Raw genomic sequence first — 288,358 nt, 5'->3', positions numbered from 1 at the left:
AAAGCAAAGGCTGAAGAACAATGCAGTCTATAAATAAATGCAGCCAGTTTACTAATTTGATAGAGAATTAATCAGTCAATTCAGCAGACAAAATAGAAGAAAAAATTAATTTTACAGTCTAACAGGAAGCAGCTTGCACAAAGTTAGGAATGCAACTTTATAATTTATGTAAATTAATTGCTCTTGGAAGAACTTACCTTGGGTGATAATTATATTATTGAAACATCTTGTAGTCCACTTAGGATGCTTTTCAGGTGTATATACTGTAGTTTAAGCAGAGTTATAAAATGTGGAGCAGTAATAAAAGGCAGTGTCATGGCCTCTGAGTATGTGGGCTATTGGGCTACAAAATTATAGAGGCTACTCTGATTTAGGAGGAAAAACTGAACTATTGTAACTATTGTAGTTTCTTTAGTTGAGCTACAAATGGGACTGCATATTGCATGAAGTGGGAGAAAAGTGCCTTCTTAAAGGTGAAACAAATCTGTGTGATCCAGTGCTCTGCTTAATTAATTAACAAGCACCAAAGCATTGTCTGAATGAGGGAGGAGAGGAAGTATATTTTTGAACTGACAGATCCCTACTTTTAAATCCCTTAAATCAAAAATTTGTCTATAATTAGCAAAAGGCATCCATATGGTGACTTTTCCAGTCCCAGATGGGTAGCTGTCATTTTGCACATGATCTTTGCTTCTCTTTTGAAGTAGAAATGAGTAATCTTGGAAATATTAATCTGACTTCAACTATATTTATCCTTCTATCAACAATGATGACACATTTTGATTTCTTTCTGGGTGTGCACAGTATGTGCTGCGGTGCAGAGGATTCCAGTTGCCGTAATTTTCAGTGGAAAGAATAATGATCACAGGGAACTGTAAGTAGGTTATTATGGACTATTTATGTATTTAAATAGAAAAGCCAAAATTTTCAAGAGTAATGATGCAAAGATGTGCCAGACTTGAAACTCAGCTGCAGACCTGATAGAAGATGTTCTGCAAGGGCTGGAAATTGGCTCCCTTTTTCATTGATGTGTTACCTGGCACAGTAGCAGCTGTACACCTGCTCCTGCCTGCAGGTGACTGCTAGGAATAGCTATGCCAGAACAAATAAAAAAAGTAAAAATAATTTACCAGAAAAGAAATTTAGGATCGGATTTATCTTCTTCTCTGAACTATTACAGCATTAATCCAAAGCATGTGTCTTTCTGCCCTTTGAATACAGTTTCTGTGGTGCCATAACTTGTGTGTTTAGACTTCCATTTTGTTTATTAAGTGGATTGGAAAGTAATTGTGTGTGTAAGGGGAAGGTGTTTTGTAGCAGGTGCTGTCTGTGCATGTCTTCCCTATCTCACCTTACAAAAAATAATCTTGGTTGCTTGAGCTCAAATAACCATGTAGAGAGGCCAGCAATCTCTGTAAGTGGTGCAAAACCTTGACATTTCTCTTAGTAAGCATTCTCCTTAAAATGCAATCTCATTTTGGAGGGGAAAAAATGTTACAGTACAGATTTTCCTTACCACAGGCAGCGTCAGAAGCAAGAGGCCAGATCCAATCAAATGAAGTAAATGGAATTACTCTGAATTTACTCCTGTATAAGTGAGAGCTTGTTTCAAGCCCCAAGCTACGTGAAAATGATTGCTGTGCTCTTTGCCCATATGAAAGCTGACATAAATACAACCTAGAGTGAACTTATTTAGCAAGTGATAGGATACATTTTTTCATCATGATTGAAAGGCTTTAAGAATTCAGGTCTCAGATGCATGAGAGTATAAGGTGCCTGAGCTTTAAGATTAATAGGAATTAATTAATAGGACTCAGGCCTAGGTATCTGAAAATATTCAACCATTTTTTAGCAGCTCAATGATCATAGTTCTTTCTTTTCAGTGCTGTCCTTGTGATAAAATTTGATTTCATATTTTAAAAAAAACTATGAAGCTCAGGTGATGAGAATGAATGTCAGAAGCTTATTTTTTAGATTAATGAATTTTACAAACATTTATTTTTTAAATATTACAGATTCTCTCACCCATCTTCTCTTCTGTTAGAGCCTAACAAGTACCAGTGAGGAAAAAGGGTATTTTTCCATTTTCAGTTGCTACAGGAGATTTGCTACTACATTAAATTGGCACAAATTTTACAGAAAAATACCTAAGGTAACAAAGAACACTTAATCATACACAGCACCCTATAAACTAATACTTGTTGAACAACAGTAGATACCATGTCCAAGTCTTTCTGCCAGTCCAAATGGCTCAAGATGAGGAAATTCTGCTGCTATATTTCAGAGCTTCTCCTTATAAGTGATTAATGCCTAAAGACCTAAATTTGCATCCCTATGGGTTGGGTTTTTTCCTCAGTTTTCCTAGGTGCAGTTAAGAATCAAAATTCCAATAAAAAGTTAGAAGTCTCTAAAATTTACTTCTTGCCATCTAATTGTTTTAGTTGACTTCTCTTGGAATTAATTAGAGCTAAGGGAGTGAAAAGCTGAATTCATACATGATAGTCAATTTATAAAGAGTTTTTGGGTGACCAAAATATGACATAGCTCTAGCTGGTAAAAAACCTTCATCCGTCGTGTCATCTTTAATGTTTGATGCACTTCTATCAGATGCAGAATAAATTATGGCTCTGTCATATATGCCTTCAAAAAACCTGCTGTAGGAGTTGGCCTGGCTGGGACTGACAGTCAACTGGACTTCACTTGTAATAAACCAGGCATTAACTTCAAGCCCTGGAAACATTTGTTGAAATCAGGGTGAGCCTGAGATTTCCTCCCAGAAGTCTTTGAGGTTGTTATGCTAAGTAGCCCCAGTTCTCTCCTCTGGTTGGTTGTCATTTGTTGCATTGTTTTACATATTCCTAATCCCAATTTGTGATTGAGCCTTTACCCTCAGCCCCTCCCCAGACCTGCTTTATACATTGTTATTCTCACCCCATTTCCTGGTCTTTGGAGCTCGTCCCTACACTGCACTTGGTTTCTGGGCACTGTCCCTGTTTTGTTTTCAATTAAAGAGTTTCTTTTCTGGACAACTCCAAAGTTCCTGCTTCTTTATTTTTGCCACCCTCACCTGAAGTCAGGGAACCTTAGAGGTTTGTCACAGCCACCCTGACTGCAGCAACCCACACAAGGCCCCAGTCAATCAGGCCAGTGGAAATGGGAATCTGTTTTTTGAAAGGGAAAGTTTGTGTATAAAGAACTTAAAGGTGCTCAGTGGGTAAAGCCCTATTCAGGTGTGGCTTTTACTCTCTAGGACAGAGTTATAAACAGTTTGCAGTATAATCACCAAAGTAAAGGCAATAGTCCTGTCAACATGTGTGCAGATATGGCACCCTCCAGAGAGGTTTAGAAATCTGATTTCTGTTCTGTTCTCATTCTGATCTTTAATTGCATGCTGTTTGTCAGAATCTGGGACAAACTTAGAGCTGAAGGATCAAGAGGAGACTTGTATTTTTTGTTATTGTTAATAGGAGTGTGCAGGAATATTTTTATGTACAGCAAAATCTAGAATGTCTTCTCAAAGCTTTAAAATTTGAGTCTTTCCTGATGTCACCTTTAAACTGCTATATACACTTGTAGATTTCCAAAGCCCTTAGCAAGTCTAAATGTTCTGTTTCTAATAGAGATGTATAGAAAACAGGGATAATCTGTGCAAAGAGGAATCATTTAGAATGTAACAGCAGGGAACTACAGGAAGTATTGCCCTGTGTCACTGCACATGCTGCTTCCTCACAAGGCCTCAGGCAACTTAGAAACTGTGTGATCAAGAATAGCTTCATGGAAATCCAAAAGGATAGGTACAATCAATGTCAGCAACAAATCAATTAGACAAAGAATAATATTCAATTACTTCATTGTGTCTAATTTGTTTCCCACACATTTGTCATCCATTTCCATTCTTAAGCTTCATTACTGTTGGATTTAATACAGGCCTAAGGTCCCTCCAGGTATTTCCCTGTACTTCAGGATCACTTAAACAAAATTAATAAAATACATGCAGACAGTTTTTAATATCACTGAGTTGACATTTCATTCTGGGCTTTGGCCATACTCTTATTAGTCAGATCTACATTCCCTCATGGTTTTTGAGGGGCTTGTTAGGCAAGGGGAATGGATGGGAACCCAGCTGATGTAAAACCAGTTTGAGACTTGCCTGGTTTTTAGCAAGGAAGCAAATTCAGTTTTACCATCTTATACATAAAATGGTAAAGTTAATTTGTATTTACATGTATATTTTATACACCAAAAGATGTATAACTTGTATATATAGATGTATATTTCATACACCAAAAGGTGGATAAAATCCCTTCTGGAAATCATCTATTGGAGTTTCTGTGCATCCATAAATGGCTGTAGGAGGCATCCTTTCTTACAACCTGCTTCTGATTGCTCTTTGATATTACATCCCCTCTTCCCTGGCACAGGTGGGATGATCAGAAATTCCCAGTGCACATTCCAACAGTACAAGTGATGCTGCTTCTGGGCACCAGGAGGAGTCAGATAATAAGGACATCATACTCTTCAGGAATCTGTCCATAGGGGAATTGTTCTATCCAAACTGCACTGATATTCCATTTCCAGTGTCCATTTCTCAATTAGTTGCAAACTGTTTGCTTTCCTAGGGGATGCATCATGTTTCAGTACTTCAAAATTATGCGTGGAATTTACTGCTCAATGAAAACAATGAGCTATTTGTTCCTCACAAAACCAGGAGTTCTGGGACTGAGGTGATTAGAGAGTTGCACAGCTGCTTTATCACCCATGTTATAGCCTGACTTACTGCCTTCAGCTGTTCTTTATCTGCTGTTTACAAATACTTGTTTGCTTCCATGTTTTCTGCTGCTTTTTAATCTTCTTTTTCTCACTGTGTCACTAAAATCTGGTTATGCCACTCTCCCCTAGTTACACATTTTCTTCATTTCTTGATTGGATAGTTGCAATAATACTATTCCTGTGTTAATGGAAAGCAACTTTTTCTGTTCATTTTTCCTTTCTCTGTCTCCAAAAAGCAATTCTGTTGGGTTTTTATTTATCTCTTGCTGCTACTATTTGCATTTTACTGGGAGTAGTTTCTAGATTTTCCTTCCTTTTATTTTTATTCTTCCTATTCTTTTTTTTGATCCATGTAATCATCATCAGTCAACTCCTGTGAATAGGAAGCTCTTTTGTTCCATTGCTTTTTATTGAAACACTTTTTCAGTTTGTTTTAGAAGGTATTGTTCCTTGCCTTTGGATTTAGAAACAAAGGACACTAACATCTGTTATCAAATAATGCTTCACTGAAGATTTGAAACAGTTGTTGAAACATTAGAAAGCCTTTGAAATCTGTAAATCTCTACTTGATCTATACTTAATTGAAAATCTTACCTAACCATTTTTCACAAACATTAAAAGCCATGTTGCCAGGTTTAATCCTTGGCTTAGACTGACAGGAGTTTGTGACTGTCTTTCTGCTCAGTTAATTAGTTAATTCTCTTATAGGAATTATTGGGAAGGTGCCTCGTGGGCATAGTGTGATGAAACTGTATTGAAAGGTACAGGGGTACTCATCACATGTAGATGTTGACCTGACACTGGTTCTCCATATGTTCATTATGTTCCTTTTTGTGAAAAGTTCAAAGATAATCATCCAAATTATCCAATTTCCCAATCTTGATTAATCTCTAAGTCTTTAATTTGTTGTTTTCTCTGTTCCTAACGTAGGTTTCCTGTGTCAGCTTTTTTTCCTTTTAGCACAGAATCATTCTGTGTTTAGAAAGCAGGAGAGTTTTTGCACTTTGATTTAATTTGATATGACATTTCCAGTACCTTCTAGGATACATTTTTATTGGTCTTTGTAAATACATTATCAGAATATAGCATTAATTCATTACCTTAAATAATAAAATGCTTAAGCTACTTACTTTTTTATCATGAGGATGTTGTACTTCCTAGAATTCAAAGTTTCATTCATAAAAGCAGCCCACAAGAGGCAGTGGCATTAGAAGTAAGGCAGAATGACACAGAATGAACTCCCATGTTAACAAAAATGTCTCCAACTAGGATGAAACTCGCTGGATGAACTATTATTTTAAGTATGCACCTAGAAGAATCTGCTTGTTTAACTTATTTTGCAGGACACTTTGTTACTCCTAAAAATTTGAAAACAGCTGGTTAATTTTCATGCAGTGTCTTTATACAGCCATCCAAAGATATCTTGTGATGATTCAAGTGTTAATAATATCTGTAAGGTGCATCCAGCATGGCTGGGTGCATTGAATGTCTTGCTGCAGAAAATGGCCAAAGCTCATATTAAAATAGCAATTGTGTCAGCTGGCTGAGATCTTTACTTGGAAAGCTAGAGGAAGATCTGTCACACATGAGGAGACTGGATGTATTAAGTATTTCTTTAGAATGTGTAGTTATATCCAAATGTGGTAAATTTCTTAGCCTTCTTAAATTATCCTTTGCTTATGAACCTGGCATGCTCATATGGCAGAGAGTGGAAATGTAAGGAAATATATGTTGAGATGTGTTTAACATATCAAACTTCACAACTCCTACTGTGAAACTTCAGTGGGGTTACAAAATGTCTAACAAGTAGTGCTGAAGTATGACATTAAAAAAAAAAAATAAAAAATCCATGGCTTATGCCCTGGTGGTATTGAATACCATTTTAATGAAATTGCATCTATTGGAGTCCCCTCCAATAGTCCTTGTCCCAGGTTACCTTCACCCACACCTGAAGCCACCTTACTAATAAATATTTCCTTGCCTCTTACTCCAAACGTTAAAGTCTGTTGAAGTTCAGCCCTTCACACAATTTCAAAAATGCTTGAGCTCCTCTGAAAATCGAATTTGCAATATAAATGTAAAATAAGTCTAGAAATTACATTGAAAAACATATTGGGAAGAATTCATCTGTGTTTAAAGCTTGGTACTGTTGTAGCCCGGCTTAAGCTCTGCGATAGGAGTATCTGATACTTCTGGCAGGAAGAGGCAAACAGCCTCTGGCAGATGTTCTGCCTGTCCTGTTGCTTCTCTAATGCATACCAATGTTTTATTGTCACAGATGTGACAGAAAGGCTTTTTCCCCTTCAGTAAATACTTTTTGGGGCAGGTGAAATCACTTGTGACTGAGAAATTTTAGCCTGAAGTAAAATAAAGATGAGGCTACAAATTCTGTTTTTCTTTCTCCACTGTGTTACATCAGAAATATGGTAACATTCATTTGAATAACTAGAAGGAAGGTGGGAATAGGAAGCAATCTGAAATAGGATGGACCCTATTTTAATCTGAGATTTTCCTGAGAAGAAATTGATTTAAAGTGTTAATTTGAAACAACAGACTGAAAAGGTGTTTTAGGGAAACCTTTGGATTAAGACACCTGTTTCAAACACATTTTCAGTGAGAATTTGGTACTTCACTATCCCATTTTATGTTTGAAGCCTTTCTGGTTTAATTCTGTGTTAGATCTCTCCAGATTTATTACAGGGGTTGGTGTTTTCAAATTTCCTTCATAGTTCTTGGTATCCATTTTTGCTGGTCAATCTCAGAGCAGGTATTCTGCTGTTACCCTTAATAACTTTATTTTCTCAGTTGTCTTCTAGTCTTTGAATTAACTACAGACTCTCAGATCTTGCTGAGTTCTTTTTGTTGTCTGTCTCTTTCTCTGCCTGCCTGTATACTAGACTGAAGCTTCCCTACCTGAAATTGAGGTAGCTTGCAGAGGAAGAACATTTTTCTTCTTCCCTTCCAAAGGTTCCACCTGATCCGTGGTCTGAAGGAATGTGATTTTGTGCCATAAAACAGCAGTTTTATGTATTGTACCCCTTCAGGTGCATAATCTGAAGTGTCTGTAGTGTCTCATGGATTTAATCTGGGGGTATGCCAAGACTCCCCATACTTTTGTTTGCGCATTTGATATGTTTACTCTTAAACTGTTAGTTTTGGATCTCAGTGTCCCTCTTTTCTGCTATCAGCTCCAGTAATGTGGTTGTTTTGTTTGGCTGGAATCCTCTGTGGGGTACTGCCTTGTGTCTGTCCTCCATGCAGGTGTAAATCTCAGGCATTAGAGACCAGTCTATGGAAGAAAAATGTATTTTTTAGAAATGTTCCCTGATTTGACACAGGAAAAGCTAAAATCTAGTCAAATAAAAAAGTTCAAGTTTGATTCAATCAACACATTTCAAAGCTTTAAAAATAATTAGCTGTGATCATTTGATATGTCTATCTCAGCCACAATTTCAGAAGCTTCTCTTTCTTAAATAAAAAATTATAAGTACCATAACTAAAAGGGTGCCTTTTTATCACCTTCAAGCCTTGTTTTCAAGGAGAGACATTGAATTATTTTTTTCTGAGCAGAGAATTTGGTTTCGATTATTTGGAGTCTTAAAAAGTTAAAATACTTCAGCCAATATTTCAGACATTTTAAGCAACTGTAATTACTTTCTAATTTCTAACACATTTTAGGGGCTGATGCACTAAAAATGCAGTTGTTTTTATATATATATATTTTTTTTTTAAATTTTATTTTCCTTAAGGGATTTAGTGGAGCTGAATTATTCTGAATATGTTTATGTCCCTTAATGATAGTGACTAGGCATAACTGCAGTGTTAAAAAAGTGGATAAGAATTTCAAGAGCTTCTTTCAGGAAATATATGAGAAGCATGAAATTATATTTGGATTACATGCAAGTTCTTTAAAACTTCATTTAATTCTAGTCTTTGTCATTTCAAGTTTGAACAATGGCAGAAGCAGTACAAGTCTTGGTTGTAAATATAATCTGTATAGTTAGGATTTTCCTCTGGCTTTTTAACTGAAGTATTTGTTCTGAAGTTCTTTGAAGTGGCCTGGAAACCATGACCAAACACAGCTGTGTGAGTGTCCGTCCTGTGCTGTTTTATAACAGCTCAGGTCACTACATGGACCCAAGAATATTGCACTATTCCAGTCTCCTTGTTTGTCACAGGCAGTGATGCTTCATTGCTGTGCTTCTGAACAAGCCTCTGATTTGTCACTATAAAATCTGTATCAACTATAAAAGAAAAGAATTAATTACTTTGTATTTACTAAACCTGCATATATTGAGATACAGTTCAGTGCTGCCTAGAACATGTCACTGACTGTTTTATCTCCTGCTAGTGGGCAAAACAAACACCTGCAGAGGTGGGCTTAATTTAGCAGATACAGAGCATCAATATTTTTTTGCAGTAAAGGCAGAGATTTTCCAGTCTGTCAGTCTTGATTGTTTTTGTCATGCAACACATGGAAAGAATACAGTTCTCCAGTGAAAAGCTTTCAAAACAATTTTTATTCTGTCCCTTCAGAGCGCCTTCAAACTCTTTCAGATTAGTGACATCTACAGCTTTATAAATGCATCATGACTTGAAATCTCCACATTGTTAAGATTAGATTAACTGTCTGTTGAGGTCAGACTTGTGCAAAAGTTTCTGGGATATGACCTCATGCCCTGAGAGCAAAATATTCTTAATGGTTCTGAATGCTTCATAGCTTGGCACCTCAGCCCTGCATGTCCCTGATCTTGGACCCCAGTACATAAAGCATAAGGCCAGTGTCTCATGGGTGAGTTATGTGGCACTTCTGTTCATGTCTTACTGCGTAACTACTGCCTGAAGAGCTCTCTTTAGATTTGTCTTTGACTGTGCCTTTGGTGCCATGTGCAGCACTTCTGTTAGTACATGTGCAGCCTTGCTTGTACTTCATCTCTGAGCAGGATTGTCAGGCAGTGTATGACAACTGACAAACCAGTTAAAGGTGACATCTGTGAGTCACTCAGTCTAAATAATTATGCCCAGCTCCCAGCACGTGTCTGTATTCTTTGAGATAACCCTTTTGAAATGGCATCTCAACATCAGTAGGAAAAATAGACAAGCTAAGCCTTTTGTTCTTTGTTGCCTTGATCTTCCACTTACCTTCAGCAGTTTTTGATACTAGTGGTGTCTAGAAAGACTCACACAAAGCTTTATTTTTGTAATGTTTCCCTGCACCTCTTCCAAAATGAGCTGTTGGGAAACAACCATGGAGATACAGCTGAAGGTGAGCCTGCTGCACAATTAGGCCATGGGCTTGGCAGGGGCTCTGAGCAGATCCCATCCTGTTGGCACCCTGGCAGTCGGGCTATTCTCACCTGTCTCTGTGGATGGATTGCAACATTCTCTGTGCCAAATGTCCAAGGATAATTTTGGCCCTCAGGAAGCCAAAGTTCCTTCCAAATACAGAAGGACATTTAATATCTCCTGCCTTCCAATGACAACAAGCCCTTTAAGAATAAACTCATGGACTGTAGGTAACCTGGGCAAAAATATTGTAGGGACACAGGTGAAACCTAAAGCCTGGGCACAGCCATAGCACAGCAGCTCTTTATAGAATAGTCCACAATGATTTGGATTTTAAAAAGTTGTAGACTAGTTCTTTGTTGCTAATTCTAGAATGTTCTTCAAGCTTGGTTTCTTTGGTTTTTTTTCCTTGCCTTTTTTGTTTTTGCTGTTCCTTTCTTACTGCATGTTTCCTTTGAACCATTTCTTCTTTGTGTTCTATTCAAACTCAGAGATGCTCCAGATGCTTCATATAGCCTCTCCACGACTCTCTTGGCACACTAACCCCACCCCAGCAGGTTTGCCTGTGCATTCCACACAGGGAGAACTTGGCATACTGATACTTCATGAAGCCAATGCCAACAGGTCCAAGGCACCCCTTGAGTTAGAGCTATTTATGTCACCTCCTTTACTGGGGGCAATATTGCCTCTTGTAGTCAGTAAATTTCAGCAGTCTGAGTGCTGGAATCTAATTATCCTGTTCTATTCAACCAGCTGCTACGAAGAGCTGAGAAGGAGAATTCTTTTGGTATGCAGGTTTTGCAGAAGGAACAAAGAATCTCAAACACACAACCTTGCTGTGAATTAACATAAAGTTTTGTATGAGCTATGATACAGTTGTGTGGATAAGCCAGCACTTGCTTTTCTTGGACTAAAAGGATCAATGTTAATGGATTTTGGCCTGAAACCCTCCAAATGCTGCCCTGAAAACTTAAAAACTTAGCTTCTTACTGCTAGTGTGTGCTCAGGGTGTGACAAGGTGTGTACCTCTCTGTCTCCTGCCCATTGTGAGTCCATGTTAACAACGTGAGGCACTATCAGCTCAAATGCTGTGTTGTGTGACTTTATCAGCCACTATGACTGATTTCCAGGGAGGCTGTAGGTTGGTCACATGACACTGTTAAATATCTTGGTTAGCGAAGAAAACAAATTCCAGTTCTGTGCAGAGATACTGAAAGCAGTTTTCTCTGATGATGTAAGTGCCCCAGTATATGGAAATACTGAATTTTCTGGAAAAAACAAGTAAGACAGGAGATTTGGGATGGTATTACACAGCTGTTGAAGGGAGTCTGCTCTGTGTATGAACAGCCCTCATTAGATAGAACTGCCAGGTATAAAAATAACTTTGAGAATCAGGAATGTGTCTGTTCTTTTTGTATTCATGTATCATCTTTTTTTTACTTTGGCAAAAAGAAACACACAAAAAGCCACAGCTGGTCACTGGCAGAGCTCTTTCTACTGAGCAGTGAAATAATTAATTTTCTTACAGGGAAGACTGCTTAAAAGGTGCTTTGCACAGTCCCAGGTGGGAAATGAGGAATCAGAAAGTGGATGGAAATCAGTTCTTTGACGCAGCAGTGCTTACTCAGAGTTTTAGATATAGGGGGCTCAGTGCAATTCATTTATATCTATTTGTGCTGCAGAAGGTGATCTGAAACCTGTCTTTGGAAATCTGCTTTGAGTCAGAATTCCCAGCATCAACTTTTCCCCAAAATTTAAATTAATAGATAATAAATCAATTTACTTGGGAATAAAAATGTCAAATGTTGGCATTTTTAATTAATGAGCTGTGTCAGTTTTTAAAAATTTATTTGTCCCATGTCTCTACCAAATAGTCTATTAAAACTGTAATACTGTTCACTTGACACCCCACAAATAATAATTTTCACATGAAGACTTCTATATGGAAGACATTTTAGATTATTTGAGTGTATTAATGTATAAGAATTTAGGCATCTCAGAGAAACAGGTGAAATTAATACAGAGTACTAAAAGTCATCAACAAGAACTATGTAACTTTGGTTGTAACTCAAAGTTGATGTTGTTAGGCAATAACCTCCCTTCTGTTAATGTCTTATGTAATTGGGTCAGCAAAAAAAAAGACTATTCTGTTTTATAGGAGCTCCCTATGTGAAAGCAATTTCCTGATTCCCTTTAGGGTAGAGAGAAGAAAGTAAGGCTCAATAGCAACAGAGTGACTTTCTGGCAGTTTGTGCATGCGTGCAAATTTAAAAAATAAACACAGACAACCCCAAAAAACTCCATCAGGTGTGTTAAAAAATCCTGTTTCCAAGAGGTGATAAGGCATCATATTTTGCCAGAAGTTACATGCTAGGAAAGTTCAGTGCATTTCTGAAGTTGAAAATATAAATTCACATTCAGCCTGATGAACTTGGAGCAATTAAAAAACCCCAAACTAGACCAAACAAACCACCAGAACCCAAACCCACTTGTTTTCCTTTGTAAATGTTTTCTCTAAGTTCAGTAAACAGGACTCTGCCATAAGGAGGGCTCCTGTCCAATCACTGCTGCAAGCCCCCAGGAGAACAGAGTGTTGCAGTCTGTATGAAAATCAGATCTCACCTGTTTGGATGACTGGAGTTTAGCCCTGGTTAGAGTGAGAGAAAAGAATTCCTCTGCTCAGGAAGGGTTCTTGGCTGTGCCCTGACAGACCTGAGTCTCCAGCAGTTTAGTGAAGGGCATCTTTGCTTGGGGGAAAAAGGATGTGAAGTTGGGATTGTGCATCTATTGTTAAGGTGTTCTGCATTCCCAAGCAGTGGTACAGTCACTGATGTATTTCCTGGATTTTTTTTTCATCACTGAGAGAGGAATGACCTCACAGATAACGTATTTGATGTGGGCTTGGCAGGAGGGAAGGGGTGGGGCAGTGGTGCTTGGGGTAGTTGGGTGGTGGTTGTTTTGTTTTTATACCCTGATATCCTACCACTGTATTTGCTCCATTTTAAGAAGGTTGGTTAAACTCAGCCTCAAATTCCTGAGCCAGGGATGCTCTGTGTTTGCTTGGGATGTTTCACTTGCTCAGACTTTACCTTGTAAGATTCAAGTATATTGCCCTTTTTCTTCTATAACTACCTCCCTCATTTACATGCTTATCTAGTTCCTAGGTTTTGGTTTATTTTAAATTAGGTTTAGCAGTAGCTAACCTTGATTTATTCCAGGGAGTTGTCTGCTAGTTTAAGGCTGCATATTGCAATGGACACACCAGCTAATTTTTTGCACATTTTCCTTATTCTCAGGACCAAAGCTTGAGGTACCAGGCATTCTTCTGTTTACTTGGCATATGTGATGTGGGTACATTTTTATTGCCCACATTCCACCTCTTCATTAGTCTCATTCTCTGTTTTCAACTAATCTAAAATGTCAGGATCTGCCACTTCTCTGCCAATTTCATGATGGCCTACACTGGCAAACACCCTGAATTGCACTACAGTCATTTCTGCAGGTGGAGAGGGCAGTGTCTCCTGAGGTTTCTTTTGGATGATCTCAGTATTGGTGTTTGAATGCTGTGTATTGAAACTTCATTTTCTAGCTTTCTTAATCTCCAAATCATTATTTGGGATGGAAAGAGAAAACTGACTGAAAGGAACATATTTTTATGATTGAGTTCACTCAGTAAATGACACTTTTGTTAATTATATTTTATAGAACATGCAGTTCTGTACTGTTTTGTCTGTTCCTGTTTCCTGTAGTGGAGTACAAAATAAGGAAGCTCAGTTTGGGGTGCTTTGAGTGACAAACCAAGCTGGTTTTTTGCATGGACCTATACACTTCTACAAAACTTCTAGCGACCTGTCTTACTCAGAAGGAGAAATCAGTGCATTTAAATTAGAAATTTTTTCAGCTTGGCATGTGATGTTTGCCATTTCTGCTTTCCAACTAGGCTATTTTTTTTATGTACCATGATTGGAAAGTATTTTTATTGAATTGACTCAAAGTACTTTAAACTTAAGTGATAAGCTCTTTCAAACATGGCAACCTAGCAAATAAAAAGCTTCTGTACTTACTCAGAGGAGTGGGTCCATTTGTGTGCCTTAGTGATCTTAATTTCCATGTGATTAAATTTTGATCTGTTAATGATTTTGCTCCGATGGATGAGAGAAATGAGGAAAAACTGGCACCCCATTGCTTGCAAATGAGCACATTTGAAAAGAACATGAAATAGATTTCAAAATTCAGCTGAATTGTCTTTCTCTTCCAGTTAAATTATGTTGTATTGTCCTTGATATTATTTTTTTAATAAAGATATCTGGATTTCTGATTAGAAAACACTCTTAAATGCAACTTGACTGAGGTATATAGCAAAAAAAAAAAACCTGAAGAAACCCTAGAAAACTTGAGCAACCTAATGTTTCCTCTGATGCTTATTGCACGTTATAAGTATCTAGAGAGCACTATTAGTACTTCATAAAGAATCTGTATTGGCAGAGATGTCAAAATCTCAAATTCCTGATCATCCTTTTATCCTTAGGTGTAATCTCCCAGAAAATAAAAGTTCTAATGAAAAGGCAACCACTTACTTGAAAAATAATGAGCTTTGGACATGTATGTGACAATGCCTGCAAAAAAAACCCACCCCCCAGAAGAAACAAACCAACCCCCAAGGAACTTCACAAAAATATTGAAAACCTCCCAAAGATGTAATGAGCCTTCATCATGTGTCTATATCTAAACTCAGACTAGACAATCTTACTGTTTTTGGGTTTTTTTTGTTACAGCCTGAATGTAGCTCTTGTGTATCCATCTTCACACACTTGCTGAGAGATAAATCCACCTGAGGAAGGGGATTGGTTAAAAATTCCTTTTCCATGAGCACAGTGTTAAAGTGAGGTGTCAGATTTAATAACCACTTTGTTGTAAAGGCTATAAATAAAGGAATATAGCTACATATCATGATGATTTTGATACAGAACATACTAAGGATTCTTTTTATTGTCATGCTGTTCTTTGTACGCTGTTTGACTCTTTGATGTTAGGCATGCACAAGGAGAAACATAAACAGCAACACTGGATGATTGTCTCTTTGTGCTTGTAAATGCTTGTATTTCTGCAGTCTGACACTGTCTGTGAAAAGCCCCCTTTGCATGGTGGGACAAAGAGCTCCTGCTTCACTGGACCATCCCCAGTGTCACAGTGAGTGTGACAGAGTCCATCAGGGGAAAATGGCACAAGTAGCTACAGGTGGAGATTCAGTGGTGGCATTTTACCTGAAGTTTTGAACTAACATTAAAAGAATTATCAGGAGCTCAGAGCAGTTGCTCTTTGAGAGATGTGATTTGATTTCTAATTACATACTGCCATCAGTTATGGCAATTTGTAAAATTGTATAGCAGTATAGGCTGGGAAGGGCCTCTGGCCTTAAAGCTGGACCTCTCACATTCAGCTTATAAACATCTTATGTGCCTCTGCATGGCACAGGCAGAGTTTGGCTCTTATTTAAACCTAAAGAAAGCACTAGGCCTTGGTGCAAATTTGTAGCTTCCCATAAAATATTTTTGTGCCTGGTCTGGTCTAGAACTGTGTGGGATAAACATTCAGGCATTCATGTATATATTTCTAGAATTACTCTGAATACTACTACTTTTCCCTCCAAGTTTGTATAAAAGCATCTTTTCAATTTAGGTGTGAATGCAACTCCAGCAAAATATAAAACATATAAATCCCTGAAGTTCATCCAACATGAACCAGAATTATCAGGATAATCTCACTGCTCCTAATCAGATTTCAAATACAAAAACACGATGAGGCAGAATATAAAATTTTCCTGCATAGTAGAATATATTGTGAGATGAAACTGAAGAGGCTACTATGAATGTAGATTAGTTCCTGTACTTATTGCAAGAGAAATCAAAGCTTAGTATTTTGTATTTCCCATCTGCTTTTGATCTGACTCTTTTAGCTCTAGTCAGGAGCCCATAATCTGGCAAGCGTGTTGTCTTTTTTATATATTTTTTTCCTCCTTGTGAAGCTGTGAGCTAAAATCAGAGATAACTTCAGTGAAACATGTGTGTACTTTAGCAGGCACCCCAATTCAAAGAAAAATTAATTTAAACAGACCTTTGGAGCATCTTTGGCAGTTGCAGGTTATAATATCATGACTACTTTGTATGTAAAAGGATTCTCAACTGTGTGGATTTGAAAGCACACAAGAATTGTAATACTAACAGCAGCCATGGGTGATTTTGTTCAGACAATCCAATATGTTTCAGGTGCATCATGCCCTGATGATTTCCCAGTGATCACATGCACTAAAAGTGGCTCAAATCATCAGCACAGCAGCTTGTGGTTGTAGCTGTGGTTAAACACAGGTGAGCCCAACAGGGTAGCATTTCCTCTGTTTCCCAATACGTCTCAGGGGTGTGCTGAGTGAAATGAGAAAGCTGTCAGCAGGGAGGGGGATAACAAAACCCAGAAAAAGCCAGCCAGAAGAGAGAAGGAAATGCAGGGAATGGTCAGCCGAGCTTGTCTGGCTGTGCTGTGTGACTGCCAGCTCTGAGATTGTTTTGCATCTTGCTCTTGGCAGCAACTTTGCTCCAGAAAGTTATTTTCACTTTGAATCACTTCAACTGTGTGACAAACTGCAGCATGGGGGACAAGTACAGTGACTGGGGCAAAAGATGTCAGAGGGACGTGGACATTTCTTAGTGTTTTTGCCACTGGGGAGCATCTTCTGTGTCAGCACATCCTGCAAGAATGGCAATGCAAGCACTGAGTTCTTTGCAGCAGTTTAAGCAATGCTTAATCTCTGTATGGACAACCTTACTCATTATTAAAGTGGTCTCAATTTGGTTTGATCTAAATTACAGTCAAGGTGAATCAAGACACATTAAATGAGTTATTTAAATTCTGAATTAAACCAACTATGTCATTTTATGCAATTTAATCAATGTCCTTCATATTCAGACACTTAAAGTAGTTAGCTTTTCTAAGATCTTCAAGTGATCTGCTGGAAATTTGAGTCTGAAAACTCTTGTGGGGTGCAGTATTTGGGGATTACAAAGGCAATATCTATCTAAAATCAAATTGGCTAAATTTAAATAGTTCATATATTATCTTTACAGACAAATGTCATATTGAACAAGACATGAATGAATGTGTGGTGAGCTGACAGAAAGTGGCTTTATGCACCCAGGGAAAATGATCAGTGGAAGCTTTTGTGTCCACACCAACTGCAAAACTTCCTGATCAATTTTATCATAGTTTAGAGTGAATAGAATTCTGTTACCAAGGCTGAATATTTTTGGCAATGCTTCAGGGCAAGGCTAAGAGATCAAGATAATGAAGTATAAAAATTAAAAATGTTTTGATTCCTTCATTGGAACTGAACTGAATTATACACTTCAGTTTTTGATTTAAAAGAAAGATCTGTCATTTAATTATATCCTCAAGAAATGCAGAGTACTCTTGGTTTTCAGAAGCAGGAGGGTTGCTATAATAAAAAATTGTTTTAAATGTATAGTATTATATAGCTTCCCTTTGATATAGGGCTTTGATTTAACCAGATAGGTATTCTGATTTTTTTTTTTAATAATTACTTCCAATATTGTCTGCTTGACCCTTACCTCCTTCCCTTGCCTATTATATGTGGAAATCAGAAACTAATTGTCATAATTTCTTCTTTCTTTCCTTTTCTCCCTCTGAATGTATTGTAGCACTTGTAGGGCATGTACTTAACAAGGTGAAGGGGGAAGAAATGGAATTAAATCTATGATGCAAGGTTCCACAGGGGCTCTGCAGGAATTTGCCAATGCACTAAATTGATTTCTCTCCTCATGTTCCTCTTGCTTGAGGGAACCTTGCTAAGGTCTCAACAATGTCACTACAATGTCTGTCTTTATTAGAAAACACCAAGGGAAGATAATTTACATGAGAACACAATAAATTATCATTAAAACAACTTAAATGCTTTGGCAAGTGTTATTTTAAAGGAGTCAAACCCAAGTTATTGCATAATTCTTTTACTGTAGCACCTTGTTTCCTGCTGGAGCGTTGGAGTAGGGCACGTGTGGGTAGTCAGTAACAACTGAAATCACTCCCAGTGTACAGAAATCTCACTTAGATTGAACTACAAACTGGAAATGTGTTTTTGAGTATCAGTCCCAAAGTGTCCTCACAATGTCCCTATGAGTAATGAAATGTGTGGAGACATTGGGTTTTTTAAGCAAGGATTTGCTCAAACCAGTGACTAATAACTGAATCTTTGTAGACTCTGTTATCTCACAGCAGTTCTACTTCACTTTATTTTGTGAAAATGTTTGCCCTTTTCCCAAGTGAGAAATTCCTTTTGAAAAAGTATTTTCCAAAGCCCTTTGTTTTGAGAGGTTATCTGAACTGTAAGCTTCAAATAGAAACCTTTCAGAAGCTTTTACACCTGCAGACTGTTTACATCACTATATGGCAGGCTAGAGTTCATACTAGTTTTTCCACACTAGATTTCAGTCATTACAAGACCAAGAAGAGAACTGACTTATTCAGTGCTTACATGTTTTTTCTTAGAAGGAATTACTTCATGAATTAAACAACAAACCCACTGTGTTCTGTGTAATCTTTTTCCCTTTTTGGCTTGTTTCACCCATCTGATGTTGGAAATAAATTCAAAACAATCTTGAGCTCTCCATACTTTAGCTCACTAAACATCATTATACGGTCTTAATGGGCCCACAGTGTGCAGCTGCCTGGCTGGTTTATAAAAGCCACCAGATCTCTTGTAAGGGCATCTCCTACCAGAAGGTGTTACCTGCTAACTGGTCAGACAGGGGCTTCTTGGTTCTGGTTTCCTTACTTAGCAAACACTCTACAGTGAAGGTGTTCAGCCACTGGTCTGTGTTGTTTTTCCAGTTGCATCAGCAAGTGGAAATAAACAAAAGAAAAATTAAACCACAAAGAACAGAGATATGAGGGTGTTTTTTTTTTTCCTAGACAAGAGAAAGCATTGAAAAGAGTGATTCATTTCTCAAGTCTTTGCAGAGTTCTGATTCCCATAGTTGAGTTAAGATTTCCCACTGTGCGTGTTACCTCCAAGTAATGCTGTTCATATGCTGCCTATGGTGTTCCTACCAGTGATATTTTCTTTTGACATCTGCAGTGTTCCCAAATACCCAGTGACTAAGATAGCCAAGCACGACTTTTAGGGACAAAAACACCTAACTCAAAGGAGGATGCTGCAATTACAATCCTTTTACACCAGATAAATCTCCCTTCCTCTAATCTGGCAGTGGTTGATTAAGAGGTAGGTGTTAGATTTCAGTCCTTTCTTTTACACTTCCAGTAAATAATCTCTGTCTCTAATACTGAGTGGGTTTTTGTCTATATCAGCAAGTTTGTTTTTCAATCAAATATGGACAACTGACTTGAACAGCCTCAAAACATTGTAAAGTGTTTGAATTTTTGATCATTATACCAAAATGCTTGAATGTGCTGATCGTTTTTCTGTTGGGAACCATTTTCTTCCTACAGTAATGAAGCCTAGGAAGTTTTTCTCATTTCTCTTTATACCATCCTAACAGCTGAGAGAAAAGGAAGCTGTCACTAGGTGATAGACTTCTGCCAGACTTGACTGCCAGTTGAGGCTGTGATGTGCTTCTATGCATATTTTCTTCTGTATGTTTTTACCTAACATTTCACAAGCGTTGTGTTGGAGTAAACTTTAGTGTCTGTGTTGAATCTGCAGTTACAATGCCAGATACACCTGTGAGCTGAGGCAGTACAAATGAAACAAATACAGTCCTCCCTGCAGTCCAGTGTATTGCATTATTTGCAAGTGTCCTCAGAATTGTTCAAGAATCATTCATTCCAGTGACAACCTGAGTTCCACCCCTCCATCCCCTCCAGGTTTTATGAAATAATTCAGTAGATACGAACATGGATGTTCCCCACAGGGCTTTAATATTTTTTCATTCTTTCAAATTATATTCGAAGTGAGTCTAAAAATTATTTTAACACAGCAGCCCTGGCATAAACCAGAGAATTTCTGTTTCTGCCATATGGCAATTAAAACTTGTTTGGCCAACCAGCTGCAGATCACCCAAGCCTATCGGATATTGATGGAGACATTGACAGAAAATATGGGTTAGGCATGTTATGCTGAGAATTTTAAGTGAAAATGCAGCAAAGGATTGGAAAAGGTGTCCCCATTAAACATTCAGGACCCATGAAATTATATGCTGAATATCAGAGAATTTTTCTGAATCACAGCTTAAAATGTCTTTTTGAATGTTTTTATAATAATAATGAGAGTCTGTGCTGACATCTATAGTTAGATAATTGTTTTGAAGCCATAGTCTATCACTCCTACAATTTTCTCATTGATAGTCTGCTTTTCAGGTTGAGGGAGGAGAATTAGTGGATAATTTCTAAAACTATAACATATGACTATAAAAGTACTATTTATTATCTCATTTTCACTATATGCAGTAATCTTTTAATTAATTCAGTTCTAGTATTTTCAAATTACATCTTATAGATGATTCACAGCACTACAATTTCATTTTAACATGTAAATAAATATGTTAAATGATATCACGTAAACTTTTGAGCAACTTTCTGGTAGCTTTCTCAAGTGTTGATGCAGTGTTTGCATGTAGGATGTGTGAGACATGTTGTGTTTCTCCTTTGAAATAGTTTGTGAACCAAGTCTTGTCTGTATGTGATCTGCAGGGCTGAAAAAAATTTTAGAAATGAGTTTCCAGTTTGTTTTGCAGAAATAGAGGGAAGGTGACAGCTGGACAGCCATTCCACCTGCATTTTCAAAGACTCATCAAACTATTCTGATATTTGTGAAACTTAGCCTTGTCCCTTTAACTCCTGTTTGCTGACCTTGGTAGTGAATATGTGAAAGAATTCAGAAACCATCCTCTAATATATGTATTGACATTAAAAAAAATTAAAGTTGGTGATGGTTCCTGAGAATCATATGGGAAGTTCCAATGAACACAAACAAAACTCAGAAGAAATGAGCAAACCTTCCAAACCCAAATATTTAAAATGAAAGATTTGTTCATATCTGAAAATACTCAGAAAATGAAGAAAAACTTTTACAATAGGGATGTACTTATACAGAAGGTACAGCTCACAGGGTACTCCTGTCAAATTAGCAGGACAGGGGAAGGAATGTGGTGCTCTGTTACATCCCATTGCACTGTCAGAAATCTTGAAGTTAAAAGGAAGAAAAAGTGGAGGATTTAAGTACTAAAAGCATCATGTAGGGGAAGTATGAGGAAAAAGAAGGGTAATGCATTTATAACCACTGTAATATGTAATAATAATTAAAAACATAAAATAATGTATATACTAAGTCAAATTGAAGTAATGTTTTATCTGGACTATCACTGTTATTTTCTGGTGTCAAAATAGGGCTTGGAAAATAAAAAAATAGTTAAACCTTAATAAGAACATATTTTCATAGTAAAATAATTTCCATGTGCAGCTTAGATGTAGAGGAAAGTATGTATTCTAGTACTGTCAGCATATTTGAAATAATTTGACTAATCTTTCCTCAGGTATATTTTGTCAGAAAAATTTTTATTTGGTGTTCTGAAAACACCACTGATTACAAAATTCCCTGAAGAAGCTGAACTGAAGTACAGTAATGACTGGGAGCTTGTAGGCATTTCCAATATTAACTTGAAAAGACTGTCAGTAAAGCTGTGGAGGGTCAAGTTCCCAAGAAGTGAGAATAGTGATGAGTGGAAATCACCTCTTCCAGGTAATATTCAGAGCTGGTACAAGAAACTTTCTAAACAGCAATTTTTAGTGCCTGTGATCTCCTCATCCTCCTGCCACCAAACAGCTTTCAATAACCTTGGAATATGCTACAGGCACAGCAATTTTAATACTCTACATCTTAGCATACTTGCATATTTTAATACTGTATTTTCATATAGAAGTACTTCAATAATAAGTAAATGTGGTATTATGATTGATTATCACACTTTGCCATGACCTAAAATCTTCCATTTTCTGCTGGGCAAATAAAGCAAATTCTCCAACTTCCATCAGAACATGTGCATGAGTGCTGGCATATCTAATGTTTGACACATTTGTTATAAACAAAGTAGCAGATGTTACCTTACCCACGTATATTAGTTCATTAGAGAGCATATTTATTTCGTTTTGATTTTTAATGTTAACTCTTATGTGGACTTTTATTGCTAGCTGAAATGCCAACATGGCTTTAAAGTTAATGCTTTATTCTCCTTGTTATTTTGCCTCAGAGATTTGGTTGTTTTATTCTTTTACATAAGACAGCAGATTTTGCTTTTTCCCTAACTCAGAGCAAAATAGTGTCCTTGAATGTAATCTCCTTTTTGACTTGGTTTTTGCTTAAACATATGGTTATGAAATGTGTTTGTATGTTACATATATATATTTATATAAGGTGTGGAAAGAGGAGCAAAGGAAGTCTGGAACAGGAAACTGGACTAGATCCTCTCCAGCTCCCATCCTGAATTATCCTGCAGTGTATATGAGGTGGTTTACAAATCCTAGTGCCACAGGGAGACTGAGTTAATGAGTCACTTCTGCATCAAAGTTTGGCTCCAGTCATCCATGAAATGGGTTCATGGGTCTTGGCCCAAGGCACAGCTTTGATGCTGCAGCTCCTGTGCCGAGTCTCGGCCCGGCAATGCCGCTCCCGGCGCGGGCGCTGCGCGCTGCCCAGCCCGGAGCTGCGCTCGCACCCTGGGGCTGTCCCGGAGGGTCGCACCGCCACTGGGCTGCGTGTCACCACACCTCACCCAAAGCTGTCCTACACCTAGCAACAATTACTTGAGTTTTAGGCTCACAAACTGTGGTTTCCACAGTCTGCTGGAAGAAGTTGTACCTAGGAAATTGCTGCTTAAATAATGTGCCTTGGAGAACAGTGAACATTCAGTGATAAAAACTTCAATTCTAGTTGATGGGATCTAGTTATGACTTCTAAATTATGAGGTATCTCCTGTATTTCATCTTTGAAATCTGTTTGTGAATCATCCATGTAAACTGTTATTGCTAGAAAAATCTATTAGGAACAAAGTAGTAAACAATAAAAAAATACCAGAAATTATTCCTTCAGTGGGTTAAAAAAATAAACCAAACACTGTATTTTTAGTTTGTACAGTAAAGCAGTCATTTTTTCTTCATAAAGTAAATAGTTATCCAAACATAATGGCCTCTGCTTCCTGAGCATTGCAGGTGAATATGGTTTGGCTGCAGTGGTTGAAATCATCCTTGTTTCCTACCTCCCATTGTGTGGCTGTGGGTTTGGTTTGTAAGCACACGTGCATTTCTGATGGGTTTGTATTTTCGGATGATTCCCAAAAGTGATTCCAAAACTGAGATTGTAAACATAGCTGTGAATATACCTGTCTATATATGAGCAAGGTGATCTTTTAGCTGGAGTTAAATGGAGTTAACTAGATAATGATCAAAACCTGTTTTCTTTGCTCAGCAGCAAGAAAACCGACCTGACACACAGAAGGAATTTTATTGTATTGCAGAGAGTTCAATTACTGTGGGAATCACTTGAATACATGTCTGTGTTTAGTTAAAAAAGAAATCTTGATTAAAAGCAATCAGCAGAGAAACAAAACTGAAGTAAGAAGGGAATTGCAAAGTCGAGAGGATATAAATCTTCCCATAGGTCTTGGACCTGTAAATACACAAAATACAACTCTTGCAACTCATGTACAGTGACTTCAGAGGCAGATTATCATTACATGTTGGGTACAACAGAGAAATTCTGGGGCTAGAGCTTTGTGGAATGGCAAATAAAGTTACCATGGAAATGAGTTTATACATCAGTTTAAGACAAAAAGATTTCATTATTTTAGAACTGTAGCTGATGATTCTGCTCCAGGAAGTGCCCTTCTACCTCAGCATCAGGAACAGAAAAGCCTTTGATATTTTTTAATTCACTATTGATTGATTTGGACAGCTCTTAACCAAACTATTCTATAACATGACAATATTTTATCATACTCTAAACTGAAATTGAAATTCAGCCAAAAAGTAATACATGAAGAAACAGAGAAATATCTGTACCTCTAACTTGAAACTGAAAACTGTTTTCTTTTATAGTTAGAGATGGAAATTCTCTGAGAGGCTTTGAGTAAAATGGGTAATATAAAGCTGTGGTTTTAATCTGTAGCCAGGGAACTACAAAAACCATAATTTTCAATCTATTCAACAGAATTTGTAACAAAAAATTTACTCCCTTTCATTCTTTTTGTAAAACACAGAATGAAAAACCACCTTCTGCATATCTGTGAATAATAAAGACATCTAGCAAGTTTTAGAACCTATCAACAGTTCTTGTATGATAACTCTTAACTGCTTATTACCAATCTTTTCCCAGGAACAGACTGGGGTTTTTTTCCTCACTTCCTAATTTTGAAAACAGGCCTACAATTTTACATACCATTTTGCACTAGAGTGTATAATTCATCCTATTAATGTTCTCTCTTCATTCTTTTAATTACAGTTTTAAATTTTTATCTATATTCTAATTTCCATGGAATTAGACATGCTAATCCATCCTTTAATAATATGTTTACATTTTACTTCTTTCAGGATGGGAGTAAATGTAGGTGCACTTTAATTTGTCTTTCAGTTCTGCATTTTCTGAAATCTGCATTGCAGATTGATATCTTTTTGAATATATGCATAGATATGTACCTATATAGATATGTATCATAACATGCATACTGAGGATCAGTGAAACCTCAGTGTAGTTTTACAGCTCCTCAGGCATTATTTCTTTCAGAATTAATTATTGCTGCTGTCACTGCAGGGTAATAAAAAATACTAAATGGATGTCTTAAAATCTATTGGTATTGTAGCTACTCCTGGAAATACCAGAATGTATTCTCTTGCAGCAGGGAATTGAGTCTGGGATGGTTTCCTGTGCCAGTGTCCTGCAGGAATGTCTTTGGCCAGCTCCTGAGCCCTGTTTTCCTGAGCATTAATGCCCTGGGAGTGTTGCACCATGTTAACAAAGGGTGATGACTAATAGCTGCACCTAGACAAACCTTCTGTCTTTCAGCAGTCTGAGCTCCTTCAGCATTAATCACTTTACTAGGGATTATGAAGCCATTATTAAACATGTCCCTTAAAGAAACAGAACACAGGATCTGCTGTAGAGGGTCAGACCTGATGTTCATGTGTGCCATGGCCACAGCTTGTCATCAAATACCAGACATCTCTTGAGACCCATTGGGTGTTCTGCTCTCAGGATAATACTGCTTTCAGTCCTGAGAATGATTATTTTGTATCTGGAAGTGTCAGGGTTTGTATCCCTTTATTCTCTGTTTAGTTGGCATGTCTCGTTAGAAACACAGACCGTATGTCAACTCCATGATTGTTGCAGTTAATGCTGGCTCCCAGGGGAGCTGTGCTGGTATGTTCTAGCTTTTTTTCATTATTTGTTGCAGAAACACCAATATGGAAAGTTTAAAACCCCAATTCGGCAAAGTACTTAAGCAAGTATCTTCTTTTCTATATATGTGCAGTCACTCTCATTTCAGCCATGTTGCTCATAGGTATAATAACTTGCTGTACTGAAGCTAAAATGCTTGAAATCCCCTTTTGTGACAAGGCTGCTGTTCAGAATGCAGAGATGCTCTGAGCAATGTAGCTGCAGCAGTTTCTGGCAGGGTGCCCCATCTGCTGTGCCGTGGGTTAATGTGCCTGTGCCAGCGCTGGCAGGGCAGGGGTGTGTCACATCTCGCCTCTCTGGTGACAGCCTGGCATCTCCTGTTAAGCTGTGCTTGTGAATGACCTCTGTGGAAGGTCGAGGTTGACAGCTTGGGGCAGTAATGTCTTAGGCTGCAAAATTCCTCCAAGGATATGTCAGTACTTAGAGAATGAGCAGAGAAAGAGATGACTGATCAAAGAGCTGCAGTCAGAGGGCTGTTGTGTAAGGAAGGCCTTTCCATATTATTCAGACCCTGCTTTTTGGCACCCAGCACAGCAACAAGCATTTGCAGTTAGAATGTGCCTTCTACCTTTTGCTTGAGCTCAAGGAATTGTATTCTGCTAAATCTGGGCTCCAGGATCTAGCCCAATAAAGTGTGCCAGGACATCAGGTAGCTAGTTAAAATGACTAAAGTGTGGGATTCAATTACTCCCTGAGAACTGAATTTTTTATTTTCCTTTTTAAGTTGCATTGGTGATCTGCAGTCCCACTTTTAATTTGGACCTCTGGTTCCTCATATTAATTTTCTACACTTTGCATGCTTGTGCAGTGAGGAGCTTTTCCATGTTTTTCTTTATTTTGTTTGTAAAGAAAAAAATGGGGTAAGCATGGATAGAAGCCATCATTCTCTTCCTCAAAGGAGTAGGCAGCAAGATAAATCTTCATATTAAAGCATAAGATGTAGTATTGCAGTTTATGGCAGATAATGAGTCATTATAAAATGCTGCAGGAGTTGAAGACTGCCCCTTTTCCTTGAAGCCTCACTAATTGTAGTGGATCAGACCCATGAGGCTGAAGCAAACAGATTGCCCTCATGATGGACAGACTCCCTGTTGGACCCTGACACAAAGATCTGCTGAGCCACTGGTTTGGCAGAGTTTATTAATAAGGAGGTAAAATCTGAAGCATCTTCCAAAAAACTGAGTAAATCATAGAGAAATGCCACAACTCCTGGTTCATAGAATGGTTTAGGTAGGAAGGGAACTTAAAAATTATCTTGTTCCAAGCCCTTCCAACTTTTCCTTCTGACACCTTCCCCTGAGGGTGCACTGTCTGTGTCACCAACAGAGATGTCACACAGCCCTGGGGCTGATCCCTGAGAAATGCTGCCTGTCCCTGCCCTGCCCTTGGACATTGAGCTGCTGCCCTCAACTCAGAGTGAGACTATCCAGCCACTTCCTTATCTAAGTGACCCCCCACACCAAATCCATGTCTGTCCACTCCAGAGACAAAGCTGTCACTGGGGACAGTGACAAATGCTTGGCACAAGTCCAGGTAGATGACATCAGGTGCTGTAGCCACATAGAAAACATGAGCATATCCAACTATCCCCATTTGTGTGGTAAGCACACAGGTGTGCTCTGTGTTTTTCCAACAGTTTTAGGAGTTGTGAGAGGCACAATATTTTGATTACAACATTATGGTCATACACACATCACCTCACACTCTGCTGCACCTGCCTTCCTGCCAGAAGCATGCTTTGTTTTCCAGGGGGAGTGAGTAATACCTCAGACTATCTCATTTTGCTTTTAAAATTATTACCTAAATCTAGTTTCCTGTTCCTTCCTTATATTGTTCTATCTTTGATCGCATCTATATCTGGGGGGAAAATGGAATAGGAAAGATAGGGATTTAATTAGTGATGATGGCCAGAGGGTATATCTGTCATCCCCAGAATGAATGGCTGCTTCCCACTGATAGCAGCAGAACTAGCAAAATAGCATCACACAATTTATCTACCTGTTGTTATTATTATTGCACTGGGAATTCCCATGTGTGTTGATCACGTACTTACAGGGTGATTGATTAGTTTGCTGCAGGAGTACTGAGCTTTTTCACAAATCTTTTCAGTTTTTTCCTTTGCAGCCCTTCCATTTTGTCACATCTTGTTTCCTCTGACTAGGGCTCTAGAGAGATCTGTCCAAGCTTATGCAGATTAGTTATGTCACTAATGCACAAGTCCACTGTAAGTGATCTGTCCTTCCATTCTGACTAAACTGCTTCATTGTTTTCACTGAACTAAAAAGGACCCCTGCTGCTATTTTCTCTTCAGTAGAAGGTGTACCTTTCTAATTTCCTGTTAGAGAAGTTGTTTATTAAAAAATCTGTCTGTTCATTATTTGTGCTTATGAAGGTGGAGCACCTTCATATGCAGAACATAATTAGCACTTGGAATTGTTTTGATCTAGTTTTCTCTAGGTAAACTCTTCACTAATAGAAGGTTTCTACTGGTGAGAAAGCTCTTTTAAGACTCCTGGAATCAAAGCCTAACTAAGAGAACGTCATTATTCTGCTGGGTTTTCAGTGCAGTGCAGATAATTTGAAATACCTTTCCAAACACCACTTTTTATGTAAATTCTGCTTGTGTTAATCGGGGGGGGGGGGGGGGGGGGGGGAGGGGAGGGAAGTTATGAAATGGAAAATATTTTATAAAGAAATTAAATAACTGTGCTGCTTTTGCACATATGACATTTAGGAAGGAAGCACTGAATTTCTCCCTCAGTTTGAGGGCTTTATAGAAAAGTGACACACTGAAAGGAATCCTCTTTTGGCTACACATTAAGATAAGGAGAAGCAAATGGAAAATATCTGTCATTTAACAGCTGCAAACATCTTAGAAAATGTTCCTTGTGGAAATCTGTCATCTGTTTCTGGTATCTTGAGGTGGTTGCAGTAGCCACTCAGCTCTTTCCTTTGCTGCTCTGCCCATTACACCCTGTTCCAGCTCTTCAAAAGAAACAGGGAACAGGACCCCATTATCAATTATAGATCTGGACTGGCTTCATTACACTAAGAATGCAGATTAGGACATGGTCACCTCCTGACAACATCAGACACAATGTTTTGAAAACTGGCTGCGTATTTTATCTATTACTGGTAATCAAAGAAATATAATATAACGACCCTTTGAAAACCAGACTGCATTTTCAGCTGCTGTTTTATAATCTTTTTCTCTAATGTTTTTGTTTGGTGGATTTTAAATATTATTTCCACAGGTAAAACAAGTTGTTTCCACACAAAGTGCATAAATGTTATTTCTATATATATCTATATATACACATTTATGTGTTTATACACTTTGTGTACTCCTAAGACTTCAAATTTCTTTTTACTAAAATTTTAATAAAATGTACAACTATCAAATTTCTTTTGAGTCTAGGCTATTATTCCCTCATTGCGTATTGCATCTTCCTCAAAGAGGAACAGGCATCTCTAGGGTTAAATGTGTACCTCTGCCAGTGGAACGTTCAAGCCCCTGAACTTGGAATTAAGAACAGCACCACCTGATATGGTTTCAATAAACAATTTGCTGAATTGTCTCCCTTTTCCCCATAACACAGAAAGTCTCCAGTAACATGCAAATTAGCAAATGCAATTGAAACAATAAAATGGTCTTTGAAAGAGAGTAAGAATTATAATCCTTAACTGATCCATTATCACTCTCCCCCTTCTGTTTAAGCTTCTTTGCTGCAATAATCAAATCTACAGTTAGTTACTGATAAACACACATCATAGATTAATCCCATTATTTTCCTGCAGGCCTTAGAAGTACCTTTTCACCACTGTAGACCTTGGCCAGAGATTGACAAGGGTTCTGATAGCTCGTTTCACAGCTTTTGTGCATCTCAAGGGCTGAATTGCTGGAGGCAAAAGCTATGCAGATAGAAAATCAAGTCTTATCAGTGCTTTCCAAATTCTTGTTTAGGTTTTTCCTCTTGAGCTTCTGCCTGCCTTTACTGATTTAGTTAATGCCTCTCTGTCCCCAGGTTACATACCTGCTGACTTTAAATCTGTTGCCATTTATCCTTTATTAAAGACACGTTCTATGCCTGACGATTTGGCTAACAGCTATAGAACTACTGCCAAGCTCCCATTCCCATCAGAGATCCTTGGAAACAATGACATTAGATTTTTATTTTTAATGAAAAATGATAAAATTTATCTTAATGGTTTAAATATCCTGAAGCTCTTTAAAAGGTGATTATCTTAAGATTGACTCGGATATTCTTATTTCTTCTTTCATTCATGTTAGTGTTGCTTTGCAAAAGAAGCTCTTCTAAAAGAACCACGTGACTCTGCTTGTAATGGTGAAGTTAAGGAAGTTATCCAGTGGAACTGGCAATACCCTTTGCCTTAAACTTGTTTCTCTTGCTCTGCATACCTTGCTTTGAAGCTTAAATTCACATTGGTTTTCAAATACTGTCCAGGGGCTGACCATCTGTTAGAGCAGAAGGGGACCTGCAGCAAAATGAAGAGGAAATCATTACCAGCTCTGTGAGTTTCCTGACATTGGGGAAGATCCATTGTGCAGCCTGATTTGTTTGACTCCTTTTAAAAAAAAAAACATATTTTAGCTATTCTGATTATTTTAAAACAATGGTGAACAATATTTTTCATTAGTGCCCAGTAGCTCAACAGATCATTGTCTATTTCCTCTACACAGTTGTCTGCTCTGCTTTGACTGCAATATGGTTTTTAGTCTTTTTCAAGTTGTAGGTTAGATTTTGTAAGAGAAAAGGACCTCTTGCATAATAGATTTAAAACTCTTGATGAGACTTGCTGCTCTTAATTAACTCTTTCTGAGGCTGTAGAAGCACCCTACGATATCTGCAAGCCATGACAGGAAAAGTGCTGGTCTAGGATCCTACAGGAGCAGTTTAGGAGCCAGCATGGCCCTGTCTGTCTCCATTTCTCTATGGCTTTCTTCAGCAGTTCTCTACTAGTGTTTACTCCTCTTTCTGTAACCTGAAGCTTTAATTAAATTACCCTACAAAATCCACAAATTTTCACTTACTGACTGTTAAATGTTAGGATAACACATGAATAAATGTATGTAAAACTGAAGTATAGTTAATCTTGGGTTCACTGCTTCATTTTAGCCTGATCCAACTGATCTTCTAAAAATAATCAGAGGGCATCAAATGGAATTAACAGGAGCTAGATGCAAAGGAGCTTGTTCTTCATACAATATAAAATGGTAGAGAATGTTTATCTGAGGGTATTGAGGGTTCTAAAACTTTACATGTTTAAAAAGTGACTGGGAAATATAATGAAGGAAAAATAATCCAGTGGGGATCTTTTAATAGGAAGAAGCCATACCTGGCTCAGAAGAGCCTGAACTGCAAACTGCTGGAAGCCAGGGGAGTACAAGTTCATTTTACCTGTTCTGTTTCTGTTCTCAGATTGGCTCCTACTTCTGAGATTTTTACCCATTATGACAGACAGGATTCAGGGTGATCCTGTATTATGCTTATTTTTCTATTCAAGTGCTTTTTCTCTTTGACCCTGGCTTTCTGTTGGACTGCTTCTGGATTATCTCCTTGGTTAAACATTTGCCATCTATAATGCTTTAATAGGTTTTACTCTGGATGCATTCATTCAAACGTTAGTACTCTAGATGGCACAGGTGTTTCTGTTGAAATTTTTATGCCTGATTTGATTTAATCTTTTTAACAATGTTTGTCCAAGATTTAGCATTTGAGTGAATAAAATTAAAATTAACTTCAGCATTTGAAAACTAAGTTTGGGAATCCCATCTGCCATAAATTTTTTTTTCAAGCACAGCAAGTTTTGAAAGCATTGAAATGCCAAAATTGTGACTTTGCTCCGTAAGATTGGTGTCAATTCCTTTCTTTTCTTTTACTGATCTCAGATGTTTTTAAGCTCCAATTGTAGCTGTATTTATATTTTTGGAAGATGACATTATGCAACTAATCTGGTGTGATCAAAATGGTAAGATAGAGTCTGAAATACACTGAATAATTCCTGCAAATATTGATGTAAAAAGTCTTTGGCTTCCTTTTCCCCCATTATATTTGAGCATCTTGTGAAACAGGTTCTCAGAATCTTCTAAATAAGTATCTTTGTCATTGCAGAGGGAGTTTTAAATAATAAAAAATGTCACCTCAGTTGACATCTAACAGTGTGAAGCAGATTGCCATACAAATAAACAGGGAAATAACTACAGCTGGAGTTAGAACATTGGCAAAACAAAATTTTAAGTTGAGCCCTTTATGTATTGTACTGTAAATGAAAACTTTTAAAATTCTTTGATTCTTCTGAAAAGTTTTTTTGTATTTCAGAAGGGTTGAAAGAGGGCTGGATGGGTATGAGCTGCTTTACTCTTTATGAAATGAGTACCCTGCTCAGGTACTAAGTGTGCCTGTGGAGACAGGTTCAGATATTAATATTGTTGTGTCAGGAGCTAGAGTTAATTGTACATTTATCAAGAAAAAGCTATAGCCAAATGTTGCCAGGATATCAAAACAGAACATTCATGGGGAAATGCTGTTTAAGAATAATTGTTCAACTTAAGGTTTTTTTTTTTAAATTTCAGATTCATCAGTCTCAATTGAGCAGAGAAAGGAACAACTAATTTTATCATACGATAAATTTTCATTTTTAAATTTAGAAAATTAAAATACTTCTAAAAGTTTAAATGCCTGTATCAGAAATATTTCAAAATTATTTTAGAAGTTTTCCAACATATTGAATCATAAGCAATTATATTTCATAGGCAAATGTTGAAGTCTGCCTTTTCTTAAAATCTGGATTCTGCTCTTTGTCTGGTGGAGGTGGGAGAGTAGAGGGAAAACTGTATCCAGCTCAGCTAATGTCTAGAAATGTGACTGTGATGTAGACTGATAAGGTTGCCAATATATCCATCAACTATTTGGGCCTGCACTGCAGATTCTGGTATAGTTTTCCAGGGATGAAGTAAAATCCTTCTGGCTCCTGCACCTTAGACTTAGCTGCTGTCTTTTGTTATTAACATTGTCCTAATGGCCGTGCTGGAGGCAGGCAGCCTGGGCTGGCCCAGGAATCCAAACTCTGCCTGCTGCATACAGAGATGCCTATTTGGAAGGAGACAGCCTCCTCTGTGGTCTGTTTTTGTTGGTGCTGTTTGCTCCCCTCTGCTCTGGCTGCTGGGGCACAGGTTCCCCCTCACCCCAAGCTGCCCAGGCCGTGTTCCCTGCGCTCAGCTCTGTCCTGTTCCTGCCATGCCAGTGTGCTGGATCAGTCCCAGTCTGACACAGGGCTGCAGTTCAGGTTGATTACACCACCTATTGGTATTTGGCATTTTCAGCAGCTGATATCTCACAGGGTTTAGGCCTGATCCTCTGGCTCTGGCACCAGGGAATTGCACATTGAATGTTGTTGCTCACTTGGGTTTGCTCCAAGTCACGGCAACACACTGACAATGGCAGATTAAATTGCCTTCTGTTCCTTGTTATAATTTTCAGTTGATAATCAACATGCTGAAGATGTGGCAGGCCTGGTTGATGCCTCTTAGCACCAGTGACCTCGCTATTAGATTTCCCTTGGCACAAAGGGATATGGATTTGTGAGGGTTCTGCAATCATTTATCGTCCTAAAAATCACCAGTTTTTCTGATACGGTTTGATGCAATTTCAAGCCTCTGTTTAAAAGACGCTTAGGGTTCCACTGGCAGTAACTCTGGGTGTCAAGGCTGGCAGAATGGAACTGGGAAACTCTTTCCTCCCTGCATTGTGCTCCACTCTGGCTACTGTTATAAATATGCTGGTTTAATAATCACTCGTATTCATACACACAATAAAAGGAAGTGCATCTGACTTCATCATTTTAATTTTAGGGTTTTTTGTTTCTAGCTTCAGATGCTTCCTTTATCTTCACTTAGTCTCTTCATTTGTATTCAGAGAAATCTCATTCAAATCCAGCAAGCAATTACACTGTGGTGTAACCATGAATAATATTGCTGTTTACACACACTTAAGATCACCCATTCCTTGACAGGGAATGATATTATGTAGATTGATACTGCCTATTTTTTAAAAAATTCTATCTGACTTGCTATCCATCTTTTTAGACATTTATGAAATATCTGTCTTCATTGCAAATTTCCATTAACTGGAGATCATGTTTTTTCCACTTGTATTCTGGCACTGCTTGCAAAGCTGGAGGTGCATGCAAGGTGCACAAAGTCACTTAGAGAAAACTAAAGTATGGAGAGAAAATCATGAAGAGCTCATCTATGGATAAAGCATGGAAGTGAAAACAGGTTTTTAAAGGCAATCTTTCATCGTTTTAAAACATAGAACCAATGCTGAAATCAAGAGGAATCTCTTATCCAAAAGCTCACAAGACACAGATGGCTCTAAGTCATTCTTAGGGGATTGTTAAAACAAGCTGTTTATCTTCATCATTAGTTAGAGAGGAAAAGCAAACAATTTTTTTAATGACCTGAGTGAACATGATTTCGTGACTTTCAGTTGAGGGAGCTTCCTCCAGCAGTAGGCTACAGGTTTTCTTTCAGTTCAGTTGCCAAAAAACAATTTAAAAAAAATCTCATGCTGAAATGAAACTCCCTTCCTTACATATTTTTTAGCAATAAACCCCTTACTATGCAGCAGTTTAACAGAGAATGAAGAGAATAATGAATATTATAGTGACAATTTTCTCCATTAAAGAAGTAAAGTTTGCACTTCCAATCTGAAAATGAATTTGTTTAGATTGAATTTCTACTACCAAAATAAAAAATTCATACAAATTGAAAATTATATAGAAACAGGAACAAAATGTTAACAAATTATGAACATCTATCAAGATCTACTAAGGGATCCCAAGTCACCTTAAGTTGCTCAGGCCTTTCAGTTGCTTGCTACCACTTGCTACCAGTGACTGTTTTGTTCCAAAAACTGGCATGAGCTATTGCTAGAGCTTGGAAAAAATTCTTCACTTTGCTGTCTACTTTTTCAGTCAGACACTTGCTTTCCCTTTGGGGTTTTTTGTTGTTTTGTTTTACCTTTTCAGAATGTTTAAGGAATTGCATTTTATAAAAAATAAAAGGGAAAATATTTTAAAAATATTTTATAATGAGTCTGCAACTATCCTACAACTTGGTAACTTCATTTGCTTGGGAGATAAGAGTGCATTGGAAAAGGGAAATGGCACATTAAAAATTAAGAACTTAATCTGCATGCTAGGATTTTCTACTATATGCCACTTTAGAACATAAATATATATATTTATGTAAATAATGAATAAAACTAAAACAGCAACAGATAGTATGTTGTTGTTAGGCTACAGAATAAACGATTTTAGGTAATTCCTCTTTCTGTTGAGGTGAGAACTGTTACTGCTAGAGAAGAAACTTGCTACAGAGTCAGTATTGGGCAGAGCAACTGGGGCAGAAAGAGCTCAGCAGGTTGTGGTGTTGGGCTGGGTAGTGCAGCAGGTTCAGGTGTTATCCTTTGGATTTGGATATCCCCACGGGTTCCATGAGCCATAAGGTGCTCAGAGCAAGCTCAGCTGCCAGCCCAGAGACCCCCAGGTGTCAGGGAGGGCAGGCATGGACAGAGCATCTCCAGTCAGGGAGGCAGCACCTGGCAGGATTACATTTGGCCTTAATGCTGCCTCCCTTGGAATTTAATCCCTCTGAAGGGATCCTGCTGCTACCTGTGCTGAAGATTTGACTGGTTCCTTCTAGAGTTTACAATGATTTTTAGACTATTGATCCAATTTATACCTTTAGCAGTTCGTTTCTCTTCAGTATTCAAGCTTGTGGATACAAAATTCTCAGATTATGATTGTAAGCAATATTCAACAAAAATCACCAATTTCCCTGTGAAATAGCTGAATAATTGTTTTACATTTACATTTATAAATACTAAATGACCTATTCTATAGTTTAATGAGATCAGCAAGCTATCTCTACATTGCAGACTGAATTGTAAGGGTGTTATTTATATTTTATATATAATTTTATTCAACCAGGTCTAGAATGTTTACAGAGTATGGTTGCCTGTGGATGGTGATACTAGCACAAAATAAAAAGATATTTGGCATTTCTTTGGCACTGTCTGTCAAGGAAGAGGGATCTTCGCCAAGAAAAGTTAAAACAAAAATCCTTTTTAATGTCCTTCTTTCAACACACCTCACACTTTACTAATAAAGACCATGATATGGGTTTACAAAATGGAAGACAATGATTCCTATACAAACAGAACTAGCAGGGCAAAACAGTAGCAAAGCAAGTATTGAGAACAGGTAGAAAATTAGTGGCCCAAACTTATACAAAGTTCTATACTAGATAATTACTTTTTTTTTAGATGCATGTTTGCAGTCACATCTGTAGTTTTCTGTTATTTAGGCCAAAGTGCTTTACATTCTAATGATAAAATACCTTGGAGGAAACAATTCAGCCTCAGTAGATAACATTAAAATAATCACTGCTTCTGCTACTTTGAGTTTCCTAGCATGGTCTTCATTTGCTAATGGTAAACTCACTGAGAAAAGAATTAACATGCTTGGGGTTTTTCTGTTGCAAATGTGAGATCCTTGCAATTAAATTTTTTGAACAGTTTTTCTATTTGATCAATAAAAGTGTGTACAGGCTTTGTAAGTATGGCTTCAGGCTATGCACATCTGTATTGTTGACATAAATTCAACTTGCATTTGTTTTATAGTGCTTTTTCTCTTCAGTGGGTTAATACCAATAACCTGGATCGTTGAGTTTCCTGACAGGGGAGAGAAGACTCTTTTTTGAGTGTCACTGGCTTTTAGAAATGCCTCTGTGCAGCTGAGAGTCTGATATTGACAGCAGCCCACAGCTCCAAACCAGGTCAAAAAAGTGAATTCTTGCAGAATTAATCCCCAGGGGATTCCCCACTGAGCACATGGACAGCTAACAAATGCCATAGCAGGAGTTTCAAACATATTATTGACATGCACTCTTGTACCAGTGCTTACACAGGTAATTTTAAAGAATTTATTCATATGCCTTATAATCTTGTAGAAGGAAAATAGAAAGACTTTTTCTTTCTGTCCTTTTTAGGGTGATGGCAACATTTCCTCAACTACAGTTTAGAGTTGTTTTCAAGCTACAGGCATAGCAGTGCATAACATTTCCTATTTTTTTCCTCATACTTTTTCCTTATCCCTGTAGTCTTTCTCAGAGGAGTTTTGTAGATGAGTCTATCCTCTGTGCTGACTAAAAAATGTGTGATTATATTTTAAGTTATTCAGTTATGCTTAGAATCTATCTTTTGTTAGTGGGACTTGGGTTTGTGTAATTTCTGCATGCCAGAACTATAGATTTTCATGTTTTTGACATTGTTGCAGTCTGACTAATTTATTCTCAAATCCTCCTCTTTCCAAATTTTTTTCTTTCCCTAGGAAAGCCCACTGATTTAACTAATGAATCCAGCACTGATTTCTGAACAGCTGCTAATAATAAGAAAATTGTCTTGATGGTTATTCTCAACTATGGAGAATGAGCATGCAAGCAAGTTGTTGGGGGTTTTTTGTTGGGTTTTTTTCCACTTTCCAGGATGTTTGGCTTGTTTGGAGAGCTCTCATGTCAAATCCCTTTTATGTGTAATTACAAAGCATTATGATTTCATCTTGGTGCCAAGGGACAGAAAATGCCTGAAGGGAATAGTGAAAGCCCATTTATTTATCTTAAGGCTAGCTTCTGGTCATGGTGATATCATTGCCTAAATTCTCAGTGAATTTATCTGTTTGGAGCTTTAACCCTGTGTGTGCATCATAGAACTGCACATACAGTCCTATGAACTCTGCTGGGAGCAGTTGGGGATGTATTCCTTTCTTACCTTTTCCCCATAAATAGTATGGGCTAGATTATTTGTCCCAGGAAACTGAGAGCCTGATGACAGGTTGTTTTATACAAATAACTGGTCTTTTAAACAGCACTAATTTCCTTTTTAACTGAACTGATAGCACAGAAAATGAACTATTTCATCCTGAATGAAAAGGAGGAAGGCCATTTCAGGCCAGGAAATGGAACCTGTGGTTTTTGGAAGACTTGGCTTGCTTCTTGGAAGCCTGTCCTAGCTCCCTTTTCTATTCTTCTGCCCTTTCAAATGCTTTCATGGAATTCAGAGTTAGGATTTATTCAGATTGTAGCTCTAAGCTGACTTGCAGAGGCAGGTTCTTTCCTTACCTCTGAGATCACGTCATCTGTGTGGGATGTTATATTGAAGATCAGGATTTTGACCTTTTAAAAACTGTGGCTGGCTGCCAGGAAGGACATGCAATGAAAGAGCTACTGTTAAAGGTAAAAATGAAGTTGATATTGGTAATGTATAATAAGACAGTTGGAGTAGTTTGTGCTTCAGGATTCTTTGTTCCCAGACAGTCTGTAGCGTGTCTGAATATATGTGCTTTTAGCTGCTGTGTAAATCTGTCTAGGCAACATTATGCACTGATTTGCAATTGCAGTGTAACAACACTGAATTTGGGGGAAACAGCAGATACCTTTATGCTTCTAATTACAGCTTTCATCTGCTGCTAACAGATAAAAGGATGTGAGAAAAACTCATTCCTAGGGAAGAAGACTCTGCCCCATCTTTGCTTTGGGCCTTGAAGAGAAAATAATAGGAGAGCTGTAGTGGCCTTTGACTGGTCCATCTTTGTTCAAGAAGGGTTCAAAAACAGCTAATCATTCTTGACAGAATCAGTTCACTGTTTCTTTAAAATTGTTTAGCAATGGAAACTCCACAGCCTCTGTATATAATGCATTTCATTGTTTGTCATTCCACACCATTCAAAAGGGTTTTCTTCTAATACTTGATTAAATTGTGCTACACCAACGAGAGATTTTTTCCTGTCTCTAGTGGTGTATGTTATTTTCTTCTTTTCGGCAGCTCTTTGCATAGATATAATAATGTCATCTAAAAAATGATTTATTGTTGTTTTCTGACTATAATTTTTCTTCTTAAAAAATAATCCTCTGTGTTTTTTAAATACCAAGGGATCAGTGTCAGCCTCAATGCTTATATATGTCACTCCTTACCTGCACTGCCAGTGGTATAAGTGGAGAAGCTGAAAACTCTCAGAATAACCCAGGCCAGAAGGGATCTTGAGTGGACATCTAGTCCAACCTTTAATGAGAAAGGGAGCCTAGATGATATGATCAGCACCCTGTTCATCAAGGTCTTGAAAATCCAGTGATGGGAACTCTGCCACATCCCTGGCAAGGTTGCCGCAGTGTTTGTTCTCACTGTAAAAAAAATAAAGAAAAAAAAAAGTTTCTTTTAATGAGATGAATTCTCTCCCAATGCAACTTGCACCCAGCTGCATCTTGTCTTCTCCATGTGGCTCCTTGTGAGAAGAGAGCATTCATCCCTTTTTAGTCACCCTTTAAAGTACTGGAATAATATGATGAAGTTCTTCATGAGCCTTTCCTTCTCAGGGAAGGTTAGGATGAGACCTCTTTCCATATTCTAGACATGAATGGTTTTATCTTCTTTTCAGTGGCTCGATTACAAAATATGTAATCTGTACATAATACCACTCTTCAGTTATCTGTTCTGCAGCATAAACAACTGCAGGTTTTTTCCATTGTTTTCCTCACAGTTTTGTCTACACCTTTGCTTATTCAGACTGATTGTTTAAGTAATAACTGATCATAATAAGCTTACTGATTTTTTTTCCTCCCTGGTACTTTCCAGCTGACCCTTGTATCTCTGGAATAATTACGGCCGGGCTTGGCACAATATTCTTGCTGAGGATTTATTACATATGAGCAGGGTGGGAAGATTATGTGATTTTGCTATTTGACCTGTCTGCATTTCTTGACTCATAGGCAGCTTTCACAATGTTAGAGTTCCAAGCCATGTGTTTTGCAGTTCTGCTGCCTGAACTGTTATTCTGAAACTTGTTTGTCTATGCTCTCATTCCTACCCACCATATAGAATACAGGTGTGTCTGTGACACTGTGCAGTATCCTCATTGCTCCAGCCTGTTTAGTTCATGCCCCCATGCTATGTGGTGAACACTTTTTGATTCCTGTGCTGTTTTCCTTTTTTTTTTTTTAAGCTAGCAGGAGTTGCATATAAATTCAATACTTTTCCTCACTGGCTTAGACAATGAAACATAAATGTATTTTGATAGTCTAAAGCAAATTTTTAGAGAATGTTGCCTGAATCCTCTGTGTGGTTTATTAGAAGGTTACTGATCATTAAGTTCTTCCATTAGGGTCATATTTTACATAGGCTAATTTAACTCACACTTCCCTAATTTACTATGAGAATGACACAAGCCAGAATAAGAAATCTTGATATGATATCTACTGCTACTTGCCATCTTTTGGATTGGAGACCTTACCATTAGAAATGAGCCATCCACATTTAAGATGTCACTGGGTGAACTCGGCAGAAATCTGCACCTCTATCAGGATGCTCAGGAGAAATTTTCTCTGCTTACCAGCAAAGCCCCAGAAATTCCTTCCCTGCTAACATTCCCATTCATCAGAAGTTTTGGATGAGAGCCTTATGAAACAGCTTTCTGACAATTCTCCTGTTGCTGAAAGAAGACAAAAAGAAGTGAGAGCATAGAGATCCTCTGTATTACAACTTCAAGCCTTACATACAGGGATATGCACAGAGGAATTGGGATTCTGGGTGTATATGAGATAGTCTCCCAAGGGAAACAGACATGTCATGCAGCTTGAGAGATTGTACAGCTTGAAAATAGTAGAAAACATGATATGGAATCATATGCTAGGAGATAAGATGCTTTTTATTCCCATCTGTGCTTCAGGGGTTGAATTGGCAGCAAATTCGAAAACCTTTACTATGCAACAGAAAAGATCAAGAAATATAGTGTATGCATAGCAGGGCTTTTGCCTGAACCAAGGGTATGTCCTAACTGGATAATAGAAGTATGGGCTTAATGTAAAGCAGGAACTTGCCAGATGTCTTGGGTTTTGAGGGTTTTCTTAAGATTTCATGCTATGTCTGTTTTTGCAGAGTCTTTATGGACAGCAATTTTTTGACCTCTAGTTAAAATGCCTTTCTCCAAGAAAAGCCCCAACCACTATTATTTTTCTGGCATCTATTCTTGTGTAACATATGGATATGTCCCTCTGCGGAGGTTGTGTTGTCTGTCTCAGCTGCTATTCCACATTGATAAAAATACTGGTTCTCTTCCCACTTGTATATATTAACAGCTTGGGTGTAAGTGAACATATATGCCACAGGTTCTGGAGACTTATGATCTCCAAGGGAGAAAAAATACCTCTGTTTATTATGGTGTCTCTCATGTGTGCAGCTGACAAAGGGGAAATTAGCAGATGGTGTAAAACTTCTCTAGTTATTAGCAGGCAGCACTATCAAGCCTATATGTTTTTCCTTACTGCAGCCAAGTCACTTCTGAAGTTTTGTAACCTTTCTCTCGATCTAGTGGACTTTTTTTTTTTGTTTTTGCTAATCTGTTTTTCCCTCTACTTCATTTGATGATAAGAATATGCCCATTCTGACAATGACAAACACAAAATTTACCAGCCAAACAGAATCAACCAGCTAATTCCCAGAGGCAGTGCAGGGGAGAAAGGGAAAAAACAGTACATCTTTATGAAGTAATGTCCTCTGGCTGCTTAACCATATCACTGCAAGCTTACTTCTGCTGGTGTTGGTAAGTTGCTCCCTGGGGAGTGTTCTATGGTGCTGACAGTGTTAACAGGAGGAGTTGCACACTGGGATGTCTTTCTCATGTTTTTCCCTTTTTTTTTTTGCTTGTTCTTTCCTCGTATGTGTATATATAATATATATGGGATGCAATACATATTTCTCCCGTTGTCAGATTAAACAATAGAAAAGAGGTGTAACAGCTGTTAATTACTGTAATATTTTACACAATAGCTATGCAGTTTTGTAGCTATCTTTTTTCTTTTTTTTTTTTTTCCAGAAGGTTGACCCATCCTCAAAGGTCACAGTTGAAGAATGAACAAAAATAATAGAACATACTGGAAATCATTATTAGAAAGTCAACTTTATCTTTCCCTGAAGTTGTTTAAATGCATTGGCTACACTTCAACCTCTGTAGTATTCCTGTATGAGAAAGTATTATTACACAGTGGTGTGGCTGGAATATTATAGATATGGGGAATGGGATTTGAGCTGGTGAAACACTCAATATTTTCTCTTTACTGAACTGTAGCATCTCCTGTCTTCTGTTTACTCACAGTCTATAAAGACACAATCTCTTTTCAAAATATATGTGTATTGCCTTCCTATTTTGAAAGGAAACATGTTTAAAATGGGAGAATAGATTTTATAATGTATGTCTGATCTTTTAAAAAAGTAAATTTTTATATTACTCACCTGTCAACAAAGTATAGCCCCAAAGAATAACTGAACAGTGATCATCAGTAGATCTGGGGGTGATAGGGAAATTTCCTGCTAATTCTCTTCCAATACTGCTGTCTTTGGAGAATATTTCACCTAATAAAATTATCATTTAATAATAAAATACATTTTACACAGTGAAGTAACATCCTGTAGAATACCAGTATTTATTGTGATGCTCATTTTGTGTAGAAACATGAAAAACATCTCAGTAGGTAAGCAGCTAAATATTAACTAAAAGTCAAAGAAGCTGAAGAGTGCTATGGTGTGAAGAAGCTAGGCAGAAATTTATAAGGGAATTGTATCTGGGACTCAAAATTCAATGTATTTTGCTGCTGTTTGTAGAAAGTGATAAGATTTATACCTGGATTTATGCAGACTTCAGTATCCTAGTGGCTGGAGTAGCTGTCTTTCACAAGGACTTTGAATGTGCACATTGAAGCCAAGTAACAGTCTGAGAGTGAAGTCTTCCCCACTCATTATGAGCTGTGTCAAAGGTAGGAGACATCCAGGGAGATGAGATGAGATGCTGGCAGGATAACTGGTTTGCTACAAACAATGCTGCAGCCATTATTTTGTTGAACTGCAGTCTCAGCTGTAACTCAGTCTGGAAGATCTGTGCAATCCTGTGGTGTATCTGCAACACTTCCTTTTCTATACCATTTAGTTGATGTCAGCTTTAGAAAAATCACTTGTAGTGGAATCTAAAAGTTCTGCATATCAAAGAGTGAATGTGTGTTGTCTGTGGGTTTTGGTTCTCATACACTGACAATCCTGCCACTAACTCAGCAGTGCTGGCTCGGGGCCTTTGCTGTCACAGTCGTGCTGCACAATGTTGTGCCACTTGCTGTGTTCAACAGGGCACCTTTGTCATGAGCACTCTCAGCGTTGTGCTTTTTAGATTCATCTTTTAGAATGGAAAAAAAAAAAAAAAAAGACAACCACAAAAACAAACTCATAAATCACTGTTAATAAAAACCAGAACAGTTTGCTGTGCATAGGGAGACTTGTGCAGAGTCCTGTGCATCACAGCATACACATGCTGTCTCTGCCTTAATGAATACTGTCAAGTTGCTCTCTATCATCCTTAGTATTATTCCCCAAGCAGTAATGGCAAAATACATTACAGCTCTAAAGGGCACTTTTCAGCCCTAAACTTTAGACTGTCTCTTTTTTGGAATGTCACGTTCTTTAGCATTTAATTTTCAAAAGCAGTAAAGTAAATGAGGGATGTAGACCCCATCTTCAGAACTGAAATAAAGCCTCTAAAATGTAGTGAGGCAGTTAGGTGGATTTTCCAAATCACTATTACCTTTTGATGGCATTGCAAACAAAAATGATTTAGGGAGTCAAGCTCCAAAGCTCAAGTGATGTAAAATGTGTCTGTGCACGCAGGTGTGCACAAAGCAGGGTTGTTCCCTAAGTCTGCTCCTTTGGCAAGGAAGGTGAGAGCCCAGGTGAGGTGCTGTGTGTGAGGGGGTGCTCAGGAAGGCTGCAGGAGTTCCCTGGAGAGCACCAGTTGTGAAAATACCACACAGTTCTCCTGACCTTCAAAGGGGTGGTGGAAAGTAGCTGCCAACTTGCAAAGCCAGTACTGACGCCACAGCAGTCCAGTCTTCCTTTATGTTTTTCAACTGCATGATTTTTTTACTCCCAGTGTATGAGGGAGTCAAAAGGCTGCCTCTGTGCTCAGTAGCCAGTGCAGTCTCCTGCAGTATGTGTATGAAAAACTCCTGCTGATTTGTAACTCTGCCTCGAAAAGAGGAAGAAAAGCAGCCATCCTTGAGCTCTCTTACCCCTGCAAGGACAAAGCAAAGCCTAGCTTCTCTTCACCTGTGGCAGAGAAAAAAAAAGCAGAATTAATAACAGAAAAACCATAAAAAGGTTTGGATTGGAAGGCACCTTAAGGATCATCTAGTTCCAACTCCCTATCCAAGTTTCTGCAATGTTTCTGTTGCTTAAAGAAATAAGTAGCAGGTGAAGCACTCTTTCTTCTAGGGATCAATTACTTCCAGGAATATACTCACAGAAGTTGGCCAAAGTCTCTCTAATAACAACTACTGTGATCAAAATGTCAGTGTAAGCCCAAATCCCAGCGGGTGATCTTGAGGCCAACAGCTGCATGCAGTAAAAATGAAGTGCTTCTGCTCAGGGAGTGTCAGTGGTTTCACTGGCACACCTACTGCTGGGGAGAACTTGTTTCCTTATCAAACAATGCCAATGACCACTGAAAGGCTTGTGATTATTACTGGTTTTCAGTTCTTGTTTGTAGCTCAACCTCAGATTAAACAGCAGCAACACTACCTGATGTTCTCTCTTGATAACATATTGTTCTCCCAGCCTTATTAATTGTGAGGGATGCACACAAGGCTTGGTATGCAGGTTCAGAGGATGAACTCTGCCAGCATATCAACCCCTATTAATAAGCAACAATGCCTCTTACCATGTAAATGCAGGAAAATTTGCCAAGTGAAGGCAGTGAGAGTTGACTTAAATAGACAAGATGCAACTGTATGTAGCAGTGTATTACAGAGAACCTGAATTCTAACTCTGAATTCTAGCTCTGCTAATGAAAAATAAAACTTTTCATGGAATGATTGCTTGGGGATGAAAAATTAGCTTCAAGTTCCCTGCAGAGAAAGAGATGTACATAGGCTCTTCATGCATCCATGAAGGACCTGACTTAGTACAGCAGTGCTTCATTAAATTAGGTACAAATTGTATCTTATTCTTTTGTTATGTGAAATGGGAGCAGCAGTAACAGATTGGGGTTATGATCTTATCCTCAGGTTAGTTTGAATCCAAAGCTTCCCCTTCCCTGAATGGGTCCCTTAGCCCTGAAGGTGAAAAATGAAATTTAAAGGAGAACAGCTTGCTGTTGAACAACACCATTGTCTTGTTAGGAGAGTGGCTGTGGGATGGGAATGGCTTTTCAGGGAGCATGGCCTGTTCAGGATTGTTTATTTGGCAGATTCTGACATAGGAAGAAATGCCCAGAACTGGGGTCAGGCTGTCACAAAGGGCTATCACTGGGGACAACTACATCTCTCTCTTGCTTTGTTAACATGATAGAGCCTGCACAGCTGAATGAGGTGTGTCAAACTCTTCATGGTGCATCTTCTGCAGGAATGTTTCCTTCATCCATAGTTGCATTTGTGCAACAGTTTTTGTGCAGATGTGGGGTATAACCAGGACCCTAATTTGGTCCTGGCTTTCATTATTGCACGTGGGTGGGGAGGAAAGGTCTAGTTTCATGCTAATGTTACTGATTAAGTTGGCAGGTATGAGGACTCACCTGGCTTGCAGGCTGAGCAAAATTTGAGTCTAAAAGTGTCTAAAGCATGAAGCATGAATTCCAAGATTGTTTTTACAGACACTTTTCAAAATAGAGCTGTATGACTTTCCCACTGATAAAAATAACAATGTTCACTTTTTGCTAATGTTGTACTCATCCTATGATCACATTTTCAGCAGCAGATGATATATGAGATTATATAGTTTAATACAATAATATTGCCTGTCATAACTGTTTTTAGCAAAATAAAATTATCTATGCCAAATAGAAAGATGATATAATTACAGTGAAGACTATATTTATCACTGCAAGTCCTTCATGTATTCAAGTATAGAGACCAGGATTAAATAAAGTGCTCGGGATTGTGTGCAAAAGGGATTTGTGGACTAGAGTTATTTATTTAGTACCCAAAATTCAATAACCATTCTATAAGAACAGAGCAAAACATGAATCTTTTCCCAGATCTATTAAAATCTAAAGTTGTGAGTCGTGGAGACACCTTGTAGTGTGAAATCTCATGAGACCTGATCCTCTATTTATATAAGCCATCACATCTTCAGTTTGTGTAAGCTAAGGATCATGCTCTAAAGATTTAGTCATGAGAACATATGTTTCCAGGGTAAAGGGCTCTAAGCCTCTGGGTTTTCATACTCCTTAGCTCTGTACAGGGTCATCATCCTTTCTTGACAGAGCACTTTTCTGTTTGTAGTCAGTGCATCTGTGCTAAGATCAATAACCTTTATGGAAGAAATGCTGATGGGAGCCCAGTGCAGTTCTTGCTACTGGTGTCAAAGGGGTCAGGCTGTCATAAGAGAAAAAAACCAAAAACATATGGCAAAACAAAAACATGTTCCAGTGGGGGTTTTCATGTACCTGACAGAACACAAGCTATACTGACACACTTGAGTAGCAAAGCAGTTGGCCCTTTTGCCTTCTGTGATTCCAGTCAGGAATTTGCTGCTGGAAACATGTGCATAGATGGGCTGGTGGTGGAGCTGTAACAGGAAGTTCTGTCTACTGCAAGTTAGGCCAGTGTTCCACTGGCTCCCCAGGCTTCCCTGTGGATTGCAAGGCTGCCCAGAATTTTCCTGGTACTGACTGAACTCTCTGTCTCTCCTAAGCCCTATGGCAGAAAGGGGTTGTTTCTGCAGTTGTACCTGAGGAAGGGAAATGCTCCTGTAACAGAAAATGGGGCTTTTATGAGCTATTTCCTGGCACCCATAAAGGTTTATATTGAAAATTAGTTTTTTCTACTGTATAAAAAGGCTAACTCTGAGTACTTTTGAATTGATGTTTTCCCTCTGATAATATGTCATGGCTTCCAAAGGCTCATAAACTGTCTAAAGAATTTGCACCAGGTCATGCAGTAAGTGGATTCTGAAGCTGGGTTTCCTGACTCCCTGTTTCTTCTTCTGAAATTTATTCATTATCATTTTAGCTAAGAAAGAAGCCACCCAAATCCTCTACCAAGGCTCTGTCAGCTTTACGAGCCATTAGCACTACCAAGGACTGTAAGGACTTTCTTTTCCAGCAAACTTGGTACACAGGTGTTGTGTACAGGATCTTCTCTAATGAATAAAGAAAATTTTTGAAGCAGTATACATCAGTGTTTCATTTGCTCTCACTGGATAGCTGCAATCCCTGGATGTGTCTGAGGCTCATTGCAAAACTCCCAAGCATTCATGAGGATCAGCCTCTGCCCTTGGGCATGCTTATCTTTTTGTTGTTGTTCCTCAAAACATTAATTAACTGATCAAGTGGCAGAAGGTGTGTGTGGTGCCTGGAGGCTTACAGGGCATATGAAGCTTTGCAAGGCTGGCAATCCCTCTGTATCTTGTGTTGTATTGCATGTAACAGGCAGTCATAAAATCACAGAATGGTTAGGCCTGGAAGGACCCTCAAAATTCACCCAGCTTCTCTGTAATGCAGTTGATTTCCAAAGAACCCCTTGTTCTCACTGGCAGAGGGAAACCATCCTTTGTGCTGATATGAACCCCACTGGCTGTTCCAAAAGCTCGCTTCAGAAGTTGGCACAGTTATACAAGTTTAGGAATGAGCCAGCAAATTGGATTCACTTAGAATCAGTTTTATTGCCAGGTAAGAAATTCATAGTAATATAGTGAATACATATGTTTACAAATAAACATTCTTTAAAAACAAACAAACATTTTATTGTAGGAATTATTATTGGTATCATAAACTCTGTAGTTAACAAGTATTAACACGGGTTTACTTTACAGAACATACAGTTACTAAAATATTTCCACATAAAATATGCTCAAGTTACACGAAACCTGTGTGAATTAGAGTGCAGCTGTAATGTGTATCTAAAGCATATGGATTAACAGCAACATTCCATAAAGGGTCAAATTAAGTCAGCCAGTTGTGAAGGCAATAAAGATTAAGGGAATAAAAGTAAGATAGTGGAGAGTCTGGGTTGTGTGCAAAGTATTTGTCTTGTGGGCTTTGTCCACTTCTGATAGTCTTAAAACATATGATCATAAAATTTAGCAGCAGGCTTATGGAGAGATACCGGTGCTCTCAGGATGCAAATCAATCTTGATATAGCTAAAAAAATGGTATCTCTATTTAACCAGAGTTCAAAATCTTAGCCCTTGCATCCTTGGATAAGCAGAAGCACTGACAGTCAGCTGAGTACAGTAAGAATGCCACTTCCAATTCTTCTTACAACATAACAGTTCTCACTCCTCCCTGAATACTCTTCCAAAACTAATCTCCTGAAGAATTGACAGCTGGTGAGAATGCAACTGTAGTAGGACAGCTAGTTGGGATTTAGCCAAGTGACTTATGCTGGGGGAAGGGCAGGAATTTACTGAAAGACTGAATGCATTGCCTGCCACCCCATCCCAACTCTGTCTCTTTGTGGACGTGTCAAAGCCTTTACAGGTCCAGGACTGTGAGTTTGCTACCAGTCCCCAGTTCAGGAGTGATTTTACTCACATAAACAAGGCATCCTGCTCATCAGAACCACAGTCAAGACCATGAGTCCAATTGTTTGTTTAGTTTAACCCCAGATCTCTGATGCTTGATGCTGGACCAGCCTCTTCCACCACACAGCCCACCAAGAGGGAACGCCACTAGAGAAAGCCAAACGATAGAGACAATATACCAGATAACATTTACTTGAACTACAGAGAACTACCATGGCTAAAAGCAAATACAAAATGAGAGACTACAGGGGAAAAGTTGAAATTGGGTAAATGAAGGGACTAACTAAAATAGTCTTGACTGTGCAACCATTGCATGGAGATGTAGTCCAGTTTCCTTTTGGAACAAACAGAGGAGGCTGAGCAGGGCAGAACCCTTGTCATCCTTAGCAAAACATGAGGAACTAGCTTAAAGGAACAGAGGGGTCACTTTGAAGAACAAGACTGTCATTGAACAATAGTAATACAGTAAAGGCACCACCCACGCTTAATTTCAGTCTGAAGCAGTTGAAGATAGGCAAAACATTTAGGTGAAGAAAAAAATCCTGACAGTCTGCAAAGTGAGAATTGTTACCATCTGCCTGAAAACAGGAGGACTGAGAGGGAATATTCTGATGCCCTTTTCCCCCAGCAGCTTTCTGTGTCATATGAAGTCTCTCTTCTTATTTTGGAGATTCCCAAAAATTTCAACTCAAACGAAGTAAACTGAAATGAATTCTTCTGCTGTTATCATCCTGCAGAATTCTCTACCAGCCAGAAAGGTCTCATATGCACTAAATCATAACAGTCTTCATAAATTCCATGTGAAAGTGTCTTTGCCCCTTATTGTATATATATTTTTTTGCGTTCTCTATAGGATGATGTGAAAGTACAATAATAGATGTTAGGGATCGTACCAAGATGTTTGCTCTCGGTTTTTCACAGGTCTAGTGATTATTAATAAGTTTTATACAAAATTCCTCTCCGAAATAATATATTACAGTATATTGTTCTCTCTCTCTTCCTCTGTCTCAAGGCAGGAACATAGTGTATGTTTAAGCAGACATAAAGTTTCTCTAGATTGTGCTACTTCTCATCATGGATTTTAGTTTCAAGTAAAAAAATTTAGTCACAAGGGTTTGTGTTCCATTGTGAAATACAAATGGAGTTTATAATTCAACCTTCAGTGTGTATTGCTGAATGGTATTAACCCACTCTTCAGCCTACAGCTGGCTAGATACCAAGAGTGTCCAGGTGGAAGTTCCTTCCTTCTGTTTCCACTTTTTTTTTTTTTGGTTTTTTATTTTTTTTGTTTTGTTTTTTTGGGGTTGATTTTTTTTTTTTTGCCTTTCAGTTGAGTGTTTGTGTTGTGAATAGATTCGCATGTGTTTTTTTTTTTTAAAGGATTTCTTTAGAAAAGAAAAAAAAATAGAGAAAGAAAACAAACTCAAACAGTTACTTCAGTCTTGCTGTTGGTTATGAAGTATGGCTGTGGGCCCAAGTAGTGCTGGCTGCGGGTGGTCAGCGGGTCACTTAGCGTCGGGTCTCCCATGCCGTGCTTGCCCTTGCTGGGGAACGCTTGCCGCCTCAGGGACGGGTCGTTGGGATCCCAGGTCTTGTAGTGGGAGTTGTAGCCCAGGGGGTGTGTGTGTACCTTGCCCATCCTGGATTTCCCGTTCTGCCTGGTGAGCCCGCTGTCGATGGTGTAGGCTCTCTCCTCGTCCAGGCGCACGGGGTGCAGGGGCAGGCTCCCCTTGGCCGCCAGCTCGGCCAGGTGGCGGCGCTTGGTGTAGAAGTCATCGTTGACTTTGTCAGCTGTTGGGGTCAGAACGGGGAGGGGACAAAAAGAATCAGTTGGACACAAGAAAAATGGTGAAGGGTTTACAGTCGGTCTTACACAGTTCCATCTGCAGACCAGGACATTTACAGGTACATCAGTAAGAGAAATTCACACCACCCCCCGGCCCTTATTTTCGCTCTGGAGCAGAGTTTTGGATGTCATTGTGCCAGAATTTCATACATGCAGACAAAATCCTGTTGCCCTTGAAGAGGAGACTGTCCCTGCCCCAAATCACTCAGGTTGTGCTGATATTTGCATTATGGGGAGAAGTCCTATGAATCTCATCACTGTTCGTGTCGCATAGCACAGGAAATTCAGGAAGTCTACAGAAGTAGACAGCTTTTCCTGGGAATACTGCAGCATCTTGGGTTGCATTGCAGTGTGAGAGCGCATCCCTTTGAATGCAAAGTGACTCGTGGGTGTTTAGCCCAGCCAGCTGTGAGGTCTGGTGGTGTGTGATGAGATGGACCCATTTTTGCTCAATAATGCCTCAGAGCAATACTAAGGATGAGATCTGTTCTCCTAAATGGTTGGAAGTTCACTAATGCTTTATGGGGCTGAAAATACTTTGGGTTGCTGAAGGCTGAGTATTCACCCTGTGATTTTACAGACCATGAAAATCCTAAATTGCAGGTTCTGACATAATTTTCTGGGGTCAGTAGCACTAATAAATACAGCAACAGCCCTGCCAACAAATACTGCAGTGCAGTTCTCAGATTGGGATTTTGCCCTCTGTGATTTCCTAGGCAAGTGTCTTCCAGTGCATGCTCAAGTTTGTTTTTATTGCTGGCATGTATTTGGCCTTGCTTGAAAGTATGAACCATGCTTAGGAAGCTAAAGGCATTCTGCAGCCATCCAGCAACTCATTTCAGTTTTGGGACTGAGGTTTGAGGGAAGCTTAACTGAGTTACATTTTTTAAGATCTTTCCTTTTATGTAAAGAGTGTTTATTTTCCCCCTTCAAAAATTTAGATGTTCATTTAAGATAGTGCCAGATACACAGATCAACTAGTCCTATGTTAATCAGCAGTGGTGTGCTCAGAATATATATTGTGTCAGCCTAGATTTGACTTCTGCTGTGCCCTGGCTGGATCCATCCCTTTTCCTTGAAGCCATGCCATGTAAGGCTTCTCTGCAGAAGTCTGGTACATGCAGCTGTCTGTGCAGCTCAGCTCCTCTTGCCTTCATGATGTTTTTAATTCCCTGCACTGTTTTTTGTGTAGCTTCCCTGTTTTGCTCTCACCCGAGTATTCCTGGGAGGTTTTTGTTGCACTTTGAATTTTCTCCTTGTCTCTAGTTCTGCACTGGATCTTTATGCAAGACAGGGAGATTCCCAGGAGCATCATATTAATCTTCAAGATCAGCTTCAGTTGTGCATCCTCCTTGTCCCAGCCCCTCAACAGGGAGGAATATTACCAAAGGCAGTTGCTATTTATTATCTCATGACATTTTTTGTATAAATGACTGTGCAGCTGGACTCTGCTCTTAAATCCTTAATTTTGTCATTAAAGAGGTGTTTTCTCTCCAATGGACTGAAATTGCTCCTTTTTGTGCGGTCAGATTGGGCTTTGTGTGTTTTACCCAACTCCATCTGTTTCCTTTTTCAGTCATTGAGTGAATGTTTTTCTATAGCATACAGGTGTCTTCTGCTTGAAAGAAATCACAGAATGTAGATAATGGCCTGCTCTCATTACAGCCCAGGGTGAAGTTGCTATTGCTGATAGACCTGTCATGTGTTACAAAGAGAGTCTGTGAAGTTCTGCTTTGATTTTGGAGTGAGTTGTTTCATTTAGAGAGCTGTAATCTGAATAATCAAGAAGTTGTATCTCTTTCTCCCTGAAAGAGCTATTTCCAGTTCTACATGTGGCTTGTCCTTTTAATTTGTTAATATTCTCTGAATGTCACAGAAGCATTATGAATAAAAATGGGGTGGAAATGCATTTGCATTACTATTATCTCATTAATCTGTTATCAATAATTGAAAAAAATTATTGCAGAAAATGCCCTGTGAATATTCACACAAGCCTTCACTTTTATAAATTTTTACATCAAAGGCACTGCAGGCCAGCTGTTGGGGAGTGAGTTTCCATGTTGTATGACTTAGACCTTGGCTATTTATGAAGAGTCACACTAGCTTATATAATTTAAATTCACCACAGTTAATTATGTCCAGCTTTTAATAGAGATACATTTATATGCCTGTTTCACATTTAAGTTAGTTTAATTTGCATACAAAAATTAACATTTTAGCTAATCTAACATAAGACTAGAGTAAATGTGTCATTTTTTAGTTTTAATTTTATCTTAGTTATGCTCAGCAATTTGCCTTCTGTAGCCAAGATCTTTAATCAGCTGCAAGGTAAATAATGACTTCTCTTTCTAGAAATAGCAGTGGTGATGCAGCTATGTAAATAATGACCAAGAATAGCAGATATTTTTATTGCCTTGCTTCTCCTGCCATTTTTCTCTTTGAGGCCAAACAAGCTCAGGCTAGGTCTTCAGTTTCTAATTTTTTCTCACTCACACTTTTTCCCATTACAATGGTCCTGGGTCTCTGACTTTTATTAGACATGCTACTCAGATCTCCAATCACACTGAGGATAATGTCTAAAGAAGAGTAAATTGTATTTCTGTTACATATAATGAAGACCTTCACTGTTGAAACAGGGAGAAAGAAATCAGCCTCACAAGGACTCTGCCTCTGGCATGCCTGAAGTTGGTTTTGCTCTTGTTTATGACATGTTATAATGTCAGATTTTCAACTCTTTGTTTCTTATGGAAAACCACACAGAAAGTGAAACTATTAATTCTGTAAATTTAGTTCCATTAAAGTTGCTTTAACTAATAGAGTCCATGGAACCTTTCTAAGGACTTCTCAACTGTTCTCTGGAAACTGGGCTTGAAGAGAACAAACCAGAACTGTAATTTCTCATCAGCAAAGGCAGGCAGGAATCTGGCAAGCAGCTGCCAAGTGGCTGATTGAGTGTTTTGTGTGGCAGTGGCAGGGTGGGAGAGCTGCTCTTTGTTTGTCCTGATCAAGTAATGCTTTGCAGGCTTTGCCTGAGGACTTTTCCCTGTGCTGGCAATGAAAAACAGCCCTGCATTGAATATTTGAACCACCCTTAATCCTGTTTCCTTTCTGCTTGCACGTGCAGGTGTGCACATAGGCACAGGTACCAAAAGCAGGGGATACCCTTGTAGCAAATATGGGCAAAATCAGCAGTAATAAAACTGAATTATTCAGTTGTTCAAGAGGACTTTTGGCAATTCTCAGTGCTGTCCTTGTTCTTTCATGCTGGTTTCATAACAGCAGTGGGCTGTGCCCTGTGTGAGCAGCCTGATGCTACTACAGTGTAGAAACAGGTTTTTTTACTTTTCCTTTTCAAAGCAGAAAAGATTCAGAACAGTAATATTGAGCACAGTTTTGTAACAAATGTTTTACCAAGAAAAGTATATTAATAGTATCCTGAAGCCAATTACTTTAAAAATCAACTGTGAATCTGAGGGAGTTTGTTTTTCTTCTTAAAGCAGACCCTATAAATATTTTGGGGACTTTAAACATGCAAAGAGATATTTTGGATTTGTTAAATGACCTTAGGTACATGACTCAACTTCCCTCTGCCTTGGTTTCACCTGCTGGAAAATGAGCTGTTAGCACATTGGAGGAGGTACTTGTCTTAGGAAGGAGAATTGCTATTTGTAGAGTATTCTGAGATTTTGGATTAAAGGTGCTATAGTGCCTTTTGCATTGGCTTCTCTATCATGATAAAAAAAAAAAATTTAAAGGTATCATTATTGTGTTTGAAAAAGGAGTAAAGAAATTGCAACATTGCCAAATAATAACAGAAGAGGGGCTTTAATTTTGAGTGTTATTGTGTTCCTTCTTCTTGGTAGCTAATTATAAAAATGTTCTCAGTTTCAATATTCATGTAAGGCTTTTATTCTTTAAGGTACTGCACCCATCAATTTAATTACTGTTTTACTGTTCATCTGGGAAAAAAAGTTGAAATATGGATTTTTTTCCTAACCTTAAATGTGAGCCTGGCATGACATGGAAGTTTCATATATTTTTTCATAATCCATAGTTGTGTAACAAAAGTATGGAAACCAGTGAGTCTCTTACCAAGTAAATACCATGGATGAAAATGTGTTTTCTTGAATATCAGTGGCAAAAATCCTTGTGGCTGCCAGAGGGCCAGAATTTCTAAGTGAGATTATTTGAATATAAACCATATTTGAGAGGTGGCTATGAAGCTATGCAATGTTCTGTTCCACAGTGTAAGTAATCTTCAAGTTCACTGTGTAAGCACTTGTGGCATAGAGTCATGTGGCCATGCCTTTTCATTGTGAATGCTTTCTTTTTATTTTAAAATATTACAGGGGGTTTTAACTCTTTTTCTCTATTTAACGCTATTTATTTATGAATTATTAATTTAAATTTAAATTTATATTTATTTATTATTTAATTATTTAATATTTAAATTAAATCTATTTTTATTTATTTATCTATTTAACTCTATTACAGGGAGTTTTAATGCCCTTATCTCTATGGATCCATACATGGCTCTGAATGCTCACATCACTTCTTACAGCTGTGGGAGAATGTAGAATCCTGAAAGACAATTCCGTCCTACAATTTTTTTGAAAATAGGCACCTAGGAGTGAGAAGAAGTCTCTGAAGTGAGAGAAGAGAATCCACATAGAAGTGAGCCCCTATAAAAGCTCTAAAGACACTAAAAACACAAAACAAAAACCCCAAATCAAAACTTCTGTGTGAGCTTACAGGCACAGTCAGAAGCTATAAAAATATGTAGGGACAGTTTCTCACTAGATATTTACAGAATTGTTTGTTATCTGAACATATTTTAAGAACTACTTCGTGAAATGCAGAGCTTTATTCTAGCCAAAAAGACTATTTCAAATGAAGGGATAGAGATGCAGAAAGCAAGCCAGTGGAAGCATGGAATTGCTGGAGTGACACACCAGATTAGAGCTGAAATGAATGAGTTTGTGTTTGTGGGGAGTTTCTCTGGGAGCCTGTCCCTGTGTAATGTACAGCAGTTTGTTACAAGGCTCTGCTCCCACAGCCATGAGTTTGCTGAGACCATGGTGCTGTTACCTGAAGCTGTGGGAAACACTTATTTCTCTAAGTAATGGAAATGAAAACTCAAGGAGAGACAGAAGGGTAATGAATCCTGGCTCAGAGACAACATGAGGATTGTGCTCAGGGAAATGCTGGGCTGCTGCCTCTGGTGGTGCTGTTGATGCTTTCTGAATGTGTGATTGCTTATTCATTTACCTTTCCAAGCTAGCATCTAATACAATATGTTCACAGGCTTCTGGGACATAAACCAGCTCTGTGTGAGAGTTCTTGCAGGATTTCATCTGAAAATCAAGAGGTATCATTTGTACCCCAGCACAAGTTTATTCCTGGGTAAGGGGGAAAAGCTCAGAGGTTGTATTAGCTGGCCCTAGGTATGAATTGGATCCGATAAATTCACAGAAAAATGTGTTCCATACAGTAAAACATACAACTAATCATCTGTTTTGAATTATAGGGCTCACAAACTATCTTGGACCATAGAAGAATTTGCTCTGCATCATTGGAAGTTGGTTGGAAAACAGACTGCATGGGGAGGTTTCAGCTGGACAGCTAGACAGGGGAAGGGGCAGGATGATGTGAGAGATCTGTCTGTGGCCAAGAGGAGGGACTGTGGTTATTTCATGGCTGATCACTGTTCTCATCTCATAGGCACTGGAGTGGCTCTATAGAGTTGGGACAATTTTAAACCATACTAAATTTTAAGAAAGAGCAAATGCCATTTAAAATCAGTTTTGCAGCCCTCCTTCTCATTCTTGTATTCTTCTGTCCCATGGTTTTTATTTCCTAATAATGACAGAAGTAAAGAAAAACATATAATGCACAGAATCCCACATAAGTTTTGTAGAACCTACTTCTTGTGGCTCAGTGTTATTCCTCTCCTTTACCACTTCATCTTTACTGATTTCTTAAAGTGATCTGGAGAGAGACCAAGCACGAAAAGACAAACCGTATCAACCTTTTCTTCAGACATTGTTTGAAAAGAGCTTGTCCACCTCCAGACACAAGACTACATTTTGTTTTCCCAGTGAAATAAAATTATTTCAAGATATGAGACATGAAAAGAGATAAATATGAAGGCCAAAATATTTCTTCTCTTCTTTTGATTATTTTCGTGACAGTTTGTGAAAGGCTGAGGAGTTAGTTTTAAACAGGTTTTGAGACACATTAGGAATGGTTTAGGATAGGAATGTAATTAGATTGGGTAAGTGAAGGCTCCAGTCTCAGCAATGCTCTTTAACCCCCACAGTAAGGTCTGCTGCCTGGCTGGGAACACTGAGACAGATTTTGATGAACTCCTCAGGCATCAGACAGGATGTGTGGTTGACCAGGAGCAGGGCTGCCATTCCCTGGAACACAAGAGTAGCCACGTCTGGGAGCAGAGGTGCCCTTCTTCTGACAAGGTGCCAAAAAGCACAGTGTGAAAAATGCAGGCACAGAGCACACCCAGGCTCAGAGACAGAGATGGGTACAAGGTTTGACCTAAGGCCTCGGAGAATTAAAGTGAAATAGACATAAAACAAGAATATAAATTTATCATTTAAGTAGAAATGTGTTTTGAGCAATCAGAAATATGTATTATATAAGCAAAGCAGTATGTTAAGTAAGACAGAAAAAGATTTTAAGGTTTAGCAATAGAACCTGTTATAAAGTTAGGAGTTTAAGATGTATCAATGTGGGTTTGTGAAATGTTTTGTGATTAGTTGAAAAATGATGCATGGGAAACAAAGCAATGAAGGATTAGTGAGAAAAGACACTAGCAAACTTCACAAAAGTATTTGGCTAAAAAACTAACTTAAGGCATTGTAATGAGGAATTAAGCAGCTTCTGATGTAATGGCATTGGAGCCAACACCTTTAATGTCTCACCCCTCTGTGAGACTGATAATAACAAAGCAACAAATCATCTTTGCAATGTCTCTCATGATATCAGTATCCCAATAGCACAGCACTGCAAAGTCTGGTTTTTCATTCTCTTTTTCCAAATGTTTATTTATTGTGTGAGTTTAGGCAGGTTTCCCCTTGGACATGTAGAACAGATTTTCCAGCTGGGCTTTGTATACTTGCCTGCATTGATTTACATAGTATTACATTGCAATATTTATAATATAATTTTGCCAAGTGCTGCAGTGATATTGTGATTTGGTTTTGATCAAAATACCCCAGACACACACACACACACACACACACACACACACACACATTCTGCCTAACCTGGGGACCAGTGGTATGCAGATACTTGCATCTAACCAGTATGATAAAAATAAGGCTTTTTCTGACTAACCAGAATATAGGCTCTGTTAACCTAAAAACAAATGGTGGCTGATTCCTGTTAAATTAACATTAGAATTGTAAATGTTTTTAGGAAACCTGAAATCTGTTGCATGCAGATTGACAAAGCTCACACTGCTTGGTTGTATCCTCAAGTGATTTAACATTTTAAATTCAAGCACCAACATGCTAAACTGCTGGTTAAGTACTGTACAATGAATGATATATTTTAGAAGGAAGTAACAGCACAAATTCTATTCTTGATCCAAGGGATGAGATTTTGAAAGAAGTCTAAGAGAATTGTGTATTAAAATCTCTGACTTTTCTTTGAAAATGCAGCCAGTGGCTGTCCTGCAACTATAAATCTGTTTTTTCATTATTTTTTTTCCTAAATGCCTCTAAGCTTGTGGCTTTCATGGCGTCTACAATGGCAAATAAATATGAAAACTTTTACGGTGAAATATTTATTTCATTTTATCTCATTTAAGCATATTTATCCATTTTTTACTGGAAACCTTATATATGGTATGAAAACTTGCCTTGTGAAATAGAAACTACCTAAGGAGTCATGCTGTCATGCTTAACTTCTGAATAAAGCATGACTGCAGCATAAACTGATTTAGGAAAGAGGGTTTGGCTTGCTTTCTAAAAATGCTGTCCAAAGCCAAAGAGGTTACACTTAGGAGATTTGCTTAAAAGGCTTCTTCCACTTCTTCCTCCAGTAATCTTGCTTGCTTTTTCACTGGGTGGTTTTTTAATGCTTCTCAAGATAAATCTGATTGTGACAGGAGTTTTGCAACGCTTCCATACACCAACAATAATATGAAATTGTTTGTAACCATTCTGGCTGGTGAGGACCTTCCTTTTGTTGAAGGGCCCAGGACTGCAGGGGTTGCTCTGTGTGTTTTTGCAGGATCAGGGTGCAGAGAGCACCCCAGCCCTGCCCCTGCAGCCAGGGCAGAACAGAGTTCCCCCTGCTCTGCAGGGGGTTTAGCATCTCAAAAAAAAACTATTTGGCTTTCCTTCAGGTGTCAATTTACCCTATCTAACATTGACTGAAAAAGCTCTGCTGTTCCTGACCACATTTATTTGTAATAACTGTTCTTAGCATGAACATAATTGAATTTTCTTTTCACACGTCGCTGTTGGCATTTTTCCGTGTGCTCAATTTTGTTTTCAATTTTAATACTTTTGATTGATATTTTTGTTTCTTTTAGTGTACTGCTGGTTATAACTCTCACACATATGTCTGAATCAGCTACAGATGAGCTGCAAATACCAGATGTGATGGCATAGAGAACCCAATTCAGAGGCTGAACATATAATTAAGATGTCGTTTTAGTGCTGAAATAAACTTGCATTTTATGCCTTTCAACTGCCATCATACTAGATTTACACTATGATTTCTCAACATGAGAAAGGCCTGCAGACTTTTTGAATTACACTGGCTAAACAAAATTTTAAAAAAGGTCCCAGTGATGTAATAGCTGGTTTTTTGCCTATATTATTTTTATTTGATCTATTTTTTAACTGCTTTAATTTGAAAGGATTTTTAGTAATTGTTTTGGATTGAAATGGATTTTTTTCCCAAAATAGCTCTGACATGAGTTGTTTTTATTAGAAAGCTATCTTTTTCTACTCTTTTCTCAGGAGAAAAAAAAAAAAAAAAGAAAAAAGAAAGAATGAAGTAATTTCATAGCTATACTTATACATATTGAGTTCTGGTTTTTCTTCTCCTTTTCTTCTTTTCCTGTCTCCCTCCCTTTTAGACTCTATGGCATTAGTATCACTGAACTCGTGAGCATGACTGCCAGAGGTTTCCAAACCAGAGATGTGGGTCAAACTGAAAGGAATTTATGTTCCCTGGCAATTCCCAAACTTGCCCTGTCAGAAGAAAATGAGTTTCTCCAGGTTTTCCTGCAGCTTGGGCCAAGTGCAAGGCAGAGCATCAGTGACTGACAGCCAGCCCAGGAGGAGCTGGGCACGCAGCCCCTGCCATGAATAGTTGATAGTGACACACCAGACTGCAGCCACAGAGGAGTGCACAGCTCCTCTCTCCCTTTTCCCCAGGATTTGCAATCATATCAATTGCTGGGGAAAATGAGCAGCAGCAGTGCTGAGCTGCAGCTCTCCCTCCACCCCTGTGGCAGGCCCTGGCTGCTCTCCACAGCAGCACCTTCCATAGCCTGGAAAACTTTTCAAACCTTCCCACTAAAATAACTGCCTGTTGTACTTCATATTTTCCTTAGAATGGAACCAAATTATATCCTTGTGGTGACTTTTTTTTTTTTTTTTTTTTTTTTGATGCTGTAGTGTTGTAACTACCACTATCAGATTATTTTTTTCAGCTTCTCTTTTCTCCTTATCTTCTTCAAATAAGCTGTTAGGGAAGGGCTTTTGGAGAAATTAACTGTGCATTGCACATCATGCTACTCCCTCCATGCCTCAAGCCCTTTGTTATTATAGTATGAATGTGTAGGAATAAGGTAATTGTCTCTGTGACTTTTATGTCTGCAATTTCTTAAAAACACATTTACTCTCTTTAGAGCCCCCTGTGCAGAACCAAAATAGCATGCAGATAATAACTGCTATTTATATGATATTGTTAATAAGGGATTCATTCCTATCAGTTGTCTGTCTTTTGTGTTCATGGGTAATCCTGAAGAACATTGCAGTCTGCTTTTGACATACATCCATGTACAAAGCTGAAAAGTCATAGAATTTGTTATCATATGTTGAACACAGATATGAAACTCTTCCTGCAAAAATACTGCCATGCATTATCTACAAAGGTAATAGTCCAGAGGGGAAAATGGGTGGAGTATGTTAACAGCAAGCAGTGCAATGTGTAGGATCCATGGTGGGAACTCTTAAAAGCTACACTTCAGATTAAATCTACATTTGAGTTGGGATCCCACAGTGTTGCTATTTATCTGCAAATATTCAGAGTTGTTTTCATATCTTTAGGAACAATCTCTGCACTTAAATAATTGATAAATAAATTGCATTGTGGAATGAAAAGTATATTTACATTGCAAAATAAAACAGTTGCAGAGAGGGATGTTTAGGAAGGGCTGCAAGTGAAAATGCTCAGCATTGTTAGACTTTGTCATCGCGTGAGCTCAGCCTTGTTTTTATTGGTTCACTTTTATTGCCTGAGCATAAAGATCCACTCATGTCTTCACATCACTTAATGTGTAAAAAATTCTCATGCATAATTCATCAGCATTTCATAGAAATAGGTTGGAATAACCCATGCTTGATTTAGATTTACTTGTTTTCTTCCTGGGGCTGCCACTGATCTCAATGGATAGAACTAAACCTGGTTACTATAAGCTTGTTTTTTCTGAAGGCTCTGTCTTCCAGGCCAAGAGACAAGAAAAAGAGAGCAAACCCCCCCATTCCCTAGCAGTCAGCTGGGTTTCTGGTACTCTTATTTTAGATCTCTCCATTATGTCTCATAAAAATGAGAAAATAACTTGTTTGTTTCATTCTGATTCATTATCACATAATAAGGATTTTTAAAATCAATTCATTTCCAGAGAACCTACCAATTTTCAGTGAAAGGGTGTGAGTTCTCTGTGGTGCCTAACTAATGGAATGTGGAGTGGTGCTTGTAAGTTGAACTTCTATGAATGATTGATGAAGATATAGTTTTCACTATTTTAATGTGCTGATAAAAAAGAGAAGTTGTTTCTCTATGGCAGGAAGCATAGGTGTAAAGAATTGTTTATGTCAAGAACAAGAATTAGGATGCATAAATCTAAATTTGCTCTTTTGGCATGAAAAATAAGATTTAATAAATTCTTATGAATATTCTTCAGCCATTACAAAACCAGGCAGTGGACCAAGTTCAGAAAAACTAAATTCAGTAAGTGTGAGTCCAGCCCACAGAAATAAAAGTTTAAACCTAAACTAAATACACCTCAAGGTCAGATTTCCTTTCTTTCCCAAGTTCAGTGTATTGCTGAAGTCTAAGAAATGAGCCAACATAGATGGCAGTGTTTAAGAAAATCCTATTTTGGTGCTAAAACTGTTTCTTGTACAAGAAGGGTTATTTGAAGTTTCCTTCCACCTGCTATGATGTCACTTCTGCCGAGACCAACATATTCCCAAAGCTCACAAATCCATCTGTTTGCTAAGGGATAGAATGGACAGTGGCTGTTTGGAAGTCTGGTTGCTTAGAGCACAATTCCCCATCCTCAGGAAGAATATCCTCCTGTGGATTTTACAGTAAAATATTTTTAAAAAGCAGAAAAAGAATGTCAGCAAAGCAGATGATTTAGCTCAAGATACTGAGGCTCTGTACAAACACCATATTTATAATTAAAATATGTGTACTTCACTGGAAGAAGAAATGAGTGTTCTGGATGATGAAACAGGAAAATATTTTGATCAAGACTCTCCAAGCATTTTATATTTACCTATGACTGTGGGTATCGGAAGCCAACTGGGTAAATAACAGAGAAAATAATTAAAATATTTAGTGGAAGCAAGAAAAGGTCTTATAATTTCATCTGCATGCACTGGGCAGGCTCTAAAATTTGCTGGGTCTCATCAGAAGATGTGAGTGGAACAAGTGATGCTCCACTTCCTCAGGCTGGGGAGTGGGAAGGCTGGGGGAGGGTGCTGGCAGGGGGATGGTAAAGTAAGGCTTGCTCCTGAGTGCTGCTCAGCTTTTCTCTTGTGCCTGAACTAGAAGTGAGGATGAAAATCTGAAAGACTTCCCTAACAAATAAACACTCAAAAGCTCCAAATTCTCCAGCCACACTGGGCTGAGTAAATGATAATAGTAAAAGATACCCAGCTTTTATGTCACATTTCCTTGAGCCAGATCTGTAGTTCTAGTGTTGAGTTGGGCAGATAGCCTAGTCCAGCCTTATTTATGACACAGCACATACCTCTGGATATATGAAATCATCTGAGTCACCCTCAGGATATTACAAGTGATGCTTTAAACTGTGCTTCCCTATCAGTTTTTTGAGATATTAAATCCAGTGTGATACTCCTATGTCCCAGATTTCTTTTGATCCATCTTTGTGTAACTGCTTATGGAAGTGGTAACTGAAAATTGCTTTTGTCTTTGAAAAGAAAGCACAATTCCTTTTTAAGCCTTCCAAAGAAACATTAATATTTACAACTCAGTGTAACAATGTGCTTGGTATAGGAAAGTAAATTAATACAAAAATATTGTGTCCAATAAAGTTCTAGTTCTACTTTTTCTAAAAGTGGACTGTATCAACCCTGTGAATGCATGGGCAGGCATGTTGTGTGTTTCCATTTTTCCAATTACAGCATTTCTTTCCAGGCCAGAGCACAATGAACTACAGGGAATGGTGCAGAGTCTCATGGTGAGAGACAGATCTTGTACTGGCACAGAGTCACAGTCATTTCTATGGAAATTGAAGGTCTGAAACTCTGGAGAAGGGAGCAACAAATTTCCCATCAGACAAGAAGACAGTTCAAAGATAACAGCCCAGAGCAAACCTTGGGGTGATCTTCCCTTTGGATCCCTCTCCCTGTGCAGAGGACACAGCACCAGGTCAGTTTGCTCATATGCTTCACCTTTCTGGGGGAGTTGTTGCCTGGTGCCTTGGCACACTTGTGGCTGCACTACATTCTGCAAGGGCCTATCCAGGAGATATTTATTCTGTGAGTGTCATATTTACAGAATCTCACTTTGCAGTTTTGCAAGTGCAAGCAGAGCTGGATCGCTGTCTAACGTTTCCCCTGGGATCAAAGAACTGTGCAGCTTCAAGAAATGCTGGGAGCTGTAGACTCAGAGATGTGATGGTGGGTCTGCTGCCAATTATATCCTCCCAGCTTCCCTATATCAAATCAATTAGATCTGATTTAATCCCACAGGAGACTAACAACCCCCAGCGTCAGGGAAGGCTTTCTGGGGCTTTGTTTCAGGAAGGAATTCTGTCCTATTTTTGTTTCTTTTTTTCTTGACAATGTCCAGTCAGTTCCTCAAATGTTTGTGTGTCTGTGTGAGTGAGAAAGGGAAGAAGAAAATGTATAAAAGAAATAGAAAATCATGTTTAATTATAGAAATATTTGCATTCTCAGTTTTTACTTGCATGTCTGTGCACCTATCCAGCAGCTGAGTGACCATCTTCCCAGTCCCATGAGGGGAGTTGGATTTGGGGTATTTTTTCATTCCTGCAAGAAGGTTTAAAGATATTTAGAGACTTTGCTCTCCCTGAAACTCAGGAAAGAAAATTAACTGTTTCTGAGCCAGGCTTGCAGAACAGTGTGACTGAATAAATAACTAACAACTCAGAATAATGAGGCCAGTTTGAGCTCTTGGAAACTCTTTCAAGAGTTGTTTCAAGCAACAGGATGGACTACAACTCTTACAGCTTAGCAGAGTGTAATTTGAGGTTGGATTGTTCATGCTTTCCAAATTAATGTCCAAATGATGTGCATAAAAATTTGTGATGAGCTACCTTTGCATGTCCTGGGACTTTAATTTCATAAAGGTGTTCAGCTACAAGATCTCCATCCACTTGTAGCTTTGGGCATGTCAGTATTGCTTAAGTGAGCAATAACCATTTAAGCATGGAGTAAAAACATGGCTGATGAACTGGAAATAAGAATAATTTATGCAGAAAAAGCTCTTTCTGCACTTTTCACATAAATAATCAAATACTTTTAAATCACTGAAGGAAACCAGGATCATGTAGTCTCAGGTGATAAAAAAATTGGAATTTCTAAATACTGGATGTTTATTGGGACATGACATTCAATGGCCACTTGTGCTGGGACTGGCCTTGGAGCTCGAGTCTTTTCCCTCAGACAGTCTCTCACATTCTGAGGTGGGAAAAAATTTAGCACTGTTGAAAAGAGATTCTGTGGCTTGAAAATGGAAAAATAATGGATGAACAGAGTGTACCTAACAATAAGTCAGATCAGTCAGCCAGGTAGGCTAGAGATGCTACAAGGCAAACATCTATTTGTTCAGGAAATGTGTGCTCTCCATCTCATTTCCAAGTGGTCCTCTGCCTTCTGCTGATTATTCTCTGGTGGTGTGTGTGCCAAGGTAGAAGGAAAGCAAAATTGTAGTGCTGTGAGGAAAACAGTGAGCACATCTCAACTCACTGCTGTACTCCAGGCATTCATCTGAGAATATAAAATAAAATATTCTGGAGGCTGCAATAAATATAGGAATTCCTAACAAGAAATGAGGAAAACATCCTCTTTCATTGATTGGAAAAGGGTTTAGTTGTGCACTTTGAGCTTCTTCAAGCAAAAATATTTAGCTTTTTAAATAAAATACATCCACAGCAACCTTTTCAACTCTGTTCTCCCCTGTGGTGCTGAATCAGACACTGCAGTGCCCCCATTGCACTGCACACATGCATAAACAGTCCAGTGTCCAACCACACTCTGCTCAGCTCTGTCACTTGGAGTATGAGGTATAGCTTTAAAATTGCTTCCTGGGGATCAGGTTGTTCTCACTACCAAGGTTTGGGTCATTCTTACTCAGTAGCACAATGCAAATTAATAGCAAGGGCACTGTTGTCTCTTGTTTTCACAAGTGCTTGAATCTTTACTGAAGTTAAGGGAGAACCTGAACATGATCAAAACAGAGATTAATGTGACTTACTACTTTTCCATAAACTGAATTTTCACAGCAGACAGCCACTGAGGAATGAGTAGCTCACTTCTAAAATTAGCCAGTTTTTTAGGACATCTGTAGTTCAGAAGAAAGCAGCTGTGTAGAAATTAATTTTATACTGCCTCTGGTAAAGGTTCACTTTTTCAGTTATCTAAACTTCTTACCACTTATGGCCACATTCTGATGAGGGATATTAATGTACTCTAGTTACAGTTGCTACAAATGCTTTAGAAATGCTTCTTCCTCCAATCCCTTATTAAATAAAAGGGTTAAGCACAGTAGATTACATCCAAACAATGGGACAATGCAGAGTAAGGTTTTAAATGAATAGGGTTTGCTTCAAATGCATAGAAAAATACAGAACACATCCCTTGTTAAGTTTTTCTTGTGGTAAATGAATGCTACAATCAATGAATGCAAAAGAGAATGGACTACACAACCCTTGTTAACCTGCTGAGGGGATCCATAAATAGAAATCTGAATGTTGGCAGGCAAAAAATGCCTTTGCCCTGTGACATGAGGTCAGGGTGAACTCAGTCTGTGTCTGGTTGTTCAAAGGATGTTGTCAGGTTAAATTTGTATTGGTGGGCTTGATGTTGGCCAGCTCCTCTTTCCTGCCAGAGCTCTCCAAAAACCAACATGAACCCTGCAGTCTGGAGAGCTGGATGTCAGCTGGATGTCAGTGTGGTCACGGACCTAGGTCTGGCTGGCATCATGGAAAAACCTCTGTGTGACCTTGGGATGTACTCAGGAGATACTCTTGGGAAGAATCAGGGCCTTGAGAGTCTGAAAATGGTTGAAAACTCAGTGTATTTAGTTCTCATTCCATAACTCCAGACAGAAGGTGTGAATGTGTAACAGTTTCAAAACCTCTTGTTTTCTGCTGGGAAGTTTGGATCACAATGCAGCACTGTGAAAATTCACCTGCATCTAAAATTTGGCTAATGTGGTCTTGGACTAGTAAATCTGTGAGGGCAAAAACCAGAGAAGGGATAGGAAGAACAGGAGGAAAGCATGGGAAGATAGTGCAATCCTCCTGGAAGATAATGTCCCTGAAAGTTATGTTTAATTTAGTTTAAGATTCTGAGAGGCATTATACAACTTCTGGAGCTGAAGTGCACAATATTTCAAGGTTGATTTAATGGTATGGTTATAATCTAGCTGCTTTAAAAACTTGTACTCAGACACACAAGAAATATCTAGGTTCTAATTTCATATTTTTTTGAAAGGTATGTTCAGTGGCTCTTGGGCAGATGAGAGAAGTTTCTTGGAGTGTTTCATCCTTCATTTTGTTATGCTTAAATACCTTTCAGCTTTGATGACTGGCTTGACCTAAATTGACATCTGAAAAAGAAGCTCAATATCAGTGCATAAATCTGTGATAATCACTACATCATTACACAGTAGCACCTTTTGAAGAAGGAATTGTGAAGCTGCTTGGTATTCAAAACCCAGCAGAAAGCTATTAACCCTTGTTTTTAGAAACAGATTTAAAATGCCACTTGTAAAATACAAAACCAACCAGCTGAAGTAAAAATTTGAGATGTACATTTTGTTAGAGTTCTGGTGTCCTGAAGTGCAGATAAAGGAATGTCCATTTGTGATGAAAATTTTTTCTGGAATGATGAATACTTGATTCTCAAGTCAGAAAGCTCTGAGCTGTTCTGTTCTTTTTCTAGATACGTATCTCAGAAAATAGGGAGAGTGGTGTTACTCTGAATTTATGGGGAAACGATGTTAACATCCATTTGTGAAGGCTAAGGAAGGGTTAGTGGGAAAAGATCCCCCTGTTCTTAATCTATTATTGGCTAGAAGGGGCTTTCTGTGATCACAGGGTGTCCAGCAGGTATTTACAACCTCTGAAAGCTATTATAAGCTTAGACATTCAATATGAAAATTATTTTGATTTTTTTTACTCACTATTGTCTTTTCCTTCCCCACAACTGTTTCTTTGAGGATGTTCTCTCATTTACTTGAAATAATATTAATCAGGCACAGAAACAAGACACCACTGGGATCTTTATCAGGAGTTTTATCATGCACTAATTGTTTGAAATCACAAGATCTCAGAACATTCTTCCAGTGACCTACTAATGTACATCTTGCAGGAAATGTGAAAACTCTTACTTCAGAACTGTGTGACTGGCTTCTCTTTTTGGAACTATTTAGCAGGTGTCTAAATCATAAGCTGATGTTTTTCTCTCTCATTTGTGTAGAAAGCTGTAGGAAATACACATCACAATCCATATGTAGGCATATTATAGGATATCACAGGTTGGAAGGGACCCACAGGGACCATCAAGTCCAACTCCCTGATCCTCACAGGTTTGGGGCATAAAGAACTGGGGCTGAACCCTGTGTGTACAACACAGGTGAAACCTGCTGAAAAATATCTTGCAGGGGCATGGGATGGTTTTGTGTGCATGTATGAGCTCACATCATATCATCACCAGTTCTTGCATGTAGTTTCCTTATCCCTTAATTGCAGTCCTCATCTTAATTTTTGCTGCATTTCCAAACCAACGTGATATTCCATATCAAATTCTACCAGGGGCTATTCAATATGAAATAGTCCAGATGAGGAAGACCTTGTTTTCAGCTTTGAGGCAGAATGTCAGCTGCCAGCAGCAAGTGCAGCATGCTGAGCTAGAGGAGGTCGTGCGTGGCGTCGCTCACTTACCGACTGCCTTGAGAGACGCGTACTTGTTCAGCTCCTTGCCTGGGGGCTGCTGCTCATATGGGTTTGTGATCTGTCCCAGGCTGGGGTATGAATGTTGATGTGCCATCTGAGGAAGGAGGGGAGATGTTGGCATGACATTATTCATCTGTGGTGGATCTGTATCAAAGAAAATCGACAAGCATTAAATGAAAAAGAAATTAGTCTTAAGGTTTTCATGTTGTTACTGAGTAAAGATTAGAATATGCCCTGAGATTTAATGCAATAAAACAGTGTTTATTACAAAGTGGGAGTTTGAATACAGGAGACCTGTACTTTGAACAATTAATGATATGATTAAAAGCTGGCAAATAATTATGGCAAACACAATAATTTTTGTATAAAAAGATCTTTGAACTAAAAAATAGGTTTTCAAAACAATTGAACACCAACAATACTGAATTTGGTTCAGCATTAAGACACAAAGCAAACATAGACTTTGTTCCAAGTTAGACTGAATACAGGGCAGTAGAGTGGTTCTCTGCAGTAAAAGAGCCAGACTCATTGAAATTGGCTCAGGCTGCTGCACATTCACAGTTACACTGCTTTTAAAACCAGGAGCAGCTTCATTATTTGCACAGCATTATATTGTGTTCTGTAGACAAGCATCACAGTGTAAAATGTGGTTTTTTGCCTCATGACTATCATTAGGTTGTTTTTTTCAAAGCACACACTTCATCCTTGTGTTTTCTCCTCTCCCCTGATGCTGGGTATTGTAATATCATTCCAAGATCATGATTTCTGTAGCAGACATACATAAAAACAGGAACTAATCACTGCTTATGTACTGCTTTATGCCACCACTCACCTTATATACCTTCTGAAATGGATTTGTTCCTTTATAGTAGAGAATAGAGCCTGTATACTTTTCTTTCTAACATAAAATTTATTAGTTGTTTCTAGAGTTCAATTCTAGTCCCTAAAACATTTGATCATAATTGTATGCTGCACTCAGTTTGCAAACCTAAATTTCAATGGATTTCAACATGGTCAGGGTATCTTTTTTGCTGAGTCTTTCTCTAGGCCATGTATTTTGAGATATTTGGAGCTGATTGGCAATTCCAGAACCTTCTCATGGCTTCTGCAATCACAGACAAGCACATTTTTCCCCTGCAATGAGACCATGGTGCTGTCTCAGTGACAATACAGTAACACCCACAGCATCAAGCACAGAGTAGAGACCATGTAGACAGAAAGCTGTTCAGTTATGGGAAAGGCAGTTTATTGTGATGGATGGATGGATTGGACCATCCTCCAAGTGCCCACAGGATCTGGCATGAGCCAAATGTCCCTGCAGTTTGCCAGGATTTTAAGGGCATTGAGCCACCTGGCTTTCCACAGCTCATTAATAAGCAGGAGCTCTGAAGTCAGTTAACAGATTTACTGCTGGGAGAGAAAAGAAACCAAAGGTGGCTTTTAACTTCTCCCCTGTTTGTGGTGCCTGGTGCAGCCTCTATTGTTCTCACTGGGGCTGCCCCTGCCCATGCAGAGCTCTGTCCATCCCATACACCTGTGCCTAAGTTAGGAGGGGACCCTGAGGTAACAGAACAAAAACAGTACCAGTGCTATCATCTAATAAAAGGATGAGTCTTCTTGCTGTTACTGGTTCGTAATAAAAAAGAACTGAAAATGAGAAACTTTTCTGTTTTAGAATTCCCAAAAACTATTGGAACATCTTTTGAATTTTTTTTTAATAGTTTACCTTGAAAGGATAAGTTTGTTAAGTCAGAAATTTCACAGAAACCATTGTTATTTTAAGGAATGGTTATAATGTAGTAAGTAAAAATTCTCTGTATGTTTCTGTTCAGTTCTAGTTACTGGCATGTCTGAGGCAACTGAGTGACTCTTAGAGCAGGAGTTTCTGCAATCCCATTCCCATTCCACCTCAAGAATACAGCTGAGGAAAGCCTCTTAATAGAATGGTTTGAACCAATGAACAGCTGACCACTCTTTCCAAACCATCCACACCTTCCAAATATCTCTCTGCTGTGGCTGCATCTGTGAGTGCACTTTGAGCAGGAAAGGCAGCACAGATGTGTTTCAGTAAAGGGCAGCACTGAAGGTACCAGCATGGGTGGCACCTTCACTGTACAGAAAGTGTCTACCTTTTAACCCTACACTCATTAATTTTTCTTCTGAGTAGAGCTAAATCAGTACTTGGATGCTAGTATTATGAAGTTCCATTGTGGCAATAATTTTTAAATATGTCAAAATGTCATGATTTCACTGCATTAAAAATGTGAGCATCACACTCACTGCTGAAATGACTTTTAGCCATGGAGACTTGTAAAAACAATGTAAATAAGGTGTGGCTAACTGGAACTGGATTCTGTATGTGTTTCTCACTTAGAAGTATCAGTTTTATTCAGTCATCTCTCTAAACACAGTGGAGAAAGTTGCCCCAGGAATGAAGTGGGGAAGATGAATGAGGTGAACTTGGGCTTTGTCTGGTGTTTAGTGACAGACTCTGTTGCTTCTCGGTTGCTGGGTTACTGATGGTGCTGGGGTTTTCTCCCCTGAGTGTTTATAAAGATGTAAAGAATTATGTTTTCAATTTCTTGATCTTCTTTGACTTCTCTCCTGTCTTGTTAAAAGCCCAGAACTCTTCTAATGTATGAATTTCAAGTGAATCAAAGACAGCCATTCTTACACTGCCACACTAACTAACACAGTGCCCCTCACTCACAGGCAGATGCTGGCACTCAGTCATCACATACAGGACACAGGTCAAATTTCTCATTCACTAGGTCATTTGCACCAAGTGAATTAAGCAGAAGGCCACCTCTGGCAAAGTGCATTAAGACATATTGAAGTATGATTCCTATTCATAAAGAGTCTCCCATTGGAATGAATTCCTAGGGCCTGCAAGAGAAATCTCAGCTTGATATACACATCTGTCTAAACCCGAATCAAACTAAATTTTAGTCTATCTGGCCACTGTTGGTGAATGTTGCACATGTTCACAAGCTCACTAAAGTGTGTGATCTGACTCCTTACCTTTGGTTTTCTGGAAATAAGTGAGCAAACATGACACTTGTGTCATTTTCTCCCCATGTAGTTACCATGGCCATGTGGGTAAGTAAGTTCACCTGCATTTGGGTGCTACTTAGGAAATGTTCATAACTGAAGCAGCAGTGGTGCAGTGTAAATCCTGCAGCAGTCTGGACAATGGGCAGTGTCAGTCCAAGCCCTGCAGGAGCCCAGTAATTTACAACTAAAAAAGGGTTTGGCCTCAGTAGTGCCATCACACTTAACACTCCTTCAGTCTCAGCAATACTGAATAGGGATTCTCCCAGGAAATTGTAGACATTTGTCTACAACTACTTCACAAGATATTAGTGCAAAATCTGAGATTTTTATTTTTTTTTCCCTGAAGTTGGAAAAATAGTGTTACATTTCAGGGATGAAATAATTTGAATACTTCAAAATACTTTGTGAAACAAAGGATTGGTTTCAACTGGAAGAAATTTTAACCAGAAAAGTTCCTACAAGCTTTACCAGTGACCCCTTATACCAAGTGAAGTCCTTTATACTTACAAACCAACTATTCTGTGATTGGTGTTTGCGAATAGCTGCTTCACAGAGTGGGGTCACTGAAAGCTGTGGCTGTGCTCATGGTTTATTTCTGGCAATGTGACACTGGTATTGTCCACCCCAGTATTCCACACTATCAGCTGCACTGTGCCCCTGCCAAGTTATGGATTTATTTTTAAAAAGCAGAGAGTATGAACATCACAAAGACTCAAAAAACTGTTTGAGCCACAGCTTCTAGCATGAATAATTAGACCTGATTAGCAATGGTGACATTGTAAAAAACCTGCAATATTCCCAACCTATCTTATTTTCTGCTGAAATGAGGAAATGCAATGCCAGCCTGCTCTAACCTTCTGAGACTTTGAGGGGTTATTGTGGATGAAGTGTTTGTGGTTTGCTCTCTGTCTTCCTGCTACCAGGACAAAAGGAAGAGTTTGGAATATGCTGGAGCTCACCACACACAAGCTAGATGTCTGATGGGCAGAAAATGAGACAGAGAGAGAATGAAAAATGAAAATGTTCTTTTTATGCTGGAATGTTTTTGATTGTAATTCCCTTAAGGCCTCTAGGTATAGAAAAGCTGCTGGGAGACGTGGGGAAAAAAATAACTGGAAGGAAGCTGCACCAAACCAGTTTATAGTTAGAGGATGTGGGGTTTATATCCCAGTCACCAACAGTGAGCCTTTGGAAATGGCATTGGGTCGTGGTCACATTCCCAGTAGCTGACAAATATTGATCATTACCTTATTTCTTTGCTACCTTGACCTATATCTCAGCAACTGAAGTTACTGCAATTAACTGTTTACTGCATTTTTCAAGTGAAAGTGCTTTTTGGCACCCCCCTCTGATTGTGAATTTTGGAGTTAATCTAGTGTGAATCATGTGGCAATAGTATTATTGGTCACTGTAATTATTCTGCACTCTGTCCACCTAAGATGGTGTAATATCTGTTGTATGCACTTCATTCAGGAACCAAGCAATGGGCATGTCAGCAAGTATTAAATACAAACAAGAACTCAATGTAGAATCAATCATAGTCCCAGGTACAAACAGGGTAAGACAAGGCAAAAGCCTCAAAGCTGAGTGGTTTGATTTCTGCATTTTCTATAGCATGCATTGTGTGTTCACCTAGTTTGATTAATCTTGACAAGGAGCTGCCAGACCTATGGGAGACTCAGGGTTAGAGGAAGGGCTGTGAGGAGGCTGCAGCAATAATGAGCTTGTTCACTGCTCCAGAGCCAAGAGCCTGCCATGGGCATCCCTTGAGCTCAGCCACTTCCCTCCTCCTTTTCAGCAAGGGGAGAGTGAAACCTGCTCTGCAGAGTGGCCTGGGTATTCATTCCTTTCTGTACAATGAAGTCAATGATTCAGTGCTTGGGGACAGGGAAAATGAACAAACTCCATAGGCACAGAATGGAATCTATTAGGAAATGAGTGGTTACAGGCATCAGGAAAAGCACAAATGAGAAAGGCAATGCAGTAACAGAACAGGAGAGGGTGGGGGGAGGCCAGAAAAGCAGAATGAGATTTTGCTATAAAAGCCACCTGCAGCCACACATACAAAAGAAATGAGAACAAGACAGACAAAAGAAGTCTGGGATGTCAAAGGTGAAAAAAGAGAAAATTCAGAGCAAAATATAATAATAGCTGAGCATTTTCAGATACTCAGGAGAAAAAGATGCTCTGAACTAACTATAATTGAAAATAACAGCTATGAAAACAGGAGGGAGCTGGATGATTAGAGAATATCAGTATAAAATTGCTCCCCCTCCCATCCATAACTACACTGTCACAAGAAGCATATTTGCCTTTTTGTTCTTGAATGTAATGTACTGAATTATAAGACCAGCTCATCCAGCATTGCAAATCCATTCTTGTGTTCCTACAAGCTTCACCAAGAGAAGCTGCAGGTGCTGTTTCTGAAAAGTCCCACATTTGATTACGACTTGGATTTCAACAACTTGACTGTGGCTGTAAAGTAATTCCTTTCAGATTCATCCTGGATACTGAGACTTGTCCATTTAGGACTCACTGTTGGAGTGACACTCCTACTTTTGCCCTATGTATTTTCTCTTTCCTCTCTGTGGGTTGTCCCACTGCAGTTGAACTGACCCTCCCAGTGGCTTTGTGTTTGTGCATTTTGTTACACCTTTATAACTTTAGTATTTTGTGTCTTTGTAGGTATTGCAATACCATTGTCCTTATTTACATTCTTTACCCCTTCCTTCAGATTGGCATTAAATGCTGTATTTTAAAGGATATTTTTATTCATGCCCAGCCCATACAAGGGATTGTTCTGCAGAAGGTGATGCATCAACACCAGAGTGCCCTGCCCATGGGACAGTGCCCTGTTTATGCACTTACAGACACTCCTGACGTGTGTGGTCCCTGCAGCTGAACAGCCACTCTCTGCCCACACTGAATGTGTGACAGGAGGCTGCAGGAGCCTGTGCTGATATGCAAAACAGTCTCTGAGAGGTGTGTGCTTATCCCTTACTCCAGGGATTATTCCCAGAAACAGCAAAACAAGTTAAAAATTTATGAACTTGAACCCTTTTGTTTGTATTTGCTGTTACAAATATCCCTTATCTTCCACACAGTTGAAAAATGGTATTTCAGCTCTTAACAAATTAATGGCATTCTGCTGCAACATTTTACACAGTGTAGTACAAGTCCTAAACTGAAAAGTATTCCTCTCATCCAATCTTAATTTCTTTGCCTTGCAATTTAAGTGATTTTGTATTTTTGCAAGAACAGATTCTTGCAATCCAACTTCTTTATCATTCATTATTTTAAATGCTTTTTTACCACTTTTCAAATATTTGTCTCTTGCCTGAAATAATAATTTCACTGCTTTCAATCTTTGATCATTGCTGCTGCCTTTTCTCAGGGCTTGCAATGCAACTTCTGGGATTAGACTGTACCCTCAGTAACCCACAGAGCTGTGTTGTTCTGTATATAATGCTGTTGTCAGTCATCCCTGTATATCTTTGTCCCTTAAGATCTGCAGACTTACTGCTGATGCCTTTTATTTTAAATTCACCTCCTGCACACTTATCCTCTTGCTGTGCTGATGTCTCCCATGGTAAAGGCTGTGTGGTCCTTCACACACAGATAACCTGTGCAGGAGATGCAGGAGCACCTCCAGTTCCACTGTCAGGGTGGAGCCACTGAACTCCCTCTGGTGCTGGGGCTGTGCTGGCAGCACAGAGCTGTGTGGTGACAATGCTGCTGTTGCTCAAACAATGCCCTATGTCTGTTTCTAATTGTCAAAATTGCCAAGTTTCCTCCCAGTGCTGTGGAATTTCTGCCAGATGAAGGCAATGGTATCTACACACTCAAAACCAGATGACCTCTTCATTCAGTCTACTTTTATCTGAAGTGAAAATGAGGACACCACTAATTTTACAATACAAATCCTCCCCCTCCACCACCTTTTAAATTTGCTATCTACATGCTTCAGGCATTTACCTATGTGAAAGTCAGAGATTGTATTTGTTTTAATAATGATATAAGGGGTGGGTGAATTGGTGCTAGTGGAGTTGAAGCATAAAAGAAGGAAAATCAATTAGCAGTGTGGCCAAAGAGGTGTGTCTGTGTCCAGCCAAGGAGGAACACTCAGTGTTCCTTTTTCTTACTAAATGTGCTTCTATCACTTTATGGTTAAATCTATGGGAATTATATATATATATATATATATATATATATATATATATATATATGAATCTTATGCCTGTGAGCTCTTCTGAACTCTTTGTGACAAGTTGCAAATGGGGCAAGAGACAACTGCATCTTTGTGTATCAGTTAAAATCAGGACCTGTAGACAGAAGCTTCCCACTGTCTTCTAGATGAAGTCTGTGATGCTGTGGGGTGCTGAATTCTCTGTGGTCACAGGCATTTAGGAAATGGGGCCTTCATCATGTTTCAGGTTTGGATTCCTTGTTTCTGGCTCAGCTCCAAGTGTGTAGGAGCAGAGTTCTGTGAAATCAGTTGGCTGTTTTACTGCCATCCGAGGAAGGTGGGAGTGGAATATCACTGGCCTTGTGACTAAACTGGCTGGAAGCCTCTCTCTTCTGCTTTTCATTTCCCCTGGGCTCATGCTGTGCCACTCACATCCTTGTAATATTTTCTGGGCTCTTGCTTTGCAAAAGAGCTGCAGTCTGAGGTTGGTTTTCCATATAGACTTTTATTATGTGGCATGGGATCTCCTTTTATGAAGGTTATTTTTATGTCCTCTGGAGGTTTGCTTTTCCATCATAATTACTCACAGCCTGACAGACTTATAATCCTCTGATAGGATTTGTGACATTGTAATCTTCTCTACAGCTACCCATTGTGGCTTCACAAACAGAGGATTATAACCTCTAAGGAGGCAATAAGCAGATGAACTCTGGAGATACCAGGACCCTGCTTTCATATCAATTTCCAGTGCTTGAGTTGTGGGAGGGCAGGGCACAGGCAGTGCTGTGCTCTCACTCCTGCCCACATTTCTGGTTTTCTTCATCTTCTTTTGCCTCACGTAGCAGAGTTGAGAAATTAATTAAACCCACCAGTTATACACACTCTGAGCGCTGCAAATAACCTTAGCTACGCAAATTAAGAAAAGATAAATTCAGCAAATTTGACTTACACAACAGAATTTCTTTTCCCATAAGGTGGAAGTTGTTTTACAAATCAAACACTCCTGTAAATTTCCCCAGAAATAAAGAGACTGCTAAGATGTACCAGCCAGCTCAGGTTTGTTGTTTTGATGCTTTGTCTTGCAATGAACTTACTTTCTTTATGGCAATTAGTATACTTTGACACAATGGGAATGTGCCTGTCATTATAATGTTATTCTAAATATTTGTATGCCTTGTTTATTGTTTTAACTGTAATGGTTTGAATACATAAAAAATTTCCTTGCTTCAGGCATCCCACTAATTTGTCTATTACCTATCCATATACCATGTAGTAACAGTTTAGTAGGAAAAAGACAGTATAAAATTATAGAAGTCAACTTCAGCCTTTGTTATTTACTGATTTTTCTAAGCAGTAAGTTAGCAGTCCATTGCCTGTAGCTTTAGGGTAACAAATTCTCTGCAGGAGTCTCACACCATTCAAGGGCAAAAGCAAATAATAGTAAAATGTAAGGAAGATGTAAAATAGGGAGGAAGCTGCTCACTGTTGTTTTCATTCAGCCAGCAAAAGTGGAGGAAAATTTCTCTAGTGAATCATATGAAGTTAATATGAGGCTTAAGAAATATTTTGCTTCAATATTTATCTCCTGAAGCACATCCCAGTGGCATCTTCTGTCCTGACATACCTGGCCCAGCAATGGAGATGAGTGTGCTTTTTACTTTCTGGCATAATCTAATTTATTCTTTTAGAGTCTCTCTAAACAGGAAATTCTGTCAGGGACTACAGTGAAGCTATAACATCCAAGTATGGATCTCTCCTTTCCCAACCCACATGTGCAGTCTTGTTAATGTCAGGTTGTTAGTCTGTAATAAGCAATCAAAAGCTCATAGAAAAAAAAGACAGAAAGTCAGGGAAGAATTAGAGATCTGTTTTCAGATAAATAGTCATAATTTGTTATCTTTTAAAACAGCAGAGAACAAAATTTATTGCTTATGAAGTAGGTTACATGTTCTCCTGTTGCACAGACTCACAGGAAATACAAATGACTGGATTTTCAAAGGATGATGACTTTTCCTTGTGCTGCAGCATTTTATGTATTTTGAAGTCTCGGCACCACAGAATGTGTTTTAATTCTTGTCACATAGAATGATTAGAGGTTTCAGAAATCTAGCATTTCTGAACACATCTTTCTTGAGGTTTGGCATTTCATGTCTTCTCATATGTCTCCTATCTTGCAGGATGTCTACTTAATTATGTCCCCTAATATACAATTTCTTCCTGGCATCAGCAGAGGTTTGTTGATCCATTTTTTGCCTTTCAATCCCCTAAAGCCCAGAAATCCTTTTATGTCAGACTGCTCTTCACAATGATTATTTTTAAACACACTTAATAGGAACACACCCTGTTTTTTACCGCATGTTTCAGCTTTTTACAATCTTTTGAATTCCAATTCTGTCCTTCAAAATCTTTGAAACACCTTCCAGCTTGATGCTGTTCACATGCCCCATTGTCCTTCTCATTACTGAAAATATTGGAGGCAGAATAAATCACTACAGAACTCCTTTCACTGCATCCTCCCATTAAAAACAGGAATCATTTGGGATTCATTTCTGGAAGCGGTTTTCAGACAATTTTGCACCAACTTCTTAGAAACAGCTTCTGAAAGCCTATTAAAAATCAGGATTTTTTTATATCTAGAGCATTTTAAAGGGCTTGTTACAATTGACATGAAGAGGAATTGCTCAGGTTAAGCTCCATTTATTCCTGAGAAATCTGCATTAGTGCTTATTCATGACCACATCAATTCCTATTCCTTTCTCCCTTCCTTTCCCTTGTCCTTTAATTCATGAATTAAATGAATACTAAATTATTTTGTTTTCTTTTCTAAGGCTTGACATCACACCTTGTTTTTGAGTGTTTTACAGAATTTCATCCATAGGGTAAATTCTCAAAGATAATGATACATGGTGGGCCCAAGTCCTTTTTCCCAGTGTGCAGATGAATCCTTCTGGGCCATCAAACAGAAATAGGATAAGATTTTTCCTGTCTTCCAAGAGGGACAATTTAAATCATTGAATCTTTAGATGATAACTTATAATAACTAAAAATAAATAAAATTTTTAGAAGTAGTATTTTGGAGCCCTGTGCATGGTTGTCTTTTAATCAACACCAAACCCTATCTAAGCAGGTATTTATATGAGCCCCAGTAATTTGGATTGGCCCTTTATGTAGAATAATATCCTAACATTTAGCTGCTTAGTTATGATGTGTTCCACATTGTTATTGCAATAATTTCTAGAGTTGAATTACTTTCTATTTACATAATGTTGTTTAATTCAAATATATGCACAAGAGTTTCAGGGGAAAATAATTAGTCAAGACAGCATCAGACAAATAAAATAACTCCTTTTGAGAAAAAAAAGGAAGTCTTTGGTGGGGAGAATGGTGTATTCCTGATGTCTCTCTGAAACTTTACCTATCTCATTTGCTTTTGGCCACTGGGGTGAATCTTCAAATCTCACACTGCAAGCAAAGCAGGTGGGTATGTCCTGTGTGAGAAAATACAGAGCTGAGCAGTGTCCAGCTGCTGTTTGTAAAAGTAAATTCTGCTCCCTCCAGCCCAGCTGCTGCTGGGGGTGCCAGTGCTCAGCCAGAGCTCCTGCTGGGAGCCCAGCACACAGCAGCTCTCTGCTCTGTCACTCATTTATTCTCAAAAGTTTCCTGGTGCAGCCACTGATGACATTTCAGCAAGAGGTAAAATAACTCTGTTTCATGCTTAAAGCTTGAGACAAGAAGTTCTAGAAAATGAAGAAACTGATTGTAAGATATACTTTTCTTTTTGCACCTCAAAATTGTGGATTTCACAACCTGTCCTCAGGAACAGGGGACAAATACTTGTCCATTTTCCCCCCTTGAAATTGCCACCCAGGAATTAACTAGGAGAGCAGACTTATTTATTTTTTTATTTGAGTTTATATTGCAATTTTTAAAGGAAATCAGTATAATATTTCAAGGTACCATTTAGTTTTTAATATTAAAAATAATCTTAAGGATCATTCAAAAGTGTAAGTGACTTCAGCCCTCAGATTATTTGATTTTTCTCTACTGATGATGTACATATCCTTTTGAAGGAAGTGCCAGGTAGATAGACTGGAGGAAAAGGAGGACAGAAAATCTTTCCATAATAAAGACACAGGCAATTCTATCAATGGGAACTTTATATTCCTATTTTACATTTCAATAATGATCCCATTTTATTTTGAACCTCCAGACTTAAAAGACAACTGTGAGACCTGCTGCCTCTCCCCTCATGTTATTTTAGGAACCTCTTATGTGTAATTTCTGTGATCAATAACGTCCCTGCACAAACCCTGACGTGCAGCATAAAGATGGCCTAGTTCTATTTCTGCATTTTAATGGCCTTTTGCACAGTGACACCTCTACTCTTAAAGAGCAATGATGAATACATGTCTCAATAAATGAGAAAACCCTACTGCTTTGGAGAAGCAAATTTCAGAGAGTTTTAAAAGACTTCCCTCACCTGAACACACATTGAAACTGTCCACCCAATTGCAATCTTTTTGCCAAAACACAAATATTTTCTTCTAAGCAGTCTTTACTGAAAACAGTAAAAAAAAAAAAAAAAAAAAAGCATAAGTCTCTCTGCTAGTAGGTTAATTCTTTTATGCCCTTTATTTTCTTACTATTATCTTCATTCTTTTCTCTACTTCTTTACAAACTTGAGTATTGAATAATTGGTAAGCTGAAGCAAAAGTATAAAAATGTAGCTCTGATATTTTGAAAACCATATTATTTAGAGTCAAGTTTTGATCAGTTCTCAAGCTTTACTTTGCTCTTGGTGGAACTGACACATTTTGAGAATGGCAGAATCAGTGAAATGTAGAACATTTCTGAAGCTCTTGTCTGAAAGCGTTTTATGAACACCTACTTTAATGGAGTTAGGCCAATATTTATAAACTGAATTTCAGTAGTTCAGCACATCTTCAGCAGTGGTACCTCAGCGCTGCTCAATTAACAAATGTGCTGCTACTGAATTAAATTCACAGAACCTTTTCCCTCTTCAGCACAGTGCACTGCCTGTGTTTATTTGCATTTTTCATGACCAGTGTGCCCCACTGCACACAGAAACCCAGTACCCCAGTGAGCACATCTCATCCCATCCATCTCCTTGACCTTCCTGACAAGACTCACTGTTTCTCTTTCAGAGCTGAGTTTTATAACATCACTGAGATCAACAACTCTTTTCACAAAAGCCACTGAATAAAGATGAGTTGTTAAATTAACCCTTAGTCCCTTGCAAATGAACATGGGTTGCTTTTGCCCTGAAACCTTGAAGGTGGGGTGGTTGTTATCCTGTGACATTTCCCTCAGCTGTCTTTTATTAAGTCACAGGAACTTATTTCCAGTCTGGAATAGAACCACTCACTGGTGTTTGTATTAATGCAGTATTATTGTTCCTAAATGAGACAATGGACTAAGGACTGACTTCACTGTCTTGGGGGTTTTTCTTCTTTTATTTAGCTACAATCCAAATAGGCAGCTGATATCTTACAGTCCTTTACCTCTCAGCAGGGTAAGTTGGATGGGTTTACAGAATGTGAGGAACCTTTCAAAATTGCACCTTTTCCCTCCTGATGAATTTATACTCAAACAGAAATACTGGGTTTTGGGTTTCAATAATTTGTTACAGTGCCACTACATCAAATTTAGGTTCCTCTAAGAACCATGATTAGCTGATAGAAAATGATGAATGGGGACTGCTAATGATGCTAATTAACAGTGCTTTTGAACCCAAGTGCTTCTTGGCAGGAGAACACCCAGGACAGATTTTGGGTGTCTGCCCAACAGTACCTGCCTGAAGTAAAATGTGTCTGAAGTCAGGCTGAATAGGGGAAAGTTCATAGCCTTTTATCTCCTTATTAGCTGGACTGTTGTCACTCACTGGTCTTTCACAGTACAGTTCTTCATCTCAAAAACTTAGTACAGGCCCAGAAGGAAAAGTAAAATTGATGCTTCTATTCTCAGGCATTTCTAGTTATAACCCATTACTTTGCATACATTATTTTTCATGGATTGCAGAATGCTTTAGCTTTCTCAGAATGCCTTCCAAGAACAAGGCTTTGTGGACTCCTGCCAGGCACACACACGTATGATTTGTATGCTGTCCTTTTCTTTTATTGTTGGGAGCAAAACTGTCTTGGCAGCAGCTTTGCTAATCTTGTCTTGCTCTAGAATTCATAGAAGCCAAAGTTTCAACCTTCTCTGCCTTAGTGTCAAATCCAGGCAGGTGCTCAGGGCCCTGTTTTCTGGGAACTTGCACTTATGACAGGTTAAATTACGAGTCCCTGAAAACTGAAATGTGGGGCACAACCTTATCAACAGGGGCTTAGCATGGGGTCAGGTTTTCATCCCTGCCTGAAGGGCTTTTGCTCTTGGGCAAGAACCTTCCTGCTCAGCTGACTGAAGCAATGAACTCTTTCAATGTTACAGAGATTATTAGGAATGCTTTTCCATGCAGTCTTGTTTTTATTTATTTATTCCTGATGTGCTAAGAATTTGCCAGGCAGAAAAAGGCACAGTCCTTGCCCTAAGGGAAGCCTGCTGGAAGCTCTGATATTTGCATGCCTGTGAACTTCCTCTGTGACCAAAGGCAATGTCCTTGTATTAATGTATTAATTCTGTCAGAACTATTGCTTCTCACAGCATGGTACTGTAAATAATTTCTGTTTACAATAATGGATCATTACTCAAACTTCCCACAGAAATTCAATATGCTGTAAGTGGCTTTCCCTTTGTATTTATTATAATTTACGTCCAATGTTAATCAATGCTACCTCAGAAAAATTCTTTTTGTATTATGTACTTACAGCCAGAAATACTGTGTTTAATAGTTCCTTTCCAGTAAAATAAAAGATAAATCATATAACAATCATTTAGTCTTCTGTATCTATGGATTTTTAGACCATGTTTTAATCTTTTACATGGAATGTCTATGCCCCATTAAACAAAAGCCATGTTTCACTCAGGGTGGTTCTTGTGATGTGATCCCTTTGATTGATTGGTAGAGTAACCTGCCTGTCTTCCTCCATCTTTCCTAGGAGGAAACAAATAGATGTTTATTTAAACAGTAGTCATGGACTCAGAGTCTAGTCCATCAATTCCCAGCTCCACCACAGTGACTTTGTGTGCTCATGGTGGAATCACCAGAAGACTTGCAGTGTTAACACCAAGACTGGTCTTTGGAAACCCTTCACATACTTCTGCCTGTGGGGATTTTCTTGCATTTTCAGTTAGAAAATTGTTATAACAGAAAAAAAGAGGTTATTTTCATTTAAACTGGTCTGTACAGACTGAGAGTTTTTGTTTGCTCACTGCATTGGCCTGGCAGAAAAGTTTCCTCTATGGCTGGAAAACTAAGTATAAGTATGAGGCAGCTTAGTAGGAATGGTTTCATTTTCAACAGGAAAAATTGTTGAAATGTGTGTGGTGATATCCTACAGCCTTGTTTTACCAAATAGGTGGAAACAAAAATGAAGTTAGACAAAACATAACAATCAAGGCAATAGCAATAATGTCTCCAAGAGAGATGCATCTGCCATTCTATGCCAGCACATCCAGTATGGGGTTTTGCCACATCCAGTACAATCCACACAAAATGTAATATGGAAGCCAGAAATTGTATTAGAACTTGTGATCTTAATGCACAGAAAGCTCGTGGACAAGTAACCTCTGTAGCAAGATCTTTTTGATTAAATTCTATATCTGGCAGAATCACTTATATCCATGAAGAACCACTAATGTTTTGTTATTTCCTCTAGTGCTTACAGGAATTCACATCAAAAAGCCCCAAATAAATGGAAAAGAACTTTGAAACAGATTTTGTCTTTAGTTAAACACCAGTTGTCCTTGCAGTTCAGAGTGAGGAACTGACTATAAAAGGTAGAGAGCATTACACACATAGACACAGGATCAGGTGTCAGAACAGCTTCTCTTCTGAACCTTCTTCTGAACTTCCTTTTGAGTTAACAAATATTCAGCTGTCCTAATTTCTTTCAGAAAATTATAGAAGAAAAAGGATTATTTACTTATATGCTGTACATATTTCATTGTTTGCTCTGGGTATTAACGATGCAATATTTTCTCATTCTATGCAGAACGTGGAAACTGGAATTGTGTCCAGCTTCTCCCCATGTTTTTATTAGGTTTTGTTTACATGTTTGCAGCTCAGGTGTGTTTCCAAGCTGTACCAAAATTCTGTGGTTTGCATGCTATCACCATAAGCTAGAGAAAGCTGTACCACTCTGAGACTTGTCCCACAGATGAATACTGCCAGAATTCCTCCTTGTGTGTCAACAGTTGTTGCATTGATTGAAATAGATTGTCAGATCTTTCTCCCTTCAGATTGAAGACAGACCCAGAAGGCAGATAAATATGTGCTTAACTGCCAATTATGAATCTGTTTGGCCTTGGAAGGACTAAAAAATATAATAGGACTTTTCTGTCTCTCTGAAATACAATAAGAAAAGAAGAAAGATTTTTCTATTGTGGTTTTTTTTTTTTTTTTCCTTATGAGTGGATGAACACCCTTTGCTTAGCTATTTCTTTTCACAAAATAATAGAGGCTCAAAGGGCATTTTTGTAATTTATTATGTATGCATCAGTCCACTTGACTACAGATTGGTGAAAGAACCTGACCTTTATCATGATAAAGGGAATATAAGTGAGGAACAATTTTGATGTTGTATGCACTCTGTCTTTTAGGTGTACATGAGCATGTATTTGTTTTAGAATGATAACTGTTGTCATTCCTGGCAAGGTTTCCTTATAGAATAATCCTTGTTCACATTGCATACTTGGACTTCCTACTGTGCATTTAAAACAAAGGCTTGAGAGATTTGCTTAGCTAAAGACAGTTCTGCTTAAACATGCCCAGGGGAGGGGAACAAAGCTGCCAAAGGGCTGGGGAGAGCCCTGTGACAAGCAGATAAGGGCTGGTGTGCTTTGGAGGAGAGAGGGATGAGGGAGGGTCCTGAGGAGGGGACATGGAGAGAGAGATGCTGATCCCTTCTCCCTGGTATCCAGGACAGGACCTGTGGGAATGGTTCAGCGCTGCACCAGGGGAGGTTTAGGCAGGTCAATGGAAGTATTTCTTTACCAGCAGGGTGGCTGGAGGCTGGAACAAGCTCCTTAGGGGGGCAGGCAATGCCCCAGGGCTGAAGTGTTTGAGGGCATGTGGACAATGCCTTTAACCTGCTTTAACTTGGTCAGGCAGTGCAGTGAGCACTGCACTTCCAACTGGAACAGCCTATATTCTGTTCTGTTATTTTATGCCAAAAGTTGAGAAAGAGACAATGAATTAAACAATTTAATTCGGTTTTTTTCAGAAGTATTTTTCTTCTGTGAGTAAACCACGTGCTCTATGCTTCAGGGTATTAAAATAAGAGGCTTTTCTGGGGAGCAAAGATGCAAACAGGTGCTGTGGTTTGGAATGAGTGAACTATTCTGCCAGCAGCGGGTTCCTGACTTTTGTTTCATTTCATACCAGTTTGCTTGGGGAGCCACATTTCTCAGCCTCTGATGTCATATTGTGTGTGAAACAATAACACAAACAATGTAAAAGGAAGAAGAAAAGCACTGCTTTGCATTTTAAATCTGAACCTGTACAATCCCAGCTCAGTGCAGGAGCACACTGAGTGAGCAGCGTCTCTGCTCTCCCTCTGCACAGCTGTGTCTGGGACAGCCCAGCTCTGTGCTTGCAAAGCCAAACCAGCCTGTTCCCACCTGGACCAGGTACTGCATATAATCACCTTGTGCCTTTGGACACACTCATGAGGACTCTTAGACCAGTTGAGGGTAAGAAGGCACAAGAGCAGGTTTTAACCTGTATTATTTTATTTTCCATATGGGACCCATATGATAAAAGGGCTTGAGCACAACATATTGAATATCTAAAGCCATCCCACACAATGTTACTCTGCAGGTACCTTAGTCTTTTTCTGGCTGAGGACCACATATCCTCAGTGTAGTCCCTGATGGTGGATCATTTTCATTGTGTGGGGGGTTTGGAGAAAACCCCAGGTTCCAGCAATATCATTCACAGGAACTGCTGTTTTCAGGATTCAGCCCTTTGCAGTTCAACCTTCAACCACGCAAGCTGATTATGCAGGGAAATAGCCAAGATTTGCATGAGGCACTGGAAAACATGTTATAAAATTTTAATATATCCTCCTCCAAATAGCTTTCATTTGTACCTATTTTTAGGGGGAATTCAACTAAGCATTATCAGAGCCATATCAGCAGCACAGAATGATGTAGCTGCACACAGCCATAAGAAACAGTACCTGTTAATAACTTAAATACTTCTATCACTCTTGTAATTGTTTTCAAGATCAGAATGGACAGAGATGTGCTAAAGCTTGAAAGTTTGGGCAATAATGAAATGTCAGCAGCAGTTCCATGTGAGCCAGGACAGCCTAGCACTTGGAGCTGTGTAAGACTAAAGGGCATAAGTGGGTTATACTGTAGCCAGTGATTGCATTGAGGTGTATATTTTTTGTTTTTTGAAAGCACCAAGGCTAGAATAAAATTTAAAATGCAAAATAGAATGTGTTAATAAAATGTAATAATTCAGAGAAAATATAATTTATGTTTTGTTAAATTATGAATTCACTTTCATTCCCCAAAACATTTGAAGCTAAAGGAGTCTGTGCAGAGACCTGAAGCCCTGTGGTAAAAGTTAAGGCCCGTGCCTTAATTCTAATGAGTCTTGAATGAATAGTTCTGATTTCAAAACTAAGTACAACAAGAACAGCCTCTTGAAATAGTCAAATAACTACAAGTATCATAATCCTCATATAAGAAAAATTATTGAGCCTTAATTCTAGCTGTGTAAAATTATATCAAATTCAGTTGTGAGTTCATGTTTTTCTGTGGTGGTATCAGTAAGAGGAAAAATAAGCAGAAATAAACAATTGTGGGCAATTAAATTATAATTGCTGCTGGCATTAATGACATTTATTATTCATGTGTTTTTTCCACACTCCTAAATAGCATAGAACTATGAGAATTTTTTTGTTCTTTAAGAAGAGTAAAATGAGGTCTACAAATTTAAATATTGTAAATTTGTGTAAATACAACATTTTTCTCTTGCCCCAAGTCTTCAGAAACAGACTACTTCACAAGTCTCACGGAATGTTGTTTATCTCTTGGTTGTTCTTAGTGTGAAATCCCTTGGGCTCTGATCCCAAACACATGACAGCCTGTGGCATCAGGCCTGCATCCCAACAATGGGCTGCTCTCAGAAGAGTGGATTTGCAGAGGAGCTTGATGGAGACAGGTATCCAGCTTTTGTGGGATCTGTGATTTGGAGCCTCAGCTAAGCTGGTCAGAGCTTTGGAGGGAGAGTGCTGATTTGCACAGATCAAAGTGTGGTTTTAACCAAAGGCTAATGAAGAATGGCCATGGCTGGGAGGTTCTGTCTGGCTCTGTTCCTGCCCAGTGCTCAGAGCTGCTCTCAGCCCCCTCAGCCTCTGCACACATCTGAGGAGCTGCTGGGGAGATATTTCCAGCTCCTGGCTGCTGGGCAGGGCACCCATGTGGCACTGGGATTTTGGCTTTCCAGCCTGCAGCTCCTCAGGACTTGGCTGTGCAGCCCCACAGCTGTGTCCATGAGATACAGGACAGCCAGTGCTGGACTGGCCTTTTGCAGGGACTGCTGAAACACTTCATTTTCATTCAAACCAGAAACAAACCAAATTCCAAAATTGCAAAACCCTTTAAAGCACAAAGCATAATCTGCTCCCCTTGCTTCATTGCTCCAGGTTGTGCCTATAGTAGTGTTTTCCTGTGGTAGTTAACAAAAAAATAAAAGGAAGTATATTTGGCTGTTAATGAGCAGTAATACATATCTGGGATTTCTCTGTCCTGAAACTACTGTCTCCAAAACAAACCAAAGTGCAGAACATATTCTGGAAAATGCACAAGCAGAAAAAAAAATCCTATCAGCAAAGTTGCAAAATCTCTTTAAAATCTAGTTACACTAGAAAAGCATCCTTCAGCAACTGACGTTTTAATAGGAAATAAGTCAGTATTCTGCTGACCTTTACAAGTTTAGCCTTTATATAGGAATGAACTGTTTGAAAAATGTCTCTAATTCAGTTGTCACAAACAGGCACCAGAATGTGCTTGATCTTTCTCATGAGCTGAGGCTTCATTTTGATTTTTCACAAGCACCAAGTTTGGTCTTATGCTGTCTCCCATAGTTCTCAGCTGCCTGATCACATCTATATATTTCCTTACAAACTAAAGGCTGCTTGAAAAAACTATGTATTGTGACTGAGATAATGAAGATGATAATGGAAGGTAATCTTGGCAATTCTTGTGCTTACACACCAAAAAGCAGACCCTGTCTCATTTCCAGGAATCCCACAGTGCCAAGCTGGTGGGTGAAGAAGGATCCAGAACGGTGCTCACATGCACATTCCATAGATCCAGGAGGCAGAGGGATGCTTTTGATCCATGTGCTGATAGGGAGCAGCAGAGCAGAGTGCTGCTGCACAGCCATGGTATGAGACATTTATGACCCAGAGAGCTCAGTAGCAACAGCAACCCAGACTGCAGTTGTAGCTGGTCATTATGTAATGCCACTTGCTCACCCATTTGGACTCCTTTCGAATCAAATTGAGCTCCTGCTTCATAACATCTAGCAGGACAAAATACATTAAGTTGTGACAGAGGAAGGAAACATGAGGAGTGACAGACTGTCTGATACCATAAGCCCTCAGACCAGCCAGGCCTCCTCCAAGCAGAGAATGACACAGATAAATATGAAAGAAACTAAATATTTCAAATCAAATTTTACTGAAAACGTGTGAAAGGGCATGTAAGGACCCTGTTGTTATTATAAACAAATAATGACAATAATCAGCAGAAAAAGTGTCATGGAGAGTATTCTAAACTAGTAACTGACTTTCTGAACAGAACTGAATTTCTAGAACTAATTCTCTAGTTCTATTTATTACCAGTTCTTTTCAAAAGAATGTTTATGTAGGTGAGAAAGTATAAAACCCCTGTTTCTGTATTTCCTTAAAGGTAAAGGCATAATTGGACCAATAAACTTAATTACTTTTCTGGAGCTAATGTAGTGCTCTTCTTGTGGTGGCCACCCTGCATTGTTTGTTTACAGCTGGACTTACACATCCTGCAGGCAGCTACTTGAAATGTGCTGTTGTTAAGGCTGCTCCTCTGAAACCTGCTATTCTGAAATGTGCTGTGACACCAGAGGTGGGGCAAGCTGAGGCACAGGACTGGTACTGACTCCCAAATGCTGCACTTGTAGGCAGAGCAGTCAAAGCTTCTCTCTCTCCTCCCGCACCAGGGGTGAGATTTTCGCTTCTGAATGGATCAAACAGGTAGCATCTATGGCAATTAGGCTTTATGTATACATTGTTTAAAAGTTCTCAGTATATTTTGCTGGCATGCCCTAAGCCGGAGCAGCTTTTCCTCCCAGGCCAGGAGCCCTGTTCAGACACGGGCTCACATGCACTTTGCAGTGTGGCTGTTTGGGTGGACGCTGCATGAGAGCTCAGTCCTCACGCCCAGGGCAGCCCGTGGGGTTTGTGCTGTGTTTTGGCAGAATTCTGCACCCCAGAGCTCAGGGAGCAGAGGAGGGGATTCCAGGCTCCCTGAGCCCTGGCTGCATGGCTCCAGAGCCACCTGGCCCTGTGTGGCAGCTCGAGGCCAGCAGTGGCAGCAGCCCCAGCCAGGGCTGTGGCTGGCACAGAGCCTTGGAAGGGTGGCTCATTCTGCTGGGGAGTGTTCCCTGCTGCAGGGGCTGGGTGGGAAGGGAGCCAGCTGGGCTCTTTCTTCAACTGGCATGCACCAGAACACGAGTGTGAGTGAGTTCCATGAGGTCACAGGCACAGGAACAAGTATAATGCCTGTTGCAGTGAGCTGGAGCTATGTTCTGCCCAATTGCCTCCCTCCAATTCTCTGGAAGGAATAATAGGAGTGGAAGGACAGAAAGCCCTGAAGCACCACTGCCACACTTGGCACTGGTGTGGAGGGACCTCAGCAGGACTTCTGCATGACAGCAGAGGTGCCCAGCCCCTCTGGGGCTGCTGGCCCCTTCTCCTGCTCCTTCTCCTGGCCCATTCTCCTGGTCCCCTCTCCTGGTCCCCTCTCCTGGCCCTTCCCCTGCCCATGGCCCTGCCTGCCCAGCCCCAGTGGCTGCTGTGGTGAGGAGGCAAATGCAGCTTTTCCAGGCCTGCTGGGGCACTGGAATGCCTGTAAAGAGCAAAAGGGTCCTAAGTTTGTCAGAGATCATATTTTTTTGCACTTACAAATAGCTGATAGGAGGCAGGGAAGAACAGTATTTATTTGTCCCACATGCTGTATATTTAAAGAAGCATTGTATAAAGGTGCTGGAAAATACCTTTTTATTTCTTCATTTTAAAAAAATTTAGTTTCTTTCTCCACTTAGCTGCAGGTTTTTATACCCAGAATTGAAAACATTCAGTTCTTAACAAAATGACCTTTATAAAAAACTATAAAAGGGTCTAGGAGAATAAATCAAAGCCTCTCTAATTAATACCTCAGAGACATGTTTTTATTTAATGTTTTCTTAATGCTAGAGTACTAATATTATAGTGAAATACATTAAGTTCCCTGCAATTTTGACTTGACTGATGTCAAAAAAGAAACATATTCTGTCACCTACAGTAATCATCCCACCATAATGTGCAGGTAGACTGCATGTTCCCTAATTGTACTGATGTTTATCACCAGTTGTTTGACAAGTTTATCATAGCCAAGCTTTCATCTCAGGGATTCATCTCTCTGTCCAGGCCCTCCAAAAATGTAGTGGTAAATTTAGGTATTACTACACCAAAGAAATGGTGGTATTTCTATTAAGTATGTATCAGATTTCCAGGAAGTTGTAGACTTTCATAAATAGCTCTTTCCTTTCAAACAAAATGAGACAGCAGTTCTGTCTCCTTCTTGCATGTCCCTTTTTGATGCAGGTTGAAATAGTGTCCCAGGCCTCTCCTCAGTTCAGAGGCAGGAGTTTGATTGATTTGTTAGTAACTGTACATAGAAAGCAAGGAGATGAATTTCCCTTGGAAAAACAACTCAAGCTGCCAGTTCCAAGATGTAGAGGAGTCGCCAGAGCAGAAGAGAATAGTCTTCCAAATGTTTTAGTAAAGGGAGCAGGAGAAAAAGATCAGTAGCTGATTAATCATGTTGCTGGTGTTTTCAGGGACATAGGCCAATAGCAAACCAAATGTTAGGAAAATATATTTCAAGGAAGGCCAACAAAAAAAGGAGAGGAATGCACCCACTGACAATGTTGTGTAGAGACTGAGAAGGGTGTAGGAAGGAAAGAAAAGCAAATGAGAGGACAACTCATGAAGGAGCAAATGAAAACCATACGAATAATATTTTTTAAAGGTCATAACAACAAAAGAAGAATGAAATGAACAGGAAAATTTTAAAATTGCCTCCCTGAAATTGTGTTTTCTTGTGAACAGCTATGGTAGGTCTTGGGAGCTGCTTGTAAATGACAAAATGGCAAAGTCATCTGTGTCCTCAAATCATCATGTGTAAATTGAATCAATACTGAAAATCTGCTCTGAAAATGGACTTTGGACATAAGGTTCTATCTTTGACATTGGAATTTCCTAAGCCCTTACTTGTCAGCTAACTTTTAGGGCATTTCCTTCAGACCAGTCCTACCTGTTGCAGAAATATGAACTTTTGAAGGCAGCAAAATATCACCAAATGAAGGCAGAAGTGACAGCCAGAGAGAGGGAAAGACCTTTCCACACACTGTATAGGAAAAATTCCCCACTGCCACTGTCCAGCATCCCTTTGCAATTGAGACCCTTCTGTGCCAGGGCAACAGCTGAAAAACTACTGCTGTCTCTGCCAGAACAGTCTCAGTCTTCTTGGGAAGGTTTAATGAACTTCATGGTCTTAGTGAAGAACAGAAGGGATTTCTTTGTTGTCAGGATCATTTATTAATAATCGTAGCTGCTCCATTTTTTTAAGTGTTCAGTAATTTCTCCAGTACACCTTTTAAATTAACCTTAATAAAGAAGTGGTAGGAATCAGCATACCCTAGTAATTGGTATTTAATAGCATACAATAGCTATAATTTACAAAGCTAACTTCTCAGCATAGTTTAACTCCTAATTAGCCCTTGGGAAGGACTAACCCTCCGACAGTTCTTTGTTTTTAAAAGGTGTGCTGTGAGAAAACACGTCTGACTTTGGTTTTGCAAATTTCCATCAGGGTAAGTTACATGTATGAGAACAGTCAGCAAATGGCAAATAGAAGGTGAAAAACATATTTTCACTTCAATCTACTGCATTTATCATTTCCAAATTCACAAGTATAACTTTGATTTGTGTTTTTTTTCCTTTTATGTAATTTAAAAACATATCATTACTTAATTTTACTGTGTGGGCAGACTTGGACTAATGTGAATTAGAGGAGAAAACTGTCTCAGCAATACTGTTTCTCTAAAATTGTTACAATGCTCAAGACCAATTCTGTGAGGGGAACTCACTAAAGACTGATGATGATAATGATGATGATGATACCAGACTCTGAAAGGAAGCTGTGATTTCAGAGACAGATTCCTTCAGGCCTCATCCCCAAAATAGCTTCAAATCTGCTGATACTTGATTCCATTTTCCAAAATCTCTTGATTGTTCTGGAATCTCTCTGGATGGTTATCCAGGGCAACCTCCAAAGCCAGCTGCAGGTCTCTAGGAGAGGCCATGCTCACAGGATTGAATCATTGGGGTGATGCAGGAACTGAGGAAGTTGCTCAAGCCATGTATAATTTCCCATAATACTCATACTCAGAAGTTTCTTTCTAGGCATTCTTAATTCAACTTATTTAACTCATTTAAACAGCTATTGTAAAGCCTTTGTTCCTCCTGACATTTTAGTTCTTACTAAAGAAACAGACATCATGTAATTACATCAGTGCTATTAATTATTATCACTTCTCCTGTGACTGCTGCCATTTTTGGGCAAGCTGTTTTAGCAACAGTGGCACATCAGAAGAGAAGACACTTTGAATGAAGTGCATAGTGCACATGTCAAATTCAGCTTCCAGGTGTTACTGTCTTTTCCTTGTACTACCAAGCCAAAATGTTTCAATTTGTTTATGCATAAAATTATATTTATTATGCAAATCCACTAATGAATAAGCAAAGTAATAACTACTGTCAGATTATTAATAATATTCCTTTATTTTTGTTTGCTTCTATTTCCAGCTCCTTTAGTTATCTTTTATGAGGTCGTGCATCTTCCAGATTAGTTCCCCTGTATTTCCATTATGCTGATTTTACTTGTAATCTTCCTCTCTTTCTCTGTCCCTCACTTTCCCCTCCCTTTCTTGTTTTCTTTGATTAATTTTCTGCACACACTTTGCCAGCTGTGCACAACTGTTCAATCTCTGAACTGTCTGTTCCATTTAAAAATATATAAATGGCAACCTATCCACTTTTGCCTTTTCTCAGCCTCATGTCAGCTTTTTTTTTTTTTTTTTTCAATTACTCAGGAATCTGAAATAAAGTTCTCAGCCTCACACTATTATAATCATTCCCTGCCTACACCAGTTGTTACTTTGATACAGTTCTGTGTGATTTAGGTTTTCCCCAGAAAGCATGAAGTCCTGATTTCTTCTACCAGCTCATTTCAAGGTTCAGGGGAACTCTCTCACAGAACACAGGGATACTTTTAAACATGAGATACATTTGCAAAATGGTACTTAGGAATTACACATCTCATTAGCAAATAAATGAGATTCATCTGCACAACTCACTTCCTCCTTGGAAAATATTCCCCCATAACACCTGTAATTTGCTGAAGTTAAAAGAGGGCAAACAATGATAGCAAACATATGGATGTGCCTGGAAGTTTTAACTGGCTTTAATCCTTTGATAAATGGTCTGACTGCCCCATCATTGCTGCCACTGGACATGGAGTTGGCATGGATTCCTTGTCTTAGAACAGAAAGGCATTTTGGGGAAAAACATAATCTTCTGCCCTATACACACCTGTACCTAAAGCAACACAAAAAAGTTTGCCCTTTTTATTTTTGCACCGCCTGGCCCACAGCAGAAGATTAGGAAAAGTTTGGGACTCGAAGGAAATAGGAAGCTTGCTGCAGCATAAACCAAAAAACAAAATTATTCCTGAGAAATTATTCCCGGAAAGAAATGTTCTTCAGTATTAAAAAGGCTCTCTGAATAGTGCTCCCTCACAGAGGATCCAGAGTGCAAGGTTTGGTTTGCTGCATTTGTGCTGGGTCCCTTTTCCAAGCCCTGCAGCGGGAGCTCTCCCGACACAACCTGTCCAGTGCTCACACTCAGTGAGCTCAGCCCACGGGCAGAGGCCCAGGGGATTTCAGATTCTTTTCCCACATTCATTCTGGACCGTGCTGCCCTTCTTTTGGCACAGCTAGGTACCACTTCCCCAGCCACAGCTTGAACAGGCTCTTTGTCACTGCAGGGATCTGCTGTATCAGCCGGGAGGAGTCGCTTATGCACATTGCTGCCAGTGTTAACTTGAGCACAGGAGTTGCTGAGCTGCTGGCGTCCTAAAGTTAAATATAGAAGCTTGAGTCTTGATACTATGTACAGAAATATTGCAGAATGACGAAAAAGATGTGCTCAACAAGGAGGAGTGGGTATGTGGGAGAGGTGTTCCATGACTTTTTCCATTGGGAAAGGCTCTTAGGCTCACATCATTATACTTGTATGTATCTTTTGGTCTTAGCCAAACTGAAAAGATATATTCTCTGCAGTTCTGTGAGTGTGTTCTAGCACAGTGTCCCTTCAGCTAAGATCAGTGGTTACAAATGTTGGTATGTTGATGTGAGACCAGCCTTTCCCATCCCCATTAATACATATTGTGTAAAGCCCACATTTCGTCTAAAATTTGAGTTTATTGATAATTATTCTAATGATAACAGAATATAATCTCTGAGTAGTCAATCTAAGGAGGAGTTTCACATAGAATACTAAATCCTTGTAACTGGAAAGATAAGAGAATTCTTCATCTATGTGCAGCATCATAACCTGATAAAAAAATGTAGTTCTTGGTAAGATAACCCTGTTTTCTACTGTTGTTTGCAGCTTTGAAATGCTGAAAAAAAAAAACATTTTGAAAAAGGTGGTTAATACCTATAAATGTGTATATATACACATATTAAATCCTTTATCTGTATTCTCTATTATTTCTGTATACACTTTCCTCAGTGGCACATGCAGCCCTTACACTTCTTTGATAGGAGTTGATAGGTAAAGGTACGTGTGAGGTAGCAAGCCAAGAAAAATATCCAAAAGGGGAATTACAGCATCTATAAAGGGACACAGTGAACTGAGGTTAACTTCACATCTTTGTATGAATTGACACACAGCAGAAGAGCATTATATGGGACTTGGCATGTCTCTAAGAGAGTGGGACAGCTGTCTCAGAAGATAAATAAATACCAAACCATTGCATGTGAAAGACACAGTCCAGAAACACTGAAACGTGCCCTATAACTACTCTTTTGTATCAGCACTTGCCATTTTTTGGCCACAGTAAATATTGAAATTTATGTAATATCCTTATTAGCGATTCCTTAGAATTTCTTGAAGTGAACACCTTCACAGAGACAGGCAGCTACACTGTCTGGATAACTGTCTCCCTTGGAATAACTCCCTCTCTTTTGTTTATCCTACTATCTGATCCATTATCTTTTAGGCACAGGATGGACTATGAGTGGACAGAGAATTTATATGAGAGTCCTGAAAAGGAAAATATCTTTTCAGCTTCAAACTTTGTTCTGCTTTTTTCTAACAAAGTATTTAATAACATTCAACATTAGACAATATTTTACCTTTTCTTAAATAAAAAATTCCTTCTTGGCTGTCAGAAAAGGGGAGAGTGAGAACTGCAGGTTATGTGTGTGCTTGTTCACAGACTACAGAGGGGCAGGATGATGGCAACATGCTTAAACCAAAACAGACTTCAAAAGAGTGCAGTTGTTTGATTCTTTTTGGAACAGGCAGTTTATAAACTTGCTAGGGCATTTTTAAAATTCTTTTTTCTTCCATTGATTTTTCTTAAATTTGTTCTCTGTAATCTATTTACCTGATTTCTCTTTACTAAAAAGGGAGGTTCTGTGTCAGAACTACCTGGATTGTGACAGGCTGTGGGCATGGTCCTAAGGCAGGTCCACATGAGCTCCTTCAGAAATGCTCTTTCCTTCTGAGACACATAACTACTTCTGAAATGAAGCTTAATTGCTTTAGTCTGGCTGCTGTTTTATGTACTCAGATGGAAGGATGTGAAAACACTTGCTGCTTAAAAGCAGGCAGTGCCCCCGTGACTGTCCTTTGCTCCTGGTGAATCTTTTCTGTTCCTACCAGGAGAGGAGAAAAGCGTGTTAGTTTTGCAAACTTCCCAGCCATTACTGCTGATCTCTAGAGGGTGAGGGAAGCTGTGAAGATGAAAGCCCAGGGGACACAAAGTGCTGCAGTCCCCAGTGGGCTGTGCTCAGCTCCTCCCAGCTGGTGCTGTCTCCCGCTTGGCAGCCGCTGTGAACGTTGTGATCTCCTCCAGCAGCGCAGCCACTTCAGCTCTGCTCCAATTCCTGCTTCTAAGTGGCACACTACACTCAGGTATCTGCTATTCTAAAAAAGTAAAGATGTTTTAATTTTTAAACCACTGCTAAATTATTCCTAAGTACTTAAGAAGTACTTGACCAGACCAGGAAATGGTGAGCCATCCCCACCTATTCTGACTAGTAATTGCCATAGTGGTACAGGTTGAGAGAAAGCCTTTGCTATTCTCACAAAATCTGTTCTTGAGAAATGTATATTATATATTGGAGAGGTGTATCTTAGTATCAAAGCACCCACAGTTGGGCATTGAGGATTTGTTCCCTGAGTTAGGGAAAGGGTTTTGTGGATTTTGCATTATTTTTAGAAGAATTACCTTGTGTCACATGTGGGGAGAAATGTTATCAGTTTCCCTAAGCTGAATAGAAAAAGGAACTAGGAACAATCAATAAATGGTGTGCCAGTGTTCAGATGCTGATTCCCAGTTTTGATCAGGCAGTGATTCTGTGGCAGAGGAATTTTTCTGCAGTGTGTTTGCCCTCCTGAGCTGTCCTTCAACTCCAGCATGGCTCTGTCACCTCTCCCTCCAAGTGTCCTGGAATCAATCCCTCAGGTTCTGAGCTCCTATGAGTCAAGATCCCACCCTGAACCACACAGTAATATTTTGGTAGCTAAGTAAATACTGGCACTTGCAATTTCTCAGAACTTATATTGTGAGGTATGTTCACGTTATCCTTTGGTATATAACTTAACTCTACAAATGCCCTCAAGTACCTGGACTTTAACAAAGAAACAATGATTGATGTAACAGCCTACAATATGGTAGTTGTTTCTCAAGTTATAAAGCACTTTCCCTTCTTTACTGGACAAATGGATGGACAGGAGGCACAGTACTGTAAGAGCTAAAGCTTTTTTCTCAGAATTTTTATGCTTAAGTGCTTGCAGAGTTTTATGCTCATGTGCTTGAATTAATGGCTTCATGGTATTTTATGGCTGCCTCTATTTTTATGAGTTGAGTTAGGAAAACCACAAAAACATCACATATAGGACTTTATGGGTGTCCCTTGTATGTTGATGTCATTTTTGCCATATATCTGTAGATGTAATGTTTTTCTAGCTAAAAGAATCAACACTTTCTACAGAGCCTGAGTGTGAAAAGTCTCGTTACCTTGTTAAGCATGTGTCTTCCCTAAGGGTGTGTCAAGCTTTGGAATTGTGCTAATGTTAATGTATAGTACACACTTCAGATAAGACATTAATATTTTCTTTTTTATCTCATTTTTAAAGAAAAGTAAAGAACAGCAAGGTATTATGACTTGTTAAAGATACCTCAATTTTTTTAGTGTGCTTAGAAACTACCACAGATTAATAAAAGCTTACATATAATGCTTTAGTAAAAAAATAAAAAGAAAACCTGAATTTATAATTAAGGGAATACTGTGACAGGTCTTAAGTGCTTTTAACAATTATTTTTTCTTTTTTGAAAGACAAAATTTATTTCAAGGAAGAATTGCATTTAATTCTCACAGTTCTGGAGAAGTTTTACTGCCTGCCTATGTCCAAAGACATGAAGCAGGCCAGAGTTCAAGGGCCTAATGCTGAAAGCAAATTTATAATCCAAATTCTTGTTGCTTAGGGTACTTCCCATGCACATCACTTTACCACAATTAGGGCTTCTTCTAGGAAACCTGTAGCAAAGAGAATAATTATAGTGCTACTCCTTCCTGTGCTGCTCCAACCCAAGCAAGGCAAAGGAACAAACTCTCTTCAGTATTGCCAAGGAGCAGAAATTGCCTTCTTGGCCAAATCTGGTTTTTTCCATCCCAAAAGGGGCATGTAAAGAGCAGCTGGCCTGGTGTTCCACCCTAAAAGAACAAATGTCTGCTAGAGATCTCTAGGAGTTGGAATTGGGAGGCAGAAGCCTCAGCTCTGCAAGAAAGGAATCAACAACTGCTCCAGTAAACCTGTATTTACTATAGTGAGAAATATTAATCAGAATTAAATAAATACACCAAAAGCTACCATCCAATTAAAAATAACCCTCCCCTGTCACCAGTCTAGTGGATAATTATACAGTAAGAAATGTTGGAAATGTCACTACCAGAATTAAATTAGGGAAATTTCACTTAATAGAATAAGAGTGTCCCTGGTGATGGGAGGCTGGGAGTGTCTGGAAGGGCAGGGAAGTGCCCTGTCCATGCCTCTGTGTCCCTCAAAACTTTGCTGGGAGAATCCCAAGGGCATTCCCAGGGTTACATCCCCAGACACTCTATATGGCTTTACTCCAGGGCATAAATTGTATTTGCTAGCACGGATGTCTTGTGAGAAGTAGTGCACTGGCAGTCTACTAATCTGAGTCAAGCATTCTCTATATTTAGTAGGATAAATATAGCAATAAAGTCAACCAGGAAATCTTAAGCCCTGCTGTGGAGGGCAGAGCCATTAAGAAGCAACAGAGCTGTGCATATAAAATGGCAATACACTTACCTACAGGACCTTCATCTCATTTGCTCAACTACCCAAATTTACAGTAGAGCCACAGTGTTTCTTCTCTTTGTTCATATTATCTTGTTATTGAAAATGTTCCTTGACAAATCTGTTGAGCAGATTTGTTCATCCATAGGATGCTGGAGCACCTGGCCTGTGTCCCTGTGAGCATCTCCTGCTCATGTGCCTCCATCACAGAAATGAGACTGAGAAGGGCTCTGGATGAACACTCAGGATATTATTGATTTCCTTGATGGCAGAGGCAATCAGGATATTTGTGCAATGTATGTCTTTGACAAATAAGGGCCACAGGGGTGTTGAAGTTGCAGCAGCAGAGAGAGTCCATCTGCTTTACAAATTTCATAACATTGCTACAGAATGTGCACAGACTGCTCCCCAAATGCTGTTAGTTGCCAAGCACAGCTATCATAAGTGGTGGTAGAAAACTTATAATCAACATAAATTACCAAGATCATGTATTTGTTCAGCAACAGAAATAAATGGCATATCTTCTCAGATTTGTTTTTCATGCCCATTTGAGAAAGACATTCACCTACTGGGCTATAACCTCTTCAGTCTGAAACTTCTTCACTAGGGAAACTATATTAATTTCCAAAGAGCTGTGGTTTTCTGGAAGATACATCAGATAATCAATGTGCTCCCTGAGAGAGGTCAGTTCATCTCAGCAAAGAGAAATTCAGCATGTGTAACAGTTCTAGTAGTGGTCCTCAGTATCAGTTAGAAAAGTTAGTTTAGCTTCCACAGAACTTATGAAACAAAATGTTCCAGTTTCTCAATATCTTTTGAGAAAGCAAGTTTTATCCTATATCTGTTCTGAACAAATAATGAACTGATATATTTTCAGTTTCTTAAGCATTTCTTCCTATAGCAATGTTTCTATCTGGGTTCTCTGCACTTGTTTATTCCCCCCTGAGCTGGGTGTTGGGATCTACCATGCTGTCACAGCCCATGCACAAGGACCATAATTACCTGTTTTCCATGGTTCAGATTTCAAATACTTGCATTTTGGCATAGTTGGAAGTTCTCACCTACTCATTCTTTCACTTCTATTATAATTAATTTCAGTAGAAAGGAGAAAAAAAAAGCAAAATTATGTAGTATTTACTATGTTTTCTTGCAATTGTTATTGCCACCAAAGCCTATTTCAAATGCTTCTACTCTTTGTCAGTCCCTTATTTGTCCTGGCATGGTGCAGCTCATCAGCCACCCAATTGCAAAGATGCAACTGTTTATGGGTGCACTCAGTAAAATGAGTCAAGACATTCTAGGTTTGTTTGGATTTTTTGGGTTTGATTTTGTTTTGATTTGCTATGTTTTTTGAAGAGTAATAGTAGAGAGAGGAGGAAGTGATGAGGATGAGGGCAGGTCGGATATGCTTCTGAGGGCAAAATTATTTATGAAGTTCCATTCTTATGAGTTATAACCATCCTCTTGTGCTCCACAGTACAGACAGTGCCATAAAGGCTGATACAGTGTCATACAATGATGGCACAACAAAATCCTGTGTATTGATGGCAGAGTCACTCCTTCCTGAGAGCCCCCAAACAAGCACTTGCTATTTGGTGCATGTTTGCACTCCACAGATCCAGGGCTTAGGGGAGCATCAGCAGGTTTCATCCCTGTGCTAAGCAAGAACCTCTTAGTGGCAGAAACTGAGCTCCCACTTTATCAGGGAAGAGCCACTGCAGTTGTAGAGCCCAGGGGAAAACAAGACTGGGGCTGATGACTAACTTTGGGCCTGGCATTGGCCTCATGGGGAGCTCCAAGCAGAAGGTGACCACAAGAACTGCACCTTCCAGCTCTGCTTCCTGTCTTTCATTTCTGTTATTTTGTTATTTTCTTTCTCACTTTCCAGTATATGTAAATACTGCATGTTCCCAGGGGTGCTTTATGTGCTGCATACCATCACAAGTTCTCACAAAATACCTGCAGGACAGAATCTATCATGCTGTGTGTCATTGATTCATTCAGCTTTGAGTCATTTCCCTTTTTAAAAATAGAATATTGCTTTAATTTTTTTTTCTTTCACAGAGAGCTTTCTAATGAGGTTTTATTTTTTTTTTTGTGGTGAGAATCCTCCTATGATAAGGAAGACAGCAGCAAATCAGCCCAACCCCAGTGAGTTCTGTTCATCCTTGTAATTGTGAACTTCTGATTTTCTTTAGCTTCTCTACTTTGCAGTGCTCTCTCTGGCAATCCCATCAAGCTTTGATTTAACTGCCAATGATTTTTTATTTGTTTCCTGGAAGAGTTTTGGGAGCTCTGGGTGCAGGTTATTGAGGACACTGAGCTTTATTGCTCAGAAAATACTGACACTGTCCTTTTATAACTTTCTTTTCTCTTCTGTCTAGTGAATCATATGACGCAAGTGCTCTTGGCAGACAAAATGCTGTCACAGGTGGACTTGCACTTAAATGCTGATAAAATGTCTGGGTTAGTGACTACATTAGATTTTAAACTGTTACACTCAAAAACGGGGATTCTAAAAGGGGGCTCATCAATACCCCTATTGCGTCCAGACTTTTAACAGTGCCAAGTTTACTGCTGTGCATTTACTGTTCCATTCCTCAATCAGCAAGAATGGAGAATCTGTCCCTCCCATTAGGCAGTCAAATGAAATGGCTGCATGGAAGGGATATTTATATTTCCTTGTGTTTTGAGCATCTAGAGTGCATTGCATCAAAGTGAATAAGGAGTGTGAGTAGAATGGTGTTAGGGAGATAATGAAGAGTCTTTAAGTCACTAAATGTGTTGGATTCATGACACCAACAAAAAGAAATGTTCCTATCTAACCTTATTGTTTTTATCTTTCTCTTTAGATCAATAAACTCACTCTAGTTGCTTCAGTCTGCTTTGGACTGTACAATTGAATTATGTCCTGTGCTTCCCTCTGTCTCCCAATGCATAATGCAGAAGACTCTCTGGGCTGTTACAGGAAATCCAACTTCATTTAATTCACAGGTGATTTGCATTGCCAGCACCCAGTCTCAGTGCCTTGCAATTCCATTCTTTTTATTCCTCTTTTTCAGATGTCAGGGGGCTCATTTTTTACCTGAGTTGTGTGTAGTGACCTACATCTTCCCTTACACAGAGAAGAGACTGCAGCTCTCTGCTATTTAGTCTTCATCCTGCTTTGATTTTTTACTTTCTCTTGATCCTTTTTCAGGCCCTGTAAGTTTTTTAAGGTAACAACAGCAATAGCACTCTGAGATACTGATCTGTTGTGAATGTCTATGTCTGTTGTTCTGAATTCTTTACTGAATTACTAAAGGTACTTCATAGCTGGTTGTATTTGGAAAGGTGCTGCTACAACATCCAATATTTTTGCCTCAGTTTTTATATCAAATATGTTGTATCCAACTTGCAGTATGAATCAGAAGTTGTTGGGGTTTTTTATCCACTAGACCTCTATGAACTGTAAACAAGCTAGTTTTATCTGCCTCAATGGTTGCAGTAGTTTGTTGTGGCAGACTGGAGTCCACGTCACTGTAACTTCTGCAGTGCTAACTCCTGCAGGCAGGTTTGGGGGCTCGTTGCACTCCAACAGGCATCTGAAGCCTACTTATTCTGTTAGAAGGAATTTAGTTTCATGTTCACTGACAATTGCATTGGGCTTCAGTCTAAGGTCCAATTTAAGTTGAAGCAGCTTCGCCTCACCCCATGTCACAAACTGGAGAATGAGGGATGAAAGGAAAGTAAAAAAGGAGAGCTTTCCTTCTGTTTCCTCCATCTCTAGAAGGGAGGTAGTTCCCAGCTATTGTTTCACATCTCATTAGGAAAAGCAGCCAAAAGGATCAGCTGACACAGCTCTAACTCTGGACACACTGTCCCAGCACAGGGCAGGCACAGCCAGGCCAGGACTGTGCACAGCAGGGCAGGAGCTGCCCTGCAGCAGTGAGCCAGGGTGTTCCTGCTCTGGGGAGGCCTTTCCCTGCCCTGGCTGCCCCAGCACTGCCTCCTGCCCCAGCCCCAGCAGGGCTGTGCTGGCCCGTGGCTGGGGGTTCTGACTGCAGCAGGTCAGTCAGCCCAGGCTGCAGTGCTGCCTGCTGTGGGGTGTCTGCTGCCAGGGGCTGCTGGGCACATCTTCTGTCCTTGCACTACATCCTGTGAAGTCTGCCAGGACAGAACACATCTCACATACTGATCTGGCAGTGGTTTGCACCCAGGGCTTGTTGTTTTACTGCTTGGTGGGACAATTTATCAGCTTATGTCTAAAGTACCTTCTTCCCTGGAGACAGATGTTTTAATTCAACTGCAGAGAATATTAACTTCTTTCACTAATACAAATGATCAAAACGTGTAACTGCTTGAGATATTTTATTTTGAGAAATGGTTAATGTGTGCGTAGTGTTACTAATTACCTTTGAAATTTCAGATGTGTGTTTAATGGACACAAAGAGGCTTGTTTATCTTAGTGTAATTTAGATTCTGCACTAAAATACTGTGTTTCCACTCTGTTTAGTTCTTTCAGTACTGCACTAAGATTCCTATTTCCCACTTGCAGCCAGTCAGATTCTAGCCCACAGAATAACATAAATGCTGATGACATGATTACCATCCCACGTGAAATGAAACTTCTGTGTAACTTATTGGGAATTAGTAGTTGAGAAAAAAAAATATATATTTTTTTATTTCCATTGCTTTTACTTGATGCTTATGAAGCATTTTCTTGGCTCACTCAATAGTGGCCTTGGGAAAACTGTCTATGTAGAAATGATATTAAAAATATCAAAGCTGCTAGTACAATATAAAATTGTTAAGTGAAAATGTTAAAATGTCCCAAATAAAAAATTTTGAGCACATCAGCTTTGTGTTCCTACACCTATTTTTCTTTACCAGGAGAGTTTCATGTGCTTGGCCAGAAAACAGTGCCATACATTTCTATTTATATTTTTCTGTCTCCTTCTCCCTTTTGTTCTAAGTAATATATTCCATACAAAATGAATTGAGCAACATACTCCTCAACGCTGAAATTTTTCTTCTTATGGTTAAAAAATAAGTATAGACTGGTATTCCACAAAAGTACACACTGAATCATTCTCATTAATTAAGGATTGCTTTTACATCCACTTCAAATTACTTTAATAATAGTCTTGAGATTATCTGTTTTGTTAAGCTGAAATATATGAGCAGCTGTGTTACTCCTACAGCTTTTGGCAAGTTGCAGGAATGCAGCACCTATGTGCAGCATCAGGGTCCTGTGAGAGCAGACTCAATTGCTCTTCCATGCACTTCTTTCGCCTGCCTGGAGCCTGACTGCACAATTAATATTAACATTAGTATATATTTTTTTAATTGTTTTTATTGCTAGTAAATGCTTTGTACAGGTTGTAGGACTAGCAGAGCTGGGTCCTTTGGGGCATTTTTGTCATTGAAGAGCCTGAAGTTGGTGGTATTAATCACCTGCTTAGTCAAGCATGTTGCTAAACTGAAGCTGTGGCATGGATACCACTGTAAAATCCTCCTGGCTACAGATAAGAGTCTGAATACCAGCACAGCCTGCCTGACCTTTGGACAGCTTCTGTATTAGCAACATCGAGGGGCTGATAACTGAGATAGGATCTGAGTCTATTGAACACAGCACTTTTTCACACTGAGAGCCATGGGGACACCAGTAACAGCAGAAATGCTGCTTGGGTGGCTGCTTTCCCCCATGTCCAAAAGAAAACACCTTTTTTTAGGATTGTCAACATGCTGATGACAGTCACAGCACTACTCACTTCCACAAAGCCCTTTGTGCTATTGCTACAGTGTTTTCAAGAGCTGGTAGGGGCCTGATGTCTCTTAAGATATTTTCCACATGCATCCCACTTTGAGTTCTGATCCAGCTCCTGGCTCCCAGCCACGTCTCCTTTCTGATATTCATCTTGTCAGTGACCAGCAGGTTAAGCAGCAGATCTCACTTTACCACCTCAGCCAGGCCTGAGCCAGAGATGGCAGGACACAGACAATTGGGCTCACTGGGGACTTGCACATGCTGGTTGCCTTTGAGGCCCACTTACAACCCTTTCATAAAGCTCCCTTTCTATATCTGAAGTTTATATAACACTCCCAACATAATTACTGAAACGTGCTCAGTTTCTATGGTGACGGGTGCTGGTGAGAACTCTGAGGAAGATGAATTGAAGAACAAAAAGGCACAGGAAGCTGAGAGCCCCAAGTTCACTCTGCAGAGCTAATTTGTCTCTGCAATGTTTAAATAATAGGATGAGAAACCTACAGGAAAAAGTAAAACAGATGTAACTAACAACAGGTCTCTTCTGGGACTAGCAAACTTAACCAATGTTCCTCCATGATGTTCTGTTTCTTGAATGTTAAAAATAGTTGCACAGGCTTAAGGAGGCAACAGGAAAGTTGGCAGCAGAACTGGAACTAACTGTCACAGAAAAGTGGTCTGAGTTTGAGATCAGGATTGACAAGTGGGAATATCTGTGGGATCACTGGAAATACTGGGAAGAAGCAAAGTGATCCAAGAGAGGTGTGGGGTGGCATTAAGCAAAATGACATAGCCATAAGGCAGGAGAGGTCAAGCACCCTTGTACCAAGTCTATTTAACATTTAATCTTCTGCTTTTCTCTTACTCTTCTTTCTGCCAGTATTTAACTGAATGAGTATCAAAAAAGGCTGCTCAAGTAGCAGTGAAGTCCAAACCACTCAGTGTTTGCTATGAAAACTGAGGGTTTTTAAGCAGATAAAAAAAATTCTGTGCACATTTTTCATGCAGTTGGTGCCAGCAGTCATTCCAACTTGCCATGGTTTGAGCAAACTTTCCTTGCCTGGAATCGCTTTGTGTTTCCTGCAGCACTGCTGCTGGGATAGTCACTGTACTGTTTGGGAGTGTGCTTGAATAACCTCCCACTTTTCAGGTTCAACAACATGCATTTCTCAAGCTCCACACAGCAAGTTTCACAGTTCCTGTAACAAAGCAAGGGAAGGATGGGCTGGAGTTCATTGACCACAGCCCTGCAGCTATAATTTCTGCAACAGCTCCTGACAGAACTCTAGGAAGCAAATTGCAGCTTCACTGTGTCACTAAGCACAAGCAGTGTAGTAAACTGGTGGCTTAGCAAAATCCATTTCCTTGTCAAAGGTCAGCAGAGTTTCAAAGTGCATGTGTTTAGAGAATAGCAGCCTGATCAGTCTGTTTGATATTTATAACTCATTCACAGCTAAAAGTTGATTATGTCTATCTTATGTGGGGAAAGAAAAATGTTAGGGTTTGGAATAAGACATGGGGCTAGGAAAAGAAAAGCTTGTGCACTTTGCTTTGTGTTGTGAGCTTTCACACAGTGTTCATTTGAAAACATAAGGCTGCATGTTGTCTGAACCTCAGATATGGATTGGAAGAAAAGGAAAAAAGAAAAAGCATTCTTGCCCAGTAGTTCAAGAGACATATAAGCAGACAAAGATTTACTGGATTTATTGCTGATGTTAGTTCTCCTGTGACAGACAGGAAGAGGGAGAAAGGATTCTTTGCACTTTTTGTGTCCATGTGCTTCTCTATATGCATCACTTGAATATGTTAGAGGCATTTTGTTGATGAAGGGAACAAACAGTTGAGACATGAAGAAGGAAAGCCAGGAGAAATGATAACAGCTTGGTCCCAGACCCAAGTCTGAGCTTAAGAACTCCTTTTTCTCTTTGGCTGGTGTTCATGTGTCCTGGAAAGCAGCTCTACCAGTGCATCCCACTGAATTTCCTGAAGGGTTGAAGTGGATGGGATGGTCAATACATTAAATGTAATTTCTCTAACTGCTTTTTCACTATTGTGTTCCAGCATCTTACAAAATGTGCAGGACAAGATTTAGCAACTGCACCTTGTTTCAGAGTTCCTTATTTTGTAGGAGGCTGCCAGCCCTTAAACATCTGTAATATGGCAGAGATGGGACCAGGAGATTAATAAAGTTTCAAAATCCCTCCCTGAGAATTTTGTACACTCTAATATGAAGTGACTCAGTAATTACTAGAAACCTCAGAGAGACAAATGTTCAGATGGGAGAGTTTTTAATAAACCTATTCACTTTTTAAGTGAAGTGGAGTGAGCAAAACTCTCAGGAGTTTCATTGATCCTTGTCTTTTTTAAATGATGTCATTGCCTTCATGTTTGATTCATTTAATGTTTTGTTTTAAAAAGATGCTGATTGTAAATATGATCCTGACAGGGAAACCAAAGTGTCTGAAGATACACCTAAAGAGAGTTACACTTAGCAAGTGTTCCTAGCTAATGGAAAAATCACTATTTCTAACTAATCCCTTCTGGAGAGAGTCATTGACTAGTGAAAGATTGTCACTGCAGGAATGCTGGAGTAAGAAGAAAACATCAGGCCTATCAGAATTCCAATATTTGTACAGAACCATCTAGAATTCAGTGCCTTTAGAATTCAGCTGTGTCCCTTCAGGAGGGACAGGGCACTGGAGTCATTCAATGTCATTACAGGCTGCCTTGTTGATTCTGGAAATTGCTTATGATCACATTCCTGTCTTCTCTGTCATACACCTTTCTGCTCATGTTTACTCACCTCAAAACATATTCTGGATGTGACTTATGTTGATTAAAAATCATTTTCAAAGGGACTAAAACTCTGAAATTTAAATGCTTATAAATAATTGTTTTTTGTGTAATTGAAAACACAACAGGGTTGGTGTAGGTTTTGTACAATTTTAAAATGAATTAAGACTTTAAAAGTGCAAATGCTTTCCTTGAGGTGCACCCAGGAAAATTTATTCATGTGGCAATCGGATAAGTCTGTGAAATACTGTTTGTTTTCTCAGGTTTGTGACTTCTGTATTCCATCCCCAGTTACAGAGCAGTTTCTCAGGTATAACCACCTGGTTGGAGGTAGAGGAATAGAGGTGGGCTTTTATTTTTTGTCTCTGAGTTTATACTCATTGCTTACCTTTTCAATTGGTGGGACTTTACTCAGGAATGTGTAGACTGAGATATATTGTCTGAACTACTTAGTATGAGTAACCATTTCTAAACTGTTTCTTGAACTGAGCATAAACAATAAGTTACACAGAATAAATAATAATATTCTTAGATTGCTGTAAGCCTTTTGAAAGTCTTCATTCTACTGAGGTAACATTCTCTTGTAAATGGATATATTCAGAGCACAGTTCTGATACTACTGTCATTTAAAGCAGCATAAAAAGCAGCAACTCAAACAGTCAGAGTACTCACATTGCTGTGAAAAGCAAATGTCAAAGGTGCTTATGAGCTGCTGTCTTCAGGATGTGATTCTGGAGCAGTGGTTGAACATGCAGGACACACAGGTTTGGCTTGGTGGGTAAAGTCAGCTCAGATAAGTGAATTCCCAAGCTGACAGTATCCCTGTTACACCAGCCCCTCCAAGCCATTCCCCTCCTTTTTCCCTGTTCTGTTGAGTAGCTGTGATATTTATTGTGACCAGGGTATTTTGGGGTTGTGCATCTGATGCTGTTTGTTCAGCTGTGGTGTTTCTCACATATCAGAACCTGGAGGTACTGCCTGCCATGTGCTGCTGTTCCCCACCAGCTCCAAGACTGTGGCTGTGCCAAAGGCAGCCGTGGCTGGGAGCAGCTGTGCAGCTGGTACAAGGAGAGGTCTGACTCAGGGCTGTGTGGCCACTGCCTCCACAGCTGCTCACTGCAGGCACCATCTCTGATGCTATGGGCTTCCTGCCTTGCCTCCAGCTCCCTCCCTAAAAACACCAAGGTCTTTGTAAGCCTTTGTCTACCTGCCAGGCTCATGAAGGTGTGGCAGCCACTGTAAGATACCTAAAGTTAGAGATGCATATGTTCAGGAAAATGAATTCCACTCAGATGTCATAGCTGGGGAGTAGTTGTAGCTCTGACCTTCCAGTTTTCCTGTAAAGGAATCCATTTCAGAAGTCACACCTTGAGCCTTTTTTCTCCTGTTGCAGAGTTTCATCCTTCTGTTGCTCTCTGACAAAATGCAAAATCTGCTGCACCCACTCTGCTGTTCAGGAAGCACCACAGGCCTGGCTTAAAAATCTGCAAATTCCTGCAAATCTGTGAAAGATGCAGAGACTGAAATGGGTTTTAAAAGCAGTTATTTCTCCTCTTTTTCACACTTTGTAAAGTATAACTGGACCACCATGTAGAGTTTGAGGCTCCCCAGTACAGGAGTTGCCAGTGAATGCAGTGGAGGCCAGCAGGGTGAGCACAGGGCTCTGGGGAGACCTGCAGACATGCACTGGGATTGTTCAGATTAAGGAGTCTAAGAGGAGGAGTTCAGCTCCCTGATGGGGGGAGAAGGTGAAGGCTCTTCAGTGGAGAAACAGAGCAGGAGGCAATGAGCACAAGTAGCGATGTGAGATATTCTGGTTATGAAAAAAAAATGACTGTGAGGGATGTAGTGTAGGAGGATTTCCAGAGAAACTGTGGAATCTCCATCATTGGAGGTAGCTCAGAATTTGACTGGACAAGGTCTTGAGCAGTGGGATTCAAGTTCACCCTGCTTTGGGCACAGGGTATGAGCTCTCAACGTCATTCTAACCTGAATTCTAATCACTGACCTGAATAAGAATAGGCCTGTGAGCACACTTCCTTTTTTTTTAATCAAATCTGAGCCCCAAGCACAATTCAATATACCTTCAGGATCTATCAGAACTGTTGCAGGACTGTTTTGACTATAAATTGCAATCATTCTTTGACTGAATTTCCCAGGTAAACCACTGAGAACTGGAGCTTTTAAAGCTCCAAGTTGTCAGTGTATTCAAATAAGAATCCTCTGCTCGAGCTCACTTGGGAAATTAAGTAACTGTGACATGTGTATTGGTCCAATAAATCTATTGTGATTCCTTCAGAGACTCTCAGAGGGGCATTATGTCATGTAGTCCCTTCATGTGTGATCTCAGGACTCAAAATTTTGGGGTGAATCAGTAATACAAACATCAGGACTTGCATTTAGTGGACTTCACAGTTTTAGTGCAGCTGATGTCTTTCCATGGGTGTTTTCTATGCTTTTTGCAATGTTTCCATGAGGTTTTAATGAATATTTGTGTTTCATGCAGTTCAATCCTGTCTTGTTCATGATGCAGTTCAATAGAAACACTTCTGTTTCAGTTAAAATCCTAAAGAAGTAAGAACAAAAATGCTTTGTGTCATTGTTGAAGTGCAGCATTTCCCCATTACAGTGATCTTGAACTGTTCCTATCCCAAGTGTTATAAACTGTAGTTTCAAGTCAAACTCAATTCAAATTTTATAAGGGTGGGAATTTTTTGTTCATTTCCTTGGTGGATGTTGTCAAGGAACACTCCTACTTGTTTTCTTATACCATTGCTTTAACCCTGTCTAGGCAAAATCTTAATTTTGCCCCATTGTTCTTATTCAGAAATGTTTTCATCAAGTACCTTTGATAGCACTTAATTTTAAGGAAAATTTACATAATCTCTAAAAATCTCTAATCTTGAATTCACAATTGTGAGGGTAATTTTAGAAGTCACATAAATAGTATGAGGCCATAATTCAACAGTGCATGGGATGAGTTGGCTACATTTTTTATATGAAGTAATGTCCAGTTGGTGGTTTTCTCCACTGTACCAAATTTGACATAAACCCAGAAAATCTGATCATTTTTCTATAATATTAGATTTAAAAATGAAACACCACTTGAGAAATGCAAAAGAAAATCTATACAAATACCACTATTATTCAAATATATGAGTCCTGACAACACCTCTCTTTTTTCTTCAAAAGAAACAGCAGTAAGTAACTGAGATCTGTCAAATGCTTTTGCATGGTTCATTAGCTATATTGCCTCCACATTTTTACATTTTTAAAACATTTTAAGTGTAGTCACTCAGATTTTGAAAAATAGAGCTTTGCTTCTCATTTTAAAATGTGTCATTCACAAAGGAAAAATTGAATCCTGAGATTTCTGATCAGACTGAGTTTTTCACAGAGATTTTGGAAATAATTTATTTGTCCTTTGCTTGGACAAATCCATGAATAATCACTCTCTGGGAAAAATGCCATCATTTCAACCGTTCATCATTTCATGGCAACATTTTGATCTGGTCCCAGAAAAAGCTTCTTTTTTTTGAGTAGAAGACATTCAAGACAGCAATACCAGCTAGTCTTCAAAGGACATAAATATCCATGTCCTGTGATGGCCAGCTTAATTTCAAAGTCCCCAGGACCAGCTCAGAGAGTTCTGGTTTAACTTCAGCTGTCATCACACCACATAAAACAAACTCTGCTGATACTTTTCCATTATGAGTTTCACTGGCCTGGCCAATTCAGCTCATGTTGCAGAAATTATTGAGGCACTTTAAGTGGTACAAGAGTATTTTGAAATAAATCTTGTACCACCACTTGCTGTAGCTGAACAAGCAATAATATTAAGTCCTGTAGACATCCAATAGGATAAATACAGTAAATGATGAAAAAAAATCTTATAATGTAATAGCAACAGAAATCTACCACATCACTAACTTTCCAGAGCAGATTGTGCCCACATTGGTATTTCAAGCATCTTCCTTTTAAAATTAATTGGTAATTTCAACTCACACTTTATGTACCTTATTTTGTACCTCAAAAATGACCAGATGACCCACTGTCATCCCTTCCATTCTGTGATTCTGGGAATTTGGGGTATGGGTTTTGGCTGAACCAGTCTTGGAGTTATGTGCAGTTCATCAGCTCAGAGGCACTTCTGTCCAAGCTTTATGGAGGAGGAGGTTGTTTATTTGAATGGGAGGCAGAGGACAAAGAAGGAGTTTTGATCACATGCTGGTCATTAAGCTCAAGAAGGTGATATGGTCACTGAAGGACAACGAACTTCTCCAAAGTATTTTTCTCCTATGCCAATTTCTAGAATAAATCAGCTCCTCTTTCCCACCCTCTGACTCTCAAATAAGATGCTCCAGTGTAGAATATGGAAGTAACATACTTGCTCTTTCTTGGATCCCTTCCAGCTCTAAGGAAAGAAAGGGAGCTGATTAGCTCCTCTGACTTGGGGAATGCTGGCTTCAATATTTTAATTTTTTATTTCTCGCACAGGAATCACTGTGCTACAGTTATTGTAACGTTTTGGTTTCTTGCTTCTAAACTCCTTCAGTACATCAGCATCTTCTCAAAGCTCTGCTTTATCCTGGAGAGTTTCTGACACAGAGCAGTGCAGAGTCTTTGAGAAGTCTTCTGGAAAACAAAGCTGAAATCTTGACGAATTCTGAATTGGCAGGAACTGACAATTCCCAGCTGCTTTCCTCTTATTACCAATGCACTCTTACAGAACAACAGAATGTATTATTAAAGGTAAAGGCTTCATCTGTTTAGTTTATGTGATGGTTTGATAGGTGATCCAGAGATGTCCCATCAAAGTAAAGAAATGATGGGGAAGAATATTTTTCAATGTGCAGTTGTGGATCATGGTTATTTTCTGTAGCTGTGAGTTTAGGAATGAAATTACATCTTCTGTGTGCACGTGAGCTAAACCTCCCCATTCTCAGTGTAATGTTCAGTTAGAAAATAAATTAGTATAATTTGAATATTACCCTACTTTTCCAAACATGGGTGGGCTTGCTGTTCTTGGCAGAACTGCTGCCTCTTTCAACCCTTGTTTCTCCTTTAATCTCTCATGCTGTACCATAATCACAGCTCACAAAATTAAGAAATTATGAAAAATTTCATTCATGTTTTTGCTCACCTTTACTGCTTTCCTTTTTATTTTTTATTTTTCTTTGGCTGTTGGGAAAAAAGAAATCAGGGCCTAGTCTTCATCCTAGAGTCTTAGGAGCTGCTCAGTGCAGCTCATCTGCTATACCAAAATGTGTTTTTGAATCCAACTGAATCCAAGAAACAATATGAGTTGAAAAAAAGCAACGGTAGGGAAGTTTTTAATGTCATTATAAATGTTTTTTTTCACAAAGATCTGATCCTCTTCTATTCTTGGTTCCTAAGTTTTCCTAATGCAGACTAAAGGTTCTTTTGAGGAGAAGCACCTTGTCTTGTTTTGCAACCTGCCTACTTTTTCCTCAATAAGTCCTTGTTATCTGGTTAGTTTATTTGAAAGTCTAGATAAAAGCTGAGCTGTTTGGAAAGCCTGGATCCTGATTTGAAGAAAAGCATCTCAAGAGATTTTGGTTTTTCCAGCCAGAGGAAGTTAATGTCAAGCTTTATCCAGATAAACAATCTTCCAGTATTAATGTTTCCCTGACTGTGACGTCTTTGGACAGCTGTAATATTTGTAGCAGTTCTTTTAAATCATCACTTCTGTCAATTTGAAAATGCCATGGTATAAAGTTTACAACCTTTTTTTTTTTTTACAGTGCCACCCATTGTAAATGCTGCTGCACTAAGGAGTCAGTTAATATGGCATTATATTGTATGGTATTTCTTGTGACAGTGGAAGTAGAATAATATCATAGCTGGAGTATCTCATGACAGCTTGAAATTTCTGTGCAGCTTGTCATTGTGATGCAATTTGCATCCAACTTTTAACAAAAATGTTAAAGCAGTCACTTTTTGATGTACTGCTTGATTCAACACAGAATTCTCAGGAATGCTTTGTGCATTCTAGATAAGCTAAAATCAAAGCAATAACGAATTATGTTGTTTGAGATGGTTACCAGGGGAGGAGAGTTTTGCCTTCCTGGGTTTTGGAACATATTCCAGTAACACCGAAGAACTTTGCAAAATGAACTGTGATATTTCAGAGGAGCTTGGTGCCTTCACAATTGTTTCAGTCTATCTCACAGACTATCTGTGCCTCTTTCTGTCACCTGAAAGACTCCGTGTGTTTGATGAAATGGGTTTCATGTGTAACATTATATAATTGCCAGCCTCTGTGACTGTACAAAACACCTTGGCACAGTGGCTTTCTAAATGATTGGTAGTAAATGGAAAGCTGTAATTGAATTTAATGGAAAGTTTGCTGCTTTTCAGTAGGATTTTGCTTAATAGTAATACACACTATACAGCTTATTGTTTGCATTTTAAACTTGCTGCCTAAAAGAGTTCTCAGTATGGGTTATACAGGCCCTGAAAACAGTCCAAATGCTTTTAAACTGCATGGAAACAGAAGATATGAAGTGCTTGTTCCATTTTCTCTCTTCGTCTCAACTCACCCAAATGCACAAGCCCTGTTCCACAGACCCTTGTCATTCATGTGAAACTAAAAAGCTCTGTCAACATGGAAATTCTCCAGACTGTCAATTCCCTTAACTAATCCAATTTCTACAGACAAAGCATCTGCTGTGCTTTTAGCAAGTGCTGCATTTGCTGATAGGAAGGGAGAAAGATATTGGTGGGATCAGGTTTGTGATCTTCTCTGGGAATCAGAACTCCACTTGCAAATAACTACAAAAGTAAATATCAAGTAACAGGTGGTTGTGGTAAAGAAAAGCCTTTGGAGATACTCAATGAGAACCTGTGTTACAGTTACAAGGAGTGCATATATCAATATATATATCAAGGAAACTATGATAAGAATTTGGCCTGAAAACCTAATGGTGGTACTGATGGATACCATGGGATAATCTTCTTTCAATGGAGAGATTCTTCAACCCTTCCATGAGCACCCATCACTCTAAATGGTGCTTTCAATCTTTTACTCATTCCTATTGAAATGAATAGAGCTTCTGCACCATTGATTCCAAAACCTTTTATAAAACAGGAAGAATATATATTAATAGTAGGAAGACACTGTAGTAAGGAAAATAGGTTGTTTGTAGGTTACATATGACTCAGCAGAGCCCATATTTTGTAACTGTTCAAAGCTGCTTGGCAATTAATCCTTCTCCCAGTAAAGTCTTGGCCTCAGGCACCTTGCCATATGTTTGAGGTGGGGATGGTGCAATGGGAAACCTACAGCTTTCTACAAGGATGAAATAAGCAGGAGTTGCAGTGCTATGATACAGATTAAAATCAATAATTGACTTTATTGTCATTTAAAATTAATTTTGTGTTATGTAGCTTAATCCCAGGAATTTAACTTTGATTAATTGATGTCAAGAAAGAATAAGTGATCCACTCAGGGATAAAGTGCATGTACTAAAATGTTTTCTGTTGTCTATTGTGTGGAGCAGAGAGAGGCAGCAAGCTGAGCAGGAGAGGTACCTGCCCATCTGTCTTGTCTTCAACTAAAATATCCAAATTTCTTCTTTCCATTTGAGTGATGTCCCTTCCAGCCTGTCCTGATCCTGCACGGTCAGTTGGTCCCTCCCAGCACGGTGCCAGAGGTGCTGTCCTGCCCCTGCTGCCCTTTAGCACGAGTTCCCAGCCCTGGCTGTGCCAGCAGAGCCTCACAGTGAGCTCCAACATGGATGATTTCCAACACGGAATCCAGAAGACAGATGACTGCCCTAGCATTTCAGCCTTCTGCTGAATGCAGATACCACCTGCTGCTGCTCACTCTTTTGCATCAGGAGTTATTTGCTCTGGTCTGATGTGCCCTTGTCTTTTCACTGTAGCTGCAGCATCCCTGATAAGAGCAACAGGCAGCAGGGACAGGTTTTTAAAGTATCAAAGTGCTCAGAGAAGCAGAAAATCACACTGCATGTTGGGCTTTGTACTGAGGTGCTAATTATCTTCAAAAATCTCAACTCCAAAGCTTCAGTTTCTGAAATTGCACTTATATTAGAATTCAAATTCTTGTCCAGAAGAAATTCCTCTAAAGAGGAGTGAGGAAGAGGAGGGATCAGTTGCACAGATGTTTTGGTCTTACTTACACAAAGGGACTGCAAGTGTTACAGAAAGTATATCCTAAAGATTAAAAATATAAATAGGAAAAATCCCTTAAAATGTATGTTTTTAAAAAAATCTTATTTGAAATTGATCTAGTACCATTCTTTGGATTTTTTGAGGTTTAACTAATTTTTGAAACCTTGGCTTTGCTCTTAAATAAATACCAGGGCTCAGTAATTACCCTCCTGCTGAGGTATACACAGACAGGGGAAGATTTTAGCACAAAGTAGCAGCTTCATGTCTGAGTATCTCCATTTTTGGCAGCTTGTATCTCATTCTATTATTCAAGCATAGGGGCAGGATTTAAATGTAGAATGTTGGGGGTTTATTTTAGTTTGTTTAATTATTAGCTTAGAACCAAAAATAGTGCAAGTCCTCATTTGCTTTAACACTAAGGGTCCTATTCATAGAATCCAAGCCACAACCATGAGAGAATTGCATAACTTAGGAACATAATAACTATAATTACTGGAACAGCAAAGGTCACTGGGTCCATCACCATTATTTCTCAATTTCCCTTTTACTTTTATCCTTTTGTGCATATAGTCCTACTTTATCCATTCCTTTTCTGAACATCTCTTGTTATAAGCATGAGTGGACTTGCTGTCCCTGAATTAAGCAGGACACCAACTTTTCCTGAATGTCTTCTTTTTATCCCAAATCTTGTAATTTTTCAATGCTTCCTTTTGCTTCAAATTTTTGTTTGAATTTTTAATCAGTAGGGATCCAGTGAGAGTGGTGGCATTCCTGTCACCAGCTGTCCTCAAAGCAATGTCCATGGAATCCTTCCACTGTAGAAATACATTTACTCACCTTGCTCTTCAGAACATTAATCTGGCTAACAAAAAATTGCTGTATTTGCACTCAACCCTTACTTGTACATGTCTATATACCATAGCTATATATAGAAGGGTTATATGTTACCCCTCTACCTTAAATCTGGTTTATTTAGGGGCTGTGGGTATTTCACCACATCCTGGAGCTTGACAGCTGCTTCCACACAAGAAAAAAGCCTCTTCTCTAATATAAGGTCCTGTTCTGACAAAGAGTCAGGTATTTCTGTCTGCAATATTTCCAGTACACTAAGGCAGGTTATCCATGGCACAGGTTTGATTTGGTCCCACAAAAGATATTACCAAGACAGTTCAGAATTATCTTCTGTACAACATTAGATTTTGAAATATTTTTATATTTAGGTCAAAAGCAGTGCTACCAAAGCAGGGCAAGACTGATTAGGAGACTGTTTGGTTTGCAGCCTCATTTATCTGAGTGCTGCACTCTGCTCAGTGCAGTTTCTAAACTTGTTTCTAAACTTGCCTGAGTGAGGGTTCCCTTCCATCAGATTAGGCACTGAGGCTGAGGGCATTAAATAACTTCTACTGAACCATAGCAGGGACCTGCATCTGCCACAAATCAAACATAAATCTAAATCCAGCAAAGCCAGGATAAGTCATCCCTCTCAGAAAAAGTCAAGTTTCTTGCTATTCAGGATTCCTCCGAATTTGAAGGGGACTAGTTTTGGGAGATGTCTATTTCTATTTTAAAAATTCATGTCTTCCCAACACATTTTATCACAGCATGCCGTAGAAACAATATGACTGACTGGCAAAGTGACATTAATCGAGGATGAAGTGTCAAAACAGGGCTTTCTCTCAAACCAGGAACCTCTTAGTGGTAAGCAAACTTACAAGAGCAAGGCTAGGAGGAAAGCAGGTCAGATTAGTTTTACTTATGCTCCAACTTAGATTAGAACTTTGGTAATAATGCCATGTCATCTTTCTCAACACTTTGTTTTATCTGGCAAACTCCCCTCACAAATGCCTTTTCTTTCACCCATTTTTGGAATGTAAATTTTTCATCTGACCTGAAGGGGGTTTTTGGAATATTTTCATACTTGTCTTTTCAAGGAGCTTTCTGACTGATTAAATTTTTCATTCCTCCTGTGGGGTTTTGGAGGGAGGGAGGATTTTCAGCCCTGCCTGGTACATTATTTTATCAGGAGCCCAGCTGCAGTGGCATAGCCTGGGTGTGGTCATGATGGACCTGCCAGGTTTTGCTACCAGCTGGAAAAGTGCTGGGAAGCTGTGCCATGAAGATTTCACTTCAGCTGGTCAGCACTGGCAGAGACTGGTGAGAAAGCTCAGACACTGTTCAGTAAATATTGGGGTGAAGTCCCCAATGTCCTGCTCAGCAAAGATCAGGGGACCTAGAGTGAGTTTAAAGAAGCAGCTACACAGAAATGGTGAAAGTAAAGTCAGTCTTTTCCCGAGTTTATAGCATAGCAGCAGTCAGGGATCCTAAAAACTCTCTCTCTAATTGAGTTTAAAAGTGCTTGCTTTGACCTGTAAACCCCCTCAGGCTCAGTAAATTAGAACTAACATTTTTCTCTTACTGTCATGCCTTACCTGAGAAGAGATGTTCTGAGTACAACCTCTTTGTGAATAAAAGTCCATAAAAGTTTTATATCTAAATGAATAATAAAAATAAGAATAATATTTGAGGACATGAGAGATTAGTCAAAAGTAATTTAAAATACATATGTGCATTTTAAGGTAAATTAGTATGAGCTATTATGAGTAGTCTGGGTAGACTATTACGTCACTGTCTAGATAAACTACTTTCCTCCAGGTCTCCACAGTGAAATCAGAAGTGTGGAATGGATTAGAAGTCCATGGAAGGCAAAGCCCCTTCTCTCTGGTCAGTGAGTCTCTGGGGGCAGTTCAAGGAGAAGGGAATGCAGGGGAACATGGACTTAGGACTCTGTTCTCAGTGGAAGCCAAACTTGGTGTTTTGAGGGAAAGGAAAAAGGTTTTTTAATTGTACAAGTTACAGATCAAGCCTCTTAATAATTACATTCTCAGCAGTTGGTGCCTGCACATTCTGTGACTCCCTTTACATGAAATACTTCACATTCCAAGTAATAATGTACTCAGGATTGAATACTTATAATAAAATAATTGAGTTTTTAATTGAACCCATTAATCTTTATTGCAAATTCCAGAAATAAGAGGGTTTTCAAAGTACATTAAGTCACAATGTTTTCTTCAAAATATAGGCTAAAATCTGTATACCTATACAGCCATATTTTCAAAACTGTGAGACTTTTACATGGAGATGTGTAACACCTCTGCAAACAGGAGCTTGGCTTGATGCAGTGTTATAAATTGTCAAGTCTCTCTGCAAAGGACTTTCCTGCCCCACTGGGGTGTGCTGACTACAGAAAGTTGTAGCTCAGTACTTGCAAAAGCCAAGAAGAGAAAAATATGAAGAAGTAAAAAAAGCCAACCCTGTTCCAAAGGAGCTTGATTTCTGTTGGAAGGAATTAATTCCCTTTGAAAGGTGCTCCCTTCATTGCTAATTAATTCACATGCACCTAATGTGTGATTTCAATTTAAAGAGCTAATCCCCTTGTGTGAGTTCAAAGAGGGGTTTTAAAAAATGGAACATTTCAAATGCCTATGAAAATGCAAAGGAAATTTAAAGGGGTTAAGACTTAAAGAAATCTGTTTTTTCTCCAGAAGTACTTCTAGAAAGGATTTGTATGAATGGGTGTATATGCATGTTTATGCATGTTTATGCAATGCATATTATACATACATGTATATGACAAGAACTGAATGAGCTGATTTATAATAATCAAGATGTTAACGATGACTGCTTCATATTTAGCCTTACAAAGACTTTGAATAGATCTTTAAAAAAAAAAAATCGGAAAACATAGCCATAATGTGAACTTTAAAACATTTATACATGGAATTCCTGTGGTGCTCCAGTGTAGTCAGGGAATTTCCTATAGAGAGATTTGGATTGAATTTCTGCAGAGCTCTGCCACTGAGAAATGAAGTGCAGGAGCCACAGACAGATCTGCACTTAGCTGGGAGAACTAAATGCAGCAAAACAGTTTTATCTGTATACAAAGCACTTTCATTTCAAATGTTGATCTTTGGAGAATAAATGTCTTTTGTTCACTTTATTTTTTTTAATTTTGAAGTTTTGAAAACTTCAACAGAATGAGCTAGAAAAGTCAATTTCAATAAACAAATATTTTAAAAAGGAAATTTTAGGGTTTTTTGTATCAAGTGACACAAAACTTGTATTTCTTAATTTGGAAATGTTTAGAAAAATCAGATGACAGTAGCCACCCTGCTATTTTTGGAAAGCTGCATATCTTTTAAGAAAATGCTGTAAATCCTTGCTAACCTATTGCATACCGCAGTGCTTAAATATATTTATTTTCTGCTCTATTATTTATTACTTTTGTCCTTCCTTACACTCTCATGCCAGCTTCATTTATCTTTATTCATGATAACTGGAGATGGTGGCAAGGAGTATTTGTTTGAGGACAAACACTTTTGGAAAATAACAAAACTAACTTCTGACCTTCAGCTGGGAAGAGGCATTGTGGGAATAATACTGTGAGGAAAAAATCCCAAAGAATTAACAACAAGATTCCCTGACAAGAGCCTAGAGCAAGCCTTGGGATGAGAATCCAAGTAATGGGTTTATTTGCCAACTTCCAGCCAGAATTTCTGGCTGCCTCTGTTCTGTCCCCCAATCAGACAAGCTCTCGATGTATAGATCTTGAAGTCTTGATGTTTGTTGAACAATTTTTATCCTTGTATGAATACTCCTTATGTAACTAAAAACACAACCCAAAAACCCAAAAAAAACCCACCAAAAAAACTTCATCCCTCCCTGCAGGCAGCAATGTGATTTTTGCTGGTTAGCAAGCAGCTGCACCTGAGCTCCATGTATGCAGGGAGCCTCCAAACATCCCCTTCTTACACTGCTGTCCTCACAAAGTGTTGAAAGAGGATACAATAATAGGTCAGGACAGAGAGAATATCAGAAAATCCCAAACAGATTTTTCATGTAGTTTATTGGAATCAAATATATCCTGGGGCAGTGAGAAAGAAAGGAGTTTTCAGTCCAAAATAGAACTTCTAAGATTTTTTTCATCCTTTTCATAAAGTCTGTTCGAAAGTCTGAGGAAAAGTAGGGGAAAGGAGGATGAAGTAGGAAAATACCTTGAGGGATTAATGTTCGTGTCTCAAATAACACTTTCATATTTTGCAGCTTTCAAGCTTTCTGGTTTGTTTTCTTTTGTTTGGTTTTTTTTTTTCTTTTTTTGTTCTGGGCATAGCAGATTTGTTTGCCATAGTGCAGAGTGTTTGGTACATTGGGAGGATGCTGCTCTCATTGGGGGCTGCCAAGTGCTGAGCCAAGGGCAAAGTCACAGCTCTGCACCACTGTCCATAGGGCTGGGCACTGGGGCCAGTCTGCTGCTCCCCCTGTGCCTCCTGTCCCAGCACCCCCAGATGTTCCCAGCACCCCCAGATGTTCCCAGCACCCCCAGATGGTCCCAGCACCCCCAGATGGTCCCAGCACAGCTCCAGCAGCCTTGGCTGCAGTGCAGGGCTTCCCCTGAGTCCTTGCTGGGTCTCTGCTCCATCCCAACCCTTGCCCTGCCTCGGGCAGCCTCACTTCACATTATCACTCTGAAAGGGTTTCCCTGGACTACACAGAACAAATGTCTGCTGGGGCCTTGTTAATATTATTTGGGTTTCTGTGTAGCAGCAAAGGGTTCAGCTGACATTTTAAACAGGCTTTGTTTCAGTTGATGAGGTGTTCTGGGTTTTTTGTGATTGTGTGGCGAGGTGTCACATGGATTCCTTGTGTCCTAATCCTCTCTCCTTTCTAAAAGAGATGAATATTTTTTCATGGATATCTTGGTGTTTATTTCTGTGCTCTTTATCACATCTTACGTTCAACTTCAGTAATTTATAGTCATAATGGGAGCTAAAAATCACAGTCTGTACCCCAAGTGTTCACGTGACATTTTCTATTTTCTACATACAAACCTTCACTAGCACGTGCAAATCAAGACTCTAGACACAAGTGCCTATTACCATAAAGAAAATTGATGCATGTTTCATTCCACTAGTGACTAAATACAGGGCAAAGATTGAAGATGCATAATTTTGGACCATTAAGTTCAAAAAATATCACGTGTTTTATTTTTAACCACTTCTGATTTTTTTATTTTCAACTAATTGCTCCTGCTCTGATTCATATCCCTGCAGAGCTGTGTGTGTTTGTAGCTCAGCTCTAGCTTCACAAAGTGAGCAGTCAGCAGTCAGCAATTAGTCAAAGTCTGAGAAGCTTGCTCAGGATTTCTGCTACAACCATCACTCGGGGCTGCACACAAGGCTGTGACTAAATGTCTTTCTTGGAAATATTTCTTAGAAGCATGAGGCTGAAAAGATTCTACTGGTTCATAATAATTGGTTGTCTATTGGTGAAAGGCAAGAACAATTTAGGAATAGCATAAATATCAAGCTGGTTTAGGCATAATAGGGATGCAGTGACTGTGACCAGCAAGTATAGGACACACTCCTGTAAGCTTACCTTATAAATGTTTATAATACCATCCTCACTTTGAAAATTATCACTCAATAGGACATTTTCTGCTTCAGAAAAGACTACAGGCAAAGATGTTGAAAGATTATTAAGGGTGAAAAACCAAGCATGAAGAAAATGAAGAAGAACCCTTTATCTAGTTAGCTCATTGAAGGTATTATAAGATAATATTTAATCACACAAACACATTGTGTTTTCTGTGTTTTTTAGTGCTAACAATTCAGTCAGCTTTTCAAGTGAGGGTGTGTAATACATCTGCTAATTCAATAGCAGAGACTCTGAGGGTACAGGAAGGAAACTTTTAACTCATTCAGTGCTGTGTTGTCCCCATAAACCTGAGTTTAACCTACCTTAATGCTGGGAGGGAAGCAAATTCTTTTTTCCTCTTGCTGTCTCTTTCTTAGAAATGGATTAATATATTTCTTCAGTGGGATTTTTAAATTCTACAGGAGTTGTTATGACTCTAATGTGAATTAGAGAACTGGCTTGATTTATATCAGATTTGTGTATCAGCCTGAATCAACAAAATTCAAAAAAGTAACAAGATATTAAAATTAAAGTTGAACAGGAAGGAATTAAAGACATAGGAATCACCCAATGCATAGTAAATATTTTCTGTTTCCCTTTTTTCTCCAAAGGCTGTTTTTTCAGTTCAAAAGGAAATGCCAGATTTTAGGTATGACAATTGTGTAAAATAATCTCATTAATTTTTTGGGTTTGTAGAGAAGTCACACTCCCTTCCCTCACTACATTCAGCAGTCACCTTTAGGATAAGGATAAAGTTTAACAAGCATAGATCTATAAGAGCTGGAAGAAGTGTGCCCCAGGATACCAAGTCACACTCTCAGTTCCTCATAAAGCACATTTGATCTCAAATGTTCCTGGCTAAGATGTGAAAAGATAAATGGAGGAATAATGCCTACAAATGTATCAATTATTTGGTTTTAGTTTATACAAATCAGTAAATCTTTTTGTGACTGATTATTGTCTAAAGCAGTATTACTGAGAACATATAACCATTGCTTGTATATGATAGATTTAAAAATCAATGTCTATGATAAATGTTTATGATAAATGATATTATTTTTCTTTTATCACATCTGACAATATAATACAGTAATGCCAGCATGACTCAGGCATTGCAATGATTCAGCAGGCATAGAAAGTCAAAAAGTAGACATAGCTGACTGGAAAATTGGAGACACTGAGCAGAGATAATAATTTGACTGCATAAAACATAAAGCAATTTCAGTGAAACTGTTATGCATTGTGTACATTTACAAAAAAGTGCATACAGGTTGACCAAAATAATATTCCAGGGTCTGATATTGCCATTATTAAAATCACTGACATATCTGCTATAGCTTAAATGCAAGAAGGACTTGACTCTAACTTCTTATAACATTCTGAATGTTGAATACTATGAACAGCTACAACTGATACATCTACAAGCACGAGCTTATAAAAATCCACAGGATGAAAATGGAGGTTTTTATGTGCAGAAAATCCTTTTTGGTTGCCACTGTGTGACATGAGGAGTGTCTGCTTTTCAGACAGTCAGCTGATGATCAGTCCAACTGTGCCTCTTAACCTTCTTCAGAAAAAATCCTGCCCAAAGACCTGCATATTTCAGCTTTGGAAGATGCAGTCAGATTTGCAGAGCAAATGCTCCCAAACACAGGGGACCACTTAGGGAGTAATAAAATAACAAGGCATGGCCTTATTAAAGGGGACCAGCCAAGGAGAGAATTATAAAGGTCCCTGAGGCTGAGGGTGGGATTGACAGGAGGAGGAGGAAGTAATAAAAAAAGAACTAAATGGAGAGAGACAGACTGAAATTAGATGGCAATTACTGAAAACATATCATCCATGTCCTTCAAATGATGTTCTCTGTGATCCAAGTGCCTGGAAAGATCTAAATACCCATTTGCTGCCACTGGACAAATTTAAATGCTGGGCATTTACACTTCTGACTCCTCCAAATAGTTTGGAACAGTGCAGGGGAGATCTTCAGCAAGTGGAACTCATTTTTGGTCCATTGGCAAAGCAGCATAGGATGTATGAAGTCACCAAAGCTGAAACTGTTTACATTAAATGAAATTCTGGCCCTATAAGTCAAAATTTATATGCCATAGCCTTTTTTGTTGGTGGTAGTGGTAATGGTTGGTTGTGGGGCTTTTTTTGGTTTTTTTGGGTTTTTGTTTTGTTTTGATTTTACTTTCCAATATCTTCTTTATCTGATCTTTATTTAGCTTTATAAGACCATGTTTAACTGTAGGTGGTGTTAAAGCTTAAGTGGTAGCAATGGCCTAAAAGCCTCTGCTGGCTGTTGCACAACTTTGTAGCTTGATGATTTCATGAGTTTTGGGTTTCATCTCTAACTAGCAGATGTGCCTATGATGAGAGGACCCTCTGCCATCTCCAGCTTCAGATTTTTAGACCTCTGTATCTGACCTTTCCAAGTTCTGGTTCTGTCATGGACTCAAATCTGCAGGAACTAATCTGAGCTATCAGTTTGAAATTGTTGGCATGATTTTTTATTGTGAGCATTTAGTGCCTTTTGCTCTTGTCTGAACTAAAATACCATTAAAATACACCATTTGTTTTATTGTTTCCTTTCAGGCTGCCAATTCTATTCTTAGCTGTAGCCTAAAGTGTTATGACAGACAAAACAAGTGTTCCATAGATGTTGGCTGCCCTCTAAAAGATATCCTTATCTGGGCAAGAAATTAATTTGAAGTATCTGTATTCATTTTATCAGGGCCATTTTCTCTGTTTCAGTGCTAGAACAAGGTATTATCCCTGTCTACATTGTCATTTACCCCCTTTTAGAACTCATGTTTCACACCTTTTTCTTTATTTATCAAGGGATCCCATCTGGGAAACCCTTAAAATGTTCCAACATGTATCACATAATTTTTATGCTGTATCCTTGTCTCACCTGTCAGCACTGATGCTCTTAATACATCATCTCCCAACCTCTCCTGTTCCAGTGACATCAGCCTGATAACTACTCTGCTATGTTTTCAAACAGATCTTAATGCTTAACATGAGCTTCCTATCAGCATTCACAGACCTAACTGTTGCCTGCCTTCATATCCCATTTTCCCATATGATGACATAAAATTTTGAGTGACTATGCAGCTGGTATGCTTTGACCTCTCCTTTTCTTTTCACTAAATGTTGTCTCACTGTGGTATTTGACACCCAGTTTATTTCCTGAATCCATCTGTTTCCTCTTTCTTCTTCCTGGGTGATATTCCCCATGCCAGTTCCTGACCATGACTGCATAGGTGCTACAGGAATACAATGCAGACATCAACAATAACAACATTCTTATCTCTCTTTTTTGATAGAAGCAGTTTCATCAAAAAAAGTGCCTTTTTAGTTACTTTGTCTTAGGAGGGAAAGGATTAGAAGCTGTAAAACAAGCAGACCAAAGCATTCCAAACACAAAACCAGTGCTTTGGCCAAGCAGACAGAAACACCAGGTTTGGAAAGTTCCCCAGTTCAACATAACATATTCACCAGCTACTTGTGTATTCATAGCTACTAATGAGGTATGGACAGAAACTGTTGATGTAAATTGGGTTCTGCTTTAAAAGTTTCCTGAAGGAAGGTTGTTCTGCCTCTTTCCCCAAAATTATTAGGACTGAAGAAGTGGGATGAGCAAGGACTGTCAGGTGCCCTCTGCAAGAGGATTTACTGGGGCTTGAGCTTTCACTACACCTCTGTCAGGCAGAGCAATGTCCCTCAGGTCCTGAGAGCTGACAGTGACTTTGCAGACCAGGATTAGCAGATGGAACATGTTTGTGCACAGACTTACCCCAGTAGCTTGGGATAAGTCTGTGCACAAATCCCTAGGATTGCTCCTTGAGACATCCACTCCTGCTTTCTCTGTATCTGTGCATGGCAGGGGCAGTTTCCATCTCAGATGTGACCAGCACCCCTTCTCCAATGCACGTGGAACCTAAAGGATAAGGGGCTTTTCAGCCTATTGGTGATTATTTACAAATGATAGAAAAGATGTATATAATGAAATGCAAAACATAATGCACCTCCAGGAACATTTCCTGCCTAAAGAGGGAGTTAACAAAAGTGAAATCAGCTCAGACTTCCACATTTATCAGAGCATGACCACAGATACAGTTCATGGCTCAAAGTGTTTGTGCCAGATGCTGCAGATGCTCCCCTGATCTAAGCAAATGCAGAAAGGGAAGCACAGGGCTCTGCAAAGCCGTGTCTCTGTCCCTTGGGCAGGAGCACATCCCATTCCCAAGAACACGAATCGTTGTCCTGATCTGAGAGGCAAAGGGAGGAGCTGTGGCCAGCCCGTGAATGCCCCACGGGCTACCTGGTAGTTTGTAGCATTAGGTAACTTCAGAGCCTCTGTCAGGACACAGCCAAAGCCTTTGTTAACAGGATGCCCTAATTTTCTTCTTTTGCTATGCAAAATCTGCTGTATTTTCTAATTGACAAAAGCACTTAATGAAGTTCGGTACTTTGTGCTATACACTAATTTCTTTTTTGCATATGCAGCCACTTCAAAGGTCTTTTCTGAACTTCAAAGACTACCTTTTGAAGTCTCTTATATTGTGAGCTGGCTAAAAGGATTTACATCCTCCATTCAAGGAGTGTTTAAGTAAATTCCAGTGGAATACATTTTTCATATTTCACCGGTGTCCCTCCACCAAGAATGAAAGATCCCTCACTGCAGAGCACTTGCAACTTGGAGGGTCCCAGCCCAAACATTCCATGATTCTGTGATAAGATATTTGCTGTACAAAAGATTCCTGTACTCCACTTTAACAGAGAGGTATGTTTTAGTAAGCTAGCTATTAACATATGGATAGTAAATATTTACAAAATACTCTATAAAACAAGGATCCGAATGGAAGAGGGACTCAGCCCCCTTCTGATATTGAGAATATGATTCTCTTAATTCCACTGAAATTTAGGATCATGCAAACAGAAGTTTGCTACTGCCAGTGAAACCCTTCAGTGTATTGGCAACCCGAGAGTAATTATAACTTGAAGTTTCTGTCATCATCCTTTGAGAGGCAGTCTGTAATCCATAGGCCACAGGGACAGTGTGGATATGCCTTTTCTTCTTCCGCTATATTCCTTCACAGCCACAGGAAGAAATAAGCAATAATTTCTCAGCAGAAAAAATCTTTCTTCCTTTGGTTACATGGATTTTCTATCTAGGATTGGCAGAATAGGACAAAAGATCAATAAGACAATAAGGACTCCTATATCTGGGAATCTAGTTCAAGTTAATCAATCTCAAAGCAATAATTAGAGCTCAGGAAGAGACCCAGGACAATGTTCTCAAGCATTTCCAACTTGTTTGTTTTCACTAGTTTATCTCCAGTTTTTGCTACTGTGTAAACCATGAAAGGTAGTCTGGGCATATAATAGTTAAAATTTTCTGAAACTGTACAGCTCACTAAATCTCAGTATTTGGTGAATTTCATCTCTCTTCCTGGAATCCTGGTTATGAACTTAGTTGGAATTTTTTTCTTTAAGAGAGTTTTGCATCAAAACCCAAAGATCTCCAAAATAGAGTTAGCTTTGGCAAGAAAACAAAATAGGAAAGGAAAGAAGTGCAGCAAATTTTAAAGAATATACTTTGAAAAGTGAGAATTCATTATTTAATTTCATAATTTTAGGTTTTATATGAATTGTTCAATGCTCCATCTTCTCTATTTAAAGACATGTTAATAGCAGTGGTGTGGAGTATTCATGTGCCCAGCTATATGCAGTCATATGATAGTTATATGGCAGTTAAATATCAATTTATGTTTTTTAAACCAATACCAGTAGATACTTAGTACTGACTGATGAAACTCAGGGTTTCCACCTAACCTGTCTTCAGCACTGTTTCTTCCCCATCTAAAGTTATGAGATGCCCACTCCCCACTCTCTCTGCCTCATTAAGAATTCCTGGGTTCTGCCTTGCAGTTCTGTCTTGCCATTCCCTTTTACTCTGGCTGAACTCTGCCAGAACATATTTACCCCTTCTGATTATGACTTAAGTTAATAAATACCTGAGACTTCATCTCTCTAAGCTTTCTACTCTGCTGGGTCTATATTTAGCAATAAAAGCAGAAGGTATCTTTGATTTCCAAATCACACCTTTGCAGTCACAAGAGGACAGAAATAGTGTCTTTCTGAAGTCCTGTCCCAGCTCCATCACTATTGGTTAGCCTGACCCCACTCCCTCCAGATGCCAATCCTGAAGCTCTCGTCATAGTGTAGAAATATTTTAGGAACCCTAAATAAAAATGATATAACTTTCAAAGAGGCTGAGTGCAGCTCCTGTTTTATTTCCCTGGGATCCATGAATTGCAATTAGGCCACTCACACAGTAGGATCCTTGATGTGAACACATTGTATTTTTCTAGGTTAGACTATTTTGGCCAATTGTTTATTTCATAACCAAGGCTGATCTACTTTTTACATGAACTAAAGGAAGTAGGTTTCTTCCAGTCCCCTTAAACTTGTTTTTGAAATATTGTTCAGTGTTCAGTGAATATTGTTCAGTGAAACAGTGTTCAGTCTCAGCTGTAAATAATGACTCTCATCTTTAGGTAGACCATAGCTAACTGGTAAAATTGCTTAATTGTCTTACTTACACACTGTGTTCTCTGCTGAGTTATTTAGAGCACTTTCTATACAAAATGCATTATTCAAAACACAATCTGTACTCTTGACTTGCAAACTTCACATACATTACAGAGGCTAGTCTGGATTTTTTTCTTTCTCTGTTCCAGCACCTATATCTTCTCTTAATACTTATATTCCCTGAAAAAATGTTTGGTTAAGAATTTCTTCACCCTTACAAGCAGCTGGGGTAAAACAGCTATCATCACAAGGACAGGAGTACAAGTACACTTTAAGATGACAAAACTCCCTCTGCTGTCCTTTCCAAGTCATTGAACTACATCAGCAACAAACTTTTGCCTCTGCTGGTCTTCAGCACCCAAAACCAACCTCTATCAGTATAAGAACAGAAGCAAATGCTCATGTGCTATGTGGAACCTAGCTTTACCTGGCACTGCTGTGCTGCAATCAGTTCCCATTTCCCACTGAAAGAAGGAGATGGCAGGTGGGAACATCCCTTCCAAGAGTGGTCGTGGATGGCACCAAGATATTGGTGTGATTGCTGTGTGCTCCTCAGGAGGATGAGCACTGCTGGTTTCAGCTGCAAATGCCAAGAATGAAGATTCCTGGACTTTCTACCTGTTCTCACTCAAAAGCATAAATGAGATACTATTATAAGGTAATAATAATTACATGGGAAGTTAATTAATTATTTAAGACCTTAATTAATCAGGAAGCAACATGAAGTTCTATCAGCAAATGCCAGGAAACAAGTGAAATCCTTAGGACTGTAAATTCCCAGATTACTGCTTTGCTCAGCAGTGTCTGCATTGCACCACTCTTCTCTTCTCCTGTTGCATAACAGCCCACAGCTGTCCCACTGTGATCTGCTCCAGCTCTTCCCAATCTCAATCCAGGAGATTCCTCTTTGTCACCTCCCCTCACTGGCAGCCCTAGTGCTCAATTCCCCGAGGTACAGATTGCCAGGCTTGGGAACTGCTGGTGCTTGGGTTATTCTTAGATACCTGCTACCTTTGACATTGTGCTCTGTTTGTGTGCATTCCAGCTTAGAGTTGCTCCTGTTTCAGTCTTCAATTGATAAGAAATGGTAACAAATCTGTCTTTACTCCTTGAGTTGTATAGAAGCTAGCCCCAGAAATAATCTCAGGTCTGAATTTCAGCACTCCTCAAGTGCTGGCTTGCTCCAATGACCATGGATATAGCATTCTTTTGAAATATTTCATCTGAATATATCTGTCTTAAAGTCCTGGTTAGAAACTTAGAAGGGAAGATTTCCATGTTATAACAGATGGAGAATAGGAAGAACAGTCATTGAATTAATGCTAAAGAAAAGTTTTGCTTTAGTCTGAGCTTCAGGAGAGACTTAAAATACTGACATGTTCCCAGCTGGTTTGACAACCCCAACTATGTTTCCTTCCATCAGAACCTTAAAGCTGTCATTTATATTTTAACAGGTGCTTAAGATGTTATGTGATTAAACCGTGAACAATAATTCACCTTCAGCTGCATTCAGTTTCTCTCCCATAACAAGACTTTCATAAATCACTTCTAATGAAGTAAATACATCTCTCAGTTCCCACTATGCACCATTATTACATTTCAATCCTTCCTTAAAAATGAAGATCAATGCTTTTAGTAACTACAAACAACTAGGACTGCCATCCTTTAAAATATTATCTTCTGCTATAGAATTTGAAGTAGAAAAATACATTTACTTTTAGGAATACAAAAATTAATCAAATGGCAGAAGTGGCACATGTACACATGTACTGTACACATGGAAGCTGGCAGTGGAGTGGAGCTCTGTTTGACACTTGCAGGGACCATCTACAATAGTCTACAAAAAAATGGAGAGAAATGCAATGCAGCTTCATACTGGATTATGGAAGTGCTCATGATATACAGCCCAGTGCTGAAAGCCCTTCTGTGCCCTTGGGAATCTTTTGCATTAGTTTGTCTGTTAATTTTTGTACAGTAAACGTTTGCATAAGTTCACTTTCTTGTGCTTAATGCCCACAGAATCCTCAAGCCCCCTCAGTTAACTTTGCATGGAATCAATTCCTTTTGGTGTCTTCTTTGTATGACAGATGAGACTTCTTCATTTTTGTTTATGTGGAATGAAACAGTCATCCTAAGAAGATACTGTTGATTTTATTTTTTTAAATGTTTATAATACTATAGGTCTGAGTTTTTCTGAGAGTAGAAGGTTTAGGATATTTAGTTTTTTCCCCTTTATCTGTCTTGCAAGCAGCCACCACAACACCCACTAGAACCAGCACTCAGGACCCTTTCACCAGCAGCACCTGAAATACCAAAATTTCACTGTGCAGGGCTGTATGATGGGCAGTGAAAGCCTTGCCTTCATCCTTATCCAGGCACATTCATATCTGAGCTACAACTGCAGGAGAAAATTCTTGTTCATCACTTGACTTACACTTCTTCAAGGAGTACTGTAGCCAAGCTAAACTTAAGAGCCTGTGCACTGACTGGCAAACATATTTATTTTTCTGTTACCAAAGGAAATAATTTGGGGATTCCATTGCAATTTGTTTAATGTTTAAAATATAACAAAGAGAGTTAAAGAGAGCCTTGCTGCAACAAGAATCAATGGTGCCTAAGAGGTACGTTACAGGTAATGATCCACACTATAAATCTAGTTCAGATGTCCACAGATATTACAGTTATACTTCTGTGAAGTTGATAATGCAATCATCTTCTTTGTCACAGCCTAACTGAATAGAAAGAGATTTCCACCAAAAATTTTCAGCATACAATTCCTGTTAAAAAAATGCTTTTGTTTGTATGGTGCACCTGCATGTGGCACACTGTTATCATCTACTATACAGATAACTCTATGGAAAGACCTGGAAATGTGACCAAAAAAATCTTTTCTTGTAGTTGGTTAAGCTTGCCAAAAATTGCCATGTTGTGAGTTTGCATTTCTTTCGTGATGAAAAGAAAATGCATGTCATTGCAGTTGTGGTGAGAGAAATAGCCTAAGGTAAATAAATAGAGCAGTTTTTACTCCAAATCTTCCACAAAATAGTAATAGCATGGCTCCCTTGTAGTTAACACAAAACCTCTCTGACAACTCCACTGCTCAATAATTTAACACCCTCTGTAGCAGGTGATGTAGTACTGTGCCATTTCTTCATCACAGATTTTGCAGGTTTAATCATTTTCACTCAATAACCAAAAGAAACCACATGTGAAATTACTGTCCACCCCTTCCTGGTGACATTAGTGAAGCAATTTTTTTGCCTGTTTACCATGTCAAATGCTTGAGAACAGTGCACATTCCCTACATCCACTTAAGCACTTAACAAAGTGTTCAGGTATTGATTTTCAACTGTCTTTTAAACCACTCAGAATAATTTATATGAGCACTGGAGCATCTGTGAGTTATCCAATTGGACATTGATCACACATAATGACCTTGCTTCCAAAAGGATCATTCTCTCTATTCCTTTCCTTCCCTTTTTCTCTTTGGTTGTCTAGCCAACATACAGTATATTACATTAAGATTCAGTCCCCTAGCACCACATGTCTTAAACATTTTTTTTCTTAATAAAAGAAAAGAAATTCTATGCCACACACTTGTCCAGAGTTCTGAATTGACTTCATGATATATTTATTTCTCATTCAAATCGATGTAAATGAGAACACAAGAGTTTTTCTTTATAAAGGATCATTCCCTATGAATATATAAAATGCCCAGTGAGCCTCACTAAGCATGAGATCAGACTGCTGGCAAGAGAAAAGCTTTAATACTCAGCCCATCCGAAAAAATTTAAGAATGCTTCATCTTTTAAGGCTAACATCATTGCTTCTTGGAGTATTCTGCACCTGCTCTGCATTGTGAAATAGTTTCTTCAAAACTCAGAAATGGTTCCAAAAAGTTACTCTGTATTGTGTCAGCTTCCAAAAGGTGTGTCTGGCTGAGGTTGGTCCTAAATGTGTGGCATCACCGATCTGGCAGCAGCCTTTGCCTCCAGGGGTTCCTGGCTGTGCCGGGGGCTCTGCCCCTGCGAGTCCTGCTCCTCCTCCCTTCTCACCCTTCACCCTTCCTTATACCACCACAAATAAATACTTACGGGCAAGAAAGAAGATTTGCCTTACAAAAAGGGTCACAAAGCCATTAAATGGCCAAGCCCATACAATTTAAGCAGCAGCCCAGTGTTAAATCTTTACCACAACCTTATCTCATGATGTGCAGTCGTGCTGCTGGCTGGAGAGTTCTGTCCATTCTCACAAAAGAGCACCTTGTTAACAGAAGTGCTGCAGTTATTCTGATTCACAGAGGGGACTCACAAGCTGCCTTTTTTTGTGACTCAGGTGTTACTTTCTGGGCAGCTGGGGTTGGTTTTTTTTGGTTAATTAAATCCACACTTAGTTGAAAAATCGAAATGTTGATTTACTTTAATACAATTGGCAACAGAATTTCAGCTCCAAAATTACAGTCCTCTGTTAAAAATCTGACCTCCTCAGTGGTCATTGAACATGACTGTACTTCTATCTTTTCCTGTTTTTATATTCAAAGATAAAGAAATAAACAGAAATATTTTAAAATATGTTCTACAAGTTTACTGCAGGGGTGTAAGTTAAAACCATGTCTAGACAGGGACACATAAGCAAAACTAAGTCAAATTATTTTACTGCATTATTCATACATTAATTTTAAGTATACCTTTCTAGGATATTCTCAAAAGAAACTAATTATCTTTAAGTAAATTTCATTTCACTTTACTTAAACTAAAGTTTTATTTCTGAATTACAGTATCCACATGAACTGCAGGCTATATGGAAGATACTTTAAAAATTACACTCTTTAATTAATTCTGGTGTGCTTTCCTGCTTATCTTTCCCCATGTAGACATGGCATCAGTGCTGCCAGAACAGCACCCGGGGGGCTGACCTTGGCAGTGTGATGTAAAACCTCTGCACAGTCTCTGGCCTGGCACTCCCTGTTCCCTTCACCTCTGCTGAATCACAGGGATGTGCTTTTAACAGGAGCTGATAGGGATCATTTATAACTGGGACTGGTTTTATACACATTACACTGTAAGATAGGTACATTTATTAAAATACAGAAAAATAAAAGATGGGGGATTTTTTTGTTGGTTTTGGGGGTTTTGTTTGTTTTGTTGTTTTGTGGCTTTTTTCATTTACTATTCAGTCTTCTATGGAACTGTAATTTTTAGATGGGTGGATTTCTAGATAGATAGCCATCCTGGCCTGAGTGATCCAGAATTGTCTGTCTTCCTATATTACTGTGATACAGTTTGTTTCTTAAAATTAAATCATCTTTTAATTTTAAGAATGTTTGGAAAATATCTTAAGGTTGCTACATTTGTGAGAAAGGAGGTCATAAAAATATTTATTAATTCAAATTGTGAAAACTGCAACAAAGAAACTGAGGGACGGGGAAGCAAACCACACTTGGATATCAAAGGGAGACTTTCTACTCCCACCAGAGGTGAAGGAGGGCAGTTCCTCTCCAGATTCCAGTGAAAAGAGAACACATCTCTTCTCCTCTGAGTGCAGCAGGAGTGCCAAGGCAGGTGCCAGCCCAGGGCACTGGACTCTTTCTCTTGCAGACTGTGCACGAGTTTGTGAGAACAGGCAGAGCAAAAGCCTTGAGCAATGCTGAAGGGTGAACTTCACACGCAGTGCTTGCAGGCTTGGCCACTCCTCTGCTCTCTGCCCTCTGAGGTGACAGTGTCCAGCTGCCACCTGGACATGGTTGTTCATCCATGTAAGTGAACAGGGGAATGGAGAAGGCAACAGGATATGAGAATCAGCAAGGAAGTAATGGCTGGTTTGGTATCCTTGGCTTTGCTTTATTTTGGTTTCTGAAACATTATGTTTCACACCACATGTTTTGTACTTTGCTCTTCTGTGCTATCTTTCATCCAAGGGATCTCAGAGCACTTTACTCACATTATTAATTAGGCCCCAAAACAACCCTGGAGGTAATTAAGTATTTATTATTGTACAGATGCAGGAGCTGAAATAGTGAAATACATTAAAGGCCCCTTGGACTGCTCTGTTAACAGAAAATGTCTTTTAAATAGTTGTAAATTGGATTATTAAGACTGTTAATGCTTCCTTATTCTTGCTATTCTTGATGCTGGCTTGTTCAGTGAATGTTTCCAACCTTACACTGTGAACAGGCAGTGCAGAACCTGTTCTGGTTTAACTTCACACATGGACATCTGCACTGAGCCTTTTGGATAGGAAATCCAGCACCATTTACATCAACAGCTCCCTACTGCAAAGTGTGGAACTTACACATTTAATCACTGTTATGATTTCCCTCTGAATCTGCACTTCCTATTTACAGTGCACAGTTCCAAGAGGAGGGAGAACAAGTGTCCCTCTCCTGATCTGTGTACTCTGAACTGCTGAAGGTGACTTAGGTACAATTGATTAATTCAGCATTGCAATGAAGTAGAAACCAAGTGTCTGTTAATTTGTCTCAGAATACGGGTGATAAAAATATTTCCATTTGAAAAATGCTCATTTCTTCTGTTTATATTTTCTGCTCTTTCCTTTAGCTTTAATTGCTGAAAGAGTGCCAAAGTTCGAGTCTAGATACCTCTGTTCTTCTTTTAGTTTGTCCCTAAATTTATTTGTCAAGGATGGTTAAAACTTTGGGGGGTTGGTTGGTTTTTTTTGCATTCTCTTTTTCTCACTGTTTCCTCAGCAAGTTTGAAGCAAGAGAGGAAGTAATATTGCTGTTTTAAACACAACATAAAAAATACTATGCTAGAAATTTTATTTGCAGTCTGCCCCTGTCCTGACCTAGGAGTTCTTGCTGTAGGGACAGCAGGAATTTCTTCCTGCTTCTCACTAACAGCTTAACTGAATCCATACTTTCCAAAGCTCCCAAAGCAGGTATAGGAAATTGCTTTTTCAGCATAAGGAAGGTAAAATAGAAGTCTGATGGTAACAACTTTCCTAAGAAACATTTGCAGTACAAAAAAGGGACTGGTTTGCCTGGCGAGTCACCAATGCTATTTCCACTTTCTCTATTGTGGATTGAGCAATATTTCAAAAAAATATTTTTTCCTAATCAGACAACTAGATCCATGAATGGAATTTGTACTACACATTTCAAACGAAGAACAGAAAGTGAATCCAAGTGCAGAACTTCTTTTTTTTTAACTTAGTAGTCACATTTCCCTCACCAACTGAGGCTCCAGTCCCCCATCTTCAGAGGCACCTCTGAGTACCAGCTCACCCTAACCCTGTGTGACTCTATTAGTGTGGCACTGTGCAAAGATGTATAATTCTGTCTGCTTTTGTGCAGAATTGGCTCACAAAGTCAGTTGGCCACAACTCCTGCTAGTCCCAGGGCTTATACTGATTCAAGACCTTTGTGCCACAGGCATCTCTTGGGGTTTCTTCCCATGCAGAGAATTGGTGTCAGATGCTGTTTAGAAGTGCATGTAATTGCTCTTTGCTTTCCTGTTTACACTGATGCTGTCAGGGCTGTTTTTATAGTTAATCAAGGTACCTTCTGCAGCAACTGCAGTAGTAGAATAAAAAATACAAGCAGTGTTTATTGCCAACTGGTGTTCTCCCTCACCAAGCAGGCTATGAACTTAAAATACATAGAGCTTAAATGTGCAGGACATTCTGTACAAACTTTAAGGTTGATTTGAATTTTGGGCATAAACCACCTGACAGTTTCTGTTTCATGTTGGGCTATTTTAGCTTTTAGTAAGTATAAAGTCAGTAAGAAACATGTACACAGCTGATACACAAACTAGAAGATCTTTGCCACTGTTTGATTTGTCTTCACAAGTTACTGATGTTCAGTTCAGTTTAGGGTAAAATATCCTTGTATCAACCCAAATATCCTTGTATCTATAAGTGAGCTCCAGCTTTTAACTGGATGTTTCCTGTGTTTCCTGTGACCAAATCCTTAGACATTTATATATCTCAAATACTCTATGGCATTGAAATGAAACCATCTTTCTCATCACTGCATTACCATGGCAGGAAAATGAAAGTAAGATTGGACAGGACTTTCTGGATTATGAAATCCTTTTGCTTACTTTCTAGGGCAACTGTGGGATAAATGGCTCACATTTGCTTCGAAGCCAATTGCTTTCCTTACTCTAATATATAGATTATTTTGGCAACTCCTTTACTGATTAGAAAACTATTATTTGCAACTTCTGTATATGGGAAACCAGTCTGTACCATTTGTACTTGCACCAGTTTTGTTCATTAGCCCTAACAGCACTTCTGCTTGAGGTTTCCTTTCAATACTGTCATGGCAAAAGCAGCTTTGTCTCTTGTTCAGCTGTCCTCTTGCTTGGGTTGCCACACCAGCTCCTCTAAAATCTTATTCTGTAAAGGAGATTTTTATTTTCCTTGAGCTCTCTCATAGTCCTCCTCCTCATTGCTGCACTTTATATTGTTGTATCTTTCTTGCTCATGACCAGAGCTATGTCAGAAATAACCAGCAAACCTTTTAGTGCCTTGGGCCACAGCATGAATACATCATGTGTCATCAATAGCTCCTAGACTTCAGCAGAATTTTATGTAAGTCCTCAGGTAGTGGCATTCTATTTAATACTGGCAGAATCTGTCTGATTTTTGTAATTTCAAACCTGAAGATCACACTTCTTGCATGATACTGCTCTCTCCCATATGGCATCTATTTCTCACCTTTTGTCATCTGCAGATTCAATTAGCACCCATAGACTTTTTATGTTTTTGTAATGAGAAGATCAAGTAAAGTCATCCTTCACATGGATTCTTGAGGAATTGCCAATATAAAGTCCCTGCAGCCCAATAGCTTCCAGGATGACCAGCAGTTTTTATCCATGCTACACTTCTACAGGTCCTGACTTGTCCATCTCAAATAGTATTTGCACATACAGGAACTTTGGTTTGCCCTGCTGAAGTCCAGTTTCCTTTTTCTAAAAAATTAATTATCCTGTCTTAGAAATGTTAGCTGAATTTAACAGGCAAATTTGGAAACATTTTTCATAGTTTTATTTTTTGCCTTGCCAAACTGAAAAAGAGACAAATCATGTTTATAACTTGCAAAAGAAACAGCTGTCCTGTGCTCCTCCATAACATCAATGACGACTTTGCTTTAAAATGCGTCATGCCACTAATTAGTTTTTAGTGCACACCACTCTTGGAAGAGTGAGTAACTGCTTTCATGGGCACAGTAGAAGCTCATGGCTTATGTGCCCTAAATTAGTGTAAATCGTGGTTCTAGGAGATGTGTCACATCTCTGATCCTTTACAAGCTGTTTCTGGATTTTCCTTTGGGATTGCTGCTGCTGAATTATACCCCGTGCTCAGCACCAGGAATCACAGGGTTAAACCAACACTGTCTGCCCTGGACAGCCCTTGGAAGCAGTCAGGCATTAGCCCATGCTGGCTCCATTTCCAGCCATCATGCTGCTCCGTGCTTCAGAGGCCATCCCATCCCAGATAGTTTCCTCTGACTCCTCTGATCCCTTAGCAGTGCCAGGAGCTGCTGAGTGCTGCCAGCTCTGGCTCCAGGGATCAGTCCTCAGACCTCATTTATTCAGCACAAGCAGATCAAGTGCTTGCTGTGCAAGTTCCCTTAAGACCTGGGAACATAATTACTGTTTAATATGTCTTTTGCATTCAAAGTGCCTAAACAGCTCTTAAGATTTGCTCTTATTCTATGATGGCAGGTGTGTATAATGGGCTCACTCTGCTGTGAGGGCACACAAGGGCTCAAGGGCTGTTCCTAAGAATTTGTCCGTGGAGAACTGAGCAGAACAGGGCAGGATCAGTATCCACAGTGCCTGTTTGGTGGAGGATAGAGAAAAATACTATAGCAGCTGTGCTGGGGCGTCCTTTCAGAGAAAACCAGTTGGTGACTTCAGAAAGGAATGGGAGTGAATTACCATGAGGGTGGTGTGGGTGCCCAGGGACCTGGTCCTGGCTCAAGGAAGGAGCAGGGCAGGCTGGCAGTGCAGAGGGGACAGTGCCTGCACCATTTCCCACATACATGTCCCACTCAGATGATGTCTGGAATACCTGAACGCTCTGTAATCTCTAATTCTATGAAACCAAACCAGCTTGGTGTTTTGGAAGCTGATCTGATTCCATCACAGCTTTTAGATCTTGAAAAAATCTAAAATATAATCTCCCTTGGGAGCTACTTAGTCTTTTGTCCACTGCCAGCTACCTACATTTTCTGCATTGGGTATTTCCCCTAAGGAATACAAGAAGACATTTTTTTTCTAAAAAGCAAATATGACTGTGATAATTTATTTTAAATTGCAGACAAAAGCATTTGTTTCTTTGTAAACAAGTATTTTAAATCTATGCACACCAAAACTGTTACTGTTGCTTTCAATAATAAGGTTGAAGAAGCAACCTCAATGAAACTATACAGCTAAGAAAAGAAATTATTTTCAACCAAGAATGAAAAGTCTAAATGCTGCATGAAATGCTTTTAAGTGTACACTGAGAATCCTCAATACACATTATAATTTTCATTTAACATCTGAGTTCCTCTGAGTGCAATTCCAGTTGCTTATGAAAAGCTGAGGTTTAAAAGTGCCTGGTGGCTGTAGTTTTAAGGTAGAGGGTCAAAGTCTGTTACTGAGAGAATAATTAAGGGTCTGGTCCTCAGCTTGGCCAGTTTGATGCAATTTCTCTGACTTTAATAAAGTTTGACTAATTTACATGAGCTGGTAAGTTACCTTCAGGTCCATGTTTTTAGTGAGAAAAATAATTCCCTTGCCCTTTAAAAGTACAACTGCAATTATTTGCTAAGAACTGTCTCATAGCCATTTAGGAAATATTTCACAATGCAGGGAAAATGTACAAAGAAACTTAGGGATATAAACCACCAGGACACCAAGTAAGAGGGAATGAGAGAGATAAAGATGAAAATCTGCTCAATTTTTAGGGAATCTGTAGGATGCACATTCTGTGCACTTGCTTATGATGAGCTGAGTAACAGGGTGCAAAATGCACAGGACTCCTGGTAATTCTGTATGTGTTCCTTATCTGAGTGGATTGAGTGTCACTGTGCTACTGAAATGTGTTCATATCAACTAAATGCAGATAGTGTCTGTGGACCACTTGTCCACAATGGAATATATCAATATCAATGGAATAAACAATGTCACATTGAAAGACCAACAGCTCCTAAGACATGGCTGTTTCAACTCACTGCACTGTGCTATTTCAAATACCACAGTACTTACTATTTCCTTTGCTGAAAAATTCTGGATTTGTTAATAATGTATGGGATTATCACAAATCCACCAACAGGTAGTATCTGTGAGAGCTGCTGAATGAAATGAAAAGTAGGATAATTCAGATATAAGTATGTATTAGGAAAGGATTTAAAGGAACAAACTGTCTCAGTGTTTTCCACTGCTCTTTAATTGGGGGTTAGGCTTGAGGTCAGGAAGAAGCATTTGAAGTTCAGGAGTTACTCTTTCCTAATAGCCAAATTTAGATGAGTAAGTGATGGTATACTATGAGAACAGATGGATGGTTTTGTGGTTTTGTGATCAAAACATCAGACCACTTTCTTTGCTGTCTTTGCTGTACACTTAATGGGAACAGACTATTCACTTAATGTTCCTATATCCAGATTTCCCAGCACTAATTTGCAAATAACATTTGCTTGAAAGCACTTGTTTCTTTAGAAAGTGGAAACGATTACAGGCTTGTTTAACATAGTGAATATGTATATATTGATATATTCAGCATTCTCAAATGTAACCCAAGTATGTGCTGTAGGTGGGCAGGACAAACACCAGTCTGGCTGTGAGGGGCTGAGTTGGTGCCCAAGCTGGAGAGCACCTGAGCTATTTACAGTGCAGCACAAAGCAGCCAGAACTGCTCCTTCAATTCAGACAAGGGAATATTAATCCTTAGCAGGAGCATTTATCTACCACAGAGGTCCTTTTCCTCTCCTGCACACTGCAAACACATCACTCAGAAGAAAGCTTTGTCATGGTCCTTGTTTCACTGGTGGTTCTGACCAGACCTGAGCTGAGACCCATTCCAGGGTACTCTGGAGAAACCAGGAACCCTGATGTCTCAACATACACAAGTTCACCCAAATTCAAATTTTCTGCAGATCAGTTTTTATCTAAACTCCAGGAATTTAGAGCACAGTCAAAGATAGCTGAATAACCAAGCAAAGCTGTGAACTTTTTAAACAGATCTGTTTCCACATGTTATTTGTTTCAGTCCTAGCAGAATAACATGTATCTGTAAGAAAGAACTGAGTGCTATTTTGGCTAATGCATTTTCAGTAGAAACAGTATGTTATGTTTAAAACAACTTTTTTCTTCTAAAGTCTGGATCAAGTTAAAAAACCTAACAGACACATCATAGCCTGAATTTAAAGCACAGAAAGATAGAAACCCAGCTTGTAACTGAAATTAGGAGACCACAGAAACAATTCACACAGAGTTCCTCAATATTGTTTTTCAGGAAACACTGATAATTGAGATTTAGTTGGATGGAGTAATTCTTTGGCTTATACATGGGGTGCAAATAATGCTTTTCTCAAACTGCAAACATGTAATTTATAACACTGCAATATTTTCATGCAGAGTCTCAAAGTGAAGAAAAAGCACACATGTGGTATTGTTTTGGGAAATTATAGACTAGGAATAGGATAATCTGATCCAGTTGAAATACAGGAGCATTTCTATAATCATTATTCCAAGTGAGATTGTTGAGGACTGAGAACTTCTGAGGTTGCCAAAGGATGTGTTTAATCATTTCCTTCACACATTTCTCTTCAAAGTAGTATCTTTTATTTATTAGGTAGAGCAAGATAAAGGCTGGACTGTGGCCTGTGGGCTCCAGTCAGCGGGGTCAGGCCTGCCCTCAAGCAGATGACAGAGCATCTCTGAGCAAACCATGGTGATCAATATCCCTGCACTTCCAAACGTCTTGGAAGATGCTCCAAGTTTTTGTTAGGCTTCACAAAACCTGATGGAACTGAGATCTACCCCCTGGGCTTCCAACTAGCAATATATGAAATTCACAGGTCTGGAGGATTTTATTTGAGGAATAAAATACCAAATTCTCATCCACCATACAAGGACAAAATAAGCTCAGAGACCCAATACACAAACTGAGGAATCACTAAGAAATACAGCCAGTATTATGTGTATTGCAGATTCTGAAATTAGAGATAATGTCTTTTAATATGTAAAGCATTTCAATTCTGTCTCCATAAGAAGATCAAACAAGCCAACATAATCCTTGAATAACAGGTGGATATTATTGCTTTCAGAAGCCTTGTAGCCCATCATTGAAAATAATCATGGCATTTTAGCTAGCTAGGTCCACTCTATAGGAAATCACTGATTAAATGTGAGAATCCTGTGTTTCTGGTGATGGAAAGGAGAATGAAAATACCTGAGTAATGGTTGAAAAAATGCTTTTAAAATATAATGCTCCAATTTTCTGTCATGACAGTTTAATAGCCTCTGGCTGATGCAATAAAAATCATTTTCACAGACTTACACCAAAACATCACATGTAAACAGACACCACACTGCCTATGGCAGAAAGCAGTGTCTTCCTAGGAAAGAAAAGGACTAAAAAGTTATAAAATAGCAACAATAAATACCAATGCTCTTGTCATTCTTTTCATTATTTCTTAATTCCTTGAATGTGAGTCTTAGCTTGGCACAATGTTCTTCACAGCACCAGGTAATATGTTGATATATGACTGATTGCAGACCAGTAGCAACTCTTCCTCCTCCCAAATGCAAAGAAGACTTACAGTTTCTCAGGACAAATTTCAGTTTTAAAAATAATGGTCTCCTTTCCTCAGTGTGACTGGTGGGAATTCTGCTGGAACAAACTGTTTGTTCCCATAAATTATGGGGTGTTTATATAACATATCCAAGAAATATAGTTTTGTAGACAATTTTGATCACTCAGGCTTGTGATAATGAGTCCTCCTGCTTTAGAGTCCTCATGGAGTTTTTTTCTCAGACTTAACATTTTTTTATATGAATGACCTTTTACATCAAGTTTCAGAACTTCATTTCCTTTATTTCCCAAAGCTCCAACTTCCCTTCTTCTGTACAGATACTTATCAATGCCAGATGTTTAAAATACCAGAATACTGCTTAATTTGCAGAGGCAAATTTTTCAGCAGCAGCAGGGGCAGCTCTCACTGAGGCTGCTGTCAGGTCAGTGCAGGTACTTTCTGTTACCATGTTAACTGAACCCAGCTCTCATCCTCATCTACACCATGAGTCAGCCTGGCCAGGCCTGCTGCTTCCAGCTGGGTCACTTTAGATGGTCATCCTGTCAAATGCTTCACTGGAAAGGCTCTAGTGTGCTTAAACCCTATCTTTGGCTACATATTCCTTTAAAATACCATCAGCTTTTAGAGTTTTTATCAACGAAACTCTGTATGCACTGTCTTAATTACAGACCTCTTCTCTTCCTTTTTTTGGTTCATTTGAATGCAAATCCTGTTCTGCTGCTGAACAATGGAAATGTCCACAGCCCTCACTTTCTCACATCAGGGTTCAGATTTCAGGAATCAAAAGAAAAGAGCTGTGCCAAGCCTGAAGAAAATGATACTGCTTAAAATGCTTTTGAATTGTAATACTGTGCATGCTAATATGATGATAATAGTACTGTGCAGCAATTAGGAAACCTATTATGTGTATATGTTGTGCCCTACTACATACAAAAAGGTGTCAGCTATTAACTGAATACTGTTTTCATTTATAGAAACAATCTTCTGGGTGCTGAAATAATCTCCAAATACATTGAAAGAAAACAACTGTATTCGTAACTACTCTTATTAAGCTCTCCAAAGGAGCACTTCTGATAAAGACAGTGCTGGCAACAGATCTGCTTCAGGTGGAACTAGGTCAGAAAGAAATGATAAGTCGATAGTTGAAATAATTGAATACTTCAAATCAGAAGACAATAATTGAAAGGTTCAGCCTTCTGAATCTATGCACTCTAAGAGTGTCTACGTGACTGTGAAATGACAAAGGCTATTACAATGGAGATCCTCCTTTCTGAAGGATATGACAACAGAAATTATACCCTTTGAGAGAGAGGTTTGGAAGGTATTTTCTGGATGGGTGTCAGTACAAACAGATGATTAAGCTCCCTGTCCTTAGGCATACCTCACACCCCAAGAGATTTGTATTGGTATTTAGTGGAGAAGTTGTCTATGTTAGTTTTGATTAAGCCTGTTTTCTACCCAATTGAGAGGGGCTTGGCATCCTTTGGGTTCCTGGGCAAGTTGTTAATTCATGTATCAGGAAGGAAGTTGAAAAGAATGCTGATGGTGTTTGATTTTTCTTAGTTTGATCCTTGTGATTTGTGGATGTGCATGGGGTCCAACTCTTGTTATTGCCCTTGTGCTCTGCCATGTGTGGTTTGTTTCAGATTAACTGGGCTCCAGAAGGAAAATCACTAGTGAGCCAAAATGGAAAATAGTCCTTGTGCTTTATAACCAACATTTAACTTGGTGCTGTAATCCTCTAAGGATTAGATAATTGTATTTCTTTCAGAAATGTCAGTGAGAGTCCTTGTACAGAGTGAGGTGCATAGAGTGAGTTCCACATGAGACCCTAAAATGGAAGAAAACCTCACCCAAAGGCTGAGTCACATTCCTATGAAGAAGAAGCCTCCTCTCCTGCATGTTTGTTTAATTAAAAGTGTAGAAACTGATTATTTTCTCAGAAGCCTGTTGGCAATTAGGAATATGGACAAGACAGAAATGGTGAAGTGGGAACTTCCTGATTTCTGTCATTAACAACTCACAATCATGCTCTGTGTTTCCTCTATGCTTCAGTGGCATCCTTGCCTTTGTGCCAGATTGGTTCTGGACAGCCAGGATCAAAATGTTTAAATAGTTTGTATGGGGGGCTGCCAGAGCTTTGTGAACACACCAGACCAAATCCTTCTGTATTTTGATCACTAACAATCAACAAATGACTACAACAGATGAACTCATGCAGTAAATGCCTTGGACATTGATATCTGTTAAGACAGATAAGAGTGTTCAAAACTCAAATCTTTTAAACTAAAATAAAATATGTTACCAGATTTACATTCAATGTTTGTTTCCCATAATAAATGAGACTAAAGTCCTTTCCCATAAAAAGCATTACTTCCTCAAACTTAAAAATATCCAGTTATAATAGTGGGAAAATAACATGTGCTGCTAGCATATTGTGATTATATTCAATTAAAGCTTTTTTTTCCACTTTCCAGACCATAGTAAAAAGAAAAATTGTTCTATTTTTGTCAGCACTGCACAGAGAACAGTCAAAGTGAATTAGTTTTCACTGATTTTCACAGTAATCTGTAAACAAGATTTATTAAAGTAATTAAATGAAGATTTCATAATAAGTAAGGCATTTAACTCAGAATTTGGAATTGTTAAAAGCATTAATATACTTAGAATTGATTCATCTTTAGATTATGTAAGACTTGCAGATATTGCTGTTTCCTAATGGAATTGTAATCAATTATGAACTATGAGATTCATGCTCATTTTTGTAAAGTGTACATTTGAGAGAAGACGTGTGACATTGCCACTGGGAGAAAAGGGGTTGTATAAAGTCAAGCCCTGCAGGAATGCCACACACACAGAGCTCACTGGAGGCCTGACCCACCACCCACCACAGGAAAATCATCCAGGGATGTTCCACCAAGACTTAATCTGAGGAATTCTTGTCCTTCCCTTCCACCACACAGATTTTCCCTTCACAATAACTTGTCTATAATATGCTAATTGCCTCAAAGATTCAGCTCCCAGTCTTCCCACCTTCCCATTCCCTCGTTTGCTGGTGCTCCCTGTGGATCTCAGTGCAGAGCAGTGTCCCAAAGGCTGGAGGCTGCTGCTGTCCAGGCTCCACCAAGCCCTGCCAGCTGCTGCAGCCTCCCCAGGTGCTGGGGCTGGATGGGCTCTCACAACTGCCCTGGCTGCTGCTCAGTTTCAGCCACTGCTGCTGTGGATGCATCTCAAGAGATACAACTCAGGAAGTCACCTTCTGTCTTTTTGTCAGCCCCGTGTCTGGTTATTGTTCACTGGAACTCCAGCCAGCTCCTTTTAGCAGTCTCTTCTAACCTGGTGTGTCAGCACCAGATGTGTGGCTAAGTCTAAGAGATTTTTGATGCTTTCATGGGAAAAAGATGAGTGTTTCTCTGGTAAAAATGTGCATTTTTCTTCCTTTTCCATGCCTAAGTGGGTTCTTTGTTTGTAAAATACAATATGGTTCTTTACAAGGGAGGTATTGTACTCATGGCATGGGGAAGCTCTGAGAACTGCTTAGATGTTGCTCTGTTACTTAATCTATCACTTCTATGAGTTTATTACTATTGTTTCAATATATTCAATTTCAATATATTCAATATATCGTTTCAGTTCTGCATGAACTGAAAAACAGATCATTATTTCACCAGAAGAAGAGTATTCACTTCAAGTCTTCTCATTTGAACACTGGAAAATTTCCATTCCATCTATTGCTCAGCTGCTGTGGCAGAATTCCCTGCAGGGGTTACATCCCAAGAGGAGTCATTCCTCACCAACAGGCAAATGAGGGACCCCAACACTCACCCCCTGTTCAGTCCAGGAGCTGCTGAGTGCCATGCAGGAGCAGCCTGTCCCACTGCAGCCAGGCTGTGCTGCAGGATGTCCCTGGGTTCACAAACCAGTGCTCACTTAGTCCCAGCCCAGGGCAGCCCTGTGCTCCAGCTGCCAGCCTGGGGCAGTTTGAACCCACACCTCTGCTGTGCTCAGGCAGGATTTGGCTGCATCCCCTCCTGACAGCCTGGTGCAAGACACTTTGTATTGCCACAACTGTTCTTTGATCAGTGGGAGGTTGATTTAGTCTGGTTATCTCGGGGTATTTATCCTTTCCTTTGATCTAACATGTCATTCATGTTAAGTAGATCCGTCGAATATCAGCTGGAATAAATATTGACTGGAGTCTGAGTCCTCTGAAAAAACCTTATTGCTCACAAAGTGATGTAATGGGCATAAAAATTAAGGGGATTGTTGCCAATTCTCTGTACATCATTCAAATGTGGAAGCAGCTTGCTTAGTAATTTTGTGTGATCTCCTTTTTCCTTTGAGCAGTATTTGCATAAAGTTATCTACCTTTCTCTGACCATCTTACCCATCTATATCCTTCTTTACTTACTCATTTCCTGCTGTTTCAATTTCAAGATGGTCAGTAATTAAAATATCTGCTACATTTATACAGATTTTAGGCAAATTGAAAAAAAATTTTTAGAAGGAAAAAATCAGAAGTCCTTAATATTTATATGATGGATATGCAAGTAGAGAATAACATCAGCAAATTTCTATTAATTAAGTAATAGCTGAGGCTATTATATATTAGCAATTATTTTATTCAGCAATTATTTTATTCATCATTCAGTCTCCATTGGCAAAGGACAGGGAAAGCTGCAGAGTTTTTTTAAAAATAAGTTTTAAATATATGGAGCAGAAGTGCTGAAAGGGACTCAGAGCCACATGGAGCAATTGCTTCCAGCAGAAGAAAATACTGGCTACTTTATTGCTCATTCTTTTACAGATTGCCTTTTAACTTCAATTGAAAGAATGGGACCTGTAACACTATATATATTATAATGTTGTCATTGTTTCAAGTGGTTTTAATTTTGCTATCTATGCAGCCTCTTTGGAAATGCAACATTTGCATGAGCTCCTGCCTCTGATCTTTGCCTGGGTGGGATAGGCCAGACCAACACAGTAACCTAGCTTAGCATCCAGACATCCTGTAGCATCCAGACTTCATAGCCATGCAAAATATGGTGTGTACACATAGCAGAATTGCTAAATGCATTTCATTTCTGTGTTTTCCATTACTGTTCACAGAAATGTAAAATGTAGCACAGTGTTTTCCACTACTGTGTCAACACAAGGGTTTTTAACTCCATTCCTTTGACCAATGGGTTGGGAGTTATTCTGTGTCTTAGTTTAAATAATGGTGGAATTGATCATATTTCCACAAAAAGAAGATATGAAGCAGTCAAATATTTGTACAAATAAGTGTGTTTGATGTATTTGAATGCCAGTATGACTGACATGTAAATTTAGTGCAATGAATATGTTCTGTTATCCCTTTCAGTTTCCTCTGATCTGCCAGCTGGTAACATTCCCCCTAGTGCAGGTCCTGATAGGAACCTGGCCCACAGGGCTTCAGAGTGCTGCCTAAAATCTTACCTCATTCATTACTGACTGGCAATGTTTATTTATTTTGCTTGTTTTTACTATTTCTTTTTCAAGAGAAATGGAAAATATTTTGTGAACTCCTAGGAGGTTTATAGTACATAACTGAAAGAAAAGTAGGTAACTTATGATGGCAAGGAAATTAGGAAGGTGAAGAAAGGAGGTAAATTCTGTCTATTGTAATTCTCTTTTTCCTCCTGAGACCCACAGCAAAACCCACTGGTACCAGCACAAGTAACCCCAGCTGCTTCCCTGGGCCCTGGTCTTGTGCCAAGTCTAGAAAAGAGCAGCCTGGGAGGGATGAATTGAGGCTATGGACAGATACAGCTACAGGCAGCTCTTCCTGGAGCTGTGGGAAGAAGGCAGGACCTGTTTCAGCCCCAGTGTGCAGAAGTAGCACATAAGCACTTTATCAGTGCAGTAGCAATAGAATATTGTGGGTTCCATGCAAAGATTGCATTCCTGATTACCCAGGAAGCCAGTTTCTCCCAAAATTCAGACCATTTTAAGGCAATACATTGTGGTGTCTATAGAAAAGCTTCTTCTCCTCTAGTATTGACATTTGCATGTTTATTAGCCCTGACCTCAAAATCTGAATTTTCTTTCCATAGTTTATACTGGTACGCATTATTAACTAAAAAATTTCCTGCTCACTCTCACAAATCCTACTAGAAAATAGTAACTGTGGTCTCTGAAGTGGTTTTGTTGCTACTATTGTAACATACCAGCAGGAATGAATGCAAAGGGTTACAAAATACCAACACATGCATCACTGGTAAAAATCAGGATTGGTTTCAAAGCAATCACTTCAGACATCCAGCATGCATGTTCCACAAAAGGCTCCAATTTCCAATCAGAGTTTTAAGGATTCCATCCCTCTCTGTTGTATAGGGAAAGAGCCCATACTTTCAGTCAAACTGGGGATTAGAATCTGTGCAGTGGTTTTAAATTGTAAACCACAAGGATTAACTTTTCTTCAAGTGACTTAGAATGCCTGCTTCTCTAGAAATGTTATAACACATAAAATTCTTAATTTGTTAGCCCTGCAATAAAAAAATATTTTTTGAGTGCAGACAAGATCTGTGAAGCCAAGTCATTTTTCTCTGTAATGACACTCACATAACTGTTTTTAGAGCATACTAAAATTATAAGAACACAAGCCTCTGCTCATTTTCCATTCATGTTTCCATTATCATCAAAATATGAACTTATCTGAACTTAGGGGAGTATGGTATATAAAGTGCCAATAATTTTTATTGCAATGCATGGTATTTGCTTCATTTTCCTGTAGTTGCTATTCTCGGATAGGCTTCTGAGCATATACTGCTAAGAAATACTAATATGAGAATCTAAAAAATGTCCAGAGATATACCCAGTTTTGTGCAGTGTTATGTAAAATTTAGAGGATCTGAGTTGCAGCCCACCAGTCCTGAGAAATGTGTATTTGGTGGTATTTTAGGTCCCTTCCCTGATCCTAAAGCGGAAAAATGATTTGTGGGGGTGGGAGGAAAAATAAAAAATTTGGATCAACTACCAGAATTTGAAGAGTGGAACAGAGTGTTGGCTTAAGCCCACTTCAAGTGTGGGGCTACCATGCTGGTCAATTACTTTATCTAGCAGGATTCATTCTTCCAGAATTAGAAGTGGCATTCTGGTACCAGAAATTACACTGCTCCTTCAGAAACAGAGCATGTGTGGGTTCGGCTCCTGTCAATGACAATTTTTAGCATTCCCATAGTGTGGTGCCCTAGAAATACTGCTGAGAGACAGACAGACAGAGTGAGTGAGGTTAGCACGAGGCACTGGCACAACTCTGAGTCACGAGTGCATTTATTTCCCTGTTGAGTGCCAAAGGCAGTGCAAGGGTTGGAGGCTGCACGATGGACACCTGCAATATTGCTCTAAGGGCTGGGCTGCCTTGTCAAACCAAATATGAGGTATGAAAAGAACAAGCCTCCAACTTTAGAACACAGATACAATGGTAGTGCTGGACTTTATTGATGAGGAATTCATTTGACTCTTGTTTCATACTGGATTATAATAAAATCGTTACATTACATTAACTGCTCAGTGTTGATTCCTCTAAAATTGATTAATGCTCTGTCTTGCAGGTGCCACAAATAGGGACAGTCTTTTTGTATGTTTTGGAAACAACTTAGGGAGCAGTTTGAATTCAAAGTGGAAATTATAAGATTATTGAGAAGATCCCAGAAATTTCACTGGGGAGGTGCTTGCAAGAATTAAAAAGTAGTTAAATATTATGATACTTCTCCAACAGCATGCAGCTGTGCCAGGACTCAGGGTGGGCTTAGGGGAGTTGGCTGGAAGGCTGGCAAAATCCTGTTTCATAATGACTTACAATGATCTCATGGAAATTTTTTTTAAGTCTTAGTAAGAGTTAAATTTAGATCGCCTAAATTTATCTAAATCTAGATAAATTGGATAGTTAAAGACTACCCAATTTACTCTGGAACACCTGTAGAAAACACTGTTTACTGTTGTTAGCCAATGCAAATTCTTATTTGAATCAATCCATTTGGGTAAGAAGGTAAAATTGTATAATAATTTTTTTCAATTTCAGGAAGCGGCAGCTGAGATATTCCCTCTAAGGGCAGCCCTCATTATCCTTTGCAGAAGTTATCTTTCCTTGCTCTGCTCAAAAGCATTTCTAATTTGTTGCTTTTACTTATCCTGACACCAAGAGAAGTATTGTCAGAGCAATTAGGAGTGCCAAGCCATTTTGAAGGCTCATTGCATTTGATTTTGTAATGTTTCCCATCCAGTGACACATTACTATCCACTAAAACTTAGTGGAAGCAATGGAACTGCTCACAGAGAAACCTCAGGGCAAAGAAAGGATCACATGACCCTGTTTTGATAAGATGATATTTCTTGAAGATCCCAAATATTTAGTGCATTGTACAACAAAGTACAAAAGCACAGCTGAACTGCCTGGTGCACTTCTGGAGGTGATCTCAGGGGGAGCGTTGCTGCCTTGCAGATTAATCCCGATGAGTTCTGCACAAGTGGCAGAGCATCAGCCACAGCCTTTTTGTTTCCCAGGGCTGCTGCAGTGCAACCTACGCTCTAGTATTGCTTTTTGATATGCTTTTCAACACGCTTCTGCTCACTTGCCCAATTCTGGAAGCAGCATCCCATTGTAATCCTTTCAAGCACTACTACAGAAACGGGCAAGGCTTTCAAGACAGAAACCTGCACCGAGTCTGAATCATCACAACACTTCTGAGCAATTCATCTCCCCATACCTCCTGATCCCTGCGGTCAGGACTCTTCTGCTCCTGCAAAATAAATCCACTAGCAAGTAACTCACTTCAAAAGAAGCACCCACTTAATTTTCAATTAAACTTCTCACCCATTGCAAGTGCCAGACCCCCCCGCTCCGCCCCCCAGCGGGATCGAACCCCCAGCGCCGCGTCCCCACGGCAACGGCGCGGAGCGCATCCATGGAAACCCGGGGGCCGGGAAGCAGCGCCGCTCCTCCGCTGGGGAAAACACTTCAAACTGCTGAAACGCGGGGAGCGGGCACGCAAAACAGGCAATATTGAAAGCCACTGCCATTTGTGCCAAACAGCGCTGGAGATGGATGGCGCAGAGATAATGGTCCTGTCTCCACTGTTTGGTTTGTCAGGGAAACGGCTCCGTGTTTATTTTTTTCCTTTGCTTGTACGACAGGATAAAAATAGGACACGTATCTAATACATGTGTTGAAATTACGAGCACAAAAGTGTGAGTGTACGTCACACTGAGACTAGAGAGTGCACCCACAAATACTGGTGTATAACATGCCTGGTCTCATGCTTTCGATTTAGCCTGAGCAATTGGCAGAAGCGAATGAATAAGATAGTGGTTTCTTTCTTTACATATATTGTGTTTCTCGCTTCTGCCTGTTTCTGCATCTGTTTGAATGCATGTCTGTATGTGCTTATTTCACTGGTCTGCTTGAAAGAGGTTATTGATTTAAAACAACAGGATAGTAACCTTAAAATATGATTTGCATTTTGCAGCGGAGGACATATTTATATTCCATTTTGCTATTATTACTATCATCATTGTTGTTGTTATTATTATTATTATTAGTTCCACAAGGTTATTCCTTGTATTCATGTCCTTGTATAGGAGCTGTTTTTCCCCAACAGAGGAAAAAGGGCATTTAAAGAGTCCATTGCTCAGGGCAGAAAGCTAGGCTTTCATAGACAGTGGATTAGTAAGGAAGAATTCCCTGATTCTATGATTCTAGGACCGTGAATGAACTAATCACATTCATGGCTCTGCCAGAAGGACTAAGGGCATTGATGAAAAATAGGGTCTGTTGAGCAAAACAGAGGGAGATGTCCTTTCATCTGCTGTCAGATGTGCCAAGATGTCTCTTCCCAAGGAGCTGGACACACGGCCAGTTTGACAAAGATACATTGCCAAGTATGTGTTGGAGGGATTATGTGGGAAGTTGGAAATGGAAGACAAAAACTACAGACTATTTAAATCCCAACCTGTAACTGAATTCCACCTCTGAGCACAAAGGCAGAATTTGCAGGTGGTTTGTAAAGGAGAGCCAGTTTTACACTGCCCCACCATGCAGATCTGCAGCTGCAGGAGGACATAACCCTCCTCCAGCCTGCTGGGACTGCTGAACTCTGCTGCTGGTGGAAGGTTCCCTTTCAAAAGTGACTCATTTTAAAAGTTTGGGGAAATAAAAAATCAATGCAGTCATTCCTGAGAATCATGGCCATAAATAAAATACGTCAACTCACATTTTTGAAGATCTGTTCAGTTTTTGTTCTCCTGTAGAGAATAGAAGTGTCCTTGGTTTAATACTTCAAATACAGCTGCATGTAGCTGGGAAGGAGCTGTTACAGCTTATACATATTTCATAAAGAAATACAAAGTTCTGAACTCTTGAAAACTTCCTACCCTCCTAAGCATAGTTTTCTTCTACACAACCATTGCTGTCCCAATCTTTCCTATTTTTTTTAAATTTATTAATCTGTGGGGCTTTTTTCTTCTTGTTAGCTGGCATTTATATGTTCAAATAGAATTTTAAAATTATTTTCCTTCTTCTTTCAAAACACATGATCCAATTTTCTATTGTTTTTACTATAACATTGTAGAAATTGACTTATTTAAACCAAACATAGATTGTACATAATCAGAAAGAGCTGCAGATAATCACATAACAGGGTGTTTGGATCTGAAAATATTACTCAACAATGCACAACTATAAGCCAGATTTCCTCAACTTTTTTATTTTTTTATCAGAATTGGAGTAGATTTGGGTGAAGTAGGACAATTGTGGTCCTATTGTGGTCTCTTTTCATGTTATCAGATACTATTCTTGACTTTGGTTTGACAGGAAACTCATTTATTCCTGAAAATTTTTATACTCTATACTAAATGTTCAAAGCAGTTCATTTGGATATGTACAAGATTTTAACAAACAATTGCTATAAACATCTGCTATAGGTAATGTCTTTCACTCACTATGCAGAAATTGCCACTCCATTATCATCAGTAAACAGACAGAAGATAATAGTTTGTCTCAAATTGGGCAGGTCCTGGCAATATTTTGAAACACATTTGGTGTGTTAATGTGTTCTGAAAGCTAAAAGGAGTTGTAATTGTCATTTTTCTAGGCACGTTTGGCACTCTCATTTTTGTCAGAAGAATTCTGTTATTAAATGTAATGTTTCATATTTGTCTGCTAGTAGAATCTGAACTGATCTTTTACAACCTCATCTTATGCCCTCATCTCTCCGAACTGTTCCACCCTGATTCCAGTAGGAGGAAGGTGAAAGGCCATGGTGTGTCATTATAGAAATATTTTGTAATTTCCCAGATTCCAAACGCTACATAGCAAGTCAAATCCAAAGTTCTGCCCAAGCAAAGAAGCAACTGCTCATATGCAGGAGAGCCAGTGAAGTGCAGCAGCAGGGCTGCATTCCCTGTGGCTGGAGCTGCAGCAGTGGCTGTCTTTGGATGGATGCACCAGTGTGATGACTTTATTGCATCTGCACAGAGTCAGCACTGCAAGTAAAACAATCCCTACCTCTAAAATGATTGTTTTCTTCTTTCCTGCTATTACCTTTTGGGCACATTTTTGTCTCGTGTCACTGGGCTGCAGTAACAGTACAATCCCTGTTGCTCTCAGAGTGGAACCAGATCTGAGCACAGACATCCAGGAGTGTTACACCTGCTTGTAAGCCTTTGGTGGATATTTAACCTTACTGTGCAACACCACTTATTAACAGCAATTGGTGTTTAAGTTTATCTTCACAGTAGGTATATCACATACAGTCATTAAATGAGTGCCTGCTTTTGAACTAAATGATTCATAAGTATTGAAAGTGAATGTAACCAGTGATTTGATTTATTTTTTCTTTAATTCAACTATTATAGACCAGGCAACCTTAGAAATGTTATCAGCAAAGTGCTATAGTTTTAGGTTGGTATTCTAAGTCTGTTTAGCACCTCTTTCCCTTTTCCAAAGCAGTGCTTACATTTGAAATGCTGGCTTCAAAAATCAATGAAACCTTTTGAAAACTGAATAAATTCCAGAAATATATATGTAATGTGATAGACCATAAAGTAGATAACAATGTATTACAGGTGTGTATATATTATTTTAGTTTGATACAGGAGGCCATCATGCTTCATCCACAAATACTGTACAAATGTCCAGAATTCTGCTGGAGCTTTTGAAACCCCTGAGTCTGACAGTGAATGGCTGTGGGTTCTGCAGGACTTTTCCTTCAGTACTTGGACATTTTGAGCTGGCTGACTCTTGTTGACAATGTGGAGCCAAGAGTTAGTGCTAGTGAAAGGATGGGAATCATTGTAATCCTTTTGATCTGGCCTATGTAAAATCCCAGGTGAAGGTACCCTGTGCAAGAACTGCTGCCTTCTGCTGCTGCCCCACTCACATGGACGCACAGCTGAGTCCATAACCTTAGAAGAGGCACTTCTTTGGAAATTCTGGGAATTAATTCTTTCCAATAGCACTGCTTGGCACACACTAGCACACACATAACAAGCAAGCAGTTGCACGGCCTTCTTCAGACCACAGCTGTATCCAGCTCTGCAGAAACTGTTTTGAGCTTTGTTTCCCCTTCCCCAGCTGAATTCAGACTGGTGTTACCACCAGTAACCATTCAATTTTAGCTAGTGATATGCTCAGGATTTCTTTCTGGAGTTAGTGAGAAAGCATTCCTGTGTCTGCTTAAAGTGCTTGTTTAAAATAGATGTTAATTAAAGTTTATCTTCTCTGGTGGGAGCCATTCAGCTCTATCCCAGACAAAGCAGCAGTATGGACATGCTGCAGGTATGCCAGAGGTTTAGTGCTCTAAAATTCTTGGAGAAATTCCAGAGCACAAGCCCATGTTATCTGTTTAAGATGAGCCCCAGAGTGTTCTCAGACTTGAAAGCTAAGCAGACAGTGAACCTTCAAGTTCAGACTCAAGGGAAATCTTGAGCATGCCAGGAGAACAAGGGAGCCACCAGCAGTGCCTGGGCAAAGTGCCCACAGGTTTGCTTCCAGATGTCAGTAAGAAAGTCAAATGGGCAGGAGGCAGAGCCTCCAGAGCCTGCTATTTTCAGAGCAGCACAGACCTAGCTGAAGTGCAGCCCAGGCCCCCAGGCTCCTACTTTGCTGGGAGAAGGATCTATGATGCTATACCTCAGTAATTTGTCAGAGCTCTGCCTTTTGCAGCAGCAAAATAGTGCTCAAAGCATCTCACATGGCTCTGTGCAAACATTCCTCCAGCACATAGTTTAGGAATGGGCAACTTAGATTGCAAAAAACTCTGTGTTAATTTTAATTTGAAATTTCTCATTTAGCTTACTACAAAGATGGACTACAGATAATGATGACAATTTAAGTGTAAGGTGTATTCATTTGGTTCAACCATTTTCCCCATTTCTCTCTGTAAAGGAATAGGTTTCTAAATAATATAGTGGCTGCTAAAATGTTTGGGACATCTGTGCTTTAAGTATGTATTGCAAACATCTGAGATAGTAGACTCTACTTCTTTGGGGTAGTTTTTCCTGTGTCTTTACAATTCACACATAAGTGAAGGTGGCTTTGTGGCACATAACTGCAACAAGTGCTTTTAAGTACGTTATAAAATCTCACCATGGCAACATCTTCCTGCTCATCATATTTATAGTAAGAAAAAGAAAACAAGCAAAAATAATATTAACCCTGAAACCTTTCTGAAATTTAAAGATTGAAAGAGTAACCTAAGTTGGGGGAAGGGGATTGTAGCTTTCTGTAAAAATCCTTGAACATGTTACCAGGGAAATAAGAATTGAAGGTAGGCTTTTAACCTCAGCTTTATATGAAATGATCAAATACCTAGTTTTTGTTTGGGTCAGTGTGACCCAATATAATTGGATTTTAGTAGAAGAAAACTAGAAAAAACATGACATATTTGCTTTCCTCTAAAACTTCACCACAGTGGGCATGATGCAGAAACCCAGGCATGGTCATAGAAAGAGGTTCCAGTTTGGAAATGATTCCTCAAACATCTTCCTGTCACCCTGTGCTCTTGCATTATCTAAACCTGGCTCAGCAGGGATAGACACTCTTCTCACAGGGGCTTTACATGTCTCTAAAGAGTTGCAATGTGTTCTCCATTCCCTTAATACCTCATTTCTGCAGTTTTGCTGAAGGCTTGGAATTGTCTGAGTAATTTGGGAGGAATAATTGTTAGAGTGTGTCAGAGTGCCTGCACTGGAGGATGGCACTTTAAGTGCTCCTCTTGGTATCATCTAGTGGGCTACAGTTGAAGAGCTCTTCCAAATAACATGATTCAATAACATCAATTATCTCTGTTCTAGAATTTCTCCACCCTTTCCTATAGTCTCCACAGCCCTGTGTTATAAGAACATTTTATTTGAGCAGTGTGGAAGAGAGGGTGTGTAGGCTTGGTGAAAGGCTCAGATAAAACTAAATGCAACTGCACTGTCTTAGGCCATCATTCCTCAGGTAGAAAGTGAAAATAGACAGATTGTCAGGGAATTTGTCACCTACAAATTCCTTGTAACTGTGGATAAATCTGTGGATGGTCTGAACATCTGAACAAACCACACCACTTCAACACAGATATAGGGTCTAGAGTTTAACCACCTACTTCAGGAATTATTGGATTTATATCTTATCTCACTCTAGTTCATTCCCATTCATCTAACTTTTTTAGAACAAGTTCTTTGTTTATATTCAATAAAAATAGGGAAGGAAACTAAGGGAAATATAAAGAGATTCTGAATTAAACCCAAAAAAATCCAACTATTTTTAATCCTTCATGAATTTTTCATTACTACTTCCCACAAAACACCTCCTGCCTTCTCCAAATGTTCTAAAGAGTGCTGCCATTCTTGGTAGATAAAAGCAGTATAAAATTATTAAGCAAAATTCCTTCTTTATTTCTTTTTCAAACAACTGCTATGTAGTGACTTTCCATCCAGTGTCTGCTACAGTGGGAATAGGTTCTTTAACCATGAGGAGAGTAAAAGCAGTGTTCTTACAAATCTGTACAGGAACTTGAGCACAGACAAACTCTAAGGGGCCCTTTGCTTGTTTCCATGAGAATTACAGCATAGAAAGTTCACTCTCAATCACTTCTTTCTGTTTATAGAGGAAAAGTGGCCCTAGTACCAAGGCAAGCAGGAGATGCTACTCATTCTTTACATTTTTTCTAGCCATGGCACCCTGAGTAAATTGGAGCAGGGAAGTGCGTGGAGAAGAGGCTGCCATGGTACTATTGCTGAGAGAATAGAACAGGCTGAGAGAAAAAAGCCAACCTAAAATCTAGCAGAGACTGAATTTATTAAATTCATGTTGTTTAGAAATGATTGAAAAACTTGTCAAAGTTTGACTTGCTTTTCTTCCAAATATGTTTTCCCATGTAAAATCAGGTGCTCTCATAGACCTTATTTTGTTTTGGTTTTACAGTGATAAATTTTCACCAGTTCCCCAGAAGGCTTTCCAGAACAGAACAAACAGTAAACTCTTGAGACCATCTTTGAATTCTGTATTGTTAGTATTGTTATATTGAACCTAGAAAAAACTGTGGACTATTTCAATCTAGTAAATTTGGATAATATGGCATATACCTTAGAGCAAATTTTTATTTTTGTACAGACATCCAGATCCTATTCTCGAAGGCTGCCTGAGGCAGGCAGGGGATGGGACAGGCTTGTGCTCATGGGTTGAGTCCTGTGCTGGAGGTGTCCAGTGTGAGAGCTGGCATGGCAGGCAGGTGTCCCCCCACACTGGGCACCTGATTGCACTGACCCTTTTTGACATATTCTCTGGCTGCTGTGCTGCATCTACACCTGTCTCCTGCTTCAGGTTTAAAGGCACAAGATGCAGGCAGTGGTGACCCACTCATCTGTGCCCATCACACAGGCCCTGGCAAAAGAAACAGGCAGCCTTCATTGCCTCAAGCGTGAGGCAGAGACCTCAGGGTTTATTTTGGAAATAATGAGTAACACTGATCAAATCAGTTGCTGTGGGGGTGTAACAACCTTGATCAGAGATCAAAACAGACTGTATTAGGCATTGAGCAGACATGGCCTTCCTCAAGGAACACCAAGTGTAAAATGACACCCATCCTTAATACTTGCTATAATTGCTTTGCTCTTAGTTCAGGGCTCTGCTACACCTGAAATTAAGTCCTTGCTAAGTACAGGTTGCCCTTGACTACTAAACCCAGGAACCTCCAGCTGTCTAATGCCATGACTTGGAAAACACTGACTATAAAAAATGTTTTTGTTTTGGGTATCTTTTAGGACCATAGAAAAAGTGCACACTTTGCCACTGGGGTGCTCAGAGTGTTCAGCTAAGCTTAATTGTTTGCTTAAGCAGCCTTCATAGCCATGGGAGCCAGCAGAGCCATAAATTGGCAGGGCTGGCCAATGCAACTGAACAGCAAAAAGACTTTCAAAGAGACAGTTTTGCTCCCAAGTGCTTATTGTCAGCTCTTTGAGTTAAACAGATTTTAACAACCCAAACAAAAACTCCACAGGGGAGCTTTTTGCAAACAGAAAACAAAGGATCCCTGCTCCAGCTACATCAAAGCCTGCTGGCCGCTCTAACCTCTGGTGGCAGATTGTTTCATCCAAGGCCCCTAACTCAGTGCTGATGTCAGTTTTCCCACCCACCAATGAGCCACTTCTTGGTGTTTCCTGATCTAGCTTTCAGCTGACTTCAGACAAGAAACAGGATTGCTGCAGGCAAAGCTGCAACCATCCCCTTACCCTGCCGTGGTTACCCCATGCAAGGTGTCTCAGAACACTGTGCTGCCATGAAGTTTGAAAGCCTTATGTGCCTCTGGATTTGTTTATGTACATAACAGGCCTCCTATTCAGGAAATTTCCCTTCCTGTATACCAGCGACATTCTCTTGTGCAGGCTGAGAGAACTGACAGGCAGATTTGGGCTGGTAAATCTGAAGATAAGGTGATAAAAATTATTTTATTCTTCTTTTTCAATTCCATTTTTATCACCCAGCCCAATGTAAATAAAGGATAGTAATAAGAGATCTTAACTGATACAAAGTTCATGGTGAAATTCCAAGAACATTTAAGAGACAGCATCATTACTTTGCATTTTGAGTGGGGGTTTTAATGCAGTTTTGTTCAAAATATAACAAAATTTAACACTGCAGTTAAAAAGGGGATGTTCTCGTAGCTCTGGGTAGTTAATGACAGAGTAGGATGCAGCTGCCTCTGAATAAGAAGCAGAACCCTCCCATGGCTACTCATCTGTGACATGACACAAGGAAGTGTGTGCTGCAGTGGTAAATCCACACCTAATGGAAAAAAATGCACTGGTTCCTAAAAACCCAAGAAAATAATATTTGTGCATGGTGAAGGAATGAAATATGTGGTTGTGCATGAAATGTTGAGATTTAATTTGTATGGAACCAACTCAAAGTTATGAATCATCAAAACCCACAACATTACAGGCCATCCAAAAGTTACTATTTTTTTCTTTCAAGCTGTGCACTTTTATCCAAAGAAATTAATGAAAACTGAATTATTAATTTCTCAAATCTTTGTTGCACTGTATAAATTGGAGAGGGAGCACTGAAAAGGAGAAAATTGCAAGATGGATCCCAACACAATATAACAATCTAAGATTCACTGAAGTCATCCTGATGCCTATATTATCACTTCAGCTTCCCTGCTCACTTTAATTACCCAAGTAGTCCCATCAGGATGACATCTACTTCCAAGCACATTGTGCTGCCTCCTCCTACTCTGCAGATCCTCTCCTGCTGCTGGAGTGCTGTGTTCAGCTTAGCACAGCACAGGCTTGCAGCTCTGGTTGGATCCAGCTTCAACAGTAAATACAAAGCCACAAAAAGCTGGAGCATGGAGTGCAGTGATGTCCCAGTCCTGCACTGTGCTGGGAGTACATGACAATAGTCTTAATACTTCACTGTTATCAACAAAATCTTTAAAGCCCAAGTTGCTTTGGATATATCCATTTTTGGATTTCTAACTCAAAAGTCCTCCGAAGAGACATGAAATTTAGAAATTTGTAGGGTGGAAAAAGGAGGATTCAAAATGCTTTCAGGTGATTGACACCTGAATTTTAATCTTAAATCAATGTTATGTGTTCCTCTAACCTCAGAGTCTGTAATTTTATCCTCAAGAACAGAGAGCAGGGGCACTAGGAAGAGATAGGGCTATGCCACTGTTCTAGAGATCAGCACTTGCATTTGCTTCCCCCTGACTCCTCTCTTTGCTGGATCTTTGTGGTTAATTCCACTTCTTTCAGGCCAGCAGGTGTCTTTAGATTATAAAAGACTGATAGAGGAGGTAAAGAGAAAGAAATATTCATCCTGTAACATCCCTCATCATTGGAACAAGTGGATCAGCTGAGCAGGAGGAAAGATAAATAAGGAAGAAGTTTGTAGGTAAATAATGCAATGGGATTTGAAAATGAAGAGGATCATTCTGGATTGAGTGAAGGATTGAAAAAAAGGGATATGGAAAACCTATTTTGGGGTATCAACATTACATCAAATAACTGGGTCACTGACTAAGCTCTGGCCTGATGTTAGGTGAGGGAACAAGATGTGGAAAATTACTGGACATTACATGAGAAAATGCTGAACATGATTGATAAGAAAGTGAGAAAATGACTAAAGTTACAGATAGCACTACGCAGGAGGGCTGGGTTTCACAGGTGTGAAGGGGGAGTTTTATGAGAAATGGAACAGAAGGCCCAGCTTCACAGATAATCAGGGAAGTGTTCTGCAGACCTTTGGGGGAGTGACATCTTACAAGGCACCAAGGTAACTGCATCACTAAGACCACAAAAGACAAACATAGGTAATGGTACCAGAAATGACAAATTTGGGATGGATGTAGCAAAACGGGGAGCAGTGGGGTAAGAAGGGATTGGGTGAGTGTTGTAGAGGAGACCAGGGCAGAGGAAGTAGGTGGTAAAAAGACTGGGAAATGAAAAAGGGTTATTAAGGTACAAACCACAGGATCAGCACCATCTGGGATAACCCTGCACTTTAGCACTGGACCAAGACAACAAACCAAACCTTCCCTCTGATCATCTCACACAACCAAATCCTGCTTCTGCACCCCTGGGAGCCAGGCAAGGTGTGTGTTTTCCTGGGCTGCCATGAGGCCACCCCCACACCATGCAGCAGTGCCCAGTCCATGTTCTCCAGCATCCACAGCTGCCCATCACTCCTGGAAAGATGGCACTGACTAAATTAAAAAGTACTTCTACAAAATCATCACTGACTTCAACAAAGTTCACTAAAACCTGTTTTAAAAATGTTTTTGCAAAGGAGGATTGAGTTTTTTCTATAGAAGAAACATGTGAACATTTGTAATTCTTTCCTGCAGACAAGACTGTGCCCTTGCTGCCTATAAGACACACAGGTTTTGCCATGAATAAAAATAATGGTAACCGTTCATTAAAAATTCTTAAAAACCCCCACAAAAGAAAATTGTTTCACACAACTGTTAAAAGTGACCTATGGGGCCTGTAAAAACCAATCAAATTTTTCACTAAATTCACTGTCCTCTGGTTCTCTTACTTACATGGCCTTTTCAGACAATATTTTGGTACTTCTAATAAACCAGACAGCTGTGAAGACCTCGTCCCTTTCTTTGGTGCTCTCATCTCTGCACCTCAGTAATTCGTAAGTCAAATGAATGATTGTGTAATCCTGAACAGTGGTACAGACTTAAAAATATCATCTAGGATCATCCTGCTTTTCATTGTGTCTGTGTAGGCTGCAGAGTTCTGCCTTTGACATTGTATGTAAAAGATTTATTTCTGTCATCAACTGAAGCACACCATACATACAGATTCCTCTTGAAACCTCCTGTGGTTGGTTAGATTTTTAACACTATTTCAGACTATGACTATAAAGTGCCCGACATATCAACCAGATACTTATTGTCTTTAATGAAAAATTATTTTTCATGCTGTCATGCAAAACTTGAAGGTTCAGATTCCAGCTGTCTCCGAGTACCACTTTTTCTCTCATAAAGAATCTGGTGAAATTAAATATTCGCTTCTCAGGAGGGGGCAGAGATGAGCGAACACAAGTGCAAACATTCATTTTTTCTGCTACATCAAGCCCTCTTTAATTATGTGGGAATTGACAGTTGTCATAATTCCGAGTAAGAGTTTTCAGTGTGTAAATGACAGAAAGTGTAAACCTGCCATGGTGGCGATTGCAGGGTCGCAGGGAAGGGTGCAGGCACAAGGAGCTCACAGAGCCCCCACCCCAGCCAGGGCTGCTGCCAGCAGGGCAGGGGCAGTGCTGGAGGCACTGGCAGCTGGACCACGGCCAGGCTGCCTGGGGAGCTGTGCTAAGTGTGTTTCTGATGTCCCAAAATTGAACAGAAGCAATGGAATGTAAACCCTGCTCCCATGCCCAGCATTCCCCATCCCTGCAATGCATTTGGCAGTGATTGGCTTTCTGTAGGCTCATTTCTAAAATTTTGCCCTTACCATTACCAGGCACTAAGCATAAATTTTCAGAGGGATTTTAAATATCAAAACATATTCCTGTAGGTTATCTGATTATGTCTTCTTTCACCCTCTTTTTGCAGTAAAGAATGAGTTGGTTTGACTTTGGTGAGAAGAATTTAAGTCTGGTACAGAGTTTCACTGCATACAGTTTGTGTTCCTGAAAGCTTTGATTTAAGGTACTGTCCCAGTGTTCTCTTATCTGCTGGAGTTGCAAATGAGCAAAAAGATGTCTCAAATTTAAGATACCTGTAAACCTTCACATGCCACTGTTGTTGAAAACACACCTTTTACTATTTAGTAGAGTGTTTGCAAGTACAGATGAAGTGTTCTGCAGCTGGAAAAGGGGAAATATCAGTGTTGCTATGAGAAGTATTTGAAAGACTTTCACCACACTATTGTTGTGGAAATCCATGTCAAAATCTTGAATTCAAAACAGGGGACATGCAGAGAGGGCACTCCCAAAAGATCAGGAACACTGTTCAAGTTCTTGACTGTTCTTGAACAGTCAAGACTCTAAGAGTTTAACAGTTTCAGCTCCACAAAAGAAAGCTGAGAGTTGGTACAATTATTCTTAGAAAATATATCTCAAAGAAAATAGCACAGAGGAAGAAGAGACAGCACTAAAGCAGTTATGGACACAGATAGATTAGAGGCAGCAGAGCAGGTTGGTTGTGGAACAAGCTCACAGCAGTGTCACACACATTTCAATGGACGTGAGAAGTGCCAAAGGTCCAGCACCATGTGAGCACTGTCTCATCCCACTTGTTTCAGCCTCAGATTTCTGTAAAAACATGCTGACTCCATGGTTTCATATAATTTTAACCCCAGCAAAATTTCAAATGTCTTGTATTCTCAGTTGTGAAGTTCATTAATTTTAAATCTCCTTGAAGTGAAGTGAAAATTCTTTGCTGTCTGAATGGCAACTACTGGATCAGAAGGGCATGTTCCATCTTTTAAAAAGAAGAAAACTTTGTGGAGGTTGGAACTTCAAAAGTTGGCACTAGAAAATCTGATTTTTGGAAAGGTAACAGGAGAGAGTGTTCACATTTTAACAGTTTAGGCTTATAGCCAAGCTCAAAACTTGTGAAAATAAAGGAACATAACAAAATATGTGACAAAGGTGCAGTGGTTTGACAACCATAATTTTATAGAAAGCCTGTTCAATTATGCTAATGAAAATAGGAATTTTCATTAGGAAAAAGGAATAGATGTTTTCCATCATGTTTTTTGTCAGTAATTGAGATATGCAGTGAGTGAAATGTGTGATTACAGACCATTTAAGATATGTATTTCACTTCAGAGAAAAACACAGATAATTAACTATATAGTGAGCTGAGTATTGTGTCTAAGAAATGTGCTATTCCTAATGAGACCATTTCTTATTCCAACAGAGACACTCTTGTAGTTTCATTAGTGAAAAACCTTCTGAGTGTTAATTATGAGAGCATACTAATGAAATAAGAGTCACAAATAAAAGAAAAACTGAAGGGCTGTGACATACAATAAACCCTTCTGATGTCACCAACTGTTCTGCTGAGGTACTGAATACACTGCCAAAACTATGTGTAGAAATGCTTCAAAGTTTGAAAAAACATCATTTAAAAATTTGGAAATGCTGAAATTTAAGATTATCTGCATAGCTGTATTTGTATTCCTTCACAGAGAGCTCCTCAGCACCTTCTGACACACTTCCTATGCTGTGTGTAGCACCAGTCTTGTTTGTTTCTCACTGTTCCAACCATCTCAGAAGAGCAATAGTTCCTGCACAGACTTTTCTGTCTCATATATCACTGCTGTCTCTGAGGGCTTCACAATGTCTAATTAATTTAACTTCACAAAGTCTCATGAGATAAGGAACGGCATTTAAGGTACACAGAGATGAAGGTCAAAAGTCCTTTAATGTGGAGGTGCTGCTGAGATACTCTGAACAGGGTGCTTTAAACAAGAAATCTTTTAATGTTCAAATTACCAAATATTCAGTTTGGTTGCAATAAGTAGTGCTCAGCATTTCTGTCAATCAGAACTTAAACTCAGGACAGACACCTAGAAAATAAATGAATGGCAATGAAAAAATTGGTTAAAGAGCCTCACTTAATGAGAGGAGCTCCCCAGCCACTGAGAGCTTTCTCTCTTCAAGCAGGATGATCCAGGGCATTACAGGCAAGTCAGGCTCACTGCAATCCATGGAAAGGTATTGCAGCAAGTCCTTCTAAAAACCACTTCCAAGGCTTGCCCTATCCCTCCAAAAACTTGCTTCCATGAGTTCTGCTTCCTTATTCAGTTCTATTCTATTTCTGTCAGCTCACTTTCCAGGACTCCAATTTAAAGTCCTTCACTTTAACACAGACTTCACTGGTCAGTATAACACCTTCCTCCATATTCCTCTGGGCTGCCTTTCCCTTCCCAGCTATGTCTCCCAAATCCATTTCGTTCCCTTAAGTTCCTATTTTCCCCATCCCCACTCCCTGTGCCTTTCTCCCACCTTTTTTGCTGAGCTAGACTCTGTCTAAAGCCTTCTCTAGCTAAAAATAAGGCTCCTGAAGTAGAGTAGGGAAAACAACTCACGTGGTTGAAGTTTCTCAGTTTTGCAGTTGAGAGCACATTCACAAAGCAGAATTAAACAACCCTAACAAGAAATAAACCCACTAACACACCATGAGCATCTTTTCAAAAATGTTCAGGAGTCCTAAATGTTGTCCCAAGCAGATGATGCCCACCACAGCACAAGACAGCACATGTACTGGCCATCTATAAAAGCATCTGATTTAAGAAGTGGGAATTGTTCCAGACAATACATGAAGATAGTTAAAGAATATTTTAAGTATTCAAAGGCTCTAATTATAATAAGCATCATTAAGTTTCTCTAATTCTAATGTCCAAGATATCAACAACCAAAATGTACAAATATTGCTCCAAAATTAACAATATAATTTGCCTGCAGAAACACACAAATCCCACTGATGTCAGTGCATTGTTCCTAGAGTCCATTATTTGGGGCTCATGTCTGCAACCATAAAGTTGCATTAACAGTCTATTTGTGTGAAGAAAATTAACTCCCAACCTAAAGAGTATAAATTGCTCTATTAAAATTTTTATAAAGTGTTTGTGAGAGCAATAAATGAATTCAAGAATAGTCAGAAAGCTACAACAAATTTTTTAAAGAAGACAGTAATTTTATAGTAGAAATTATTTCCATTGTACTGTGTACACATATACACATATATTATGTCAATAATAGATGTTGTGTTAGGGGCAAAATAAGATTTTTAGGATGTTGTTCAATGGTTGGCAAGGGTGAAGTCAACTGAAGTGTATTTTGGACCAGAGGATATATTTTGTTTGAAGGCTTTCTAAAGCAACCTTATAAATTTAGACCAAAAGCCTGGATTTATTTTATGAACTCTGGACTTCACTTTGGCTTCTGATCACAAGGAAACTGGTGTAAATCCATAATATCTCCTTTGAAACCAACTAAGGTTTTCAGAGCCCATGCTCCTAAATCCAAGAGAAGAATTTAACCCAAGGGCCCAAAGCCAGCTTTATTGAGCAAGAGACATTTGGTCTGGCTGCAGGGGGGACAGGCTGTGGCAGCTGGCCAGTTTTTCTCCCCAAGAAGTGATGTCAGACTAGTCAGTGGATCCCTTTGGGCATCAGACATCATGGGAAGAGTCTGGCTGTCTTCTGAATGGGAGCTGCTAGAGCAAGCCAGCTGGCATCTCCTTTGGAAGGCTCAGGGGGCATGGCCACCACCTAGAAGTGCCTTCCTGGTTAGTGGCCTCTTGTTTCAGGGCTGCTGTGACTCACTGTCAATCCTCATTCTTTTTGCAACATAATGTAATTTAATTTATGACCACAGAAAATGAAACAAGAAAGGGAAAAGATGAAAAATATTATGCTAAATACAAGCAGTCGTATACTTGAAAATGTAAACATCAAACAATTCCCTGGGTATGTAATTACAGGCAGCTTCAAAGAGGGAAAGGCACATTTTTTTGCAAATACATCGTATTTTGTATATGCTGCTTTTGCCTGAAGGATAGTCTGGATTTCTGGAGGAACACAGCAAACTGCTTTTAAAGGGATCATCAACCAGAGTTTGTGGCTAATCACTTGGTGTTCCCAGGAGACAAAGAGAGGCATAACATGGAAAAGAAAATCGAAATACAAAAGCCAGTGTTGCACATCTCCAGCATGCTCCACTTCCCTTCCCAAGAAACTGAGGGATGATGCACCAACCCACACACTGGGGTGGGAGGTAACAGGAGGAGCCTTCCTCTGATACATTCTCCCTTCACAGCTCTATGAAATTAGAATTGGAAATGACATCAGGAGGAAATACGTCTGTTCCTCCTCTGTGGCGTCTGGTACCAGAGAGGGAGCCAGCAAGGCTGAGTTAATAGCACCAGCTGTGAATAAATGTCCCAACAGGCTCCCAGTCCCCTCTCCTGGGAACTGCACTGGGCTGCTGGAAACATCTCCTTCGGCCCCTGCTCTCACTCACATCCCAAAGTCCTGCCTCTGGAGAGATGCTCATGGCCCCCATGAAGCCCCTGCCTCCCTCCACACGTTTGGAATCCCCTGGTCTTTCCTGCCAGGGTGTTTTCAGTGCTCCCACCAAGCCAGGGAGCACATGGAGTGCCTCTCCCCAGGCAAGCTCCAGTCTGCCCAGAGGAAATTCTCTTTCAAACCCCACCATTGCCTCCTTCTCATGGCATTAATCCTTTATCCTGAGAAGGGAAAGGCTCTCTGTGCATAGCTGCTGTGGTCTACACATCAGTTTGTGCAATCTTTATCACATCCTTACGAGCAGAGCCTGCCTGGCTGCCAGAGCTCTGGGGGAGGAAGGCAAACAGGAGGGACACAGCTCTTGCCTTGTCCCAGTTTGCTGCCTTGGGCAGCTGCTGGCTTTGGCTGCTCCATGGCAGAACCACCTAAAAGCAAGCTCTGCTCAAAACCTTCCTGAACAGATTCCAGGCAACTTCTTCATCGTTTTCTAAAACATTTTTCCCTCAAATCAAAGAACACAAAAAATTCAATACTGACCAAGATCTGGAATGTTTGAGTTGTGTGCATGTTCAGCCTTCAGTTTGTGAAACATGTCAGCCTGCTTGTGAGGAAGAGCAGATCCTTCCTCTCTTTGTATTCTTTGTACCAGCTAAAAGGATACCTTGGCCAAAATATGCCGAGGTCAGGTTCTAGTGGATTCTTTGAGGAGGAAGGAATATTTTTGCAATTTCAATTTAGAAATTAAGGTATTTCTAATTTAATTTTTTAGACATTTTTCTTGGATAAACAGGGGGGGGAAAGCCAGTAAGGATACAATAAAAAAATCTGGAAGTATAAGGCTGAGCCGAGACCAACTCTCATTTGAGTTCCAGTGTTCATGTTTGGACAACACCAGAAGAGTCAGAAACAAGAATCCAAGGCTTTCTCTGTCAGTATTTTAAACTCATCCCTTGTCTGTGGCAGATGATTTTACCTCTGGCAAGTAGTTTCTGGAGTCCTAATTCCTAAACAGGCATTTACTATCTCCAGGCCTCTATAATGATGTTTGTTCAGAGTGTGGGGTTCTATGTGGCTGCATTTGATTTGTCTGATACTTGAAAGCAAAGGGACTAACTTAAAACCAGCAAAATTATTTTCTTAGAATTGGGAAGAAAAAGAGTAAAACTTCACTGCTAACATATTAGAATACTTCTTAGTCATTTTTACTTTTAAAAGTTAGCAGCTGGAGTTTGTCAGTGATTAAATCCTTGGCATAACATAGCACTTATCTCTTTTGAATATTTGTTTCCATTAGACTGACCTTCATTTTTCTTCCCTTTTTTTTTTTTGTGGGCGACAGTAGAGCAACATCAATATTTTACATTTCAGATACGGCAATCAGGTTATTTTTTATTATTACCCCAAGACATTTGTTGTGCAGAAGACCTAAGGGTAAGTTTTATAGCAGCTAAAATTAGTAACTACAAATAAACCGCAGGCTTGAAAGGCAGAAAACTCTAGAGGTAATGAATGAAAAAAAATAATGTTGTACGAGAGAATCCACTGCTAGCCATATCAAGAATTCATCCTGTTGAAATAGAGATTTTTTTTTTTTAAATAGCATTAATTAATGGGAATCTCTACACAGCTGTTGGATAAAATCTGTGTTCTGGTTTACAAATGCATTGCCATATAAACAGAAAAACATATGCTAAAGAAATGTAACAACACAGGTAAACAAAATACTTACAGTAGCATATACACACAGATTTCTTCGTTCAACATGTCTAAATTTAATGTGGTTTTTAAATAATATTTGCTATTTATTTACCTGTTTTGTTGATTGGGGGATTGGTTATTTCCCAGTAGTTAAATGCCAACACTCACTAGATGATTCATGAGTTGGAAAACAGTGTCTTCTTTCCTTATACCACACAGTGTTTGGCTGACAGAGTCTCTTCTATGAAGATATAATGAATAAATATTTCAAAGCAATGGTGCTGCTCCCAGGTTTTCCAGCCTTTCTTTAGGCAGAAGAGGCAGAACCCAAACCCCTGTGGTCACTGCAGGGGCTCCCCCAGCTCAGCCCCAGCGAGGGGCACAGCACAGGGCTGAGCTGGGGAGGCAGAAATGCCCTGGTTCACTTGTGGCTCAGGGACACTGAGAAAGGGCACAGCACATCCTCCCTGGGTGCCAGACACCTCTCCTGTCTGCCTCATCTGCAGGTGGAGGAGGAAGAATCCTGAGCATGAGAAGCAGCAGAACTGTAAGAGCTCCTCAAAGACACAAGCTAGGCAAGGAAAGGGTTACTTGACCCCATCCCTTCTCATGTCCTGCAGGTAAAACAATTCTGTTTCTTCACCAATGCTGATCACCATCAAACAATTCTGTAACACAATTCTGATTAACAATTCTGTACCATGAAAACAGTGATTCATTCATGTGACTAAAAGATGAGTTGATCTTGTCCACATTCTCTGCACTCGTGCTTTATTGCATTTACTGAAAGCACTCCCTGGTACTTACAAAATCTACAAGAGGATCTATACACCCATTGTTGTGCTAAAAATGCAAAGCAGCAGAACAGGGAAAAGTGTAAGGGATCCTGTTACTAGTCTTTTTGCAAGCAAATCCAAAGTAATGCAGCAAAGGAGCTGCCTTTCAGAACAGCTGCAGCCTCCTGCTCTACTAATTCTTCTTCCAGTGGAACTGGATTTAAAAACAGTTTTTCAGCAAGAGCTGCCCTCAGAAGGAGTTGTTCTTCAGTTAGATTAAACATGGAAACTTGCTCAGTTATCCCTACCATAAGTCAGTTTTCCTTGGCCTGTACATCCTTTGAACCAATTAAACTTTAATCCAAACAACACAGGAACTAAAATTAAAAACATTTTTCCCTTTTTGTTTTTAATCTTATAAGGAAAATCACAAAAAATTAAAATATAACATATGCCTGTAGATACTAATCTAGAGATTCTTTAAAAATTTGAGGCATTATAAAAGAATTGCATGTTTGAAGCATAAATTCTCAGTTTCCAAATACTCCCATTACTCAGAATACAGGTATGGAGCCTTTGGTGATTGAAAAATGTGCTTTGAATAAAGACCCTAAAAATCAGATAAAAGAGCCCAAACATCTTGGATATTACATTATTTCTACACTGCAGGTTTTTTCATATGGTTTTTATACTGATTTTTATCCTGTTGTATCTCAGTTTTGTGACACTACTCATTTCCAGTATCTCTCAAATCTCAATAAAATGAGAGGCCAATACTAGCCCAAAATAGCCCAATGCTATTTTGATTTAATTATTGCCTATAGACTTCATAGTCCTCCCATTCAAGTGGTTTTGGCTGAGTCTAGTTCAAAGCCATGGCCTCAGCTGAATCATGAGGGGAGGGTGAGAGGGCACTTTTTGCAGGGTCTGGGTGCAGAGCTTTCTCAGGCTGGAGCAGTTTAGGGAAGCTCAAAGTCAGAGGAGCAGCTCTCATCAAAATTTATCTATGGTGGGGTATTTTCTTATTCTGCATTTGTTTTTACTTTAGTAGTTTATTACTGCAACACCTGTTCCAACACATTATCCTTCTATCCAAGTGGATTGTGAATTTCATATATTTATATATTTACCTATATTTAATTCTGAAAAATCTAGAAAACTATAGTACTTCTTATACTAGTTGTTTGGGATTTATAAGACACTGGAAAAGTCTTACTAACATAAGCACTATAACTGTGCTCTTAATGTACAGAAAACCAGTTTGAGGAATGCCTGGTATCAGGACTTGCTCAAGAATGCTGGTGTGGTGTCCTGGGAAAGATACAATCAGCAGCCAAGTGAAACTTTAAAATGGGGAGAGGAGACAACAAAGGGACACTTCTGAAACCAAAGAAATACAGTAAAGTAGGTGCAGTCTGGATATGCTGTTGCAAGAATTAAAAGTGTGCATATGGTTTCTTTAAAGTATAGTTCTAAGTATTGTTATTTTGATAAGTGCAGAGAGCTCTCAGGAATTAAAACTCCAATAAAAATTCAGAACCTCCAATGTCAATATCTGTTGCTTGATAAAACACCAAACAATGATTAAAGTATGATTGATAACATGCAACTTCAAAAGTCTGTTTCCTGAAGATGGTAAAAGCAGCAAGCACCCAGTCAGTGGCTTTACTTCCTATAGCAGCTGTGGTATTGATTTCCAGCCATCAGTCAAAGTGCTGAAAGCAAAGCCAAAGCATCTGTTATCATTATTCTTCCTGAACCTCTATATCAGAGTTAGTCTGTCAACTCCAGGGTACACTCCAAAGTTGCATATTTTAATAGACACTCTTCCATTATCAAGCTGTACAAATAGCTTTGTTTTCTAAGTCATTTTTGTTTTCTTTAATTGTGAGACACCTAATCAGCAGGTGTCTCCAGCTCATCTCTTTTTCACCAGCCCACTAAAGGTATAAATTAACTCCTGGGTGAGATATAAAGAAATGCAACAGAGAATTATACTTTTGGTTTGTTTTGGTTTTCTTCATCAAGAACAAAGTTACCTTCAACAAACAAAAGAATTCTGGACAAAGGAGCCTTTGTGTTTTGATTTTGGCAAATGTGGAAGATGCTTAAGTTAGCAATTAAATCCATAAGGATTCTATGCTGGATAAATGTGCTTCTCCAAAGAAATGCAATGAGACAACTTGTGTATAGTAGAGTCAGCTGCAGACAGAATTCCTTTCAGGAGCCTTGATTAATATGCCACTGGATCCTGGTAAGATTAATGAACTGCAAAGGATATGTGGACACTGTCTCTTCATTTCAAAGAAAGAGTGTGAAGAATTTAAATAAACATAACATTTAGATGGTCTGCTTTATGAGGATCTGATTGACTTTTTCTGCCTTTATAAAGCCTGTGGGATTTTTACTGGTTTTATGAGTGGTTTTTGTGCATGCAGTTTTTAGGCAGTAGTTATGCTGGCCAAAGCCAACGACAAGCTATTATTTCAACAAGCAATTAAAACTTCTGCCACATGAGCTGAATAAATTTGTAAGGTATGAGTACAACATTTTAGGGATACTCTGAAAAGATGAATTTATTGTAATATGATTCTCTGAGAGCTGCCACGTAACAGGAGTAAACCAGAAGGGTAAATGGAAAAAAAAAAATCCCCTGAAGTTGAAAAGGAATTTTAAAAAAAGGTCTAGATGCAGCAGATTTCCTGTTACATAACAATCATAAAGAAAATTTTAATGTCTATCAATTAATTGTAGGTCTAATACCAAGTTTGTTTTACAGATGTAATGTTTGGCCATATCTTTTTGGAATCTTCCATAGTATGATCTTGAGTAACTACAGTCAAAATACCACTGTCAACCACAGAGAATTAATTAAGTTCACTCAATGATTAGGAACTGAATTGTTTCCAATGTTCATGACAAAATAGTATAGCCCGACTGAGTTTAAAGTAGTGCAAATATTCATGAGCTACTGGTTAGAAACATTTTTAACTGATGTTTACTTTTTAAAACAAAATTTTCTTTCTGTTGCTTTTGAATTTGCTATACTACCTTCCCCTCTCTGTAGGCCTGCTTTGCATATTGAATTATGTAGGCTATACAAGACTAAAGCAGAACAAGGACCCTGGAGACTAAAATGATGTTCCTATGATCAGTTGTATAGAATTGACCAATAAGCTGAAATTTCTCATCTCTGTAATAATTATATCTTGCTCTACATGAGCTGACCAGGTTTAGTTGTCACTAGAAAAGCTTTCATACCTGAAAAAGCAGCACATGCATATATGGTTCTATCTATTGCCTTTTATCAGAGCTTGGGTAGAAAGCTTATCAGGTCGGGGATTGAGGATGCTGAGTTACACCTGCTCTGAGCTGGTGGATGGGAGTCTCACACATATATTTACTATTATAGTGTGGGAAAACCAGTCCACAAGCTTTCCTCCCTAAAAGTCCAGCAAAAATGTTGGTCCATGGATCTGGTTAATCCAGCTCATTGCCAAAGCTGTAGAATGAACTTCAGAGCAAATTGAATTTCTACCAGTTTTGACAGATTCAGTCATTCCTAAGTGAGGCAATCAATCAAATATCACAAATAGCTGAAGGAGAGAGAGGCCCCTGGAATCAGGAAGAAACTTTTCCATGTTCATCAGAGCTTAAATCTCCAGCAATCAATTCAACATGGCTAAAGTAATTTTAGACTTTTCAGTACTTCTAAAATTATTATGTTTTAGCTGCATATAATGATCATCAATTACAAAGCACAGGCCACAAGAGAGAAGTTTAAGGCCACCAGGCACAAGATCATAACCAAAGACCTTTAGATTAAAACCTAAATATATTTGTAAATTCCCTTCCTTGACAACCAGCAACACAGAATCATGAAGCCAGTGACATAATATTTTGAAAGTCTGAGGAAACACCTGTCCTGAATTATCCTATACATTTAAAGGCTGATTCTCTAGGTAGTGGTGGTAACATCATAGAGCAAATACTTTCCCTGGTCAAAAACCTGAAAGGAGGAAAGCTGGGCTTTATCAAGCTTTGAACAGTGTGGGACTTTCTTTCCTAGCATATTCTGACAGACTTTTTTTTTTTTTTAATATTTGCTAACTTTGTAAAAATCCTGACATTAAGGAGATCCCAGGTGTCAAATTAGAAATATTTCTTTGCACAGTTTCAGGTGAGTTTGTCAGAACCTCCCTTTTTCCCTCAGGCTGGTGGAAACCCTGAGCCAGTTTTTTGCTGTCATCTAAAACATATTTAACGAAATAGCATCTGTGTCACACAGTCATTTGTATGGGCAGTGCTGATGGTTCAGAGGTAGATAAAACCTGGGGAATTACTGCACTTGATGCAAACCCACCAGACTTAAATTTTCACTCCACTGTTCTGCATATTAATATGTATTAATTGTCACATGAAGCCATGAGTGAAAGTTTGGTCCTTGGAAAAACAAGGACAAAATTCTTGCTGGCTTCAGCAGAGCTGGCTTTTCATGCAAAGTGAGTAGAAATCCAATCCAGTGGTGATGGTGATACCCCAAGAGACTGCCCTAGGGGGAAGTGTGAAGAACTCCAAATGGTTCTGTCTAAAACAAAAAACAAACAAACAAAAAAAAGCTGCTTTGTCTTCTCTGTGTGTCCCACAGTATGCTCTTTGTTATCATCTGTGAATCACCAAATATCCTTTGTGACGTTTATATGGAGTAGCTATAAATAACTCTAACACTTGCACGTTAAACAGAAGGTGATTTACAAAGTGCTGCTCAATCTGACAGCTGTTACTACAGCACAGTCAGAGTAGATTACTTGCAAGTTTATTTTAATTATAGATAGGTCTACACTGAAATACTACAGTCGTCTATCCTGTACCAGGACAGCAAAATAGTGGCAAATAATAGAATGGGCTCTGTTGCCTGTGTAAAAGATCTAGTGTTGAAACATCAAATTGTCACCTGGCTCTTCTTACCAGATTTCTGATCAAGTGAATTCATATACAGAATCAGTTAGACTTCTCAAAACTTACAGACTATTCAGGAAAAATACATTTTTAAAATGATAAATTTCAACCTTCAGAAGGTAAAATTCACCCTTCAGTCTAGAATCACTGACTGTACAAAAATACTAATCCCAGCAAATTTTTCTTTGAGGAAAAACTATCATCAGTAATGAGAACAGTTCTGCATTCATCCTGTGGAAACAAAGGATGAAATGCATCAAAACTCTGTAAATTGCATAGAGCCCTTAAATCACCTGCATGATTCAAAATAAGAACATTATGTGATATGGATCATAACTCTCACCATCAATACTGACAGTTATGAGACCAAGTTTTGAACAGTCTGAATTCTGATCTCTAGAACTTCCTTACTTACTGTAAATACTGGAACTTTTGTAGCAGTCAGAAAAAGTTACATTGTTCTTTCATGAATATGTAATTGTATAACCTATAATAATTATAAGGACTTAAAAAATAGTGATGAAATATATCTTCAGTATATGCACTGCAATACTTTTACTCTGTGTTTCCTAAAATAGGTCACAGACAGAGAATCTCTGGATCAATATTAAATGGTAAATCTTGATAGAAAGTGCTTCACTTCTCTGAGGGGATGTGACCTCCTAACTGAAAATTACTCAAGAATAGTTTCAGATACTATTTTCAGTGACTTTTATATGGACAAATGTCATGAAGCAATTCTTACAATTGAATAGCACAGCAAGGTTACATGTGTGTTCTGGATTCAAACTTCAAGCAAGTTCTCTGCAGTAGCCCAACTTGTACATATGAATGTTCTCATGGAAATTTGTGTCAGTCTCTCCACATCCATGTGGCCCATCAGGGTTAACTTGTTAATCCAATGTCCTCTGCTTCTTTGTAGGAATGGTCATTATAAATCACTTTCTGCCCCAGTGTAGATACAGATGGAATCAATTAATTAATGCTTGCCTGTTCTGAGAATTATCATCAATGCAATATAGCTGAGCAACACTAATCTCTAGTAACCATCTGGAACCATTAACACAAACTGTATCTTGCTGCCCAGGGGAGGCAAAAGTTTTGGAAACCTTGAGGCAGGTGGCCTCCCTGAGCTGCCCACAGTCACAACCAGCTGGTTGTGATAAAAGAGCCAGGAATAAGAATCAGATCTTCAGCAGAACTTACGTTATTTATTCCTTTTATGAAGAACTAAATGGAATTTTGTGGTATAATGTAACTGCCAAACTCAGATTTTGGTGAAAACAAACAATTTCACTGAAGGAAGTAGCAACTTCCAGGATCAGCAGATGAAACAAAGAGCCTGCTAAAAGCCTAGGCATGATCCTGGATGGTCCCACAAAATGTTGAAGGTGCTAAAGCTCGGGATTTTCACTCCAGATTTGCCTAATAAAAGATACAGTTTAGTATTACATGCTCTGATAAACTTCTGGGTTCTTGAGATCAAAACTGGATTTCATACAACAGACAAATCCTGCTGGATCCAGATGTCTCCAAATGAAAGGAATGCACACCAACACAAATCTGCTCAGAAAGACAATTTTAATGCACTCTTTTAAGGGTTTACTGCTCATTGGAGAGAGTTGTAACTCTTCAGGTTTAAAAATGTAGCTGTTTGCAGTAAGGAAGCAATAGGCACTGGATCAGGCTTCACTGCCATCTCTGTTTGTTGCCTTTAAATTGATCTCTTTATGTTTAGAAGTTCAAAGAAAGTTTTGCAAATACTAACAGGCAGGCAGGAGAGGGAGAAAGTATTTAATTTCAAAATCTGATTGGAATTTAAGCTACTTTTTTCACTCTTACTCTACATGATACCAGGCTATAGTATTTCAGGCTTTCCTTCACGCTAAAGGGTGACTATCTATTAACTGGAGTGACATCATGCAGGCATTTGCATATCAGGGATTAATTTAGTCCTGGTCAAACCCTGTGAAATGCTGAAACCCAAAAGCCAATGGAAAGAAAGGATGGTTGACACTTTCAGGCCTATTGCCTGTATATTTTCCTACGCAATTCCTTCCTGTTTTCCATGTTAACTCATTGGTGGTGGTGCATTTCACTCTTAATTGAGGGAAATTCTTTGCTATGAAAAAAAAAGGAAAAGAAGGAAAAAAGAAAAAAGTAGACTGTATCTACTGATGTATATATATTGGCATCTAGATGTTTGTTTGTGTTATGGAATTTTTTTTCCTAAGACCTATCTTGGCCTAAGGATGGTAGCTTGAAAATTTACTGACATTTTTCCTTTCAGCAACTTCAACTCAGACTTTGGAGCTGTATCCAAGTACAGGTGTTTCCAAGTACTTTATAAAAGAGTATTGACCTCCCTTTGGCACTCAAAAAATGTAGAGGTAATTTTTGTCTTTTTAAATACATAACAATAATGGACTGTTTGCTCATAATTACAGTGACAAGGTCATCAGAATCTGAAAGGAAATAATATACTGCCTCTGCTCTGCTGTCGCCACACTTTTAACTTATTATTTCAAATGTAGAATGTTCTATATAATTCTTTGAGAAACCTCTACATGCCTCAGAAAAAACCCAAAAAGATCTTTAAGCCTTGTAAGACCTTGAACTGCTTGCAAATCTAATGCTGTATTGGATTATCTTTTTATTTCTCCTTTTGCTGATTGGAGAGAACCATTTGTTCCTGAATGCCAAGGACAGTTCTACAAAATTGGCTGAACAAATGAACCAATAACCCCAACCCGTATAAAAAAAGAATACAGAGAAAAATGGTTCTCTGACCATGTACACAGAGAGACAGGGAGAGGAAAAAAGATTATATTTTTCCTTGGATATTGTCTCTGACATTTTCAAGTGACTGATCCTTAAAGAGAAAAACCAAAAAGTGTTGCCTTGAAAATAAAATAAAAGCTATTTAAATGGCAAAGCCTAGTCACAGAGGCTTAGTGCTCTGGAGGCTGACCCTGGGAGAGGCTGTGCTGCATCACTGGGGGAGGGAAGGGCTGGGGCAGGAGGGAGGAGGCACCCCCAGTGCTGTGGTCCCTGTTTGTCCTGAGCCCAGAGGGCAGTGGGAGCCACACAACCTCCTGGTGTTGGTAGATAATCCACCTGCAGCAGCTGCTCCCAAGCAGGACCTGTGCTGGCCCTGGCTGTCTTTAATTTGGATTCCTGGGTGTGTGCACCCTGAGACAACTTTATCAGCACATTTCTACACAAAATTATGAAGAGATTAAAATTTACTTGGGATAATATTAGGCTAGTATAATTATATTTTGTTGTGAAAACCTGTTTGGACTTCTTTCTGCTTAAGTGTGACTCCTCTGTCCGTAGTGGTCACAGCTTGCACAGACCTGCCTTGGGCAGCAGCACAACCCTCTCATCTGTGGGGGACAGCACAGGTCAAACTGTCCCCATCAGCCCTTTGGGTGGTGCCACTCTGGCTGGATGGGACAATATTGAGCTTTCTGGGTGTGGGTTTAGCCATCCCCTTGACCTCAAGGCAGAAAATTACCCTCATTTCGTTCTGTTTACTGGCAGAGTTGTAGGCTTAAGGGTTTTGTCTATGCTGAAATTTTTTGTTTTCCTATTTGGCAGCTCACCTGCATTATTCTGACTCACTTTCTCTGCCACTGCAAACCACAGCTAAATCCTGTACATCAGTTCCTGGTTCACACTCTCTTTTAGAAACCTGAACACTGAGCTCTCTTTGTGGAAATTCTGCTGCACATTAAGAACAGGCACTCTGTAGCACAGGCAGGGGGTGCTCCCTGTTCCACTGCTGTGCCAGAGGAGCACAAAGAGCACCACAACATATTTGGGGCATAGCTTCAAGTCTTAGAATCCTAGAGATGAAGGACTGAAACTTGCATTCAGTGCCCAAGAGAAACGCCAGTGAAAAGAGATTCATTCCTGAATTTAGAGGAAAAAATCAGCTGCAAGTCTAAGAGCTAAAGTGTGGAGAATATCTTCCTTGTGCATCAAGTTCCCTGTTTGAATCAGAATCTTCGGCAGGGCTGAGATTTCTGGATATGGTTTCATGATGTCAATAAGAAAAGGGAATCCAGGATGAGAGAAGTAAAAAACACCAAATAATAGTTCTGGAATGATCCATTTCGATCATGTAGGAAATCTTGGTTTTAAGTATGGTTTATGTATGGTTTATGTATGGTTTATTTATGGTTTAATTATGGTTGCTCAATATTTTGTTAAGGGCTATTATATGCATTCATAAATCTGTCACAAATTGATTCTCCTTAATTTAATTTTTCAATTAAATTATTCATGCTTTCTATTTACCATTGCAAGAAGCAAGGGGAAAATATATTATATTTAAAAATTCAATTAAAAAAAAGCAGTCAAGTGCTTAGTTCTGAAGTTTCATGTTTTTATTTGGAAGAATAGTATTTTGGTTGTTTTAATTTAATTGACAAATTCCAGAACTATTCTATGACTACATAAAACTACCTTCATTTCTTGACATAAGTGCAGGGAAAAAAATTAACTTCCAGCCTGTGTATTGATTATTTGGTCTGAAAACAACAGATTAATATTTCAGAGTATTTCATTTACATTATAATTAAGACTGATACACTAATCAGTCTGCTTCAGATCCTCTTCTAAAGTGTCTCATAAATCCTGTTTACTTTCCTTTCCTAGTACTGATAGGAAAAAATAATTACATTTATAAAGCAATCTATCTGAATCCACCACTCAAGACACATTTAATAAAAGACAAAAAATCTATGGGCAGGAACACTACTGTCTTTATCACCTGTCCTGTTCTGGTTTCCTCCCAGAGTAAGTGCAATGCCCAAAGGTTAGATGAAATTTAGCTTTTACCAGATGATCCAGCTTGTGAGCCAAATTACCCTCTAATTAGCTGGCTTTGACAAGCTGTAGTTTCCCCTCCCTAATTAATGCCAAAAGTCAAGTGAGGCAAGAGTTCAGACTCCCCAGAGTTGTGGGATCCTCATGTCCTTTGCCATGAGCAAATTCCTCTGGGGTAACTACAGTGTGAGCAAAGCCCAAAGGGCTCCATAAATTCAAAGCCATCCAGTGTTCCAGCCAGGGAAATCACTGAGAATCACCAGGTATGGCTGATTATAACAATTTAGCAAAGGCTGCCTTTGACTTTGAAACATTTACCTCAAAATAGCCTAATCAGACAAGACACTGGCTGAAAGCCAGGGAGCTCACTGAATATATTTTACTAACACAATTAAATACTTGTGAATTTTACAGTATGTCAAATATATGCACCCTACACTGGAAACATGCCTCCTCCAATTTTTACTTGGTAGGAAATTTCTGTCACAAAACATTTTATTCAGCACTTAAACTATTGTACAGAGGTTTTTTTTTCACTACAAGAAAATCTGTTGAACTTGAATATATTTCTGTCACCTTTAATCTCCATATAATATTGTATAGACCATTTACATTTCCCATTTCATTGTTAAAACTATCATTCAAAGTAGAAGGTTTTATTTGTTATGAAGAATTTGGGTCATCTAGCTAATAGATACTTATAGACCATGGAAAGCAGAATTCCTGTGGTTTTGCATAAGGGCTGTAGAAGTGACTGTGAAATGGGATGGCTAACAGGACACCAAGGCAGCACTTTTCCTCCTGCACTCTCTCTTCCCTAGAGTTCTGTTTACAGCACATTTTTCACCCAGAATTCCTTCATTCAGCTGATCCACTTGTAAATTTAAGAATTCTTTGCCCTACTGCAGCCACTTTGCAAATGGCAATAATTAGTTCTGTCTCTGTTATCAGGTGTGAAGTATATATAGTGTTTAGCCTTGCTCCCGATGAAAAAGTGATAAATCCTTACATCTATGGTGTGTAAGCTCTGTTTGTCACAGTTTTTCCTGCACTGCTTTAATCGCAACTTCAATTGTGTAAAAACAACAGAGCTGTTATTCTGAACACTGTAGGGAGTCCTGATTTTTTCATGAGGCCACAGTAAGAATACATTTCTATTTTAAATAGGATATGTAGACATTTATTTAAGTGTAAAGATTATTACTATTTGCATATTTGAAGAACATGAAGGATCGCTTAGACAGACCTCCATATTATAATGAAATAAATAAACACTTTGTGTTTCTGGCATAGGAGAGAGATTCATTTGAAAAAGAATTTATTGGTACTGTCTTAGACAAATAGCACTTAAAAAATTGCCAGATGTCAAAAGTACAAAAAGTAAAAGTAAATCATTACACTCAAACTACATTATGATGTTTGGTTATGTTGCTTTACATTTAAAATAGCCAATAATACACTATTATCCAAAGCTATCTAGAGGAATGTAGAGCATAATTCTTGAAGAGGAGTCCTTGTTATGAAGGCAATCTGAGTTTTCAGTGGGAATGAAAGCTATTCTTATACCACTGGACATGTAATTTTTAAAATACTGGGAGACTGGAAGGTTCCACCACTTTAACTCCATCTATACACAAATATATCTAGCAATTCACCCAGTGAGGTTCCTAGAGATGCAAACAAATATTCCCTAAGAAAAAGAGGGGTTTATTCTATCATCTTAGATTTTCAGATCTCTGGAAGTCATGTAGGAAGTCAAGCCTACAGTACATCCAACTCATGCTGAAAGGAACACAGGTGCAAGCACAGAGAAGTAAATTGCACTGTGACTTCAATACATCTCAAAGGCTCAGACCTGCTAAGCAGAATGTCTGCCTCTTCCCCTGAGGTTTTTAAGACACCTCCCTGCATTCCTACAGTGCAATGCATCAGTCACAGGGAGCTGGGGTACAGGTGCCCCTCAGTTCTTCACCAATTCATGCAGTGAATGAGTAATGAAACTTCACTATGAAAGCATAAAAAACCTCCAAAGTCAAAAATATTGAGACAGCAAAACAAACTATGCAAGTAAAGTGAGTATAGCAAATAAATAAAATATGATAATTGTTTGGATATTTTTCCCATCTAAAAGTTAAAAAAAATGTACAGCACCAATTTTTTCAAGAGATCCCCTTCCCTTTGTTTCTCTCATTTGTGACAGTAATAACCAACTTTATCTCCTCACACATAGTTGAGAATACCAGGTGAATATAAATCAAAATCTTCCTGCAAGGCCCAAGTTCCAGAGAAGTTTATGTTCAGCTTTGATCTCAAACCCTGGAGACAAAGCTCACCTCCACAGAGGATTACTTTTGGTCTGAGTTTACAGAGCACTATTCACATTGTGTAGAACATATGCAGCAGATATCAAGGCAAAAAGAGAGAATCCAGATTTCTAGAAGTCCAAATATCAGTACTAGCATGGTATCAGTTAGTGAATTGAATCAGAATTATCCTGAAAGGCTTAATAGAAATACTTGAACACCAGCAAGTGTTCAGTACAGAAGCAGTGAGACCTGTTCTGCAGTATGTGAGGTATTGCAGGCTCTTGGATATGTGTTGCTGTCTGGCAAATGGAGTTTCAGCTATTCCAGCTGATAAGAATTATTTAAGAAAAAAGTAATCTTCATATCCTTGCCTTCCATTCTAGAATTATAGGAAGATACTGAATATTCAATGTAAATGAACCAGAAGACTGGATTATTTGGTTTATTAAATTAAATTAATGGTCAGCTGACATATAATTAATCATTCATTTTAGTCTACTTTTGTTTTGAAATGCCAACTCCTGAAAGCAGGCTTTAGGAAATTATTTGTTGACTATTGTCTGTTGATAGAACTGAAACAAAATGAGGCCAGAACAATTCTACAAAAGAAGGTTTTCTGTGTAAAGTGGAATTCTCACAGCCAACAGTTGCTGGCAGCCATTCTGAACACTCCAATGTGCACAGCCTCAGGTTCCCTGTCAGGTTAAACTGCATTAGGCTCATTTGGGGTTCAGTGTTCTGTTTGTTTGTTGGTTAGGGGTTTCAGCCTAGCCAAGGGCAGTGGGACCTGGCATCACTGAGGAATGGAGCATTCCTGACCTGTGCAGCAGGAGGGTTCTGTGTCAGCACTGACTGCACAGCATGCACCCCCAGTGCCCCAAAAGGAACATCAGGAGCTGCTCAGGATGTGCTCAGCACCTCTGCAGGTCTCTCACGTGGTTTTTGGGACTGCTTTGGGCTGGCAGGAGGTTCTGCTGTAGTGACAGAAGGCAGCTTAGGGGGCACTGCAGGACTGCTGCAGCTGGCACAAACCCCCAGCCTTGCCTTGTGCTGCAGAGAGCTCCAGGAGGAGGGAGTCCAAAACGCCCAGAGCCACCTGTCCTGAACTACAGACAGGGAAAAGCACCATATTCCTTTAAACAACCATTTCTGCTACCATGCCAGGTTTGTATTCAAAATGCATTTCACTTTAGATTAAGTGGTACAGACTTTAATGATTTACTTCAAAAGAGTTTGCAGAATATAAACATTAATGCATTAATTAATAGAAATCATAATACAATGCAAATACAATTAGTTTAAAGCCAATCTATGTTTAATGACATAGCAGTTATCAAAGCTCAATTACTCTAATTAGAATTTTATTCACTGAGGCACATTTCATTCTGTAAGTGTTTGCTCAGCACTTTACAGTATGAGTCCCAAAGACAAACAGTGATTTAGGTTGGATTTTTTTTTACTGAGTTTCCTATTTGAAAATCCTCAAAAAATAAATGTTATTTATCTGCCTTTTAATAAAGTACTCAAAAATTTTTGCACACTAGTAGCAAAATACCTCCTTTATAACAGTCTGTGAAATTATGTGACTCGTGGTTATCTTGTATATTTGATAAAATGCTGCTTCTGTCTCTCTTCAGTCAGGGAGATGTTTCTTGCTACAAACTTGTCTGTAGCTTTTTTAATATACTCGAAGCCACTGACCTGTAGTACTAAAGTACATTCAACTTACTAGGAATTTATTCTGTGCCAGATTTAATTTTTTCCTTTTTGCTGAATGCAAGTGAAACAGTAACAACTCAACTTCTTGTAATAAAATAATGAATTTTTTCATTTTGGTAAAATTACAGCTTTTAAGGGGATTGGCTCTTCCTCAGATGAAGTTGTCAACCACGTAGAGAAGGGGAGGACAGTGGATGTTGTATAATTTATTTTCCAGAAAGGCCTTTGGCCCAGTCTGTCATGGTGTCCTTAAAACCAAATTCATGAGAGAGAGAGGGATGGGTGAAAAACTGGCTGCAATCAAAACTGCATCTGGCAGTGCTACAACCAAAACACTGTGACCAGTGGTGGGGTCCCTCAGGGATTGGCACTGGGATCAATGTCATTTAATGCCTTCAGCAGGGAGCAGGAGAAAGGGATGGAGTGCCCTCTCAGCAAAGATGTGCATAGCCCCAAATTGGGAACACACTGGAGAAAGGGGCTGCCCTTCAGACACCTGGACAGGCTGGAGAAGTGGGTTGAGCAGAACCTCATTAAACTCAGCAAGTAGGGTATCTTCCATCTCTGAAGGGATCTCATGCAGCAGTGCAAGCTGCAGATGCTGCTCTGCAGGAAAGTGTTAAATATTGAGACAGGGTTCCACCAAAGTTAGAGAATCTCTGTCCCCTGAGGTGCCCAAGACAACTGGACATGGCTATTTGCAACCTGATCTATTTAGACTTGTTTTGAGCAAAGAACCAAACCAGATATCCTCTAAAGATCCCTTCCACAATAAATTTTGCTTCTATGACTCTGTATTGGTTGTTGTATAGGGCATTTTCTATGCATGAAGACTTTGAAGAATACAGCATTTTAAAAGTTTATTTTAGTTTAGGTAATTATTATGTGCAGATCTATAGTATGGCTACTACAATGTCATTTTATTTCTTTTTGTTCTGTGAGTTAGAAACCCTTTCCCATTCTGAAAAAAGGACCATTTAACTGACTTCATCTCCAGGGTAGTGGCACAAACATTTTTATAACTTCCCTAATTTCTCACTAAAATACTGATCAGTGCTTTTGTGCACATTTTATGCAATAAAAAGGTAACATAACATTAACTGTATGAGAAGTATGTGGAAGAAATATGAAAAGACTCTAAAAGCCACAGCCCTTAAAAATGGACTTCTCATTTTAAAGAAGCTATATCAAAAAATTGAGCTATATCAATTTAAAGTTCCTCCTTTAAAATAATAAGTAATGAAATCTTGAAATAACTGAGTTCACGGCAACAAGGGTCAGTGCTATGACTCTCCAGGTGTTCCTCTGTACCACCATGTAGAAGTAAAGGTCTTGTTGAAACAAGTGACTTGCAGCAAATTGTTCACTAGTCTCCTTTCATCTCTGGTAATATTTGATCCCCACTTGCAGTGGTATTTGAAACTCACCTGTGAATATCCTAAATTGATACCAAGCAACCTTTCTAACACAGCCAACATCACTTCCCTTCTGGGTGCTGTGCAAATATGATCTGCTCATCCAGGTGTATCTTCAGCCCAGGCTGGCAAGGTTTGGGTCCTTCCCTCACAGAGGTAGCAGATTTAAATATAATGCCAACTAGCAGCCAAAAGTCCTAGGAAGTGGTTCTGGCAGCCAGGGATTACTGAATCATGGATACCTGCTTTCCCAGAAATGCCATCTCCAGCTGCAGGAGCACAGGGACACAAAGCAAGAGAACAGACCTGAAACTGTGCCCACAGAATCCACAAGGAAAAATAATGAAAGCGGTCAAATTAGTGTACCTTGAAAAAGAGCTGACTAATAGGATTACAAGCTCAGCATTACTAGAAAGCATAAAGTCAGTTATAAAAATTTTAGGAATCAACCATTCTAACTTTTTCCTATAAGCTATTAAATCATTTATTAATTTTATGCACCAGCTCTGCAAAGTTGTTAAATAACAATCAGTGGTTTTGGTCTGCTCAGCTACCTAATGGGCCTGAATTGGATTTTTTACTGGTATTATGGGAATTTTCTGCAACAAGGAGAGCCTGTGAAAAATGGAGAATTGAAAATATGTCTTAAAACTGAATTGGTTTAGTTACAATGACTTTAGGAATACTGCAAAAGATAGAATTTTGTATTTACAGGACAGGCATGTAATGTTACATCACCACTAAAAGATAACAGAGAAACTATTAGCACTGATAACAGAAGTGCCTTACTTTTAAATATATATTTACTTTCAATGTGCACTTTGCACACTGTGAAAAATCTATGTTAAAATGCATGTTTTGACCATGGATTGGTAACTTTTCTGAAATCAAGTTAAGATCATCTATTGAAGTCTAAGTAGGATTATTTTCATATAAATTTATCTGTGCATGTACACATCCTAAAATTCAGTATTTAGCGATTTAATATATTTTGGACAGCTGATGAAAATAGTATCAAATAGCCACATATCATATTAAAGAACAGTATAATATTCAGAACTTTTCTTGAGAGAAGCTGATCTAATTCTTTTATACTAATGTATAAAATGTGAGAGGAAATTATACCTGACTACATTTCATGGTCATTGAATATATTCCTGTTTCTACTCTTATTGTCACTGTTGGTGCCAAAAGACCTCAACTGCAGACAGCTTTTTTTGACAGCAAATGTTGCATATCTGCAATTTTGGTTTTGTCAAGGTGATGCATCTTGTAGGCTGATAGTGCAGAACAAAGGGGACTTTTAGTTCTCTGGGTCTTGAAATTGGTCTGAACCCTGGCCTAAGTCATTAATGGCTTATTGGGCTTTCTCCATTCATCAGATGATTGTGTTTAATGCTCTGCTATTAATCTTCTCAATTAATTAATATCATTACAAAATTTGCTGCTGGAAAAATATCATGGAAAGAAGATCCCTGGTCACAAGTATATTCCTTGGTAATAATGGCCATACTGTGAATGTTGGTATAGATTAAGTTCAAAAGTTACCAACACTGCTAAAAATGTCATTAGAAAGGCTTGTCTGACAGGAAAAAAAAGAAAAAGAAAAAAAAGAGGAGAAAGCAACCTACTGTATTTTGTTTAGAAAGCACCATTGGGCAAATCATTATACAGGAAAGACTGAATATCTGCTTTCCACAGTGTGGTCATTGAGATACTCAGTTCCTTCCATGATTGCTTGATTGCCTGCAAGGCTGAAAGAAAAGACAAAAATAATCCAAAAGATGAAGTGTGCATCTTCCCAGATAAAGGGAAGTAAGTTCTCTTTATGTGCCCACCACAGCAAGGGCACTATTTACTCCTTTTCAGTGTGTTCTGTGAAAGCTGCTGATGGACAAAGTGTTGTCACTCTGGAGTGTGCAGCCCTCACAGCCCTTCCTCGGGCCTGCACCACTATTGCTGGTGCTCTGCTGGCCATAAATAAAAGCTCATTGGCCGTGAAAGAAACATCACTTTGTTTCCCGCTCAGTCTTTTATGCCTTTTGGATTGAAACCTTGTTTCTATTGACCGCTGTTTGGGTGATTGTTCATGTTTTTCAGTTACAAAAACAGGGTAATTTACGGGGTTTATAGCACTGCTTTTCCCAAACCTGCCTTGCAGAGCTCCTACGAGACTCAACAAAACCACTGCATGGTAAACAATTTATGCATATACTGGGAGTTATTTCTATTGAAAGGTTTCTAAGCCAATATCAGAAAATTAAAGGAGAAAAAAAGCACAGGCATCACATTTCTCTTGTTTGTCCCTTGTTTTGTTGAAGAAAGAAACTATTTTATTCAAGGCATAGAATGAAAACAGTTATTTTAAATCCCTGTGAGGGCAAGCAAACATGTTGTTTCATTTGGCTATGTCCATCAATCAAGTACTTGTAAAACACTGGTTTACATTACTAAAACAATGAAGAGATTAAATTTTTAATAGGTGTATTAGGCTGACAAAACAGAAAAGATGATTGTAAAATGAACTGTTTAAATTAGAACTTTTGATTATCTCTTCTTGGAGGAATTACCTGCTTAGTCTATTATGTCTTGAAGAACATACTTGAAGAACCCAAGATTAATGTACAATTTCTTTATTCCTATGCAACTTCTGTTGGTATATTGAAATATGTGAATGGATTTGCTTTGGGTTAATTCTGAGCTATTGAGAAATCAGTAAGAAAGGAAATCAGAGGTCCTTAAAGGAATTAAGAGTCCTTTAGAAAATAGCCATTACTTTAGGGGTGCCTCAAATATATTATCAAGCTTATTTCTCTCATATTTCAAACTCAGACAGACATTAAATTGTTGAAACAAAGCTTGTGTCTACAGAAGAAATATGAGCTGCCTGCAGCTAACAGTGGAGGGATGCCAGCAAACAAGCTGGTTCATGGCTGCCCCAGTGCTTCCAGCCCCACTTTGGGAAGCTGCACTGAGGACTCGATGAGGGGAACAGATCTGGCTCGAATTCAGACATGGCAGGATTGCAGTTATTTTAAAGTCATTACAGTCTGACTCTGAAGGGAGCTGTGCAGCAGTGATGAGAATGCAGTGTGGAAAGAGGAGGGTGACACTCCTAAACAGGGAGGCAGGAAAAGGCAAATGGGGCCAGTCTGAGTGGTGCCACTGCTGAAAATGCACTCTGGTGATACCACAGCCATGAAGAACAGCATACAATTTGCCCAAATCACAGGCTTCCTGGCATCTACCTGAGGCATAGGGGTCCCTGAGCTCTTAAGAGTGAGGCACACGTAATTTTAATATTTTTGCCAGGTTTCTCTCTTTCTCTGTATTAAGGGATAGTGCATGGTGTCAGAGGAGCTGCTGTGGATTGTTGTACTCACAGGGCTGGAGAGGAGAGTGTAGTGTAGGCAGACATGGGAATCTGACAGTGGGAGCAGGTGGGGAAACCTGGAGTCTTTCCTGTCCAAAAAGCAATGGGACTGCAGGATGTATGAGAGGGCAGCTTTGGGGGAGCTGTCAGAGACCTAAGGCACACCACACTGCTGCAGGCTCATGGCAGGATGACAGGAACAGGTGACAGGGCAAAGCCTTGTGATCCAGAATAAAAGTGGAAAGACCCAGTGGCAGCAGCAGGCTGATAGTAAGTTGAAGATGTAGTAAACTATAGCCATAAAACTGCTCACAAGTACATTATATATGAAAATAAACTGACTATTTGATGTTCCCACTTCTGTAATTACCCTGCTATATAAAGTTGATATTAAAAAAAATATTGTATTCAAAATATTTTTAAACCCTGTGATCATTAATTAAATGCAATTATTTGCTCTTTTTAATTCAAACAATACATTACACAATGCAGTACATTTTAAGTATATGTTGGAATAATAGACTATCTTTGTTGTATTTTTTTGTGTTTACAAAATCAAGATTGGTATAGACTCCAAACACACTTTCTATTATTACTGAAACAGCAGCCTTGCTATTGCTGTGTGTGTTGCTGACTTGTTTAGTTCCCTGATGAAATTGTTTTTAAAGATGTCAGAACTGTGGAAGTCCTAGTAGCTCTCCAAAACTAGGAAAAAAGTTTCTAATACACTGAAATAGAAAATAATGAATAGCATTCTCCTAAAGTTCACCATCAAAACAAAGAGCTAAAAGGACCATGAGCCATATGCCACCTAGATCAGACCTTATGCTTTACATTTCCAAACATTACGTGATGTGCATGAAACTGCTGTTCAGGCCTTCAACAGGCAGAGAATTAAACACAATCCATGTCAGGAAACTAAGTAATAATAATTAGCACATTTTCTAGATGGGGGCAACCCAGACAAGGAGGTCATTCCTACAGGGAATGGAGAGAATATAAAGAAATTTGTGGCTACGTGATACAAAGGTAACAAAAACTGCTTTGCACTATGTGGCTGGTGTATAATTTTGGATAGTTGCCCAATACTGGCACTGGCTGCAGTCCATTATTTTAAAGCTTGAAGCAACATTGTGGGATTGCAAATTTTTTTGATATTGAATTCAGACAGCAGGGCAGAAGAGAAAATAAAGACTAGGAGCCATAGAAATTGTAAATAAAAAATAAGTTACACCTATCAAGAGATCCTATATAGAGCTTTTCCTGTGAATTCACTGCACACTCATCCTGTGCCCTGAAAAATCAAAAAGTAATTTCTCCATATATTTAGAAAGTAGGTGGAGTGTGTACATTGTATTTTCACACGATATATTACACTGACAAGAGTGCAGAGAAAAGAAAATACAAGAGATCAGAAAACGTAATTTTAATTTTTTCCATTATTGAGGACTTATTTAATTTTGTAATTTTTTCACTGTAGCTAAGTGGAATGGAAGAGGGAAGGATTAACAATTGTCCTTTGAAGAGAGTCTTTTATTATTTTTGCATAGAAAAGACTACTGCTTGTGTTACCCTTTATACCAAGTGTTAGCAAAATTGGAAAACAGAAAATGGAAACAGTCATGCTCTTGCCTTTCTCTTAGGAAGAGAGCAGGCTTTAATGCAACTGTAAAATACTCATTGAATTGCACATCAGATACACCTGGGTCTTGCAAACTAAAGTACTTCAAAACCATTTTCACCACAAACATAAAATCTGTTATTTAAATGCTCTATAGCCCTCTGAAGAAGTCCATCTAGTGCCCAAACCAAACATCAACTATCTTATTCTTTGGCAACCTGAAGGAAGTTTCTGATATTGGCATAAGACTTAGTCTATGTGATAACATTTGGTGGTTTTAGATAATGTTCTTTTCCACAGCTGACACCCAGCAGTACGACACCAAAACCCTCCCAAAATTCCATTTTATTAAAAGGGCACAGTTTTGGCAGGGGTGACTTCCAGCAACTTGCATCAACTTATTATCCCACAAGCTATGTAAAAGTAAACTTAACAACTTGCAAAAACAAGAAAAGAAAAACTAATCCAGAAGTAGTCCTATATATTCATTCCTTTCCAAAGATTTGATTTGTTGCCATAAGAGTGTGCTTTACTTTGCTCATTTATCTGTATTTAGCTTGGTAAATAAATGAATGGTATAGATTCCCCATTTTTAAATGTCAGAGACAAGACAGATTTTAAATAATTTTCTATACAAAAAAGGCCACATGAATTTGAAATTTTGACATAATTGAGAGCATCAGAGTGAACTATTGAATAAATTTTTTTTCACACATGTGCACTAATAGCTTCAAGCAACAGTGAACAATTCTTTACAGATTTAGTGATTTTGTTATTGGCCTTGTGATGGAAGACTAACCTAAGGGGCCTGGGTGTTATGACACATTTTTCACTGACAAGGATAGATGATATGTTACCACTAGGCATTTTCAGTATTTGGTTTGTATGTCATGAAGATTCTCATCTCAAAAATGTTAGTTTTGTCATTGGTATTTTTAGGTGAACTTGTTGTGGAAGATTGTTCACTAAAGCACGGTAAACAGTTTTGTTTCTCCCTAAAAGTAGTACTAGGTCTGGTTACTAAAACTTCAAATGATATATATTAATGTCATCATATACCATAACAAGAACACTGCACCCTCCTAAAATAAACAGGTCATTTTCTATCTCTAAAGTTACTAAAATGACCAAGGAGGACATCAGCCTACAGCTCTCTGTCCATACCTGTATTGGAAGAGACATTAAACAGAAATGCAGCCTTGTTCCCAGTCTGCACCACAACCTTTCAGGTGTGAAAGGATGCTTTTGAGAGCAACAGCAATTACTTTGTGCCCAAGAAGGTTGGTGAAAGTACCTGTAAAAGCAGGACAGGGAGTCTGTTGCAGAAGCAGAGGATTGACCAGGGCCAGGGCTTCAGAAATCAGTGCTTGCATTCTGCTTTCTCCCTGGAAGCTCTCCACAGTACCACGTGAGTTATGACAGTGATGTGGGCATAAAGTAGATATTGTATTAGTTCCCTTTATGTAGAAAGCTGAAAATTATCTGACTCAAGACAGCTGCCTTTACTGCCTGGACTTAATAGATTCCCTGATCAGGCAGAAAGCTGCACAGAAAATGAGATTCAGTGACTTGCAGTGGTGCAAGGAGATGTCAGTGGCATATAAGGGATGTGCACAGATAATGTTTTCATGGCACTGACTGTCTCAGGCTTGATCAAAAGCTGCTAATCTTAATACACCTCTCTTCCTTGACTTCAATGAGCTTTGGATTGGGCCCTTTGAGAGCAGATATAAGCTAAAAATACTGCAGCACCAAGACCATGCAAAGTCAGTAGAGAAATATGATCAAATTTATCATTATAATACTCAGCAGTTTGTAAACTCATTAACATTTGCAGAGAACATGCTGTTTTACCTGTGACCTATAAATTCTGGAAAGCTCAGGAGAATTGCCACTCTGAGCAATGTTGATGGCAAAGGTATTTTGGGGTAAGTATGATGAAGCCGTGTGACATCATTTAATTGTAGTTGTTATGGGATGCAAATGACAAGTCACTGCATCTAAACAATTAGAGAGATTCCACAGAATGGTGTTCAGGTTTTTGAAATTCCATAGGAAAATGGGAGTCAAGTTAGCAAGATATTGTCTGCAAATTAAAACACCTACCATAGTGTAGGAACCATTTATATGGCAAATAACCCATTAGCAAAAGGTCCGTGACATTAATGTCCCTCCAACGATGCCAAATGTTGTTTCAAACCTGCAAGTCCTGAGGGTGAAAAGTATAAATTCTGGGCTAGATCAGTAATGTTGGATGCACACAGGGATCTCATGTAGGCACTAAAAAGAATATTGGAGGACAAAAAAATGATATAACAAGCACAAAGCCTTTTACAGACTGAATAGAGAATTGTGAATCTTTTGTTGCAGTAGAAGGCATTGGAGAGTCAGCAGCCATTGTCTCAGGAGAAAGAGTGCTTGATATGTTGTGTTTGAAACATTTTTACAGGAAAAGCATCTTTCCATTAACAATTTTTTCTAAACTTATAGTTTTACCAGTATGTCAAGATTTTTTTTTAAAAGACATTAAAGACAGATGATAGCTTTTTTTTTTTTTTTTGGCTGAGTTGCATATCCCTATCCTGTGTATAAAATATTTACAGTTCCTTGTCATTAACAACTGTCCATAAGTAAAGGAAAAGCTGAAGAGACTTTTGTATTTTCACAATGTGCTTTATAGCAGCCTCAAAGTTATTCCACCCTGTCTCCCAGAGTTAAAGCCCTCCCTGGGGTTGCTGTTCCAAGGACAGTGTCCTTGATGCCCTGTTGTTTTCCTGGGCTGCAATCCCAGGTGCTCACTACAGTTCCTAAAAGGGTGGCACAGCTCTAGCTATTTAAGGGAACTCCTGGGTAACTGCACCTGAGCTCCTGGCCCTTCTTACCCCAAGCCATGCAGGAATGGGCCTGACAATCTTTTCCATATTTTGGATACTATGCCCTACCAAAAACCCATCCAGATCCTGGCCAGGAGCAATATTACAGAGCAAAATAAAACTGCCAGTCTCCTGCTGGTTGAATATAGAGTTGTGAGAGCCTCAAGTAAGTGGTTTGCTGCACTGCTATGTCAACATGGATTTTGAAGTACATTTGTGTAGACAAAATCCAAATAGAAGGCACCCCAAATTAAGGCCAACAAAAATTGTGCCCTACCAAACTATCACAGACTCACTGTTTGTGTTATGCCATATATGTGCTACATTTTCTGTGGAATTGCCAGCATTAAGGAATCATTTCAACATTTTTTAAAAAAATTAATTAGTTCTGTGATCCAAGCTGTATACCATTTATTCTCTATCTTCCAGGAATCAGAGTAACGGCTGAAAACTCTAGAACATTATTTGATTCTTAAGAGACAGAGTATTAATCTGGTATCAAGTTGGCAAATGCTTTTAAGAAAACCTCAAAGTTTGGGAATATCAGAATAGATCTCCTAGAATAATTTGACAAAGGCATGTGAGTTTATCAGTCATGAACAGATGTTCAGGAAATCAACTGATATCCTGAATCTCACAGCCATATACGCAATAGGAATATCTTTGTTGTGTGCATACATTTACCTATAAAAAAAGAAATAGAGAAAAATTAAATAGCTTTGAAAATGTAGCCGTGTCTCTCTTAATTCAGGTCTTGGCTTCACTGCTGAAACTTTCAAAAGTGCAGCTGGGGGAAGGGAGAAGCAGGAATTTCTGATGTACACATTTGTCCAGTAGGAACTAGATGGAACTGCCAGCTTATTACACATGGACCATTGAACACCAAGCAAACACTACTCTCTCCCTCCTGAACATTTGCAGTGTCTGTGGATTTCCTCGTATAGTTAGTTATCCTATTAGCTTAAGGAAAAAGCTCTAATTGCATTCACATGAAAGCAAAATCTTCAGTATATGCTCTTTCTATTAGTATTCTCCTTTTTCCTATTATCACTTAGAGTTTAACAAAACTCTCAGGATTATATTTTACACTTTGAGTTTGTATTATTATATGATACCAAAGGAAGTGAAGAAAAAATTTAAAAAGTAATTCTGAAAAAAAAAATTGTCACTAAAATCTAACTTTTAGTACAGAAACACAGCAGCAGTTTGGCTTCACAGCCCACATGCCTATTATAGGAGCTGCTGGGTAAAATTACAGGATTTAGATATTACAGAGAATATCTGGACAGATCACAGATCTAATGAAACTAATTTGTCCTTTAGATCTATGAACCCACCCAGCCCATGCCACTAGGAGTGGTCAGAGATGGAGGTTGGCCAGTGTGAACACATTGCCAGGGATCACAGCTCTACCCATTCACTTTTCCCTTTCTTTCTCCCCTGGCAAGGGAATTTAGCACTGGGATTGCTTTAGCCTAAAGCCCATTGTAAGAACAGAGAGAAGAGAAAGCACCAGGACTCCACCTTCCTCAAGAGCCCAAGGGACTCTGTCAGCCTGCCACAGGACCACTTCCCCCAGGTAGCAACTCCACCTGAAATGCAGTCCATCAGTAAAGATAATATGCTTCTGTTTAAAAAACAGCTGTTTCTTCAGGAAGACTGAGTGTATTAATAAATTAAACATTTACTAATAAACACTCTCATCCCTCTTTTAGCAACTCTGTCTGCTTAAGAGAACAGGTTACTGACATTATTAAGAAACTGAGAAACTCATTTCTTTACAGATTATTTAATGCTCAAAGGATTGGAAATCTAGTGACACATAGTTTAGGCTGCAGTTTTACACACTGGCCATTGTTATACTCACTATGACTGTATTTAAACTGGGGATCCACAATCACCACATTCTATTTCATCATTCAGTCTCTTAAAGCTTTTTTTTCCCTGTCATCAGTGAGGCAATGCCTACATCCATTGTCAATGCCTATATCCATTTAAGTATTAGGAGTTTTTTCATACAGTCAGATTTTATACCTGATTTTTGAACCACCAATGCTAACTGAGCTGATTTCTTCAGCAAATTGCGTCAAAATTAATAAATTAGCCTTGGAAATAATTTTACATTTTTAAAATATTTTAACATTTTTATTTGAAGTTTATGGATATTTGAAAACTTAAGGTTCTCCCATTCTCACCCTAAAATGAACTCCTGATTAGTACAAATTCCTAATTTTTTCAAAGTGTTTATTCTAACAACTCTGTTAACCTGGAGTTGCAAGGAAACTGGAAGGTGTTCTCTAGTCAGCAGCCATGACTTTGGCAGACTGCCAGGATGTTCGTGACCTCTAGAAATCCTTGAGATTTTGATCAGCATTTCCTTATCCCCAATACTCTGTTGTTTCTGTTTTAAATTACATCTCAGCGTCTCCAGGGTAGGTGATGATGTTAATGTGTGTGATACAACAGATTGTTACAAGCATCCTTGGATTATGAGATATGAATATCTTGACTTTCTAAACAATCATAGTGTTTATTGTATTATAGTTCTGAAATTATTATAGTATTATGCTGAAACAAATTACCACTGCTGCATGTCAAGAGTATTTTTTAAGATACAGAGAATGAAATTCAATGACTGTCAAAGGCAAGGAAAGACAATACCTGACTGTCCCCAGTTTTGTGTCAGGATGAGAATGCTATTGTCACCTTCACATTATGTCACACTAAATCCTAAAATCAGAAGTACAAATTTCTTGACTTTTCTGCGCCTGTAGAGTTAATAGTTATCATAATTATAAACCATTGTAAATAATGGGTGAAAAATCATGCTGCTGCTAAAATACATTTTTTTGTTTCAAAATGTGCAATGAGTTCAGCCGGGGCCTCTTGTGATTGTAGCTGCAGAATAAAACAAAAAATTATCTCTCAGAAGGCACTTTTTGTTTCTTTATTCATAAAAAGGTTCTTTCCCCACTAACACTTTAAGGCAAGTTGATAGCAAGACTAGGATTGCTTCCATAGCTGAGGAAAAATCCTTCAGTGTCACTGCTGCACTGAGAATATAACATGCTATGCATGTTACATATTGCACAGTACAGGTGGGGATATAGATCAGTGTTTGTTGCTATGTAAACTGTGGCAGCTTAAACACACTTTGTGTGTGAGAGGTCTAAATTCAGAAATTTGAAGTGGAATGTCATATTCCATTGTAGAATACATATAGACTTCAGGTATCCTGAAATGGTAAGAGCATTAAAGTATGTAAGAAAACACAATTATTTGTTTAAAAACCCCATATTTGTTATTCCAAGTCAAGAAGCACAACTTCAAGCTTTTAAAAATTCATAATGCTTTTTCACTAGAGTTGGTGTTGAAGCTGAGACAAACATATGCTGTCTTTTCCCATATCACCTTTATGGATCCTTATGCTGCAATGACATTTTAATAGGAAGCTGTTTTCTTCCATGCATTTTTAAGTGTTCTCATTGATTTTTAAATTAATGGTGACCTCTAAACAGGTATGATTTTTTTTCTATGAATTACAGAGTGATTTCTATGAATTATTATATAAATTTACATATAGGTGATCACTTCCAGAACCCAATGTCAGATATTAACTATTTCATTTCATGTCTTCTGCCAGGATTTCTCTAGAATACTTGCCTTGTCACCAAAACTGTGACATATCTTCATTACAACTGTCAGGCACAGAAAGGCAGAATCACAAACACGAAGGCAAGAAAAGCTTTGATGGGCAAGAAAGAGACTGGGAGAGAGAATGCTGAAACAAACAATCATCCACAAGATACTCTGTGGGGTATGGAGCATGAGACTGCCTGGCCTGCTGGCTCAGTCATTAAGTTATTATTGCATTGTATATATTATGATACTGGTTTTTAGGCTTATTTTTGCTTACTCATTTTCTGATATTACTGAACTCTGGCTTCAAAAGAAAAATATAATATAGTTATTATTCTAACCTCTACTGAACAAGTTAAGTGGATACAGGGTCAAAATCCAGTCCAGGTAATTTTACCCATGTGGATAATGAGTGTTCTGCAGACACAGCTCTCTGTTTTGAAAATTCAGTGGGCTATGCAGGCTGCTTCAGGTGTACCACACTACCTAGCTCTGAAATTTTGAATGCTTTTTTAAAAAACAATCTCTGGAACATCTTAAACAGAACTGACTCTCTCTGTATGCCTTCTGACATCTTCTTTGTGAAATGTGGCTGTTCATTGTCACTTTCCTTTGACAGCTTCTCTCATCTCCTATGTTCAATACATCCGCTCTGAGCAATTTACCTTTTCATCTGGCATTTCTTTATGTTAAGGCTATGCTGATCCTCACTCGTGAATTGGATCTGCCAGGCTTGCTGATATTGGATCCTGCAGTTTGCCAGCCCTGGTTTGCTCTGACTGCTGGTGATAGCAGTGCACACCACTCCAGGCAGCAGTGGCAGCAGCAATCTATGCAAGCCAGTTGTAGGTACTGAACATAGATATGATAATGCTGTAGTGCTGGACCACAGCCAGCTCTGCTCTGGCTTCTGCAACACTGTTCTACAATATGAAGCATGAAGATAATCTGATGCTCAGAGGTATTCAGCTTGCAGGCAGGCAGATTGGAAAAAAGCTCAGGTTTGTTTAAATGGCCACAGCTCCAGCTGTGAGGCCTCGTCATTTCTGATATGGAGGGGGTGTCAGGAACTCTTTTAACATAAGAACAATGTACATGTTTTGTCCTGTGCACGATGTAAAAAAGCTCTCCACATCTTAATCAGGGGATAGCTGGTGAGAATGAGAGTTAGGAGCTTTCCCTGACAGCAAACCCACAGGATGGAGCAAGCTGCTCACAGTTCTCACACGAGTCAAGTCTAGGGAAATCGGGGGCTGCAAGTTACCATGAGAATAGTTCAAAAGGATTCTTCAGATGATGGTGTATTTATCATGACCTCCTGACTGCCAGGATTCAGTCATGTGTGTGATGTTGGACTATGCTGACATGCATATGTTCCAGTTTGAATTTACTGGGGTGATAATTTGGATTAAATTATTCCTGTTCTGTTAATTCCTTCCAAGGCTGACAAGACTTGTCAGGATCTATTTGAGAAGTGTTTTCTTCTACCTGCTCACAGTCACCAACTTGCAGGGTGCACTGATCTCAAACTCTAAATAAGCCACAGGTATATGGGGGAAGTTAATCCATTTCTACATATAGAGATTTCCCATGGGGAAATATGCACTTAGGACTTTGCCCTTTGTAATTTGCTAGTTAGTCTCAGGTTGCTTTACACATTTGCATCCTTGAAGCTGTACAGTACCTCTCTTCCCAAGAGTGTCACAAGCCATAAAGGAGGATTAATGCAGCTTATGAACTCCATTTACTATTGTGAGGATTTTCCACTTGGAAGCTTCTAGCACACACTTAATATGATGTAAAGTAGAAATACGAATAATTAGCAGCTAATAAACCATCTGCCAAGTTTTGAGCATATATTTTCCTCCATGATCTGACCTTCTGACATATCCTGACTTCTTCCAGACTTTCCTGGACAATTAATTTAGACACTACAAAGCAGGCAGACATGTCCCAGAGAACAGACATGATAAGGTTCTTTGATCCACACGGAAAAGAATGTACCATAGATTATTCTATCCTTCTTTTCTTGTTTTCCTGGCATTCCCAGACTTTGATGACTAGATCTCACTGTTTGATGATTACAGACTCTCAGAGCAGCATCTCAATACTTATGTGATTTATGGATCCAAACTTTGTGCAAACAATGCCCTGCAGCATTTTATTGCACTCACTAAATAACTCGAGGTTTATTGTTCTTAAAAGAGAACAAGGGTAATGTAAGTTTTATTTTGTCTCGCTTTCTGTTACTCCCTCTAGTAGCTTTTAACTCCTTTGCCCTTTTTTGTGTTATTGAGATCTCAAGGATGAGATGTTTCTACAGCTGTTAGGAAAACAAATGGCTGAATGGAGACAAAAGGCTGAACCACAATCTTTATAGTTGTTTGTTTGGCTTCTTCTGCTTGATGATCAGTCAGGATATGTATCCCAGGATGGGCAACTCTAAAAAATTCAGTGATTGTTCCTTGGCCAGGCAAAATCAATGAACACAGGAGGAACCTGAGGTACTGTATGTGGGTTATTGAGATGCAGAGGGACTGAGGGGAGTGGCACAATCCTCTCCCCTCCTAATGAGCAGACATGAGAGGTAGTAAAGAGGAAAGGAAAACTTGAGCATTATTCCAGTGGACAATTTCTGCAGAGTAAAGCACTAAGTAACAGAGACCAGATTTTCATGAACCACTTGTCTTCCTTTCTAAAAATGTTTGGGTGATTTTGACGCTTATAAAATCTGAAAATCTTTCCTTGTGCATAGGACAGATAGGTGATTCACACTTTGCAACATATCTCTAGTTCTGTGTTTCTGGTTCCAGAAACATCATCATCTGTCTCCCTATGCTTGTAGAAATGATGGAAAAGGTGTCACCTAGGAAATAAAGTGTAGCTTGCAAATAAATATTTCAAAGCAGATTTTCACAAGGAAATGTTAATGGCTCTAAAATGCTAGACTATGACAATACAAGATCATCATATTATGAAGTGTGTCATTTGTACGTGTTTGAAAGGAACCCTGCAGCACTGCTGCTCCTCACTGTAATTTTCTTACTTTGAGAGGAAAAAAACTTAATATATTTGCATAAAGTTATTTAGACCTTGTTATAAGACGCATAGGATCACAGTCAGAAAAATAAGTCAGCGAATTATTAGATTAGTGCATAAAATTATTAATATAATGTACAAATTGTAGAAAGAGCTTAATTGTATAAATTGTATTTTATATGCTTATCCTCTATATCTGTTAACATTTGGACATTTTCAAAGAAGCATAAACAATTTTACTTTTCATATTCTTAAAGATTCAAAAGTTCCTGGTATTTGTTACAGGTTTTGCTACAAACATTTTTATCCAGACTTAGTGCCTGGTCTCTCTATCACCATAATAATACCCTTGCATGGTTAAGGTAAAATTTGAGATTACTGACTTTGATGCAAAAACCTGTAGACACAAGATTAATCCCAGAAACATAGTGAAGAGATGGACTTATCAGTGAATTTTGTCATTATAGGTCTTAAAGAGAGCTTTATTCTAGTTAAACATTTAGGAAAAATCCTCAGCAAATATCTTATCCCTTCTGTTTTTCTATGGATTCTTGAGGATCTTTTCTGGGGTTAATTGTTTCTGAGAGAAATTATTTATTTTCGCAGACCTCTTTTCTTAAGTGGAGACCTTTAGCAAGGAGGAAAAACAAGAACCCAAGAAAAATAAGTGTTAAAATTGTGGGAAAGAGGTTATTAATCATTAATGCAAATAATTTTGATTCAAAAATCCTTATAGGAGTTCATTTAACTGAGTAAAAAATTTAATGGCAATTTCATTACAGACCTATGACTAGAAACTTGAAACTGTTCTGACCAAAGTGGTGGCCATGTTTATTTTTTCACAAATGGTAAGGAATGCTTCCTCATAAAATCAATGGCTGCTCAGAAATTAATTTGGGACTTTATCAAGAATCTGCATTACTATAGGAGGAATGCAGTTTTCCAACTTTAGCGCTTTGAAAAATGAGAAATAGGTTACACCGCTGTTATAAATGCAAATTATATTCTTTAAACTAGAGTTAGTCATTTGATGAGGTAGAGAAAGAAAAAGTATTTCTTTTTCGGAAGCTTTTTATAAAATAACATCTCATTTTTTTTTAACAGAGGAATTCATCTATTAATTTTCTTCTGAAGGTATGAGCACTCTGTTTCACATTGCCAAACCCCCCATGCCAGAGCAGCAGAACCAGTTCTTGGCCAACAGCCCATTGCAAACGTGTTCACTTGGACCCCCCAATGGAGAAACAAATCCACAGTGCTCACACAACATCCCAGAAAACTTTCCTACCGTTTACATGAGGGAAAGCTGCCACCTGTGATTCCATTTTGTGCCAGGGTTCAGTGGTTGGGATTCAGTATCAGCACAAACCCTCCCTGCTCTGCCCACGGGGGTGACAGCAGTTGTTCAACCACAGCAGCCACGAGCACCACAGGGCAGCACAAGAAGTTCCCTTGCCCCTGTGTGCCAAGGGCATAGACTTCCTCATTTGCAGATGCACAAATTTCCCTAAAATCAGAACAAAAATGCCAAGTACATCTAGCTGAAAATTCCTTTTACCCTCCTGGCTTCTCAAAACACTTCTCAGGTAGGTCCATTCCAGGTTGGTAAATTACTTGGTAATTTCACTGCACTTTTCCTAACTAGCTTCTATTGCTCTTGGCAGTGAATATTTTTCCTTTTCCAACACTGAACTGTTTAAGCTGTTTCCTTTTTTGTTTTGTTTTGTTTTTCTTTGGTTTTGGGGTTTTTTGTGTTTTTTGTGTTTTTTGTTTTTTTTTTTTTTCTGTGTGTGTGTGTCTGTCTGTGCAAAACTGTAAGATAAACTTCCTGCATATCCCTTTATCCCTCTCCTTACTCCAGATTAACAACAAAAACACAATTCCATTCAATAAAGTATACTTGAAGTCCTAAGTGAATTGTAGTGCCCTTGGGTAAAATCCTTGAGTCATTAAAGAGGATGAGAGCTTTACTAGGACTTTTGACCGAACAGAATTTCATCTAATTGGAATAACCCAGCCATTACTCTAAGCACTGCCAAAGCCCTGGTTTTGTTGCAAGGCTCAGAGACTGTTCCTACTCCCACATCAGAGTCACACCCACAACCATTCTGTACTCCAGGGCTGGAATTTCTGGCTTTATCAGCAGTGCCCTGCTGATAAATGCTGGCAGGCATTCTCTGCACTTTCTGTGTTGTGGCATTCTTTGCTGTGCTGGCCAGAATGGCTGACTGCAGGCTTCCTGAAACAATCCATCCAGCATCAAACCAGGTTTGCAGGCACAGAGGAGCAGCTCCTTGCAGCCAGCAGAAGGGACAGCAATAGGCAGCACAAGGTTCAGATGTGGAGAATGTGGTGACAGAAAATAACAGAGCAGTTCAAAAGTCTCATCAGATTAGCCCTTGAAAAGCAAGGGTCTACTTGGCAAAGTCTGGGGTTTTTTCTCTTGGCTGGTGCTGAGGAGTGTAAAGGGTGAACGAACACAATGAAAACAAACTTTTCAGGGAAAAAGCTGCTCTGCTTTTGAGAGTTCATTGTGGACACTTCATCTTAACAAGTGCTAACTCAAATAATGTCCAACCTTTGTTATGTACATACTCTTTTATGTATGCTCAGGGCATAGATATAGATATAGATGATATAGATATAGATGATATAGATACATGGTATAGGTAGCTATTTATCAAATATACATTTCCTCTAACTGACAAGGAGCGAATGGCAAACAGCAATTGGATTATTTTGGATACGTTGCAAATTCATTACAGCTTCAGAAGTATAGTTATAGCCTTAAGCTTGGGTGAACAGACATGTTGCTTAAATGTATGAGCTAAAATCAAAATTACGTTACTGAAGGAATCTTAAAAGCCATTTAGATGTAATAACTAAAAATTCAAAATCAAATTCAAATCTGCGTTGGAATCATCTGGGAATGATTATCAATGCAGTTTTGTACCATAGTTCCAGAGATTTTTTCCCAATTTTTTTTTCCGTTATAAAAATCAACAAAAAATTAGTTCATAAATATTCAACACACTCATTTCTCTTCTTGACTTTATCTTATGATAATAAAACTGGAATCAGAGCCAATATGTACATTTCAAGAAGATTTATAATGTAAAGAAGAGAACATAGAACAAAGTACTGAAAATCATTTATGATTGAAACTGTAGATTGAAGTTGGTGCAAGTCTCTCCCTGAGTAGCATCTCACAATTGCCTCATAATATTGGGATTTGTATTCATAAGCTTTTTAATGTATGCAGCCAACCTCTTCTTTATTGTGTAACCACTGCACTGATTCTGCTTGGAAAAGTTGGGATGACTGATTGAAAAATCAGGAAGGAATTGATTTTACAGAATGTTAAATTTCTGATGAGAGCATTTTAATATCTAAAATAGAGTATCAAAGTTTTGCACAGCCAAAATGATAAAAAGTTATCTTTATAACTGTGAAAATACCACTTTAATGCTTGCACCTGCCTATGCAGACAGAACTGATCTATTTGTGAATTTACATTTTTGTTGTTTTTGTTACAAATCTATGAATTTGAGACAAAATATGAGGGTGGGAGTTCAAGGATTTAGAGATGATTAAGCTCTAAGTCAATAGTTAAAAATAATATTGTTTTGGCATGAAAAAGGCAAGCATAGTTTATGTGAAGGCAAAGCAGCTATGAAAGCAAAAGATAGTTTTTGTTTACCTTTCAGTGAGATGACTCTTACCACATTAAAAAATAAGGTGTATCACTCTCTATCCTTCTTCATTTTGATGAGCACAAATCTGGCAGAATATAATCTTAAAAAAGGTTGTGTTGATGCTTTGTGGGGTTTTTTTCAAAACATGATTCCTTCTAGTTTAGCAGTGTTTTCTGTACCAGTTTTTGACATCAAGAATCCCAGTGACATGAAAGATTACAACAGGCATGAAGCACAGATGATTGATATTGCTGACAGTTGTGGTTAGTAGTGGGAATATTTGGCCCTGGAAATTCAGCAATGAAAATACTGTTATTTGGTGTGCCCGTCCAATGACAAATTACAATTTTATATATTAAATTCATTAGCATATAATAGGAATAGCACCTCATTAATCAAATTTTTAAGTAAAATTTAGATTGCAAAGTGCAAGTGAAATCACAAGGGAAACATGACACTTTTCCAAAGATACTGAACTTTTCCTTTTGTAGATGGTAAATACATTCCTGCACCATGGGCAACATTTCAAAGTACAACAACTCTGCACCCCAATGACAGCAAAATGAGTCTCATCCTTCAGAGGTGTTATTGAAGTCTGCTGGTGTGTGACTCAAAGCTGCTATATAATAGTCTGGTACAGTAATGCTCTCTTCTGTCATACCTGTTCCACCTGTTAACTGCAGTATAAAATGCAAAAATATTTTCTTAATATTTTTATTGCCGTAATGTTAATTCTTGCACTAAAGGATAATGTCAGTGACCGACTGTATTTCTCCCAAACACATTTTACATTGATGTTTAAGATATGTCAAATGATTTCTCTGAAATAAAAGTTGAATAGAAGTAAATGATAGAATGCAAGGCAGTAATCAAATCTCATTCCTATTGTACAATAAATGAAGATACAGCAAAAACTTCACTGTGCAGTTCTAATGGAAATCCTTATATGTAGCAGAGCTTATGCAGACCTACCCAATACAACTCAAACCTAAAATTGTATGTAGGATCCATAACAGTCAAGTAGAGTTTCCAATAAAATCTAACAAGAAATGTTTTAGAACAAAGAAGAGACCTATGGAACATAGGGAATGATATTAAGTTCACAGTTTGATTACAAACCAAATTCCTCAGTCCTATTCATGCAAAATTTTATATTTACTCTTGCTTTTGCTTTCCATTCTCTTAATTTTCCAGATGAAGCAAACAGGATGATTGGAAAGGCATGGAATTAACTGCTTGGTCAGAGCAATGCCAGAGCTCTGACATAGTACAGTTGTGAAGATTGGTGTAGTTTTAAATAAATAGATATAGTCTATGATATATACTAACATTTTTAATATCATCTTGTTTTTTAAAACATTAATTGATGGAATCTACCAACAGCCAATGACAAATGAGATATTTTATTGGTTTTACTTTTTGTCTTTCCTAAACAATCCCTAAATCTCTCATTCTCAGATTGTAATTAACTTCCTTGAAAATATTCACTGGTGTTTCAAGAAGTTTCATTAGAATGTCTTCTCATAAATCAGCAGCATGCATCTGAATTAAAATCTGAATGTAAATTGGAAACGTTTTATATTAATGACTATGAGGCTAAACACACATTCAGAACTGATTAAACATTACTGTTTTCCAGTGACTGAGTTGCAAGAGGAATGGATTTTTCAGACTCTGTATTTACATGGGAAATTTGGTTTCCAGCATGGAAGCTCTGGATATCTGGAATGCAGTGCCATAGTTGTATTTATATTAACAAAAATTCTATCACTAATTTGTTAATGCTTTGAGATTGTACTTGTAGCAAGATTTCAGTTTATGTCAGTAAGTAGAAATTAATTTAAAGGTTTAAATAAGTCTCAAGATAGCTGTGACAAAACAGCATGCAGCTTCTGACCTCAAATAGAACTTTTATTTAAATATACAATATTTCTTTTGGCATGGCTGATGGTAGTAGTGTGGGCTTTTACTTGGATGATTAGCATCATTTAAACATGGACTTTGTCCTTCTCGCTGTATTTTACAATCAGAATGCCATAAGCAGCTTTCTCCCAGGGTTGACTGAAAGCTAAACTTGTGTTTAGCTCAGGAATTTAATCTAAATTATCAGATTTTTTTAGTGTTAAGGTGTTTCCTGTATAGATCACAGAAACCTCAGTAAAATGAATTTTTGCACAGTGGCAGCAAAGAATAAGGCTTTAAATGTAAGCAAGTTCCCAGCAGTGCTGACGACAATCCCCTCTGTCACAGCACTGTAGACTCTTGTGCTCTAAGGACATCCTCCAGTTAAGCTGGCCAGTTTACTCTCCCTCATTCTTCACTGTCTTGGAGCACTCCATCAGCAATTCTTCTTCACCCCTCCTGTCAATCTGCTCAAACTATCTTTTTCTTGGCTGAAAACTTATTAGTGTTGTCCATCTTTCTACTCATAGAACATGGCCCTGTCTACACAGCTCAACTTCTCAGTCTCTCGTCCTTTTAAGTGAGCAGATTAACAGCAAATTAAATTTTATGAAGAAAATAGTGCAATTCCTCTGGGCTAGAGCCATGCACAAAGCCAAGCCTAAAAATCATTTCACTGTAACCAAACAACCTAGACACCAAAGAAGCCCAACAGTGTTATTTGCTCAATCCTTTGCATTTTGCAAACAAGGGGTTTGGTGGAGCTGCAAGTCCTGCCACCAGAAGCACAATGTCACAGTAAAGCTGCACATCCCCAAAAACCACCTCAATATCCTGCCTACAGCTGTCCAACAGTTACTGTGCAAGCAAATCAGTTCTCATGTTTGATATGTTCCATGAGCTTTACATTTTGAACAACAGGACTTCTCTTTGCTGAAGTTTCTTAGTAATTCTCCCTGCTTATTACCAATGACCAACAGTAGAAATTACATTCAGGCAATGCAAGATAATGAATCATCTGATTTAAACATGTTACATATGTAACATAATTAATTTGCCAAAGATAGCAATGAAAAAAAAAGCTTATTCATTAGTGATAAAGGACTGAAAAATATTATTGTGAATTCTATTTTCACAGTGTAAAACTAGTGACAGTTCCTGCCACTGGAAAACACAGGCTGAGCTTCTATGTGCAGAAATGGGGAGAAGAATAGGGAGATGCAATACACAATTTTTATTCTAATGTATGAGGACTTCAAAAACATCTTCCTATTTAAATGCCTACTGCCTCAACACAGAAATAAAGAAAAAACAAAAGTTAACTTATCATAAGGTACCAGTTATAGAGATGGCATAGTTTTGTTTTCAGCATTAGCATTTGTTGTAAGTATCCAGGACAACTGACAATCAAATGCAGCAGTAAACACAATGCTGAATATATTTTTAAAAGGCCATTTTAATCACATGTGCTGCAAATCTTTAGACAGTATTAAAACTGGCCATTTGAAACAGTGCAACATTTCCTTCTTTGAATCATGTGTTTAAAATCCACTTTTTTAAAGTTAAATTCAAAATAAAGACATTCAAACATGTCAAACTAACTAAAAGCATTTTTCATGTTAAAAAGCTCCTTAATCTATAATTGGCTTCCTTTTAAAACCACCTTTATCTTGGAAGCCTGCATAAATTGTTTAAATTTACTAGTGCAAGGCTGGTTCTTGGAAAAGAATAACAGAGCTTTTACTGATCATTAGGAAAAGTGTCTGAATTGCACCAACCAAAGTATTTTTTCACTCTGCTATCATAGATCATGAATCAGAAATAATAGCAGTAATCACGTTTCAGAAATGAGGATGTAGCTCTGAAGCTCCTAACTCCCACTCCATCAGTGTTATAATCCCAACAGGTTAAATAAATCCCTTACTTCTAACACAATAAGTAGGGAAAAAAAATTAAAAAAAAAAGAAAACCAAAACAAGAAGAGAAAAAAATACCTTGAATGCTGCTGCTTTCTTAAGCTTCTTTAAAGTCACAGATGAACACAACAACTCAAATTCTGCAGAAAGGTTTGCTTTTGGTTTGATATTAACATAACTTCTTTACTTTCTTTATTTAACATCTCATGGTAGAAGACTTGAGTGCTACACTTCTTGATAGATACCTGCTGCTTGTTTACAAAGCACCACCACATTCTAATGTGTATGAATGAAGGGGATAACAGAAAAGCAGTTCTAAGGAAAGCACAGTCCTGGAAGAAAATTAGGACAACAACCACTAAGGACAAAATAGATTTACTAAAAATCTGGATTCACATGAGCAAAGGAAAACCTGTGTTTTTTGGGAACTTCCAAAATGTCTGCTCTTTCTTGAATATCAAAAAAGCAGGGACAAGAAACTGAGTAAATTGCAAGACACTGAAAAGAGCTTTTGGCCTTCCACTAGCCTGCAAGTTCTGGCAAACAGCTGCAGGCATCAGAGAAAATCCTTGTCCTCTGGTAACAGTGCAGAAACAGAAATACACTCATTTTCAGTGTCAGAGATCATGTAAAGTTTGTCATTTTGACAAAAGAGCTTCCCTTCACAAAACACTTTCAGAACATGTTGGCAACATCAGCAAAATGTTTTCAAGAGGACAGAAAGAGCAAATGAACATTCAAATTAAAACATTTTTAATAATGTTTGGCCTTCAACAGCTTGTCTGAAAGACACAGTGTGGAAAAGATGTGTAATGACTAAAAAAATTTCTCCTGTCCTCTTCACGTTTATGTATCAATGTGAAAAGTACATCAGCCTCAAATATTTAAGTCTTATTATGAGATGGCAAGTAGATAAAAGGTGGTAACTTAGAAAACTTTAAAAATATGTATTGAAGTTTATGATGCAATAATTTTACACAATTTCATTTTCTGTGTATAAGTATAGGACTGGAACAGAATTTCTATGAAAGTTGTGATTCACTCTGGTTTATTTGCTTATTTAAAAGTACTCCAAAAAGCCTGTCCCTTTTCCAGCATTGGTAGTAGGTAATGTTTCACTGACAAAGTTTCTGCCTGTGAAATCCACTCTTGCATTATTTCAGAACTTCACTATAAAATTCTGATTTACCAAGATACTGACCTTCAAAAATTTGTCATAATAATTCTGTCTTTTTATAAAGATTTTTTCCACATTTTCAACAGATTTCAATCATTTGTGATGTTCTGGCTAATTCTAATCGTTCATTTAACCATGTTTCACATGATTTTATGGGAATAAAATGGCAACAAATACAGCACAACAAACTACTTGCTATGAAGAAAATATATGCAATATTGGTTATAGAATGCCTTGAGTAATTTCACCACTTGAAGCTTTGTTCTTAACAAACTAAAATTATTGACTCAGTGCATAAAGTTAATTAAAGACTGAAACAACTATCATCAGAGCTGCAGGCTTCTGAGGTTTCCTTCTGTAGCAGGAATGCCTGAGATGTATAAGAAGCATTGTTGGGACTGCCCCTATACATGACCCAAAGGATTAGGACAGCTCCAAAGCAGCACAGTGCTTCTGTGCAGTAAATTGCAGTGGTACAAAAGCTGCTTCACATATAATTCTTCCCTCTGTGCCAGAGGGCCATATTCTGAGACAGAGGTGGTATGGATGTCTGGGGTCAGCATAAATCAACATCCCATTAAATGTATATTTTTTTTCTTTCTTCATCCACTACCTATGTGGCCCTGAGTTGCATTTATATGCAAGAGTTCCTAGAAGCAAGGCTTAAATCTGAATTCAAATCTAAGAAACAATGAGTTTCAAGGATTGCTGTATTATGTTGTATATTGTAGTATATACAAAGAATTTTAAGCAAAATATCTCAGTGTAATCATTAGAAAATTCTAGATAAAATCAATGCAGTAAGAACCTCTTTACTTTCTGGCTCCTTCATTAACTGTGATTCTGAACACTTCACATGTGAGATAAGACAATAGACCCAAACTTCATTACTATTTGGTACTGTTCCTGCAAACATGGTCATGGGAAGGATCAGACATCAGCCAGGAGCTTAGCTCAGACAAAGAGATGCAGTGCACGTTCCCATCCTGCTTTAACCCTTCAGAAGCCAGGCTGCAGGGTGTTAGAGCACCTCTGACTGAGGGAGCAGCCTAGGCTCCCCCAGAAGTGGTGTTTGTACATGGGGAGGGTGTGTGCTTCCCTCTCTGCACTGCTCATCTGCAGAGCCCCAGCTGGAAGCTCTTTAGTGGAGAGCAGGGCAGACAGATGAAATGTCACCTGATGAGGTGTCACATCTCTCTGTATGTGACACCTTTATTCGAGGGCACAGCTTTCATTCCCTCCCTTTACTCTGTAGGGATGCACAAGGAATGACTGTCAGCCTTTCTCACAAAGCAGGCACCAGCAGCACAGGCAGCACGTGGAGCTGCTCTTTCTCCCATTGTCTTCACACCCTTCCATAAAAAAACACCAATAACTGCACAATGCAGTCCAAATAAAACTCCAAATATAAGCAAACTTTCTTTCTATAGTGAAGAAAAAGATGAGTGCACATACTTCAAATGTTTCAAAATGCAAATACCAATGCAGTAGAAGTATATTTGCAGTAAAATGCACATCTACACTGGTCTACAGCACAGAATATAGTCACCCACTGCCTAACAATTTAAACTTTCCTGAATGGTACCTTTTTATTTTATAAATATATTGAACCTGATTTGGTAAACATATCCATAATTCAAGTATGTGTATATATTTTTTTTTCAAGATATGGCTGAATATAAGTTACATAAATAAGTCTTCAAATTAAATTTACAGTGGCATTGTCTATCACAAGAGGAACATGTATCTGAGTATGAGAAAGATCTGTCCTGTGCTCTAATAGAGACTGGGAAAATAAGTTGTGCAGGACTTCAGAACCACTTGATATGTCACCATATCTCACCTGAAGCTCCAAGGTGGACTTTTTTCTTGCCTTCAATAACATAAACATGAAATAGCAAATACAGAATAAAAATATTATCTAAAAATTAAAGCAATATTCTTCTCATCATCCCCTTGAGAAAATGAAAACCACATACAACTTGATGCTATCTAGGAAAGTGTTTAATTAATATACTAGTGGATATGATCTAATAGCCTAATGAGACCACTTTGCTCGTGGATGTTACAGCCCTATGAAACACATTGCTAAATTCATCTGTAACCACAACAATTTCTATTGTGGTATAACAAAACACAGAATAAAGCAAAAACAATATGAGCAAAAACAACAGGTTGAAGACACAAAGATACAAAACCAATATCAGTCAACCAAGAAAACTAATTAAAACTAAATATTTAAAACTAACTAAACATTTAAATATTTAAAACTAACTAAAAAATTTACTAATTTTCCTATTCTAAATTTATATCTTCCACTGTTGCACTAATCTGCACTAGGAAACTAAATTTTTCTGACTCTAAGAAAATACTATTGCTAATTTGCAAGAACCCATGTACTGTTGATCCTCACTTGACATTCAGCAACATTTGTTTCTAAGTGATCTTTTCAGTACCAGCATTCCAGCCATTGATGAAGTTAAAATGCAACTTACGTAAGTTATTTGGAGGTCTTGTCTCCATGTTTTCATAATGCTGCACATGTACCACAATGTTTAGATCTCTTTCCATATGATCTGTTGTACAAGGACCTTGAGGTCGCATAACATCAGCAAGAGCCCTGAAAACCAAACAAAACCAGAATGAATCTGCAAAATCTGTAAGGCATTAACAATATGTTCCAAGATCTATTTCAGTTTGCAATGCAGTCAATCATAACATCTGCTGGAGAAACCAGCTGCCTTCACAGTAAATGCAGGGAAGTAAATTCATTGTGAGACTTCACACCTAAGGCTCTTTTTAGGTTGTCTTACTGTGCTAGAAGTAAAACACAGAAACACATTAAGTTCTTTAGGTATCTTGGCTTTGGAAGAACATAATTTAAACTCCTTGAGCCTTGTAGATTTCTGCCACTGCATGTGTTCAGTAACATTATTGCCATCTTGGTTAAACTGAACACCTCAGCACCTAGCCAGTGGCTACACCTTGCACAAACACCTAGAGTACTAATTTCAGAAGAAATGCATTTGCAACTGGCTCACACAACACAGTGGTCTTCACAGCTTTCATTCAAAAACGGCACTCAAGTTGAGAAGTCATGTAACTTCCATGCAGAAATCCAGTAAGCAGGGATTTAAGGATTTCTCATCCAGATGGGGAGATCAAAAAGGTCTTTTTCTAACTTCTGTGAGTGTCCTAGTCTTTAACATAGAGCAAAGCTTGCACAGGAACACTCCCCGCTCCTTTGAAGGCAGTTGGGAATCAGGATGAAAGCTTTGTGCTAGCCAAGAGGGAGTAGCAAAAGGTTCCTGAGTGGGGCCAGGCCCAGGCTGGTGCTGGCCGTGGGCTTGCCCTGCAGAGCCCCAGCACTGTGACACTCCTGCTCTGGGCACTGGGGAGGGAGCAGCTCCACTGCCAAGGTGCTGCTGAGCACCTTCCACCCTCAGCACAGGATAAACACACACACCTGCCTCAGCCCTGGGCAGAGCTCCTGGCCAAGCCTTCAGCTCTGAAACTCCCAGCGTGGCAGCACCTGTGTCTGCGAGTCTGTGCTGTTTTGCCAGAGTTCCAGCAGCAGGATTAGCCCTTAGCCATGTGCCACAGCTACCTGCTGAACTGCTGTGCACTAGGAAATAATTGGCCCACCTGCAGAAGCTGTTGCCTTAGGCAAAGGACAGCTGTGGTATGTGTTACCAGTGTCTTCAGGGTTCAGTGCACATCTTTTCTTTTCAGGTCAATGTATCATGGACCATTATTTACCTCCTTTTTGGTTTATTGTTTTTAATTTTTAGTCCTCTTAAGCAATTTTTAAAGAGTGTGGACACATTTTCTGGGCACTAGGCCCAGTTTAGGTTAATTTTCTGCAAAATTATATACTGTGTCCCAGATACTGCATCAAGAAATACTAGCTCATAGACAAATAACAATAAACAAATAAACAAAACAATAGCAATAATGTTTTTTTTAAAAGCAAATTTCTTGGTGAAAACCATGGCAAGTGCCATCTAGCTCCTCTACTTTACTTCTGTGATTTTATGATTTCTCAATCAAGCAGCAATGTACTTTCAAAATATTAAAAAGTAGGCAGCTTCATTTCAGTTACAGACAAATTCTGAGCTGGATTTTGCTTTCAGATTGCTGGAACATTGCTTGGGTACACAGCTGAACAATACTGATATTTTATTGTGTTTATGGCTAACATTATGTTATTAAAATATTAGTTACAGTTGTGATCAACATGTTAGAGAATACTCTGTTGATCCTGGAAAAGGTCAGAAGACAGTAACCATATGATTAATGGTATCAGAGTAATGCTCCCATTTGAAGCAGTGCTTATGCAGCAGAAATAGCAGAGCTGGCCTACATAGCAGAATAATAAAAATTCAACAGAAGAGACCTCACAAAGACATGTAGAAATGATGAAAAAAGAAAGCATTATATTGCAAAAACAATTTAAAATAAATGGGGACCAAAACCATTAACATCTTGCCAATTTATGCAAATACATCTCTATACAGAGGAAATTATTGACATCAATATTAATTCTAATTCCAGAGGCATCTGGACACACTTTTGAGAGAGGAAAAAAGTAAATGAAAGTTCCTAACTCCAGTATGGGAGTCAAAACTGTGAGATCGAAGTATTTCCCAACTCTGTCAGAGTGGGCTTCCAGAAATCCTCTCCTCATTGCTCTTAGTCTGATGGTAAATATTGTTTTCTGTAGACTTTAAATAACACCCTATATAATGTCAGATGAACTACTGCCTGTCTGTGAAAATGCTACGTTTTCTACTAATTCAGGGGTGGTTTTTTTCAAATGGTTTTCAAGGTATTACCTGTGCAATTCCTTCAGTATTAGGAAAAGATGAACTACTCACCATCAAGTTCTGTTTTTGAAAACACAGAACCTATACCATGTTAGCCAAAGTTGTACAATCTTTTCTGGCAGAACAGCTCACTAAACTGAGAGCATGTTCTTATTCCCCACTGATGTCAGAGAGAGTTAAAAATGTGTAGCAGCTTCAGTATTACTGTAGTACAAAAGAAATGCTGTACCTGCATTTTGTTCTTTTAGGGATTTGCCCATATAATGAAATGGATAAAGGAAGCGTTGTTCCCCAGTACATGACAAAATCCTTGAACAGATGTTTGCTTTGAAAAATTCCACATAGGCCAGGAGAGTTTTAAAATACCTTCATGCATTTATCTCACCTAAATATAGTCATATAGATTTTGTTCATTATCTGAAGAAATTTTTATAGTAAGGCCCATTGAAAAGTTAAAGTTATACAGAGGGTCTTTACCTGCACCTATGATATACTGCATGATTTTTTAAGGAAATGCAAAGAGTAAGATAACCTTCTAGTCAGGGAGCAGTGTCATTAAGACCTGTGCAGTGATATCAATTGCAGTATTGCAGAAGTGGAGAAGTGTTACCTACATAGGAGTTCATAACCCAGAACTACCCAAGTATCACAAAACTCCAGCATTTATCTTGCCATAAGATTTTTCTTTTTTGATATGTAATACTGGTTTGGGGTGTTATAAAGTGTGTGGAGGCAGGCATTGCACCCATACCTTATGGGCACAAGCTGAAAGAAGCTGAAACACAGGTTATTTCATGAAAAGTCACTTGTCATATTTTGCTTCCAAAATAGAGTCAAAACCCATAAGAGAAATAATTTCACACATAGGATTCAGGATTTTGGCAAGTCAGGCTATTTTTGGCCCAAACTACATGTCTTTTAAATGATCAATAAAAGACTTCACTCCTGAGCTCAGCACTGGGCACTTTCTTCCTTGTGAAGGAAGAAAGAAGAGCTCAGATGGTTCACAATATTTGAAAGACTGCTAACACACTGTCAGAAGCACTGTTTTTAAAAACAGGAGTTACAGCATAAGAGCATGACTGTAAACATTGTCCTTTCAGTTCTTGGTTTGTTTGCACATTCTCTGCAAGGATTAAGGAAGGTGCAAAGGCACAGTTGTATTTACAGAATAATCTCCTCCATGCAACAGAGGTAAAGCTTTTTCATTTTCTATTCATTTTTGAGAGAAAATTCTCCACTTGAACTGATGGAGCCTGGCAGGCCCATTGGTGTAGTCTCAAGCAGCAAGAACGTGCTGCCCTCACATGCCTAAGGAAGCTCCTGGGCTGCTTCAGCAAGCACATCAGGTCTGTGTCCTCTCAGGCACAACACTGCCACATTCCCTCCCTCTGCCATAGCTCCCTCCTACACCATCTGATTTCCTTCTTCTCCTCAAAAATAGGAGAAAAAGAAGGGGAAAGGAAGAGCTACTCTGGATACTACTATTACTGCTTAGTCTTGGACACTGTAGCTGAAGGGAATTCACATCTCCTTTTAACATTAAGGAACAAATTTTAAAGTGAAGAGAAGCAAAACATGCAAGGTCTAAAATGAAATACACCATGCAGAATTAATTCTGTACTCCCCTATTTATGTTCATCTTCCAGATTTACAGTTCTGTGTCAACAGAAAGAAAACCTCAACAGTGCCATACCTGGCCTGTTTCCTCAAAACAAAAGGAACAAGCTCTCTAAAAAAGCACAAGTCTTGACTTTTATTCTAAAGGGACTTGCTCAATAGAGACCTTTTCCTATATGTGTTTTTCACTAATTAAATACATTTCCACAATGCTTTTATCATTGTCAAATATTTCAGGAAAATTCAGTGAAGTTAACGGAGTGTTCTTGGTTTGTTTTGGTACAGCAGTAAACAAAATTTAATGAAAGACAGCTGTATGGAAACTATGCTCAGTTAATAAAGAAAGTTTTCTTTATTAACATTGTACTACTCTTACACACACCAGTGTCTTACTTCAACAGCAGATCTACTGACTGCAAGATAAAGTAATGCAAGGAATTTAAAAGTATGGCAGAGTTTTGCTTCCAATTTAGAAGTCAATGTTCTTATTCCTACGTGTCATGTCTCTGTTCATATTTTGAAATATTTTTAGTAAATTGAAAATGGAAATGTATCATTTACACCAGTTGTACCAGCTGTTCATTTTTCTTAGAAAATTAGCCCCCCATTAGAAAAAAAAACAGTTTCCATTATGCATTGTCTTTTTGGATAAGAAGTACTATCCCTCTCCTAGGTGCATTTGTTCACAGAAATGAGGGGGATTCAAATGTTTGATGTAGCCATTGGCTGGGCAAGGGAAAAGAGACAATCTTAGCTAAGAAAACAGATGACAAATCATTCTCTGTGTGTTTCTTGCTGCCAGCCAAAATGGAGTAACACTTAGTACTTTTGCTTTGGCCTACCTCACACTCTTGATGCATTAAACTTCTGCTTATTAATAAGGTTCAGTACAAAAAAAAAAAAAAAACTAACGTAGGAGGTGTTTTTCTAATATTGTAGTGATAAGTGTTACAAAAGAAGGTGACTATGAACACAGCCTATATATTCTATCAGTTGTTGGTACTATTAACTGTTTGAACAGATAAATTATTTTTTTAACATTGCAGCCTTTTTTCAGAACATTAGTAATGTAACATGAGTTAAAATGGAATATTTTAGTCAAAAACTCATTTGAGGACTAAGAGGTTACTTCAATTCTTCACTCAATGAATATATTTATAGATTTCCAAAGGGATTTACAAATCTAATTCCTTTTCAAATTAATGTTAAACCCATCCCACAACTGGAATAAGAAAAAAATATTAAAAAAAAAAAGGCTATAGATCTTCTTTTTCAGAACATGACTAGCTATTATGTGTACTGAGTGGGTGACTGTTTTTCCATGTGATCATGACTTTCCAAGTTTCTATATAATCCTGCCTTGAACAGTTTCATGTACAAGATCACAGACGTTGTTAAGTAATCAAGGTAACAGACGACCTTTGCTGAGACCCACTTCAGAAGCCTAATCTTTATGCATACATGACTCAAGGATATCAGAATGATTTTCCAATCCCCTGTAATTCTACTTCCATAAACTGAGACAGAATATCCTTTCATAATACTTCACACCTGTACTTCAGATAGCAAATATTTCTACTCAAAGAAGCAGGACCTATTTAAGCCATAATTTGCAGGGATGGCTTAGAGCTTCTTCACTCTGTTCTGGGCTTTGTGACTATTACGAGCCCTCTTTTTTTGCCTGCACAAAGACACTATAGAGAGAGATTGAAGCAAGGGAAAGCTTTTTGCAAACAAGCTCTGTAGATTAAAATTTTAAAAACTATTTGGGACACATATATTGTTTTTATCCATTTATATTCAAAATGTCTAAACGATTATCATACCTTCCTCAACAAAAACCATCTTTGCAGAAGTATCACCGACACATGCTCTTGACTAAAATTTCTGCAATGTGCTTTTTTCCTCAGTAGTAAAGCATATCCATATCAGCCAGTTTATAAATAGCAAATAGCTCATGGACTGGTGATGCATTTTCAGGAGTATTTCTGTGACTTTCTCTGTTCATTTCAGGATAAGGAGTTAATCAAAAAGTCATGCAGAAACTTCAGTAAAAAGGAGGCTCCAGATGTTGAGATGATCGCTTGTACTGTCTTTCCAAGGATGACTCTTCATCTAAGCCTTAAAGATTGTGAGCTACACCATTAGCAGTCAGGGCAAGAGGAAGTTTTCTGCCACACTGCACATCCAGTAGAAGGGATCCTTTCATTGCATTTCATCACTGAAGTTTCGCAATATGCTGAGATCTATTTAGACTCTTTAATGGATCTGTTTGCCTTTTTTAATGCCTTTCCCCCATCTGCTTTACTTTCATGTGCCTGGGATTAGCATAAAGAATCAGACAGACTGCAAACTTGACAAATGTGTTATGCCTTGATTTTGAACTGCTGTGACAATCTGGGTTTGGAATTTGTTGTTAAAGACACTGGGCTCTGTCCCGAGTTGCCCACCTGCCTTATCCACCGCTAGGCAGCCAGGATCTGGAGTAGACAGTACACAGCATGCCTAACTCTAGGTGGGGGAGGTTCTCTTTGATTTAACTCAGCCATTACACTGTGGAGACAGAGTTAGAACACACACATACATGGATGAGGCAAGACTTTCATATTCCATTTTTTACCTCTCAACAGTAACTGAAAAAATGTTAAGAAATTCTACAATAGCTTTTCCTTTTTATGCCTTCCTCTTCCCTTCCACCCTGACTCATTTTTCACAGCTTAGAAATTTTACAAATAGCTCACACACTTGCAAGGGCTGGGGGAGTAGGGAAGGTCCTGCCAAAACCATTTTGCAGCTGGAGAGGGAGGGTGAGATGGTATTTGTTTACATCCTTCTGTTGAGAAGTAAAAACATTTTCCAATCTTTGAAACTGTTGGAAGAGGGAATGCATCAGGCTTTCTATAATTCAGTGTTGCTGGTTTCAGTTTTTTTTTTTTTGTTTTTCTATTTATGCACAGTATATCTGGGAACACTTGCTGGATCTTGTTAGGGAGAGGGTCAGGCACTGCAGATAAAAAAGGACTACTGTCTGTGCAGACTCCACAATTATCCCTAGTCTTCCTCAATATGCATGTTCTGTAATAACCCAGGCTGGGGGCACCTCAGGAGCTCTGCTCAGCAAAGTTGGTGTCTCTCAGTCGCCTTGCAGGGGAATGCAGCCTGCCTGGCAGGAGTTGTTTGGCAGGGACACGGGCTCCTCTCTCCTCTCTAGGGGCTGGGCAGGAGATGGGGGAGAGGGACCCTGCTGCCTGGCACTCAGCCTTACCTGGACATGTGCTCCCGCTGGGGTCTGTGCGCCTTCTCCAGCCCTAGTTTGGTGAAGATCCCCACCAGTACCATGACTGCTACAACCCCACAGATGATGTAGACAATAAGGTTGGTTTTATCCCGGGTAGGGTCATGCAGAGGGTCGTCTATGCGGGAAGGAGGCTTCCCAGTGTTCATCCACAACGGCGTCTCATAGTTTGTGCAGGTGCTTTGATCCAGCCTTGTCTTCTTGAACTTGCAGCAAAACCTGAAGCCACAAGTGCCACAGCAGAAGATGAACTCTCCCGAGCTGCAATTAAAGGGGGGGTCCCACTGCCCCATCACGTCAAAGTAGCCCCTGCAGAAGTCTGGTGTGGGAGGTGGCTCGGAAGGGTCTATCTGTTCCCCGAGGCTGGAGTGGTTTCCTCCCGAAAGCACCACAAAGCTCCCCAGCTGCTGGCCAGCTTTCTCCTGAGCTCGACACACCAGCGTGAGAAGGTCCGCCACCAAGTAGCCGAAGAGCAGCCGAATAAAGCCTTCCATTCTGCCTCCCAGCCCCGGCTCAGCGATGCTGCTGCCGCCGCCGCTCGAGCTGCTGGATGCTGCGCTGCGCCAGGAGCTGAACATAAAGGGGCTCCGTCAGGGGCCGGGCGCCCGCTCAGCCCGCGCTCGCCTCCAGCACCACGGACAGCCCCGAACGGGCCGGGCAGGGTCCGCAGCCCCGCTCCGGGTCCGCAGCCCGGCCCCGCTCCGCTCCGCTCCGGAGCAGCGAGCGCGCGGCACTTGTGGAACAGAGTGCGCGTGAGAGGGAGCGCGGGAGGAGGAGGAGGAGGAGGGGGAGGAGGAAGAGGAGGACCGAGGGGTGGAGGTGGCGGCGGCGTGCGGGGCACCGCGCCGGGCTGGCGAGGGGGGCGTGGAGGGGCCGCCAAGCGGGAGGGCTGAGGCGAGAGCGCTGCAGGGGCGGGAGGAGGAGAGAGGGCGAGCGAGGAGCGTCCCCGCGCAGCCTGGTGCCAGCGTGGGGCGCCGGGGGCACCCACCTTTCGCTCCCCAGCGGAGCCCGCCGCGCTCTTTGGTACAACTCCCTCAGACACCCGCGGCGCCCGCCGAGCCCCGCCCGGGGCCGGGCTGCCGGGGCAGGGCGCGGGAGGCTGGACGGACCCGCCGCGGCATGCAGCCGCCGGGGAAGGAAGGATGCGCCGTGGCGGGCGGGCGAGCGCGGTACCAGCGCGGAGAGCCCAGCCCGTTCTCTGAGGCGGCTGCGGGAAGCTGCGTGCCCGAGATGGGGCTGCCCGCCCGCCTGTCTCCTCCGGCAGCCCCGCTGAGAGGCCGGCGACTTCTCCCTTCCTTTCTGCCTCGCTCCCGCTCTCTCTTTCTCCCTTCCAGCCTTTTTGTGGAGCTCTCCCTCCTCGCATCAGCCCCGCCGCAGAGCCGACCCCCGCCTCGCCCCCCTCACCCGCTCCTCGCCATCCCTTACATAAGAGACTTCCCGCCCCGGCGGGCGCTCCCCACAGGTGCGTCTCCAAAAGCACGGGAGCGCCTCCCCGCTCTGCCTCTTCCAGCCCTCAGCCCGCGCCGAGCGGGGTCGGGGGCAACCGGGCCGGGCTGGGCTGGGCGAGCCGGGGGGCAGTTTCGCGGCAGGAGAGCTCCTCTGCCCATAAGTAGAGCGCTCCTGCTCCCGGGAACTCCTCTCGGAGCGCTCTCGGAGACGCACTCACCTGCGAGGCAAGGGCAGGTGCCGCGGGCGGAGCGGCGTCCATGGGCCGCGCCTCTGCCAAGGCCGGGCGGGAGCGGGCGCTGCCCTGGCCCGGCGTGCCCAGCACAGGTACAGGGGCTCGCAGTGCGCGCTGCCGAGCACGGCTTTGTTTGCTAAACATGAGCTGCTCCTGCACATTATTTATTTAAAAATATCCTTATAATGTCAATCAGTTGGCTCCAGAGGACACGGTGAGGCAGCGGGTTGTTTGCGCTATATAGAACTGAAATAACTTCCCCCAAACAGAGAACTGACTCTGGGAAAGACTTTTTAGTGATTCACTCTTCATCCCTGTTACTTAACTCTCTCATCTCTGTCATTTGGTTCAGCAGTAACCTGTGCAAGTAGCAATAATATTATCCTGAATACTATGCTGCCACCAAATGTAGGAAATAAGCCCGCTATGGCGTGATTTAACAGTGTGGGCTGGTGCCGCCTCCCTTCTCCTCGGGGCACTGTGTGAGCGCCTTGCCGCGGCCCCGGGGGCTGCTCTCGGCTCTGGGGAAGGCTGCTGTGCTGGGCTCTGCCATGCCAGCCTGCCCTCCCTCTCCCTCTGCATCCCTGGCGCTCTTCAGGAACTTGGGCCAAGCCCGGGTGCAGTTGTTACGCGGTAAATAAACAGAAAGGTGAGGCAGAGGACGAAGCAGACGTTTGGAATCGGAGAGGGCTGTAGTTAGCTAATTGCAATCCTTTGCCTTCTCTTAAAAATAGACTCTAAGTACAGTGATGATTCCACTGAACAGTTTGACAGTAAGCCTGGCATCTTTGTTCAGGAGGTAGGCTAGAAAGCCCCTTTATTTCTCAGCAGAGAAAAACAATCAGTCCCAGCCAAAAAAACAGCCTTTCTGGGTTTTAATATTTAATTCTTAAAACCTCCACCTCATCAACATCCCCTTTCAAGTCTCCTCTGAAATCATATCATTCCTCCCTTGTGCATACTTCTCTCTGCTATTATTTATTATTTAACACTTTGTGATGCAGTTTGTGCTGAAAATACTGCACAAAATGAATCTTTTCCATACTTCTTATTGCATCTAGAGACATTTAAGGTCCAGTCTGTCAAGCACTTAAGATTATGCAAGTTTCCCTGTTGATTTGACGGCTAAAAAGCTGCTTAAATATTTTGCATGATTAGTGCTATACATGTGCGGAAATAATAACATCCAAAACCGATTTATTTTATGGGTTATTAATCCTGACTAAATATGGTACAAGTTTCTTGTTTTGCTGAGTTCCTAGGGTTTTCCTTAAGAATTCCCCTACAAAAAAGAAGCCTGAAGGATTTAGGCTAGAACCTGACATCTGTGGAATTCAGGTCCATGAGATCAGAACTCAACACTGAGTGGCATGTGCTTGGGAAAAAAACAGGAGGGAGATCAAACCTCCCTGGAAAAAAAAAAAATGTCTATAGCACAAGGAGATTTTGGATCAGAACCATGGAACTCAGAACCCATAAATCATGCCATCCCTAATTAATTATAAGTTACTTCAATTGTTATGCTCTCTCTGCCAGTTAGTTGTATTAGTAGTGAAGTTATTTTAGCTGTACCATGTCTTAGAATTCTAACAGCAAACTGGAGTTGCTCTAGACTGGGGCACAAACCCTTTTTACTAGACCTGTGGCAGTGTGCTCTAATGGCTTCATAGCATTATATTTCTAAGAACACCTGCATAACCAAAATATAAAGCCATTAGTTGCAATTACAGAAATAAAACTAGTCAGAGAAGTATTACACATAGTACTGAGGCACGTTTTGGGTCATTGTGTGATTTTATAAAGCTTTTCGTTATAAAGTCAGTCAATAAATGTCATTTATTTCAGTTATGGTTAACAAGTGGAGAAACATGAAAGATTTCCCCGTTTCGCACCATCATCTTCCACTTTCAAGACTTCAAGAATTTCAAGACCTCTTTTTGACATTGCTTTAAGGCAAGTAATAATTACCTACTTTTCTATAGATTTATCCCATAAGGAATGTTCTTTGCCTCCAAAATAACTAAGAGGATGAATGTTTCAACCTGAACCTACAGAGTTCTCTTTACTCTAGTGACTGTACATTTAATTAAGTGCAATTCTTATTTTAGACACCAGTCGTATACAAAATTCTTGTTGTATTTTCCCCCTAATTTCTTTGACTTGTTTTCACCAAGATGATGTGAATCAGTGGCAATGCTTGTGGTTCAACTTTAATCTACAAAATAGGCACCTCTTCTGGTAAATTCAGTAGCAATGTATACTCATGTCACATGGAAGCTGCATATACTCTGTTTATTGAATTCTGTGTGGAATTGTACACAGAACTGATTGTTGCAGGGTTTTTAATGTAAATAAGAGAGTTTGAAAAGGAGTAAAATTAGGGGAGTCAGTGAGTTAACCTGAATGTTGAGGTGGTAGCAAATATGAAGAGTATAGAACAACTAGACCATATGTATGGCTGCTGCAGGTGGCCACAACAGGACCAGGCCAGCCAGGGAGTCTGTGGTGTAGTATAGAGAGAGACAGGAATGATGGAATTGCCTCGAAACAAAGAACTTTTAATGTAAAAATAATAAACATAGAAAACACATGATACAAGGGACAATTTCCACAGACCTGGAAACCCCAAAAGCACAGAGGTACAGATGGGATGGAGGGTACAGGATCCAATCAATAACGAGGATAAGGAACAGAACCAGAGATGTAGCTGGCAATTAACCATATATCAAAACCAAGAACAACACCCCATTTGTAACAAACTGGTTAGCATGTTAGTTCCCATGAGACAACCCTTCTCTCTTCTCTCACCACCATGTCAAAGGATGTCCTTTCTCCTAGCTAGGTGTCTCCCAGGGTTTGAAGCTGAAGCTCTCTGCATCTGCAGGTGAAGCCAGCTCCCTGTCCACCCCAGTTTCCACACACATGGAGCATTGCAATCATTATGTTCAAAATTCTGTATTTTATTTTTGTTGATAATAGCAGTGTCAATGCAACCTTTGAGTCTCCCTAGGACTGATTACCTGAGAGTAATAGTCCTTTTGATTACAGAGAGAATAGTCCTTTGCTGAGCACTGAGTCAATGGAGCTTTCTAGCCAACCATTAATTCCCATAAAATCCTGATAGCTCAATCATTATTATTAACAGACATTCCAGAGCTGTGAATATCTGTCAAAACAAAGCAGCTAGACAGGCCTGATCTCAGGCAATATTGATGTGAAAGATATTTTGTGATAAGAAATGTCATGTGGAAACTGGAATGAAGCAGTCAACATCTGTTTCCTTGGTAGTCATTTCATGCTGTAGTGGGGTGTCTGGATGTAGATACAAAATTTTTACTGGCTGGACAACAGAAGTGATGATTCTTCTGTGCCAGAGCAAGTGGCACCAGGCTTGCAGTCACTGTCTTTAAAAGAGCAGTTAGTTCAGAGGTGGAAGATGTCTGCTGGACAGCACTAGGGAAGCTTAGACCTGGAAGAAGTGTCTTAGCAGACATGAGTTAAAGAACTCTCTCAAGAGACTTAAAGTGTGTTTTACCAAGAAGGTTACAAGTGACATAATGTTTATAGATACTGAAAAAAGTCCTATGATTCACAAATACTGTAAACACCCTTAATCACACAACACAGAAGTTTGTTTTGAACAGCTCTACATTCATGAATTCGTGTAGATCAGAGAGCCCCATTTGCTTCTACTGAATTCTGTCACTCCTCAATCAGCAGTGTCCTTCCCCAGTGATATTAGTTTTGCTGGGTGGTTAAAATTCATTTGGTTTCATAAGCCTTTGCTCTTTTTACCAATAACTGCAATCATTAGTGTATCAGCAAAGTGTGAAATGCCAACCTGCATTGTGTTCACACTAAATATACTTCTGCTTTTATAAATAGTGAGCACATATCTTCTAACTAACCTTTCACTTTTCATTTAAAAAGATGCACATACGGGCCAGGACAGAAGCAGCTCGTTCTTATAGTTTCATGGATTCACAGCAATTTTAACAGGAACATCTCATGAACATTGAGCATTTCTTTGTTATTGTCATCAGATCTCAAAAAATACACTTTGCTCATAGCAAAGGGATCACCATCAAGAGATTTTCACCATCAATAAGCCAAGAGGCGCTGCATGAATGAATAACCATGAGAGACTTAGTTTCATGGCTTACTGAGAAGCAATATAATTTATTGCAATTTATAATGTAGAAATTGCCTTTATAACCTAACATTTTTCTCTTCAGTGTTCTTGTAAAATCTTAACTGTAGTAATGACATGGGTTGTATTTGAGGCAGGCAGTAACATCAACCACATTTGGAGTGGACTTTGAAATCCCAAGAGTTCTTGTAGCTAATTCAAAGTTAATTCAGAAATTAGATAAAAATCAGATAAATGTAGAAGGTAAATAGAGTACTTGCAAATAAACATACAAGAAGAAATACATGTATAGTGCAAATGTCTTCAGTATATTGCAGTGGGAAAAAAGTGCCAACACGTCTAAAGCAGCTTGCAGCAGTATAGCTGGAAAATGAGCTGTGCCCTCAGGTTTGCCTGTTGCACAGCTACTCCTCTGATCCTGAACAAGAAAAGCTGGCAGCCAGTTTCTCTCTTTGGTAAAACTGATGTTACTTTTGAATTGTAGCAGTATTGCAAGTACCTGTGAACAAGGTACGTTTCTGCTTGTTATAAATTAGATTGACACGGAATTTAGATCTGGAATGATTGACCAGGTGTTTGAGGATTACTGAAACTGACAAGGAAAGCTCTGCAGATCATTGCAAACTCCTGCCAACAAAATCTTTATCTTGTTAACAAAAAAAGAGAAAAAAAAAGAAAAAAAAAAAAGGTGAAAAAAAGGCTACATAGGATCAAAAAATTGGAACTGCTTTTGTATCTTTCCAACTGAAAAGCAAACTACCTTTGTTCCCATGAGATCAATTTTTCAAGGCAGAAAGGAAGCCTTTCTAAACAGGCCTAAAATAGCATTAAAAATTGTCAAGGTTAAAGTGAGTATAATAGGCTGTATACTGTGCCTGAGCATAGAGAAGCTGTGCTTAGATATAGAACAGGACACATAGGAGAGAAAATTTTCTTATCCTCTGCTGTTTGACTCTGGAATATGTTAGACCAGCTGAGGAGCTGATCTAACCAATACCTCTTCTGAAACTCCTCAGCAACTGAGATAAAGAGGTAGACAAGTTTAGTCTACAATGTGCATTCTTCAGGCCTGGAACATCCATGGATGGAAGGCAGAACAAGAAGTCAAATCGATGAGTCAGTTAAAGTCTGCCAGTTTCAGCACTAATAGCCCTCAAGGGCTATAGAAGAAAGCTGTAAACCCCAGAAGTGAAGAACTTGCTGTTCACAGAAATGTGAAGTTGCTGTATCACTTAACTAACAAAATATTTTAGCCACCATATATTTTGCATGTCTTTCAAAATGCTCTGTCAAGGAATCAAAATCAAAAATTCTTACTGAAAATTAGACCTTTTTAGTGTGCTTCCCTGATAATAGGCTTTAATGATGTCTCCCTGTATCACTGTCACAACATGCCCATCAGCAGCTTGATGTATTTTGAGTCTTACATATAGTACTAATATATAGATGCAAGAGCTTTCAGATTTATGAATAAGAAAATTTCTCTTGACAGTTCCATTTTTAGAGGATGCTAACTGTTAAAAAGATGCTCATGATTTTAAAATGCTAAGTCATAAAACAGATGAAACAAGTGGCACAAAGTAATAATGGTCAGAGCTCTGTGATACCTTTTTAATTCTATGACACAGTTATCAGTGTCAGATGATGCTGTCACCAGTTTTTAGGTGACTGTCAGATTCACTTATGTGACTGTAGGCCTGGCCTAGAGGGTCAGATGTGGTTGCCAAAGGTTAAACATCCATGGATCAACTCAGTATCTACTAAATCCAACAACTGTCTTCTCACTAATTTAAGATGGAAACTACACTGCACTGAGTGATTTTGCTCAAGAGATGCTGAATAATCACAGTTTACATGAAACCACCAGATGTCTGAGTGGTCAGTACATCTGAAAACCAGGTCACATATTTGAAAGGCCAATAATGAATTCAGAAGTTAAATTTAGGCCCATATGTTGGAAAGCTGTTGACGTGCACAAACACACACACAGGTTCCAGACCATGCTTTCAGGCAGATGGTAGCAACTGTCCCTTCTTGACTCCACTTGACAGCCAACTGTAAAGAGCAGTGCTAAAGCTGGCTCCAAAGGGATTTGCTTCTCTGTCCTTTAGCATGATAGCCAGTGAGAAGAAATAACCTATAAACCAGGTATACTGACAGATGGGTCAAAAAAACAGGAAGATTTCAAGGTGGAAGAGTAAATGCCATTCCTTATGTTTTCTTTCTAGACAGCATTCTGGTAAGGCTAACAGTATTCATCATTGATATTTCTGAGCACAGAACAACCCTGTTACACCTACATAAATGCAACATCTATCTAGAACATCTGTCTAGGTATTCTGTTATACTATCTTGAATGAAAAGCATCAATCTAATTTCCTTGCTCTTTGAATAAAGCCAGTATTAAACTGAAAATTTAATGCTTAGAGTAAATAATATGTAGCAGAACATTTTTAATAATTTTTGGTGGTTTTATAACATAGATTTGCCTAGAGGTTTTTTTTTTATTATTGTAAAAGTGTAGCAATCCCACAGCTGGATAAACAACAGGACAAAAAAAGGATTTTAACTGCAATGTGAAATGCACATAAGGGAGTCTTAAGAAGTGCTGCAAAAAGATGCTGACAGCAGATTCTTGTGGTATCTTTTTGTTGTAGTGTTTACTTAAATCAGCAGATTATATCTAACCTGCTAAATATAATCTAATGTTAATAAATATTTAGGATATCTGTTCCTTAATATGTATATTTTGGAGATTATTTCAGAGTACAGTAAGGTTAAACAGTTTTATCACAAAACACTGGTATCTGAGAGTTTCAGAATGGATTGTTTAATCTGTAATCAATACAGGCAAGTAACTCAAGTGTAAAATGTAAAGAAGCTGTAAAAGAAATATTTCAGTCTAATATGGAAATAATATATATATGTATAAACTTACATACAGTTATATATACATACATATATATATATATATATATATATATATATACAAGCAGAGGCACATCTATAGGGCCAATTGTAACAGAATACTTGGTAAGAGGACAACTCTCAATTTTCTTGGATGAGTGCAGGAATTAGTCTGTCATTCATTCCTACACACCTGACAGAAAGCTGGCCTTTTGAAAGGCAATTTTGTAATCTCTATACACTTTGAGCCCATAAATAGGATTTTCCAGTTTAACAAATTCTCCCTGTGAATTTAGATTGATCTACATTATAAAAAAAAAACAATTAAAAAAACCCCCAAATTTATAAGGAAATTGCTTGTAATTTCTAGGCAAACTAGAACAGTTGATATGGTCCTTGATAATATGATTAACAAAGAGATAATTTAGATGGCTGAACAATAGGATCACTTTGCTACATAAACAATGAAAATATTTCAACACATAAAATGACCATAAGTGAAAACGAGCAGATATCTCATAATATCCAATTATCTCACTTGTTTCTGTCATAATGTTTAGCTCAAAAAAAAAAACCAAAAAAACAACCAAAAACACTAAAACCACTAAAACACTTACCCAACAAGATCAGAAAAAGATCTGCCATATAAAGCCTCAGCCTGGATCCAGTTTTCAATCTTTTTGTCTCATTGCACAGGATGTTTTTAATATTAGGTTTGTTGACTATCAATAATTAATTATTGATAGCTGTATGCAGAGTCTTGACTCATTATTATTAATAGGAATATTACCATTAAATTCAGTGGAGTGAAGATTTCATTCTAAGGAGCAAGAGTTTATAGTTTATTCTCATTGACATGTTCTTTACAGGACATAATATTCTACTTGTTTCAATGGATGTTCTTCATAATGAATGCAAACCCAAAATCTAACATTAAAGGCTATAGGAAAAAAAACATACAGGAGAAGTTAAAGACAAAAATACAAAGGCCACATTCTGATGCTTATTATGTGAGAAAATGTAGAAATATTTAAGGAAATAATATTTCCACCTACAATACAGCTTTAAGCTGCAGTGCATCTGCTGTATGTTCCTGAAAATGTATTCAGGCATCTCTCAGGTGTCTCTGTGCATCAATCCATGGCAGCCCAAGGGAGGCACATTCTGCTGGCACAGGGATAAGGAGAGTGCTCTGGCACACACGCTCAGGGAAACTGCCTGCACTGCTGGGGAAACCAAGAAAAATCAGCAGTGTGTTCAACAACTCTTATTTCCCTGCCTCTGTCCATCCTGAGCATCTTCTCTGTGCCCTGTGTAAGAGGATGAGGACTCCTCCTCACTCCCTTCCTGACCTTTCACTAACTGCAGCTGGAATTTTCTGGGACAAGAATAATCTCTATATCATGTAGAGATAAAATTGTCTTGGCAACTGGCATACAGCTGTGGAGTTGATTCCCTGAGGAATCTCAGCTTCTTAAGAATAAAATGTAAAATCCCTTATTTTCACCTTCCTGTTCAATAATAATAACTATAGCAACAACAACAAAGCCATTCCTCCTAGGACTCAAGGAGAAACTACAGATCCTTTACTGTGGTTACACTTAGAACTTGTAAAGGTGTTTTGATACCATGGTGATGAACACAGCATAAATGCCAAGATAGAAGATGGATCCAGCTGGCACCTCTCCCTCCTCCCCCACACATCATGGTATTCACCACAACAACTTTAGGATTTTGTCCTAAAAATCTGTTGAGTCCTGTTGGTATTTATGAATTTACTTGCAAAAATCACAAAATGCTCTCTTCACTTTGATTTAGTCTAGACTGTATGAGAGGTACATGATTTTTATTCAGAACTGACACCCATATCATTCTCTTGAAAAAAAAACCTCCCTAAAACCCTAGCTGATAAATAAATGTGAATTCTCCTTCTTGGGTAAAACCATTATATACCTGTCTGCTCAGTCAGTTTAGGAACATTTTACCCAGGATGGTATTATTATATTTGATCAGGTGAGATTTATTGTTCAGAAGCTGAAACAGAAAGTCCTCTAAGTTAACTTCTACCTTGTACTTTTTCTGTTTACAACAGATTTATTTAAGGATGAGGAGGTTTGATTTTTTTATATAGAAGATGAGATAAATACTTGCTAGACCAAGTTATGTAAGAACCCAGAAATATTACAATTCTCTTTTCTTACAGGAAAAGTGTGAAAAATAATAGCAGTCTCATTGATTCACTAAATCTTTCTCAAGATATTTACTAACTCTAAGTTTTAAATAGTAAACACCACTATTTTAAATTTACAGTTTATTCCAGTTGCACTGTACAAGGATGCCATTGTGCTTGACACTACAAGTGTCCTTGCTAGCAGCTTCATTATAAGTCAAAGGCTAAGTGGGTATGAACAACATGCAAATCTTTCAGCTGCCAAGTATTCTTAGGACTAAGTGCAAGAACTGTTGTTGCAAGGAAAGCAGGCATTTATAAACCAAGGCTTATAAATCTGTTATAGAGTGTATTAAAATTAAACATTAAACTTTTTTCACTGAGAACTTCACTTTGAAAGTACTTTAGCTACTGAAATATTTTATCTGTTTGCATACCTGGATGCTTCCAAACCAGCTACATTTCAAAAGATGAAGCACTAGGTACTGGGAGAATATCAGTAGATTAAATTCAAATGGATCTAATGAGACCAGGGCTCCTTTCAGCCAGGGTGAATTTCACTCTTAATATGCTTGACTTGTAGAAATTTGATTAACCAAAGTTTATCCAGTGCTGAAGTGCAAAAAACAGAGCTTTGAGATTACTACCATAGCCCTTTGGTGGCTTTTTTTATTCAAAGAGTCCAATTAAGCAAACCTGGCAGAAACCTTAATAGTAAGTATTCTCTGCTAGTAGCTAGTAAAGAATTGATTCCTCTTTTTTAGCAGAAATGAGGAGCTAAAGGAGAAAAAGAGTGTGTAACACCAGAACTACACAGATTTCTTCTGGCTCTGGAGGCCAAGAGAAAAGACCAGAAATTCTAGTACAAGCTTGCATATAATATAATTATTTCTGGCTGACAGCAAGGAAACAGATGCTTCTTCAGGTCAGAGCTGCCCAACCTGTTCTTAGGCAAGCTTTCCATCCTTTTTCACACTAGCTGGACTTCAATTGTTGTGGCACATCAAGGACATGAACAGCCTACGTGCAGATCTCTCAGTCCTTTAAAATGCATAGTGGGAAGGTCCCTACAACAGTTTAACAATACTGGCTTACAAAATAGCACCTGCACAGGAAAGAAATTCAGTGTTAAACAGTTTGTTCGGCCCAAAAAAATTTGTTGGAGAAACCTTAGGGCAAGCAGAAGTTACAGTTTACTATAGTTAGCCTGAAAATAAATATGTAAATCAACCTGGTTTTCAGTTAAGTATGACCTTCTTTGGAGACAAATTAGTCTTGAAGGTTTTTAGAGAAGCAAATGGAATATTTGCTTTCCCACATGCCTGTTCCTTCCAGCAAGGAATTCAATGATCTCCATCTAGGTAAGCTTGAAAGTACAATAATGAATGTTCTTTTGCTAGAAGTTCAGCACTGGCAAATTATCACCAGCTCAGAATTCTTTTAATACTTCTTGCAGAAATGATCATAGATAAGACTAGATTAGATTAGAATTCCTTGAGAACTGATGAGTTTAAAAGGAGCTGTCATAAATGTTGTAGTGAAGTGTAGCTTGTTGATACAGTATTACATCACATTTTGTAGGTCAAATAGGCATGGTAAGATCTTCATCCATTGAATCCAATTCATCACACTTTTTATATATTGTATACATATTCTTGCATATATACATTATATATACATAGGTAACACAGGTAACACTTTTTCCTCAAAGTCGGTTGCTCTGTTCCAAATGTCTGATTTTAAAATGTTTTTCCATAGTGCTTGTCTTGAAAAATAACCTGAAGTGCAGATTCAGATACATTATTATATTCTTCTTTGCATGCTGAGTTCTTAAGATGTTTAGAAATATTGTGGAACTGCAAAAAAAAGGCACAGTCAATTAATTCCTTCATTTGAATAATTAAATATTTTCAATACTCCCTCCATACCTTATGTTCAGCTCTAGATATATTACTAATAGTAACTTGTACTGTGTGCTGCAGGAGACTTTTAGGCACATGATTCCTAGAACCTGGGGAAGGGAACGTTTCCTGATGCTATGAATTTACCTACCCAATGACAAAGTTGTCTTGTTCTAATTCAAACATGTTTCACACTGCAGTAATTACTCCATATGAATATTGTGCTTTTATTTTAATGAAAAAATTCAGCACAATTAATTTTTAAAAATTGTTATGGTTGATGAATCCATCCAATTGCAGTCAACAAAAATGCTAATCATACTTCCACTATTTTTGAGGTGTTTCTGGTTTACCACTCATTCCAGTACCATGGTCTATAAAGTAAGTCCACAGTTTAAGTTCATGACCACAGGTTTGTGGCCAGACTCTGTGTTGTCAAGTGGGTGTTGTCAGGATGTCATGGCTAGAGGGTTTGTTACATCTCTGTGGAGAGGACATCCTACAGGCAAACAGACTCCAGTGTCCCTACTCAGAGGATTGGCATTGTGCCATTTGCTCACTCTCAGGCCCACTCTGGGACAGTTTGCAGTGGCCACCATGCTTTTTGAATGAGCCTGACTGTGCTTCACAGCAGGAAGGTCTTAGTTCTATCTTATTTTAAAGCCAGAGTGTCTGAAGCAGAGATGGGTGGCACAGTTCATTTTGCAAGGACACTGAGCTTGTTTGCCACAGAGTACATTTGGAAGGGTTGGATGTAGCATCTTGTCATTTGTAGCCTACTGTTTACACAGCCTTCTGCAATTCCTTACTGTCTATTCCTGCAACCAACTGGCAAACATCAAAATGATCTTTAAGAGTTCCAAGTCATCTGCAGAATAGGCACTTGAGTTAATTCCTACATTTTGCCTAATGTCCAGGGGACATCTTTATTGTGAGCATCCTTCAGCAAATGCAGGAATGGATCAATAAGACTAAGCAATATTTCTGTGAATAAAATTTTACTTCTCCTTTGTTTCAAAACCAGAAGAAATTCAAAGAGTAGCAAAGCCACTTTTCTAGTGTCAATTAGTCTGGATTTTTATGCTTGGACGTTGGACTCTGTTACATTTGTAACAGAGATTTGAAAAACACTGGAGCGTTAAAAATTTGAAAGAACACTCTGGGAATACAGACAGTGTTTGCTGTCATTGACTTCGTTGTTATGAATAAGTACAACTGGAAGGAATCTGAAAAAAATCATTCCAAACATGGGGAAGGAGGCTGGTAGTTGAAGTGAAGGGTAGTACAAAACAGGTGGATTACATCTGCCTTGTAGGGCATGCAGTCTTGTCCTCATCTATTATTAATTTTAAAAGTAGAAGCTTTGTGGTGCATGTTATGTCTTCACTCATAAATCAGCCTCTGTGTGCCTCTACCTGTGTCCAAATTTTCCATTATCTCTCTTTATCCAATGCCTGTAAAACACCTACAGATCTTTAGACCGGGAATCTGAGGGAAGTGGAAAATGTAATTTATTGCTGAGATAATACTGCTGAAAAATGGATCCTTCTGGTTATCTAATACAATCATTAAAGGGAAAAGAAAGGTCCTTGAAATTCTGAGAAACAAAAGTGCTAGACACAGCTGAAAGAGAGTCCACACTGAAACCTAAAAAAAAAAATCAAGTACTATTTAATTTTCAAATCAAATTTCCTACAAATTAAAATAAGAGGTTTGTAATAGTGATAATTACCTATTCAGCATCCTTCATCAGTCTCTGAACTCATTTTCTTCAGTCATTACTTGAGTGAAAAACAAACTTAAATGGGTCATTTATGGTTAAATTAATCTGTGCTTTTCCCAGAGTACCTCCTTTGTTCACCTCCAGCTTTAATTACTGAGAAACATTTTGTTTTATAGAAATCCGTGGCAAAATAGATGCATCCTTCATAGTCATCCTATTTCAGGAAGTTCATGAATGCTATATTAGTGACATCACAGATGGTAAAGTCAATTTTAAGACCTACTTCACATGCAAAACCTGGCACACAATATGAGTGAATACTAATGTGTATAAGAGTTCTATGAAAAATTTAGGGAATAATAAATCATTCTTCAAAGCAGCAAAGATTCTCTGAACCACTGATGCAATTTATTAGGCTGTTTTTTGAGGGGAGAGTAGTGGCAGAATGGGACTCAGGAAGGCCAATCAACAAGAGGAGTTATTTGTCTGATTGATGTACATCTACCTTTTCCACTTGAGAAACCCTAACTGGAACTTTGTCCACTTAGAGGACATTTCTGTGGTGTCAAACTTCACTCTCTAGCAGAAGCTGCATCTTTGCAAAGTGGTATGACAATAGGTTCTCTTTCACAGTTTTTTTGTAGTCACTCTTTTTTCTTCTCAGAGTCATCTGATGTCACTATTTCTTTATATCCAGTTTGTTATATCCTGTCAGATGGTGATGTACGTGTGCTTCTGAGAAATATATTTGGGTAAAATTAGGTGAAAAAAAAAATCCCCTTTTCTGAAAGAGGATGAAATTTCTTTATAGAAGGAAAGAAAAATGAGGTATCCATTTTGGCAAAACACCCAAATTGCTTGTATGTCACCTGTAATGTACAAATGAGTTTTTTCAGTCTGAAAAAAAATGCTTTGAGCAAGGAAACAAAGAGATTCATCCAGTACATTTACAACATATTTTGGATTAACCAATGTAATAGGAAAAGACTAATGCTTTTGTTGTATGCCTAGTAGAAAAATATCAAAGTGCTCTGATTGTTTATTGAATTTTAATACTTGAAAGATTCTTGCTTCTTTGAAATTATTTCTTTTCTTGGCAGAAATAGCAACTGTGGTTAATGATCACCAGGGGTTTTATTTTTTTCAATAAAATATAATTTTTCAGCAAAGAAAGAGAAAAGACTCTCAATATGCATACAGATACATAAACTAAATACTATTTTTTCTTCCAGTTTTCTGGTTTTGCTTGTAGATTAATAGAAAATATATTTATTTAAAATAAGAAAAGTCCGACAAGTCCAAATTTGAGAATTAAGTTGTGTTAGAAAAGGTTTTAAACTTAGATTTTCTTCTTAGACCAAGTCAAATAGTATGCACCTGAAACCTGTAGTAGTATAAAAACACACAGATATGTATGTGTGTATATATATAGTAAATAGTTTCTTCAAATCTATTTATATTCTTAATTCCCTCCCATTTGTGACTGGACAGGTCTTGATGAGCAGCAGGAATCATAAACTTTAGATAGTGGGCAAATGCTCCCCAGTTCTGACAGCAAAAATTCTAGAGAATAATCAAGTTAGAAAGTTCTTAGTTCAGGATGAAGTGGCAGTCAATCACAAATACTCTGCATAACTTTGGAAATGGGTACTTCAATTTTTTTTTTCACTCAGCTCTAGCTCTGCTGGACTCCTATGCAATTTTTATGTGTCTAGCAGTTTCAATACAAACTCATGACCCAAATATCCATGACTTGAGGAGTAGACACTGAATGTGTCAAAGATATGCACCAGATCAAATAATTCTTCCTAGTCTGGCTCTCTCATTCGCTGGACTTTCAAATTTGCTGGAAGCCCAGATCTCAACCAATCACACAAGTTCTCAGTGTACCTGAAAATGAAATATTAGCACAGAGAATTCTAAAATCAGAGGCACCCTGATAAAGTAGAACTTTTGAGTATTTGGGAGCACAGAAAATTAACAAGATATCTTAAAAAATGAGCAGTAGCTCTAGATAGAACCTGTATCTATGTCAGAAATTGGAATTCAGTGGGCAAAACAGATTTAGTTAAATAGTGTGTTTAACTTGTTACGTCAACTTTTATATCTCTCATAGTTACAGTGATTCAAGGAATATATTACAGGTTTCTTGAACAAATGGAGCCTGCCCACACTAAATGAGTCAGATAAAAAATCAATTACATTGTGGATTTTTAGCTGTGGAAATAATCAATGTCATCGTTGTTCCCTTCCTAGCAACAAAATATTGGTCCTGGTCAACCAATCCCTTCTAAGCTGGTTTGTCCAAAACATTTTCAGTATTTTTGACATTATTTTTTAGGCTCTTTGAAAATGGAAGGCCATTTGGTTTGGTATCAAGGCCAAATATTAACAGAGCCTTTTTTTAAACATTGCTAGCACTCTTCAGTGCAGTTAGTAATTTTCAGTGTAGTAATTAATTTTTGTTTGTATCAGACCTTACATTTTATCATATTCTGTAAAGTTTTAGGTACAGATTGCTAAATTTACTTGTAATGGTGTTAGCCATCCTGGAGTCTCAGCAATCGAGCAGGACATAGGAGTCAACTCATAACAGATACTATTGTAAGTTTTCAGAATTTACTGATTTTTATCCATTAGCTCTTCCTGGGGAAGGAGAGGAGCTGTATCCTATGCCAAATCTTCCAAAATGTTGCATCTGCTATGAATGCTGTCCTGCTCAAGGACTTACAGGAAGAGATTCTTTAAAAAACAGGCAATACGTTGTATGCACTGTTTATTTTTAGCACGAGTAAATCCATATTCTTTCTAAACAAATATAATTATGTGTGATCCTTTTTCTATCATCAGATTTTATCAATTTCCATTATTTTCTCCAGTTTATCCCTCAAGGACTCATACATATCAGCAGGCACTGAAAACAGATGTTGATATTGCTGTGTGTGTTGTTTACACCTCCAACTTTCACTGGATTCCCTGAATTCCAGATGGCACATAGTCATTCTATTCTATATATAAGATTAAAATGGTTTAGTTTCAAACCTGCATATCTGTCTGTGCTTTGCAATTTTAATTCCAATGTCTAGACCAACCTTGTTATGTCCTTTTCATCCCTTGTACTCTTCCAGTTTTGTTCTTTGTCATCTTCTCATTTGCTGAGATTAGAAGAAAGATTCCCCTTCTTCAACCACTGCCTTGACTATTTTGCTCTTTATTTGAATTTCTCAATAGAGATTGTAAATTTTAGAATAATTTACTTGTTTTATTAGTACTTTATCTAGGTCTCCCAAGGTGCATACAGTCTTACTTTAAACTGCAGTAAAAAATAAGGTATCATGTCTTTTTGGATTTTTCAGAACTTCTAAGAACTGTAAATGTTGGCAGCATGATCTAAAGCACGCTCAAGTCAGTCTTACAAGATCTGGGCTCCACAGATCTGCACTATTCTATTCACTGTCCTTACTAAGATAAACCTTATGTAAGAATTTTATTTTCAATGCCTACATTTCCCACTTTTAATCTCTTCTTTTCAATGTACTGCATGCCCTCCCAGAATGGTACATTTCCCTCTGTATGTTCACACTGACTTTATAAAATTAGTAAAACTCTCAATTTATACTCTATAAATAAAAGAAGACACGTGCTACTGTAAATTATTTATTCAGTGCCATTATATTCATGACACTTGTATAACAAATCAAGTCCTATGACAAAATTCTGATGCTTTATCTAGGCCCCATCTGGAATGAGTCCATGAAAATCTATAATTAAACCAACATAGATCAGTAGTAACTTTAAATGACTTAGTCATAGTAAAAAGAGTTTAGCTGCATAGCATTTGGTCCATGAGCTTGCTTGGCTTCAAAAATGCATACTTCAAATTTGGCAGAGTAAAGGAAGCAGGAGAGAGCTGAAATCCCCCTCCTGCACACACAGTCCTGATTCTCAGTTCTCATGTTTATAAGCAAATGTTCCTTTATTTCTGCAGTTGAAAACACTTCTGCACTTAGGCTGTAAAATCACAAGAAAATGTGTTTAAATTACAAAATTAAAATTTCTCGTGGCCTCCTCATTACCATAAGTAATGCTCAAGGTGATCTAAGATCAGAGGATTCCATTTGAAGAGGAGGCAACATAGGCAGGCTGCACACTCATCATCATCACCACCTAGAAAGAGCTGAGCATCCTGAGGCTCATCCACCACCCATCCTGCAAATACGTCAAATACAGTATTGACAACAGAATTTTGTAGAGGAGAACACCCTATACACGTCTAGAGAAAAACAGCTGGGAAATTACAGACTTAAATAAATCTAGAAGATTTTACAATCCCCATCTCTGCCAGGTGTGATTCAATCTTTCAGGCATGCATAACTTGACAAGAAACATGGTTGCCTTTAGCAACACACCCAGGTTAAATAAGACAAAGGTAATTCAGGTGTTGATCACAATCTCATGTCCTTGTGCTCCAGAACCACACAATGCTGCCTTGCCAAAACAACCTACAGTTTTTGGCCTGATCTTTGTATTATTTCACTTGCAAAATTAATCTTGAGTTTAGCTGAAGTCATGCAGTAGTCATGTATTCTGGTTTATAGCTGCTTAGCCCTATTAAGCAGATGAAAAGAAAATGGAAAAGAAACAGAAAAGGTAAAAAATTTCTTTGCATGACTGAGCCAATTGCTCTTCTATTAGCATGAGCAGTTCTACCGTGAGACAGTGATCACTTCTTCCTGTGATGGTTTTGGGATATTTAGATAGGCTGCACCTGAGACATAAAAATGCACATTCGTTTTTATTTGCTTAATATACCACATGCTGCCTCATAAAGAGGGGAATTGACAAAAACTACTTAATAAAAAAGACTTCCCCTAGCGCTTTCCATCTAATGATCATCAAGCAGTTTACAAGTAGGACTGAAGAAGCTGTTTTTACTTGTGGATAATAATACCCACATTTTACAGATGGAAAAGCCATCTAGCCATAGGAATGCATTTTAGTTGACAACATTAACCTTAGCAGCACGTTGCTGCAAATTTCACACGATGAATAGAGGCACTCAGAACTCTGCATGTTGCACCACACAGAATAATGGGGTCCCAGCTGCTCATCTGGGAAACTACAACCGTATTGTTGTTCCTTCATGGCTGGGTCAAAAAGGGATTCCAGGTCAGAAGAGATGAAGAAAGCATTGCCTTGTAAGGGTCACCCATATATTTCAGTCATTACCTCACTGTGTAGCTTGGTTCTGACAGAAACGGGAACCGCGTGGGGCCCAGCCACGGGCAGGGCAGGCCGAGCCTGGGCACTGACAGCAGGGAGACACCGGGCTTTTACTTTTTTGCCTAACTTTTCTTTTTCAGAGAGTAGTTGCTGGTGATACCTAAATTCGGGAGCACGTTTAAACACTGAGGAAACCTGATGAGAAGAACAAACCATGAAGGAACAAAGGAAGGCTGCCAATGCTTTTAGATATGGGGTTACTTCAGTTCGCATGATAGGAACAAGCTGAGAATGATGTCATCTATTACTTTATTATAATTAATTTAAAAGCCAGCGCATCTTCGGGGCAGGTTCCAACCGAAGCTGCCCCCCGCACACGGCGGTGCCGGCAGCCGCCCGCAGCACCCGCCGCTCCCAGGGCTACCCCTGGCTCGCCCCAGAGCCGCCCGAGCAGCGCTGCCGCCGCCCTCAGCCAGCCCCGGAGCCTCCAGCGCGGCCGCGGGGCCTCCCGGGGTCGGCAGCCCGCGCCAGGCGCCGCCCCCGGCGCAGGCGGTGCCGCCCCCTCGGCGGCCGGGCCCGGCGGTGGCAGCGGCCGCGCGGGTCGGCGCGATGGCGGCGGCGGAGAACGCGTTCCTGAGAGCCCGCGGCAGGACTCTGACCGCCTTCCGCCCAGGTACGGGGAGCGCCGGCCGAGCCGCGCCATCGCCTGCGGGCCCTTTCCCGCCGGGCAGGAGGGGCGTGCGGAGGGAGGCTCCGGGCTTCCCCGGCGGCGGGAGGAGCTGTGCCGGGGCGAGGGAGGCGTGGAGCGCCGGGCCTGGGCCGTTCTGCCGGCGACCCCGTGGCGGGGAGCGACAGACAGGGGGGACACCGGGCGGCTGTGCCCGCCCCCTGCCCAGCTGTGCCGGGGCGCGCCCGGAGCCAAGTTTGACCCCACGCTCCGGCTGCCGGGTCCAGCAGTGGACAGCGGTGTCCAGCACTGGATTCGTTTTAAAATGCTTGTCCGTGCTGCTGAACCGGGTCTCCATAGCTTGTGGAACTGTTGGTGCCAGCCCTGTGCTGTCCTGTGTTTGTAGCTGTAGGGGTGACCTAGCGGGTTACCTCTGGGTCACTGTTGGTGGTGCTCAGACGAAGGGCGGCCGTGGGCTGGTTCCCAGCTTGGTAAGATGCTGCTTTGCCTGGGGGCTCCGTGTGGCTCAGGGTGCGGGTCAGCGGCGCAGGTGCTGCCCTGGCCCTTCCCCGCCGTGCAGAAGCAGCTGCGGGCCCGGGCTGCAGCCAGCCCAGGCAGACGCGCTCGCACCTGCCGGCTGGGAAGGGGACAGGCCGGGCCCAGGGTGCGGCCACCGGTGACTGCCGGTTCTTGCTCGTGCCTGGACACAGAGCAGCGCTCTGAACACCTCAGTGCGCGCACCTGTTTGGAAAACTCTCCCAAGGATGGAGGTTCTACAGTGTGCCGGGGTTTTGCAGGCACACAGCTGTGTTAGGGAATAATTTCCTATGGCAGCACATAGATGGTCCCTTATTTCTCTGTGTTTATGAATTTCAAATTGTATTGGTTTGGTGAGGTCAGCAAGGCTGTTCTATCCCAACAATTTTGTGATCTTTTCTTGGGTTGCACTGGAAATATTTGGCTTTGCTTGTTGCCAAATAAAGAAAAATCACCAACTCAGAGCATGTGAAGTATATGTATACTGCCATTCTGGCAACCTATTAATTGCAGATGGTCTGGTTGTTTTGGAACAGAATGCCTAACATTTGCTGAGGGGACAGATGGCAGACAAACCATCTAGTTAAATCAACTGTATAGTGAAATTTTGACAAAAGGAGTATTCAACAGCAGTGTAAAAATTTCTGAATAAAGACTGTATCTAACTCCTTGAAAATTTCTTTAAACACAGAAGAAAATTATTTGGGAGTCTGTTTTCCAGGTGTGCTTCTTTCTCCTGAAGTGTCCTTGTTTGGAATTCTTTAAGACTTTTCTTACCTGTTGGTTTTAATTTTGTTTAAAATTTGTTAGGCTATCATAGTCCAGCTACCGTCTTCGGGTGCAATATTTTTTGTAAATAATTTACTTGCATCTTTCTTCAGAGGCTAAAGGTCAACACAATGTTTTAATAACAATGATTAGAAAAAAGAAGAACCAAGGGCTGTTAAAACTGTTAAAAAATTTCAAGCAGTGTAAGACTAAAATAAGTTATCTCTTTTTTGTTGCTTTTCTCAGTCTCAAGGTTCCACTCCTATTAAACACGTACCCACATAAAGCATTTACTGCCACTGCTATGGCTTGGCACACTGTTTCCTTTTAAAATTTGAAATCCACTATTGAGACCTAAATTTCCCTTTTTTCTTCCTACCCTTTCTGCAAACTTCCTCTTCCATACTGATAATTTGTTCAGTCTGCTTTTACATAATGTGGAGGTTATACCTGTAACCTACTCTAATCTGCCTTTGGTGTGGAACATGAATGAGGAGCTTGAGGTAAGGGATTGAAATGATCCATATAATCAATGAGGCATAGTAGTAAACAGTGTATAAATACCCTACCTTGTTGGCAAGAGACCTGTTATGGTTTGGCTTTACTTTCTAAAATAAATTATCTCTTTTCTACCCATGTGAAATTTTGCTTCAGCTGTCTACTTCTTCTATTAGTATTTGAGTGAAAAAACAGGACCATATATTTGGGTAAGTGCTGCCTTTACCACTTCTCTCCAGAAGTCAGGGGGTTATTTTGGTTTGGTTTGATTTTGGGGGTTTTTTGGGGTTGGTTTGGTTTTTGGGGTTTTTTGTTTTGTTTAGTTTTTGTGGTCCCAAGTATGTCAGTCGCATGCAGTGCAAAGAATTTCTGTGAAAGTGGTGGAACACTTTTTTCAAGTAACTAAACAAGTGATAGTCCTGTCATTTTAAGTGGTTGAGAAGTGTCTGTTTGAACCTGTCTTTTTCTAGTTTTAGTTGATGGTTCCAAAACCTTTACGTGGAACACACAAATAACATGTATTGTATCCTCACAGTCTCAGTTCCTCATGTGGTTTTGTGTTCTTCTGTCATGCCTCCCTCACCAATCTTTTACATACTCTCAAAGTTTATTCAATTACTTCTCATATTTTCATTTTGCTTTTTTTTTTCTATTTTTTAGTGTTGGGGTACCTTCTTGATAGCACTTGGTAAAACTCCTATGAAGTTGGTGGTCTTTTTCCCATGTGAATTATGCTGCTCTTTTTGGCACCAAGTTCATCCTTTTTTGAACTGCCACTGCATAGGAACTCTCTCAGCTCTTCACAACCAGGTCTGATTCTCTTGCCCCTTGGAAATGGGGTCAAATGGATCTCCCTTGTCCCTGTAAAAGCTGTTGATTTCTCTTTCTGAAGAATCAGTAAACACAAGAGCTGCTGTCTTGGTTAGTGCTTCCATCACTTGTCTGTACAGATGTCACCTTTGCAGTCAGTTGTTACCAGATTGCTCAGAAAACCTCTTTAAATGTGGATGTAATAATGGCCACCTCCCTGTTCTGTGGTGCAAGTGCACTTTTTAGGGCTAACTCCCCAGAAGTTCACTAGTTTTCACTTTTGGGGAGTTCTGTGGATGCCACCTAATCTGAGTGGTTTGTTAGTGCCTATGTTTATTTGTTGAATCATCTAGTGGTATGTTGATTGATACAGATCTGATGTGCTGCCTGTCAGGAGAAATTATCACATTAGATCTTCACAAGTTCCCTCACAATTCATGTGCATACAAAAATGTACCTTGTTTTTCTTCTTTTCAGCCTTTATTTCTGGGTGCATCTTGCATGTCTGGAACATCTGTTAACCTTAGTGAGTGTCTGGCAAGCTACCTGCTCCTAATTCCCCTAAAAAAGTACTTCATTAGTTCTCAGATTTATACTGTTTCCAATTCTTCACTTTTTTTAGCATGGCTTCTTGGACTTTAGTATCTACTCTTCCAGTCTATAAAATCTTTCCTGTTTTTATTTGAATGCTTTAGCTTTTCAAAGGATGCTGCCCTTCTTTTACTAGCCTCCTTATGGCTGTTACTTAAGTAATTTAGACAGTCTGGATTCTTTTTGGTCTTTCTGAAGTCCTTAGTAAATGCTGGGCATATGGTCTGAGCCTCTGGGATAGTGTCTTTGAATAGTTTCCGTGCTGCCTTGAAAGTTTTTTGCACTTTTTAAAGGCATCATAATTATATATAATTCGCCTTCCTTTCAAATTAAATACAACCACAGTTGATTTCTTGCTTTCAGAAGAGTGTTGGATCTTGGCACATTATGATTACTGTTCTAGAGCTCTTCAACAGTAATGTTTTTGAGCACTGATCAGAACTCCTTCCCAGCTTGCAAATTCCATTCCCAGTACTGTCTCCAGCTCTCATGGATTAAGGAAATTTTTACGTGGGTTTTCAGAAACTTTCTGTGACTTCACCTTGTCATTATGCAAGCCACCCCCCTTCACACCTACAGTTCTGGGCTGTAAAGTTTTTGTAATGAGTTTACATGTTAAATTTGGGGATGGGCATAAGGCATGACTAGAATTTAGCTTCTGTAGCCCTCAGTACAAATAAACTGTGTCTGAGGGGGCATTTTTTGCCTTGATGGTTATCTAAGAAGTTTAAAAGTATTTTGATAACAGTAGCACTGTTTGATTTATTTGAGAAACCATATTTTGTCATTTAGGCTTTCTACTGACAGTATTTTTATAGTAATTTTCTAGATTAATTGCTCTTTAAAAGGTTTTATTTTCTCTGTGAAAATGTATTTTAATACCTGTTTTGAAGGATTTTTCCCCCCTGGTACTTAAAATTGCATAATTCATGACAGGTTGCCTTGGTCATTCAGCAGAACCTTCAATAGTCATATCTTTGGTGCACTCCTGGCTACACATGGAAAAAAAAAAACCAGCTGACAGACATGTACATTTCTGTAGACTAAGATATTTTGTATTTAGACATACAAAAATGATGAGTTTTCTAAGCTGTATCTATTGATAATATTTTCAATATATAACAAGGAATTATTAAGAATGTAGAGCAATTCCTTTATCGGTTTTCCACCTATTTCAGGACTGAGAGTAATGGAAACAAATTGTTACTGTTTGTGTTGTCTGTGATGTATACTTACTTCACTTAAGAGATTCCATTTTCCTTCTTTTGTAGAGCTTCTTTGGAAAACCAAGGTTGTGCTTCCTCTTTAATTTTACAAGAAAAAAACCTCACAGGCACGTTTTGTAGGCTGAGACAACTCAGGGCAGGGAACCATGTTCCTATTTCTGCTGTAATCTGATTTTCAGAGAAGTGGTATTGATTCTCCTGTCAAACCCAACGTGACAATGAGGGCATTTTTCTATTTGCTGCTGCCCATGATGGACTGAGCAGGCACTGGAGATGTGTCCACATCCAAACTGCTCTGACACAGTAGTGTCTAAAGAGAGTTTATGGACAGGAGTAATTTTCCATAACTAATTTTTTCCATTAAATTCTGCAGAGTTTCAAGGAAGAACACCGTTATACTGTTGAACCAAATGAATGTACTTATAAAAAATCCTAGCAGGGCAATACTGGAAATGTCACCAGTACTGTGTGCCTGTCAGAGGCCAGTGGTTTCTGTGAGCAGTCTCAACAGATGTGTTTGTGATCCTTGAAGATGGGGAAAGAGAAATGAGACAAGGGGAAAGGGAAGAAATGAAGGCACAGCAAGAGATTAGCTATTGTCCTTTAGAAGTTGGGAGATTCAGCTGAAATCCCACCTAAGTCCTTGGAGTGTCTTTTTGCCTGTGATTACAATACATGCCTGAGGTTTTCTCTGGTGAGTTGCTGCTGACTTCTTCACTCCTTCACAGAATTAATCCTTAGATAAAATTAGAAGCTGGCACTGTTTTTCAGCCAATGCTACTAAAAATACTTTACATTGATCCTCTATCTGTACCTTGGCATGCATGGGAGCAGAAAAAGAATAGGAAGCTATTGAAACTGAGGCATAACAATGTGTTCAGAAGTTGGACTTGTGTGGCAGTCAACTGTGTTTTTAAGGAGATCTGGAACCAAAACTGATTTAAAATAGGAGTTTTCTGTTGCTTGGTGTATACAAATGGCTTCACAGACATAGTTTGTCCTTCAGAAATGGAAACCAGATGTACATCAGTTATTGGAGAAGTCTGTCAACTTTGTTCTGGATTTGTGTCTTCTTATTGCTATGGTAAATTTTGAAAGTTGCAAAGAGCTTCAATATCTATAAGGGTGAAGAGCCAATATTCAGGCATTCTCAGCTTCATTCAATTTTTTGATGGAAGGGAGAAAACAGAAGAAATTATTAATTGAATCCTGATTTTCTATTGCTTTACCTAGCATGCACTTCGTCTAATACAACTACATAGCTCATCTAAAGGCTGGAAAATTCAAACTCCTGGTGAGAAGGATGGCTTTATTGTTGTTCCTACAGAAGTAATTTGCTACTTTTGGAGGGATGATAGCCATTGTACATGTTGTTTAATTGAAACCTTTGGAAGTAGCAGCTGGGACCTGGATCATGGCTCGAGGATTGCTGCAAAAGCAGCTGTTGGCCCTCCCACCCCTTGTACCCCATGGTGTTTGTTAGTTCCCCTCTGCCAGACTTGGGCAGACCCCCAGCATGTGAGCAGAATGATCTCCTTGAGCATTGTTCTTGAGATCCAAAGGCCAGGGAAGGATTCCAACAGGGGCTTTGTGAGGCCTGACTTACAGGGCAGACAAGGTTCATTGGCTTGACCACAGGACATGTTCTGTGGGTGCCAACAAGCAGCTGGGGAGGGAGAAAAGGAGGGTACAGAATAATGATCTGAACAGGGTCTATTGATAAACCATTTCATTGCAAGGCAGGAGACTTCTGAATCCATCTGTGGTGGATTCAGTGGAAGATGCTTTTCCCAGCTGTTTCTCGTTGCCACCCTCTTACCATGTTGGTTTGTTGGAAGAGCACTTGTGCAGACCTAGTCCTGGGGTTTGCACCAGAATTAGTGAAATTGCACGAGTAGCAACACTTGAAAATTTAGCTGGACTGGTGTCATGGCTTGCACAGATGAGGCAAAACTTGCCAAAACAACTCTGAGGACAGACCAGTGAGGGCACTCAAGAGTTACCTCCTGAATGAACTAAATTCAGAACAGTCTCAAGATTGGTGCCAGGTGCAGGTTTGAGCCAGTGGTGTTGTACTTATACAACTCTCATCATGGTATTCTATTTTTATATTTATAGTACTTGGCAGTAATGAAAGCATATTCCTGGTTTTAAGGAGAAAATTAAGTTGTTATATTATTCTGTTCCCATATACTTGTTTCATAGGAAACAAAAGTAGTGAGTAACAATTGATAAGTACTAAGTTAATGGAATTTGGTTTAAGTACTAGGGTTATATGTTTCTAGTGTTTCTGGTTGGAGTGGTCAAATAACAAGACAAAGGTAGAAAATATTTATTCAACCTTAGTGTTATTTTTATAACTCTTTGATGAGTTATTGACTACCACAGAAATAGGTATTGACTGAATTATTTGACTAAGACCAGTTAATTAAACTAACATTTTAAGTAAATGTTATTTATGTAGCCCTGATTCCTGGCTCTCTTCTGGTATCCCTGCTTCACATTCTTCATTTTCTCTTTTTCTTTCCTAGAGGAGAATATAGCATATACCTTTGCATAATTTTCAGCTCCTTTCTTTTTTCACCTCCTATCTCCTTCCTTTTCTCCCCACTCTTCACCACCTCCACCCCTGCATCTTCTGTTTCTCCTTTCTTCTGCCATTTCTTGATTCTGTCTGTGTACTGAACTTCTCTTTTGAAATTCATCTTATCAGTCTCTCTCTTTGCCTCACATGACCATCACTCACCCACTCAAACCAGAGCATCTGTGCACAGTCTTAGAAACATTCAGGTACTCAAAACCTAGAGAGATGCTGTATTGGCATGAGTATAAGTCAGGAAAAGAAAGTATCCCTGAAATATTTATTAGAATAACCCCTAGTCTGGCTTTCCCACCTACTCCCTTGGCAGTGCATTGTCTGCTTGCCTGAGCTGTGCATGTTCAGGTGTTCCATGTGACATTCCCTGGGACCTGGGCCAGCCCTCTGCTGTGCCACCCAGCCAGGACTGCTCCAGCTGCTCCAGCTGCCTGTGGCCACCACACACCATTGCTGGGGCTCTGAAAGGGCAACACACTCTGTCCATATTTGAAACACAGTCTTTAAAAACAAATGCTTGCTCTTTTTTCTAAGTAGTCTCTGTAAAAAGAAATTAATCTAACTGTATTTTACTTAGGCTCCTATGGTAAAAATACTGGCTTCAGATTAAACAATATGAAACAAGTAAATTTTGCTCAGCATTGATTTATTTATCATTTATTTATTAGTCTATAAAGTTGCTGGAAAAGGGACAGGTATTAGTAGTCCTGCCATATTGTTCAAAGGTTTGATCTTTTTTCCCCATTTGTGCCACACCTCCAAACCAAGTTCCTGTTTCAGACATTGCCTTTTTTCATTTTTGTTTTATAGAGGTTGTAAAGGGTTTCTGATGCAAGCTTCCTTAACTGTTTTTTTCCCACCTATAAAAACTGTAAGTTGATTTCTCTCCACAAACAGTGCCTTTACTGCATCATATGAGCTGCTTTTATGGCAGTTGTATTTTTTCATGCAAGTCATAAAATAAAAACCTAAATTATTTCGTGGCATTCAGTTGTTTCCATAAAGCTTCTACTGCAACCTCATGGATAGATTTCACTCCTCTGAACAGTTGTGTTACTTGAAGAGTGAATTTTTTATTTCAAAATTAAAAGTCAATGAGTAGCTAGAAGTTTCTGTCTATAAAATACATGATTATTATTAAGAGTAAGTCAGTGCTGGTATATAAATAATTTTGTTTAGAAATGAAATGTTAGTTTAACCAAAGTTCAGAAGCTTTCATTTGGCAAAATGATCTGATGCCATAGCAACAGATGACAATTACAAGCAGCTTCCGGGAGTTGCCTGCATTCCTTATCCCTCCCTCCAGCCTATCCATGGTGCAAGAGATGAATTCTGAGCTCTGTTTTTCACCTTGCTTGAAAGAAACACACTCCCCTTCTTGCAAAGGGTGATGCTTCAGTTCTAGAGCTTGTGGAAAAAAATCAAAAGTACATCCATGTGTTGGACGTGCTATTTCTCTACTGTTCTAGATGACCAATTTTGCTCAAAATTAATTCAGATCAGACTGACATGATATGAAATTATATTGATGGATTATATTTTAATTTTAAATAATTTGTGTATTTTCTTTTTAGATTCAACTATAGATGGATGTAGTCAGTGAGCTTTTAACAGTTTAAACGATGTTTTAAAATCTCAAATAATGGTAAATGTATTAAACCAAATAGAGCTGTCAAAACTAAAATATTCAGATTGCAAATGAATGCATATAGAAAGCAGAAGAAACCACAGTGTACTTGTGTTTGTACTTCAATTCTAGCTTAAGACATAGGTGTAGGAAACAAGCTAGCCATTTTTGCTTTATATTTGTAGCCAATTGTTTTATTTGCCCAGTGTTGATATTTTTCTTCCAAATGGGCTTGTAGTCATATATATCGCCCCTTGTTTGTTATACTTGGTATTAAAATATTGGAGAAAGAAGTATGTGAAAAATGGTACCAGTATGGATTCTGTCCTACTCTCTGCCTGTACTGACTCTGTCAATGGAAATTTGTTTCTGAGTTCTCACCTTTTTGTCATAGGTCTTGGGAGCAATTGTGGCATCAGTAAATTTGAATTTTCATTGTTGCTGATGTGTTGCTGGGTTTAGTGTTTGCTGACCTTGGTCCTGTTGAGTGGCTTCCAAAGAATGTGCTGCATTCAACTTTTCTCCAAAATTATGAGAAGAAAAAGCATCTAACTCCTTAATAATTTAAGGAAAAGTCTACTGGAACAATAAAATGTGAAACTTGTGTATGTTTTAACTTGTTAATTAAAGAAGCAATAATTGGAATCTCAAAAGAGTCAACTGAAATCCAGTGTTACGCACTTGTGCTGTGTTGTAGTCTTGTAATTTCCAGCACTATTTGCTGAATTCTTCACATACTTCTTCTCTAATCAGTCTGTAATTACTATGTGGTATAATTAGATTAATATACTTTCATTTATTACAACTACACATTAGAGGAGAATTTTGTACTTCTGCCTTTATATTCGTCCTGTGTGAATGAGTACAGAATTCTGTACTTGCATTAAAGCAGTGTCAACCTACTGAGGTGAAGAACAATCAGTTTAATGGTGTGTGAAAGCTTTCATTCTCTTTTAAGTGTCTCTACTGGGGGTTTTTTCCCTCTTTTTTTCTTCTTAGATGCTGAGTGCCAATGGAAGGGGCCCTTCTACTTCATCCAGGGAGCAGATCCTCAGTTTGGACTGATGAAATCCTGGGCACATGGAGACACTGAGAATGGAGATGATGAATGGGGAGAAGAAATTAAATTAGCAGAGCAAGCAGTACAGGCCATTAACAAACTAAACCCTAAACCCAAGTTTTTTGTGCTGTGTGGAGACCTTGTCCATGGAATGCCAGGTAAGGCAGTTAAAAGTGCAGAACTGAGGTAGTAACTCCATTTTTTTATATATATTTCATATTGGCAATAAGGCTAATTTACCTGACTTCAAAATTGTCTTTCATAAGTATCATTAGTATTAGTTCCTGTCTTGGTGCTTTGGAGGGAAAAAAAACCTGTGATTTGTAAATTATTTTTGAGGTATTATTCTGATTTCTTCATCTGACTTCCTGTAGCATTCATCTTAAAGCTGTACTTTGATTAATTAATTGCTTTCTTTTCAGTAGGAAATTTTCTTTGAAATAAAAGTCTTTCTCCTAAACAAATTGCTTTGAGATGACAAAGAGGGGCTTTAGCCACTAGGAAAAACTAATGCCAGAAAAATAGCATAAGGTAGATATGGCTTTTTGAGTACCTAAAGTGAGTAAGGCTCAGAGAATTGTCTCGATTTCTAGTGCTTAATAAATGCAAATATTTAAGTTTTGAAAATGCTAAAGGTCAGTGACTTCAAGCTCTAGCAACTCTGTTCTATGGCTGTGGGACTCTGAGCTCAGTGGGTTTCTTTGTACACTGAGAGGAAGAACAATAAACCACCCAGAAAGGTGAGTTACAAGAAAGAGAAGTACTTTTCTTGGAAGTGAAATTAGAAGTGGTGTTACGTGCTGGAGAAGTGGTCTGGGAAGCAGATCTAAGCACCATGTCTCCCATTTGTTAGCCCTGATAAGCAGCAGGGCTGCAGACAGCCCTGGCTCTGTCACTGCCAGCAGCACTATCCACCCAGGGAGCCTGCAAACATCCTGTGCCTGGTGCTCTCTGCTTCACACCCCACCTGCACCTCAGGAGCTGCTTCCAGCCCTTGCTCACACAGCAGGGCTTCGAGCACGTTGGAGACCTTTCACTAATTCCTTCAGTGTCCCACAGTGTTAATTTTAAGACTTTAGCTGTCAAATTGATTGACAGTATTTATAGGCTTTCTTTTGATCAGAGCACAGTTTTGCTGAAAGAGTGGGAAAGTGTAAAAACCAACAGATTTAAGCTTGATTGAATCTACTGTGTAACACCTCAGTAGCTTGATCAAAAAGTGTGTGATGATGCAGTTTCATTGGCTTACGTGCTTCCATTTACTTTGGAATCATCTTCCTATAGCAGAGTTTTAATAAATTTTTTTGATTAGGACTTCTAATTTGTGTAGGTTCTCCAAATATTTTGGTTTCAGTATCCCTTGGAAGAGCAAGAAAAGTCGGGACAAATAATGAGTGTTACATATCCTGTTGAAAAGGATCTTTCACTCAAAAAATTTAAATAATCCAGGAGGCTAAGTTAGTTTCTTTTAACTTGGGTATTTCTCAAATACTCATAAAACAGTGCAAAGTTCTGAGTTCTTTTGTCTTTTTTGACTTGAAACAACATTATTTTAAGGCTTCTCTGTTGGTAGAGTTTTAAGTGTGAACTAGAGAGCCAGCAGTCATCTGACTTCCCCTGGGTACTGAATGGCTGGATACAGTAAGTCTTGTGTGTGGTAGTACTTGTATTTGGTTGGGGGTTTTTTTCCTAGCAATGGTTCTCTGTAGTCATTATTGTCCCTCTTGCCAGTGTATGCCTCAGACTTTGTAATGTTTTAAATACAAACCTGTCAGGGCTTTGTGAAACATTAGCATTATTCATTTTGTTAACAGACGTGAAAGAAACTGAGTGGATTGTACTGGTGAGATCACCTACATTGTGTGATGGATGTGCTGTGCCTTGTATAAATATTTGAAGCTGCCTCGTGCAATTTCCAAGAAATTGTAAGAAAGAGCAGTTCATTACTCAGTAAACTTAAGGGTCTTTTCCAGGCTCAATGATTCAATGATTCTATGATTACCTCACTTGAGCCACCGTATTTTAACTTCTCTAGTCATTTCTTGGTGATTGAAATTATGTTAATAGTTTTCAAGCCTGTGTTATCATGTAGTTATACAAAGTGGTTAAGGAAATGTACTATTAAAAGGAATTGTAGAATATTCAGCTGGAACAATTACTTCATTATTGCCACTGTGTTTATACAAATGGCTTGCTCTGCCGTGCGTTGATAAAAATACAAGTGCAATTGAACTATTAAGTTGTACGTAAAAATACAATTTTACAGCCCTTTGTCTTTCTGTCTAAACTAACGGTGTCTTGCTGTATGGTACAGATACCTGTGGATTAGCATTCTTGGACTAGTTGCCTAAAAGGACAGGGAGATTATACAGCTTTTTAATCAATGTCTATCAGTACAAAGCTAGTGGGCAACACAGATCTTCCTCTCTTCTCTTAAAACATTTTATCATGGAGTACTAGGGGTAGAGTTTTTGATGGACTGTTTTAAAGCATGCACTGTAGCCATTTAGCTGATCCAATGTTGAAGCCTTTTGCAGAGGAACTCCAAGAAATCTCAGAGTTCCAGCAGCTAGAAGTGATGAACAGAATCCTGATCAGCTGGGAAGCAATCAGGCACAGCACTTGGAATCCATTACAGATGTCATTAGAGCAACGAAGTAATCACATCTTGGTATTTAGCTGCTGATTAAAAGTAGTTTGTACTCTGAATATTATTTCCAGAAGTTTTTCTTGATTACATAATCAAGAATAGGATATCTATTCTTGGTAACACTAATATTGTGGTACAATCACATCAAGAATTTTAAACTATACCTTATGGTGCAAATATGTCACTGAATATAATTTCTATGAACTCAGTGCTTACACTTGGATACACCATGACAATGAAGGACTTCCTTCTGAAGGCATTTGTGTGCATTAAATGTAATATAATTTAGTATGACAAAAATGGTAATCTGTAAAATACTGTTGATCAGGTTATGTGTTTGTTTGACTTCACTTTTCTAAAACTCTGGAAATTTATTTCTAAAAATGTTACTATTCTTATATCAAGTAGAAACCTTCTATTTTGTTTTATGAAAACTTCCCATATTGTTCCATTACCAATACACCCCAAGCCAAACAGTCCAGTTCTAGTCCAACAGCCACTTCTTCACCCATCTTGTTCTCCACTCATCCAAACTGTGCCATCCCACCCCCACAGCCCTTTGGTGGTTACAGAGCAGTAGCTCACAGTGACATCAGCCAGCACTCAGCACTCTTGGATTCATCCCATCACTCCTGTGGGGTGCCCTGGGTTGAAACCTTCCAGGAGATACTTGTTCTATCCCTGGTGTTTCCTGTGCTTCTTTAGCTCTGGGAAAATATTTCAGTGCAGGGAGGCAAAGGAGGCTCTGAGTGCCTTGCATTGCCTCAAACAGCAGTGGGCTGTATATTTTTTTATTATTTTACTGCTAAAGTAGCAGTAGGAGCTTTTGCTGCCCTCTGCTATTTGACAGCAGCCCTGCAACCCAGATCAGTATTCTTCCTTTCAAGTATGTCTTTGGTTCCAGCTCCCTTTTATGTCCTTTTTTCATTGGTTCTCAGGCATGAGTTCCTCATTTAGCCAGATCATTCTCCTTATAGCCTGCATTTTCTCTCTCCCCTTGCTTTCCCTGAGTATCCAGAAGGACCATGCTTGTGTTCATAGAAGCTTATCTGTGAAGACTTGCCAACCCTTTCAAGCTGTTGCTTTCAGAGCAGCCACACACAGGATGCTGTAGCTGATCCCTGAATCAGCCAGTGTGCTGTGCTGGGGCCCCAGATGTGCTCCCTGCCTTTCCTGCTCCCCTTGGGCTCTTGAGCTGCCCCTTGGAGGCTGCTGCAGCCAAGGCTGCCAGGACTGACACATCCCCAGCCCTGCTGTGTCTGTGAGCCTGGGGCCAGGAGAGCAGGCCTGGCTGTGTCCAGGGATTGTCCCAGACTGCCTCCTGCTTCCAGGGCTGCTGGATTGCTCTCTGCAGCTGTTAGGGAGGTTTGTATCCATAAGAGCCAGGGTGGTCTAGAGACTTTTTCAAGTCGCTCATATGAGACTTAATCCATTCTTTTGGCTTTTTTGGGGTGATATGTAGCAAAATCCTACTTTAGTGGCTGAGCTCTTTCCTGATCCTGGCTCAAGTTCAGTGAGGCTTGTGTCTGTTCCATAGAATAGTGCCCTCCAAACATGGGGCAAACTCCCCCACCTTCTTTCTTGCCTGTCCTTCCTGTTCCAGTTTAACATGAACATTGTTCTTCCTTCTCCATCCCATACCTCGAGTGTAGATTGGTGTCCAGGAAACAGCATCAGCATTTCAACACCTTTTGTTACAGCAGCACAGAATTCAGCTGTTGGCAGCCAAGGTCACCCTGCTGAAGACACTGAGGAACACTGACTGTGAAGCTGAGAATCCAGCTACTATTTTTAAGTGGCCAAATTCCTTCAGAGGAAATTGTTTAAATGCATTTTTTTAATGATGCTACTGCTATCAGTAACTCGATGGTTCTAGCCAGGAAAGTTGTTTATGTGATGTATTTAGTCCAGGTGTATTTATTTTTTTTTCATGCATTGTTCTGGCTACATGGGTAAAAGAACAAGACAGCAAGTCTCTTGCAAACTTACTTAGATCTGACAGTAATAAAATGTAACTGTTCAGAGACTAAATGAAATGAGACTTGTCTAATAATGTATATAATCATAGAAAATCTGATAGAACTTGATTAAGCTTTATCTGTTAGCAGTCTGATAATGGATCAGTGAGCAAGTAATGTTTATGCTTGCAGTTTTAAATTCATTCGTGTATATATGTTAATTACAAGAAATCAAAATCACTGGAAATTACTATTATGGCACTTGAAATACACTGTGAACACTTGTACTAATTCTTTTAGTTAATGCAAAGGTATAATAATCTCTAATATACACATTCCCTACCCAGGTCATGCAGTGCTCTGTAATCTCACATCAGCCTTTTCTGTCAATTAAGCCCAAGTAGTGACATTTTTCTAATTTTTTTCTACTTTTTATATTATGAAATTGTTTAATTAAGGGTTTTCAAGTTGTTATTTATAAGATGTTTCACCATATGTGCTTTTATAAATGTATCTTTTCTAAGTGGAACAAGCTAAAACATCTGATTGTTTCAATCAGTTTTACAGAGCTGCAGTGTTATTTAATAATATTTTCTTACTGCTCTGTGGTGTGCTTGGTGTCTGTGTCTCTCACTCTCTTTGTTGGGCCATACTTGGATTGTAAGATCTTCCAGGACTGTATCTGTTACATATTTTCATGTTTTTATTGTGCCATCTAATGTGTGTTTCAGGCTGTGAGCCCGGGCATGTGTTGTTACTGTGAATAGTTTAAACAGGAGGTGACAGAAAAGGCCCTGACAATAGACAAGCTGGAAACAGAGGTGCCCAAACTATACACAGCTCATTGCTGATGTGGTCATTGAGGCACTGCAGCCTTGAGAGCTGCCAGAAGATTACTTGGTGTAATGGGGGAAAACAGCCAGGCAGCCAGCTGGGCAAGGCCCCAGAGCTGCAGCAGCTTGTGCTGGTGAAAGGTACAGACTTACTTTTGACATCTGGCGTCCTGAAAAAGCAGTCATGAATTTGGGAAAGAATTGTCACTGACAGAATCACTGTGAGGCTGCAGGAGATGCAAGTGCTCTCCCTTTCCAAGGTCCTTCCTCTGTCTCTTTCCCTGCTTTCTCTCCTTCAAGCCTCGAGGGCCCCTGCCTACAGCAGGATCTGTGGCTGTCTTGCTGCTGCTTCCAGGGGCCCCAACTCTTCTGGGACCCTCTGTGGTGCCAGGCAGCTCCCCTGCTTGCATGCTGTGCTGTGTGTGTGTCTCTGTGTGTGCATCACCAGTTTGCCTTTCCCCCGAGAATTCACACGTTCTGCTAACGCTCTTAACTCCTCCATAAAGCCTCAATAAGGCACATCAGCTCAGATCTGCTAATTACAATTTTGGGCAACAGTATGTTCTTATTGTGAAAAGTGAAACTGCTGGCTGCATGTCTCCTCAAAATTGTATACCCTACCCTGTCTCCCATGCAGTGTTTCTTCATATAATAAAAGAGGCAATGATGCACAACAAGATTTTAAAAACAGGTGCCAAGTGTTGGGATTCTGAGTTCATATTTAGACAGCAATTGACAGTTTTTCAAATCAGTACTTCTCCATTTGACTCCTGCTTGACAATTTGATGATCAGAATATGAGATGAGATGGGCATACTGGCTTTTATACAGTTAGTCCCTCTTATGAGCTGTGACACATCTGCAGAGGGAAGTGAAATTATTTACATTCAGAATGGACAAGCTGCAGAGCTGAGGAACATGAGAGCTGATGGTTCTGGTGGCCAGACAGCAGGATGGCTTCATTTCTGTTTATAATCACTGTAGCATTTGAAGGTATCCTCTCTCCTGGGAGAATCACAAGTGCATTAGCATGAGCTTCTTTCTCATGCCTAAGTTGGATGTGCAACTGCCATGGTCCAAAATATTTGTCTCTTATTTCCATTAAATATGGAGTGACTCCCTCCAAAAGTGTAGTTTATACAGACAATAAATTTTGAGCCACAGGCTGCAGCATATAATTGCAAACACCTTACAGAGTAGCTAAAAAAAACCTTTTTAATTTGCCTAATTTGCTAAACTGGGGAAAGCACACACCATAGCAAATGTTCCTAGTCAAAGCACTATTGTTTAAAACCTATTTGTGAATGTTCTGAATTCCCTTACTTAAAAAACCATCTTGTGCTGGTCAGGAAAGGTCAGTGAATACTTGGTTTGTGTAACAGCTGAAGTTGCTACGTCCCAGGAAATCCTACCTGTCTTTTGGTCCAGGATCTACTGGAAAGGAGCATTGAGGAATTGTTCAGTTTTACTGTGCTTGATGAAGTCCAGTGTGCTCATTTGCCCGTGTGTTGTTCCCTGTCAGGAGGCAGTGCTCAGTGTGTGCCATGCAGGGCTGTATGTTTGCAGCTGCTTTGCAGCCAGCTGAGCAGCCTGTCCTTGGCTGGCAGTGCTGCACTGGTGTTCTGTTGCATCACACGGGACTGGCGTGGTCACACTGCAGGGACCGAGGTGTTGGGAGCTGGAGATGTGCTGCTGCTGGGTTTTGCACACAGGATGAGATAGGAATGCAATGCTGAAATCTACATGCAAATGCACAAGCTGCCATTTATACATTTGTGAACTGAATAAATTACAGAGAAATGTCAGGTCCAATTCAAGTTCTTAATGCTATATACGGTGATCTGGTAAGACATTCCACAAAGGAAAAAATCTGTGAGCTGCTTTTAATACTGCTTTTAAACTACCATTAAATAAGCAGTTTTGATGAAATGAAGGATCATTAATTTAAAAAAAATTGCCCAGATAAAATTAGGTTGCATTGCTAGTCCTTAAGTGAGGCATGTATGTAAGGAGATTTTTGTCAAGTTTTAATTTTAACTAAAAATATAATACTTCTTCAAAAAATCCCTTTCTCATCTAGAAGGCTAGAGCATGAATGCTGATGTTTGATTTGTCCTTATAATGGGCATATGAGCAGGTTTAAAAAATATGGTTAAATTATGGTTCCACCTTTAAAAATGGCTGTAAGCATTTCACCTTTATTTGCTTTTTTTACCATTTGAACTGGCTGTTTGGTTGACTAACAAAAGCAGGTTTGTGTATTTTTTTAACTCCCAGCAGCCGTGGCACAGCTGGGGTGGAGGCAGCTGTATTCCAGCGTCACTTGCAGTTTCAGCAAAATTGTCAGCTAAATCCCAATTCCTGAATCTTTGTCAGTGGAGAATTGTAATAGAGCATGAAGTAGAAAAGACACAGATCGACTTTTTAGGTGCAAGGCAGAAAAGCAGAGGCTTTAAAATGTTTATAACTCAATCAAGATATAGGTAAAGGTTGTATTTGTTTGAGTGCAAAGGAACATTTCTATTAATATATCACTGCCTAATCAATAGGGCAGTGTTTAGGTGTGACCTAATTTCCTGACCACAAGGTAGCTTAATTTAAATAAACTCACTACATCTATTTCTTCTACTGTTGTAGCCTAACTCTGATATGCTTGGTAGGATGATATCCAAACCAAAATGATTCTTGGCTATTTTTTTCTCCAAACTCTTACGCCAATGTTGATTAATAATAGCTAAGAATTTGGGTAAACAGCACATTATTTGTTAAATATCTGATAATAACTGTTTAAAGAAATGCCACTGTGGTTGCATAAATAAACATTTTGTAGTAATTATCTGATTCTAGTAAAACCTAATGGGGCGTTCAAAGCCTCAAACAGCTTAGTGTGAAATTAAATTTGCTCTAATCAACCCAGAATAGGGAAGCATCAGAGATCTCCACATACATCCAACAGGCTCATATTGCAGAGAAAACACTGGACTGTCAGAAGCAAATGTTTCTTCTTCAGCTTGTATGTATTTATTTGTATTTTAGACCACATTCTCTAGTCTAGTCTACAGCTGAATTTAGAAATCCGATTGGCATCTCTAAATATTAAAACCTTGGAGATGTAATTAGTTACACAATTTTCTCAGATCTTATATTTTATGGTACGAGTACTAGAGACAGTACTAAAAATCTAGTGCGATCTTTGTATGAAGTTATTTTTTAATTAAGTTTGGGTTTGGACTGTAGCTTTGAGGTGTTTGTTCCTGTTTGTGATGACTTCATCAGAAGCACAGACCCAAAGGCAGTGGTGGCCTGTGCTTGCTGTGACAGCTCTGCGTTGCTGGGAGATGAGTAAGGATAAGAGCAGAGTTGAGCTTAAGTGAAGGATAATACTTATTTTCACAGCAGAACATGGAGCAGTAAATGCCATGAATTAGGTTGTTAAGTGGGCACCTGTGTGGCTGGCACTCAGAAAAATGTCAGCATTTGCAGTCATTATATTTAATGTCATGCACTGGAACCAGGAGCAGTTCCCCTAATAGGCTTCCTTGTTCAGTTAGGGATTTTGTCATTGCATTAATGTAATAATTGTTAGCTTGAACTAGAGTTAAAATTTCTTCTTGTTTTAATGCCCAAAGTTATATGATAAAATTAATTTGTGTTTTCATGTAGGGAAATTTTTGTGTGATCACTTTTTGAGTCTCAGAACAGATTATTACTTGTTTTGAATGTACTGAAAAAGTCACTTACAGCTGTGGACAAATGGGTATTCCAGATTCTGCTTTTCACTGGAACTAATGAAATGAGGTTCTTTGTAAGTTAGTCTGAGCAGTCAGTCAGTTTGTTCAGGAGTGAATATAGTCATATTTACATTGTTTTTAACTGCATAATTTTTTGTTCATCATAAAATTGTCTTCAGGCTATTTGAAGATTAGAAATATATATGTCTAAAGAAGAGAGAGGAGACATTTTAGCTATTACAGCCCAGACTAAAGCAAAAAACCTATTTCAGAACATGACCATAATGGGTTTATTAAAATGGATCAGCTTATTCTTGCATGTAATAATTTGGAATGACGCAGTGTGTTGCATTAGTTCATTACAGCAGACACCAGAGGGAAAGCTTTTAAGATTAAAGGAAGAAACAGTGAAGAGCACCAGAAGGACTGAACTGGGTGGACAGAGAGGTCTTTCCTTTCTGTGCAGTGCCCTGTCCATTATCACATTTTTGTAGCATCCTAGGACAAAAAAGAATGTGAAGATCATAGTGTTTCATTCCATTCATGGCCCATGAGTGAATCACTGCTTTTATGGGATGATCAATCGTGAACAGATGAGGAGAGGGAAGAGTCTGGCCCTGGCAGTCAGGAGGAGTCACCTGTACTGGTGAGATGGGGCAGGGCAGGAGGGAAGGCAGCACAGTGAGGAATGGTGTCAGAGTTCTGGAGTGGGGAAGTTCCATCTGCATCAGTGCTCTGAAGGGATGCTGTGGGTTGGGGTTTTGAGAAGTGGCAAGATCAGAGCTCAGAGTTTTGTTCACATTAGTGCACAGCACTGGCAGGTACAATGTGGGGTTGATGGTACCATTGAGTTTGGACCTGTGAAGTCCAAGTGACAGGGGCAGCAGTGGGGCTGTCCCTGGGGATGGGTCAGCAGACAGGGACCATGTAGGAACTTGCTTGTAGCCCTCTTAATCTGGAGCCTACAGCCAGCTATCCAAGGCAAGAGCAGAGATGGAAGGCAGTCCTGGTTTGGCAGGAGGAGGCTGCTTTCCCACAGACATGGAGGGAGCAGTTACATTTCCTCCAGTGCAGCTAAAAAAGAGCTTGTTTGAGGCGTGGACTCTCCTCCTCCCTAGAAATTTAGGGAATAGTGCTAGGGGAGGTCCTCTCAGTGGAGGAGTAGGGCAACTGCAGACAGTCCTGAAAACACACAAAATAGGACAAATGTCTCAAGAAGAGGAAGTGCTCAAAATAGTTAGACTCTGATTTAAGCAACTGTGATGCACTGTAAGGCCCAGGAAAATACACAAATCTACCTGCTGTCGTTTTTTAACAGTCATGTGATTGTTTTCAACAATAATTAATTGTCTTTTGATGTCAGAGTACTTCTGGTATCATAAATTACAGAAGGAATGGTCCAGTGTTTTTCTAAATCTAAATTTTTCTAAAATTCATTGGTGGTGTTTTGACATTTTCTATTTTGCTTTTATCAAATGTAGGTACTATTTCTTTTTTGATATTTTGTATGGTATTTTTGTCTGCAATGTAGTCTTGTTCTTTGATAGTCAGTCTCTTGGGTTAAATGTTAAACAGATTGCACTTGTCATATCAGGGCCTTTCAAGAGTGTTGCTGGCATAAAACTTAATTTTTCTCTTTTTTTCTTCTTCAAACTGAAAATTTGTGCTTTCCATTAAAAAACAACGTGTTTTCAGCTCCTCTAAGGAGTGTCCTTTGGGACACTTAAGATACAGTAAAATACTGAGACCAAGTAATGAGAAATCCAGGAAATGATTGTACCACATTTTTGCCTGTTGTCAAATTATTTGAAGATGCCTGAGCTGAAGGCTTCTCCTGTCTTGGGGAAAGTACTTAGACTTTTCCTAACACCAAGCTTGGGGGTACCACCTCATAATGACATCATAATCCCACCCCCCTTTCCCCTCTTGATTCATATCAGTAGAAAAACTGGTGCTGTTGTTAATTAATTGATAATTTTTCATTTGTATTCTTCTGGGGGAAAAGATACAGTGTTGGTGAAGGTTATTATATGGGAAGGATTGTGTTATACAGAAATTGCCATCAGCATTGCAGATACAGCTTTGGGGAAACAATGCTTTAAGTTGTTTTTAATAGCTGGTGCCTTAATAAAAACTAAACTCAGCCTGATCATAGAGTGATGCACCCTTCTGTGGTATACCAAAGGAAACTGTAACTAAGGATTAGTAGATGAAGGATTATTTCTTTGCAGAATAATCTGTAATTCTGCTGACTGAAGACAACTCCAGCAAAAATGCTGTAAAAGTACTGTCTTGCAACCCAAGGCAAACAGGGATACACAACAGAAAACAACAGGCATGGTGACATTGCACCTTCATGCTCCTGTTCACATTGCTCAGCTTTCAAAAATGACAGACTGGGAAGCTGTGGAAAATTGCATACAACTGCACCAGCAACAGTTCTCACTTTCATGTTTTTCATAAAAGCCAAGCTGCCCTTTATGGGCTATTAATTTGTGAAGCCATTTATCTCAGGGCAAGACTTTATTTACACAACCTAACATAAAGACAGAAAATTGTGGCCCCGGATTTAGAAATGTCACTGCACATGATGCCAGGATAAACATCACAGAAATTTATTTCAGTTGCATCTACCCTGGCACTCACAAATAATTTTTTTTTTGTATTGCCTTTTGGCTCTGTATTATTTCCCTATTCACCTACAACAAAGCTATCTCTAAGCCAAAAAAGTACATGTCCATCAAAATGTTTTTCATAAAAACTGGAATAATTAGATATTATAGCTCTGCACCTGAGAGAGATTAAAAGGATATTTTTTTAATGCTGTGGCAAGGACCACTTTAATTTTCTAGTGGCTTCCTTCTTTACCACTGTCTGTCTTCTTTACCTGTTACCTTGGATGTAAAGTCAGGGGCAGGTGCCTCAGGAGTGCACATTGTGTGTTGTGGTCGTGCAGCTCAGGGCCAGTGGGACATCCTTCCTCTCCAGCACTGCACCAAGGGGTCCTGAGACATCCCTCTACCTTTTCCCACTTTCATCTCTATGGGATTCTCTTCTTTTGAAGTTGTTTTGACCTTCTGCCAAGAAAAGGTCAATCCAAGATGCAGTTGTTCTCAGCCAGTCTCTCCTTAGTAGGATTTCCTAGGCTCTTGGGCAGAGACCTTGTTTTCCATTTTGAGCAATCTGTTTTCTGCAATAAACACTGAGTATGTTTCTCTGTTGCTATAGAAATAATATTTCATTAAATGAGGGAATCAGTGCCCTGCTGTCGGCAAATCTAATCTAAGTGTTAGTCTCTAGAGCTTGAATTTCACCACTGGGAGGAGGTATACATAATTCTGCAAATTATTTCTGTAACTTTTGCATAAATGTCTTTATACTTTGCAACTGTTAGCTAAATTTCCCAAAGTGATAGCATGGAGTTTAACATGGTATAATGTGTTTACATGGATCTGAACAGAGCCTTCCCCCCTTGGATTTCCCTGCCCTCCTCTCCATACATTTTCATATTTAGAGTTTGAAATTTCCGACTCTTTCCATAGGAAAATGGGAAGTGGCAGTAAAAGCACTCTCAGCCAGGTTCCTTACCCCGTGGACACCAGTGTGCCAAGTTTATTTGAATTTTTGGTATTATTTTTTAAAATTCTGAGTCTCCAAGTAATGTAAGTGTTACTTGCCTTGTTTTTTTCTGGGATTAACAAGAACAGCCTAAACTGACCATTAATATACCCCAAAAAGTGATCTGCTCTCCACTACTTTCTAAAGTCCCCTGGGTATCCTATGCCCACTGTTTGTCAAGTTACACAAAGATTTGCCTACAATAGCTTTCAACTCTCTGCAGCATTTAAATCCAAGGGAGTTGTGGATTCTGACTTAACACACGGCATATCAATGTCCTTACATTTAGCCATAATTTAGACCTAATATGTTGGGTTTTTTCTCAGTATTTTTCAAAAGCTGTAGGATTCTGGTAACAGCAGTAAGGTGGTACTAAAGCCTCTAACTGTAGGGTATGTAAAAAAACCAAACTTATTATGGGTCAGCGTTTCTCAATATATTCATCAAAGTATTTTGAAGAAATTGTAAAAACTCCTTTTATCTCATAGTTGCAATAGAGGAACCCATTTATGCATTTCTGTGTCTAAGGCATGTGTGTAGTATACATGTTCATTTAATTCAATAATAATAATCATATCAATGACCTCTAGTTAAAGATTAGTCTTGAGAAAACATAGTAAAACCTCTGTAATCGTTAAAAGAAAATAACTGCCCTTTAAAACATCCTTTCTAACTTTTTCAGTGACTGTAAATCAATCTGTCAATAAGATAAATCTTCTTAGGCAGGGCCAAATTTCTGACATCCAGAAGAGTACCTGCATGGATATGCATGTTAATATAAAGGCAGAGATGCAGGGAAAACTACATTTTTTTTTTAATTTAATGTCATGCTTATCATTAAAAGGGACTCATCATATAAATAAGTCACCACAAGACACTGATTAAAATTTTGCTGTTAAAATAGTTCATGTAATGAATAAAGAAAATCAAACCTCAAACCCAACAACTCTTAATTTTGTTGCACAATCATAAAATAAAAGCCAGAAGTTGACCTGGTTTTTACCCTTGTTACGCCATCCAAGGCTGCTGCATTTTTTCACCACATCATCAGCCTGTAGATGAAAAGAATCAGCTGAAGCTCCTGGTGCAAAGCAGTGACCATGGCATCACCTACTGCTGTGCTCTCTGCCTTCAGGCCAGCTCCTGAAAATGGCTGAGGCTTGGTAAGGGAGGGACAGGGCTCTGTGCATGTACAGGGGTAAAGTGGAGATGTTTTCATGATCACATCTAATACACAATATTTTCCTACTATGCACAGTTCCATGAACAAAAGCTAACTATGAAGGTGAGAAAAAAAAAACCCATAAACACTCAAATGTTTTGGTTTTTGTTTTTTTTTTTTCTTTAGGAACTCGGTGGAAAAAAAACCAAGAGCAAGATTTAAAGGATGTTCTGAAAAACACTGACCAGGACATACCCCTGGTGTTCGTCAGTGGGAATCATGATATTGGCAATACTCCAACAAGAGAAACCATAGATGATTATTGCAAGAACTGGGGAGATGACTACTTCAGCTTTTGGGTTGGAGGTGTTTTCTTTCTTGTATTGAATTCTCAGCTATACTGTGATTCTTCCAAGTGCCCTGAGTTAAGGCAAGCCCAGGATGCCTGGCTGGATGAGCAGCTGGCTGCTGCTGTAAACCAGAAATGCAAGCATATAATTGTATTTCAGCACATTCCTCTGTTTCTGAGCAAACCTGATGAAGACAACGATTATTTCAACTTGGATAAATCAGTTCGTCAGGAGATAATGGAAAAGTTTCATAAAGCAGGTATTTTCTCAAACTTTCCTACTCTTGAATTTTTTGTTTCAAATTGCTAATGGCTCTGCTGCCAGACAAAATACATTTAACTGAAATGGTACTGTTTCCAAGGAATTTTTGAATACAGCTTATAAGCCTCATTGTTTGCCATAGATCAAAATTATCAACTGAATATACTCACCTGTAAAAAGTACCAAACAAAGTTTAAAACTTCGAGTGAAAAGTAAAAACCTAAACATGAAAAGTTCTTTAACATAAATAGCAAGGATTCTATTTTGCAAGTACTGACAGATACAAGACAACCTAAGTTTTTCCTGCCTACAGAGGGGAAGATCAGGTATTGCCATAGGAGAAAAATACAGAATTTATGTTTTACATAAAACATGGAAACAGAATTCACAATTACCTTGGAGGTTGCTTTCTCCCACACTGAACCAATTTTAACCAAGAGTGTAATGCACCCCAGATTTATTCAGTGTTAAAACAAGTCTTGCTCTGCTAAAATCAATCCTTTGCACATCCCTTTCTAATAGGGGCCATGTCTGGGATGGAGGGCAGGTGGAGCATGTGCTACATGAGTAATTGTACCAAATCCCTCAGCTTTGTGTGATGCCACTTGAGCACCATGGAGACAGACACAGTACACAGCTACTCCTCCATGCTGTTCCCATTGTTTTCTGCTAATTGCCTTCATGTTCCTGGAGTGTGCCAGTTCCTCAAAATTTCCTGCCACCCTGCCATCACTGCATCAGAATGTCATTTTCTCTGTATCTATAAGAGAGCACATTATTTGGATTACTGAACAATGCAAATTTTTTTATGATCTCGTTCCTAATTTACCATCTAATTGTTAAGCCTGGCCTCATCTAACTCAGCCTAATTTCCAAGCTCTCAATCTCCTACTGTTTCCAATCAGTGGGGCCAAAATTCACAGCTATCTGAGGGCTCTCCAGGGCACTGATATATCTGCAGATTGAAGATTTGCAAGTGGGGGGTTTTTCCCCATAAGGAGACACGCTGAGAACACCTCATTTCTTTTTTCATTTTTATCTCAGTGTTAATATTGTGGGAAGTGTTGCTCTTGAAGAGCTGGGCAGCTGTGACTGCCTGTGTACCATGGACTGCAGCACATCCTAGTTCATGGATGTATCCCAGGAAATAGGTGTTCATGTGGGAACCAAAGCAGTTCTGTTCTAGGATTTTCTGTTATCCAGTTGATTTACTAACATTTGACAACACTCAACATTGGGAATGAAATTCATCAAGAGGTAAAAGAAACATTATCATTGTAACATTGTTGTTACATTGTCATGTTTCTTAGAAGGATGTCCAGAGGCTTAACCAGAAGTTGGGAAAGGCTTCAAATGATGGGAGGAAGGAATGGAGTGGGAAGTGAGCAATACAACTCTAGAGAAGAAATTCCCAAACTCCTTTCTGTGCCACTTTTCTGTTCCCTCCATCATCTCTTCCTGTGTCCCTCATTCCCATCTCTTATAAGTTGTTTGGTTCCTTAATGAGTGTGTTTAAACACTGATCTGTGGCAGCTCGTTACTATACACTGAGTCAATAGATAACATTTGCAAGTCAATAATCAAACATTTTGCTAATGAAATGAATACAGAGAACAGGCAGCTCAGTAACTGAGACTGCTGAGAAAAAGGAACTGAATCAAAAGTTGGCTCAGAGTTACCGTAGTAACGGGTGCATTCTGTTTCCATTTTTTATTCCATCTCAGAGCAGCCTTTGTGAGACCACAGAGGTCTCAGCGGGTTGCAGAGAGCCTGTTGGCATGGTGGGATAGAGGCACAAGGATGCAAGAACAGCACTTGCTTTCTGAACCCCTGCTTTGCCAAAGAATCATCAAGTTTAGCACATCATTAGACATGAAATTGCTTTGCCCTCAGTTCATTTCATACGTTCTTGGAGGATTAATACACAAAATATTGCTAATGAAATCCCAACATACTTTGATTTTATTTTTAATATAGAAATTTGGTATAACTATTTATTCTGGAAAAAGTCAGTCTGCATTTTTAGGAGACCACCAGGCTGCCACTATTCTTCTCCCCAACCTCTCTCCAGTCCTTCCTTCCTCCCTTCTGCCTCTTGCTGTTTCAGTGCTTGTAACCATGTTTGTTGTGCAATTATATCAGTAACATACATGGCTTAGGGTGTTTGGCATTATTAGATGGCATCATATTTCAGTTGTTTATAACCCAGGATCAAACCTGGAATTACCCCAGTTCTTATGTTTATACTTTTTTAGAAGTGTCAAACATGGAGTCATACAGGAAAGGAAAGATAATCTAGTACTTCAGATCCTTCCAAGAACAAAGAAATTCATATGGATTGTGTAGGAAGTAGTCACATACTTAAAGTATGGTCATATTGGTCATATGGTCACATGTTCACAGATACTTTAAACTGAGGTGTGCAACTTCAGAAAATTATTAGTTTAATTCCAAAGCCCAGATCTTCTGTAGTTATTCCTTTCTAATCACCCCATGTTACATAATGGTTTTGGTGTAAGTATCTGCTCATTACAAGCAGAGATAAAAGACTAGCTCTAGAGGCTACATCTGGTATGAAATACTGAATTACATTTCTCACATTAGAAGTGTCCTTAACAGTTGGGCTAATTAAAGATAAAATCATGTCCTTATGATAAATATTTATAATTGAAAATCTGGCACTTGTAAATATGTATTACTACTGTGCAAAGTTAAACCATACTTATAAGCTGCATGTGTAAGAAATCCTGCTAGACCATGTTTGTTTTAATGTATTATGACAACTATTGTCTTTGAAAATGTGATTTCAGTCACAGTAAAAACCAGCTTAATTGAGAACAGAGTTTAACATTTAAGTAGAGATACCTTTATGAAGGTATATTGTTATAACTTCTGCAAGTTAAACCTAAGTTGTCAAAGCTCTATCTCTTCTACATGCAGATGTTAAGTACAGAAAAATCCTGTGTGCAAGAACTGTGAAAGAGCTGACCTGACATTCTCATCTGTAAGATCTGCTGGAGTCACTCGACTCTGCTGCATGAAATGCATATTCAGCTTTTAAGGATTTTACAGTGCTGATATAAATAGATTCCCTCATAGCACTGTAAGGAAAATAAAGAAGTAGTAATGGTCTAGCCAAAAATCTGGTCTGCAAGTCATGTGTGTTTGATAAACATAAGCAGAAAATTTAGTTTTCAAATTAGGCAGTTTATGTAATAGAAGACCTACTTTTTCTTATGTATCTCATTTCACTAAAATTTTCTTAGGACATTAATTATTTTTTTTTCTGTGACCTGAAAAGTAGGGGTATTTTTGGTGATCTGTAGAAAATTAAAGACTTTTTGTCCTTACAACCATCACTGAGCATTACTTATATTAATTAATACAATATAGTAATAAATGTTTCTTAATGGCACAAATCAGCTAAAGCAATTAAGTGAGTTCCTTGTTTAGGAGCTTGTTTAGTAAACCTAAATTGATTTTATGGTTTTCCACAATGGTTTTTCACAAACAGGGTTGAAAAAAGATCTTGTTTCAGAGTTAGATTAAGAATATAAGTGGTCTATATAGCTGAGAAATGATGCATCTTAGACAAAATAACTAGACCAGAGATAGAAATATACAGAAGGAAATTCCCTACAGTCTTCAGCTTCTTTTAATTAAAAAGTTTTAAATTCATCCAAATGTCTTCAAACCAATTTTTCAGATGTGGTTAAAAGTACTTAATATGCACATAGGGGCAAAAATAACAACCTAACTTCATTAAATGGTGTATTTTTTTCATTTTATTTGTGACTGGAGGTGCTGTAACTTCTAACACCTTTACTCATTAAAAGAGTGTGATGTATCTACGTTCTCCTCTTAGAAATGTTGTGACAGGAGAGCAGTGTTAAAGGAAGAAGAAGCTCTCAGAACATCCACAGCTGAGATATATTTGAGCACAAAATTAAAGCATGGAGTGTTGAAAGCTGTTGTTTCTAAAATTTACCAGACAACATATGCTATGTTTCATTATTTTCTTTGTTGTGTAATCAGAGTTGACAGGGGAGTAATATTTTCATCTTCCTGCCATTGAGACCTTGATTTTGGCAAAGCCCATACATTGAATGAGTAATCTCAGTGCTTATGTGTCAGTATATAAGATAATTTAAATACTTTCAACTTCTGTGATTTAGAGCAATGTCTTTCAAGGTTGTAATTATGCCCTTATGACCCAGGTAGAGTGACAACATTTGATACAATGTAAGAACAGTTCCCCAGGTATGGTAATGTAAATCTTGCATGGAGATACACATAGACATAGATTTTTAATTTTTTTTTCCAGAGTATCAGTAGCAAGTGCAAAATACATATAGTCTGCAGGACATTAAGTAATATTTGTTCTCAGATAAGTTTTTGAAATCAGTTTTATCCACTGGGCTAAAGCTTCTTCTTGATCCTTAGAGCACACAACAATCCAGGACTTTTTAAGGTTTGTGTCATCTCTCTGAGAAAGCATCACTTACAGATGGAAAAAAAACAGGAAGTAAATTCCACTGAAAGGTCACCAAAAACGAATTTGAAAGCCAGAGTGACCTTCTCAGGATGGGACCTCTAAAGGCTTATTTAGACCAGTGCTCTAATTAGGTGATCTGGAATCAGCCTCTGGCTGTGCCTGTTGCTTCTCTGATTATATAGGAAAAAAAGTGACACTAAAATACTTTTCTATATAGCTCTATTTAGTATTGTCTAATAGAAAGAAGCTTTTGACATAAATACATTTTTCAGAATGATATTTGGTCTCCTACTTACACAGACCCCCTGTCCACCAGCCACACGAAACTCCTGATTCCTCAGGGTACAAAGCAAATATAAGGCAGAGGTTTCCTGCACGTTTGCAGGATAATGTTTGCAAACAAGAATCCATGGGATACTTTTATTGAGATGCTTATAGAGCTGTGCAATGTAAATTCTAATTATTCAGTTCTCTTTTATTCATATAGCTCTTCTGAGGAGGAAGGATAACAGAGAGCTTTAAAATGGCTACACAAAATAATTCTGTCTGTTACTGAGGGCTGACCAAAGAGCTTAGGAAAGCAAGGATGTTGATCCCCAGTGCTTACCAGTAGGACTGTTTCCTTCTACTGGTGCTGGGAAGTTATTGGGGCTTTTTTGATAACAGGGTGTGAGAACTGCCAGAGCACTAAGCAGTTAACAGTGCTGTGACTGATGCTTTCACATCTTTGTTTGCTGCTGTAACACCTGCTTGGCAGATGAGGCAATGTGAACACTCAGAAATTGCAGTGAGATAAAATCAATTCTATTCCACTGAAGAGATTTTGTTTTCAAAGACTTCTAAATATTATCATTCCTTGTGTAGCACTGGAGTCTTGAAAAGATGAGGTGCACCATGTGCCCAGGGGAAGGAAAAAAGGTGCAACAAAAAATGGTTATAGTTAATGTGGCTCTTGTAGGGAAGCTGAAAGAACGTCATTTTGGAGTGCAGAATTGTTGTGAGAACAGATATTACTCTTGAACCAACCACATTGTTTAGCACTTCAGACAGCAGCTGTACTCTAAGTGAAAGGAAGAAAGAAAAGCCAGTTTGTGCCTGATTCTCCAGGGAAAATGTTCAAGATCGATTTATCCATATGACTTAAATGGTTGTGTTTGCCAGAAACACTGCATTTTATAAAATACCTATGTACTCTTACCTGTGGGGGTGTACACACACATCTCAAAGTAGCATCTCCTTGGGCCTGGATACTTGGTTTTCCTCTCTTGGAAAACTGTGACAGAGTACAAGAGTGTTGATAACATTCAGATCCTCCAATACAGTTTAATGGCTTTACAGAACTGCTTCTCCACCTGTTGCATCCACTTTGGCTCTCCTGGTGCTCCTCTCTAGCTCCTGTGCTTTTGGGGACAAATGTATCTGGGAACAGCTTTTTCTAGTCTGTCCTCTTTATTTAATCCTTGGCTGAGAAAGTAATTTGTGTGGTGACAAAGATTTTTTTATATACATAACTCTATTTAAAATCTAATTCTATCATTAAACTTGAACAGTAATGGGACCAGAATGAGGGTCTCAATAGCCCAGTCTCCTGCTGCTTCTACTCCCCAAACTCTTTTGAAGGGCACAGGATAGAAAAGTGCATAATAGTATTTCTTTCCAGGCCTCTTCCCACCTCTAAGAATTTTTGTTCCAAGAACTTACTGTGTCATATTAGTGTTATCAACATAATGCAATTTAGTGATTCTTCTCTGGATTTGTTCAGTTGATTTGTGAAAACTGCCAGCTTTCACAATGGTCTGCAGGGGGGAATTTCTTATTTCACAGCTCTGTGAAGAAATATCTCCTTTTGTTTGCTTGTTCACCTGCAGTCTGGGTGGAGAGCCATCAACCTGTACTTGAAATGCAGTGAGCATTGATTCATGTCTGCAGTTACTGTAAAAAATAGTTCATTAATCACCACTTAAAAGATGATAATCTGAACCATGTGATAAATTTCATTGTTCTGTCAGAACCACCTTATTTTCCCTAAATTCTCTACAGAGAGCATGGCAAGAGAGGCAAGGTCTGTACTGTACCCATTACATATTTATTATGTCATTCATATTGCACTAATTTAGCCTTCTCCTTCTTTTACAGTCTCATTTGCTTTTGCTGAGAAAAGCATTTATTTAATTGAAGGCTCAGTCTAAATAAAGCATGCTACTGATTGCCTATGCTGATTATTCCAGGCATTCTCCTCCTAATTTGGAAAATCTGCTTGCTTTTCTTTGGTTTATTTTTATGTTGGCAATTTTTTCCTATATTTTCACTCTGTCCACAGTGCTGGGTTGAGCAGTTTGATTTCCAGCTAAGGTGAGGTCAGTCACGTTTTGGACACAGCAAACCTGTCTCAAAAATGGGGTTTGTACATTTGGAACTAGAGTTGGAAAACAGCTTCTTCTGAGTTCAGGGGATTTTGGAATCAAGCTGTAGAAGTGAGTGTAATTACAGAAATTGAAGTCAGACACCCCTGGAATTTAAACTAGTTCAAGTCTAAATTACAACCCAATATTATCTGATTATGCTAGAAAAAATTGTTTCCAGGTACATGTTTCTTTGGATTTTTTTTTATATTTCAAGGTAAACATGGGTGCATTGTTTTCCATCCTGTCTCATTTGCAACTCAGTTTCCCTAGAGACTGGGGCTCAATCTGTATTTCTAGAATTAAACTACAAAACAGTAAATTTTTGAAGAAGAGATGTTACCTGTTTCAAAAAATCTTACTGTTACATGGTTACAGAATACACCTGTTTTTTTTAACAAAGCAAAGAGATGCTTTGGCTAGTATTCCTTGTTTAAAATGGAGACATTAACATGATATAACTATTCCTGAAATATAATGGCTGATCAAAACACTGAATAGAAAAGATGTGGCTGTTTGTTGGGCCACACAGAGAAGGCAGACCAGAGTCCCCTTTCTTTCCTGCCCAAGTGGAGTTGAAAACATGCCCAGTCTTTCATGTCCTTATATTTTTCTAAGCTACAGAAGACAGCAGTAGAGTCCCCAGTAAGGGAACTTGGGAGTCTGGGAATTACAGGAATGCAGCTGCACAATGAGCTGGGACAGGGATGTTATCACTCCCAGGGGAATTTCCATGAGACACAGCTAAATGCCTTTGTTCTTTTATAATGCAATTGCATCAAAATCATGCTGACCCTCTTTCCTGGTGTCACAGAATGGTTTTCTGAGTGATAAATGGTAATTTGTAGAAGGAGTCTGCTGCACTTTCAAAATTCTGTAAAATAACCTCAGCTTCTCCTGCTAACAGACAAACTGGCTCCTGCACAATATTCAGTTGTAGTTCCCTTTTGTGTACTGAAGTATTTTCTCACCTTCTTGTCAAAAATAAAATCAACAGTGTGCTAACAACACTGGGATAGCTAAAGTTTTCTTGTCATTTTCTTCAGTATGTTCAGGGTTGAAAAAGATGGTGAATATTTCAGTTAGGACTTGGTTTCTTCAATAACATTCCTCTGCTTTGGATTACTTGGGAGCTCCTAAGTGCTGTAAGATGGCCACAGTTACAGAGAATAATGTATAAAATCAGAGCTGCTGCAACCTGTGAGGATGTGATAGATGCACATGGGCAGCTGCTTCTGAGCTTGCTTGAATCTCTTGGAGCCTCGAGATCCTTTTCTGTGTCAGCATTTTCTGAGCAGTGTCCAGAGCAGGTCTCACACTTGTGTACACACCTTTCCCTGTCAGGCCAGTGAGGCAGTGGAACAGTACCTGTTACACCCTCTGTAAGAAAAGCACCTTTTAATATATTGTGCTGGTGTGGATCACAAAGCCTTGAGAGAGAACCAACAGAAAAAGTGAAGATGGGAAATGCTCGTAAAAATTATAGAACTTTCCAAAGCTGTTAAACTAAGGAAGATGGAAATCAACAAGAGCTTGGTGAAACTGCTTATTTGATGAGCTGGCTTTAGAACAGACACAGGAAACAAATGAGAGGGGAGGAAAGTTTTCAGAGGTGCTTCTGAATTTCTTTTTGAAAAATGTCTGCAATAGAAACCATGTGTCGAGTGTTCATAATGTGGTTTTGGCTTGGAAAAAGGTATCCAAATTAAAATATTAACTTAGTGTGAAATTTTATTAAAATAGAGTTCTGCTGTAAAGATTCTGCCTATGAAACGGGTGGCATCAAAGGCTGAACTGCATGAGCTGGTAATTCCTCTCTTGCCTTGCCACAACCACTGTGTGGCCTTACAGCCCCAAGGGCCATAATACAGTCTGTGAATTAGCATAAAACCAAAGGGTTTATCTGCTTGTTTCATGGCTGAGCTGATGAAAAGTCTAAGGCTTTTCAACATATTTAAGTATTACATCTTATCACATGACTCTTGAACAATCCTTATTTGGGTTTGTTTTTGCATCATGAATTATTTTTGCTAAGTAGGCTGCTCTGGGTTCAAAGAACTTGTACCAAAATAGGTATTTCATTCTTTAGTAGGGAGGCATTATTCTGAAGGGAAAAAGAGTTATCAGATCTTTGGAAAAGGAAAATATTTTTGTCTTTCCAGATTCAGTTTTTTCAGATCAGAACTAAAAAGGACATTTTGTGTTTGATCAGAAAATGATGGCAAATAGCATGGCAGGGGAACAGCTTTGGTTTACTAAAATCAAAATCAGAAGCAATTCCTGTATCTAAACCTTTTTTTACAAAGATACTGTGTTTTTTTCACATATTGACTGATTCATAAAACAATGTTTGGTAGGAGGCATGAAGCTCAGTGGGTTTAGGTGTTTTCAGACCCAAGGACAGTTTTAGCACAGACAGAACAAGACCTGGTGCCCAGCCCAGGGTGGAGCCTGCCCTGTATCTCTGGCTTCCAGTCCTGTCCTGATCAAAGATTGATTTGGCAGTTCAGACCTTTTTTCCTTAGCAGATACTCTGTAATCTGTGTCAATGTTGTTATGCAGTCTGACACCAGATGATGATGATGATGATGATAATCACAAATACAGGATGTGTGAATTGTTTTGGGGTTTTTTTAGCATGTCTGCACAGTTTTTTTACTTTATTCTGATTTTAATCCATTTTTTCTTTAATGAATAATCCATTAGATATGAATAGTGTCTTGCAGTAATGGATCCAGCTTTTTTTAGTAAATGGATACTGTGAAACCTCCAGTCACATTTAAATTCAAGTAACTGTGTAATTCATTAAAAATGAAATAATGAATGCTTGTGAAGATGCTGTTCTTTGGATATTTATTTACACAGGAATATTTTAGTACTTCATACAGCTTTTATATCAATGCTGCTTCCAGCTGCTATTTAAGAATCCAGTGATAAAAAACAAATCAATGCTCTACCTTTTTTTCTTCTGTTTTAGTGGGAAGGGACTGTATGTTTTAGTGTATAGCTGGGTGCATTTGACTGATCTGGGGATACTTTGAGGTGGGCTATAAAAATGAGATCTTCCACAACACTGTTCTTTCCTCAGAGTTTGGGAGGGGGGAGGGGTGGGGGTGTTTGTAGCAACTTGACATTATTCCTTCAGAAAAACATCTGAAATTAATAAATTACATTTGAGTGCCCACATCTCTAAGATCCTTTTTATGTTAAAGATCAAAAGCAAGAGCAAAGTAAATTGCCTGCTTGTCATCTTGGTACTATTGCAGTGTTTGGTTCAGCTTTGCTCCTTGTGCTAACTCACAGAGAGGGTGCAGTGCAGCTGAGTGGACAGAAAAGGCTCCTGCAGAAAAACCCCAGCAGTGATCCTCCTGTCAGATCCCAGCAGTGACCTGTTTGTTCCCTTGTTCAAGGTGTAACATCCTGTAAGCCAGCAATAACCAGAGTTAATAATAGCACTAAAGAGTATCTGAAAACTGAAGTCTGGGCAAAATTTTTTACTCATCTCTGTCTAGGATAGGTTTATTAAAATCTTTCCTTGAATTATCAGACAAGATGGACATTCTTTTCTTTAGCATAACTACAGTTCCTTTATGACTTTTGTATCCATTGTCCTTGTAATTACACTTAGTCAGGGTTTGGTTAGCATATATGATAACAAAAAGTCTTGGCTTCTTTTACTCTTTCAAATCAAGATGTTAAATTCTCTGCATGATGGGAAGGTGCTGCTTTAGGACACAGATTCTTCCTGTAAAAAGAGAACTTAATTCCCTTCCAAAGTACTTATTTATGTTACTGGAAGTGTGTCACATGGGTTTGCACCTCACTATGGGTTTATGAGTCTTACTTGTTCTTCATTTTTTCATAGACTAAAGTAGTTCTGCTGACCCAGAGAAAAAGGGGAAAATACTGAAAAGGCCTTGTTACCTTGTTAAAAGAGCAGCATCACTGACTTTTGTATTCCACCACTGCCTTTTGAGGGACTCAGAGTTCCTCCAAAGATGTAAAGACACTTCACCAGTTTTTCTGAGTTTGTGCAGCTGAGACAAAGCAAGCTCCCAAAGTGGTGCTGCAGTCTTACTCACCAGTGTAGCTCCTGCAGCAGCCAGAGGAGTGGTTCCAGCAGCAGGACAATCAGCTCTGAGACACTAAAACAGGGGAACAGACAAGTTGGAGCTGACAAGGGCCTTGTACCATTGCTCAGTGACAAGGTGGCTTCATTCTCTGTTTTCTACCTTGCCTCATCTGCTGTTTGAGAAGGGCTTAGATTTGAAATATGAAAGCTCATGGAGCTCTTGCCACAGCAGAATAATTTATATTTTGCTTTCCAAGCTGCTTAATTTTTAACTATACTTTGAACCAAGTTTATATATTTTATATCAGTCTTCAGATCACTCACTCCCACAAAAGCAAAGGATTGATGTTAGCCAGCTGTCTTAAGATGGGTCACCTACCTCCCTTTTCACTTTATCTCTGTGAAAGAAGTCTAAATCTAATGCAAGAGAAAATGTGAAAGGTTTTTTCTGGCTAGAGAAATAAGGGCTTCCATGTGAAGTTATAGAATGTTCCTCATTACAACTCTCTGGCTTTAAATTGCCCCTGCTGTTTTCCAGTATTTCTGCTGTCTGAAGGCAAAATCAGTTGTTGCTAGGTTTTTATTTTTTAAATGTCATTTAAGGTTGCAGAGTCTCACAAATTCCCCTCTCTAGCCTGCCAACAAAATTTTCAGTATTTTTAGCCATCTGGTTCAGTCATTTTTTTGTTTCACAATAGTATAAAGTAGCATTAGATGCAGCTTCAGGAAGTTGTAAGAGTCTGTAACAAAGGTCCAAGGACCTTAAGCAAAGCATGCCAAAACATAAAATTAGTTTGTAAAATTAGCTATTTAAACTAACTCCATGTTTCCATTCAAAGTAAAATATGCACTCCCTTAAATTAGCAAGAAAACTGATGAATATTTTTTACTAAACTCTGAATGCTTTTTAGTGTGGTGCTCAGCTGTGCCAAAGGCCAGAGCATGGAAAGGCTAAATGGCAAAGGAGGGTGGAATAAACTGTGAATGAAAAGCTTTGTCTAGGGCAGAACGTTCTCTCCTGGGGAGGAAGCTGCATTCTCAACTCTCTTGTAAGGTTTGCAAACTTTGACAGAAAAGAGAAGAACTTAGCAACAAGATGACTTTCTTCTTTTAAACTCAGACTCAAGGAGGTTTAATCTTTTGTAGCAAGAAAAACATTAAAACATTTTGTTAAAATTTATCAGAAGAGAATCTGTTTGGCCATTCAGAGTAACAAGGACAACTTCTACCCATTTGTTTGTTTATGTTTGCAAGACAGCAGAAACGAAAAGTAGAAATTACTGGTTTGGAGGTAAGGATTATACAATACATTTTATTTCAAATAGTTTCAAAATTTCTGTAAAGACTCCATATTTTTTACTCCAATAAAGTCCAAAATCAGTAATCTATTAAAAAAAAAAAAAAAACCAACAAAAACAGAGCAGCCTTAAGCCATTAAAAGTAGAGAGTGAAGCTTTGTTTGTCCTCATACATGACATGTTAATTCATGTCATTCCAAGCCTGATTCTTGCAAGTGTCAACCTTTCCTTTCCTGGCTGCTCCTCTTTCTTCCCCTCTTCTTAAGACTCACAACCTCTCCTTTCTTTGATGTACCTAGCTCTGTTCCATCTGTGATACCCTCAATGTCTTGTGAAATGACTACAACTTACCTTCTCATGTGTGTTTTTTGTCTTACCCCTTTTATTTTTTTAAGGTCACTGACTTGGGTGTACAGGTTTAAGCTACCCTTAGTAAATTTTATTCACACTAATTGACAAATCCAGCTCTGCTCTCTTGGCCTTTCAACCTGTGTTTCAGTCCCATCATTCTCTAAGCAGGCATCTCATTTTAATCAGCTGCTTCTGGACTGTCCCTTCTTTCTAGGCAAAGGAGTGGGGGGACAACAAACACACCTTGCAGTGGGCATAAAGAACTCAGAGTCCAGTTACCCTAAACACAGCTGGTGGAGCACAATAGCGTTTGTTTAATTATTTATTACTATTAGAATTATTTACTACTGTTTACTAATGGTTTGTTGAAAATGCAAGTTTGGGTAATTGGTTTAGTTTTAACTTTATGCTCAATGAGCCATTAAAGAAGGAAGATAAATGTGACACCTGTAAGGTGCTAACTAAATAAATACATTTTTTTGTTTGTTTGTTTTCTTAACAGGCATTTCAGCTGTATTTTCTGGGCATTACCATAGGAATGCTGGAGGGTCCTACAAAGGCCTGGAAATGGTGGTGTCATCAGCCATAGGATGTCAGCTGGGACAGGATACACACGGCCTCCGAGTGGTGGTTGTGACAGAGGAGAAGGTGGTGCACAGATACTACAGCTTAACTGAACTGGGCAGCCAGGGCATAGAGAAGGAGCTGCTGGATATGCTTGCTAAGCAAAAGTAGGCTATATCAAAAGATGCTTTTCCATATTAGATAAATATAAATAGTTTCATAAAGTTTCCCCAAGCAGAATTACAGATTTTTGACTGCAGTGTCCCAGAACAGCTCTCAGTTTGTTGTTGTCCTAAATAACAAGGAAGTTGTTGACAGCGTTTTTCTTTCTGAAAATGAGACCTATGAGGAATATGGGAGAAGAGCAGAGCTAATATGGTAATGTGTCATTGAAGAGTACAGTTCTGAGAATTTTCACTTTGCTCCTAGATAGTACTTCCTTATTACAGAGAAACTGGTGTCTGTATAACCCTTTAACTTGAGAGGGTATTTCAAAATCAATAAGTTTAGTAATTTCTGTTGCCTTCTGGACAATGAATGGGGCACATTTTACAGAAATAAATCTCAAAAAATTTGAAATCATCAGAGTTCTGTTGACTTTTAGCAGCTTTTGGATCATAGCCTGTTACCTTGGTGTCATATTTTCTCCCGTTTCCCACTCTTTATTTTCTTGGTTCTTCAGAGCCAGGAGCAATAGGAGAGCAGACATATTCTGGTTTGCAGTCACAGCTTGGGTTCTGTTATATCTGTTATAAAGTTTTATATAATGTTATATAGTTTTATAGTTTCCATTATATAGTTTTATATAATGAAAAGTCTGTAAATGAGGCTGATATAAATGTCACTGACAGAAACTAAAGGTGAAACAACTATTTCTATTTTGAAATTTCACTACCATTCAATTAGCATATATCCTGGCTCTAGGTACAGAAGTTGGAATAATTGCATGGGGAGAATAATTCTGTACAGAATACTCTATAATCAGAAGTCACTTTGTTGATTCCTAGACAAGCAGAGAGCTCTGATTTCCAAATGCAATGTAGAGTGCCTTACTGTAAGACAGTACAGAATACTATAGAATATTGAAAACCCTGAAATATGTTTTCTTCACTGCAATAAATCTTTAAACAAATGTATAAAATAGTTTACATGCTGCAATCCAACCCTTTGTTTTTTTACTAAGTGTATCTAATTGGTTGCAAATAAAGTCTTTGTGTAATCAACTCATACCTGTTGGGGGTTTTCAGTGTCTAATTGAACACAGTACAATCCATACCATGGGTTGTCTGGAACTGGAGCTGGTGCAGCTTTGGCACCTGATGGGGGAGGAACACAGTGAGCATCATTTATGCATTCTATCATGTTTTATGTATGTACTCACATACAACAGTGTTCCCTAGAGGGTATTACAGGTATTTAAATATGGTGAGAGGTATGAAATGCTGTGCTGAAGAGTCAGTTTAATTACATTTCAGTCCCAACAGTTTATCAAGGAGTCTCCTTCAAGCCTGATTTGTGGAACTGCTGAGACTGTAAAATTACCTCTGCAGCATTGCCTGTGTAGCAGCAGTGAAGTGGCTGTACCTGCAGCTGGACAGGGCCACCTGGGGACTGCAGCCCCATGGCAGCAGCTTGAGCAGAGGTAAGGTTGGATTCAGAGGGAAAGAAAGTGATTTTACTTTTATTCTCCAGCTGCCTTTGCTTAGCTGAATGTTTTCACAGTCTTATTTTCAGTAAAATGTGGAAAATGAGAGAACATATTATGGAAACATATTATGGAGAACAATCATGGGAAGGATATTTAACCATAGTTTGTGGCTGGACATTCCTATATGTAGCAAAAAGTTACAAAAATAAGCTGAGAATGTGGGGTTTTTACCAGTATAAATGACAAATTGTTTCCTCACTTTTCTCAGTGTAATTAGCTAATGTAGAATTAATACTGATGCTTTAACTAATTTGAAATGGCAGAGGTCCTTGCTGTGACTATGCCTCATCTTGTTTATGTCAAGAAAAATAAAATATGTTAAATTATGAAACAATTCATCCATGGATAAGTTAATTATAATTTAAAACAACACATTTTGATGTTGAGGACATTATTTTGGTACCTCCAGCAGGGTTGTTAATTGTGACTCTCTGTCAGTGTCAGCATATGACTGCCATTAAAACAAGAACTGTCACTAACAGTTCAGAGTGCTGAGGAAATGAGAGCAAGGGAGTCCTCATGTTGCTGTGGGCTCAATAGGCTGGGCAGAGATTAAAACACATCAAGTGCCCACAGTTCATTTTGGTTTCTCTTAGGCTGCTAAAAGGATAAACCTCAATGATTCTTATTAAATGAGGAAAATTCACATTAGAGCACTAGAGCAACCTGTGAGGGTTGCTCTAATACAACATAATAAAGTACAGTCTGAGGGGAAGACCTATGACTATGAGGCAAAGAACTGAAAGCAAAGTCTTTGAGAGAAATCCTGGTTTTCCAGCTTCAGTGTAAGCAACAAATTTGAGAACACCTTATTTCTGAGCCTTTCCAAAAAGTCATTAAGATGTGTGTACACTCTGTTTGCCTATTGCTTGCCTTTAGTGCATTTGGGTCCAGCATCTCATCTTGCAGGCTTTAATAGGGGTAATATTTTTATAGGGCTACAGTATTCAAGTCCTGGAGATTAGAGACAGAAATTGATGTACCAATTAAAACTTAACCACATTTTATACTGGCAGAAGTGAAGTCTCCCCTGCCACCCCTGTTTGCAGACAGCCTGTTCCACAGTCACTGCTCCATGATTCCTTTCTTAGCTCAGCAACTTGGTTCCTAGTGTCTAGTTTTTCCAGACATTATCCTCAGATAACTGGTTTTATTCTGCTATGAGAACAAATAATTGAAGATACATCTAACATAAGGAAATCAAACAGCAGCAGTAAAACCTAAATATTTGACTGCTTAGAAGGACTGGGCTCCCCTTGTGTGTCATGGCACAAGTGTGTGTGTCACTGCAGCCTCATACTCACCGTGTCACTACTTCATGCTGAGAAAAAGCTGCTTCTCTTCATGCCCTCCCTGAGCCTTTCTGTGCAGACTCCAGCTGAGCACAGCAATATCCTTTGGAGCAAGGGCAACCTTCACACCCAGCAGTTCCCAGTGTGCCTGCCAAGCAAACCCTGACATTACCTGGCACCTCAGGATACCAAGGAGAAAACCTGATTGGCATCAGAAAATTGTAAATAGAGAATTTCCACTTCCCTAATACTCTGCAGTTTCCAAAAGTGTCTCTGCTGACATAGGAGACATCACATGGCACGTATGGGAGTGAAAAGCCAGGTGGTTTAGGCTGCAGAACTGCTTGTGGACACTTCACTGGAAAATGCTCCCTAAATAAAGTGCAAAAATGAAACATATAACAGAGAAAAAGCATTAGACCAGCATATTAAACTGTCTTCCAGCCTAAATAAAATACAACTGTGCAGCAGCAGATGCAGAAGGGGCATCCCCAGGAAAACCCCAGCATTCATAGAACAAAGGCAACACAGACAAATCAAAAGCTTTTCAAGCAATATGGAAAACATACCCAGCACTTCTCTTCAGGAAAAAAAACCAAAACTAAAAACTCCAAAACCACAACCCACAGCTCAGAGAGCCATTACTTTTTTTTAATTGACATTTATATTTGTTTCTCTAGAAGTAATTTTTCTCAATTAGCACTTTGTCAAATGCAGATAGTTTAGTACATTTCAACTAATAAACACCTTTTTCTTTTCCCTCTAGGAGACCCATTAAAGCCTCATCCTATTTAAATTTATAATATTGTTATGTCACTTTTGGGCAGCCAGAAATTGAAACATCCATCTTCTAAATATATCCCTATCCTTCTCAAACATTGCTTAGAAAGGTCTAGCATTGTTAAAAACCACAATTTGGCCTTTTAAATTAACTGGTAATGGTATCATCTGTATTCAGTCTTTCTCACCTTATTCCATATAAAAAAGACACAGCAATACAGAAAGGTATTATACTTATAAGCTTATACAGCTCTAACAAACCAAAATCCACAGCCATAAGATCCACAAGGCAACCTGCCTGTCCAGGGATTTCCTGAATCATGTCATCAGCACTCCAGGTAGGACACCAGTGGGCTGTATTTGGATACATGTGAGACAAAGATGAAACTACCACAGCAGAATGTGGTTTTTGCAGTACCTGCAAGTACTGAAGCTGAGGTTGCTAGAAGAACACAGCACAAAGACAATGGATCTTCTGTCGCTTTTTTACAAAGCCTGAGCTGAACTTTAGTCTCCCCCTTTTATTAATTCTAAGCCTTGCTCTGTCTTAGCCAATGTAGGGCCACCTTTGCTTCAGCTGTGTAAAAGCTGCTTTCCCACTCTGGCCAGCCAGAGACTGCAACTGGAGACAGGTAACTGCAGCAGGAGATTCATCCTGTCCTGCAACCAATGCAGAAGTCAGAGGGATTGAAGAGGGCCCTATTGTGCTAATCCATGGGATTCACTTCCCAGGATTCTAAAGTAACTCAGTGCAGTTAGCTTGGGGCAGAAGGCAAGAGGTCAGGGCCTGAGCTGTCACCCCATGAAATCAGAAGAAGACATGAGTGAGAAATGAAACAGGAATGGGAAACAACCCATCGAGATACTGGCTCTCCTTGGCTGAAGCTGCACTATCCTCTCCTGACACTCTCAAGGAGTAGGGGGCATTCCTGCAGAGTGTTTGCTCCTCTGCCTGTGCAGATACTCACAGCAATTCAACATCAATACATTTTCACGGTTATCAAAACTGTAAATACCAACTGTGTATTATATTGTTATTATTATACATTTTGTATCCCATAGAGGAAGGTTCTCCAGCTACCCTGGTGGTCACTGTATTCACACCAGGCAGAGGATCCTTCAGAGATCCTGTGGTACTTTTGTCAGTGTGCACATAATCCAGTAAAAGGCCTGGCTGATTCACTGCATTCCTGCTCTGGCTCAACCTTCTGCAAAGCTCTTCCCAACCTATTTAATTGTTGGAGCAACTGGAGATAATACCTGGAGAGAAGTGCACATGAGCTTTATAGAATGTATTGTCACCTCCACCCCAGTCTCAGTCCTTTTTGGGGATTGCTGGGATTGCTGTACTCATTCAGTGCATTTCAGCATCTTTTGTTGTGGCTGCAGATTTCTACTTTGTTCTTTAAACTGTTCTACAATACAATACCATCAAAACGGGACAAAAGAAGAGGATCTATCATTCATGAAAAACACTGGTTTTATCAGTACACTGCCACAACACAGTAATGATTACAGTTCCAATCACTTTTCCAAGAAAGCAAGGTAAAAGAGAAAGAGAGAAATACCAAAGCATGCTGTTTGTTCACTGTGACCCAATTTGAGAGCTGACCAATTATTGTTCAGAGAACAGCATTCCTTTTTACTGTGCAACAACTTAACCAAAACAATAAATACATGCATATTTAAAAATCATTTCATTTAAAAACATAGATGCTGCCAATCTTCCCAATTGAAGGACTTTTCATATCTCTTTTATTTGGTACACAGCCATGACAGGATAACTGTAAAGAAATATTTTGTAAAGTTTTTTCTGAGCCTTGTTTTCCATAGAATATTGCTTGCTGTGGGTGCAAGAGAAGGTAGTATTTTGTATGTGGGTCATTCAAAATTAATTATACATCTTACAGCTTGCACTTTTTATATAAAGTAGTTTGTAGTAAAATCAGAATTTAAGAAAAACTAATAGTTGGACAAAAATAGAGAAACATGGATACTATTCGAGGGGTGAGTCTAAACAATCCAAAGAGTGACAGACTATGTTAAAATTCACCTTGCAATAAGCTTTTTATGGAAATAACTTGTACAAATGTATTTGTTTCACTGTTTTTCTTATCTGTGCACTAGGCCATGTAGAAGTTTCCTATTTTTCTTCTAGAAAAGTAGCTCACAGATTATTTCTAAGCCCTTTATTATCAATGTAGATATCTAACAACTCGCCTTATCCTAAGAAACAATGCAAGTCTCATTTATTTCTCATTAAAGATGCATTGTAACACTAATCAGCTAAAGGTATTTTACTTGAAGCTTCTGAAGTTTATTTTTAAGTCTTCAACATGTTAATTGCTTTGCTTTGCCCTTGGCTTCCCAGAAATTAGAAACAAACACAAAACTTCCTGTGGAAGTAAAGTAAAACCCATGAAATTTCTTCACTCTTACACAACACTACTGGAGTGAAAATTTAAGCATGTACATTTATTCCTTACCATTTCCACTTTGTTCCCCCTTCCTCACTCCCCCCCCTCTTTTTTTAAAGCAGCAAAGTAAATAACTGTTCTCCTTGTTAACCTCAATGATTAGTTGCAACTGCTGAACTTCAGGACATTTCCTACTTCTGAGTGTGCTTCTACTTCCACCTGTGCTCCTATACTGTACACCCTAGGGAGAAAACCCCCTTGCACAGATCATAGGGGCCAGAGAGGTGCCTTCCCTGGTTAGGGCAGTCTGGCTGAGCAAGACCCCTGAGCCTTGAACAGAAATCTGCAATAATGTATATTTGTCATCCACTTCAGTGGAGAGAAGGGCAGTAAGTTACTCAAGGTTCTTTTTATTTCCTTACACATACTCATTAGTAAAAGTCTCGATGTTGTTTTATGATTTGCAAATGTAGAAAGGGGATTTGTTACAGAATTCAAATATGTGACCTCTCCACTGGTGTATCTGAGGACAAACTATCCCTGAATGAACCTGCTGCAGTTCCTGAGTTTCAGGTGAGGAATGTTGGCACTGCAGACTCTGGGATCTGTCACCCAGGAGCATTATTTCAGTGTTTCCCACAATGCTAGGAGGCAAAAGCCACTTAACTTTGGGACAGTGAGAAATCTCTCAGTTACAGGAGGAGCTGCTGATTAGCATTCCCAGTTTTAATTAAATCTGGTGTAGCTACTGCCCTTGGGGACTGAAATGTAGTGAAGATATTGTTTTGAAATTAGGACATAGCCTGGCAGAGGCTGAGCAGAAAAACTGTAGTTGGCTGTAAACCAGGCAACATAGTTAAGACACACTCAGAGACCTGACAAAGGCTCAGACTCCAGCTCTAGAACCAAATCTCCCTTAACCATGGCCACAGGAGTTGACCTCTTCATTTTTAAGTAAAGTTCAAGCCAGTACTGGAATTAGTTGGGTCCTTTAGCATGAGAAAGTGTTCCACTCAAGCATTTCTTTGCAGTAAAATTGTCTATTAACAGTGGAAAGATTCCCCATTTCTCCTGGGGAGGTAATCCTTTCATTATTACTGATGACTTCTCTCATTCTCTGACTGTTGTCACTCACTGGCTCAAAGATGAGCAAAGCCAGAGCTTCAGGTACTCTTTCAGTGCAAGCCTTCTCTCCCAGGTATGCTGCAAATTCTTACTGATCTTTCCACTCAGCTCACTTGTGATTTTCACTATTTCACTACACAAAGGGTTTGTAATTATTCCTCCCATGAACTCTGAATGAATGATATCTTAAGTAAGGTCTGTTAATGAGACAGAGATCAAACTGATGCTTGATGGCAACACTCAGAATTTTTCAGCATAATATTTAAAAAATGATCCAGTTCATAGTTCACTCTCAGTAGTAGCATTAATACTTCCAACATACCACTGGTGAAAATTATGCCTATTACAAAATAAGAAACATAAGAGGAATTAGTTGGCAAATCTTATCAATTTTTCATTTTAATGAATTTTTAATTTAATATATTTTAAGATTAATAAATCACTTCTTACCCTGAAAAATATAGAATATAATTAGGACTGTCTAGAAGTGTTATTAAGCATACAAATCCTTAGCGTAATAATTACTAATAAGGTTTATTTCTTACCTTCTGAACTTACAGTTTGCTTAAAGTTTGCAATTTTCTTTTGAACTTCTTTATATATATTAAATAAGTAGAACATGAATTGCTGCAATATACATTGTATAAGGATATATCTTATTTACCTTGTTTCTGGGGTGTCTCAATACAGTTTTGTAGCTTTGTTCTGCAAAGCCTTGTAGCTTTGTTCTAAAGAGATATTTATCTCTTTTTCTTCTTTATATTAATACTAGAAATTGCAACTCCATTGCAAGAAGTTTCTATATTAGTGCAACAAGGAATGTATTTGTAGAAATAACTCTAAACATTTAAGCAAAATATTTCCAAATGTTATTCATTTTAAAAAGTCCAAAACTTGAGGGTTTTTAATTATTATGCTGAATGCATGGATGAATGCAATTACATCTTTATTATTCTGTCCCATCAGCCCATCTGGAGCTGTAGACATGAGCTGTCTTCTCTGCAGGAAAATACTGCTGTGGCCTCATACAAGACCATAGCAAAGAGTTCACCCAAAGGAATTGTAATGACTCATTTTCTTAAAAACACTGGTGTTTGCCAGGTCAGGGGTGGAAAAAGGCTTCATTGTGAAATCTCTCAGTTAAGAAGAACAGTCAAGCTAAAACAAAAACAACTTAGAAACTGCACCCTTCAACACAATAAAACCCTTGCAAATATAGAGCACATCCATCAGTACCATTTATTTCTCAGCAGGACAACTTCCAGTATCTTTTCTTCAATATTTATGCTCATCTTTGACTCATTACTTCAAAACTACCAGAAAACTAAATTATGTCCAGTGGTTTCACTGCAGAAATGGTCTCCAGCTGTGCACAGGGTTTCTTAAGGGGTGAGACACTGCAGCATCATGGAGGGAACAGGATAAGCTGAGTTTCCAGGAGGCTCTTGTGAATTCAGACACTAATTATCACAACTTAAATTCAATACAATTATTTTAAATTAACACCTAGGCCCAGAAATAGACAGGGAAATTATCCAGCTGGCCCTCCACATTCAGAGGCTTTATAAAGAAGCAAGAAGAAAAAAGGATAAACAGGTAGATTTTTTTCCCTGAAACAGAGCTTTCCTTGACTGAGCTCTGCCTGAAAACTGGTACCATGACAGCAACTAATGTACTACTGAATATGTGCATTACACTTTATCACCTCAGCCCTGAGCAGGTAATATTTCAGTGTTGAGTACAGAACAAGACATGTGACTAATGCATTTTAATGCATTAAAAGTCTTGATAAAAATAACTATTTAGCAAAGAAAGCTTTTTAGTAAAAAGCCTTATGTGTTTGAATAGTCTTACAGCCTTTGCAAAGTAGAACCAAATTTCACTCAAATTAAGACTCAAAAAGCCTTCAGAAACATTATTCAAAAACATTTTGATGTGCTGGAATTGTCAGCCCCTTTCTAAGTGACATCAAAGGAGAAGGAAATTAAAATCTTTATAATCCTCCAAAATATCCTAATTTCATTACTTGACCTGGTATCAAACTATTTGGAACAGCTGTATTCAGATATGTCAGCCTGTCATCATCTCTGCTGCTGGACATTAAATTTCATCAGGCACATTGTAAAAGTAGCAAAGGTACTGGGAAATATATTACTTAATATTGACCCCCAAACAAAACACGTGGAAGTAATTGTATTTCCTTACCCTGCTTCTGAATTGGAACTTTACTACTTTGAACTGAGGCATATCAAATGCTTGAACACATTTATGTATATAGGTCTAATTAGGGAATTAAATTGTTGAACCTTCTCTAAAAGCTCTTGTGCTTAATGTAAAGGAATTAGAGCAAGAGAGAACTAGTCAGCATTTCAAATCCTCTGAAGTGCTGGTGTGTTTTTCACTAAAGGCCACTGAAAACAGAATCTACATAAGGTTTAATATAAAGGTGTAAATTTTAAGTTTACATTTGGTTACAAAGTGTCTTTGAATGCTGAACAAGTTTGGAAATTTCTGATTAGCTGTCAATGATCCTATGTTCAGAGAATGCATAATTAGAACTCCCCCTCATCTTTACACATAACTGCACAGGGTGTTGACAAAGAGAAATGCCCAGTGAGGGATGCTTCCAGCTGCTGTTGCACTCATCATGTGCCTTTGACTTCAGCACGTTTTCCATTTTCTGCTGGATGATGATCTTTAAAGGGAAACTGGGAGAAAGCAAGCAAAATACTACTTTGAGATATGAAAAACAGTACAGATCCCCTACTGCTTTCTGCTGCAGAGAGATGATGTGTTGGGGTGACAGGCTGAACTCCTGAAAGACAAAGGAGTCTCTGCCTTTGAGAGAAGCTGCAGAAGGCAGAGGTGAAGGCAGTTGATAAAGCATATTGATCAGCTGGCTGGATTGGGAAGTGTGAGGCTGATCAGTGCTCCAGCAGCACAGAGCACTCTCTATCCAAAGAGCAGTGGAGATTTCTTTTGAAAATATGTGAACATGGAGGGAGAAAACATGAAAAAAAAGGCCTTTGTATATCTGTGTTCAATACATGCACTTTTTTACACTATACCAGTGTGCTTTAAGGCACAGTCAGCCTCTTCAGCATTGCCATGCAGCCCAACACACTCCAGGGACACCTTGTTCAGCTACCAAAATCTTTGCAGACAGGTCCAGCTCAGAGCCTTCACACCATTATTGATTAAACTTGGCAATGAGCTACAAATTATAAAAATCTTTATGAAGCTCTTTCCAAAATTTGTCTCAAGAAAAGTTGATCTGATAATTCACCTCTAGCAGTTTTCAGTCAACATTTCTTTTTCCTTCCATTCCAGGTAGTATAATACAACTAAAGAAATCTGAGTGATTGAGCGAGTTGGAAAAAAAAAATAAAGCATTTGTTCAGAAGACTAAAACCCACAGTTAAAATAAGGCAGATTTTAAAATCAGCAGGAAGCATTAAAATTTCTATGTTACAGACTACATCTCAGTCATACAGGAGGAATTGCACAAGCTTTTCCACCATTGTGGTGAAAAATAGGTTTTCTTAAATAGAATGGAAGAATTTGTAGCCTGACATTTATTTATGTGCCAATAGCAAATGTACTCTCAGTCTCCCTAAATTCCATCCATCTGAAGGCTGAAGAGAGAAAGTAGGGCAGCACCTCTGGAGGACAGTGTGTATGTGTGGTTTCAAAAAGGCCAGCAGAACCATTTGGCTGGTCCAGAATATTTACAGTAAATGTTTTTCAAGCTCTGTGTCTGTTGTAGTATTTCTCAAACACACAGAGTACCCTCACTTTTAGTCCTCTACATCAGTTACATAGTAGCAGATTTGGGGATGACCACTGGCAGAAGAGGGTTGCCTGCCTTAGGGAGAAGGAGATTTGCCAGGTATTTTTAATTTTTTTTAAATTACTTTTTAAAATGTTGGTGACAAATGCTTGATTTTCTTCACGCTGTCCGTGTCAATAACAGACCAGGTTTTCAAAGTTAACTAAGCACCAGACATCCCTCCTAGTCTCTGTGACTCCACCCCATTTCAGTTCTTCAGTCAAAGCAGGGAAAAGACCTGGCAAACAATGAGGATGGCATGGAACATGGAAGACTGAACTACTGAACTCCACATCCTGACACAGCTGCTGGCCTGAGCCAGGCTTGGAAAGTTCCAGCAGCCTCAGTGCTCCACTGAAAGGAGCAAGAGAGCTGCACAGGCTCAGAATCATGGCTTTCAGATGGTCAGGAACTGCAATAACCACTTTGTGCTGTGGAGCAAAGGAACAGAATCAAAGTGAGTAACTACCAGTTATTTTGTCTGCTGATTACACTTACTTAAGTCCTATGATGTAGTATCTGCAGTTTTTTAAGATTGGTTATTTTCACTTTACATGAAGAGAAGAAAACAGATCTGCATATGAAAGGTGACACTTCTGAAAGTAAATGCTGGCTTAGAGACTTAAATATTTCAAAAATATTTATACATTTCTGCTTTCAAATGCCCACATTTAGACAATGGGGTTTTCATCTGAATAGAGACTGACCTGTAGTATCACTGAGTTCACTGAGAATTACAGGCCAAGAACTCAGGGAAAAGTACTTTTGACAACCATCCATTAGGATGAACCTAACCATTGCCCTCCAAATAGCTTTCTCCTTTGTATATACAAGAACTGTGAGCATCTAGGGCTATCAGTACTGAATACTAAAAAAAAGAAGAAGCCTAAGGGGTGTAATAAGAAACATTAATCTGAAACTCCACTTCTAATCCAATTTAAAGAGTGCTTATGATCATAACTAAATTACAGAATTACTGGGAGTTTTTTCTACTTTGAATGCTGGAAAAATGAGGCTAGAATAATATTTCAGGGCCCTGTTTTGATATTATTTCACTGATTTGAACTATTCCTAATTTTAAGTAATCACAATTTCTCTTGGCTTTTTGAACATTAAAATTAAACTGGGTTACTCTCTTTGTCATAACAATTATATGGAACATAGATTAAGGCAGCCAAATTAACTTGCTTCAGACACACTGATAAATTTGTTAGATTCTTCCTGCACATGCCAGATCATCATCTGACTAATTATGCTTCTACAATGTGCCTCATTGAATGTGATACCTCTTTCATGATGATCAATGAATACTTTTCTCTTTTTAAAACAAAAATGAAATATATGTTATTTTTAGAGTCAGATCAAGTTTTCAACCCAATAGTGATTGCAAATACAGTAAGCAAGAGCATAATACTATATATTAAAGTTTCTGTGCAGCAGATTAAATCCTGGCATCCTGTGGAGACATAATCACATTAGAGCTCTAAGTATATGTAATACTTCTACTTCTTGACATGCTGGAAAAAAAGAAGAAACTTTAGGTCATTGAAATAATTTCATATTCATATATCACCTCTAATTTATGTTACATGTTATACTGTTCTTCACATTACTGTTTGGTAGCATATTCACAGGCATGCAAGTCTCAAATAAGCAGAGCCACTTCATTTTGCTAAATTTCAATAGAAACAAACAAAAAGAAATCCTAAGACTGTCAGGCTCCAAGATGTGCACTCCAGTCCAGGGTAAGTGATCCTACAACTTTGATTCCAGACTCACATACTCTGGTGACAAGTCCTTCTGTATGCAAGGATTGCAGTAGACATCAACTCCCAAGGGAAGGGTTTAGCAAAGATCATCAGCAGGTTGAGCAGAAGTGCCCAGGACCATCTTTCATGGTCAAGGAGTAATAAAGCAGATGAACATCAATAATGTGCTTTGTTAAACAGCTGATGGCCAGGGAATACCCTGAGAAGGCAAAAAGAACCAAAGAATGAAAGCAGAACTTACCAGAGGTGTTTGGAACTGTATCAAGGAGCGTGGCCTGCGTGTATCCTCTCTGGGCCTCCATGAACTGTTCTGCCACAGCAGAGTTCTCATACATCAGTATGAAAGTGCAGAAGTGTTCTGGAGGCAACAAAA

The 288,358-nt window shown here is 39.0% G+C and overlaps 2 protein-coding genes and 1 long non-coding RNA gene across 5 annotated transcripts; 1 reads left to right on the top strand and 2 right to left on the bottom strand.

The window, feature by feature from the left end:
* Positions 1–47,273: 47,273 nt before the first annotated feature.
* On the bottom strand, positions 47,274–218,502 carry SHISA9 (shisa family member 9). 2 transcript variants are annotated; one of them, XM_079320709.1, is made up of 5 exons: positions 218,175–218,502; positions 217,157–217,756; positions 209,941–210,065; positions 67,650–67,805; positions 47,274–49,950 (listed from the first exon to the last, which is right to left on the bottom strand). In XM_079320709.1, the coding sequence occupies exons 2-5, from the start codon at positions 217,678–217,680 to the stop codon at positions 49,583–49,585; spliced, it is 1,173 nt and encodes a 390-aa protein (XP_079176835.1). In that variant the 5' UTR covers positions 217,681–217,756; positions 218,175–218,502; the 3' UTR covers positions 47,274–49,582. The 2 variants fall into 2 exon arrangements, with proteins under 2 accessions (XP_079176835.1, XP_079176834.1); XM_079320708.1 differs by lacking the exon at positions 218,175–218,502 and having other exon boundaries at positions 217,157–217,950.
* On the bottom strand, positions 105,603–107,344 carry LOC306809323. The gene is made up of 3 exons (XR_013776214.1): positions 107,176–107,344; positions 106,892–106,988; positions 105,603–105,693 (listed from the first exon to the last, which is right to left on the bottom strand). It is a non-coding gene; the product is annotated as an uncharacterized lncRNA (long non-coding RNA).
* An 18,992-nt stretch (positions 218,503–237,494) lies between the features above and the next one.
* On the top strand, positions 237,495–276,288 carry CPPED1 (calcineurin like phosphoesterase domain containing 1). 2 transcript variants are annotated; one of them, XM_079320295.1, is made up of 4 exons: positions 237,495–237,614; positions 247,261–247,479; positions 261,459–261,881; positions 275,004–276,288. In XM_079320295.1, exons 1-4 carry the CDS (start codon positions 237,551–237,553, stop codon positions 275,234–275,236), a joined length of 939 nt encoding a protein of 312 aa, XP_079176421.1. In that variant the 5' UTR covers positions 237,495–237,550; the 3' UTR covers positions 275,237–276,288. The 2 variants fall into 2 exon arrangements, with proteins under 2 accessions (XP_079176421.1, XP_079176422.1); XM_079320296.1 differs by lacking the exon at positions 261,459–261,881.
* Positions 276,289–288,358: the final 12,070 nt, after the last annotated feature.

The sequence above is a fragment of the Erithacus rubecula genome, assembly GCF_903797595.1.
Source record: "Erithacus rubecula genome assembly, chromosome: 17".
Lineage (NCBI taxonomy): Eukaryota > Metazoa > Chordata > Aves > Passeriformes > Muscicapidae > Erithacus > Erithacus rubecula.
This window is presented reverse-complemented; position numbering and strand designations above follow the sequence as displayed.

Excerpts from the sequence above, each read along its gene's own strand:
- SHISA9 (XM_079320708.1), bottom strand. The coding sequence starts at position 217,764 with ATGTTCAGCTCCTGGCGCAGCGCAGCATCCAGCAGCTCGAGCGGCGGC. Across the intron at positions 210,066-217,156 it reads CAGCGGGAGCACATGTCCAG|GGCTCTTGCTGATGTTATGC; the intron begins GTAAGGCTGAGT and ends TTTGGTTTTCAG. Across the intron at positions 49,951-67,649 it reads CGCGTCTCTCAAGGCAGTCG|CTGACAAAGTCAACGATGAC; the intron begins GTAAGTGAGCGA and ends TGACCCCAACAG.
- CPPED1 (XM_079320295.1), top strand. The coding sequence starts at position 237,551 with ATGGCGGCGGCGGAGAACGCGTTCCTGAGAGCCCGCGGCAGGACTCTG. Across the intron at positions 237,615-247,260 it reads TCTGACCGCCTTCCGCCCAG|ATGCTGAGTGCCAATGGAAG; the intron begins GTACGGGGAGCG and ends TTTTCTTCTTAG. Across the intron at positions 261,882-275,003 it reads GGAAAAGTTTCATAAAGCAG|GCATTTCAGCTGTATTTTCT; the intron begins GTATTTTCTCAA and ends TTTTCTTAACAG.